Source organism: Symphalangus syndactylus, chromosome 13 (genome assembly GCF_028878055.3).
Source record: "Symphalangus syndactylus isolate Jambi chromosome 13, NHGRI_mSymSyn1-v2.1_pri, whole genome shotgun sequence".
In the NCBI taxonomy this organism is placed as follows: Eukaryota; Metazoa; Chordata; class Mammalia; order Primates; family Hylobatidae; genus Symphalangus; species Symphalangus syndactylus.
Window position 1 is genome coordinate 62,552,261 of NC_072435.2, and position 276,934 is coordinate 62,829,194.

The 276,934-nt window shown below is 38.5% G+C and overlaps 1 protein-coding gene, 1 long non-coding RNA gene and 1 pseudogene across 2 annotated transcripts; 1 reads left to right on the plus strand and 2 right to left on the minus strand.

Annotated features, from left to right (window-relative positions):
• Nucleotides 1-1,265: 1,265 nt before the first annotated feature.
• LOC134732191 (uncharacterized) lies at nucleotides 1,266-103,096 on the minus strand. Its single transcript, XR_010115079.1, has 3 exons — nucleotides 102,981-103,096; nucleotides 5,744-5,832; nucleotides 1,266-1,474 (listed from the first exon to the last, which is right to left on the minus strand). It is a non-coding gene; the product is annotated as an uncharacterized lncRNA (long non-coding RNA).
• LOC129460235 (N-acetyllactosaminide alpha-1,3-galactosyltransferase-like) lies at nucleotides 96,459-97,720 on the minus strand (annotated as a pseudogene).
• Nucleotides 100,949-148,032, plus strand: CAND1 (cullin associated and neddylation dissociated 1). The gene is made up of 15 exons (XM_055235692.2): nucleotides 100,949-103,282; nucleotides 115,259-115,402; nucleotides 125,956-126,110; nucleotides 128,362-128,485; nucleotides 130,725-130,981; nucleotides 131,066-131,171; nucleotides 132,264-132,409; nucleotides 135,623-135,915; nucleotides 137,898-138,039; nucleotides 138,398-139,891; nucleotides 140,685-140,780; nucleotides 143,189-143,358; nucleotides 143,440-143,604; nucleotides 145,109-145,216; nucleotides 146,013-148,032. The coding sequence occupies exons 1-15, from the start codon at nucleotides 103,215-103,217 to the stop codon at nucleotides 146,235-146,237; spliced, it is 3,693 nt and encodes a 1,230-aa protein (XP_055091667.1). The 5' UTR covers nucleotides 100,949-103,214; the 3' UTR covers nucleotides 146,238-148,032.
• The last annotated feature ends 128,902 nt before the right edge of the window (nucleotides 148,033-276,934 follow it).

Consider the following 276,934-nt stretch of genomic DNA (forward strand, 5'->3'; position numbering starts at 1 on the left):
CTTCATACTGAATACTTTGAGTGTAATAGAAGAGCATAAAGACCCAACTCAGCTGAAATATGAACTACCATTTGTTATTATCAATGCTGTGTTTCATCATTACCAGCCTCATATTTCAAGAGGACAGCTGGCACTTCCAAGGTCAATGACAGTTTTATATAAAAACTCCAAATGAAAGGACTGCAGAGATCAAAGATTTGGGACAATTATACAGAGAAAGATTGCCATAAGCTAGCTCATCCATCCCAAAAATTGGGTTTTTATTTTTGGTACCTATGATAAAGAGGCAGAAAGAGATTTAAAAGGATGATTTAATAAAAGTTATCAAGACAAGACTATACTTTCCAAAATAAGTAAAACACTCTGCAGAAGTTAAGGAGAAATGTACGCCAATAATTGTTACTGCTGAATGTCCACTCCCTGTTGGTGAATCATTGTGAGAAGGCCTGATGCTAATCTGCAACAATTTAATTATACAGCAGGATAGTAATGATCTTGCAGACAGATGAAAACAAATCAAAATCAGCTCAGTGGTACCAAAGAATAGATATAGACATGCTGTGTTAGGCTTTCAATGACCTTGATGTGTGTATTTACATTAATGGAAGAGGGAAGGATACCAAGTTTTCAAAGTTTTTGATTTTCGTAAATAGGAATCAGAATTATTCTCACTTTTTCTTGCTTCAGGGAATACTGGGATTATTATCAGAAATTATCAAAATCCAGAATATTCAGGCCGGAAGTTGCCAGCATCTACTGCAGTGACCTTGATCCTGTCCATGAATGAAGTAGAATGAGACCCGTATTTGGGAGCAATGAAAGGAAACACAAGATGTTCCCAATTATTTCAACTTTCCATGCTACCCACCTCACTCATTTGCCTTCATTTTGAAGCCATGAGTTGAAGCTGTTTGGAAAATATTATGGAGAGGAAAGAGTGACTTCTAGCTAGAAAGATGGAAAACATTGCTGGGACCCAGGAGAGATGTGTATTAAGCAAAGTTTAACTTCAAGCCCCCAGGCTTTCTCTACTGAACATTTTCTTGCCTCAATAATGTCTGGCCCCTCCTTTCAGGCTTCAGCAGTATTTGTGCTCATTCTTTGGTCCTCCCTGCCACCCCGACCCCATTTTTTGTTATCAAATTGTATGTTCTCGTTTACCAAGAAATTGGAGGGATTCACATAGACAAAAGTCTGTTTTACTTATGAAAGCAGCATTTTATTCAAAATATAGAACAAAGGTTGAAAATAAAGTTGTTATTCCCAGTCTCATGTCAGAGACTCACCACTCCCAAACCCAGCTGGACCTGCTCTGGATTATGGCAACGTCATTATCAAGGTTATGACTCTCTTTGGCCCAAGTCTTCACAATGGGATCCGTGAGCTCATGGCAGAAGGTAAGTATGGAGTTCTGCTAGATATAATGCATATTTAGGAGATATGAATGGGCTGCATAGAGCCCCTCTGCAGTTGACTGAAAATAAAATGTAAAGTTAATGCAATTCCTCATCTTAGACTTCATTCCTGAGACTATATGGAAAGAGATAAGAACTTATTTTTGGTGTTGCCATCAGCAGTGGAGGGTACCGAATTAGGGGGGTTGTGGAAGGAAAATTCTCATGCACTTCTCTTACAAGCTCTACATACTCAGCAAATAAATGTGTGTATTCTTTCTGGAAATGTGTGGTGTCCTTGCTGGGGCTGGGATTGAGCCTGACGCTGAAGCAGGGTGTCCAAGTTTACTCTGAGACGATCTGAAAGGAGGATGTGAAAAAGAGTGGTGGGAAAGAAATTGTTGCGAGGTGGTAGCATGTCTTAGACTGTTTGGGATGCCATAACAAACAGCAGTTGATGGACTGGGTGGCTATAAGGGATATAAACAGCATGCATGTTCATCGATGGCAAGCAGGATATGTCTTTGTTGTTTTTCTCCTAGGTGCTTGTCTAACATGCTACGCATAGTTTAGTGCCATTTATCTACCTTATCGTCCATGTCTCTAATGGAATATTTTCCCATTGCCTACACTAGTGCTTGGCACGTAGTATGTGCCTGATTAAAAAATTTGAGTCCCCCCCACAATAATAATGGGAGACTTTAACACCCCACTGTCAACATTAGACAGATCAACAAGACAGAAAGTTAACAAGGATATCCAGGAATTGAACTCAGCTCTGCACCAGTGGACCTAATAGACATCTATAGAACTCTCCACCCCAAATCAACAGAATATACCTTCTCAGCACCACATCACACTTATTCCAAAACTGACCAAATAGTTGGAAGTAAAGCACTCCTCAGCAAATGTAAAAGAACAGAAATTATAACAAACTGTCTCTCAGACCACAGTGCAATCAAACTAGAACTCAGGATTAAGAAACTCACTAACACTGTTCAACTACATGGAAACTGAACAACCTCTTCCCGAATGACTACTGGGTACATAATGAAATGAAGGCAGAAATAAAGATGTCATTTGAAACCAATGAGAACAAAGACACAACATACCAGGATCTCTGAGACACATTTAAAGCAGTGTATAGAGGGAAATTTATAGCACTAAATGCCCACAAGAGAAAGCAGGAAAGACCTAAAATTGACACCCTAACATCACAATTAAAAGAACTAGAGAAGCAAGAACAAACACATTCAAAAGCTAGCAGAAGGCAAGAAATAACAGATCAGAGCAGAACTGAAGGAGACAGACACATAAAAAACCCTCCGAAAAATCAATGAATCCAGGAACTGGTTTTTTGAAAGATCAACAAAATTGATAGACCACTAGCAAGACTAATAAAGAAGAAAAGAGAGAAGAATCAAATAGACACAATAAAAAATGATAAAGGGGATATCACCACCGATCCCACAGAAATACAAACTACCATCAGAGAATATTATAAACATCTTTACACAAATAAACTAGAAAATCTAGAAGAAATGGATAAATTCCTGGACACATACACCCTCCCAAGACTAAACCAGGAAGCAATTGAATCCCTGAATAGACAAATAACAGACTCTGAAATTGAGGCAATAATTAATAGCCTACCAACCAAAAAAAGTCCAGGACCAGACAGATTCACAGGTGAATTCTACCAGAGGTACAAAGAGGAGCTAGTACCATTCCTTCTGAAACTATTCCAATCAATATAAAAAGAGGGAATCCTTCTATGGAGGCCAGCATTTTATGAGGCCAGCATCATCCTGATACCAAAGCCTGGCAGAGACACACACAGAAAAAAGAGAATTTTAGACCAATATCCCTGATGAACATCGATGCAAAAATCCTCAATAAAATACTGGCGAACTGAATCCAACAGCACATCAAAAAGCTTATCCACCACGATCAAGTTGGCTTCATCTCTGGGATACAAGGCTAGTTCAACATATGCAAATCAATAAACATAATCCATCATATAAACACAACCAAAGACAAAAACCACATGATTATCTCAATAGATGCAGAAAAGGCCTTCGACAAAATTCAACAGCCCTTCATACTAAAAACTCTCAATAAACTAGGTATTGATGGGACGTATCTCAAAATAATAAGAGCTATTTATGACAAACCCACAGCCAATATCATACTGAATGGGCAAAAACTGGAAGCATTCCCTTTGAAAACTGGCACAAGACAGGGATGCCCTCTCTCACCACTCCTATTCAACATAGTGTTGGAAGTTCTGGCCAGGGCAATCAGGCAGGAGAAAGAAATAAAGGATATTCAATTAGGAAAAAAGGAAGTCAAATTGTCCCTGTTTGCAGATGGCATGATTGTATATTTAGAAAACCCCATTGTCTCAGCCCAAAATCTCCTTAAGCTGATAAGCAACTTCAGCAAAGTCTCAGGATACAAAATCAATGTGCAAAAATCACAAGCCTTCCTATACACCAATAACAGACAAACAGAGAGCCAAATCATGAGTGAACTCCCATTCCCATTCATAACTGTTTCAAAGAGAATAAAATACCTAGGAATCCAACTTACAAGGTACGTGAAGGAACTCTTCAAGGAGAACTACAAACCACTGCTCAATGAAATAAAAGAGGACACAAACAAATGGAAGAACATTCCATGCTCATAGATAGGAAGAATCAATATTGTGAAAATGGCCATACTGCCCAAGGTAATTTATAGATTCAATGCCATCCCCATCAAGCTACCAAAGACTTTCTTCACAGAATTGGAAAAAACTACTTTAAAGTTCATATGGAAGCAAAAAAGAGCCCGCATTACCAAGACAATCCTAAGCCGAAAGAACAAAGCTGGAAGCATCACGCTACCTGACTTCAAACTATACAAGGCTACAGTAACCAAAACAGCATGGTACTAGTACCAAAACAGAGATATATAGACCAATGGAACAGAACAGAGCCCTCAGAAATGATACCACACATCTACAACCCTCTGACCTTTGACAAACCTGACAAAAACAAGAAATGGGGAAAGGATGCCCTATTTAATAAATAGTGCTGGGAAAACTGGCTAGCCATATGTAGAAAGCTGAAACTGGATCCCTACCTTACACCTTATACAAAAATTAATTCAAGATGGATTAAAGACTAAAATGTTAGACCTAAAACCATAAAAACCCTAGAAGAAAACCTAGGCAATACCATTCAGGACATAGGCATGGGCAAGGACTTCATGTCTAAAACACCAAAAGCAATGGCAACAAAAGCCAAAATTGACAAATGGGATCTAATTAAACTAAAGAGCTCCTGCACAGCAAAAGAAACTACCATCAGAGTGAACAGCCAACCTACAGAATGGGAGAAAATTTTTACAATGTACCCATCTGACAAAGGGCTAATATCCAGAATCTACAAAGAACTTAAACAGATATACAAGAAAAAATCAAATAACCCCATCAAAAAGTGGGCAAAGGATATGAACAGACACTTCTCAAAAGAAGACATTTATGCAGCCAACAGACACACGAAAAAATGCTCATCATCACTGGCCATCAGAGAAATGCAAATCAAAACCACAATGAGATACCATCTCACACCAGTTAGAATGGCGATCACTAAAAAGTTAGGAAACAACAGGTGCTGGAGAGGTTGTGGAGGAATAGGAATGCTTTTACACTGTTGGTGGGACTGTAAACTAGTTCAACCATTGTGGAAGTCAGTGTGGCGATTCCTCAAGGATATAGAACTAGAAACACCATTTGACCCAGCCATCCCATTACTGGGCATACACCCAAAGGATTATAAATCGTGCTGCTATAAAGACACATGCACACGTATGTTTATTGCAGTACTATTCACAATGGCAAAGACTTGGAACCAACCCAAATGTCCATCAATGATAGATTGGATTAAGAAAATGTGGCACATATACACCATGGAATATTATGCAGCCATAAAAAATGATGAGTTCATGTCCTTTGTAGGGACATAGATGAAGCTGGAAGCCATCATTCTGAGCAAACTATCACAAGGACAGAAAACCAGACACCACATGTTCTCACTCATAGGTGGGAATTGAAGAATGAGAACACTTGGACACAGGGTGGGGAACATCACACACTGGGGCCTGTGGTGGGGTAGGGGAGGGGGAGGGATAGCATTAGGAGATATACCTAATGTAAATGACGAGTTAATGGGTGCAGCACACCAACATGGCACGTGTATACATATGTGACAAACCTGCACATTGTGCACATGTACCCTAGAACTTAAAGTATTATTAAAAATAAATATATAAATAAAACAAACAAACACAAAATTGAGTCCCACCTGTAATCCCATTTTGTGAGGCCGAGACAAGAGGATCACTTGAAGCCAGGATTTCAAAACCAGCCTGGGCAACATAACCATACCTCTATCTGTATTTAAAAAGAAATTAAAATTTTGAATCAATTGTTTATATGAACACTACAGTTTTACCTGCACCATTGTCAGTGATCTGTGTTGTAATCGTATTTTCCTATGCTGGACTCATCTTGTCATTGTTTTTATAGCATCTCGGTAATATAAATTCTTTTAATATAGTTGTATTTAAATTATTTTCCTTTATAGCTGTTGCTATTTTTATATAGTTAAATAAGTTCTTCTCTCTTCCAAAGACATAAAGATACTCTCCTCCCTTTTAAGTGGTTAAGGCTTTAGAGGAGTTACATGTCTTTTAGTTGAGCTTATTTCTGAGTACTCAAAAATTTGGAAAATTTTACTTTTTGTTCTTAATGTCAATCTTAATTGTTATTACTTACAATGATTTAGTTTTGCATATTGCATATACAGCAACCTTGTTAAATTCTACTAGGAATTCTAAGAGATTATGTATAGATTCTTTGATATTTTCTCTGTATACAGAAATTTCATCTGTGAAAATTACCATTTTTATTATCTCTCCTAGTCTTTTCACTATTACATAATTTTCATTTTTACTGTGATATTGAAGACCTTTATTACAATGTAGGATGGATGTAGTGATAGTGTGCATCTCTGTCTCATTTCTAATATCAAAGCAAAGCTTTTCATGTGTTGCTATTAAGTATGATATATTCAGTAGGCATTTTTGTAGATAACCTTCAGTCGATTGACAAAGTCCCCTTTTATTTTTAGATTGCTAAGAATTTTCATCATGAAATAATGTTAAAATAGTATTAAATGATTCTCTTGTTTCTTGGTATGGTGGTATAATATTGTTTTACATAATGCCAGATTTGGTTTGCTAACACCTGTTTCTTGTTTAGGAGTTTTGCGTATTGTTCATGAGTGAAACTGGTCTGTAATTTTTTCTCCTTCTTTTAGATTCTAGTATCAAGGTTTTGCTGGCCTGACAAAATGAGTTGGGAAGTGTTTCTTCTTTTTCTGTTCTCTGTTAGTGTTTATAGAAAAATGGACTATTTATTCTTTGAGTATTTGAAAGAACTCACAAATGAAACTATTTGGCCCTGACAAATTTTTGTTGGTCTGTGTAGGAAATTTAACTACAGATTCAATTCATTTCATAGTTACAGAACTATTCAAGATTTCGACTTCTTGAGTCTGTTTTGGCTAGTTCTATTTTCATGTGGGAACTTACCAATTTTGTCACAGAGTTGCCTGTTGAATTCAATTTATTATCTTTTAAAGATGTCTAAGGCATCTGTAGTGATACTCACCTTTTCATTCCTGAGATTGTTCCTGATATGATTAAAAGTACCTTCACTATTAATTTCTTGATCATTTTCACAGTTTTGTAATCTAATTATTATTCTCAGAAAACAGCTTTGGCTTCGTTGTTCCTCTCTACTGTATGTTTATTTACAATCTCATAAATTTCCGCTCTTCATTCCATTTCTGCTTTCTGCTCCCTTTGAGTTTTATTTTGATCTTTTCTAAATGTCTTCAGCTGGGTATTTAGCTCAGTGTTCGCCAATTTTTTTTTCTCTAATATTTGCTTGTAAGAGTATACATTTCCTCTTAGTACTGGTTTGGCTATATTCTACAATTTTTGATATGTAATATTTTTATTATCACTCAGTCCAAAATATTTTCTACTTTTCATTATGATTTCCTGTTTAACCAATATAGTTGTTTTAGACACGTTTTTTAATATTTCCAAACATATGGGGATTTTATAGTTATTTTCTTGATTTTTACTTCTAGCTGAATTGCAAGATAGCCAGAGAATATATACTATATGATTTCAATCCTTTGAAACTTGATGGCTCAGGAATCAATTTCATAAACTTTCCCATGTTTTAAAAGGAACATGTATTCAGCAGATATTGATGTTGTGTTCTGTATATAACCATTAGGTCAGGGGTGTAAATTGTATTGTTCAACTTTTCTATTTCTATGCTGAACTCTTGCCTCTTTGTTGAAAAAAAATTTTTAAACAGTGTTAGAAAACTTCCACTATGGTCATAAATTTATCTATTTTTCTTATGTGTTTACCAATTTTTGATTCATGATTTTTGATACCATATTATATATTTTACACAAATTTGGAAGTTATATTTTTATATAAGTATCTTAATCTCTAGTATTTTTTGTCTTGAAATCCATTTTGTATAATATTATCTTGTTATACCAACTTTTGATGGGGGAGTTATAGTATTTAACTACATCTTTTTTCAATCCTTTTAACCTTTCGTATTTTAGCTCTATGCCTAGTAAACAGCATATAATTGAAATTTTTTGGCTATCTTTGTCCTTTATTTAAAGCATTTACTGATGCATTTAGTTTTGTATCTACTTTATTGTTTTAAAAAATTTGTCCCACCTAGTCTATTTTTCTCTCTGTATTGCCTTATATGGACTTGATTTTTCTTCTGCAAATTTATAATGTTATTTACTTTGTTTCTGTTTGTTTAGTTGTTACGCTAGATTTGCTGTAGCATGTGTACTTTAATTATACAAATATTAAGCTAATAAATAGCTTTACTTTTGTCATTGATCTTAAAATACTTCCATTCCATTTAGCCCTCCCATAATTTTATTTGATTGTTTTCATGTATTTTAGTGACATCATTTTATTCATACTTCATAACATTATTACTGTCATTTATAACATTCAGTGGTCATTTAGATCAATCCCATATTTAACACTTCCTTTGCTCTTCTTTTCTTCTTGGATTATAAACTCTTTCTCTGGGATTATTTTCCTTCTGCCTTAAATACTCCTTTAGAATTTTCTTTTGACAGGGTCTACTAGTCACACACTCTCTCAGTTTTCGTTGGACCAAAAATGTCTTTATTTTACCTTCATTCTTGAAAGATCGTTTTGCTGTGTGTAAAATCTGTTGATAGTTACTTTTGACTCTTTCTTTTTATTTTTTGTACACTTAAGTTTCAAACTCTGCCACCTGATTTTGTTGTGACTTTCAACTCATACTTTAATAAAAGCAATTTCTGTTTCAAGGATCTAAAAGAAATGGGAAATTACAAATTAAATTAATTGTTATATTTAACCTCTGACTTAACATGAAAATATCACCTCCAAAGAAGTGATAAGTGGACATGATAATTGTTCTGTATGAGATATTCTAAGGGGCAATCGAAAACATGTCAATATAGGCTTCTTCTAAGGTGGTAAACTCAGCTTTTGCCTCTCTCAGGTGGAAAGAAACTCAATGGCATTCAGCTGAAGTGCTGCTTTGATTAGATTGAATAAATTCTTTGGTCAGGGAAGGAAACAGAGAACTTGGAAATGGTTCTTGACCAGCCTGGTATTTTTCCATTTTGTCTCTGGCTAGCTGTGTGTTCTTTTCCGTTGTACTGGTTTGTCCTAGAACATTAGGTTCATTGGGCAGGCACTTTAAATTTTCAGATGAAAATTCTTGATTAAATATCAGTCGAATGTTTTTTATGCTGGCATCATGACCTAAACATGGCAAGAGTTTTCAATTACGTGAAGCATGTACTAATTAGGCATCTTCTCTGTGCCTCATTCTGTGCTAGATTCTATCAGAGATTGGAGGACAGGAGAGGGATCCTGAGTTATGCTGAGTTTAAACCAACAAAAAGGATATCTTTATCTGTCTCATGTCTGTTGATATTACTGAATGTTCCTTAAATAATATGTTACTTCTCTCAAGGAGGTAACAGTTTTGTACAGAGGATAAGACTTACACATATCAGACAACTAAAAGGAAGACAAGAAGGAAATTATTCAGTGCCAAATAATTTAGTATACATAATTGATAAGGGAGTTCAAGTGGGGAAGAATCACTGTAAGCGGCATTTATGGGGAGTTGTTACTACGGACTGAGGAAATCAGATGAACTTTGAAGAATGAACAGGCTTTGGGTAGACAGAGAATAGAGTGAGGACCTTTTGTGTGTGAAAAGTAACAGGATAAAAGGTGCAGAGTAGAAAAACAGTAAGTCCATACACACCTGATCCAAAGAGAGTGCAAGTAGAACAAGAGGAGAGTTTGAAATAACTCATGATATGCACATAGGGAATAATAATATCTTGAGATATTTATCAACATTATATGCAGGCAAAAAAATGAGCTAAAATGGCAGTGTTTTAATCTGAACTGATATTCCAAACATTACTTATTTACTCCATGATTAAGTCTTTTATAAATGATATAAGGAAAAGATAATAGCACATATATGGACTCTTCATAAATATTGTTTCATGTAATGTACATAGCAATTTTAGGAAGTAGGAATTGCATTTGGTTATTGGTAAAAGAGACAGAAGAATAACAGACTAAACAAGAAAGAAGTTTATTTTTCTCTCACATTTGAAAAAATCCAAAGGTAGTCAATCCCAGGCCAGCTCCACGGCCATCAGTTACCCAGGTATCTTTCATCTCTCTGTTTATTAAACTTAGTGAATGGCTTCTAGCCTCATGATTGCCTTGTGGTGGCAGGATGGCCACCATAGCTCCAGCTGTCATATCCATATTCCAGGTGGAAGGAGGAAGAAGGAGGTTAAATGCAGAAGGGCACACCTCCTAGCTGAGTCAGCTCTCTTTTAAAGAGATTTCCAAAAAGCTCAGTACAGTGCCTTCTGAACTGTGATCTCACCCTTATCTGAAAGTAAGGATAGGAAATGCCCTTTTAGTGCATTGTTGCTTCCAACAATACAGAGATTCTGCTAGCAAGATAGGAGAGGGGCGGTGGGGAGAATGTACATTGGCTAGGCTGCTAGCAGTCTGTCAGAGTAAGCTTACTGCCATTTTACACCGAAGGGAACTGATCCTCAAAAGTGCTAAGTAAATGATCCCAAATCACACAGCTATATTTTAAATCCAGCTCTATTCACCAATCTGTGCAGTTCTTGTGCCTAAAATTCTAGGCTTTCTTTCTGTAGTGTTGATCTCATGCTTTCTTTTGTGCATGTTGAATTATTATTCTCCTCTTGGAATTTTATTATCACTGCCTAGCTGCAAAGAGATGCTTCAGTATCATTAAAAAGACAGGGAACTTGAACTAAACAACTTCCCACATGTATGTATTGGGGCTGATCTTGCTGAAGTTGATTGAAGTTTGTGTAGGTACCATTTGTAGAAGTCTTGGGAATGAAGTTTCTATACAATCTCCATGTCTTCTATCATATGTGTTTCATTTCAGCTCTACTGACCTGGTCTCTTTATCTCCTCCCATTTAACATTTATCCATTTGCCATTTCTTCCCAAACCACCACATTTTTCCCTCTTTCAGATTTGTCACCCAGTTACTAACACTATTCTCAAGAGAAATTGTGAGCAAAAACATGCACAGGGCAGCATTTTGCCTAGACTCAATTCTCAATCTACAAACAAGTTATTTTTTGAACACTTACTTTGTACAAATCACTTACCAGGTACTAATGGGTTTACCATGAAACATAAGAATAATCATGCTTAACCTCAAACAATCTAATTGGAGAAATGAAATGCATATACATTAAAGGGCAGCTAATGGTGCAAGGCAGTATATAAATGCAAGCCAAATGAGGGATAGACAGTAAATGCTCTCAGTGTTAAGAGTGAGGAAAAATCCTTTTCAGCTAAAGAGGTTAGGGAAAGCTTTGTAAGACAAGAGGAAATGGATTTGATTCCTGTGGGACTTAGGAAAGTTGAAAGGAGATGAAAGGTTTCCTTAGGAGAGGAAATGGCAAGATCAAAGCCACAGCAATGAAATCTATTGAATGTGTTCAAGAGATTGGAGTGGATGGATCTAGCTGAAATAGTTGATTAGTACGGGAAAGAAGGGAAGAGGGAGGCTAGAAAACTGGTTTTGCTTGAGATGATGGAAAGCTGTAAATACCATCTAAGGAATGTGAATTGGATATACTTTTGGACTTTATCCAAATTGCATATAGCATTTAGAGCAGCACTTAATGAATGTTCTGACTTGAAAATAGTAACTCCAAGTTACTACATACCCAGTTTTCTCAACCATGGAATTCTTTCTCTGATCTGTATTTAGCTGGCTCAGGCCTCATGGCTTCCCTTCCTTCTCCTGCAGCCTGCTTTTCATTTGCATTGACCCCTTCATCAGTGCAATTATAAAGAAGAGAGGAAATGGAACTTACACCAATCTATTTTAGAGTTAGATTTTACTGGTTCTACTAAAAGATTTAGAGAGAAAAATCTAAAAGCAATCTCTAGAATGAATATGATCTTTGATTATTAAATGATTGTGTCTAGGAAGACAAACAAGTAGTGACTTTAGGAGCAATGTAGGTATGGATTGTTCACACTTTGGGAACTAGGAGAGATGTAGTGGCCCTTTTCTGTCATACCTGACTTTCTGTCACTCAGTCTTGCAAATGAGGCAGCTTGCAAAATGGCAGTGGTACTCTTGACTCTGCCCAGTTTCAGGAAGAGAATTAGGTAATAAAATTAGTAGTAGTTTCTCTTCCCAAGTCAAATTCCCTCAAGAAAGCAAATGACATTATCTTATTTGGGGTAACCTAGAATATTTCGGGGTTGTAACAGACAACCTAACCCAAATAGATTTAAACGAGAGGAATTTACAGTATTAGAAGAAAGAAAGAAAGAGAAAAAGAGAGAGAGAGAAAGAAAGAAAGAGAGAAAGACAGAAAGAAGAAAGAAAGAAAGAGAAAGAAAGAAAGAAAGAAAGAAAGAAAGAAAGAAAGAAAGAAAGAAAGAAAGAAAGAAGAAAGAAAGAAAGAAAGAAGGGGAGAACTTAGTTCATACACACAAAAAAGGAACTTACTAGCTTATGGGATGACGTCATCAGGGCACTGCCTCTTCCCATCTCTCAACTCTGTTCTCAACCATGTTGTGTTATTTCTTACACTCTCAGGATAGCAAGATGGCCATCCACAGCTTCAAATTTCAAGGTTCAAGTCCAGCAGGAAAGAGCACATGCTTCCTCTCAACAGTTGCAGCAAAACTTCACAAATTGAATCTCATGAGATCTGATGAAATATTTGATTTTCCAAGCCTGAATCTCATGCCCCTCTATGTAGTTAGGTGTCCAGTCAACTCAATTCAAAAATCCATGGACAATGGATTTTGTCCATGAATTTTGGACAAAATGGAAAAGACAGTACTTTCCATGGCACTTCCCCAGAAGAAGGGGGAATGGATACTGGGTGAGGTGGGGAATAACAAATATCTACAACTGTTACATACAAAATGCCTGTCTCTTAGTAATACCTTGCACAATTTCCCCCATTCTTTTCAACTTTCCAGTACCATTGTCCTATGACATTTGTAAGAAGAGAATACATAGAGCCCAAAAATATACCGGGACCAAGAGTGGACTACACTTTATTTATTTATTTATTTTTGAGATAGAGTCTCGCTCTGTCGCCAGGATGGAGTGCAGTGGCGCGATCTCAGCTCACTGCAACCCCCGACTCCCTAGTTCAAGCGATTCTCCTGCCTCAGCCTCCTGAGTAGCTGGGATTACAGGCACACTCCACCATGCCCAGCTAATTTTTGTATTTTTAGTAGAGACAGGTTTCACCATGTTGGCCAGGATGGTCTAGATCTCTTGACCTCGTGATCCACCCGCCTCAGCCGGACTACACTTTTAATTTAGAGTAATGTTTTGGGCACATGGGCAACTAGCTTTTATGGAACAACTGTCCCATAACAAGGGATTCACTTTCACTGTAATAGCTCATCTTCACAACATCCCTTTGAAATAGGCATTTTTATTTTTTGATAAAGAAACTCCAGTTCAAAGAGGGTAAGCATCTCACCCAGTATCACATAGCTTAAAAAGAATGTGCATTGGTATTGGTACTGGAAATCAGGGCTTTCAGATTCAAAAAGCACTGCTACTTCCGCTGCATTGCCCCAAGTCTGATTTCTTTTGCAGGGCCTGTTCTCATTTCCACTGTCATAAAATTACGCTGTGAATTATCATGTCTTTTTCACATTAAATTCCAAACCACTGCCTGTTTGTGAAGATAAAAAACCTGAGAATTCAACCATTGGAAGCTGAAAGGGATCTTAGAAATAATGTACTTCAAAGCTAAAATTCCTGCTTCAAAAGATGAGAAAGCAAGTGTTGGTTGTTCTATATCATAAAAATAGAGGGTGGCACTGGTGAGGGAACCTGGATCTTTTGGACCCAGATTCATACCCTGTCTCCTCCACTTTCTTTATCTTGCTTGAATGTGAGTGACCTTGGGAAAGTTAACAACTTAACCCCTCTGAGCTGTAGTGTGTTCCTTTGTAAAATAAGGGCAATATTATTGAATTTCATTGAATCCTAAGTGCACATAATTTCATAGTTTAGCTCAAAAATCTAAATGTGGCTTAAAATGGAAAGCCAATCATAGCTTATGCTTTTACTTTCTTAGCAATATACAAAAAAAATCATGTCTCTTCATCAATGATGTCTTAGATTCGGTGAAATATGGAAAGACATTCCTCATATGAGGTTGTTGCAGACATGTACTAAAATAATGAAGATGTATCATTTAGAATAATACCTGGCACATAGTAAATGCCCAGTAAGTGTTAGTTGTGGTGGTGGTGGTGGTGGTGGAGATGGTGATGGTTGCACTGTGTATATAAGAATATGTATAAGTCTTGGATGATGGATTCTTTTTAGGAGATGAAGGTGTCCCTGAGCTTGGTCACCATTTACAGCTTTTCTCCTTGGCTTGTGGACAGCATAGTGGTTTTCCTTTTTTATCCTGTATTCTTGAGTGTTATATTTGGCTTCCTGGAACAAAACCATAGCCTCCCAAATCTATTTGAACTGAATTATCTAAATAAGTCTTTTTCCTTTGTTTAATCATAAGGTAAAGTGACCAATTGTCACTCATGTTTGTGTTATATAGATACAGGGTATATAGTTTGGACTGGTTTTCCTTATTCTTCATAGTCAATTGATAAAAGTGGTTTCTACAAAGAGTTTCACTCAAAACTATCAGTTTCATCTCTTTATGACACAAAAATGCATCAGAGTAGGCAAATTGACATGATGTGGAGGGTTGGGTTTTTGTGGTAGAGATATATATGTACGTAGAGTAGCAGCTATGGCTTTCTTTGTTAGGAAGGGAAATCTGATTCTATTCAGTTGTAAGCTTAAATTGGCACAGTATCAAACTAAGTCAAGTTTTATTGACTTCTGAGACAAATTTCTAATTTTTTTCATCCTATTGCAAGGCATAACTTTGAAAGGCACAGTATTCTTTAAAAGATAAGACATTCATGAAAAGGTACTGTGTTCCTTTCCTCAAGTTTCCAAAATTTCACTGCCTATAGATTTGAAATCAAAATAGGTAATATCTTTACTGATCTTGTTATTCAAAATTCATAGCTTTTCATAGTATTCTTCTATTCATCATTTTCCCTTGTCTTTCAGAATGTCTATAAAATGATGGGTTATTATTTCCGTTACTTCCGTTACTGTTTATGCCAGCAGGGGAACATTATTTTATTATTTTTAGAGAATAGAAGCTATTTCTTGAACCAGGAAATTGAACTTGCTATTTAAAAAAATAAAGCAAAGGCATTTGTCTCATCAGTCCCTATTTGATTTCCTCGGGGGTAATTTTCATTCCCTAGTCCCTAAAATTACTGACCCCCCCACTCATAAACAAGAGGCCTTTACCATTGTACACTGTGCAAATCTCTGTTATTTATTTTCATGGTACATTATAATATCTGGTTCTATCTTCTTTTTAAATAGGGTGTTTCTCAAGAACAGGGACTGTGGCCATTTCATTTCTGTAATCTATAGCTTGGAGCACTAAATTAAAACGTATGTTAAACAAAAAATGTCTAACTTTGAAAACATTCTTGTACTCTGGGGATAACCATGCATTCAATTTTAAAACATGTGTTTACCCATTGGATATGAAGATTCATCACCAAAGTAGATTTTCGTTTCTCAGAGCTGCACCTGCAAAGTTGCATGCACTACTTTAGGTAATAATCTAGCTAGAGACACTTATAGGCACATATTTACTTAATATTAAGCTGGGCTAGAAAAGAAACCAATTTGAAATTGCTTCCTCAGCTGAAAGCTCTATGCTAACAATAAAGTTTAATTTCAGCAGCTGTAGTTCTCAAATCAATAGACTGCAAAGAGGGTGGCAGAATTTCAGTTTTTGGTTTTGAATACTAAGCAGGTCAGAAGTTGCATTATTTAAAAACACATTTACTGGATTTAAAACACAGCTTTTGGCAAATTAGCTATATGGATTTATATTATTTTCAATAATAATCTAACTTCTCAGGGTAAAAACAAAGTTTCCAATCATAAGCCATCATATTTTACATGAATTACATGAATAGGAGGTTTTTTGAGCATTGTGATTAAGAGAGAAAGACATAATAAATCTGTAAATGATAGATATTAAATCACATCAGACAATTGATATTCTTACCTGATAAAGAGTTGCAGGGCATATTTTTAGGTCTTTGTTTAAAGCAGAAAACACTGTACTAATACTTTCTGGTAACCAGACTGTGCAACACTAATATCCAGCTAGTTTTACCTTTTAGCAGTATGTGCTCCAGAGTGTGAACACATTTGTGATAAATATTGACCTGGTCATGGCTATATTGGCCTTTTTACCTTGATCTTATTTCTGTAAGTATGTCATATTGCCTCATCTTTTAATAACTAATTGTGCTGGTAGTCACAGGGGCATAGGGCTAGCAAATCATGGATATTTTTATAACCAAGAAGTCCAATTTGAGAAGTATAATTTAAATGCAAATAAATTGGGCTGGGGGCAGTGGCTCACGCCTGTAATCCCAGCACTTTGGGAGGCCGAGGCTGGCGGATCACTTGAGGTCAGGTTTAGAGACCAGCCTGGCCAACATGGTGAACCCCCATCTCTACGAAAAATACAAAAAATTAGCCAGGCACGGTGGTGTGCACCTGTAATCCCTGCCACTCAGGAGGCTGAGGCAGGAGAATTGCTTGAACCCGGGAGGCAGAGGTTGCAGTGAGCAACAGAGTGAGACTCTGTCTCAAAAGAAAAAAGTAAATAAATTAATTGGTCCTTAGAAAAAAATGAATGATATTAAATCTTTCCAGGGTTAACAATGCATGCACTTAAACCAGAGTGTTCCAGGCTCCCTGTTCTTGGTGTTCATAGAGACAGCAACCTGCACCTACAAAGATTTTCTAAGGTAAGGTTGTATTGGAAGGTCTTGAGGCATTCTGAAATAGTAGGTAAGAGTTGTCATCATTTATGAAAGAATGTTAAAGGTCAAGATGATAAGTGTTTAAAACAGAAACACAGGAAAGGAGACAGGGCAAGAGATGGTGGTGAATGGGGTCAGGACCCTGGACAGCTCTACTAATCCTGAGCCACTGCAAGACTTTTCTTCTTGACAGCTTTTGGAAGCATGACCCATCTCATTCATAGGCTTTGCTTCTGATTAAGCTGTGAAGTTTGAATGTCATAGTCTTGCTATTTTATGCTCTTTTATTTTGGGAAGGTAATAAGGAATAATTTTCATCTACCTTTTATATTCACTGTGGGTGATATGGATTCTGGCCTGACTGAAACTTCAGCACTGTGAAGGCAATATTTTGTTAACGACGAGTGGTGTAGAGGTAGGGGGTTATAGATTACCCTCATACTTTTACATATTTTCCTACCATATATTTTCTTTCCTCAAAGGTAAGGATTGGCTCTTGAGCATAGACTATAGATATAGCCCAAAACTATTTTAAAAAACGATGTCCCCAGTTCAGTTTGTGGAAGACTTGGAATAGATCCACTTAAGCATTTGTTTTTCTCTCTCATTAAAAAGAAGAGAAAAAAACACCAGTTTTCTCTTTTTAATAATTTTGTGTAATTAAACTCCAGGCTTTTAGATGAGATGCATGCTAATAAATTCTCAATGGAATCTTTCAGAAGTAAAGCACAGCTGTTCAATTCATGAATTTATTTTGCACTGTCTTAATAGAGTGTTTTTCTCAAAAGGAATTTTATTCTTTTCATGGCCCAGATGACCTTCTGTATTTTGTCTTCTCTCATCTTTTATTTTTTCCTGATTCTATTTGTGTAGCAATGAGGTCTCAGTATGTTGCCCAGGCTGGTTGTGAACTCCCGACCTCAAGCGATCCTCCCACTTGGACCTCCCAAAATTCTGGGATTACAGGCATGAGCTACTATTTGCCTAACCTTTTCCTGATTTTTGATCAAAAATACTTGTTAGCCTTAGAAAATTTATACCTCTTATGTCAGATCAGTTATTTCTATGCCTGTGTTTAAGATCCACTATTTCATTTCTCTTCTCTGTGCTAAAGATTATAACTGTTGTAGGAGCGTTTAAACTCAGAGAATTTAATTGGAATTTTATTAAATTATATGATCTGACATTCTTTTCTTAACTTAGGTGTTTTACAGGTTAAGTTCAAATCTGGGTTCATGAACTAGGCAATAAGATGATTTCTAATTAAATATATGGCTAAAAACAGGGAAAGAGGGAAATAAGTATTTAATTTGAATGTACAAGAACAACTTTTACCACACTTGTTCAATATCTGACTAACTTAAAGCAGGCCACATGGATAATAAAAATTTAATTTAAAAAAATGTAAAAATTGTTGGCTGGGTGCAGTGGCTCATGCCTATAATCCCAGCACTTTGGAATGCCGAGGTAGGTGGATCACCTGAGGTTGGGAGTTCAAGACCAGCCTGACTAACATGGAGAAACCCCATCTCTACTAAAAATACAAAATTAGCTGGGTGTGATGGTGCATACCAGCTACTCGGGAGGCTGAGGCAGGAGAATTGCTTGAACCCGGGAGGCAAGGGTTGCAGCGAGCCAAGATTACGCCATTGCACACCAGCCTGGACAACAAGAGGGAAACTCCATCTCAAAAAAAAAAAAAAATTGTTAGAGACCTCTCTCCTCCAAGATGTACCAAACAACATTGGATTGATCTTAAATCTTTGAATTTTTGAAGACATTCTCTCACATCCCACTTACATGATCTTAAACTGTTCCCTCACCTCATTTTCCATCAAGTGCTACTATTGACCACTTTCAATATTGATCTTTTGTACCAACTAGAGAGAAGGTGTTGGTCAGGAAAAATGGGAGAAGGAGTGAAAGGGTGGAGAAGGGGAAGGAAATGGAAGAGGGAGACTGACAGTAAGCTTAGAACATGAGGAAGGCTGACAGTAAGCTTAGAACATGGCCACTGTGTACTCTTCATTGTATTCTATGTGAATTTCCTTGGCAGCCCTATTTGGGAGTATTATCCCAAGAAAAGTACTTGGACAAATTTATAGCATTAAAAAAATCCCTAAACAAGATAACATCTCGTTTCATCACTCTCTTAAATAAATCTCTCTCTCACGGCTGATCAAACTGACCAAGTTGGCTGATCGAACTGAGTTCAACTGACCAAGACAAATGGAGATAGCTCCAGTACTTTGTCAAAAATCTAAGGATGTCCTATCAAGGTGTCTCTAGGCTTTAAAAATGTAAAAATACGTTTTGATATGTTCTGATCAAAAATCACCCCTTACAATATTCAGATGACTTTTATTCAGGGGCATTTCAAATGAAACTTTTTGAATTAATCTCTAGAAAGAGAGTGTCAAAAGGATAAATAAAAGTGTTCAATATTCAGGAGGGAATACATGAAGTGTGAGCATCAAAGATTCTAGAAACAGAAAAATCTTTACATAGAAAAGCCCATACCTTGTCAGTTCAAGAGATTAAAATAAAAAAAAAAAATTTCTGTGTTTCCTACTTAGAAGGAATTTGGGTCGCAGCAACACTTGTCCCAGCCATCTGAGCTCTTTTTTGGCCTCTTCGCTTTTTTGTGTTTCTTTTCTCCTTAGATTTATTTAGATAGCACCCTTACTCGAAGGAGCTTAAAATGGTAGCATTACATTCTCAACCTTTGAAACATATTAAGAGGTAATTAAAAGACAAATGCTCCTGATTTTTACGTCCCACATCAGATGATATTTATTCTTTGTTTAGCAGACATGTACCAATAGTATTCTGCTATGGTAAGCAAGGTAGTTAGATCCTGGCCTCAAAGCACTTATAATTTAAAACCATCAATAAAGATAAACATACTGAAGTACATGCCAACAAGCAAGAAACTGCATAATAAATCTAGAAGTAGAAGCCAGAGATAAGCTTCTAAAGAAAACAGTAAGTAGAGTTTTAGAATTAAACAGAAACACTATCTTTACTTTTTAGAAAGTCTGGGAAGAAGGAATTACAAGCATACTAACTTTTCTAGGGGATGCTTTTTTTTTTTTTTTGAGATAATGTCTTGCTCTGTTGCCCAGGCTGGAGCACAGTGGTGCAATCTCGGCTCACTGCAACCTCTGCCTCCCGGGTTCAAGCAATTCTCCTGCCTCAGCCTCCCGAGTAGCTGGGATTACAGGCACCCACCATCGTGACTGGCTAGTTTTTGTATTTTTAGTAGAGATGGGGTTTCACCATGTTGGCCAGGCTGGTCTCGAAATCCTGACCTCATGATCCTCCCTCCTTGGCCTCCCAAAGTGCTGGGTCTAGGGGATGCTTTTAAGCAAAGGTATGAAGCTGCAAATTATGGTCACCTTGGCCTCTCATTCTTCCCCCTTTTGTTGTGTCCTTTAACTCCTGACACTCAAGCCATAAATGGATTTCTGTTCTCTATCTATTCTCTGCCACCCAGATCTAACTAGACCAGTGATTTTGATCTTGGAGTTCATTTTATTTGTCGAATTTCCTTCTCTCATATGGTATGTGTCCTTTAAGTCTCACCTTTCTTGTGAAATGAAAGACTTTACTTCTTGTTCGTAGAATTTTAAGCATCAGTAAATATACTTGAAGGTGTGGGTAGTATTTGAGAAATCAATATGCTGTCTTGGATTACTGAGATTATAGCACAAAGACTGTACTTTTTCTTGTAAGGTCATCCTTTTTCATTTTTAAGCCACTTAGAAAGGGCTTTTCTTTATAATTTATGAATATCTGAGTAAGCTTGCCAGTATGATAGTGGTGATGGTGATGGTAATAATAATAGTTATTCTAATTGCTTAGAGTGTCATCAGGTAAAGGACTCTGAAGTTCATTTTCTTTCAGAGAAGTATTGTATGCAAAGATTTGGAATCCACACATGTAGGATGTCATTTGAATGAACACATATTACCAGAAACCTATTAGGAAGAAATGATAGGAATATCACTAGAATTTTAGTGACAATTTTCCAAATATGAAGAATGGCAGAGAAGAGGCAACATAGTAACCTGTGTTAGGAAGAGTTGGGCTTCATTATGATCTTATTCAAGTTACTTATCTCTATAAAGCTCACTCTCTTCACTTGTAAAATGGGAATAATAAAGCCTACTCTACAAAGATATGGTGGGACTAAGACCCCAGCCCAGTAAATCTTACTTTCCTATTCTTCCCATGTGAAAGAACAACACAAAACAAAAAACCTTAAGCCTAAATTCAATACACAAAATGAAACCAACAGTGACCATAGCGAGAAAACTCTTGCATACTATATGTCAGTGAATACAAAATGTGACATATATGATATATTGCTACTATAAAATAGCCACAGTTTTGAAACTTACCTTGAACATATGAAATATGAGAGGAGAATTCAGAGCAACCCCGCAAAACTTTATAGAAACAGAATCGATTTTCCATTTCTTCTGTGGGAGTTTCTTCTACTGGGCCAAGTTTTTCCTCTGATAAAACTTTGTGGGATGTGGTGGAGGGCACCTGTAATCCTAGCTGTGCTGGGAGGCCAAGAATTGCTTGAGCCCAGGAGTTCAGGACCAGCCTGGGCAACATAGTGAGATCTTGTCTCAAAACAATCAAACAAAAAACCCTGCAAAAAATTTATTTCTAAGTCTTTCTATAATAGTTATACAGAATGTGACTCAGATTATTTTAATTTTTTTATTATTTATTTTTGAGACAGAGTCTCTCTCTGTCACCCAGGCTGGAGTGCAATGGTGCGATCTCGGCTCACTGCAACTTCTGCCTCCCGGGTTCAAGCGATTCTCCTGCCTCAGCCTCCCGAGTAGCTGGAATTACAAGTGCCAGCCACTACGCCCAGCTAATTTTTATAATTTTTGTAGAGACGGGGTTTCACCATGTTGGCCAGGCTGGTCTCGAACTCCTGAACTCAGGTGATCCATCTGCCGTGGCCTCCCAAAGTGCTGGGATTACAGGCGTGAGCCACTGCGCCTGGCCAGATTATTTTAATTCTTATGTGACACATGCTAACAGCAAAACTTACATGTTCATATGCTTCTATTAAGTCTTCCCATGTATTTGTTATGCCAGGCTCCCAGACATTTCCATGTGAATTGTAAGAAACTTGAGGGCCAAGCCATTGCTGCCTTTTAACGTTCACTGAATACAATGTGCCCGTTTTAGCCTTTATCTTGCTTGACCTCTTGGGGCTGTCTGTCACTGGTTCCCACTTTTTGCAATAGTGTCCTTGGCTTCTGTGATTCTGTACTCAGCTAGAGCTAGCTTTCCTATCTCAAGCTGTACTTCCAAAATTCCATTTTTCTTCTGATAACCTCTTAGAAGTTGATGTTCCTTGGGGATCTACTCCATTGTTTCTTCTCTGTTCACTCTACAAGTGCTCCCTATACTACTTCATCTGCTCCAGTGGCTTCAACTAACATCCATATATCAAATTAATATCCAGATCTGGAGTTCCAGTCCTTCAGACCTCCAGGTGTATATTTTTTAAAGTCTACCAGACATCTCCACTTACATATCCCACACCTCAAGTCAGCATTTCTAAAACCCAACACATCTTTATCCCCCTCCCCATACGTGCCTTTCCTTCTTATATTCTCCTCTCTTGGATGCATCTCCACCTGCATCACTGCCCAAGACAGACACTAGGGAGTCATCCTTAATTCAGTGTCTCCCATACCCAATAATCAAACTGAGATCTACCTCTTAAATATCTCTTGATTCTCTCCACTTCTTTTTATCACCACTGCTACTACTTGGTCAACATCTGCCAAATTTTTGCTGAATTACTGAAACAGCTTCCTGTTCTCTCCTGGTCTCTTTACTATGATGCTTGCTTGCTTAGTACTGCCCCCATTCTCCATATTGTAGTGAAAGTGGTCCTTCTAAAAGGCATACCTGATTTAAGTCGTCCACCTGTTTAAAACATACAAATGGCCTTCACAGCCCTCAGAATGTATAAATCCATTTTTCTTAGCAAGGCCAACAAGCTCTTCATAGACTGCCCCTTTTCCGCCCAGCTTCATCACTTGCCACTTACTTTCTCATTACCCTATCCTGAATGATTTGAAGGTCTCCAAATGTCACATTTTCTCTTGCCTATTTGGCCTCTGTGACCACCCCACCCCTTTACTCTGCCTTAAGAAATTTCCCTCTTCCCACCTTTAACTAAGTTACAGAGTATCATTTAAGAATGATGCGGTTGCAAGCAACTTCTCCTCCCCTTCCAAAGTTTAACAGTTCACCTTGGAAAAGGTCAGCTTTAATAGAAAACAGCCTATAAATTGGGTTTCCTTCTGATGTATTCACGTTAACGCTGCTAGAATGTAACTCTATAGAAAGCTACAAACTGCATTTTTTAAGATCACTGGTTCTGGATGTAGATACCACCTATTTATATTTATGTGACAAATACTTACATAGTATTTACTTTGCACCAGGTACCTTACCTATAGTCCTTTTTTTTTCTTTTTTTTTTTAGTAGTTTTTAGGGATGGAGTCTTACTATGGTTGCTCAGGCTAGAGGGTAGTAGCCATTCACAGGAACAATCATAGTGCAATGCAGCCTCAAATACCTAAACTGAAGCAATCCTTCTGCCTCAGTCTATCTAATAGCTTGGACTATGGGTGCACTGCACCATGCTCATCTTACATTAACTCTTTAGTCTTCAAAACAGCCCTAAGAAGTAGATAGGGTTGTCATTTATCATTACTATTTCACAGACAAGAGAACTGAGACATCAAGGGTCATTGTCCATACAGTTAACTAGTAACAGAGGCAGGCTTCAACTCAAGCAAATTAGGTGCCAAAGTTCAGCTCTTTAAGCTTTACACTAAATTGCCTTAGCACAATTGCCTTAGCTTTAGGAAGAAAATCTTCAACAGGCTGAACTGAGGGGTTGGGGGATTTTCTTTACTACTACTGGTAGTGAACAAGCTTGTCTTTCCTTCTAAATCTACTCAAAAGATGGTACAAACCTAAATTACCTTCTGGATACTGTCAAGTCACCTCAACTTAATCCTGTTTTCTTCCTAGAGGACTGGGATTTTACGAAGCAGGCACTATGCACACATGAAGCAAAGAGCTCTCAACAGCTGCCAGGGGACACCCCATCCTCTCTCTCCCAAGCCAAAATACTCAGGTCTAGAAATGTCATTGAGCTTAGTGTCTTTTACTCGAACAGCATAGTGGTTTTGACAAATGTTTGAGCATAACTTATTTAACACAGTACATACACAGTCAAGATTGCCCACATGTACCAAAAGAAATCAGCTTTCCAGTCAATAGGCTGTGACATATCTCTTTGTTAGTCCCATTTGGTTTCCATCATAATAAGCAAATGAATATTGCTTATTTTGTGTCCATGTGATCTGAAGTCATGTCTGAAGGCCTAGGCAAAATACTAAAGATTAACTTCACTTCACCAAAATCTTAGCGTTGTTTGAAGAAGGCACTTAATTGCAAGGCAATTGTCCAGCTGTAATTTTGAATTGGATTCTCATAGCCTACTCTTCTGCCACTAGATTCTCCTTTATATGTTATTCAACACTTTTTCCATGAGCATTTAGTACTACTAATTCTTGGGAGATGGGTTGAGGCACACATCATGAAAATTAAGTGTAGCATAGAAGGGACAAAGAACACCAGTCAGAAACATTAATTACATGAGAATTTGACCCTCAGAACTACGTATGATAATCTAGATATTATATAATTACTGCAGGGAGAACTTAAACCTTTTCTATCCTCGTCTTGGACACCATGCATTCTAATCATGCAGCCCAAGTTTGCAACACTACACCTTTAATTCACACCAAATTTTCAGTCATTAAAATCCTGTACCCTGTCTTCCATGAATGGTGGTTAATTCAGTTCTGTGCCTGCACTTTCACCATTGATTTTTTTAAACCTATGCTTTAACTTTCTAGTTTTTCCCAAATACATTTTGTCTTAATAGTTTTAAACACTTTTTCTGGCCCGCTCGTCTTTGATGGCTTCACTAAGAAGAATGGCCACTCATTGATTCAGCCCTCCTTCAGAATATTTTACCTCAGGACGTTTACATCAGGCTAAATTAGGACATTCTGAAATGACGTGATTCCAAATGCCTTTAAATGCTTTGCAATCAATTCCTAGGAATGAAGTAGGGATGGGGGAAAGAAAAGAGATGGAGGATAGGAGATAAGAATAAAGCTCCAGAAGATGAGTGAATTTTTTAAACATTGGAATCAAGAAATTCATTACACGTATGAAAAACACAGCTGTAACTGGAATCGAGAGTGATTCAGCCTTCCATCCTGGCAGCCTTTTAACTCTGGCAGCATGAATTGGACCTGAAAGACTTCCACTGCTTTGAGTTCTGATTTTCATTTAGTCCTACCAGCAAGAAAAATCACCCTGGAGCAATGAGCATGCTGATTTTGTTAATTCCCTCAAACATGTCCCTTGTTTAAATCACTGCTGATTAAACATTCGTGACATCTTTCCTTTCTCAATGTGCCATGACTCATCAGGTGATCACAGTGGAATGAAAAAAACAAATTGTTTTTGTTTTTTAATGTTTACTGAAAGTGAGCAATGGAAAAAACAATAGCTGCTAAAATGATGAATGGCTGGTGGGCTGCATGTCTTTCACCTTTCGGTGGTCTTTAGGAAACAAAATAATATCTGTATGAGAAGATCACCAGAACCAGAGTCAGACCATAGACTTGAACTACTGCAAGCCTGGGCTTCTGCTGCCAAACAAGCCATTTTCAAGTAGGGTTGATTGTTCTGCTGCTATTCAAGGTCACTTAGACAGAGGTGATCATTTTGGCTGTGATCATGGATTTTCACTTCACCTTATCACAAACAATGTTTAAATTTACTCCAATATTTGATTCTCTATTTACTCAACAATCTTAATTTTCAGATAGTGAAATCACTTGCTGCAAAGAAACCAGGCCCATGTAAAATGTTGTTAACTGAAAGTTCAATTTTACTAAGCTACTTTTAGCATAGCAGAAGTTACACTTTTTGTTTCACATATGACAATAGCAAGAAGAGGATGACTACTACAGTAAATTACTCACTCCCACCTATCTAATAATCTTTCAAGCTCTGGCAGTCATATTAGAGGGAGAAATGATTTTATTGAGTGTGATACAATTGAAGGAGCACTGTGCTGGGAGTTAGGAGAACAGAGTTTCTGTTCTTGGCTGTGCTCACAAATTGTGTGACCTTGAATAAGTCATTTACAATCTCTAATCTTCAATTTCTCATCTAGGTAGACATCAGACTTGAATAAGATCTTGGATTTTATATGCCATGCTAAGGCTTCCCTCATCTGAACAAGAATTGTTTTCGTGGCATATGTTGCTAGGATTTTCAATGTATACCTAATTCAGTGCAGTCTAGGACATTATTTAGTTATTGCTTGAATAATCTGAACAAAAGATCAGGTGACAAATCGTATGTTTTTCTTCTGCCAAGATAGACCCTATTTTAGAAGTTTCATTTTGCTGATTTCAGGGGTCATTTTAAAAAATGCATTTAACTAGAATGACACATTCGTGTTCCATGCAGAACTGCTGAGGTTGGGAATGGAGAAGTTCTAAATGCTATCAGCATCATTCTGGGATCTGCCACTAACTCCCTTCTTGTGTTCAGGCCAGTCACCCAACTTTTTTGTATCTAAATATTTTTATTTCTATCTTAGAATTAATTATTTAAGCTTGACTCAGTAAACTGTGACAGATAGAAATAAAAATCACGTGGGAGCACGATGCCCATGGAACAGTATCAGAAAAATGTTACAAATTTAAAAGTAATTAAAAGACTAAAAGTTGCTTCCTTCAAGCTTTGTTATTGACAATATAAGGGCCTCGTGATTTGGAGAACTCTAATAATAATCTGTCGGTTGTCATGGCAACAGCTACTACTATGACCATGCTACCTGGAAGGATCCAAAAGTAAGTAACTAATTCCAAAGTCTTTCACCTGGCCATGGCTTATGAAGTGGTAAATATTTTCTTCCTCTGGTCTGTGTACTCTTCCTATTTCCCACTTCCTGCTGCATCAAAGACCATTTTTTTTTACTCTGTATTTGTCTTGTTCAAAGCCACTTGGTTCCATTGGCCAATGGTATGGGAAAATTTTCTTTTTCTTCTTTGGCAGATCTAAGAAGGGTTACGAACTCAGGGGAAATGGAGGTTGAGTCATGGACTGTATTTTGCTTGGGGAGAATTAGAAGGAGGTTCTCTTTTCCTCCAATTAGGGCTAGGAAATGGAAGCCTGTGAAATCACCTTCATGTAACACAAAGGTAACTAATAGAGTAGCTTAACTCAAATTTGGCTTCTCATTTTAAGTCAAAAGAGAAAGAAATGTGGATTGGGGTTAAGTGTTTACAAGAGTTTACCATATTGTATTTTCATGTATCTACTTAGGCTGTTTCTTTTTATCTTTCCTGTTTCAGTAAGTTCTGATGATCTCTAGGTCAAGATAGTAAATTAAGCCAATGTTAAACTCTCATCTTCTGCTCAAATACACACATAAATCACAGGTAAGATATATGTTCTATGTTGAAAAAGCACATAGCCATATTCAAAAACAAGAAGGGAAATATATGGTCCAAAAACCAAGATATCATCCCCAAAATGGCAAAACAAAGCAAAACCTGACAAAAACATATCTGCAAGCAACTAAAGCCATGGGCCTGGCATAATCTAATAGGAGCTCCAAAATGAGAAATAGGGAAAATGGTTGCAAAGCAAAAGCACAATAATTAATACCTGGAATTTCTCAGTATTAAGGAAAGGAGTTTTCAGATTGATAAATTCTACCAAGTGTCACATGGGATAAATATACTTCAAAAATTCATATCTAGACATATTGTAGTAAAAATGTAGAACATTAGGATAAAGAGAAAATTCTACAAAACAAAAATAGAAATCAGATTAATTGTAAATTTTTATCAGCAAAAATAATGCATTAGGAAATGGATTAATATCTTTACATTTCTAAAAAATAAATAACTGTACTATAACTCCCTAGACAAGTTATAATTTATGAAGATGTTTGTAGGCATACGCACACATCTAAAATAAAGAACATAATTAAAAATTGGAAGAATTTTAAAAATCTATTTTTCAGTCAAATAAATAAATAGATTTATAGAATTAGAAAGAAGTAGTGATGTACAAGAATCAAAGTGAGCAAAGAATCAGGAGACCGTATTGGAAAATGCAAATAGATGTTGTTTGTAAACAAAAACAACATAATATTTTTATATTTAGTACATGATGTGTCTATAATTACAGGCAAAAATTATATGGGAGTTGGGGGAAAGTTTGAAAGATATTAAACTGTGCAAAGATGATTGTCTTCTTCAGAAAGAGAGAGACTGATTAACCCAGAACTTTGTTTTTAAAATGCAAATATATGCATAAATATTAAAATTTTAAGGGTCAAGAGTGAAAAAGTGATGCCCGGTGCAGTGGTTCATGCCTGTAATCCCAGCACTTTGAGAGGCCAATGCGGGAGGATTGCTTGAGCACAGGAGTTCAAGACCAGCCTGGGCAACACGGCAAAACCCAGTCTCTACCAAAAATGCAAAAATCAGCCAAGAGTGGTGGCTCACGCCTGTGGCCCCAGCTACTCAGGAGGCTGAGGTGGGAGAATAGCTTAAGCAGACTGCAGAGAGCTGTGGTCGTACCACTGCCCTGCAGCCTAGGCAACAGAGTGAGACCCTGTTTCCCAAAAAAAGAAAAAGAGTAAAAAAGTAGAAATACAATACACAATTTCTATTGAACAAGTAGAGCAGAGGAGGGAACAAAATCTTGACCAGTTGAAGAGAAAACAAGAAAACTAGAAAAAATAAGCAAAGAACAAGTATGACAGATAAAAAACACAAAATAATGTGGCAAACACAAGAACAAATATGCCAGTAATCATAAAAATCATCAAAGTTATTTTCTAAAAGGGTTGCTCAGAATTGATAAAAATAAATCCATCTATGTGCTGTTCCCAAAATTACCCAGAAATGGATAAAATCAATGAAAACGAATAATATATGTTTTGATGAATGGAAACATAAAAAGCCTTATATAGCAATATTCAAATCATAAAAATAGAATAACTTGTTATTAAAAAGACAAAAAATAACAGATGCTGGTGAGGATGTGGAGAAAAGGAAACTGTTACACACTGTTGGTAAGAATGTAAATTAGTACATCCATTGTGCAAAATAGCATGAAGACATTTCAAAAAACTAAAAATAGAAGTAGCATACTACCCAGCAATTTCACTACTGGGTATTTATCCAAAGGATGGGAAACCAACATATCAGAAAGATACCTGCACCTCCATGCTTATTGCAGATCTATTCACAATGGCAAAGATATGTAATCAACCTCAGTGTCCATCAACAGATGAATGCATAAAGAAATGTGATGTATCTATATACAATGGAATATTATTTAGCTATAAAAAGAATGAAATCCTGTCATTTGCAGCAACATAGATGGAACTAGATGTCATTATGTTAAGTGAAGTAAGACAGGCACAGAAGGACAAATATCACATGTTTTTGCTCATATGTGGGAGCTTAAAAAGTTGATCTCATGCAGGCAGAGAGTAGAATAATAGTTACCTGAGGCTGGGAAGAACGTGTGTGAATGTGATCTGGGATTAGGAGAGATTGGCTAATGGGTACAAACATACAGTTAGAAGGAATAAATTCTAATGTTTGATCGCAGAGTAGGGTCACTATAGCTAACAAAAATGTATTGAATATTTCAAAATAGCTAGAAGAGAGGACTTGAAATGTTCCCAACATGTAGAAATCACAAATATTGAGGTGATGGATATTCTAAATAACCTAACTTAATAATTATACATTCTGCACATGTTACAGAATATCACATGTACCCTATAAATATGTATAAATATTATTTGTCAATAAATTTTTTAAAACAGAATAGTTTGGTGAACATTTAATGGGTCAAAAAATGTGATACTAGTCAAAATAAAAATTCATAAAAAGATAAACAATATGTTCCAGAATGTATTCTTCCACATATCCACTCTGTGATCTTAAATTTAATTATGCAATTTAATTTGTTAGATCATTGGTATTCAACTTTTAAGTAGAATTTTAGGAATGAAAAAACTTTTAAATGATAATAATTAAATATATAAACTTGCTCCTTAACACAATGCCTATATATTTTAATAAAACTAAGCAGAAAATGTATTACCTGAGAAACACTTCAACCTGATCACATTATCTTCAGAATATACATTCCTGACACTATTATCCCACTGAGTTATGTATGTTATAAATACATAGTAGGAATGTTTTTCTTACCTGCATAATTCTGAAGTATAGGTAATTGAACAAGTTTCAGTGAATTTGTCCAAAAGTAGCTTTATTTTAATTTGTAGACACTGCCTGCTATTTATTTTGTTCATTCTTTTCCCCAGTGGGCGGACGTTAGAGTCACCATTAATAAGGATTTTGTTAAATATTAAATTTTATTTATTAATGCTTGTATATAACTAACAATTATTTCTCAATTCTTATGTTTAGAAATATGAATAAAATATTCATAATAGTTTACCCAGTATTCCTCTTTTCCCCTGTAATTAGAATACAGAAAAAAAAATCAAGGTGATATATAATTAGAAAGTAGAAGAAAATCAGAAGTCAGGACAAATTAAAAAGTTTACATCATTGTAATAATTTAAAAGCACATCTGATATAAGAGGAATTATTGACTGAAATGTCTTATTAATAAACTTCTGCGTTAATTGTCTTCTTTGATTGAGATTACATAGGAATGCTAGCTGGGAATGCAAAGAAATATGGAAATCTCTGTTGAGGAATATATCTATAGTGGGAAGTTCGTGATTGTTTGGTGTCAGTATATGGTTTTGGATCAAGTATTGCTTTATGACTATTATGGCTCCAGGTTGGAACTGGGCCTGGAGAACAGTTTTTCTTTTGATCTTACACCCTCCTCTATTAATCAAGGCATCTTGTCTCTTGAGATTGATGTTTAAGGGCAAAAATTTACTCTATGGCTTAACACAAAGCAGGAGAATGCTAATTTAATGTAATTCCCTTAACACCTCATGAAAAGAAAACATGCCTTTAACATCCAATATGCTTCCCCAATGCCTATTTCTTGTCAACTGACACAGTCTAATCTTTGAGAGGCAGATGCACACATCTTTTGGCTGAAAGTACAGAGAGCAATTTTATACCAAGCACATCAATGGGGAAATTGGGAACAGTTGCAACACTCTATCGCTCAGTTTTGGAAACCCTTTTATAGTAACGGACAAATATTGGCCTCATGCCGGCTCCCCAGATTCCTCCTATGGAGCATAATCTCTTGAGAGATTTTTCATTATTGTCTTTACTGCTTAGATCAACACCAGTAAGATTGAGTGAAAATGGCCCTTCAAATCCATTTTTAATCTTTTGAACAGGCAAATTGGTTGTGAATTATTTATCAAGAACATCCAGGTGGGTGCTAATACAGTCAAATCAGCTTTCTGCTTTCCTGTTACCTAGAGCTTTTGAGCCTTGAAAATACTGCTGTCATTCCAGTTCTTTTCTCTTGCCAATTTTCAATTTGCTTTCTAAAAATAATTTGACACGCTATCAGAGAACTGAAAAATGTTTGCTTTTTTATCCTGTAGTGACACAGTCAAATCACTGAGAAAAACTTAACAGTACCTGGACCAATAAATGTTTACATTGTGAAGAAAAACGCAAAAAGGGAGTTGAGGTAGGAAAAATTGCAGGAAAAAATAAATGTTTTTAAAGGAAGGTTAAGATGATAATAACACTTTTTGGGATAGGAATGCAAAGTGTGCACTATACTAATCCTACTATACTAGTCAATGGACTTGTTTTAAGGAAAGAAAGAGTCAATTAAAGTGTCTTGATTTGCAATTTTGTGAAGTCAACAAGGATTCTCTCTTTCCCTTGCTGAACTAAATTTTTTGTCAACCCAAATGGTGTCACCTTGTTTTATAGTGCACAGACATGTGTAAACAATAACAAATTTATATTTCTCTTGTTTCTAATATATAGACAAATTTTCTGACTGTTTCACAGCCTGAAGATTACAAAGTCTTAGACAAAACTGTAGAATTAACTCAAGCAAAACTGAGGCATGCTTGGGAAAAAAACAAGGAGGAAACGCTCTATTAACAGAGTAATATTATTTGTCTACTTGGAATTATTATGATGCTATTAAGTAATAAGACAACTTTTAAAAGATGGACCTAAATTGCAAAAGGTAACTCTTACTGAGCACTTACATATGACAGTTAATCCTCATAAAAATCCAAAGAGCTAAAAGCCAGTAATGTCTCCAGTTACTGAAAAGGAAACCAAAATAGAGCCAGACTGAACAGAACAGCTTGTCCAAATTTCCATAGTTAGCAAATGTGACATAGGAAGGACTTGAACACAGACATTCTGCCTCCACAGCCCACCACTTTAATTGCTTGACATTTGGCCTCTCTTCCATTCACTATATCTAATATTACTAAAAATATTCTTGAAAAGCACTGGAGTGATCCTTTGCCAAAACAATAAAAGTGCCTTGAAAGTGCCCTGCACAAAATTTGCACAGAACACTTACACTATTTGCAACTCTCATGGACATAACAAAACCGATGACTGAACCCTTCTCACAGTGTTCCTTTCTGCTGTGTGTGCTTTCTGTTCAAGTTGGTATTAAATAATATTATTTGGGGGAGGGGAAGGGGCCAAAAGTAGCAGACAGAATAAGGCAGTGGTGGTCAGGGAAATTTGCAAAAACATGGATCAGAAACCTTGTACATTTTAAAATTCTACCAGAGAAAGCAACATTAAGTTTAAAATAGACAAAATAGAGTAAAAAAAACTCTTAGCATCTGTGATGTACAGCATACTTTCTTATGTGAAATTCACTTTGTTCTCCTAATATCCCTGTGATAGAAATCATTTACCTTTTTAAAAGGAGAGGGTCCTAAACCAAACTAATGCAGAGACGAATTCAAACCCAAGTATTCATCCATGTCCATTCTATCTTCTGCTCTGTTACCCTGCGACTATGAAATACAGTGGTAGACATCAGGTGTAGGGTCAGTTCAGAATCATTGATTTCCAAATTATGATACTTTTGCTTACTGGCTGTGTAACCTTGAGCAAATTAGTTAACCTCTCTGCAGCCTGATTTCTTTATTTGTAAAATGGGAATGATAATGACACATAAAGAGTTGTTGTGAGGATTAGTGAGCTGATACATATAGAGGTGCATAAAAGAATGTCTACTGGGCACAGTGTAAAGGCTCGATAAAATTTTGAAAATATAATCATTGTTGTTCTTGTTTTTATTATTATGAGCCACTGCTACAGTAGTACCCTTGGGAACAAAGCAATAATGTCCACTTTCACCTCTTCTATTCAACATTGTACTAGAGGTCTTAGCCAGTGCCACAAAGCAAAAAAAAGAAAAAGAAAAAAACAAGTTATACAGACTGAAAAGGAAAGAACATAATTGTCTTTATTCACAGATGAAATGACTGTGAGTGTTGAAAATTCTATGGAATTGACAGAAAAGCTACTAGAAGTAGTAAGTGAGTATAGCATAATCATAGATTCAAGGTCAGTATGCAAGAATCAATTGTATTTTTACACTAGCAACACAAATTAAAATGAAAAAATATCAGTTATAGTATCCTCAAGAAAGGAAAATAGGAATAAATGTAACAATATGTGTGAGAAACATGTACACTAAATACTACAAAACACTGCAAGGAAAACTTAGATAGAAGAAAACAACTGGAGAGATATACTACAGGTTGAGCATACCTAATCCAAAAATTCAAAATCTAAAATGCTCCGAAATCCAAAACTTTTTGAGCACTGAGATGATGCCACAAGTGGAAAATTCTACACCTGATCTCGTGATGGGATTATAGTCCAAACGCAGGCACACAATGAACAGTTTATTTAGCTTGCCTGGACAGCATGCTACCAGCAGTGAAGAGAAGCAGAAGTATGGAAGGTTTGCAAAGGAGTTTGGCATGAAGGATGCTGTATATGCTGTTGCCAACACTTGGGACACAATGACTAAAGACACAGTTTGCGCATGCTAGGCACAACCTATGGCCTGTGACTACATTAAGCAATGGTGATGAAAAAGGTGGTGATTTTGAAGGATTCTGTATGTCAAGTGAGAAAAAGTGATGTCTGATCTTCTTCACTATGCCAAAAAAATACCCCTGCAGGGTCAAGCAGTAAGCCACGAGAAGTCGAGAGGGAAGAAGTCTTTAACATCCATAATGAGGCTTCAGTTGTTCATCTATTGATTGATGGTGAAACAGCCAAAATGGTTCTGAGTCAAGGTGATTGTGATGATTGTGACATTAGAGAGAATGAAGATGACATTTTAACACTGCAGAAAAAGTGCCTACAGGTGGCATGGTGAAAATGTGTGATGGCATTCAAAAGCTAGCAGAAGGCTAGAAATAACTAAAATCAGAGCAGAACTGAAGGAAATAGAGACACAAAAAACCCTTCAAAAAATTAATGAATCCAGGAGCTGGTTTTTTGAAAAGATCAACAAAATTGATGGACCGCTAGCAAGACTAATAAAGAAGAAAAGAGAGAAGAATCAAATAGATGCAATAAAAAACGAAAAAGGGGATATCACCACCGATCCCACAGAAATACAATCTACCATCAGAGAATACTACAAACACCTCTATGCAAATAAACTAGAAAATCTAGAAGAAATGGATAAATTCCTCGACAAATACACCCTCCCAAGACTAAACCAGGAAGAAGTTGAATCTCTGAATAGACCAATAACAGGTTCTGAAATTGTGGCAATAATCAATAGCTTACCAACCAAAAAGAGTCCAGGACCTGATGGATTCACAGCTGAATTCTACCAGAGGTACAAGGAGGAACTGGTACCATTCCTTCTGAAACTATTCCAATCGATAGAAAAAGAGGGAATCCTCCCTAACACATTTTACGAAGCCAGCATCGTCCTGATACCAAAACCTGGCAGAGACTTAACCAAAAAAGAGAATTTCAGACCAATATCCTTGATGAACATTGATGCAAAAATCCTCAATAAAATACTGGCAAACCGAATCCAGCAGCACATCAAAAAGCTTATCCACCATGATCAAGTGGGCTTCATCCCTGGGATGCAAGGCTGGTTCAACATACGCAAATCAATAAATGTAATCCAGCATATAAACAGAACCAAAGACAAAAACCACATGATTATCTCAATAGATGCAGAAAAGGCCTTTGACAAAATTCAACAACCCTTCATGCTAAAAACTCTCAATAAATTAGGTATCGATGGGACGTATCTCAAAATAATAAGAGCTATCTACAACAAACCCACAGCCAATATCATACTGAATGGGCAAAAACTGGAAGCATTCCCTCTGAAAACTGGCACAAGACAGGGATGCCCTCTCTCACCGCTCCTATTCAACATAGTGCTGGAAGTTCTGGCCAGAGCAATCAGGCAGGAGAAGGAAATAAAGGGTATTCAATTAGGAAAAGAGGAAGTCAAATTGTCCCTGTTTGCAGATGACATGATTGTATATCTAGAAAACCCCATTGTCTCAGCCCAAAATCTCCTTAAGCTGATTAGCAACTTCAGCAAAGTCTCAGGATACAAAATTAATGTACAAAAATCACAAGCATTCTTGTACACCAATAACAGACAAACAGAGAGCCAAATCATGAGTGAACTCCCATTCACAATTGCTTCAAAGAGAATCAAATACCTAGGAATCCAACTTACAAGGGATGTGAAGGACCTCTTCAAGGAGAACTACAAACCACTGCTCAATGAAATAAAAGAGGATACAAACAAATGGAAGAACATTCCATGCTCATGGGTTGGAAGAATCAATATCGTGAAAATGGCCATACTGCCCAAGGTAATTTATAGATTCAATGCCATCCCCATCAAGCTACCAATGACTTTCTTCACAGAATTGGAAAAAACTACTTTAAAGTTCATATGGAACCAAAAAAGAGCCCGCATCGCCAAGTCAATCCTAAGCCAAAAGAACAAAGCTGGAGGCATCACACTACCTGACTTTAAACTACACTACAAGGCTACAGTAACCAAAACAGCATGGTACTGGTACCACAACAGAGACATAGATCAATGGAACAGAACAGAGCCCTCAGAAATGATGCCGCATAGCTACAACTATCTGATCTTTGACAAACCTGACAAAAACAAGAAATGGGGAAAGGATTCCCTATTTAATAAATGGTGCTGGGAAAACTGGCTAGCCATATGTAGAAAGCTGCAACTGGATCCCTTCCTTACACCTTATACAAAAATTAATTCCAGATGGATTAAAGACTTATATGTTAGACCTAAAACCATTAAAATCCTACAAGAAAACCTAGGCAATACCATTCAGGACATAGGCGTGGGCAAGGACTTCATGTCTAAAACACCAAAAGCAATGGCAACAAAAGCCAAAATCGACAAATGGGATCTCATTAAACTAAAGAGCTTCTGCACAGCAAAAGAAACTATCATCAGAGTGAACAGGCAACCTACACAATGGGAGAAAATTTTTGCAACCTACTCATCTGACAAAGGGCTAATATCCAGAATCTACAATGAACTCAAACAAATTTACAAGAAAAAAACAAACAACCCCATCAAAAAGTGGGCAGAGGACATGAACAGACACTTCTCAAAAGAAGACATTTATGCAGCCAAAAAACACATGAAGAAATGCTCCTCATCACTGGCCATCAGAGAAATGCAAATCAAAACCACAGTGAGATACCATCTCACACCAGTTAGAATGGCCATCATTAAAAAATCAGGAAACAACAGGTGCTGGAGAGGATGTGGAGAAATAGGAACACTTTTACACTGTTGGTGGGACTGTAAACTAGTTCAACCATTGTGGAAGTCAGTGTGGCGATTCCTCAGGGATCTAGAACTAGAAATACCATTTGACCCAGCCATCCCATTACTGGGTATATACCCAAAGGACTATAAATCATGCTGCTATAAAGACACATGCACACGTATGTTTATTGCGGCACTATTCACAATAGCAAAGAGTTGGAACCAACCCAAATGTCCAACAACGATAGACTGGATTAAGAAAATGTGGCACATATACACCATGGAATACTATGCAGCCATAAAAAATGATGAGTTCGTGTCCTTTGTAGGGACATGGATGAAACTGGAAAACATCATTCTCAGTAAACTATCGCAAGGACAAAAAACCAAACACTGCATGTTCTCACTCATAGGTGGGAATTGAACAATGAGAACTCATGGACACAGGAAGGGGAACATCACGCTCTGGGGACGGTTGTGGGGCGGGGGGAGGGGGGAGGGACAGCATTAGGAGATACACCTAATGCTAAATGACGAGTTAATGGGTGCAGGAAATCAACATGGCACATGGATACATATGTAACAAACCTGCACATTGTGCACATGTACCCTAAAACCCTAAAGTATAATAAAAAAAAAAAAAAAAAAAAAGAAAATGTGTGATGGGTTTACTGAAGGACTAGGGCAGTGTGTATTCATAACAGAACAATAAATCATGTCAGTTTATAAAATCAAAGGGAGACTTCTAAGTTAAAAACTGTTGTTAATGAGGCAGAGGAACTCTGGAGGAAACATCTTAAAAAGCCATTTAGCAAAATGCCTCCTGATACCTAGAGGACCCACTTTCTGGTCCCTCAACAGCTTCTGCGATTTCTCCTCACTCCCCAAAATAAAATAAAGTGTACAGTAACTTTTTAGTCAAAACACAGCATTATAGGTGGAAATGAAAAGGCTGCCGTTGTTTGCTGCTGTTGCTTACCAGCTAACACAGGTATTCTGGGGATGTTCTCTGCTGCTTAGTAACCCTGAGTACATTATTTTTTCACTGTATTGATGGTATGGCATATTTTTTACTGTTAAGTACCTGTGTGTAGATAAGTGTAAGAAATGATTGCTTATCAGTAGCATATGCATTCAGAGTAACGACTGATGGTGATGTCAAACAACCACGGATTTTTTACATGGGTGGCTGCAATAGTGACACTTTTGCCTTCTATCATCCAATGTAAACAAATGTTGTTTCATGCACAAAGTTATTTAAAATATTACATAAAATTACCATCAGGCTATATGTATAAGGTATATATGAAATATAAACAAATTTCTTTTTTAAACTTGGATCTCATCCCCTAAATATCTCATTATGTGTATGCAAATATTCCCAAATCTAAAAAATCTGAAATCTGAAACACTACTGGTCACACACATTTTAGGTAGGGTTACTCTTCTATCTACTTGGATCAGAAGATTCAATGTTGTTGTCTGTTTTTCCCTAATTGATCAATGCAATCTCAATCAAAATCCATGCAGACTTTTACACAGAAATCGACAAGGTCATGTTAAAATTTATATGAAAATCCAAAGAACCTGGAAGAGCCAAAACAATTTTGAAAAAAAATTAAGAAGGGCTTACATGTTTTCAAGACTTATTGTGAAGCCATATTAATCAGAACAGTGTGTTATAAACATAAGAATAAACATATATATCTATGGAAATGAGTTGAGAATCCAGAAATTGGCTCACATATATGGTCAATTGATTTTCAACTAATATGTCGGATAATTCAATGAGAAAAGGGCAGAGTTTTTTCTCCCCAAGCAATAGCATTAGAATAGTTAGATATCTATATGGAAAAAATAAATTATATGTAGCCCGTACTTCATCACATCATAGTAAAAAGTAAACTCAAAATGAAACACAGAGAAAATAAGAGAAAACTTGTGTGATATTACGGCAGAAAAATATTTCTTAGAAAAAGTAAACTGATAAATTGGACTTCATCAAAATTAAAACCTTCTGGTGTTGAAGAGACATCATTAAGAAAACAAAAAGGTAAACTATACACTGGGAGAAAATATTCACAATACATGAATCTGATAAAGAGCTTGTAAACAGAGCATATAAAGAACTCACACATGATAATGAGAAGACAAAGAACTTAGTGAAAGCAGGGTAAACGATTTGGACATTTCACCAAAGATATTAAACCACATGAAAAGTTATTCAACATCATAGTCTTCAAAGCACTGCAAATTAAAATATCAATGAGATACTCCTACAAATTAAAATGGCAATGCAATAAGTATAATTAAAAAGATTGACTATGTCAAGTGTTCGCAAGGATGAAAAAGAACTGGAACTCTCACATATTTGTGGTAGGAATAGAAAATGGTACAACCATGGGAAAAATACTTTGCAGTTTCTTCCAAAGTTAAAGATACAGTTAACCATATGACCCAGCAATTCCACTCTTAGATATTTCCCCAAAATAAACATATATGTTCACAAAATGTGCTCATGATTGTGCATTGATCATAGTTTCATGCTGGAAAAAACCCAAATGTTCTTTGATTGGTGAATGGATAAACATTCACCATGTATTCATACAATGTGTTATGTATCAACACAATATAGAACTTCTCAACAATTACAAGGAATTCATTACTGATACTCACAATAACATGGAAGAATCTCTTTGATTGAGGTGCATGCAAACATACACATAATGTATTATTCCGTTTACATGAAATTCTAGAAATAGTAAATCTAATCTATAGTGACAGAAAACAAGTCAGTAATTGTCTAGGATTAGGAGTGCAGGCTGGGGATTGACTGGAAGGGGCACAAGGGAATCTTTTAGGATGACAGAAGTGTTGTATATTTTGATTGTGGTATTGGTTTCATGGGTGTATACATTTGTCAACTTTTTTAATCTGTACATTTTAAATGAATGCATTCTATTGTATGTAAATTATACCACAGCAAAGTTATATATGATATATTACAAAGCTCCATTAATTCTCTCATCATACTGTTACTAGTTTGTAACAGCAGTTACAAGTATGCTTGCAAACATACTATAAAACAAGCAACACAAATTAGTAGGGGAGGCAAAGATTATTCAACAAAAATATCATGAACAATTAGCCGGCTATTTGGAAGAAAATCAAGGTTTAGCTGGATATTACTCCACTACATACCAAAGTAAATTCCAGGAATATCAGAGTAAAGTGTGTATTTATAATGTAATGTTTTAAAAGAGAAGAAAATACAAATAAATATTTATTGGCTGATTTGAATGCAGAGGACTTTTAAGCCTGAAATCATTGAAAGAAAACATAAACAAGAGGACCAAAACATTTAAGTATTTTAAAATTAAAAATGTATTTAAAAAATACCATTCTGTTAGTCTGTTTTGCATTGCCATAAAGGAGTACCTAACACTGGGTAATCTGTAAAGAAAAGAGGTTTATGTTTTTTTATTTTTTTTAATTTTTTTAATTTTTTTTTGAGAAGGAGTCTCGCTCTTTCACCCAGGCTGGAGTGCAGTGGCGCGATCTCGGCTCACTGCAGGCTCCACCCACCGGGGTTCACGCCATTCTCCTGCCTCAGCCTCCTGCATAGCTGGGACTACAGGCGCCCGCCACCTCACCTGGCTAATTTTTTGTATTTTTAGTAGAGACGGGGTTTCACCGTGTTAGCCAGGATGGTCTCGATCTCCTGACCTCGTGATCCATCCGCCTCGGCCTCCCAAAGTGCTGGGATTACAGGCGTGAGCCACCGCGCCCGGCCAGAAAAGAGGTTTATTTGGCTCACAGTTCTGTAGGCTTTACAAGGATGACACCAGCATCTGCTTCTGGTGAGGCCCCAGGAAGCTTCCATAGTGGAAGGTGAAGGAGGAGCAGGTGTGGCACATGGCAAAAGATAGAGCAAGAGTGAGAGGAGGAGGTGCCAGCCTCCTTTAAACAACCAGCTCTTGCATGAACTAACAGCTGAGAACTCATTCATTATCATGAGGAGGTCACCAAGCTATTCATGGGGGATCCTTCTCCATGACCCAAACATCTCCTACCAGGCCCCACCTCCAACATAGGGTATCACATTAACATGAGGTTTGAAGGGAACAAATCTCCAAATCAGAAATCATATAAATGTTAAATAACAAATTTGAAAAAATCTGTAATATATGACTTTATAAGTTTATATAAATATATCAAGAATTTTACATATAAAGTGCTTTTATCAGTAGATAAGAAAAACAAAGATTCTTTTGCATAAATGTACAAAGGATATTAACATACAAAGCATAAAGAGAGTATTAATATAAAGTATTAATTGTACTAATACAAAGTATTAAGAAGAATTGATTTCATTAACAAAAAATGCAAACATGAACACAAATGAGACGTTTTTTGTCCATTAAATTTGCAAATATTTCAAAGGTTATAATAATCATATTAGTGATTTTACAGTGAAATCTATAATTTTTCATAACATAGGTGGTAGAGTAAGTTGGTATCAACTTTCTGATGAACTGAAAACACCTAAACATCTAATATTAAGGGTAGTTATATCAGTTATAATATAATCACACTATCCAATATCATATAGTCCTTAAAATAATTTACATGAAGATTTTTTAAATTACAGGTGAACAATGTTAGGCCAAAGTTATATTACATAATGGTAAATATGTAAAACATGACCTCATCCATGGAAAGGCAAAAATACAGTACTAAATGAGTTGAAAGAAATATGTAACTATGTTTAAATAATGGTTATCTCAAGAGGTAACCAATTAGGATTATACGTTTTTTTCTTTGATTCTGTATGTATCTTTCAAATTTTATATTATGAGCAGATAATCAGGAAAATAAGTTTAAATTTTCTTCAAATGTTTGCTATACAGATTGGATTAGGAGGGAGAGTGAATTATCAATTGGGGGCAATATTGCTCCCATTGGCAGTGTCTGGAGAAACTTTTAGTTTTTGCAATTGAGGAGAAGAAATGCTACGCCATCTATTTCTATCGTACAGAAGGAGTGGATGCTGTTAAACATCCTACAATATACAGGACAGCTTCCTGTAACAAAGAATTATCTGGCCCAAAATATAAATAGGTTAAGAAACCCTGAGTTAGGCACCCTCTTTCTATGTGCTCTCAAAATGCCCTGCACATATCTCTGTAAAACTTATTATATTGCTAATATTTACTATTAACAAGCCTGTGTCACATATGAGACTTTGAGTAAATTGGGAGCACTTTGCTAGGTGATAGCACATAGTAGGTGCCCACTGTATGTTTCACTCTTACAACTTATTCACCTGGCCTTTATGGCGATTCTCTCAGGTACTGGACTCTGCTAGGCTCTGGGTCACAGAGATGAACAAGATTTTTTTAAAAACCCTAACCTCATAAACCAAAGTTGTTGTCAGGAAGACAATGTTAATTAAGTAAAAATATAAATAAACAAGATCATTACAGACTGTGATGAATCCTATAATGGAAAGAAAACAGATGAGGAGATACAAGGTAAGCAGGGTAGGCTACTTGAGATCAGATGGCCAGGAAAGGCTTTTCTAAGTAGGGGGCGCTTCAAGCTGACAACTGCTGGAAAAGAGAATGAACCAGCCATACAAAGAAACTTGAAGAGAAGTATGCTAGGGAGAAAGAAGAGTAAGTGCAAAGGTCTTGAAAACTTTGATGAATATATGTTTTACAAATGAATGAATGAATAATATACATTGGTTAGCAATATTTTAATGACTATTTACATTGCAATCTACACTACAACTTTCTTGATATTCCCCTTTAAGGTGCTTTTCTCCATTTACCAACTGAGAATACAAAATTCTTTGCGCATTTTCCTCCTTTAAGAAATTGTGTTATGTATCTGTCATTTGTACACATAAATTCATAACCAGGCAAGCACTCCTTGGCAGTCCTATTAAATTGTGTACATGTGAGTTATGAATGACTTTGTTTACTAGGTCTAAGAATTACACATATCTTCAGAGCTAAGAAATTCTCACGGAGTCTCTGCCAACTTCACAAAATTATCGTCTTATATGAATCCCCCAAGGAGGGAGAAGGGATTATTTTATCATCCCTGTACTTTTTCTCTAGCATATAGTAAGCAATTGCTGCTAGAGCTGCAAATTCTAGAGAAGAAGAAAATTGATAAAAATAACATCCACACTCCATAGATTTTTTTTTTTGCTCAGATGCTCAGAGAACTATGTTTAAAATGAAATGTAGAGCTGACATTGAGAAGTTGGATAAATGAAGGAATTCAGGAGCTTGTGAGTGAGAGACGTGCTAGATAATACCTATGTCTCTACCTTGACTGGTTACATGTAAACGAATCAATTGCGCATGGAGGTCTGGTCAACCAAGTGTATTCACTGCAACATTATCAGCTTCCCAAACAGATGAGAGAGAGAGAGAGAAAAAGAGACAGACAGAGAGAGAGAGAGAGAGAAAAAGAGACAGACAGAGAGAGAGAGAGAACAGTTTTAGAGAAGAGCTTGAAGGAAAATTACAGGTAAATGTTAGGATCTCCTCTAGATATTACTCCATGGTTCTAAATTCAAGACAGAGACAAGTTGATGAGCCATATATTTGTATATTATCTATCTAAAAACAAATCTGCTCAATTAGTTGAATCTATCTTTCCCACTTGAGTGCAGGTTGGCTCCTATTCAGATAGAACTTTAGTAGGGCCCTAAAAAAACCCAGATTTAAAAAAAAATGTTTAAAACCACTACTAGAACTTTATTTCTTTAGATGAAAGCACTCATCCTTGTTAACATGAAAATTACCCTAGTTAATGAGTTTTGGATCCCTTCTTGAAAGCAGTTTTTAATAACAAGGAGATAAAATATGTGAAGGCACTGAGCAAATGAAATGGTGGGAAAGGGAGGAAAAGACACCAAATGGCAAGACCTTAATCACCACAAGCAAATTTCCCCTACCTTAACATTTTCTCTCTGGCAAGTTTTGTTCCTAGGTTTTGCTTTAGGTTTCTGACAATTTGACAAACTAGATATATGAGTACAATGATTCAGAGCATATACAGAAAACTTCCAAGACCGAACACAAATGAGGTGGCTCTAGGATTGCCCCCAACTTCCAGCCCTGGGAGAGTTTCTAGGTTATAACATCAGGAGGGAAACCAAGGCACATCCTGGTGGATGCTGTGAGTTGAGAGATTAAGCTGTCTGAGTAGACCCAGACCTCTAGGGTTTGCAGACCAGAGTACTAGAGATGAGAGAGTTGCAGAAAGACAGAACTCGGGACACCAGCAAAATCCCCTTCAAGCATTCGGCAGACTACTCATCAGTGCATCAAAGTGAAGAATTATCCAAGGTTAGGGTAAAAACCAAGTAAAACCATTAGAGAACAGTGCCTGGCACTCACAAAGGGCTGGCAGTAGTGCTTGTTTGCACCAGGCAGACTGGAATAAAACATAATTCACAGAGCAATGGGCAATAACTTCAGGAAAGCCTTGCCTCAGTAGTTGAGAATAATGCAATTAAGCACTACTCTGGATCTGTGAAACAAATCATAAAAGAATCAAATTGTTTTCAAGTAAGATAATTGGATCTCAGAATAAATCTCTAGAATATTTATAGTAATACAAAAATATACACCTAACAAGGGGTAAAATTCTAATATTTGGCCTCTGATCAACTAAAAAAGTGAGTTTAGCAAGATTGCAGAGTATAATATAATATGCAAAACTAAATTGTATTTCTATATACCTTTTGTGTATAACTAGAAATTGAAATTAAAATACCATTCAAAATACATAAAAATTTGAAATACTTAAGGTAAGTCTGTCAAAAGATGTAAAAGACTTGTATAGTGAAAACTGTAAATGACTAAATCATATGACCTGAGTGGCAAAGAAGCTTGCTTCTCAGCCTGGACCTGTTACACAGCCCTCTGTTACTGTGAGTCTCTTCGAAAATGGAAGCCTTCTGAGTGACTACATAGATGAGTTAAAGCAGTACTCTGTATTGCAGTACATATTTCCTCTGAAGCCCAAAGAGGTCTACTAAGCATACTGCTTCTTTTCTTGTAGCAGGAGGTGTCAAGTGCAACAATATATTCTTCATCTTAGGGGAGGATATCCCAGTATTGCCCACTCCTGTGACTCCAGAAAACAATATGGCAGACCTCTGAATCTTCATGGGGCTTATCTCCTATCATTTAGTACTAGGGAATCATCCAGGGTACTTATCACTTCTTGCTCACAAGATCCAAATAACATGATGTTATCAACATAGAAGGCCAGTGATGTTCCACAAAATAACAAGAAAATCAATAGTATGCAGACACATTGTGACAGAGAGCAAGAAATGTAACACAGCTCTGGGTCAAGACAATAACTTTGTTACTATATAAAAGCAAACTCCTTTTGATTCTTTCTACTGATTGAGATTGAGCAAAACACATTTACCCAATTAATAGTTGGATATTGAATACGAGTGACTATGTTGATCTGTTCCAATAAAGATACCACATTTGGCATGGCAGCTGCAATTGGGGCTACTAACTGTTCATATTTATGGTATTCCAACATTACCCCTCATTATCCATATGGTTTTTGCAGGAGCAAGAATTAAACCTTGATGTGATGGAGACCACCATCCCTACATACATTAAATCTTTTACACTGGCACTAATCTCTGCAATTCCTCTCCATTGGTACTGCTTCTCATTTATGATCTTGGCCAAGAATGGGTAGCAGTTTCAGGGACTTACACTTGCTACTCCTAACATTTTGGACTTTACTTTATAAGGTCAAATGTTAAAGTTCTGTTTGTGTCAAGAATTTTTATTTCAGCTATACATTCAGAATCAGGAAAATAGCCACAAGATGAATCGGTGGACCCACTGGATCCACTGTAAGATGGGCTTGGGCCAGGACTCCATTTATCAACTACTTGCATAAATTTTACTTTTTCCCTGGCCCTCCAAAAGCCTGTATATTTTCCTTTCTCCAGTTGGCAGTTATCCTGGAAAAAAAATCAAAGATTCCTTTGGGAAATGAATGGACAAATATATACCTGTGAAGACATTACAGGGTACTTCCTCAAGGGTACACAGCCTGTGCTTCAATCGGTTGGCTCTCAGACTATAAACTGGCTTAGATCTGAAAAGCAAATGAGATATTGCAATTTTCTATTATAATGGCTGACATCAGCCCAATACTCACCAGCTTTCATTTTTAAAAAGTATTGTTGTTGTCACTGTTATACAAATCAGGTAACACCTTACTCCATTGTTCTTTTGTTTTGACCGTAGAAGCACCACGATCTAATGGCCATCACCCTAAATCCCTATGGATCAAGGCACCTTAATTGCCACTCCATTTTTTCTGTTTATAACTAGGATAACCAAAGATTGATCGTGAAAACCAGGACACTTTTGAGAGTGAAAGCTGGCATTAGTAATAATATGCTGGGATAATAGGCAAAAACAGTCCTGTGCAAACTATAACATATGTTGACCTTACTCGTTATGGCAATTAGATCCAGCTTGCCTCTGATGATTCAGTGCTGCCACCTGGCTTCTGCCACTTCATACTCATGAATCCGTTCATACTCATGAATTCCCAAAATCACAACTCCATGGCAGCATCACACGCCATCAGCTCCAGCCTCTACAAGACAGCCAACATGAAACTTCTTGAAGATGTTGATGACACCTTCATGGGTACATTGTTTGTTGCCTTTAGAAAGGGAATATCCTGTGGGACCAGTTGAGTGGCGGGTCCTCAGGTATTATACAGTAAATCCTTTCTAACATTTCCATATCCTTGAGGCTTCTGAACTCTTTCCCAATCTTATGCCAAAAAAATTCTGGCATCTTCACTTCATTTACTATAAGCTACTGCTGTATCCAAATTTCAAAAGGCCATCCCAGCAGACTATGAAGACTGGTTCCAGGTGTCTTTGCCAAAATACTGAATCCTGAGTCATAGATGAGTGTCTCCATCAGTAAATTCTCTTCTATCTAGCCTTATATTTCACACTCCTCCCCAGTTCAGTGTTCTCCAGATGTGGTCCCTCTCATGTTCCTCTGGTTCATGATTGTGCATAAGATCCACATAATTAAATTCCCTTGACATGTAAGCTATTTCTTTTTGGAGCAGGGTATTTCCTTATTCAAATTTGGCTAAAATATGACCCTAGTTATGGGGGTCATACTCCAGGTGAGCCTGGATTCATGAAGGGTAGAATCAGTATGTTAGTAAAAGGCACCATTTTATGAGATACTTGCTACAGCTGAGATCATTACATAGTCTCCAAGTACAGGAAGGCCTCTCTCCCTGGCAAGTGGAAGGGTCTGCTTTTGCTTGCCAGAGGGTTTAGAAGAATTTAGGCATTAAAGATTCTCAGGCTCATCTATCTAAATGTCCTAGTTCCAGATCTCAGAGCCCTATTTTGTTTTACATCAAGGTCCTATCTTTACATAGGAAATCTGTCAAGTTTGCACAGTCATTTTCCTTTGAAGCACTGCCACCCTTAAAATCAGATCCAGGGCCTGGTTTTCAGCACAGTCTGCCATGTGGCTGCAGGAGTAGAGCAATAAGCTGTATCAGCCAAGGTCTGAGTATTTCCTTTCCATTTAGCACAGTCATTATAGTAAGTGAAAGCAAAGTCTCTTTAAGTAAAAACTTGGAGGAAGATTTATAGTATATTCTTGTGGCTGAATTGCAGGGTCCTTTCTCAAGGGGCCTACCCTCCTCTTCAATCAAAGGGATTTGAGTTTGTGAGCTGGTTTAGATATTCAAGCTAGACAAGAGGTTTTGACTCTCCATTGTGGTGACTCAAGTCTACTTTCTGGCCATGAGACCTAGATTTTTTTAAATCCTGTTATAAGGATCCAGTAACATTTAACTATAATGTCTATCTAGTTCACTTTCCTAGCTGATGGCCAAACATTCTGATTACCCCTTTATCCCTCACACTCTTTACTATAAATGTGTCTTCATTGTCTTTGGCAGGTAAGTGCTACCACTTGGCTCTGGTATGCCAGGATCTTAGCTTCTCCATTGAAATCAGGGGACCAATTGCAGTGTCAGCATCTTGCATCAACCTTCCTGGCCTATAGAGGACAATAAGGATTCTGGTGCCCTCTTATTAATGTATTTCTTAATGCCTTAGCGAATGAAGCATTTTCAAGGTACCTAGGATGATGTAGTGAGAATGGGCCATGGGGTTAATGTACAAGTCACTTATGATAAATCAATTCCAACATGCCCATTCTAAACCTTTAAATTTCTTCCTCTGCCTTACACAGGGAAAGATCCATCTCCATCTCAATGAATGTGGGCCATGATGGAACCCAAGTTCTGTCAACCAATCAAGTAAACTTGGAAGCACTTGCAGATGTGCAAGGTAACACATTACATCTGTAATCTCTGGAATGGATGTCCATTTCAATATATTAGACTCAACCCAGTCATATAACAGAAACAATATATTAAAGGAATTGGCTAAACAGATATTAAAAGACTAAAAAGGCAAAAGGAATACATTGAGATAACATAGAATAGGACAGAAAGAAGCTACCATTCCAAGGGCTAGGAAAGAAAGAGAAGAGGTTGAATTTGTTGAAACCTAGACTCTTGGAGAGTCTGCATGTAGCAGGAACTCAAGCCCCTAAGAAGGAGCACTGGAAGCTGGTATCTCTGAAGGGGTAATTTTGGCAGTTAAAGAACATACCTCAAGAAAGAGATAATTGTTCCTCCTTCAGGCTTTCAGTCTCCCTCTAGTGTTTCCTTTTGGGAAAACATAACAGGGAGCCAGCTGCCAAAACAGGCTTGTAGAGCATCACATAGCAAAGTGCTGAAAAATGAGGTTGGCATAGAGAAACAACAGCTGAATAAACAGCATGGTGCCTCTGAGATGATCATAGAGGCAATTGGCTCAATATGACCTTATTCGGGTTTTCCAGTGCCATTAACAGTCCAGTCTCCTCCATCATCCTATGCTTATAATTATCACCATATCCTCTGAGGCATGAGATGTGCTATAGCCACAGTACACGGCGGTGCCTCAGTTTCCCCTGCATCTCATCTCAATTAACCCCTGATGAAATCCTTAGTGATTCTGATACTATTTCAAGCAGGAGTTATCGCCACCCCCACTTACCGCTAGTAACACGGTCCCTATTGGCATCAGGCTGGAGAGAAACGCAACTCCAAAATCTTATCCTGAGGCATCTGCTTTCCAAGGTTTTCCCTAATTCCAGCTGTCTTGGCCTGAGTTCTCCAGAGTACAGAGCCTAAGGCAAACACATTTATGTCTTGCTACTTTAGCTGAGAGTTCAAGCCCAAGAAAGCAGGAGTGAAGGAATGAGGAGAAAGAGGCGGGAAAATAGGGGGAGCCAACACAAGGTATATTACTGAGACGGCTACAACCTGCTACCAAGCATAATTCATGGCTTGATCTGGCAGGATTCTAAGAGCCTATGAACTATTGCATTTCAGGACAGTCTGTGGGATGGAGGGAGAAAGAAAGGGTGAATCATTTTTCTGCCGGCTCCCATCGTTCTAAGATTCACTCTCTTGTTTCTCTAAGATGCACTTTCCTGCAATTCTGGTTGAATGTGTGGGTGCCAAGCATGTCCTAGGACTTCTCAAGCCTCAGTAGCAACAGAGGCACCCTAAGGCAGGAAGTGAATGTCACATGTCTTGGGCAAGAACAAGTACGGCCTGGTTGAAGTGAACCTTAGCCCTTACCCTGCTGGGCTGGTCATCACAGCTGCAGGTGGCAGTGATAGAATGGGGGCAGGGCAATAAAAAAGGGACCTGGTGAGGCTGAAAAGATTTAAGTAGTGTCTGTTACAAGCATCATTTATATCGACAAAAGATAAAAAGAAACCAAAGGACTATAAAAAGAAGAATGATTGAATAAAATACATATAATTATATGCAATTGTAAAAAAAAAAATACAGAGCATTTTAGGTTCTGTTATGGAAAATCTATAAAATATATTATTAAGTGAACAAGAAAGGTACAGATGAGCATTTATGATATGCAACCTTTCACAAGAAAAGTAGGAAAATTAAACCACATTTGAATCCATTAGTATATACATAAAAAATTCTGGAATGATGCATATGAAACCACAAACAGTACTCATCTATGGGTAGGAACTGAACATATGGGAACTAATATAAGAGAACAAGTTTCCACTGTAAAACGTTTTATGCTTTTGGGCTTTTGAACCATGTGAATATATTAGCTAAGTATCCAATATAGAACTATGGGGGAGTGGAGAAGTGTTAGAGGACACCCAGAAAAACAAAAAGTAAGAAAATACTACTCATGCCACATGCAGAAAACTATGAAATAAACAAAAAATGACAATGACAGTAAAATTAGCGAAGACTTTCAAAACCCCAGAACTTGTTCTTCAAAAACTTTAATAAGATAGTCAGGTAAGACTTAGTAAACAAAAAAGAAAATGAAAATAAATAAAATGCAGAATGAGAAAAGGAATAGTAATGCAGGCATAATATTATAAACAAGTATATACTGACTAATTTGAAAACTTAGATGAGTTGAAAAAATTCAAAGAGAAATAAGATGCTGAAATTAAAATTTGGGAATTTGAAGAAAACACTAAGAATTTAAAAAAATGGAAATGGTAGCAAAAAACCTCCATTTTGCCCACCACCCTCAACTCTCATCAAATTATCTTAGGCCTGAATGGCTCTACAGTGAATTCCACCAACACATCAGGGAAGGTTAGCACCTATGTAATACAAATGGTCCGAAGGGTGAAACAAAAGCTGCCTAGATCATTTTATGACTCCAATGAAATCTTGATTCCAAAAACATAAGGACAGTACAAGAAAAGAAAACTACAGATCATTTCTTTTTTTGTTGTTATTACATCAATTTTGATGTTTTACTGGAAAGCAGTGGTTATAAATGTCTCTCTTCCATTTGTGTTCTTTTTTTAAATTTTATTATTATACTTTAAGTTTTAGGGTACATGTGCACAAATGCTACCTTCAAAAATACAAGCAGAATCTGACTACTTCTCACCTCCTCCTTAAATTCCAAGCCACCATTATCTTTTGTCTAAACCTTTTGCAACAGAGCTCCCTGTTTCTACTCTTGGCCCAGTGCCATCTCTTCTTCACAGAAGCAAGAGTGTTTTTTGTTGTTGTTGTTTTTGTTTTTTTTAAAGTAAGATATCATTCTCTCATTCCTTTCACATACCTGCCTAAAGATCTCTCATAAAAGAGGCCTTCATTTTCTTCCATACCCCATCATCCTTTATCCTCTACTATACATTATTTTGTTTTACTTATTATCATCTTATATATTTTGTTTATGCTTTGTTGTCTGTCTCCTCACTCAAGAGCTAAATTTCATGAGAGCAGAGATTTTTGTTTTGTCACTGCTGTTTTCTCTGCACTTAAAAGAGTGGTTGGCACATAGTATCATAGATTAATAGAAACTTAAATATTTGCCGAGGAATGTCATTTATATAAGCACAACAACATGGAAAACAATCTTGTATTTTGTTTAGAAACATATGGATATTCCTAATGTTGTGCCTAGGCATGATAACTACCAAATGCAGGAGAATGGTTACCTCAGGGGAGAGGAAGCAGATGGAGGAGAATCTGATCAGTATCTAGTCATGTTTTGTTTCTTATCTTGAGTGGTAAGTTTATAGGTATTTGTTATAGTATTTTCTTACCTTTTTAAACCATGTAAATGGTCAGTATGTTAACGGTTAAATATATAGACTTAAGAGCCTGACTAATTGGGTTTGAATTCTGTCTCTGCCACTCAGAAGCTGCATGACCTGAGAAATTGTACTTAACCTCTCTGGGTTTCGATGTCTTTCTCTGCAACATGATCATAATAATCTGCATCTTATGAAGATGAGTATAATCAATATATGCAAAGTGGTTGGCGCATAGTCATGTGACATAAGACTCTTCCTTATTTCATACTATCAAGATCAAATTCAAAAGAGGATTCTACTCTGAACAACAAAATAATAGCCCCCCTTAGCGTGACCCATTCTGTAATGAGCACGGAATAGAAGAAAGAGACATATCTATGTTTAGATTTTGGTCATGATACTTACTAGTACTCAACACTATGGAATAGAGATAACAAATGAATAGATCTTACTCTTAAGGAACTTGTCCTAGTAGTGGAGACAGTAAGATACCTAGATAAATTATAATGCAATGTGAAAAATTCAGCACTAGAAATAGCGTAGAGAAAGGAGTGTTTAAAATCTGACAGAGCCTAGGGACAGTAGTACAAAACCTGTATTGTGTCAGACTTACAGTAAACAATAAATCTTAGCTGCTTCTACTCTCTGTTCAGTGGTCTGTGGACATTAAAGGTGAAAAAGAGACAATGGGAAGCAATTAGTGATAGTGATGTGTTTAAGAATGAGTTTTAATTAGAAAGAATATTAATGTAAGCTACCATGAGGAGGGATTAATATTTATTTTTCTTTTTTTCTTTTTTTCTTATTATTTTACTTTAAGTTCTAGGGTACATGTGCACAATGTGCAGGTTTGTTACATATATATACATGTGCCATGTTGGTGAGCTGCACCCGTTATCTCATCATCGACATTAGGTATATCTCCTAATGCTATCCCTCCCCCATCTCCCCACCCCCCAGCAGGCCCCGGTGTGTGACGTTCCCCACCCTGTGTCCAAGTGCTCTCATTGTTCAATTCCCACCTATGAGTGAGAAAATGTGGTGTTTGGTTTTCTGTCCTTGTGATAGTTTGCTCAGAATGATGGTTTCCAGCTTCATCCATGTCCCTACAAAGGACATGAACTCATCATTTTTTATGGCTGCATAGTATTCCATGGTGTATATGTGTCACATTTTCTTAATCCAGTCTATCATTGATGGACATTTGGGTTGGTTCCAAGTCTTTGTTATTGTGAATAGTGCCACTATAAACATATGTGTGCATATGTCTTTATAGCAGCATGATTTGTAATCCTTTAGGTATATGCCCAGTAATGGGATGGCTGGGTCAAATAGTATTTCTAGTTCTAGATCCTTGAAGAATTGCCACACTGACTTCCACAATGGTTGAACTAGTTTACAGTCCCATCAACAGTGTAAAAGCATTCCTATTCCTCCACAACCTCTCCAGCACCTGTTTCCTGACTTTTTAATGATCGCCATTCTAACTGGTGTGAGATGGTATTTCATTGTGGTTTTGATTTGCATTTCTCTGATGGCCAGTGATGATGAGCATTTTTTCATGTGTCTGTTGACTGCATAAATGTCTTCTTTTGAGAAGTGTCTGTTCATATCATTTGCCCACTTTTTGATAGGATTGTTTGATTTTTTCTTGTAAATCTGTTTAAGTTCTTTGTAGGTTCTGGATATCAGCCCTTTGTCAGATGGGTAGATTGCAAAAATTCTCTCCTATTCTGTAGGTTGCCTGTTCACTCTGATGATAGTTTCTTTTGCTGTGCAGAAGCTCTTTAGTTTAATTAGATCCCATTTGTCAATTTTGGCTTTTGTTGCCATTGCTTTTGGTGTTTTAGACATGAAGTCCTTGCCCATGCCTATGGCCTGAATGGTATTGCCTAGGTTTTCTTCTAGAGTTTTTATGGTTTAAGATCTAACATTTAAGTCTTTAATCCATCTTGAATTGATTTTTGTATAAGGTGTGAGGAAGGGATCCAATTTCGGCTTTCTATATATGGCTAAGCCAGTTTTCCCAGCACCATTTATTAAATAGGGAATCCTTTCCCCATTTCTTGTTTTTGTCAGGTTTGTCAAAGGTCAGATGGTTGTAGATGTGTGGTATTATTTCCGAGGGCTCTATTGTGTTCCATTGGTCTATATCTCTGTTTTGGTACCAGTACCACACTGTTTTGGTTACTGTAGCCTTGTAGTATAGTTTGAGGTCAGGTAGCGTGATGCCTCCAGCTTCGTTCTTTGGGCTTAGGATTGAGTTGGCAATGCGGGCTCTTTTTGGTTCCATATGAACTTTAAAGTAATTTTTTCCAATTCTGTGAAGAAAGTCTTTGGTAGCTTGATGAGGATGGCATTGAATCTATAAATTACCTTGGGCAGTATGGCCATTTTCACAATACTGTTTCTTCCTATCCATGAGCATGGAATGTTCTTCCATTTGTTTGTGTCCTCTTTTATTTCGTTGAGCAGTTGTTTGCAGTTCTCCTTGAAGAGGTCCTTCACATCCCTTGTAAGTTGGATTCCTAGGTATTTGATTCTCTTTGAAGCAATTGTGAATGGGAGTTCACTCATGATTTAGCTTTCTGTTTGTCTGTTACTGGTGTATAAGAATGCTTGTGATTTTTGCACATTGATTTTGTATCCTGAGACTTTGCTGAAGTTGCTTATCAGCTTAAGGAGATTTGGGCTGAGACAATGGGGTTTTCTAAATATACAATCATGTCTTCTGCAAACAGGGACAATTTGACTTCCTCTTTTCCTAATTGAATACCCTTTATTTCTTTCTCCTGCCTGATTGCCCTGGCCAGAACTTCCAACACTATGTTGAATAGGAGTGGTGAGAGAGGGCATCCCTGTCTTGTGCCAGTTTTCAAAGGGAATGCTTCCAGTTTTTACCCAGTCAGTATGATATTAGCTGTGGGTTTGTCATAAATAGCTCTTATTATTTTGAGATACGTCCCATCAATATCTAGTTTCTTTAGTTTTTAGTATGAAGGGTTGTTGAATTTTGTCAAAGGCCTTTTCTGCATCTATTGAGATAATCATGTGGTTTTTGTCTTTGGTTGTGTTTATATGATGGATTACGTTTACTGATTTGCATATGTTGAACCAGCCTTGCATCCTAGGGATGAAGCCAACTTGATTGTGGTGGATAAGCTTTTTTATGTCCTGCTGGATTTGGTTTGCCAGTATCTTATTGAGGATTTTTGCATCGATGTTCATCAGGAATACTGGTCTAAAATTCTCTTTTTTTGTTGTGTCTCTGCCAGGTTTTGGTATCAGGATGATGTTGGCCTCATAAAATGAATTAGGGAGGATTCCCTCTTTTTCTATTGATTAGAATAGTTTCAGAAGGAATGGAATCAGCTCCTTTTTGAACCGCTGTGAATCTGTCTGTTCCTGGACTTTTTTTGGTTAGTAGGCTGTTAATCATTGCTTCAATTTCAGAACCTGTTATTGGTCTATTCAGGGGTTCCATTTCTTCCTGGTTTAGTCTTGAGAGGGTGTATGTGTCCAGGAATTTATCCATTTCTTCTAGATTTTCTAGTTTATTTGAATAGAGGTGTTTGTAGTATTCTCTGATGGTAGTTTGTATTTCTGTGGGATCGGTGGTGATATCCCCTTTATCATTTTTTATTGCATCTATTTGATTCTTCTCTCTTTTCTTCTTTATCAGTCATGCTAGGAGTCTATCAATTTTGTTCATCTTTTCAAAAACCAGCTCTTGGCTTCATTGATTTTTTGAAGGGTTTTTTGTGTCTCTATCTCCTTCAGTTCTGCTCTGATTTTAGTTATTTCTTGCCTTCTGCTAGCTTTTGAATGTGTTTGCTCTTGTTTCTCTAGTTCTTTTAATTGTGATGTTAGGGTGTCAATTTTAGATCTTTCCTGCTTTCTCTCATGGGCATTTAGTGCTATAAATTTCACTCTACACACTGCTTTAAATGTGTCCCAGACATTCTGGTATGTTGTGTCTTTTTCTCATTGGTTTCAAAGAACATCTTTATTTCTGCCTTCATTTTGTTATGTACCCAGTAGTCAATAGGGAGCAGATTGTTCAGTTTCCATGTAGTTGAGCGGTTTTGAGTGAGTTTCTTAATCCTGTGTTCTAGTTTGATTGCCCTGTGGTCTGAGAGACAGTTTGTTATAATTTCTGTTCTTTTACATTTGCTGAGGAGTGCTTTACTTCCAACTATGTGGTCAATTTTGGAATAAGTGTGATGTGGTGCTGAGAAGAATGTATATTCTGCTGTTTTGGAGTGGAGAGTTCTGTTGATGTCTATTAGGTCCACTTGGTGCAGAGCTGAGCTCAATTTCTGGATATCCTTGTTAACTTTCTGTCTTGTTGATCTGTCTAATGTCAAAAGTGGGGTGTTAAAGTCTCCCATTATTATCGTGTGGGAGTCTAAGTCTCTTTGTATGTCTCTAAGGACTTGCTTTATGAATCTGGGTGCTCCTGTATTGGGTGCACATATATTTAAGATAGTTAGCTCCTCTTGTTGAATTGATCCCTTTACCATTATATAAGGCCTTCTTTGTCTCTTTTGATCTTTGTTGGTTTAAAGTCTGTTTTATCAGAGACTAGGATCGCAACCCCTAGGATTGCAAATGTTTTCCATTTGCTTGGTAGATCTTCCTCCATCCCTTTATTTTGAGTCTATGTGTGTCTCTGCACATGAGATGGGTCTCCTGAATACAGCACACTGATGGGTCTTGACTCTTTATCCAATTTGCCAGTCTGTGTCTTTTAATTGGAGCATTTAGCCCATTTACATTTAAGGTTAATTTGTTATGTGTGAATTTGCTCCTGTCATTATGATGTTAGCTGGTTATTTTGCTCATTAGTTGATGCAGTTTCTTCCTAGTATCGACGGTCTTTACAATTTGGCATGTTTTTGCAGGGGCTGGTACCGGTTGTTCCTTTCCACATTTAGTGTTTCCTTCAGGAGCTCTTGTAAGGCAGGCCTGGTGGTGACAAAATCTCTCAGCATTTGTTTGTAAAGTATTTTATTTCTCCATCACTTTGGAAGCTTAGTTTGGCTGGATATCAAATTCTGGATTGAAAATTCGTTTCTTTAAGAATGTTGAATATTGGCCCCTACTCTCTTCTGGCTTGCAGAGTTTCTGCCAAGAGATCAGATGTTAGTCTGATGAGCTTCCCTTTGTGGGTAACCCGACCTTTCTCTCTGGCTGCCCTTAACATTTTTTCCTTCATTTAAACTTTGGTGAATCTGACAATTATGCGTCTTGGAGTTGCCCTTCTCAAGGAGTATCTTTGTGGCATTCTCTGTGTTTCCTGAATTTGAATGTTGGCCTGCCTTGCTAGGTTGGGGAAGTTCTCCTGGATGACATCCTGCAGAGTGTCTTCCAACTTGGTTGCATTCTCCCCATCACTTTCAGGTACACCAATCAGACGTAGATTTGGTCTTTTCACATAGTCCCAGTTTCTTGGAGGCTTTGTTCATTTCTTTTTGCTCTTTTTTCTCTAAACTTCTCACTTCATTTCATTCATTTGATCTTCAATCACTGATACCCTTTCTTCCATTTGATCAAATCGGCTACTGAAGCTTGTGCATGCGTCACGTAGTTCTTGTGCGATGGTTTTCAGCTCCATCAGGTCATTTAAGGACTTCTCTACACTGTTTATTCTAGTTAGCCATTTGTCTCCTCTTTTTTCAAGGTTTTTAGCTTCTTTGCGATGCGTTCAAACATCCTCCTTTAGCTCGGAGAAGTTTGTTATTATCAACCATCTGAAGCTTTCTTCTCTCGACTTGTCAAAGTCATTCTCCGTCCAGCTTTGTTCCATTGCTGGCGAGGAGCTGCGTCCCTTTGGAGGAGAAACGGCGCTCCGATTTTTAGAATTTTCAGCTTTTCTGCTCTGGTTTCTCCCCATCTTTGTGGTTTTATCTTCCTTTGGTCTTTGATGATGGTGACGTACAGGTGGGGTTTTGGTGTGGATGTCCTTTCTGTTTGTTAGTTTTCCTTATAACAGTCAGGTCCCTCAGTTGCAGGTCTGTTGGAGTTTGCTGGAGGTCCACTCCAGAACCTGTTTGCCTGGGTATTACCAGCGGAGGCTGCAGAACAGCAAATGTTGCTGCCTAATCCTTCCTCTGGAAGCTTCGTCTCAGAGGGGCACCAGGCCTTATGAGGTGTCAGTCGCCCCCCTACTGGGAAGTGCCTCCCAGTTAGGCTACTCAGGGGTCAGAGACCCATTTGAGGAGGCAGTCTGTCTGTTCTCAGATCTCAAACTCTGTGCTGGGAGAACCACTACTCTCTTCAAAGCTGTCAGACAGGGACATTTATTATTTATTTTTCAACATTTAAAACACAGAAGGGAAAATTCAGATACTAAGTGAAAGCTATTAGTGTATACATATTCTATTGAGTGTCATAAATTGAAATTAGTCCTAGGAACTAACAATGTACAAAAAGCATATCCTGCCAACTCTGTGGTTATATTTAGCTCCTCATTATAAACCAAGGAATTATTTTCCCACTGTTTTTGATTCCTCTATGTTTCATACAAATAATTCTCTAAAAATACACATTTCAAAGTATCATGACTCTAAAAATGCCACTGGACTCAAATGACCTTTCATTGAAATTTTAAGTCTCCTGCTGATACTAATTTAGACTAAAAAAAAAAAAAGTTGAAGTGTTGGGAAATAGAGAAGTCATTGAACCTTCCTGAGAGTTTATCAGCTAAGACATTCATGGTATTTGTAAAATTTCTATCTTTCTAAGCCTAAAATAGGATACACCCAAGCACAATTGCAAATCAAGTCAAGTCTGTCTTCACAGCTCCTCTTTCTAGTAATTAAAGTCTGGTATGCTGAAGAATTCTGCTTGTTGTGCCAGCAAACTGAGCAGTGTTGGAGACTGGAATGGGATACTCGAGGGCTGAGGTTGTATCTAAAAGAAGTGACAGAGTTCTGTACTTAAAGATACTTTGCAGTATCTTAAGATACATCCTTTTGAGAAGTTGACCATAGACTCAAGTAACTCTTGGAGAATAAGATCTGTACAGATAATGAATTTCTGGAGAAGCCAAACGCAGTGGTTAGGAGTATGGGCTCTAGAGAAAGATTGCCTCACTTAGAATCTTAGTGTTACAACTTGTTTGCTGTGGACCTTGGGGAAATTATTTAAACTCTCGGAGCCTTGTTTCTTCATTTGTAAACTTCAATGATAATAATACTTATCTTTTAGGGTTGTTATCAGAATTCAGTGAGTTAGTATTTGCAAAGAGTAATAGTGCTTGAAACAAAGTATGTGTTATTTAGGTCACTTAAAAATAAATAAGTAAATAAATCAACCATCCAACTAGCCTAATTCTACTTCTGGTAATGACAGATGAAGTTATTGCTGAACATAGCTCAAGTAAGCCAGAGGACACTTTTGAAAAATTCTTCTTAGAAGCACTGAAGATTTAATCAGATAGTGATGAACTACTAGGCTAATATCTAGGTAGTGGAAGAAATTCAGAACTATGGGCCTAGGATTTGATGCCAATTTTTCAGAGTCCAGAGCTCAGTAGATGTGGAGACACTTACCACTCCTTCCTTATTTTGGGATTCCTCTTTGTGTAAGAATATAAACAAAATAAACCAGCCCTCACATGGAAAAATGCCTGGTTTTAGGTCATCTAGGTGTTCTCCCAAATCCTGAGGCTTAAAAAAGATAAAGAGTATTATTGATAGTGAGTGCCTTCAGACACCTGACAGAAAGAATAAAAAATGTCTGAAGGAAGACAGAATTATGTAAGTCCTCAAAATTTTCTTTTAGACATATTTTCAAATAGAATGACTAGCACACCATTAAAGACAATAAGCCACATAATGACACAAGTCAGATAAGTGAAATAGCAGAAAGAAAACCAAGAGGACTCCAAATGCTAGAATTACCAGATAAAGACTGAAAAACCACGATGTCTACAATGCTCGTTTTATGTTTATTTCAAATATAAAGACCATGTTTGAAGATTTCAGCAGAAAACTAGAAACCATAAGAAGTTATATCAAAGATTTAAGAAAGAATTAAATAAAAATTATAGAATTTAAACATACAATAACAAAAATTAAGAACCTGAAAGAATTAGAAAGCAGATGAGATATAACAAAAAATAAAATTAGTGAACTAGAAAATAGAACAGAAAAATATCAAAATTAAGCACAGGGGAACAAAATCATGGAAAATAGAGGAAGTAATGACAAGACACATAAAGGAGAGAGATTGCCTAATGTATAATCACGAACTACATAACAACATTTTGGTCAAGGATGGACCTCCTATCCAATGATGGTCTCATAAGATTATAATGTGTATTTTCACTATATCTTTTCTATGTTTAGATATGCTTATATACACAAATATCATTGTGTTAAAATTGCCTACAGTATTCAGTAAAGTAACATGCTTTGCAGTTTTATAGCTTAGGAGCAATAATCTATCCCATATAGCCTAGGTGATAATAGGCTTATATAAACTAGGTTTGTGTAAGTACACTCTATAATATTTGTAGAGTGATGAAATAGCCTAATGGGGAGTTTCTCAGAATGTGTTCTGGTTGTTAAGCCATATATGACTACTTAGTTAAATTCCCAGAAGAAAGAAAAAAAAAGATAATTGAATAGAAGCAACTTTGAAGAGATAATGGCACAGAATTTTCAAAATTGGTGGTGAAAAACAGAGATCCATAGATTTAACAAGTCTAAAGCACCATGAGCAGCATAATTTTTTTAAACCCACACTTAGATATACAATGATGAAGCTGCATATAGTGGCAAAGACAAAGAGAAAAATCTTACAGCAGCCAGAGAAGAAATACTGCCTTTAATGAAAACAATTATATGGGTTGTTTCCAATGCTTTTCACAGCTATTAGAAAAACCAGAAGACAATAAAATAATATTCTTTCAATGAACGGAAAGAACAAAACTTCTGAGTAAGAATTCCATACCCAGCAATAACAACTCAAGAATGAAAGCAAAGTACAGGGTCAGAACTAGGGTGAGGCAAGCAAGACATTCAGCATGCAAAGTTGAAGAAGGAAATCACTGTCAGAAGCCAGTCCTGCAAGTGCATGAGCTTGAGAGTGCGTGCCTTCTTATATTTTACATGCTTGGCAATTTGCTTGCCTTACCCTAGTGCTTTCACTGGCAAACTAAAGACACTTCCTTTTTTTTGTCTTAACTTTTATTTTAGGTTCAAGGGTACATGTGCAGGTTTGTTATATGGGCAAACTCATGTCATGGGGGTTTGTTGTATGGATTATTTTGTCACCCAGGTACTGAGCCTAGTACCCAATAGTTATTTTTTCTGCTCCTCTCCCTCCTTTCACCCTTTAGCCTTAAGTAGACCCCAGTGTCTGTTGTTTCCTTCTTTGTGTTCATAAGTTCTCATCATTTAGCTCTCACTTACATGTGAGAATATACAGTATTTGGTTTTCTGTTCCTGGATTAGTTGCTAAGGATAATGGCCTCCAGCTCCATCTGTGTTCCCACAAAAGACTTGTTCTTTTTTATGGCTGCATAGTATTCCATGGTGTATATGTACCACAGTTTCCTTATCCTATGAAACTTTAGGTTCAATCTCACAGGGATAGTTTATAGAAGTAAGGTTCAAGTTAAAATTATCTAAATTTTTGAAATTGGACTAAGGCAATACCATATTCCTAGTGTCTTTAGCTGCCTACAGAAGCAAATTTATCTCCATTCTGGGGGAAGATAATATTTTTCTAGATGCCACATTATTTTTTATAGTTTTTTTGTATACAATGTTCTGCACACAAGCAAAAATAACCAAACACACAAAGAGACAAGACAACAGAAATAAAAACAAGACAAACAATAAAAAATAGAAACATAACCACAGGGGAAGAAGTTAATAGCATTATCCAATGTAATCTTCAAAATAACTATCCTTAACATGTTCAAGGAGATAAAAGACAAAACTGAGAATTTTGTCAGAGAAGTGAAAAATTATAACAGAAAGTAAAAAGAAAATAGCTAAAATTAAGGACTCATTAGATGGGTTTAACTGCAGACAAGATGAGTCTGAAGAAAGAAGTAGTAAACTGGATGATCAGTCAGGAGCAAATACTTAGAATGAAGCACAAAGAAGTGCATGGATGGAAATTGCAAAAGAGAAGGGAAGAAAAACAGGGAACACAGTAAGAATATCTAACATACATGTAATTGGAGTCCTAGAAGAAATAAAGACAGAAAATAGAACAAGAGCAATATCTGGAGAGAAATTAGCTGTGAATGTTTCCAAATCTTTTTTTTTTTTTTTTTTTTTTTGAGACGGAGTCTCGCTCTGTCACCCAGGCTGGAGTGCAGTGGCGCGATCTCGGCTCACTGCAAGCTCCGCCTCCTGGGTTCACGCCATTCTCCTGCCTCAGCCTCTCCGAGTAGCTGGGACTACAGGTGCCCGCCACCACGCCCGGCTAATTTTTTGTATTTTTAGTAGAGACGGGGTTTCACCGTGGTCTCGATCTCCTGACCTCGTGATCCGCCCGCCTCGGCCTCCCAAAGTGCTGGGATTACAAGCGTGAGCCACCGCAGAAAGACATCAAACCAAATATTTATGAAGTTCAATGACTCTGAAGTCAAATAAATTAAAATAAATTCATATTTTGCCACATTGAGGTGAAACCCCATAGAACCAAAGAAGAAAAATCTTAAAATAGTCATAGGGCAAAAAAATACCGTCAACTCAAAAGCCCTACAGCTGGCTACTCAACAGAAACAATGAAAACCAAAAGACTATGAAACAGTATCATCAAAGAGATAAAAAAAAAAAAGACTAACAATCTAAAATTCTCTACCAGAAGAAAATACCTTTCAGCAATGTAGATAAAATCAAATCACATTAAGACAAATTAAGGATGAGTCATCTGTCACCAACAGATCCACACTCATAGAAATATAAAGAATGTTCTTCAGGCCAGAGTAAAATAACCACAGATGCTCTAAAGTGTAGGAAGAAATAAGAACAATGTAAAGGAAAATGTCTAGGTATATCTAAATGAACATTGAGAGTATAAAATAGTAATAATGACTTTTTATTTTTTTGAGACAAAGTCTCACTCTGTCTCCCAGGCTGGAGTGTGGTGGCACAATCTCGGCTCACTGCAACCTCTGCCCCGAGTTCAAGTGATTTTCCTGCCTCAGCCTCCCAAGTAGACGGGATTACAGGCAAGTGCCACCACGCCTGGCTAATTTTTGTATTTTTTGTAGAGATGGGGTTTCACCATGTTGGCCAGGCTGGTCTCAAACTCCTGACCTCAGGTGATCCACCCACCTCAACCTCCCAAAGTGCTGGGATTATAGGTGTGAGCCACCATGCCTGGCCATGATAATGAAATCTTATGATGATTAAAATTATATAGAGTTAAAATACATAATAATCAACATGAAAGTTTAGAGGAAATTAAATGGAATTAAATTTTTCTAATGACCTTATATTTTCCGGGAAAAGGAAAAAAGTATCAAGTTTTATAAGTCAAAGAAGCATATTATAATAATTAGGGTCACCATTAAGAGGAATAAAAATATATATAACTAGCAAACTAATAAAGTTGCTGAAATAGAATATCGAAAAATTTGGTGTAACAAGATGGGCAAATAGAAAACAAATAGAAGATTAAATCCTGTATCCAATCAGGAGAAAGGAACAACACCGTATTTTGAACAGGGAAGGTTTAATATAAAGAATATTTAACTATTGAATAGGGAGTACCTACTGAAGGGTAAAGGGAACTGTAAAGAAAGTCGAAAGAGTAGATGAAGGGAATATCCTTTACCTCTAGGACTAGAGGCAGGTCATTCAAAATACAAAAATATCTGGACACTCTCCCTTTTCCCCAGGGCTTAAATCCAGTCTCATTGGAAAGGTTGTGGGCATGGCCCACAGGATAGCAGACAAGTGTGCTAAGGTGCCCCAATAACAGGTCTTACTGGGAAGCCTCCCCTTAAGTCCTAGAGAAAGCTATTCCCAGGGAGGTGTTACATGTTTTTGACCTCTTCATCCTCCTTTGTCTTTCCAGTGGCCTTTACTGATAAAGTGTAGCACTCTGTCTGCCAGTTGTCAGAGAAAAAATTTTCTAATGTCACAAGCATGGCAGTGAAGGGTGGCTTTGGGGCAGATAGGCTGGTATGCTTTGGATACTTGTCCCCCCAAATCTCATGTTAAAATTTGATCACCAGTGTGGTAGTGTTGGGAGACAGGTCCTAATGGGTGGTGTTTGGGCCATAGGAGCAGATACCTCATAAATAGATTAGTGACTTCCCTGGGAGTGGGGGATGAGTTCTCACTCTATCCGTTCCTGTAAGAGCTGATTGTTAAGAAGAGCCTGGCACCTCCCCTACCCCTCTTGCTTTCTCTCCCGCTGTGTGATCTCTGCACATACAGGCTCCCCTTTGCCTTCCACCATGAGTAGAAATAGCCTGAGGCCCTCACCAGATGCCCAGTATTGAACCTTCCAGCCAGCAGAATCATAAGCCAAATAAACCTCTTTTCTTTATAAGCTACCTAGCCTTACGTATTCCTTCACAGCAACACTAAATGGACTAGAACTGAGGTGATGTAACTGGTGTAAACTAATGAATCAGTAATTGCATTAAATATAAACAAAGTGATCTCCTTAAAAGGCAAAGATTTTCATGAAATCACAACTAAATGCTACTTGCAAAAAGTACATCTAAGAAATAAAGACATAGAAGATATAAAAAGAAATGTATATAAAATGATAAACTGAACAAGAATCTAATAAATGGTGGCCTTACCTCATTAATATCATACAAAGTAGATACTTAGACATACTATTACTAGAAATAAAGGTAGACATTTCACTTTGATAAGTTCAATTCCCAAAGAATGTATAACAAATAAAAAATTGTATGTATCTAATAAGTTAGCCTCAAAATATATGGATGCAAAAATTGATAAAGTTACAAAGTGAAATGGACAAATCCATAATTATATTGTAACATACATTTTCCAGTAACTTATTAAATTAGCAGATAAAAATCAGTAAGGATATAGAAGATTTGTGGGTTTGTTGCAATGATAGACACATAGGTCTCTGGAAACATAAAGAGAACTAACACACCTGCATGTATATGAACACTTGATTTATCACAGATATAGCATTGGAGTTTAATGAGGGAAAAGATGGTTTTTTCAGTAAATGTTGTTGGAACAAAGAAAAACACTAATGTAAAGAAAATTAACAATACAGTGGACTAACATTAAAATTATGAACTTCTGTACATCAAAATACATTAGTAAGAGACTAAAAGACAAGATACGGAGCGGTAGAAGTTATTTGCATAGCATTTATACTTCATATATTGACAAAAAGATTAGATCCAGAGCATTATAAAAAAGACAGAGAACTAAATAATAAAAGGTCCAAAATCTTAAACACATAAGAAGAAAATCTTTCTTCACATAGGAAGAAAAGCAAATGGCTGATAAAAGTGTTCAACCTTATTAGTAATCAGGGAATACGTGATTTAAACTAACGTGAGATTCTAAATACCCACTTGAGTAGCTAAAATTAACAGTCTGACAATAACTGAAAGTGGTGCAAAAGCAACTGTCATTCATTTCTAATTAGAGTGTACACTGGCACAACACTTTGGAAAACCGGCGTGATCTAGAAGGAATGAAGATACGTAAGTCGTATGACCCAGTTGAATACCCAGTTGTTTTCTTTCCCTAAGTATCTACTCTATAGAAATGCAGACTTACTTGTATCAAAAGACATACATAAGAATTTCCAAAGCAGCATTTTGTGTAGTAGCCAAATGTCTATCAATAATAGGGTGGATTTAAAAAAGAAAATCTGACATATTTATTTAACTGAATGTTATACAGCAATGGAAAGTAATTAACTACCACTCATATTTAGAATGTGGATAGTTGAAATAATGGAATGATGAGTAGAAGAAACAAGCTAGAATAGAATGACATAAAGTTCAAAACCAGGCTAAATGAAACAATAATGTTTCAGATGCATACTTTTGTAGTTTATTTATATATATCTATAAACTACAAAAATATGCTTATATATATATATGAACAGCAACAAAGTGAAAACTGTGCAAGTCAAGAATGTGGGAATGCCTCAGGGAGGAAGAGGTTGTGATTCAGTGGAGCATCTGGGGATTTCCGGGGTGATGGCAATATTCCATTTCTATACCTGGGTAAGAGTTACATGAATGCTCTTTAATAATTCACTTAGCTGAACATATATGTTTTTGCACTTTTCAAAAGGTATGTAATATTTCATAACAAAACAGCTTCAAATCCAAAAAATAAACAATTCTAACATAGCGAAGTAATTCTAACAAAGCTGACACATTGTGCTGGATATTTCCTGTTTCTTCTCTCTTTTAATGCTGATAAAAATACTGCAGTTCTCATAATCATATATTACAGCATTATCATCTCCATTTTAGGGGTATTAACTATTTTTTAGTCATTGTTATCTTCTAAAACCTGGCACCATGCCTGGTATTCAATAGGAACCATGTATGTTTGATAGTAAACAGGGGTTCAGAGATGTTAAATGCTTTTCTTCACAAGGGAACGTGTTATACATGGAGTGGAACCTGCAAACCTAGGTTTTCTTAGTCCAAGCTCCATCAGGCATGCCACATCTGCCTCTCCACGTTTCTGCTGTGGCAAACAGAAGCTCCCCCTGATTCTGATCGCCAACTGCACACACAGCTAAATAGAAAACCTATTTCCAACCACGGACTGCAAATAGCTTGCAAGACTAAAAGGCAACCAGAAAGCTAAAAAAACAAAAAAGAAAGCCTTGACTACAGAGCCTGCCCATGATAGGACAAAATGGGAATCGTGCACCTTTTACTACTGTGTTAAACTGACATCAGATAGGGAACCAGCATCCCTTCCTCCAGGCAGCAAGCACTGTCCTTTTGCCCTCACTACAGTATTTGCAGGTGTTATTCTGGAAGCAACAGAAATAATATTAAAATTGTATTTTTTTAAGTATTTGAAGTTCCCCCTTTTTTCCCATTGCTTACAGTATGTTTAACTAGTTCATCAGAAGATAGTCAAGAAGTATTGGTGTCGTTATTTCAATACAATTAAACAGTCTTTAGGCCTATTTCCCTGAACATGTTTACATTGTGATAGTAATAAAAATGTGTTTCTTGCTGGTTCCTGACATAAGAAATTTTACAAAAGTCTAGCAGAACAGAACGGTTTTACCCTGTGCACTGACAGTGACAAACTCAGCAGATTCTCAGGTAGGGGGGCAAGCTCTAGGGACTCTCATGAGAAGGGGTTTTTCAAACTGCAGGTCACAATCTGTTAGTAGGTCCCAACAATTTAGAAAAAAATAAAATAGATCAGAAAGCACTGGAGTGCATTGCCCCTAGTAAGAGTGAATACTGTTTCATGAAATATTTGTTTCACATTACATATGTATGTGTGCATGCATACATACGTATGTGTATATGTATCTATAAATTTGCATGTGCCAAGTTGTGTTATGAAATGTTTTTCTTAATGTGGGACCTGGTAAAAATGTGTCTCCAAAAACCTGATTTGGTGCTATTTTCTTCTATATTCTATAATATATGGAAGGCCTATACAAGTGTTCACTTTTGTGATAATTAAGATTGAACAAAGAGTCTTCTATATTCTATAATATATGAAACGCCTATACAAATGTTTACTTTTGTGATAATTAAGATTGAACAAAGAGAAATTTTGGGGTAGTTAACTGGTTTATCATCACATGTGACCTAATTAATCTGAATCTTGATAGTGACCCAGAAACAAATGGCAGCCAGCTGACCAGCAGGCGCTAGCAAATTCTGTTACATCATTAAGCTAAAGCAAGAAACAACTGTTAATATTCTGCACTGTTTTTTAATCTGGTCCAAAGGCAAAAAAGTGAGGCACGACTGAGTCCCTGATCGGTGCCAATGCACCTGAAGATTAATCCTCTAACTCATCCTAGCTGCCACCAAAGACTTAGAACCAATCAGGTTATGGACCTTCAGTCACAAATGTCAACTGAGTTGCCTCATGACAAAGCATGAGGTTATCAACTGAGTTGCCTCATGACAAAACATGCTTCATGTTTGAATATTTCTCCTTATTTACTGCAATTCCTCCTGTTTTAGTGTTTTCTGTTTACGTTTGTCTCTAATAGGACAGGATTTAGTTTCATTTCATATATGAAAGAGATTACAAAGCTACCTCAATTCTGAATATTTATCTTTTTAGCATAATGGCCTTATTTAGATACTGAATTATTTGGGGTATATGAAAAAAACTTATCATTATTAGAGCAAACAGACTCTGGAGTATTCAGAGGTAAGTGTACCCTGACAGATTATATGCAAATAAAAGTTTGGTTAATTGACTATTTTACTACAACTGCAAAAGCATAGACATACATTTTGAATGAAGATTTGTGAAATGACTTGGTAGAGATAGAAGTAAAGACATTTTCTTTGCGAAGATAAATAGTCTAGGTCTCTTTCTAATTGCATGATGAGTCATGCAAGGGCATGCAATAGCCTGGTTGAATCCTGGACACAGCAAACATAGACTGGAAAGTAGTAAGAGCTGAATTTTGTGACTGATTCTAAAATAATCAAATACACTTGATCAGTATGTCTTACTTTCCTCAGAGGTTCCATGGGATCATTAGTGATAATAAAACATTTTAACTCATGAGAATGGTTTGCTCCCTTTCTGAACTATGGGGGTGAACACAAGTCCTAAGAAGACGGTAAACATTTGAAAGGGAGATTGAAAAAAGATTTGTACTTTTTTCAAAATACAAACACTACTGCTAATTCCTCACCATCTTTCTCTTACTCTCAAAAAGAGAGTACAATCCTGTTTTAACACTGTTGACAGTTTAGCACAGCTTCACTGCTAGTAACCCTTTCCATTAGAGGACTTACTGATGTGCCAGGTGCTGGGCAAAGTTTTCTATACAGGTTTCCCTTTTGTCTTTACAACAAACCTATGTACTAGAGACTGTTATCCTTAAATAAAACAAGGCTCACGAAACTCCCAAGCCTGTTTTCTAACTTAGGACTTTCTATCCCATTCCAAATCCTTAACACTGCCATACACTGCAGTTTGACAGCATTTTACTTCTATCTCCTAAGATGTTCTGTGTACCAAAAAACAAGAATCTTCAAGTAACTTTAAGGCAAGATATTTACGTCCCCAAATAATGAAATTCTCTCATATAATTATGTTTTTGTGGTAGGCCATCTTATACAGAAAGCTATTATTTATAGGCTGTACAAAATACATGCAATGTATATATTTTAATTTAAAACAAGGGTTTTCAGGTAGAAATGGAGTCTCACTGATGTTGCCCAGGCTGATCTTGAACTTCTGGCTTCAAGCAATCCTTCTGTCTCCCTCTCCCAACAAGCTGGGATTACAGGCATGAGCCATCACACATGGGTAATATTTTATATTATTGATCAAAATTGTTGTTAAACACCTCTATTCTTATACTGCTATTCTCATGTTGTCATACTAGTGCCACTCTTCTAAGAAAATACTATTAGGTGATTTATCCAGGCTGAGGTTTGGTTTACTCTTCAAGAAAATTTTAGGAAAGACTAGCGTCAGCCAACTCTCAAACAGTGCCATAACCAATATTGAAATTACAACCTTAAAGTTTACCTTTTAAAGAACAAATGCTTCTTTCTAAAAAGACGAGAGGCAAGTGTCATGGCCCACCACTACTGAGAACCAACTGTAAACCATTACTGGGTGTCTCACTCAGTGAAGAGTAGATGATAAACCCTTTCATCTTTGAGATTATGTGTACTCAAGCAGTGGGCTTGTTATGTAAAACAAAGTTGACAGCACGTGTTGGGAGAAATTTGAAATCAAGAAGAAAATTAGTTTCCTTTATCCCTGGAATTTCCAAACACTTCTGGCTGTAGGCGTGTTCTCTATTTTTTACATTAGAGAATTCCTATCTTTTCTGGTTAAAAGAATATGAGAAAATTGCCTCGGAATCTTTAGTGCTAGATTTCCAAAGAAAAAGTCAGAGAACAGAAGCAGAAAGAGTATTACCTGTTTCATTGGGCTAAATAATGTATTCTCCTGAGATGTATTTTTGAGGGACTGGCCACCCAAAGGAGTGCTTAAAGTAAAACCAAAATTAATAGATAACTCAACCCCCAATTGACCAGAGTCTTCAATTTAACCAAAATGGCCTAACAGTGCCCTATTTTCAGAGAAAGTGGTAGATGGCAAGCACATGATGCCAACCTAAGTATTTTATGAAAATAATTCCTAAATGTCAAGTGTTTACTTGAGGTCAGTACACGCTGTTTAATCTTCCATTGCACACTTCTAGAAATTGAAAGTTGGTATGAAGAATGACAGCTCTGCGTCCATACAAATCCTTTATTAGGATAAAAAGGAGATGTAATCATCTTTACTGTAATGAAGTGCACAATAGCATCCAAAGTCATTTTTAATATAAAAGTTGGACAAAAAGCATTTTTTAAATTAAACAAAATTTACTCAGAAAATAATCAACGAAAGCGTTCTTCATTCCTTTAACTGAGAGATTCTCTCATTGAGCCCTTTTTTTCGGAGGGGCCAAGGGGATTCTGGAGCTTCACATGAAGAAAGTCAATAGTTTCTACATTTGAGAATAGGTTCTTTATCTTCTGAAGCCATAACAGGCACTTTATGCTATTATCCACTATGTTTTCTGTGAGATCCGAAATAATTCAATAGGTGACATTTAATTTCATTATGAAGTCACTATTAATTATTTGCTATTGTCAATCTCAAGCTGATAAATCAAAACAGTACTGGAGCCAAGGGGTATGGAGCACTTTTGCTCTTTTTTTTTTTTAAATCTTCAATTGTGAAGCAAGTATAAAATCCAAATCTGACTTATAATTGCATCTATTCTCTGATGGAAGATACACCAAATGACATTGTGGATTTGGATTATTCCTGCTTTATAACTAACCCCGACATAGTGCCCAGAGTGCAAAAATCAAAGGGAACTGATTCTCCTTATGCAATATTGTAGGGTTGTAGTAGCCTTTTGCCAAGGGTACTAGGTGGTACTCACAGGCCCAGAATGAGAAAATTCAGGTTCTCTTGGAACTGATACTGGCACTCTGGGATGTGTGAAAAAGTGGGACTGATGTTTTCAAATATATTTTGAAAATATTTAACTGTGGTGAGGATAGACTTCAAAATACTTGACAAAGAAATGGAATTAGAGAGGGACCTTTAAAGATGGGTAGGACTGCGGAAAAAGGAGCTCTGGCAGGGCCAGAAGAAAAAGGATACTTCTTGATTTTGCTTTCAGCCCAATGTTTTCAAATATTTTAATTGCTTGCATACCCTTAACAATTAAAAATAATTGAGTGCCTTCCCCAAGATATGATGTTTAATTTATTTGTAAATTCTATATATATATATATATATATCATTCTAACAAAGTATGTACACATATAAAATAGAATTAAAAAATAAATATAAACAAAAGTTCTTACATTTTCTTGCTAAACCTCAGTGGATAGTCTTGAGCAACCCCTGGAGTACACCTTCCATGTCCCCTTCTCTCTCTCTCTCTCTCTCACACACACACACACACACACGCACACATGCACGCACAAACATACACACACACACACAGAGTGCACCACTGGTCTAGACTCGACTGGTACAAGTTGGCCTGGCCTTACTTTTAAAAACATGAGTCCCCTGACTGGCAACAATCTTAATGCATTTAACTTCTAGAAACAAGATAAAGGAACATTTGAAAAAATTACTATGTTTATTCAGGAATAACATTTCTAGAGAGATTGTGTCCAATGGTGAACAAGAATTTCCCTGGTATCTAAACTATCTGTTGCATTGTGAAGTACTATGCTCAAAACAGAATTAAACCCAGTTTGAGAGGAGTCAACAAAACAGACTTAAGGATTTGCAAGAATTTAATATAAGTTTAGTATAAAGTTTAAACTTTTATTGGATAAAGTGGGTCTTATGTGCAAAATTCCTTGATTATTTACTTTAACAATCATTTTTGGTTAGCTCCATAGAACAACTGAGTTTAAAAGTATGTATTTTGGTATATATTAGATTGTGTAACATTGTCACAACATATTCACTTGAGTATTTTATAAAATATAAACAAAAAAGGCACATTTACATGTATCAATGACATTTATATTAATTAAACGTTTAAGTCAAATAATCAGGCACAGATACTTTTAAATTAGGGGTTTACCAGCCTGGGCAACATGGGCAAGAGATGTTGCTCAACTCTACAAAAAAAAAAAATTAGCTGGGCATGGTGGCACATGCCTATGGACCCAGCTACTCAGGAGGCTGCGGTGGGAGGATCACTTGAGCCCGGGAGGTCCAGGCTGCAGTGAGCAGTGTTTGTGCCACTGCGCTCCAGCTTGGGCAACAGAGTGAGACTCTGTCTCAAAAAAAAAAAAGAATTGGGGGTGTTTTATTTTAAAATCAAGAAATATCCTTTTTTTTTCTGGCCCCACCAGGGCCCCTCCTTCTGCTCTCCTACCCATCTTTAAAAGTCCCTCTCTATTTCCATTTACTTATCGAGTATTTTAAGTCTATCTACACCACAGTCAGACCTAGTCATTTATCTGTAGTTTACATATTGCACATTGCGGCACTTTCCACCATCAGTCTGATAATAATAACAGCTACTTTGTCCAAGATTATAGTTTGTAAATCGTAGCTAAGAAGAGCTCCACTCTATCTGACATCAAAGTCAATACCCCTCTTCCATATTGCATTTTATAAGTTATAAAAACTATACAGGGATCTGCAAAGGGTTGGGATAGTATCAACAGTATCATGACATCAAGCATAGCACCGTGTACAAAATGGGTAATCACAAATGTTAGTTAATTTGAAATGATAAATGCAAAACAGTTACTTTGTGGGTTTCTTTCTACATCACACATCATCAAGCAAAACCAGTTACTTTGAATATACATATTCAAATTATGTATATTAATATAAATTTAATAGGTCATTTTATTGGCCCTTAAAATTCGTATGTTCTTTAAACATAGTTTTGTGTTTTTTTAAGGAAAGGAATACGGGAAGCAAACCAGTGGAATATAATAATGTGTTATTCTGAAGTAAAATATTAGAAAGCAAGATAATATAATACTATTTAAGTTGGAAAATTCCATGAAAAGAAAATAATTCTTTTACAGTTTCACTGTGTTGCCCAGTCTGGAGTGCAGTGGTTTGATCTCAGCTCACTGCAACCTCCGCCTCCCGGGTTCCAGGGATTCTCCTGCCTCAGCCTCCCAAGTAGCTGAGACTACAGGTGTGCAGCACCATGCCAGGCTAATTTTTGTATTTTTTAGTAGAGACGAGGTTTCACCATGTTGGCCAATCTGGTCCTGAACTCCTGGCCTCATGCGATCCACCCACCTCGGCCTCCCAAAGTGCTGGGATTACAGGCGTGAGCCACCATGCTGGGCTGAAAATAAATTCACCTAAGAGAAAATGCTTGCTTTACAATCTATATTATATTTTAAATTTTTGTTATTCTTTGACTTTTCCAAATTCACAGTAGATGGTCAATGATGCACATTAAAATATAGAGTAATTCTACAGAGGAAATTCACTGGTGCACAGTAGTATTTACATACTCTTTTCAAGAATTCTAGGATGTCAAGTAGGCCACCAGCAAACCTATTTGACTGAGGCATCCCAAGAGAAATTATGAGGATCCATTTGTCCAGATTTTGGGGATTGCTGGTGGAAGAGATTGTAAGATACTAGAAGATGCCTCAGAAGACAGGAAATTCCTCCTGAGACAGGAGAAAGTCACATTGTGGAAGATGAGTTTGGAATTGAGAGGCCAGCTTGGATAGAAAATGACCCTTTAAAGAATAGCACCATTCTAACTGGTACAAGATGATATCTCATTGTGGTTTTGATTTGCATTTCTCTGATGGCCAGTGATGATGAGCATTTTTTCATGTGTCTGCTGGCTGCATAAATGTCTTCTTTTGAGAAGTGTCTGTTCATATCCTTTGCCCACTTTTTGATGGGGTTGTTTGTTATTTTCTTGTAAATTTGTCTGAGTTCTTTGTAGATTATGGATATTAGCCGTTTGTCAGATGAGTAGATTGCAAAAATGTTTTCCCATTCTGTAGGTTGCCTGTTCATTCTGATGGTAGTTTCTTTTGCTATGCAGAAGTTCTTTAGTTTAATTATATCCCATTTGTCAATTCTGGCTTCTGTTGCCATTGTTTTTGGTGTTTTAGACATGAAGTCCTTGCCCATGCCTATGTCCTGAATGGTATTACCTAGGTTTTCTTCTATGGTTTTTATGGTTTTAGGTCTAGCATTTAAGTCTTTAATCCATCTTGAATTAATTTTTGTATAAGATGTAAGGAAGGGATACAGTTTCAGCTTTCTACACATGACTAGCCAGTTTTCCCAGCACCATTTGTTAAATAGGGAATCCTTTCCCCATTTCTTGTTTTTGTCAGGTTTGTCAAAGATCAGATAGTTGTAGATGTGTGGTATTATTTCTGAGGGCTCTGATCTGTTCCATTGGTCTATATCTCTGTTTTGGTACCAGTACCATGCTGTTTTGGTTACTGTAGACTTGTAGTATAGTTTGAAGTCAGATAGTGTGATGCCTCCAGCTTTCTTCTTTTGGCTTACGATTGACTTGGCAATGCAGGCTCTTTTTTGGTTCCATATGAACTTTAAAGTAGTTTTTTCCAATTCTGTGAAGAAAGTCATTGGTAGCTTGATGGGGATGGCATTGAATCTATAAATTACCTTGGGCAGTATGGCCATTTTCACGACATTGATTCTTCCTATCCATGAGCATAGAATGTTCTTCCATTTGTGTCCTCTTTTATTTTGTTGAGCAGTGGTTTGTAGTTCTCCTTGAAGAGGTCCTTCACATCCATTGTAAGTTGGATTCCTAGGTATTTTATTCTTATTGAAGCAATTGTGAATGGGAGTTCACTCATGATTTGGCTCTCTGTCTGTTATCAGTGTATAAGAATGCTTGTGATTTTTGCACATTGATTTTGTATCCTGAGACTTTGCTGAAGTTGCTTATCAGCTTAAGGAGATTTTGGGCTGAGACGATGGGGTTTTCTAGATATACAATCATGTCATCTGCAAACAGGGACAATTTGACTTCCTCTTTTCCTAATTGAATACCCTTTATTTCCTTCATTTGCCCGATTGCCCTGGCCAGAACTTCCAACACTATGTTGAATAGGAGTGGTGAGAGAGGGCATCCCTGTCTTGTGCCAGTTTTCAAAGGGAATGCTTCCAGTTTTTGCCCATTCAGTATGATATTGACTGTGGGTTTGTCATAAATAGCTCTTTTTGAGATACGTCCCATCAATAGCTAATTTATTGAGAGTTTTTAGCAGGAAAGGCTGTTGAATTTTGTCAAAGGCCTTTTCTGCATCTATTGAGATAATTATGTGGTTTTTGTCTTTGGTTCTGTTCATATGCTGGATTACATTTATTGATTTGTGTATGTTGAACAACCCTTGCATCCCAGGAATGAAGCCTACTTGATTATGATGTGCTGCTGGATTTGGTTTGCCAGTATTTTATTGAGGATTTTTGCATCGATGTTCATCAGGGATATTGGTCTAAAATTCTCTTTTTTTGTTGTGCCTTTGCCAGGCTTTGGTTTCAGGATGATGCCGGCCTCATAAAATGAGTTAGGGAGGATTCCCTTTTTTTCTGTTGATTGAAATAGTTTCAGAAGGAATGGTACCAGCTCCTCCTTGTAGATAGGAACACTTTTACACTGTTGGTGGGACTGTAAACTAGTTCAACCATTGTGGAAGACAGTGTGGTGATTCCTCAAGGATCTAGAACTAGAAATACCATTTGACCCAGCCATCCCATTACTGGGTATATATCCAAAGGAATATAAATCATGCTGCTATAAAGACACATGCACACATATGTTTATTGTGGCACTACTCACAATAGCAAAGACTTGGAACCAACCCAAATGTTCAACAATGATAGACTGGATTAAGAAAATGTGGCGCATACATAGCATGGAATACTATGCAGCCATAAAAAATGATGAGTTCATGTCCTTTGTAGGGATGTGGATGAAGCTGGAAACCATCATTCTCAGCAAACTATCATAAGGATAAAAAAAACACCACATGTTCTCACTCATAGGTGGGAACTGAACAATGAGAACACTTGGACACAGGAAGGGGAACATCACACACTGGGGCCTGTTGTGGGGTGGGGGGAGAGGGGAGGGATAGCATTAGGAGATATACCTAATGTAAATGACGAGTTAATGGGTGTAGCACACCAACATGGCACATGTATACATATGTAACAAACCTGCACGTTGTGCACATGTACCCTAGAACTTAAAGTATAATTAAAAAAAAAAAAAAAAAAGAATAGCACCAGAGGGAGTTTCCGGAATGCACTCCAGGATAGCTATTGAGAACTTGTTCTAAATTTCCTACAGAGAGACTTCTAAAGCTAAGGTTACTCTTTGGAGGCTGAAAAACTTGTATTCATCATTTAAAGTCAATTCAAGGTTTTCTAAGAAAGAGAAAAAAACAATTTTTCCTTATTATTGAGTGTAGTGTGTATTGTACACTTTGACCCCTCCACAGTAAGGTTAGTGAACAATAACCCACATGAGAATTCCATCCAGCCATCTGTTTTTTTATAAGACCCATCAGCTAAGAACAGCTTTTACATTTTTAAGTGGTTTTCTCAAATTAAAAAATAACTTTTATAATATGTGAAATGTATATGAAACTCTAAAATAAGTGTCCATAAATATAGTTTTGTTGAAACACAGCTACACTCATTTGTTTATGTATTTTCTGTGGTTGCTTTTCTGCGACAATGGCAGAGTTCAGTAGTTACAACAGAGACTGTATAGCCCACAAAGCCCAAAATATTTACTGTCTGTATCAATTTACAGAAAAAGTTTGCCAACCTCTTATCTACAACGATGAGGAGCAAACGGGAGACACATAACGTGATGAATATGAATGCATGGAGAATTCTCCAGTGAGTTAATATCTTAAGAGTCTTGAGAAAGTTTGAAAAGAAATATAAGAGAAAGGCTCATAAATAATAACTTTAATGAGAAATAATTTGGCGAAATAGCAAGGAATTCATAAAAATGATATCAGTGAAGCTAAAAGCTCAGAAGATTCTCAGGCTTGTGAAAATTATTTATAGCAAGAAAAAAGTTTTATTTGTAAGTTAAGGAAACAAAAATGGCATAAAAGCTACAGAATGGGGTAAATGGCATAATGCTACCAAAAAGAAGAAATTAAGTTGAATTACTTAACTCTCTTTAACTCAGCTAACTCCTTATGCATGTTCTATCTTTTCTGTGGAAATATCATCATGTAGAAAGAGCAAAATAAATATTAGCACAAATAAATGAGAGACCTAGAGAATAAAATAGTAAAGAAATATCCATCTGTTCTAGTTTATCTCAAGGGCTGAATGATCAATATCTCAAGATGACAAAAAGATTGGCATCTCAGTCTATCAAAAGGCCATTGACTGTTACTAAGTGGCTATTGATAATCTTTGAGAATTTGGAGAGAACCGAAGAGGAGCTTAAAATTTAGAGTTAGAAAAATCAAACCTCCAATTTTTTTTAAAAAAAAGAATGCTGCAAACTACGGGATTGAGAACTTGATATGACTCCCAGTTAGACTCTAGGGTGAATTATTGAGTCTTTAAGCACTAAGAATAGAAACTTGTGATTAGGAGGAAGCCGAGTAGGTTTATTATTTTTTAATCAAGCCAGAAAAAGCTCATATTTTTAGATAGAATTATATATATATCTTGATGTTAGGAAGTCCTTTGACAGGTTCTCTTCCTTTGTAGAAGATATAGAAGGAATGATGTTGCAGATTAAGAAGTATCATCAAGTGCAATTACGTTGATTTGTAATTAGAGTACTTTATTAATGATATTCCCCAAAGTGCTGATTAATGAATTAATGCCACGTTATGGAAAATTCTCCAGATATAAGTTACTCTCTCTCGCGCTCTCTCTCTTCTTTTCACCAAATGATTTTGTTCAGGATATTGCTGGCATGATGCTCAAATTTGCAGAAACTCGGTAGTAGCAAGGAGTAGCTAACATCTTATGGTAAAATCAAGATCCAAAATGATCATCAGAAATTGAAACAAAACTATACAATTAGATCTCAAACAAAACAAAGCAAAACAAGAACAACAAAACAAAAGCCAAACAAAGCACAATTGTGGTTCTCAGTGCCAGTTGCATATTAAAATCATCTGGGGAGACTTTTATTTAATTGGCCTGGGGTGCAACCTGAGCATCAGTATTTTAAAAACACATTCCAAAGGATTTCAAGTTCAGTGACTGTGGAGAATCACCTATAATACACTAACTATGGAAGTAAAGGGTGGTAAGTGGAATAACTATAGCCCAGTGCATGTACAGAAATGTTTAAAGGATTCTGTGGGACTGTAAGATCAATGAATCAATGATCCTGTGAGATGTGGCAACTGAAAAAGCTAAAATTATCTTCAGTTGTAGATACCAAATAGAAAATTAGGAAATAGTAGGTTGGGCGTGGTGGCTCACGCCTGTAATATCCTCGCACTTTGGGAGGCTGAGGTGGGTGGATTGCTAGAGCTCAGGAATTTGAGATAAGTCTGGGCAACATAGCAAAACCCATCTCTACAAAAAAGTACAAAAATTAGTCGGGCATGGTGGTGTGCGCCTATAGTCTCAGCTACTCAGGAGGCTGAGGCAAGAGGATCGCTTGAGCCCAGGAGGCAGAGGTTGCAGTGAGTGCCACTGCACTCCACCCTGGGCAACAAAGTGAGACCCTGTCTCAAAAAAAAAAAAAAAAAAAAAAGCCAATTAGGAAATAGTAAAAGCTTACTTTCATTTGTAAGTAATTACTCTTATAAGGCAATTACTCTTGTATCATGCACAGTAAAAAGGATTTTTAGTGCGTCATATTGTTTAATCTTCACATTAACTCTTCGAGATAGATATTATAATCCCCAATTTGTGGTGGAGAAAACTGAGGCTTAGAGAGGTTAAGTAACTTGTCTAAGACTTCTGGCTGGTATCTAGTTTGGCTAAGGTTTACTGAATTATTACATGAGTAATGAAGTGAAAATGGCCTGGAGAGACCAATTGAACTGGGAATTTATTAAAAAGAAAAAATAATAAATGATATTTTAATGAAGACTTGGTGCTTAAGTGAACATAGATAATGAAGAAAATACAATGTTCAAATATTTTCTCAAGATTTTCTAGCCTAGGATATTGAAATATTTGTAGATCTATGGAAAAAATGTGCCAATAAGAGGGCTTATTTTCTGGAGAAAAATAACTTCGGTTTTTAATAATACAGGAAATATTTATAAAGTACTTACCTTCTGCCAAGTATTTAATATTGATCTGATTTAAGCCTTATACAACCCTATGAAATAGGGACTATTCATATTATTCCCATTTAGAGAAGTTGCCCAAGAGATTACAGAGTAAGTGGTATAATCAGGATTTGAGCCCAGGTCTATGTGAGTGAGAGCTGGCACTCTGAATTGCTCCACAGCCACTCATGTTGAGTTTAAGGTAACTGTGTAACATCCAAGCAGAAATATGCCAGAGCAGTTGGAAACAGGTCTAAAGCACAGGAAAAATGATTAATTATAAGCTTAAGTAGTTAATAGTTTATAAATATATCTATTAAGTAACTTTAAATGGAACATTAGCACAAACAGTTTTGTGTGTCATAAGTATTTTATCACTAGTTGCTAAAAATTCTTGTATGGGACAGATATACCCTATTTTATACAATCTCTGGTTCCTTCTTTGTAATAAATAGCTCTTGCTCAACAGTTATGACAATACTGAGTTACTCTTATATCTTAGACCAAATACTCTCATTTTGGGAGGAAACTAAAAAAAAAAAAAAACTAAAGTTACTTTGACTCTTGTGGTCTAAATAAGTTCATTCGTATTTAAACCATTTAAAAAATGGTTTCTATTTTTATTATTTGAAAGCTTTATTGAGGTATAATTGACATCCAATAAGCAGCACACATTTAAAGTGCACATATTGATGAGTTTTGACATATATACACACAAGTGAAATCATTACCACAATTAAAATAGCAAATATTTCCATCATTCTAATCTATTTGGGAGCCCCTTAATGAGCCCCTTAATAAGAACTCTAATCTATTTGGGAGTCCCTCTCTCCATCCTCATCACCAGGTAAGCACTGATGTGCTTTGTGTCTCTACAGATTAGTTTGCAGTTCCTAGAATTATTTATAAATAGACTCATAGACGTTACTTTTTATTCTTTTTTTGCCTGACTTCTTTCACTTAGAATGACTTTGAAATACATCCATGTTTGAGTGGGCACGATGGCCCACTTTGGGAGGCAGCACTTTGGGAGGCTGAGGCGGGCAGATCACTTGAGCCCAGGAGTTCCAGACCAGCCTGGGCAACATGGTGAAACCCTGTCTCTACTAAAAAATACAGAACTTAGCCAGGCATGGTGGTGCATGCCTGTAGTCTCAGCTACTTGGGAGGCTAAGGCAGGAGACTCGCTTGAACCCTGGAGGCAGAGGCTGCAGTGAGTCAAGATTGTGCCACTGCACTCCAGCTTGGGCGACAGAGCAAGACCCTGTCAAAAAAAAAAAAAAAGAACAGAAAAGAAAAGAAAAAAAGAAATGCATCCGTGTATACATGCTTCACTCTTCTGTATCGCTTGGAAGTAATCACAATTTGTTTATCCATTCATCTGTTGGTAGACATGTAGTTTGTTACAGTTTGGGATTATGGCAAATAGATGTTACGAATATTCATGGTCTTTGTCTTTGTATGGACATATGCTTTCATTTCTCTTAGGTAAATACCTAGGAATGGAATGGCTGCAGATGTATGTTTAACTTTTTAAGAAACTACCAAACTGTTTCTAGCAGCCATGTATAGGAGTTCCAGTTGCCCCATATCTTTATCAACACTTAGTATGATTAGCCTTTTAAATTTTAATGATTCTAAGAAACATTTAGTGGTATCTCATTGTAGCTTTGTCTTTCTCTGATACTAATGATTTTGAGCACCTTTTCATGTGTTTATTTGTCATCCTCTAGCTTCTTTGGTGATATGCCTGGTCAAACCTTTTGCATGTTTTGAAATCAGGATTTCTGTCTTCTTACTACTGAGTTGTGTGAATTGATTACATATTCTGAATACAAGTCTTTTGTCAAATATATGTTTTGCAAATATTTTCTCTTGTTTTAAATCATGGTTGAACTGTTAAAAGTAATCATTTACACAATCAATAAACATTTTCCTCTAAACCAATTATAGATTGTGACATATCTTAAATGTTAATAACCACATTCATCATAGCAAAGCCCTGACACTTGCTAGGAATTGATGCAAAGTTTTTATTGCTTTCTTCATTAAATACAAAGAGCGTTTACTTCAGTTTCTCTTCTTAGGTCATACAGAAAAGTTTACATTTTCCAAAAAGATGTTAATGTAGCAAAACACATTTTATATAATGAGCACTTTTCTAGAATGGAATACGTTTACTACTTCCTTTACTAGTATAAGTAGTAACGACGGACTAATATCATTGCATAAAATATCCATTGCTAAAAAATCTCAGTACTATTTCGTCACATTTATTTTCATTAAAATTCCTATTTATTCAGCTTCATTTTATCATAATTTTTTCCAGTCCCTAATCCTTTGGGTTAATAATTTCTCTCTACTCTTTAACAACTTTTTTTTTTCAAAAATCAAAACTTGCACTTGGTAGTAAGCAGAATACCTTTTAAAGCAATAAGTAAGTCATCATCAGCACAACATCTATATTTGAAGCAAATTGCAGCATTTGCTGAATTCTAGCACTTTTTTCTGCATCCTTCTGTCAAAACTGATAACCATCCTTACATTATAAAGTTATATTTTTAGTTGTCTGAAAATCCCGGACAGTGCACTTATCAATTCGTATCAGAAAATGTTATTATATTTAAATGCCAGATGATGGATAATATAATACCATTATAAAAGTCAAAAGTAAGGATAAAACTAGTAGATATTCCAAAGGAAGTACCTCTGTGACATAAATAATCTTTGTCATTTTCTCTAACATGCTGCAAATGTATTTCTAACTCTAAAAAAAAAAATCCTTTCACAGAATCACAATTACATTTGATTTAGAGTGCCACTAAAAATTAACCAAGACCTTCTAGCAGTTGTTTAGAAGAGAGGAGATCATAGGAACAACTCTAGCTGTTGGGTTGTTTCCCATCAACTGGAAATAAATCTCCTCGAGATTAGTCTTATGTAGCATTCACTTCCTTTTGTATCTAAATTGAGTTCAGTATTGATAAATGATACATAACAGGAAGCATTTTGTGTCTGTTCGAGTGTGAAGCTGTCTACACTGAAACATAAATCAGAACTGCCCTTTTCTCCCCATTAACATATCAGCTTTTTTTTTAACTGAGAAAATAATTTATTTAATTGTAAAGCAGGAATTTTATTTTTAAAAACCATTTAAGAATAACCATTAATGCCGGGTGCAGTGGCTCAGGCCTGCTAGCGTTTTGGAGGATAAGGCGGGTGGATTGCCTGAGCTCAGGAGTTCTAGACCAGCCTGGGCAACATGGTGAAACTGTCTCTACTAAAAACACAAAAAAATTAGCTGGGCGTGGTGGCACGCACCTGTAATCCCAGCTACTCTGGAGAATCACTTGAACCCAGGAGGTGGTGGTGGAGGTTGCAGTGAGCCGTGATCACGCCACTGCCCTCCAGCCTGGGCAACAGAGTGAGACTCCGTCTCAAAAAAACAAACCAAACCAAAACAAACAAACAAACAAAAAGAATAACCACAATAACCATTAACGAGATCTTGAATTTGTCCATTGGAGATTTAAATTTTAGTGAATTTTTTAAAAATCAAAAAATTGACTCTGAAGCAACCCTTTTCTCTAAACTTTCAGGCTAGATCATTTCTTTGGTTCAGGACTTAAACCATTAAATTCTCCCTACTCCAGACTGGATCCAAGACAACTTGAGTAATAGAGAAGCAAAATTCTTAACTGATGTGTAGTCTACTTCTCCTTCAAAGCTCACTAATTCAGGATTTTTGTGTTTTTTTTTATTGTTTTATCTTACTGGATGTGAAATTTTTTTGGCAAGGATTGAAGTAGGAGACACAGTGAAATGGTAGAGAAAAATGTAAATTTCATTTTATCAAAGAAGCCCACTGCACTATACATCAAACTAGTGCAATGGCTCTTCAAATAAACTGCTTGGCAATGGAAACAAATAGGCCAGATGCGGTGGCTCACGCCTGTAATCCTAACACTTTTTTTTTTTTTTTTTTGAGACGGAGTCTCGCTCTATCGCCCAGGCTGGAGTGCAGTGGCGTGATCTCGGAATCTCGGCTCACTGCAAGCTCCGCCTCCCGGGTTCATGCCATTCTCCTGCCTCAGCCTCTCCGAGTAGCTGGGACCACAGGCACCCGCCACCACGCCCGGCTAATTTTTTTGTATTTTTAGTAGAGACGGGGTTTCACCGTGGTCTCGATCTCCTGACCTCGTGATCCGCCCGCCTCGGCCTCCCAAAGTGCTGGGATTACAAGCATGAGCCACCGCGCCTGGCCATCCTAACACTTTATAAGGCTAAGGCGGGTCGATCACTTGAGTTTAGGAGTTCAAGACCAGCCTGGGCAACATGGTGAAACCCCTGTCTCTACAAACCAAACAGTTTAGCTTCAAACCGGGTTTTAAAACCTTTTTCCTTTCCTCTTTTCTCCTCAGTCTCAAGATACAGTTCTAAAATAAACTACGCATGTGTTTTATACCCTCAAAATATTTTCTTTCCTCTGTTCTCTCCAATCTCAAGATATAACTTTGAGACGAAATACATATGTGCTTCCTTTCACCTTAAAATACAGCCTCAAAATGTGCTATAAACATCCACTCCCTTTCTTTTCCTATACTATACTCCCATGCCTTCTGCATATTTATTTACTTAAATGCTTCTTAAGTGCATGACACACTCACATATCTGGTCATATATTTCCTTAAAAGCTTCAGAGGCCAGATCCTGATATGCACCAGACACCTTTGAAAATCTCTCCCCAGTAAAGGCAGAAACTCACTCCCAGCTAGAGATTGACCAAAAGATCGACTGAGTAATTTATAACCTATTTGGGCCCAAAATGGCATTGGCCCCTTCACCAAATAAAACAATAATTAAAAATAAGCCACTGGAGCAGACTGCACCACCTGGCAACTCCTAGCCCCCCTTCTTCTCCCGCATTTCAAACCCCTCTCTCTACAAAAAAAAAAAAAAAAAAAAAAAAAAAAAAATCCTGTACTCCCTCCACCAAGGGAAAGTGGACATTTTTGGAAAGAATTCCACCTGCTCTTATCCTTGCTAACATGGATAATAAAGTCTTGCTCTCTTTCTATCACACCTCATTATTATTTTGACTTCTTTTTACAAACACCAAACCGTCGACCCCTTTTGCCAGATACGATTTTTGGTGGCCAGGACAGAGAGCACCGTGCATTCCCAGGAGGCCCTGGGCCTGCCAGACTGATCCCCTGTCAGACAGGGCATGGAGCCTCCTGTGAGTGCCAGCTGCTCATGGCTAACTGACCCTGTGGCCAGAACATTAGGAGAGCTCTCAGCAGCTGCCTAGGCACCTTTGTTTCAGGGAACCTCCCTTTCTTTTCCTGCCGTGGCATCCGCTGCTTCCAATGCTTTGCTGATAAAAAGAAAGTGACATTTTGAAGACGTTGACAAACTTTGGAACTGAGTGAGTTGTTGGTGTGCATCCAACCTTCCTCTGCCTCTTTTGGGGTGTTGCTGGGGCTCTGTTCTGTTTAGACTTAGCTGCTGGCATCACCATTTGGGCATTTTTATGCATTAGTACTTGTGACACACTCAGGGCTTTGCTCACATCGACTCAATCATCTAGGAGGACCAGTTAAAATTAAGATACGAAATTTGGAACTCCATTGTCTCAGCCCAAAATCTCCTTAAGCTGATTAGCAACTTCAGCAAAGTCTCAGGATACAAAATCAATGTACAAAAATCACAAGCATTCTTGTACACCAATCACAGACAAACAGAGAGCCAAATCATGAGTGAACTCCCATTCCCAATTGCTTCAAAGAGAATAAAATACCTAGGAATCCAACTTACAAGGGATGTGAAGGACCTCTTCAAGGAGAACTACAAACCACTGCTCAATGAAATAAAAGAGGATACAAACAAATGGAAGAACATTCCATGCTCATGCGTTGGAAGAATCAATATCGTGAAAATGGCCATACTGCCCAAGGTAATTTAGATTCAATGCCATCCCCATCAAGCTACCAACGACTTTCTTCACAGAATTGGAAAAAACTACTTTAAGTTCATATGGAACCAAAAAAGAGCCCGCATCGCCAAGTCAATCCTAAGCCAAAAGAACAAAGCTGGAGGCATCACGCTACCTGACTTCAAACTATACTACGAGGCTACAGTAACCAAAACAGCATGGTACTGGTACCACAACAGAGACATAGATCAATGGAACAGAACAGAGCCCTCAGAAATGATGCCGCATATCTACAACTATCTGATCTTTGACAAACCTGACAAAAACAAGAAATGGGGAAAGGATTCCCTATTTAATAGATGGTGCTGGGAAAACTGGCTAGCCATATGTAGAAAGCTGAAACTGGATCCCTTCCTTACACCTTATACAAAAATTAATTCAAGATGGATTAAAGACTTAAATGTTAGACCTAAAACCATTAAAACCCTACAAGAAAACCTAGGCAATACCATTCAGGACATAGGCGTGGGCAAGGACTTCATGTCTAAAACACCAAAAGCAATGGCAACAAAAGCCAAAATTGACAAATTGGATCTAATTAAACTAAAGAGCTTCTGCACAGCAAAAGAAACTACCATCAGAGTGAACAGGCAACCTACACAATGGGAGAAAATTTTTGCAACCTACTCATCTGACAAAGGGCTAATATCCAGAATCTACAATGAACTCAAACAAATTTACAAGAAAAAAACAAACAACCCCATCAAAAAGTGGGCAAAGGACATGAACAGACACTTCTCAAAAGAAGACATTTATGCAGCCAAAAAACACATGAAGAAATGCTCATCATCACTGGCCATCAGAGAAATGCAAATCAAAACCACAGTGAGATACCATCTCACACCAGTTAGAATGGCCATCATTAAAAAAATCAGGAAACAACAGGTGCTGGAGAGGATGTGGAGAAATAGGAACACTTTTACACTGTTGGTGGGACTGTAAACTAGTTCAACCATTGTGGAAGTCAGTGTGGTGATTCCTCAGGGATCTAGAACTAGAAATACCATTTGACCCAGCCATCCCATTACTGGGTATATACCCAAAGGACTATAAATCATGCTGCTATAAAGACACATGCACACGTATGTTTATTGCGGCACTATTCACAATAGCAAAGAGTTGGAACCAACCCAAATGTCCAACAACGATAGACTGGATTAAGAAAATGTGGCACATATACACCATGGAATACTATGCAGCCATAAAAAAGGATGAGTTCATGCCCTTTGTAGGGACATGGATGAAACTGGAAAACATCATTCTCAGTAAACTATTGCAAGGACAGAAAACCAAACACTGCATGTTCTCACTTATAGGTGGGAATTGAACAATGAGAACTCATGGACACAGGAAGGGGAACATCACACTCCGGGGACTGTTGTGGGGTTGGGGGAGGGGGGAGGGACAGCATCTGGAGATATACCTAATGCTAAATGACGAGTTAATGGGTGCAGGAAATCAACATGGCACATGGATACATATGTAACAAACCTGCACATTGTGCACATGTACCCTAAAACCTAAAGTATAATAAAAAAAAAAATTAAAAAAAAAAAAAGAAATTTGGAACTCTACCCAGACCCTTACGGGGATTTGCTTGGAAGCAAGCCATTTGTATACATTTGTATTTGTTTGTATTTGTGGCATTCTCAGGGCTTTGCTCACATCCAACTCTGTCACCTGGGGGGCCATTTTGTGATATTTGTGTGTGTATGGGCCCTGATCTCACTCTTTCCCCTTCTTCCAACTTCATCCTCCTGATTATCTTGGAAGCTACCTACAGCCTTACTCCTCTGGGCCCAAAGTACCCTTAACTCCCTCTGGCTGGAAATGGCTCACCTTGACTGGTGACTTGTGGAGGTGGGAGAGATTTGTCCCACACCTTGTAGGTCTGGGGTGCTAAGGCTCTCCCTGATGGGAGATAAATGAGGGTGGGTTGGGGGTACTGACCCCACACCTACAGTAGCTGAAAGGCTCACAAGCCCTCCTGTAAAACTTGACCTCTTTCCTCTCCATTCCTTTCTTTTCTCTTTCCCTTGTTCTGTTCAATCTAGGGGTCTAGCCTTGAAAGGGAAAAACAGTTTCCAACATCCTGGCCTCTAATTTTGTTGTTCTCTTTGAAACTCCAAGTGGTTACATATTATGGCTCATTTCTCTGCACATTTTAAACTGACAGACAAATTACAACAAAAAAATTCAAAGCTCAAGAGTTAACCTACACTACAGAGTTAAATAGAGTCTTATAAAACTCTATCTTCCTTTTTCCTGCCTGCTTTAAATCTACTGTTACTAAACTACTAGTACTGAGAGAAGACTCATTATTTATGGCCTAACTACAATATAAATATTAAAACTCATTTAAAGTATATATTTTAAAAAGGTTTTGTTAAACCAAAGTGCCATAAAGACTACTTTACCTCAAATTTTGGTTCACAGCCTTCCTTAGATTACCTAGCAGGGCAAATCAAGTTTAGCCATGTGAACAGGTTCCAATTTTATCAAAAAAGTAACTTAAGAGTCAGCTATCTTTTATGTGTCAGTGAGTTGGTGGTGCTGTCTCATGACTAGAGCTCCACGGTAAAAGCTATTGAATCTTTTTGTATGTATGTATACATGTTTAGCTATGGATACATAATATACTTATAATACTTACATTCTGTCTTGTGTCCAACATACTATTAAATTGACATGTAGGTAAATGAATACTCATAAATTAATCCCAGCTGGGTAAAGTGGCTCATGCCAGTAATCTCAGCACTTTGGGAGGCTGAAGAAGGTGGATTGCTTGAACCCAGGAGTTTGAGACCAGCCTGGGCAACAGGGCGAAACCCTGTCTCTTAAAAATATATAATATAAAAACTAGCTGAGTATAATGATGATGCCTGTAGCCCCAGCTACTCTGGAGGCTGAGGTGAGAGGATCACCTGAGCCTGGGGAGGCTGAGGCTGCAGTGAGCCATGATCACACCATTGCACTGCAGCGTGGGTGACAGAGTGGGATCCTGTCTCAAAAAAATAAAATTAAGCCCAAATGCTTTTCAAGTTCACATGCACCTTTGATAAATAAGCCGGCCTTAAAAATTATTAATAAAATAACATTTAAAATGTTTAAAAAACTGTTAATGCACATTTTTGTTTGAGTTTATTGATTAAATGGTTTCATATTCATCTCTGACAAATATTATTAGGCATCAAAATTTGGCATAAAAATTATAAAAGTATAAACCTACCCAAAACCAAAATATTTTTGCTTATATAATTTTTAATAAATAAAACACTTAATATTTAATAAAAACTAAATCTTCTAAATTATCAACAAAATGTCCATGTGTTTAACGTTTAAATTCTTAAACATCTTATGTTCATAAACTTTGAAATAGTTAAGAAAAAAATAACTTTAAATCATGACCATCCCTATATAATATCTGTTTTCAAAAGTAATCTAAATAAACAATTAAAATAAAAAATTGAGTATGTATGAGATAAATGCTTATAAGTAAACTTCATATATAATTTAAAATCTTAAAATCATTATAGATACTTACTTATTAAATGTCTGTGCCATTTCCAATTAAAAAAATTATTATATGAAAAACATATTCCAAAATTGTAGAATGGTTCTCATCTATAAAATGCTAAAACTTGGCTGGGCGCAGTGGCCCACACCTATAATGCCAGCACTTTGGGAGGCTGAGGTGGGCGGATCACGAGGTCTGGGGTTCAAGACCAGCCTGACCAACATGGTGAAACCCCGTCTCTACTAAAAATACGAAAATTAGCCAGGTGTGGTGGCATATGCCTGTAATCCCAGCTACTCAGGAGGCGGAGGCAGGAGAATCGCTTGAACCCAGAAAGTGAAGGTTGCAGTGAGCTGAGATGGTGCCACTGCACTCCAGCCTGGGTGACAGAGCAAGACTGTCTGGAAAAAAAAGCTAAAACTACTAAAAAACAGTTTTACATACAAAATATACATTTAAAAAATTAAATCTGCTTTTAGGAAAAAGTTATAAATGGTATAAAAATACGATTTTTTGGCCGGACGCGGTGGTTCATGCCTGTAATCCCAGCACTTTGAGAGGCTGAGGAAGGTGAATCACCTGAGGTCGGGAGTTCGAGACCAGCCTGACTAACATGGAGAAACCCCGTTTTTACTAAAAATACAAAATTAGCCAGGCGCGGTGGCGGGCGCCTGTAATCCCAGCTACTCGGGATGCTGAGGCAGGAGAATCGCTTGAATCTGGGAGCCGGAGATTGCAGTGAGCCAAGAATGTGCCATTGCACTCCAGCCTGGGCAGCAAGAGCAAAACTCCATCTCAAAAAAAAAAAAAAAAATATATATATATACATATATATATGTATATATATATGATTTTTGTTAAAAAATATAATTTTTGTCTAATCCAAAGAGTTTTAACAGTTACCTTAACAAAACAAAGTTAAAAATTTAAACAAATATAAAAAATTTGTAAAGCGTTCATCTTATTTTAAAAGTTCTATAAGCATAAACAAGTTGACTAAAATTTAAAGGGAATTATTTAGTTTCTCCATAGGTTAAACATTAAAATAAAAATATACTAATCCAGGGCCAAAATATGGGACCATGTGTCTAAATAACAGGGTTTTCTCAAAAAATGAATCTACTTTTTAACAAAAAATTATAGTTATAAAAATTTTATAAAAATTTTACCTTATAGTCATTATAATTAAATATAAAGTTTTATTAAAAATTGGGTTTAACATTAATAATACACTAAAACAAAAGTAAAATTTACCTTTCTCTTTTAAACAACATTTTCATATAATATTAAAAACAATAAAAGATTTTTATTTGCCTTTTAAATAAGCAACAAAAAAAGAAGAAAAAAAAGAGACATGCTGGCCTCATGCTGTTTTTATTGGATCCTATTTAAAAAACAGCCTTCCTCTATCAATGAGTAGAGATTTTTGCCTTAAATTTTTTTTATTTGTCACTTGAACTAAATAACTGACAATAACCTAAAATTTTATTTATTTTATAGTATCAAGTATTTAAGCCTTGAATACTTGACAAACTTTTCAAAGTCAAATTCTAAATTAAGCCTTTTTTCTTTTCTTTTCTTTTCTTTTTTTTTTTTTTGAGACAGTGTCTCATTCTGTCACCCAGGCTGGAGTCCAGTAGCACAATTATGGCTCACTACAACCTCCATCTACCAGGCTTAAGTGATCCTCCCACCTCAGCCTCCCCAGTAGCTGGGACTACAGATATGCACAACTACACTTGGCTAATTTTTTTTATTTTTTATAGAGACGAGGTTTCCCCATGTTTCCCAGGCTGGTCTTAAACTCCTGGGCTCAAGCAATCTTCCCACCTCAGCCTCCCAAAGTGCTGAGATTACAAGGGCAAGCCATCATACCTGGCTTTAAGCCTTCTTGTAATCTAATCGACTCTTTAAATATTAAGTCCCTTAAAGTCCAAGAAAATAAATTTGACATTTAATGTATTAAAATTATAGAAAAAAATTGTTAAGGATAAAATAGTGTTTGACTTTCTTCTTTAAGCTATATTTACGTAAATATATTGTCAATATCTATTCCAAAACTATATAAAATTCCTATAATTCTGTTTCAATATATATCGATAATTAGATGAAGTTATTACGTGCCACAAAAGTAACCAAGCTTTAACCATGATTACTTTAAAACTTTTTTCATCCACAATTGTTTTAATTATTTTCAAAACAATTTTATAATCAACTATAAAACTCTAATACTCTTAAATACAAATATCTAATAACTTTAAAAATTATGCCAGTAAAATAAAAAAAAATTCAAGACTCCCATAAAACCTACTGTGTTCATACATATCAAACAAAACAGAAATTAATTACATAAACTATACTAATAAAAAATCTTTTTATAACTTTTTATTTAAAACACTGTTAATTCTTCTGTTTTACAAAGTCCAAAAAACTTTTTCTTTTTAGCTATTAACAACTTTCAACAGTCAGATAAAATACACTCCTATAAAGAAAATTTAAGACATATTTTTCTCTATCTAATCTCTCCAAAATTTACAAACTATTTGTAAATACACTTAATTTATAACAATATTATTTACATAAATTCAATAAAAATCTATTTTCTTTTATAACACAATTAAAAACACTATTTTACCAAAATTTTAATTTAAAAAACATACTTACAAACTACTTTAAAATATCAAAATTAACCTATAAAGCCAATAAAAGCCCCTTAAAAAACTAACCTCGTGCCTTGTCTATACAGTGTCTATGCAAAATTCTTAACCTATAACAAATAAAAAGTGTCACTTTCTAACAGGAACCACAGCCCCAAGTTTTCTTGAGTCCTCAAAATAAAAAATTTGCCCATTTAATATAAATATTTAAAGACACAAATAAATCCATGACTGGACTCAAAACTTCAAAAGATCTAATCTAAAATTCCCTATAACGAAGTTCCAACAAAGCCAATTTTTTAAAAAAGCCTATATGACAGATAATTGTTCTTACTGACTTTATACAAATACTCAAGCCAAATATAATAAAACTAAAACTTATTTTGCCTATAAATTTGTCCTATTATAAATTGTCTTTAATAAAAACAAAAACTAAAAAAAGTTTCAAAAAAACCTAACTATAATACACCTGTAATTAAATTCTAGTCTTATCTACTGTTTTTGAGTTTTTATTATTTTCTATAATTTTAACTAAATCCTAAATTCTTTCTAGAGTACAAGTTTCCAAACTAATATTTTCAATTTTTTTTCTTTTATTTTTCTAACTTAAACTCAATAAAATTACTACTACCTCTTTCCTGAGGCCTTACAAACTAAAGCTTATTCCTTATAACACAGACAAAGAAAACGTCAAATTGCTACTGCCTTCCTCCCCTATAACTAAAAGTACTTTAACATCTAAATAGTTTCCAACATTAATATTTGCTTTTCTATTTCCATAAAAATGCCTCTTACTAAACTTTTTTCTGCCTTCATCACATAAAAAGGCCTAGCCCATGTGCAATACTACCTTCTAAATAAAACTAACTAAACTAATCCACCCTCAACAACTAAACAAGACTTAAAGCCACTTTCATAAATATTCTTATCCCTATTTACAGCCTATTAAATATATATATATATTAGCCAACCTGTCATCACATCCAATTACAATTAACAATAAAAACCCTACATAATTAAAAATTCAAAAATGCCTCAAATAACCTTACAAAATATACACCAAAAAATTAAATCTATGTGTGACCCTACATTGTCACTAAATCAATAGGGGACATTCTAATTCAGGTCAGGACCATCTTAGTGACAAAAACTACTTATAACATTGGCCCGGCCTACAGGGGTAGATATATCCCTGTGTTATAAAACTTACTACTATTATACCCCCTATGTAAAACTGTAAGACAGACTTTCCCCAAAACTTTCTAAACCTCAAACTATAACACTCCAATAAATATTATCTATAGGCCCAAATACTCATAAATATTTCCAAATCCAAATAAATCAATTCTATTCTAATGCCCCCAAACTATGCCCCTTCTCAACAAAAAAATAGCCAAAACAATTATGGCAGCCATTTTCCATACAAATAAAATAAAATTTGACAATAAAAATTACAACCAAACAGCTTAACTTCAAACTGCATTTTAAAACTTTTTTGCCTTTCCAACTTTCTCCCCAGTCTCAAAATATAACTTGAAAACAAACTACAAATGTGTTTTACAACCTCAAAATGTTTTCTTTCCTCCCTTCTCCCCATCTCAAAATATAACTTTAGACAAACTATATATCTGCTTCCTTTTGCCTTAAAATACAGCCTCAAAATGTACTATAAACCGCCACTCCCCTTCTTTCCCATACTATACTCCCATGCCTTATGCATATTTATTTACTTACATCCTTGTTAAGTACATGCCATACTCACATATCTAGTCATATATTTCCATTAAAATGTCAAAGGCCAAATCCTAAAACAAACAAGACACCTCCAAAATTCTCTCCCCAGTCAAGGCTGAAACTCACTCCCAGCTAAAAATTGACTACAGGCCAGATGCAAAGGCTCACACCTGTAATCCCAGCACTTTGTGAGGTTAAGGTGGGAGGACTGCTTGAGCCCAGGAATTTGAGACCAGTCTGGGCAACACGGTGAAACCCTGTCTTCACCAAAAAAAAAAAAAAAAATACAAAAAGTTAGCTGTGCTGGGTGGTGCATGCCTGTGGTCCTAGCTACTAGGGAGGCTGAGGTAGGAGAGGATCACCTGAGCCTGGGAGGTCAACGCTGCATTGAGCCAAGATCACACCACTACACTCCAACCTGGGAGACAGAGTGAGACCCCATCTCCAAGAAAAAAAAAAATTGACCATAAAATTGACTGCAATTAATTTGTAACTTAATTAAAGCCCAAAATGACACCAGCACCTTCACCAAATAAAACAATTCACAATAAGCCATTAAAACAAACCGTGCCACCTCACACCCACTTCCTCTCCTACATTCCAAACTCCTCTCTCCTTAAAAATCTCCATCTTCCCTCCACAAAGGGAAGAGTGGAAATTTTAAAAAATTTCACCCATTCTTCCCCTTGCTAACACAAGTAGTAAAGTCTTGCTCTCTTTCTGTCACATCTCATTATTATTTTGACTCCTTTCTATAAACAAATGGCAGAACCCTTTTGCTGGTTACACGTCTAGTTGTTACACTTCCATAGTGCAGATGGAAAATGAGAGGTTACTTGATTTCTTCAGTTTACTCTTTGATGTCAGCCCTCCAAGTTGGGGTATGAGGGGCACAGGAACCCTGAGGTCCAGACTAGCTAAGTGGTGGGACTAGCTGATGATCCATTGTCCTCTGATGATGCCCACATTCTGGAAATGGAACTCCTTGAAAACCTCTTCAATCCACTGCAGGCATTTGCCTTCTCTGACAGCATCCATATCTCCTCACCAAAGATCTGAAGACACAAGTTGCAGAGTCTGGTAGACTGAATACGACTTGGGCAAAACAAGAAGCATCTTCCATTCAAGTCCCTGCTGTTTGTCAGTCATGGGGTCAACCAAGCTGGAAATCACCCATACTGCTTCCCATTCAGTGCCTGGATCCATGATGTATTTAAGCACCAACCTCATGGCATGAGTTCCTGCAAGGTGGCACTGCCCCATAGCGATCAGCCCCTCTCTTGCACTCTCTCTTTGCTATTTCATAGCACTCATGTTGAGGCTGTTTTCACTTCACATTGAGCACCTTGGTTCATTCAGGTTCCCTGGGACTCTGACCATGCACCATCATAAATATCTACTGGGAATCTCCACCAAACTTTCACACAGAAACCAAATGACATCCTGATGAGAAAAGAATGGACTACAGATGGCCTGAAACAATCTGTTCTTGAAGTATTTTGAGGATTGCCAAGGCAAACGTGTCCTTGATGAAAGTTCCCCTGCTGCAAATAAAAACTCCGTGTTCTTTAGATCCATCGGAAACAGGAAAACATTAAAATCAAGGGTATAACCCCCTACAACCCTATCTCACTGCCAACGCTTCCCTTACCACCCTATTTTCTCCAGGATGTTATCTGACACATGTAGAGTGTTTCTGGGATTTTTTGTTTGTTTGTTTGTTTGTTTGTTTGTTTTTAGATGGAATTTCGCTCTTGCTGCCCAGGCTGGAGTGCAATGGTACAATCTGGCTCACTGCAACCTCTGCCTCCCAGGTTCAAGTGATTCTCCTGCCTCAGCCTCCTGAGTAGGTGGGATTACAGGTGTGTGCCACCATGCCTGGCTAATTTTTTGTATTTTTAGTAGAGACAGGGTTTCACCATGTTGGCCAAGCTGGTCTCGAACTCCTGACCTCAGGTGATCTACCCGCCTTGGCCTCCCAAAGTACTGGGATTACAGGCATGAGCCGCCACGCCTGTCCTGTTTCTGGCTTTATCTTTGCCTATGACAAATTCTTTCTGGTTAGGCTGATGGTATTTCCCCCAAATTCAGAATACATAAGAAATCACTGGGAATTTACATCTGATTACCATAGATTCATTCTCTCATATTACAATGCTCAAAGTTACAAGGAGAAGTAGTATGTGATTGCTATGTTGGTGTTTCATTAATATTTTCTTTTATTATTGTCATTATTATACTTTAAGTTTTAGGGTACATGTGCACAATTTGCAGGTTTGTTACATATGTATCCATGTGCCATGTTGGTTTGCTGCACCCATTAACTCGTCGTTTAGCATTAGGTATATCTCCTAATGCTGTCCCTCCCCCCTCCCCCCACCCCACAACAGTCCCCGGAGTGTGATGTTCCCCTTCCTGTGTCCATGAGTTCTCATTGTTCAATTCCCACCTATGAGTGAGAACATGTGGTGTTTGGTTTTTTGTCCTTGAGATAGTTTACTGAGAATGATGGTTTCCAGTTTCATCCATGTCCCTACAAAGGGCATGAACTCATCATTTTTTATGGCGGCATAGTATTCCATGGTGTATATGTGCCACATTTTCTTAATCCAGTCTGTCGTTGTTGGACATTTGGGTTGGTTCCAACTCTTTGCTATTGTGAATAGTGCTGCAGTAAACATATGTGTGCATGTGTCTTTATAGCAGCATGATTTATAGTCCTTTGGGTATATACCCAGTAATGGGATGGCTGGGTCAAATGGTATTTCTAGTTCTAGATCCCTGAGGAATCACCACACTGACTTCCACAATGGTTGAACTAGTTTACAGTCCCACCAACAGTGTAAAAGTGTTCCTATTTCTCCACATCCTCTCCAGCACCTGTTGTTTCCTGACTTCTTAATGATGGCCATTCTAACTGGTGTGAGATGGTATCTCATTGTGGTTTTGATTTGCATTTCTCTGATGGCCAGTGATGATGAGCATTTTGTCATGTGTTTTTTGGCTGCATAAATGTCTTCTTTTGAGAAGTGTCTGTTCATATCCTTTGCCCACTTTTTGATGGGGTTGTTTGTTTTTTTCTTGTAAATTTGTTTGAGTTCATTGTAGATTCTGGATATTAGCCCTTTGTCAGATGAGTAGGTTGCAAAAATTTTCTCCCATTTTGTAGGTTGCCTGTTCACACTGATGGTAGTTTCTTTTGCTGTGCAGAAGCTCTTTAGTTTAATTAGATCCCATTTGTCAATTTTGGCTTTTGTTGCCATTGCTTTTGGTGTTTTAGACATGAAATCCTTGCCCATGCCTATTTCATTAATATTTTCTTAAAGTTAAAATTGTTTTCTGAGGAAGTAGCCAGAATAATAATTCTCTCAAATTCAAAAAACTGTTGGCACAACTTGAAGTCAGTCATCATTTCTAACCAACGTATACTCTTTTCGCTGCCAAGATAGCTTGACAATTTTAATATCTGCATGATGGCCTATATGATAATCCCAGCAGCATTCTGGTGATAAGATCTTACAGGGTATGTTGAGGAAGAAATACTTGTTTAGGTGGCTTTCATCATGCCCCTTGGCTTCGAGGTCATTTGTCCTGTCCTGGAGGATTCCCTTAAAGCACTCCTGGGTGATGTGGAGAACGTGAATAGGTGTTCCACCAAAAATGGCTGCGTGGTAATAAAAATCCCCCTGGCCAAATGGAATGTACGCCACAGACTCCTTCTGCTTCTCATAAGTATTCTCCTCAGGATGTGTCCCGTTACCACCAGGCCTATAGCTGAGCCACGGACTGGCCCAGGGTCTCCACTCCAAAATTGTCTTGGAACACTTGGTCCACATCCACGCAGAAGAGGAAGTCAACTTCCTGTTGGATGTGGGCCAACATGTGCTCCCTGATGGTCTTCATGCCCATCATGCTGATGGCCTGCTACCTCTTCTCGGGCTTGATCTCAAACACTCTGAAGAAACGCAGAGGACCCAGCTCTAGCAACGGCTATCGGCCATGATGTAAAATATGACTTTGTGGCTTACCGTGAAGTACCTATCAGCAGATGTTATGAACTCCTTCAAGTAATACTCTACATATCTTCTGACAGTAAAAACTGTCAAACCCACAGTAATTTTCTGTTTGGCATAATAATTTTCTAGGATGGTTCTGTTCTAAGTGCCTTCCCACACAACCGGCTCATTCCAACTGGTCACCGTCAGCACCTCTAGGCAATCGTATGGATTAAATCAGTTCCATAGCCAAAGCTCTTTTATTGTCATCTTCTTTTCTTTTTTCTTTCTCTTTTTCTTTGTCTATGTCTTCTTCTTCCTCTGCTTGAGGATTGTGGGTCCCATTGTTGAAGCAGCTTGGAAACCACCGGCCCTTCTGCCTGCCGCCGTCAACAACTTCTGGGTGTTTTAAGTGATACATCCACAAGAGAGGTTGATACATTTCCAAACCACAACAATCGCAGTGAGACAACCATCATTGGAAGAATTACGTTTCCTTTGACATTCATTATTTTCTCCTTATCATCTGCTTCTTTCACCCCAGAGTAAAAGGCAAAACAACAAAGTTCTACTGAGCTCCCTTTTGCAGAAGGAAGGGTTCAAGGAAGGGAAAGTGCTGCGTTCCAACTCTTGACTGGCAGAACCCGGGCGCCTAGGGTCGGCAAGTCGCGAGGGACCCTAGGTAAGACTCCGCCTCCCTCCCCGCCCAGGTGGCCCCTCTGGGCTCGGATCAGCCGCCTAGCCGCGTCCACCCCAGCCCCGCAAGGCCTGCCGGGAAAACGTATCAGCTTTGACATTCAACTCAGAATTTTATTTCAGAAATTACCAACTAGTTGAATAAATAGAGATCTATTTATTCCCTTTAACTCATTTACAACAAATGTAGAAATTGAGCACGGGCCACATGTACTTGGCAGAAGGCTGTTTTAAAAATGAACATCAAACTTATTTTCTGCCAAGACTCTCTCCTCCCCATCATCCATTCAGCACTAGGTTCAGAAAAAATTACCTACAGAACAATGGTTTTCAAATTATGTTTCATGGTCACGGTATTCTCATTCCTTGAGATGATATAGGTACAACTTTAAATTCTATGCTCAAATGTGTCAAGCAGCTGCATACTACATATTCCTCTTACATGCTGCCATATTAAATGTTCTGTGGGCTGGGCGCTGTGGCTGTAATCCCAGCACTTTGGGAGGCTGACGCGGGCCAATCACTTGAGGTCAGGAGTTCAAGACCAGCCTGGCCAATATGGTGAAACCCCGTCTCTACTAAAAATACAAAAATTAGCCGGGCGAGGGGATGCACCTGTAATCCCAGCTACTCAGGAGGCTGAGACAGGGAAATCACTTGAACCCGGGAGGTGGAGGTTGCAGTGAGCCGAGATTGCACCACTGCACACTCCAGCCTGGGTGACAGGGTGAGACTATGTCTCAAAAAAAAAAGTCTGGAGACACGGTACTATTAAGAAAACTGTTTCCTGCACTTTTTCTCTTAACCACAACCCTCCTCAGCAACAACATCCCCCTTCCCCAGTCAACACATAACCCAAGACCCAAGAGTATTTGCTTCTATTATGTTATGGAACTAGTGTTCTAGGGTTCAAAACTTGGAAAATCCTACAGCAGAGCTTCCTTGTAATAATAGGGCGGAAGAATGGAAAGCCATCTAAAGCCCTGGAGGGTCTTTTTTCCCCTAAGAATTTTGATGTTTTCTTTATTTCATGCCATATCAGAATTACTTTAGTGAAAATTTAGAGGGTTTTAATTCCATTTACTTTTATTTCACATTCCTAGTCTCTAGCAGGGGTGACCTTTATGAAGTTATTTACCCTCTTGGTGCCTCTCATACTTAAAATGTGAAAAACACCAATCTCATAGGGCTGTTCTTAGGATTAATACAATGCCTGACTCATAAATAAGTGCTCGGCAGGGCATGGTGGCTCACGCCTGTAATCCCAGCACTTTGGGAGGCCGACGTGGACAGATCACCTGAGGTCAGGAGTTCAAGACCAGCCTTGCTAACATGGTGAAACCCTGCCATCTCTATTAGAAATAAAAAAATTAGCCAGGCGTGGTGGCAGACACCTGTAATCTCAGCTACTTGGGAGGCTGAGGCATGAGAATTGCTTGAACATGGGAGGTGGAGGTTGCAGTGAGTGGAGATTGTGCCACTGAACTCCAGCCTGGGCAACAGAGTGAGACTCCCTCTCAAGGAAAGAAAATGCTCATAAAGGCTGGGCGCAGTGGCTCACACCTGTAATCCCAGAACTTTGGGAGGGCGAGGTGGGCGGATCACTGAGGTCAGGAGTTCATGACCTGCTTGGACAACATAGCGAAACCCTGTCTCTACTAAAAATACAAGAATTAGCCGGGTGTGCTGTAATCCCAGCTACGTGCCAGGCTGAGGCAGGGAGAATCGCCTGAACCCGGGAAGCAGAGGTTGCAGTGAGCCGAGATTGTGCCATTGCACTCCAGCCTGGGCTACAGAGCAAGACTCTGTCTCAAAAAAATAAATAAATTTTAAAAATGCTCATAATTATTACAATTATTGTTATATACAAAGACTTGTACTTTTGTCTTTGAAGGACTCAAAACTTTAGTAGAAGCAATTTATATATTAGAACAGTGACAGAAAGGTCAGAAAGAAAAGCTTAGGGACAAATGAAGGCCACCAACTACCAAAACATTTGGACTTTATTCTGTAATAGTCAGCCACTGAATGTTTTCAATAAGTAAGTAGTACTATAAAAACAATGTTTTGGACAACTCTGAAGTGGTTGTGTAGAATGACTTGGGAATAGGAACAGATGAAAGATTAACAATAGCTAATGTTTATGCTTTTACTGGACCTTCGTTAAGTATGTAAGAAATATTAGTTATAAATATTATTATTATGGTCTAGGAAATGTGCTAGGCACCTTATATAGGATATTTTATTTAACTTTTTTTTTTTTTTGAGATGGAGTTTTGCTCTTGCTGCCCAGGCTGGAGCGCAATGGCACGATCTCAGCTCACTGCAACCTCTGCCTCCCGGGTTCAAGAGATGCTCCTTGCCTCAGCCTCCCGAGTAGTTGGGATTACAGGTGCCTGCCGCCATGCCCAGCTCATTTTTGTATTTTTAGTAGAGAAAGGGTTTCACCATATTTGGCTGGGCCGGGTGTGGTGGCTCATGCCTGTAGTCCCAGCACTTTGGGAGGCCGAGGCGGGTGGATCACCTGAGGTTAGGAGTTATTTAACTCTTAAAACAACCCTGAGGTAATATCCTGATCATCATTTACCCACGAAGAAACAGAAGTTGAGAAAGATGAAAATGAATTGCCTATGACACCAAGTAAGTGGCTGTAAACATGATTTATATTTAAGGAATCTGACTCCAAATATTGTAGTTCAGCTGGAAATTCAAAAATGAAAGAATTCGGCCAGGCGCGGTGGCTCATGCTTGTAATCCCAGCACTTTGGGAGGCCAAGGCGGGCGGATCACGAGGTCAGGAGATCGAGACCACGGTGAAACCCCGTCTGTACTAAAAATACAAAAGAAAAAAAAAAAAATTAGCGGGGCGTGGTGGCGGGCGCCTGTAGTCCCAGCTACTCGGAGAGGCTGAGGCAGGAGAATGGCGTGAACCCGGGAGGCGGAGCTTGCAGTGAGCCGAGATTGCGCCACTGCACTCCAGCCTGGGCGACAGAGCAAGATTCCGTCTCAAAAAAAGAAAAAAAAAAAAGTGAAAGAATTCACACACAGAAAAAGACAAACCATGATTTGCTTTCTGAGTGGACACAGGCTAAAAGAAAGTATTATTGATAATACCAAATGACTGAGGCCTTGAGGTCCACACATACAAAAAAAAGTCCTGCTTCTTTGTGTGTGTATGTGTGTGTGTTTTACACTAAATATGGTGGAAAGGCTATTCAGAGCAAAAGGCAATTAACTGTGGCTGAAGCACTAAGGACAGTTTGATGAAAGATATATTAATCATGGCAGATGGGTAAAATAAAGAAATATGGCATTACTGGGGAGAAAAAATATCATATATTACATATATATTATTATCATTTTAAGACGTTGTCTCGCTCTGTCGCCCAGGCTGGAGTGCAGCGGCACGATCTCAGCTCACTGCAACCTCCACCTCCTGGGTTCAAGCAATTTTTCTGCCTCAGCCTCCTGAGTAGCTGCGACTACAGGCGCGCCACCATGCCCAGCTAATTTTTGTATTTTTAGTAGAGATGGGGTTTCACCACATTGGCCAGGCTGGTCTCGAACTCCTGACCTCCTGATCTGCCCGCCTCGGCCTCCCAAAGTGGTGGGGTTACAGGCATGAGCCACCGCACTCGGCCTTTACATTACATACATTTAAGTAAAAGGATACATGAGAGCATATCAGAGGTATGTGTGAAATTTAGACACATACGAGGCTAAATCAAGTTTTCATCTGTTTATTAACTCCTATTGCCTGACTTTGAAGTACTCAGTAATAGTTGATGAATACAGAAAACAATGGCAAAGGTCAGGTAGATTTGATGAGATGTGAGGTATGTGTTAGTAGAGCTATTTAAAGGTTTGTTGTTTTTAACAGGAGTATCAAGTGAGATTGATTTTTCATCTCTTCACCAGGCTCTCTGTTCTTTTAGAAAGGCCTGTCAGCTAGCTCCATCCCTAACACTTTCAGGGATGTTAACCCATAGCTGGCAAAACTTGTGTTTAAAATCCCAAATATTAAGCAGATGAAAAACTTGGATATTAAATACTTTCATAACTCATCTCCACGAATTTGTACGTCTGAGGGAACAATAGACAGCTGCAGGTCCATTGAGGCCGCAAAAGCTAACTACAGAGATAGTCTTTTAGCTATTTTGAAATCAGTAGGGCCTGACTACAGTCATCTGTCGCATACCCATTAGTCTTACTAAGGTCCTGCTGGCGTCAGAGAGGTGGTTCTACGATGCACGGAAGGAGTGTGTCTGGCCAGAGCAGTGGGGAGGCTCAGCTGCCTTGGGAGGTGCAAGGAGTAGCGCTAGGAAGTTGCTGCTAGGCCTCTGGCAAGAACACCAATTGATCCGCAATGCGCCTGGCCAAACTGCAGCAGCCTGCTCTGCAAATACCGCATGACAGAAAAAGCCTGTATTGGAGAATATAAGAATCCGCGGCAGAAACGGAGTGCGCGACGATTCAAAGGTTTTTACCCAGCACGGCTCCCCCGTCAGACTGCAAATCCCAGCATTCACTCCTTCCACGGGAGCCAATGAGGAAGCTACAAGTTCCCGCAGCCAATCACATTCTGAGCCAGTGTATCACCCGACTGAATTCTGGGATTTGTGGTTTTCACGTGGCAACATTACACCACGGTGGTCAAGGCAATGCAGGCCACGCGTCTGATCCCAAACGACACTTCCCTGTTATAAATTATTATGTTGGTTCCGCAAGCTAACTCCTTAACTGTCGTTACTCCCAGGCTTTCTCCTACTCAAAGCTCGTAATCTTTTTCTCTTAATGTCATTAAATAATCAAGTTATTTTCAGATTAAGGCCCACTTGCTCCACTCGTCTCCTGTCCTTTAACCGTCGCTTTAAAGTCTCGCGAGAACAGCCCCTTTTTTTGTCGTCGTCATGTCTCCAAAAGGCGGGTCACGCGAAAACTGACACAGGCTTCAGCCAACCAAATTGTCTTTTAACTCTCGTCTCGACAGTGTGCGTGGGCAGGCCTCCGTGAACTCTGACCTTAGCTTTCCGTAGCGTCCCGCGTCTGCCGCCCCCGCCCCCGGAGCGAAGGAGGCGGGCTTTGGCCTTTTGCCCTAGGGAGCGAGTGCGGAGCGAGTGGGAGCGAGACGGCCCTGAGTGGAAGTGTCTGGCTCCCCGTAGAGGCCCTACTGTACGCCCCGCCGCCCATGAGCTCGTTCTCACCTGAACAGCGCTGTCGTTAAGCTGGCCCTGTAGCCTCGGCTTACCCCGGGACAGGCCCACGCCTCGCCGGGGAGGGGGCAGCCCGTCGAGGCGCCTCCCTAGTCAGCGTCGGCGTCGCGCTGCGACCCTGGAAGCGGGAGCCGCCGCGAGCGAGAGGAGGAGCTCCAGTGGCGGCGGCAGCGGCAGCGGGCAGCAGCTCCAGCAGCGCCAGCGGGCGGGATCGAGGCCGTCAAAATGGCGAGCGCCTCGTACCACATTTCCAATTTGCTGGAAAAAATGACATCCAGCGACAAGGACTTTAGGTGAGGCCGAGATCCGACCCTCACCCCACCTCGGGGTTCTCGCAGCCGCGGCCCTGGCCGTCACGCAGGCCTTGCCCCACCCCTTCGGCCGTAGCCGGTAGCTTCTCTGCCCCCAGGTCTCCAGCCTACCGGTCCGCTGGCTTCCCGATCCCTGGCGAGCCCCTTTCCTCTCCCCTCTTGCAACCCCCTCCCCCCATTCTTTCTCCTAGGCAGTTGCCCGCCGCGGTCTCTAGGCCCCGTTTGCGTGTCTCAGCGCCCCCACATCCTTCCCTGCCCCACCGGGAGGCGATTCTTGCGTCTCAGGTAGCGCGAAGGGGCGAAACCACCCACCATTGTGGAGAAGGGAGTTGCTCTAGGCTGGGAGACCAGGCGCCGGGCCTACTCGCTTGCCATCCTGCGGCGCTAGGCCGCCCTGCTCGCTGGGGCCCAAGCTGCTGCCCACTCGGAGACCCGGCAGCCTCCTCTCTGCCCGCAGGTGCGCGTGGGCCTTGCTGCATTCAGGTGGAATGATGAACTTTTGCGCTCTTGGCTGATACATACTTCTTTTTTGGATTATTTATTTTCATGAAGGTGAGAAGAAGGGGGAGGGGAGCCAGGATGGAGGCAACTTCTCTCGTAGGGTTTTCCCGCCAGCATCACTGTCAGTTCCCCTTGTCAGGTAAAACCAACTTAGGAACTCGGGGTTTCAGTCTCATGTCCTCATATCCAGAATCACTGCCAAAGGGATGGATTGCTGGATCTTAATCATAGCAGACGGATCTTCAAAAGGAAGAGATGTTTAATACGGACCTGGTGAATATGAAGCTTTATTACAGCAGTTCTGTTCAGATCTGTACTGTTGGTTCCAAATTGTTGTAATATGCACAGTGAAGATTTGTTATATTTGTACAGGTTATCTTTGTTTTTATTTTTCCTTGCACGCTACGGTGATTGTTGCATTCTTTCCCGCCTCCCATCTCTTCACAAATAAGTTCTCAATCTAAAAAAAAAAAAAAAAAGTTGCTTATTTCTTTATACCTGTTTTGTTCTCTAATGCTTACTGGTTGTAATTTGGGTGCATTTTAAAGGAAATAACAAATAGTCTTCAACTAAAATTGTGACTAAAGAGCTTGTTTGTTTTGTATGAACAATGTTTTAACACCTGAAAATGTGTCCAAACCATGTAGACTGGGAAGAACGTTTCGGATTTGTGAAAGGAAAACCATGAAAAAGTAGTAATTGTGTTCCTGGTTAAATTGATACACTAGCTTATTAAAATAGTCAGTGACCACAAAACCACATATTACTTTAAAAAATATTTCTACCTAGGCAGCTCTTAAGTGTTGTATTTAAAACTTAAAAATCAGTTCGCTAATGGTAAAAATTTTAGTATTGTAACTTTTTGGAGGTGACATGTTTGTTTTGTGTATTTTAGATTTGTGTAGTTCTAGGGCCAAAATTAAGATTCTTGGGGGAAATAAAAGTTTTGTGGTGTTTTACGGATTGGAATGCTGTTTGATTTTTGGGGCTTTGCTTGCTTCCAGTTCAAGTAATGGATAAGGTGTGTGGCGTGATTTCCTCCCCATTGCTGTCAGTTTGGCTCATCCTGTAAAGGTGGTAAATTTCATTCTGATTCTGGTCAATTTCAGTCTGAAGGTAGCACTTTATAATAATACAATTTTGTTCAACTAGTCAGACTCCTGTGTGGGTATAAGTTTAGAAAGGCCAAAGAAATTATGTGGTGACACCGTACATGTGATTATTGACTGAAGCTTGCTTTCTTAAATTTCCTGTGAAAGAAAGATAACATGTACATACCTAGTTGTTTTTTTTTAAATAAATTACATGAAAGAAATAATGCTCTGATACTAAATGACAGTCACTGCTGAATTTGATAAAGATTATCTATGAATTTTGGTTGTACTGAATCAAAACATTGTCTGCAGGATTAGTGTAATATTGATATATTCCTAATAGTTGGTGAATACTAAACAAGGTATGTTTAGGAGCAGTACGTGATTTCCAGTAATTTGATATCATTAAGTTATTTTTATCAACTCTTTTCTAAAAAACATTTTTATAATGCGCTGTAGCCATCTAGTTAATAGACAAGTCTTTGGAACTAAAGCACTTTATATATTCAGTTTAAACAGACATTTAATAATTAGTGAGCGTTTGGAGTCAAGAATTTTGAAATTTTTTCTGCATATTTTTAGTATAGGCATTTATTTTAATTTGCTCTTTTTTAAAAAAATGATGCTTTGTTCTCATTAGAAGTTTATTTATTTTGGCTTAAATACCAAGATTTGTGGCTACATATTTTAAAAATACCTAGCACTAGAAGGATCTTGAGGGCAAGGTTAACATTATGGAATGACCAACATGTGCAAAGCACTCTGCCTGTACTAAGGACGAGAGAAGAAAAAAATGCTGCCAAAATGAAGAGCAAATTTTATTATCCTCATGGTAGAATCCAAAGAGAATTTGACCTAGTCACAAGATCTGGGTTCTAATCATGTGTGATTCTTTGTTGTGAACTGTAAGATCTTATGCAAGCTATTTAATTTGAGATTACATTTTCACTTCTGAGAGGCATGGACATGACTAATTACAAAAGGTTGCTTATAGGCATAAAATTTCAGGTCTATTTATATAATTACATAGTCCATTAATACAGAGAAGGTACAGAAATGAATGCAGGCTTAAAAATTTGGAAATTTCAGCATTTTAAAAGAATCTTTTTGTAGGACTTAATAGGCTCAATTTATTGAAAAATTGTGTAATATTTCTTTTGTGTTTTAGTATCGTGCATTATTTTAAAATGAGATATTAAGACAGGAGAAATGAGGAAGCATTCGGATGAGAAATGCTGAGATTAGGAACTCTGATGCCATATGCAGGGTTTTTGTTGTTGTTGTTGTTTTGGGTTTTTTTGTTTGTTTTTTTGAGATGGAGTCTTTTCTGTCGCCAGGCTGGAGTGCAGTGGCGCCATCTCAGCTCACTTCAGTCTCCGCCTCCCGGGTTCAAGTGGCTCCCTTGCTTCAGCCTCCCAAATAGCTGGGATTACAGGCACGCACCACCACGCCTGGCTAATTTTTTTGTATTTTAGTCGAGACGGGGTTTCACCATGTTCGCCAACATGGTGTCGATCTTCTAACCTCGTGATCCGCCCGCCTGGGCCTCCCAAAGTGCTGGGATTACAGGCGAGAGCCACCGTGTCCACCCATGCAGGGTTTTTTGTTTGTTTAAAAAAAGGAGACTAGGAGCTCTTTTATAAAAAAAGGAGGAGGCATTTGTGTGTCTTAATTACCAGGATAGTGCCTGTTACTTACTAGCCTCGGTTTAATGAAAAGTTATTAATGAATGCCAATTCAAATAAAACCTTCAGAAGAAAAATGAAGAAATATTCCTTGGGACAGTACCTTAGAACAGCGCTTCTCATCACTTCCTCCCTAAAAGAAACACTTCTGGAGTGTACTGAGACTTTTTGCCAGAAAACATTTATACCGGTGTATATAGTTATTTTAAGGACCTCTAGTGATGCATGGTCCATAAATGAATAAAGAGTAAACCTTTTAATGTAGCCAATAGATAGGGTATTCGGTTGATACCAGAGTGAAAGCTTTAATGTGGATGAACCATGTGACACTCCATTTGTGAATATTAATATTGAATATTTGGTGGGTTGAGGTAACTAAGTTATTTTCTTTTTTTTTGTTTTAGAGATAGGGTCTTGCTCTGTCGCCCACGCTGGAGTGCAGTAGCACCACCTCAAGTCACTGCAGCTTCAACCTCCTGGGCTCAAGCAATCTTCTTCCCACCTCAGCCCCCAGAGTAGCTGGGACTACAGGTGTGCACCACTACACTCAGCTAATTTTTTTTATATAGAGACGGGTGTCACCATGTTTCCCAGGCTGATCTCAAACTCTTGAGTTCCGGCAGTCTGCCCACCTTGGCCTCCCAAAGTGCTGGGATTACAGGATTGAGCCACTGTACCCAGCCACTTCTTTTATTTTCATATTCTTCAACCACTAGTTGATTTAAAATATTCCAAGGAATCAAGAGCTAAAGAAAATATCTTTATCTTTCTATATGTAATAGTTAATATTAATGCTTACTGTGAGCTTGATTTTTATTTATCTTTACAACTTTAGTAAAAGAGGATAATAATCTCATTTACAGTTGAAGAAACTGAGATTTGGAGAGATTAAGTACTTGTTTAAGGTCAGATAGATAGTAGGTCTGGGACTTATAGGATCTCTTTACCCCCAGAGCATGAACTCTTAACCACCCAGTTATGTCACTTCTCCAGGGTTTAGACTAGGGGATGTTAAGATTCAGGCCTTAAATTTCATTTCCCTCTAAAATTAGGCTTATAGAATATTTCATGCTAGAAGATGCTTTTAATAATTCCTGAGGACTACAAAAAGTTTAAGATCTAGTGCTTACTTTCCCTAAATCTACATGCTTGTTGAATAGTTAAGACACTGTTGTAAAAAGATGAATAACCCAGGACAATATGTAATTGTCAGACATTAAGTGGCAGAGAATATTAAACCAAGAAGATTCATGTCCATGGAGAGATTTGAGCCAGGTCTTGAAAATGAAACTCTCGATAGAAAGAGAAAATGTAAAGCACACGATACAAAACTTCACTGGGGAAGAGGGAATAGATAACTTGACTGTAGCTGGATGGATATTGTCCACAGAACTCCTTAAGAATAGGGACCTTGTCTTACTAAACGGAATCCTTCTCTTTGTCTGGCTCTGGGCCATGTAGGTTCTCAGTAGGTGCTTGTTTAAGTAGAATTGGATTTTATTTCCATTATATAGGGATTTTAGGAACCTTCAGGAAACCATTGTAAAATCAACTAAACTGTTTGTTTACCACTTGATAGAATCTTCTTAAAATAATTCACCCCATTTTAGAATGCAAGTTTTTCCCAATTTGATAAAGATTTATTTATTTAAGTGTTTTGGATATTGGATGGTTTTTTCTTTTGGAAACTGTTTAAAATGCTTATAAAAAAATCTCAAGCCTTTTAAGGAATCAGGGTTTCAGAGCTGGAAGGAACCTTAGAGATCCTATAATATAGCTGAAAGTACAGTGTGGGTGGGCATTTACAATAACAACAGGAAATAGTGAAATTATCTTAAGTACTTATGCTTGAAGAAAAGCAGGTTTAATCAGAAGAAATAGATTTTCAGAGATTAAGAAGGTGATTTCTGGGCACTTTAAAAATACTTAGCAGGTTGATGGCGGTAACTTTCTTGATTTTACTTAGATGTTTTTTTCTTGATATATACTATGCTAACTGGTTATCAGCAGTGATTAGGGCTCACCACTGAGAAAGAGGAGGAAGGGACCTCACAGAGAAAACTGGGAAGAAAGATTAGTAAAAATTAGATTTCTTTACATGAACAATATTAAGACTATTCCAATTTAGGCCTTGTGCGGTGGCTCATGCCTATAATTCCAGCACTTTGGGAGGCCAAGGCAGGCAGATCATCTGAGGTCAGGAGTTCATGACCAGCCTGGACAACATGGTGAAACCTCATCTCTACTAAAAATACAAAAATTAGCTGGGCATGGTGGTGCACACCTGTAATCCCAGCTACTCGTGAGGCTGAGGCAGCAGAATTGCTTGAACCCGCGAGGCAGAGGTTGCAGTGAGCCGAGATTGCACCACTGCACTGTGGCCTGGGCGACAGAGGGAGACTGTCTCAAAAAGAAAAAAAAAAAAAACTGTTCCAACTTAATTCATAGCACTCTAAGGAATAACTGAGGAAAAGTGAAATAGCAGTGGTGTATGTGCAGGATCTCTGAAAGGTAATTGGTGTACTGAGTGATAAAGTTGACCATATCAACTAGATTTCTGGTTGGAAACGAGTAAAATTCTGTTTATGTATGATGGGAGAGGCTGTGATGAGAGTTATTGTGAGTGCAAGGTGTCTGTCGATCTAGTGCATACCTAGTGTAAGTTCCAGACTGTGTTACTCATCACTGTGTTTGCAGAGTAGAGTTCCTTATGTTGGTGCTCTCAAAATACTTGTTGAATTAAGGAATGAGATGGCACTGCCTACAGGTCATATCAACCTGGGAATTCCATTGAAGTATGAAACGTAACCATTTATCTTTTTCTTTTCCCATCTTAATGCCTTCTTTATCCTTATTTTGGCCTGTTAAATTACCATCCACTGAAAGTCACAAGCAGAAAACCTTTGATATCACCCTTCTCCTGTCTGTCTTCTTTGGTCTCCTGATAAGTATTTCTCAAATTAATCTTGCTGTCTCAGGCCTCTCCCTAACCCAGTTTGTTCCCTCTGGCCATTAGAATTTTCTTCGTATATACTGCAGCTGATCATTGCCTCCCTCACTAATTTCCATTGACTACAAGATAAACTCCAGATTTCTTAGCTGTTGCCCATCTGAATTCGTAGAGACCGCTCTCCTAAAATCCCTGACAGTCTCCCTAGTCTCCTAATGTAACTCATTTGGTGGATATTTTCTTTGCTCATCTATTTGGTATTTTTTTTAATCACTTTTTCCTTCTTGGAATTCTCTTATATGGGCATCCTGACACAAGTTGGGTTTTTTGTCCGTAATAGTCAGGGAGAACACACACTTTAGGGTATCAGAGGATGTTAGAAGGAACCTATTCATTTGGGTAATTTGGGAAAGAGTCTAAGGAAGTGAAGCCTTGCTTTAGATTGAGTGTTGTCAGAAAGTGAGGTCAATTCTATGATTCGGCCTCTTAATAAATTTTACAGGGAGGGCTGACCTAAGCAGGGGGAAAGCTGTAGTTGGTAAAGAAGTATCAGTCACTCATTTAACTGGAGAGGGGAATGTTTGATATTTTGTATTGCTCGGTGACCTTATCCGAAATGGATGTTCTGTGAGATTGTTTATGTCTAAGAAAATAATATGCCTTAGCTATTAAGCATCAGATCGGTTGGTAATAACATTGAGGTTTAGTTATGAGTCTCAGATAAGTTTCTGGAACGTGGAGGCTGCTGTTTTTTTCTTTATCAGTGCCCACTTTTGGCCAAGGGTAGACAAAGTTGGGGTGCAGGACATTAATTTTTGATTTTCACGTCTTCACTATGGTGGAGATTTTGTTAAGATCAGAGGAGTATCCATTCCATGTAGTTTGCAGTTTAACCAAAGTTAATCCTTTCTTCTATCGTAAGATGAGCAGTTTATTCATCTGATGTGACAATGGCTGCAGGGTAACATTAAGACTTTGGACAAGGATACATTAGCTGACTGTAATACCGTCTTTTGGTTTTCCTTTTACTTCTTCCTCCTAGCTCATCCTTACCATCCCTATATCTAATCCATTTTGAAGAACTATTAATTTTAATTTGTAAAATTCAAACCAACTAGTTCTCATTATTTGTAGTATGTTTTGTAACATTATCACAAACACTGAGTTAGCAAGTACTGAACCATTGCTTCTGAGGGAATTATGGAATTACTTTCTGTGAGTCCTGAGTCACATTATTTTAATCAGTTGGTGAGTTTGTAACCTTGTTTTATGAGTGTTTCTTTTAAAGATGTCTTAATATATATTGCTGATTGAATAACATTGAATTACAGCCAATAAAGAAGCTTATCTAACACATATGTTCTTTTCAGAAGGCACATTATAGCCTTCTTGCACTTAGGAATGCTAGACAGCATTTCAGCACTGTGCTTGGAGGCCATATTAAACAACAAGAGCACCAACAAAAAGCACAAACATATGAAAAACATGCGCTGAAATAGGCCAAGAAGAAGATGCTTGTTTACAACATGAGAGCTGGAGCTAGAAGGCAGAGTGTTGATTTGTGCCACCACGGCTGGGAATGTATGTGTTGGATTACTCAAATTTTTCGCCACTCGACATTCATCCAAATGACTGTGAAATAGGAAGCATTAATTTTGGCTTTACAAATAAATGTTAATGAGTAGGTGAATTTGCAAATACGGAACCTGGGAATAATAAGAATCAACTGTATGTCATTTTTTTTTCCATCTTCATTGATTGCCATAACCTAACTCAGGCTATCATGATTTCTCACTTAGTCATTCTCCTAACTAGTCTCCATTCAGTATGGCCAAATGAAGATTGGTTCTCTCCAAAGTATGGTCCACAGTATAGCTGGAGTAATGTTTCTGAAATGTAAATCTGATCATTGCATTTATTCCCCATCTGTAACCCAGTTGTTTTTCAGTAGCTTCCCATTGCTCTTAGAATAAAGGCTAAAATCCTGATATGGTCTACAAATCCTTTAAATTCCTGGCCCTTGCTTACCTGGCACTAATTTCCTCTTGCTTCACCATAATTCTGCCTACTCTTTATTTATTTTTGAGACAGAGTGTCACTCTTTTGTCCAGGCTGGTGTGCAGTGGCGTGATCTTGACTCACGGCAACCTCCATCGCCCGGCTTCAAGCGACTGCCTCCCAGGTTCAAGCATTTCCCCTGCCTCAGCCTCCCAAATAGCTGGGATTACAGGCATGTACTACCACGCCTGGCTAATTTTGTATTTTTGGTAGAGACGGGGTTTCATCATGTTGCCCAGGCTGGTCTTGAACTCCTGACCTCCACCCGCCTAGGTCTCCTAAAGTGCTGGGATTACAGTTGTGAGCCACCATGCCCAACCTCTACTCTTTAGATCAGTCTTTCCTGACACAACCCGCATTTCAGTCTAGGTCATGTTACTTTGTTTATACGATAGTGCTTTCTTGTTTTGAGATGAATCTCACTCTGTCACCCAGGCTGGAGTGCAGTGGCTCAATCTCGGCTCACTGCAACCTCTGTCTCCCAGGTTCAAGTGATTCTCCTGCCTTAGCCTCCCAAGTAGCTGAGATTACAGGTGTGCACCACAACACCCAGCTAATTTTTGTAATTTTAGTAGAGACGGGGTTTCACCATGTTGGCCAGGCTGGTCTCGAACTCCTGATCTCAGGAGATCTGCCTGCCTCGGCCTCCCAAAGTGCTGGGATTACAGGCGTGAGCCACTGGCACCTGGCCCCATAGTGTTTTCTTGATAACACTTTCCTTCACAGCATTTATCTTAGTTCTTAGTTCTACAGGTGCTTACTCATATATGCAATTTAAAAAGTTAATATGCCTTTTACTAGACTGTAATGTAAGCTCCAAGACAGCAAGAACTGTGTGTGCTTTGGTTAGCCCTTATATCAGCAACAACTAGTACGGTACCTGAGATGTAGTAGGTTCTTATTAGATAGTCTATGAGTATATAACGCCCTTCCCATCTTGACTTCAGCCTGTATTCCCATCATCTTCCTATTAGGTTTCTGTGCTCCACATACTGAACTGTTTCCTTAGTCCTTCACTCTGAGGTGCTCTGTCCTTCCCCACCACCAAAAAAAAAAAAAAAAAAAAAAATAGTAATTTAAATCCCAAACCAGTTTTTCCCATGCAAACCCCTATTCATCCTCTGAGATCCAACCTAACAGTCAACTCTTGGGTGTGATAATTTCCATATGCTCTTCAGTAGTGTTTTATAAAATGTATTGAGATTTGTGCCCTTAGTACCATACCTAAAAGAGTAAATGCTGAAGAGATATGGACATGCCATGGACAGCTTTCAAACTGGTCAAACAACTTCCTTAATAAGATTAATAGTGTAAATTTTTAATATTTACAGAAGGAATAAATTATTCCCAGAACTTTGTGATTTCAGGGTCACCATTTAAAAGTAACTCTTGGTATTACAATAATCTACTTTTTCTGCTTTTTAAAAATATCTATTGCTAATTTTGATAGTGCTCATTTCAGCTTTTTAAAATATTTAACCATTAATCATAGATTTTTGAAAATCAGTAGGCTTCTTTATTACCATATAAGCTTCCTGATGTTAGGGGGGCCAAAGTGTATTCAACTTTTATCTGTCCTTATTTCTTAGTCCAGGGTTTCTTACATAATAGTGAATAAATAGTAAGTAAAGAATGAATTTGTGCTGGTAGAACCATACAGGACCATAAAACAACTTTTTACTTGGGATTATGTTTTTCTACTTAAATTGATGATCACTGTTTTCTCTGGAAGCAGATAACTGGCATTGCAGTGGTTCTTAGAGGTCATAACTATTATGGTTATTTAATGGATTTTATTTAAGTAAAACAGTTAAGATGTTTTCAGTACTTTGTGTGCAGGAGTGCCTGCATTAATGTGTTACTCAGTTTTTTCACTTTCCAGAATATTAATGAAAATTAGTCATGTAGTTTTAATTTTGTTTTGTCACATTATACAATGGGTGAGGGGCTTCCAATTAGGAGAGCTGTGTCCATTTTTTAAAAGTACATGCTTAATTGATCTTGTATTGCCCCAATGTAAATATAAGCTTTTTTAAAAATAAGCAGTTTTACAGAACGTGGTAAGAATTAAACTATTAGGTTGGTGCAAGAGTAATTGTGGTCTTTGCCATAATACATACTTGCATGTAGTGTAAAACTTTGTCAGATCAGTATTAAATGAACATACTAGTTTTTGGAATTATCCTTAAAATTACCTTACATGTAATGCATTTCTAAATTATTAAGTTGTTTTGCCAACCTTTACCACACAGTTTATTACCCATGTTGCAGACTATCTCCATAGCTGTTTATCAATTCAGCTCCAATAGTTGTTTTTTTATTTAAACATGGATTTTGACATTTCTCTGTAGTGTACAAAATAATGTATTTTTACTAAAACTGGATCTGGTTCAAATAAGAGTGTTAACTAGTTATCTTAGTTGGATTGCTTCCATAAGTGGAGGGGAGCCAAGAATTATGGGACAAGTTCATTCGGCTTTTAAGGAGATCTTAGGGCTTTATTTGAATGTGATTATCTCATATTCTGAGAAATCACTTTTAAAACAATGAATTGTTTGGTAAGGCATGTGGAGAAGAAACTCTGAGACGCTGTTTATACCTTATTTTACCTGAAACTCTATTTATCTTGTCCACTATTCAGTCCTTTTCATTTAAAGCTGAGATTAGATGATTGATCACTCTGGGTTTTTGCCAGGCTGTTCACTGTTAAACCTTCCTTTGGCAGTGGTTCTTAAGGGGTGGGGGGAGGTGGGAGATGTCAGGGGGAGCTACTTTCTAGAATCACCTCTTCACTATTTTGAAAATAAGCTTGGTGGCTGGGCACAGTGGCTCATGCTTGTAATCCCAGCACTGTGGGAGGCCGAGGCAGGCGGATTCCCTGAGGTCAGGAGTTCGAGACCAGCCTGGGCAACATGGTGAAACCCTGTCTCTACTAAAAATACAAAAATTAGCCGGGTGTGGTGACAGGTGCCTGTAATCCCAACTACTTGAGAGGCTGAGGCGGGAAATAGCTTGAACCTGGGAGGCAGAGGTTGCAGTGAGCCGAGATCCTGCCACTGCACTCCATCCTGGGCAACAGAGCAAGACTCCCTGTATTTAAAAAAGAGAATGAAAAAGAAAATACGCCTGATACCTAGTGATGGGTATTTTGGAAAATTTCCAGTAATATGTGACCATCCCCTGCAGTGCAACACACTTGTTTTGAAAGTGTTCTTAATGTTTGGAAGGTGTTCTTAATGTTTATGGTTAAGGGCTTCCTAGATAGAATTCAAATCCCATGTAAAGAAAAAGAGGAACTTTTCTCACCTAAAAGCAGTGATGCAATTAATTAGAATGAAAGAGTACTCACTGTAGGTCCTGGTAGTCAATTTGAGATCAAGACTGACCTGGGGAAAATAATTTTGGATAATGGTACCTCATATAAAAGCATATCAGTACTTAATCTCTCACCGTCTCTCTGGATACAATGAATTTTAAGTACATTATTGCTCTTTTCCTTGGTAGCTTTTAGATTAAATTTATGATCACTTTTTTTAAAAAGTGGATGACTTTTATAATAAAAGATGTTTCTGTTGAGTGAATGGTATAGCAGTGGATTTGAAAAATCATCTTTTTAAATTAATGCTTTAAAATTTTAAAATTAACAAATTTTATTTTATTTTTTTGATAGGTTTATGGCTACAAATGATTTGATGACGGAACTGCAGAAAGATTCCATCAAGTTGGATGATGATAGTGAAAGGAAAGTAGTGAAAATGATTTTGAAGTTACTGGAAGATAAAAATGGAGAGGTACAGAATTTAGCTGTCAAATGGTAAGTTGTTTTTTACTGGTTGAGTCTTTCTTCCTGCTCCCCCAACCCTGTTTTTAAAAACTCTCTGATAAGTGGTAAATTATCTTAGCCTTGTACTATCTCTTTCTAGTGTTTGTGTGTAGAATTTTTAGGTGACTAATGTTTAGTGTTTGTATATGGTATATATAGTGTATTTCCTTACAGCATATAAGTTACTAAATGGTATTTTCTTTTAATTCTTACGAAGTGCATGTAGGGAACTCCAAAAACAATGATTCTCTCATTTGTTTGACTATAGCCTACATTTTTAGCTGAGTTAAAGGCCTACTTGCCTCTATGTATCTCTGTATTCCAGTGGGGATGAAATTTTAAAATGAAATGATTAAGGATATTAAAAACTAATAATAATATTCTTTTTTTTTTAAGGCAGGGTCTCACCTTGTCTCCCAGCTGAGAGTGCAGTGGTGTGATCACAGCTCACTGCAGCCTTGATTTCCTGGGCTAAAATCCTCCTGCCTCAATTTTTAAAATTTTCTTGTAGAGACAAGGTCTCACTCTGTGGCCCAGGCTGGTCTCGAACTCCTGGGCTCAAGTGATCCTCCCACCTTGGCCTCCCAAAGTGCTGGGATTATAGGCATCAGCCACCATGCCCGCCAAAAAACTAATAATAATAAAATTCTTAATAAAGAATAGCAGCAGTTAAACCATAGTTAACTCAAAACAACACTGATGATACAATATATATATATCATCAGTTGATACAATAGACATATGATACAATAGTTACAGAGAGTCTTTTCTAAGAATTATGGAGATTCTGATTGTGTATACAGTGCAGTGGGAGCTTCTTGCTATGCATGATGTTGGCAGTTTGGTTTCTTATTTTTAGTAGGGTAAGTAATTTGAGTTCTCAATAAATTCCATTAACATACTGATTTAGTTTATGAATGTCAACTTTTAGAAACCCTTAATTTACATAGTTATTAGTATAACCTTTAGCCTCATAAAAATTATGGAATTATGTCTTTTTGTACATCATTATATTTGGTATCAATTTAAATAAAGCATTGCTTGTTTTTAAAGGTTTTTAAATTTGTTTTAGCCTAAACTTTTACATATCCCTTGTAAAAGTACATAAAAATATGAGAACTAATTTGTCAGCATAGAATTTCCAGACATGCAATACAAATTTCTTTAACTTGGGACAAGTTAAAGAAATTAAGTTTAAAATAAAAATTAAGTTTAAAATAAAATGGGTCTTTCAAAAAGTAATGTTGTATGGGAGTGGTGGCTCACATCTGTAATCCCAGCACTTTGGGAGGCCGAGGCAGGTGGATCACCTGAGGTCAGGAGTTCGAGACCAGCCTGGGCAACATATAGAAACCCTGTCTCTACTAAAATACAAAAATTAGCCAGGCATGGTGGCGCACGCCTGTAATCCCTGCTACTTGGGAGGCTGAGGCAGCAGAATCGCTTGAACCCGGAAGGCGGAGGTTGCAGGGAGCCAAGATCGTGCCACTGCATGCCAGCCTGGGTGTCTCAAAAAAAAAAAAAAGGCATTATAGAATGATACAGATGAGTCAGTAATTTTACTTTAATTCTTTATCTTTTAATATCTTTTTGCCATGTGCCTAATAAACAAAATTAAACTTCGTTCAAAATGTTTCCTGAATGTTTCTCAACCTTTTAAAAAAATAAGTCTTTAAAAAAGTAATTTTTGTCCTAAATTGAGAGTTGGGAGGTACGTACTTCTTAGTCACTTTAGTATGTATCTTTACTCATTAGGAACCTGAGTTTCTTGACCTTTTGTTGGTATTTTATATTTATAATTAGAGGAGTTGGGGATAAATAACATATATTCAAGAAAATAAAGGAATTAGGATATAAATAAATAGAGTAGGAGATAAAATGATAGTAAATAATCTAAGAGCTCGGTCTTGGAGGATGGAAAATCCCAATAGATAGATTATTAAGCAGCCATATCAATTATTAAGCAGCCATATCAAAAAATTGGAAAAATTGAACAAAGAATTCATCACCCAAAAGAAAGATCCAGAAATATTTCACAGACATCTTTAAAACCTCAAAGAACAGATAATTCCAGTACAGAGAGTTGTAGTACTGTTCTAGAACATAGGGTAAGTATGAAAACCTTCCAGACTTTTATTCAAATTAAATACTGGTAACAGATCCTGACTAATGATAATACTTAAAAAAACAAGAAAGAAAATTATAGACTAGCTTCATTTAAATGTTCAAAATAAAATATAGCAGTGTATTATTAGTAGCATACTGTGACTAAGATTTTAAGGGGGCAGTTCAGTATTATATGCTTTATTAATACAGTTATTATGTTTGTAGGTCAAAGGGAGAAAAAACTATCTGATTAGTTGTCAAGACACTGGTAAGAGTCAACATTGAATCTTGATTAAAACAAAACAAAACAAAAGCACTTAGTTTACTTAGTGTAATTAGGGAGGTGAAAAACTTCAAAAACCAGCGTCATACTTGATTTGTCATTAGAGTGAAGAACAGTTTGAAGATGTATTATCCCACTTGACAGAATTCATCATCTGTTCCAGGTCAAACATGTAACAACATAGGAATTGATAGGTCCTTAAAAGAGTACACATGCACGTACACACACACACACACACACACACACTTTCTTCAGCCCTCACACACATACACACAGACACACTTCAGCCCCCGCCCCTGACACACACACATACACACACTTACTTCAGCCCAAAAGTTATAAAATACCAGATACATTCACCCTAAAGTCAGGGACAAGGCAAATATGTGTATCTCTCTGCCGTTTCTTTTGAGGGTATTAACCACTTTAAGACAGGGGTAGGAAGAAAGAGGCATAAGAATTGAAAAGTATATGTGGGAAAAACAAGTCAATTAAGAAAAATTGAATTTACAAAAAGAATTCAGTGAGGTAGGATGTAAAATTTACAAAATTAGTAGCTTTTCATATAAGCTTTTGATAACTAGCTTTTCATATGGGCAATTAGAAGATACAATAGAAAGGAACACCCATTTATTATAGCAACAGAAAGACAAAGTAGGAGTAAATGTAACAAGAAATGTTACAATGATGACCTTGGATTGCAGTGTTGTGTAGTATAAGGTAAGATTACAGATTTCTGTTATTCCAAATTTATGGGAGAGAAATTTTAAAAGACTTTAAGATACAAAAATGTACTTGAACAAGGAGAGAGATACCTCATGTCCTTGGATGGGATAACTCCACAAATAAGTTTTGGTTCTCTTCAGGTTACTTTTATGCTAAACTAATTATAAAATAATTATAAAAATCATTAAGTTTTTTTCCAGAAACTAGACAAATTGACTAAAGTATATTAGGGTTGAGAGTGAGCATGTGCTGAAGATAGTTAAGAAAACTCTGAACAGGTAGAACAATTGCTGAAGGTAGAGAGGTGTTGGTTAGCCCTATAAATATTATGTCTCTATAATCAAAGCAGTGAGGTAGTGGGGCATTAATAGACCAGTGAGGTAAAATAGAATGGAAAGTATGTTATGAAGGTGGCATCACTGAGAAAAAGATGGACCTTTTTCAAATGACTGGATAATCATTTGATAAAATTATATAATTTTGTCATACAACATCTCCAATCAAGGTCACCATTATTCACGTTTTATTTACCATAAATTAGTTTTGCCTGTTACAAAACTCATATAAATGGAATTACATAGTATGTGTTCCCGTATCTGGCTATTTTTGCTCTCATAACACCACAAGTTCATCCATGTTGTGTATATTAGTAGTTCATGCCTTTTTATTAATGATTAGTAGTCCATTGATACTTTGTTTATTCATTTGGTTTCTTTCACGGATTTGACTACTGTGAATAAATATACAGTGAGCGTTTCACGTACAAGTCCCTTTTAGGACATATGTCTTTATTTTATTTATTATTATTATTTTTTTGAGACAGAGTCTTGCTCTGTCGCCCAGGCTGGAGTGCAGTGGCTGGGTCTCCGCTCACTGCAAGCTCCGCCTCCCGGGTTCACGCCATTCTCCTGTCTGAGCCTCCCCTCTAGCTGGGACTGTAGGCGCCCGCCACCATGCCCAGCTAATCTTTTTGTATTCTTTTAGTAGAGACGGGGTTTCACTGTGTTAGCCAGGATGGTCGCGATCTCCTGACCTCGTGATCCACCCACCTCGGCTTCCCAAAGTGCTGGGAGCCACCGCGCCCGGCCGTCTTTATTTTTTACTGATACCCAAGAGTGAAACTGCTCTTGTTCACTTAGCTTTTTATGAAAACGCCAAATGGTTTCCCAAAGTCTATCTACCACTTTATGTGAAAGTACCAGTTGCTCCACATTCTCACCAGCCATTTGGTTGTGCCAGTTTTTAATTTTAGCCACTTCAGTAGGTGTGTAAGTGTGGTTTTAATTTCTGTTTCCCTGATAACTAATGATGTCAAGCACTGTTTCCTGTGTTTTTTGGCCATTTGTTTTTTTTGTGCATGGACTTTTTATTATCAAGTTGTAGTTCTTCTCTGAATTTGATGAGCTTAAGTTTTTAATTTTGGTTTTGAATTTACTTTAGTTTGATTTAATTTATAAGTTAATTAAAAATTTTCTTTTCTGGTTATTGTTTTCTGTGTCCTAAGAAATCTTTGTTTACCTTAGGTTGTAAAGGTTTTCTCCAAATAAGATTTCTAATTTTAGCTTTACTTTTAGTTCTATGATCGATCTTGAATTTATTTTTGCAAAAGATATGAAGTAGGAATTAACTTTTTCTTTTTTCTCCAAATGGATATCCAGTTGATGCAGCACCATTTATTGAAAAGACCTTCCTTCCCTACTGAATTACTTTGGCATCCTCGTCAAAAAATCAATTGACCATAAAAGTGTGGGTCTATTTATAGATGCTGTTTTGTTCCATTGGTTTATTTGTCTATACTTATACCAGTACAACAGTTGCATTCATTGTAACTCAGGGTTTATCAACTTTGGCATTACTGACTCTCTGGGCCAGATAATTCTTTTTGTTGTTGGGAGCTATGTATTCTGTGTATTGTAGAGTGTTTAGCAGCATCCCTGCTGGCCTTTACTCAGTATTTGCCAATAGCATTCCCACCTCTCCCAATTGTAACAATCAAAAATGTCTGCAGGCATTGCCAGATATCTCTTGGAGAGCAAAAATTGCCCTGTTGAGAAACACAGGTGTAGCTAAGTGTAAAGTAAAAGGTAATTTAAGTTCTCTAGCTTCATTCTTCCTTTCTCAAGAGTAGTTTAGTTTTTTAGGTCATTTATATTTCCATGTAAATTTTAGAGTTGTCAGCTTTTATTCTTAAAAATAAGCTTGCTTGAATTTTGATTAAAATTGTGTTGAAGCTTTAGGAGTATTTGAGAAGAATTTGTGTATTAACAATAGTCTTTCAACCATGAACCATAGTATCTCATACTTGTTAAAGTTGTTTTTGCCGAGTCCTCAGGATTTTCTACCTAAACAATCATGTCATCAGTGAATATCCCTTTCTTTCAATCCTAATTTTGATAATTTTTGTTCCTTTTTTTAATCATCAGTTAATTGAATCAAGAACTTACCAGCTTTACTAATCTTAATCAAAGACCTGACTTGTAGGTTTGTTAATTTTGTCTGTTTGTTGTCTGTTTCATTGATTTCTTCTGTGATTATTGCTTTCCTAATGGCTTTCTTTCTAATTTAAACATATAAAGGTATATATTTTCCTCTAAGTATGTCTTTAGCTACATCCTACAAATTTTGGTATATTCATTATTCAGTTTGAAATATTTTTAATTTGTGATGTGATTTTTTTTTTTTTTTTAGTCAATTGGTTATTTAGAAGCAGTTTCCAGATATTTGGAGGTTATCTATTTTTTTACTGGTTTATAGTTTAATTCTGCTGTGGTCAGGGCACTTTCTTTTAACGTTTATTGAGATTTGTTTTGTGGTGTACCACATGGTAGGTCTTGGCAAATGTTTTATATATACTTGAAAGTATATTCTGCAGTTGTTGGGTAAAGTGTTTTATAAGTGTCAGGTCAAGGTATTTGATAGTGTTCAGATTTATATCTTTTCTGAATTTTTTTTTTTTTTTAGACTCCAGTCTGTCACCCAGGCTGGAGTGCAGTGGTGTGATCTTTGCTCACTGCAACCTCTGCCTCCCAGGTTCAAGCGATTCTCAGACTGCCTCCCAAGTAACTGGGGTTACAGGCGCACACCATCACACTCGGCTAATTTTTGTATTTTTGTAGAGACAGGGTTTCACCATGTTGGCCAGGCTGGTCTGGAACTCCTGACCTCAAGTAATCCGCCCACCTCCACCTCCCAAAGAGCTGGTATTTTAGACATAAGCCACCATGCTCGGCTGTCCTTTCTGATTTTTTGTTTAGTTGATCTGTTGACTGTTGGGAAGGATGTTAAAACTTTCAACTATGTATTACTTTTCCCTATAATAAAGTCAGTTTCTTTTTCTTGCATTTTAAAGCTGTATAATGTTAAAGACAAAATTGTTCTGACGTTTGTTTAAACAGTAAGAAATACTTTAATCAGGACTATTGTGATAGGTGTAAAGACTATTGCAATAGGAGAAAGAGATTGATCCCAACTTCAAATACTATGACAAGTGGAAATTTATAGCCAAAAAGCGGAGTCAGTCAGTCAGAGATGGAACATTATACAAGAACAAATATCAGGGGTGGTGAGATTCTCGCTACAATTGGGCTATGTAGGCCTGGCAAGGACAGGGGCCCAGAGTCAAGAACTACTTCTTGAGAAGAGGGCTCAGATGTGGCTTAGTAAAGTTTGGTCAGAGAGTCTTTGCCAATGACTGGGTACATAAACATTTATACTAGTGATGTCTTCTTGTTGTATGACCCTTTTATGAATATAAGACATTTCTCTTTATCTCTGGTAATACACCTTACCTTGAAATATATTTTCTCTGATGTTAGTAATATAGCCACTCCCGTTTGTTTCAAGATTGGTGTATGTGCATATGTATCTTTTTTGTTTCTCGTTTTATCCGTTTTTATTTTAAAATTGTTTGTTGTAGATAGCAGGTAGTTAAGTCTTGTTTTTTATTTTATTCAGTTTTATAATTTCTGCGCTTTATTTTTTATTTTTAGTTTTTAAATACAGCATTTAAATTTTTTGTTATTTTTATTTTATTTGTTTGAGACGGAGTTTTGCTCTTGTTGCCTAGGCTAGAGTGCAGTGGCGCCATCTCAGCTAACCACAACCTCTGCCTCCCAGGTTCAAGTGATTCTCCTGCCCCAGCCTCCCGAGTAGCTGGGATTACAGGCATGCACCACCATGTCCAGCTAATTAATAATAACATTCTCTTTTTTTAAGGCAGGGTCTCACCCTGTCACCCAGGTGAGAGTGCAGTGGTGTGATCATGGCTCACTGCAGCCTTGACTTCCTGGGCTCCAGTGATTCTCACCTCAGCCTCCCAAGTAGCTGGGACCACAGGTGCATGCACCACCCCCGGCTAATTTTAGTATTTTTGTTAGAGGCAGGGTTTCACCATGTTGCCCAGGCTGGGCAAGCTCAAGAGCCCACTCGCCTCAGTCTCCCAAAGTGCTCGGATTACAATCGTGACTCACCACTATTCTGCTGAAAGCTATAACTCTTTAAATTCATTTTTGAGTTCCTTTTAACTTCGCTCCCAATTTTTATTATTTTATATTCGGTCTCTCCATGTATCTGCCATGTTTCAGTTATCACTGCCTTCATTTTGGATTAGGCTGTATTTATGTATTTAACCTTTCAGTTTTTTTATTTTTATCTTTTCTTTTAAATCACCAAATTGACCTGCCTACTACTTCTCTGGTCAAGCAGTCAGCAGTCATCAATTGAGCATCTATTTGAGACACTGATCTGAGCATTTATCAAATTAAATTTTCATGATGTTACTTATGCTTGAAAAAACGCATTGGCTTCCAGTTTTATCACATTTCAAGTCATCGACCAGACATTAAGAGTTCTCTGTAATATCATAGGTGGTTATTTTTCCTGTGGTGTTTTCCATCTGCCTTTTGTATCAAGCAGTTCTTTTTACTCCTAATTTATTTCAATGTGCATTCCACTTGTTTTAGTCTCTGTTCTTTACAAGAGCTTGTTTCCTCATTTGAAATGCTTTTCTTTTCTAACTGTCTCATGAAAGTTCAGTGCTAGCCTGGTGTGGCTTATGCCTATAATCCCAGCACTTTGGGAGGCCAAGGCGGGTGGATCACTTGAGGTCAGGAGTTCGAGACCAGCCTAGTCAACATGGTGAAACCCCGTCTCTACTAAAAATACAAAAATTAATGGGACATGTTGGTACACACTTGTAGTCCCAGCTACTTGGGAGGCTGAGGCATGAGAATCACTTGAACCTCGGAGGCTGAGGTTACAGTGAGCCAACATCAGACCATTGCACTCCAGCCTGGCGACAAAGCAAGGTTGTGTCTCAAAAAAAAAAAAAACAAAAAAACTTAATACCTAAAAATCTGACTGTTAATGTTCAGTCTCTTACCCTGTAAATGCTGACATTGCATTTAAAAGTCTTTTTTAATTTGTTTTTAATCATGCCAGAGTAGTGAATGCCTTCTCTATTTCATAGTTACGTGCGTTCCTTAGTTCATCAACCAGATGGTTAAGTTTTTGAAGATAGGGGCCATACTGTCTTTGTTATTCAATAATTTTGAATACAGCGACTTCTTAATATAGGGGTCCTTAAACCCTGGGCTGTGGACCCGTACAGATCCTTGGCCTGTTGGGAACTGGGCTGCACAGCAGGAAGAGAGCAGAGGGCGAGCCAGCATTACTGCCTGAGCTTTGCCTCCTGTCAGATCAGTGGTGGCATTTGATTCTCATAGGAGCACAAACCCTATCGTAAACTGTGAGTGCAAGGGATCTAGGTTGCATGCTCGTTATGAGAATCTAATGCCTGATGATCTGAGGTCGAACAGTTCATTCTGAAACCGCCTCCCCTGCAAATCCGTGGAAAAATTGTCTTCCATGAAATCGGTCCCTGCTGCCAAAATGGTTGGGAACTGCTGTCTTAATGATATTCATGTACCAAACTTACCTAATAAAATCTATGGGAAGAACACAAAGGAAGGACTTTCCTCCATCCTCAAGAAATGGTTCAATTGGTGGACATAATGCAAACTTGTAACAACATCCATGATAGTAATGAGAAAAGTATATGCAGGGTGCTTTGGGAGCACAGGGTAGTGTAGTATTCACTTGTTTTCATCTTTACAACCACTTACTTTATGCTTTTAACATTTAGACAAGATTGTAAAAGGCACATTGTTTTATAAATCTCCTCAAGGAGATTCAAGGGCAGTGGAAATTCTTTTGGTTCACGAGGTGGTGTTTGGTAATAGAAAGAAAGGGTCAAAGTTGGCAAAGTGATGCAGGTTTAGTGTCCTTTATCTGAAATGCTTGTGACCAGAGTGTTTCATATTTTGTATTTTTCCAGATTTTGGAATATTTGCATATACAAAATGAGATAACTTGGGGATGGAACCCAAGTCTAAACATGAAATTCATTTATGTTTCATATATATCTCTTATAGCCCTAAGGTAATTTTATATGATATTTTTAGTAATTCTGTACATTGAAGATAGGAAGGGGAAAAAATAATAATTCTCTGCATGAAACAAAGCTTTGACTGACCAGCACATGAGGTCAGGTGTGGAATTTTCCACCATGGCACTCAAAAAGTTTTGAATTTTTAGATGAGGGATGCTAAATCTATATGTTGGATGGAACTTCCATTGTAGGAAAAACTTCTTGTTAGGAGGAGACTCCTGATTCACCTATTGATTGATTAATTGAGACAGAGTCTCCTTTGGCCCAGGCTACAGTGCAGTGGTACAATCTCGGCTCACTGCAACCTCCGCCTCCTGGGTTTAAGCAATTCTTGTGCCTCAGCTTCCCAAGTAGCTGGGACTACGGGCACATACCAGCATGCCCAGCTAATTTTTTTTGTATTTTTAATAGGCATGGGGTTTCACCATGTTGGCCAGGCTGGTCTCGAACTCCTGGCCTCAAGTGATCCACCTGCCTTGGTCTCCTGAAGTGCTGGGATTACAGGTGTGAGCCACTGCATCTGGCCTTACCTTATTATTAAAAAGTTTTATGCCAGCCATGGTGTTGTGCCCTTGTAGTCCTAGTTACTCAGGAGGCTGAAGTGGGAGGATTGCTTGAGCCCAGGAGTTCAAGGCCAGTGTGAACAACAGTGAGATCCTGTCTCTCAAAAAAAATAAAAAATAAGTTTTCTGCGTATTTGTCAACTAATTAGCTTTAGGGGTATGACATGGGGTATGATACGTAAAGCAGCTTCAGTTTCATGTTACTAGGATGGAAATCAATGAGAAAAACTTGGAAACCAACTGCAAAAATCTTAACCAATCACAGTTTTTACGTTATTTGTATACTATTTAGGATACAGACATGGTATGTACTTTATCTTGAAAGTTCTAGGTGGAAAGGTTAACATTTCTACTTATGTATTTTCCTGTTTTTGTGCTTATCTAGCTTTTTTTAAACAATTTCTTCTTTGTATTACAGTCTTGGCCCTTTAGTGAGTAAAGTGAAAGAATACCAAGTAGAGACAATTGTAGATACCCTCTGCACTAACATGCTTTCTGATAAAGAACAACTTCGAGACATTTCAAGTATTGGTCTTAAAACAGTAATTGGAGAACTTCCTCCAGCTTCCAGTGGTAAGCAACAGCACATTTTTCTTCCTATTTCTTTTTATGTGGAGGTATTTCTCCCCACCTTTTTTTCCCCTTCTGGCCAAGGAGGGAGGGAGGTGGCTGTCCTTACAGATCTTCATAGGAATCCCTTTGGACAATTAAGAAAATTAAAGCTTGAAGCCTTATTTTTCTTAGAAATAAATTAAATGTTAAATGAATATTTCGATTGAACTTGTACATAATATGAATTTCAGTGAAGGATTTTTATATGTTGGAGCAAGATTTTATACTGTGTGTACCATGACTGCAGACTAGAGTTATGCCAACCTATGCAGTGAGGGAAGAGATAACCAAAATATTGCGTCCTGATTAGTTCTCTGTTTCCAGTATTAATTTCACTTTGCGTCAGTATTTGCTATGTAAAACTTAACACCATTCAGACATAGCTGTGAAATAGTTCACTTTACTAGTAGCTTTAATTAAAGCTGAGCCTTTTACAGCTACTTGGTAATTAAATTTAAAACTATGATTAATGTATTTGTCAACTAATTAGCTTTTGGCCTTTGATAGAAATGTGTAGGTAATATAAATTTTAGAATTGGTCTTGACTACTAAACTATTGCTAAAATTAGCAGGCTAAAGGTTACTGTCTCATCTGCAAAAGGTGAGATTATCACATATTTCATGGGAGGATTTAGATTGGTAATAATGTAGTCTGGGGGCCAGGCGAGGTGGCTCATGCCTATAATCCCAGCACTTTGGAAGGCCAAGGCAGGCAGATCACCTGAGGTTGGGAGTTCGAGACCAGCCTGACCAACATGGAGAAACCCCGTCTCTACTAAAAATACAAAATTAGCCGGGCGTGGTGGTGCATGCCTGTAATCCCAGCTACTTGGGAGGCTGAGGCAGGAGAATCACTTTAACTCAGGAGGCGGAGGTTGCGGTGAGCCAAGATGGTGCCATTGCACTCCAGCCTGGGGAACAAGAGTGAAACTCCGTCTCAAAAAAAATAAAAAAACAAAAAATTAAATAATGTTGTCTGGGTATGTTATTTTCACTCATGTACTTAAATCATTCACTGTGCTAGTTTTCATGCTAAAGGCTGCGTACGTAAACTAGTCTAAACATCAATCATATGGGAGGTCTTACTATTCCTTCTAGTTTGTGGGTGGGAGAACTGAAATTCAGAGAGATTAGATTAATTCACCCAAAGTTGAGTGAGTAATTGGGTAAAGATTCAAATCCATTATCTTTTAATCCAAAAAGGATGCTTTCTTCAATGTATCATACCAGTGTTATTTTACCTTTATTAAATATTTATTTCAATAAAACATTTCACCAACTCAGAAGTATGTTATTTATAATTGTATTAGCTATATATATATTTTTTAATTTTTTTTCTGTCATTGAAGTGTGTTTGCATTGAGCCAATTTCCGGTTCTTACAAGAATTTTTTTAACCATTCAGATTCTTACTTTCACAGTGACTTGTTCTTTTTCTTCTCTCATCAGTAACAACATGACCTACTGTAAGTAGTAACAATTCTGATTTATGAGTCCTGGAACGAGGTTTCTGCTTTATAATGAAGTTATGGAATCTTTGGGTTGGAAAGGACCTTATTAAAAGTTGTGGCTAATTTTTTTTTTTAAAAGAAGCTGCTAAGCATTGGAGCTCAGAATATATGCTTTTTAATTCACTGAAGTTTAAAAGGCTAGTCTACTAGAAAAGACTCAAATAGAGAAAACTCTCCTTGCTGCTTTTCAATCTAGGTGTGCAAGCACTGCAGCTACTACTGGCTCCATAGCTAGCATTCATACCAATGCATACAGATTATCTAGTAGATAGAATAGTTATCTATCTACTATTACTAGTTATCTATAATATCTACTATTATCCAGTAGAAAGAATCTGCTGACATCTGTATTGTTTTCTGTGTCCTTTACCCCTTCTGAAGTTATCTCTAATTCTCGTTTATGTCTAATAAGTTATTTTATTGAAAAGCAGCCTGTTTTGAAAGATGTGTTTTTCTCCCACAGATCTCCTGTGTCTCATGATCAAGTGTGGAGTTGTTAAATATTTGGTCTAATTCTTGTTTATTTCTAATAAGTTATTTTATTGAAAAGCAGCCTGTTTTGAAAGATGTGTTTTTCTGCCCTGGATCTCTTGTGTCTCATGATCAAGTGTGGAGTTGTTAAATATTTGGTAACTACCATGAATATAAGAGGGAATTCAACATGCTTGCCTTGAAATTATTATTGGCTTCTTATTCATGCAGGCTCTGCATTAGCTGCTAATGTATGTAAAAAGATTACTGGACGTCTTACCAGTGCAATAGCAAAACAGGAAGATGTCTCTGTTCAGCTAGAAGCCTTGGATATTATGGCTGATATGTTGAGCAGGTAAGTGTGCCTATTTATTTCCATTACTTGTAATACAGATACTACATTAATTTACTAAAAACCCTTTCTAGTAAATACAATAAAACTTGGTCAAAAATTATTCATATTTAAATGGTGGCTGTTTTATCAATTTGTGTGATTGGCAGTGAGGGGGAAATAAGCTAATTACAGTAATGTATAAGTATATAATATTGTATAGTAAACATTTTATAGTTCTTTTAAGTAATTAATAAAATTTGTGATTTTAAATTTTTTTAGCACAGTTCATGTTTTGTTTTACTCATAATATTCTTGCATTCAGTGATGTATTTAGATAAGGAGATGTGCTGGTAGTTACGGATTTTCCAGCTAAAAGAATGCTGGTAATCTTCAGTAACCATATTAATAGTGCATATTTTAGGGGAGGGAGGACCTTGCCTTGTATGTATTTGTTGCTTTTTCACTTTCCTTTGGAAGTCAGATGTTAGAACGTAAACAGACCTAAGCAACTCCTAGGAGAAAATACCTTGAAGGACCTGTCAATTTCTGATTCTCATATTCATTATAGGCCACCATTATTTGTGTGTATGTTTTCTGTGGCAAATTCAACTTAAAAACAATCAAGTGCCTTCATGTGGGTGTGTGTGTATAAAGTGAGGAGCTATCATCCTGGCACTGAAAGAGCTTATACTTTACGATAGGACATAAGAACACAAATGGCTACAGGGCAGAATGGGACTAAAGACTAACTGGGAGCATAGTGTGTTTTCGGTTTTAAAACGAAGGATTCAAGAAAATAGTTTTTATGGAAAGTGGCATTTGAATTGGGTTTTGAAGAATGGGTAGCACTTCAATAGGTATATGTGCCCAGGTGTAGAATACATAAGTAGTACACGAATGGAGAAGCATATTCTAGTTTTCTAGAATATAGAATGAATAGAAAAGCAGTAGGAAATCATTCTGATAGATTGGGGTCATGTTGAAGTGGATGAGGAATTTATGTTTAATTTGATAAACTGAAAATTCAGACTTTTTGTCCTGTGTGTGATTTAATCACGAATGCTGATTGTCCTGGCACAGGTTTGGGTAGTAGTGACTCATTGAACTATACATTTGAGATGATTTGGAAGAGGGGTGTTGGAACAACAGGAACAATGAAACTATATATAGAGGAAAGCCAATAAGGGGGAGGGAGAACTCAAGAGAAGCTCAGTTTTTTAGTGTTGTGAATCCCCCCCTAAAAAGGCAATACAGAAAGTCAGAATACAGAAAATCATTTAGATTTCTTTTTTTTTTTTCTTGAGATGGAGTCTCACTCTGTCACCCAGGCTGGAGTGCAGTTCCGTGATCTCATCTTACTGCAACCTCCGCCTCCTAGGTTCCAGTGATTCTCCTGCCTCAGCTTCCTGAGTAGCTGGGATTACAGGTGCCCACCACCTCGCCTGGCTTAATTTTTGTATTTTTAGTAGAGGCAGGGTTTTACCATGTTGGCCAGGGTGGTCTCGAACATCTAACCTCAAGTTATCCACCCACCTCAGCCCCCCAAAGTGCTGAGATTATAGGCATGAGCCGCCATGCCTGGCACGGAAAATCATCTAGAGATTTTGGAAGGAGAAAGTGACAAGATTATTGTGTGGTTTTGGTTGTTGTTGTTTTGTGTTTGGTTTTGGTTTTGAGACAGGTTTTGGCCCAGGCTGGAGTGCATTGGCATGATCGTGGCACATTGCAGCCTCAATTTACCAGGCTCAGGTGATCCTCCCACTTCAGCCTCCTGAGCAGCTGGGACTACAGGCATGCACCACCACACACAGCTAATTTTTGTGTTTTTTGTAGAGATGAGGTTTTTGCCATGTTGCCCAGGCTGGTCTCGAACTCCTGGGGTCAAGCAATCTGCCTGCCTCAGCCTCCCAAAGTGCCAGGATTACAGGTGTGAGCCATCACACCCAGGCTTGTGGTTTTTTTTTTTTTTTTTTTTAATACTTTCCCAAGCCAATCGATTAGATATCCTATAACTGGGGATTTAGGTCTAGATTCCCGGAGTCAGTTTGGCAATGTAAATTTCAGTGCTGCATTCATTTAGCTCAGGTTTCAGTTGCATTGGTAGATAAAGTGATAATTTAATTTTCCTTTCACTATGAATTAGTCTCAACTAAATTTGTGTTCTGAATATTTGCATTGAGGTCGGAGGCCAGACATTTAGTAGTGGCCAGGCATCTTGAATTCATTTGTTGTTTTCTTTCTTTTTTTATTTTATTTTAAGGCAAGGAGGACTTCTTGTTAATTTCCATCCTTCAATTCTGACCTGTCTACTTCCCCAGTTGACCAGCCCTAGACTTGCAGTGAGGAAAAGAACCATTATCGCTCTTGGCCATCTGGTTATGAGCTGTGGAAATATAGTTTTTGTAGATCTTATTGAACATCTGTTGTCAGAGTTGTCCAAAAATGATTCTATGTCAACAACAAGAACCTACATACAATGTATTGCTGCTATTAGTAGGCAAGCTGGTCATAGAATAGGTAAGAAATCTTTTAAAGTTTTAAAGTTTTCTTTAATTAAAAAAATTAATGCATGTTTTTAAAGAACCATTATGCTTTTCTTAGGTGAATACCTTGAGAAGATAATTCCTTTGGTGGTAAAATTTTGCAATGTAGATGATGATGAATTAAGAGAGTACTGTATTCAAGCCTTTGAATCATTTGTAAGAAGGTAAGTTTTTAAGATCTCTATTTTTTACAAAAAGTTTTTCCTTAAGAATAGAATCATAAGGTCTACATTAGGTGTGTGAGGAGAAGTGGCCTTTTGGATTTCAGATATTGCAGACAATACAGTATTTGAAACTAGTGTCATCTTGCTGTTATAAAATGTGGTCATCACATTTATTTTGAAAATTTTTCTTGTCATTGTTAGGACTTTATTTAAAGAATTTTGGAAAGGTATTTATAATTATTTTGGGTTTACTTTAGAAGAGAAGAAATGCCAGTGTAATAATGTAGTTTGTACTGAAAGCCCAGCAGGATAAATTGTCAGAAATAAATAGTGAATTGTCTTTTCAACAATTTCTTAGGTCACATCCATTTTGCTAGGCCAGTGTTTCTCAATTTGGAAACTGATTCTAATACATTTTTTAAAAGCTTAGTAAAAGTTGTATATTTGTGTACTAGAAGGCAATACAAGATAAGTAACATTATTTTTGCTCTTGACTAATGCAGTAGCATGGTGTCTTGAGAACTTACTGGTTGTTTTCTGCATTTATCCCTTGACACTCCTGGTTTTGAGAAGTGGCTTTTAATCATACGGTATTCTGAAAATCAGAAATTGTTGGATTCATTTTTGTTCCTTTAGTTGAGAAACACAAAGTATTCTTTTATTTGCTGGCCCTGTGGGCATTTATATGTTCTGTCCTCTCATTACATCACTAGAAGACCAAGCCTAGGTGAATATGCACTGGCATTTCCACAAATAATCCTAGTTACTGAAGAGCACATTCATCTGGGTTTGGTTTGCTAATAACATGTTGATTATATACCGATTTCTGTCTATACTGCCACACATTAATCATAACATAGTTAAAATGGGGATTAGGGGAGTTCATCTTAAAATTGATTAAATAAGTACAATTTGAAAGGTAAACCTTTTAAAATAGTAAGTCCATGGGAGAGAAAGAGCAAGAATCATTGGTGCTAGATAGTCTGGGAACTACTCTCCTATGTTATTGCTGGTAATAAAGCAAAATGTGGCAGGTAATGAATCAAGGAGTAAAATACAGCTCTTCAAGGCAGCTTTTGTTTTTGTCTTTAGATGTCCTAAGGAAGTATATCCTCATGTTTCTACCATTATAAATATTTGTCTTAAATATCTTACCTATGATCCAAATTATAATTACGATGATGAAGATGAAGATGAAAATGCAATGGATGCTGATGGTGGTGATGATGATGATCAAGGTATTTCAAATTAAATAGAATCTTTTAAATTTTTATGAAAGACAGTGTTGAAGATGATTCTTAGTGCAAATTGTACTGTTTGTTTTATTTAGTTATAATAGTGAAAAGGGAAATGATCTCAATATTTGACAATAGCAAATTAAGTTAGAGGGCATCCATGTATTGAACTGTTATGCAACACATTAAAAAATCATGTCTAAAAATCATTCATTAATGCTGTTAATAAGGTGAAAAAGTATGTAGCAAAAATTGCTCACCATGTCCCAATTCTATTTCTTTAAGTATACAGAAAAAAATCTGTATATTTACAACTAGTACCATTACCACTTGTTTTCTCTTGGCTAGCAACTATGTATGATTTTTGGTTTTAAGTGCTATTCAGATTTTCTACAAAGCATTTTTGTAAGATAAACCAAGGTTTTAGAAAGAATTGAATCTGTAGATACACATATTTAGGGCAGCTTGGTTTGAAAGAATATTAGTTTGTTTATTCATAGTTCATGAAAAATTCTAAATACTGTTTGAGGCCCCATTTAATGTTCATTAATAGCTTACAACATTTCTGAGGCTCCTAAGATTGATGCCATCACACGATGATTTATGATATTTACTCTAGAAAGTAGTAGAGCACTTCAAGGACATAGGGGTTGCTCATGTCATTTGTTTCTTGTTTGTATTGGAAGAATCATAATAACAAATATTTAAGTTGGTAAATTACTAGGTAAACAGGTTGATGGATTTTTTGTTATTTTTGAGAATACTTTTTAGTTTGATTCTTTGAATGAATTTATATAACAGCTTTCCTATCAAGTCAGTAATTTCACCCATCTTTAAAAAACAACTACCAAAAGAGTTTCTTAACACCATATACTGTTCTAGCAGCTGCTGCCTAGTTTCTCTCCTCCACAACAGAACTCCTTAAAAGAATGCAGTTCAGTTTTCTTGTTTCCATTCTCTCTTGAATCCACTCCTCCAGTGATGGACGAATTGCAAATGTTTGACTCTGCCTATTGTATTACTCAGTCTCAGCAACAATTCTTTATTTAGCTTCCGGGATACCATTCTAGCCTGGATGTAGTCCTATCATTGTGATTACTCCAGTCTTCCATGCTGTTTCTTCTTCTTTACCCTCACCACTGTGCTTAGAGTATCCCAAGGCTCAGTCCTTGAACTTACCTGTTATACTCTTGATTTTTTTGTTGATCTCATCTAGTCTCCTGGCTTTAATATCAATATACTGGCAACCCAGATCCTATCTTTAATGCACATCTCGCTTGTGAATCCAGATTCCCATGCAACTGCTTAATTAATATTGCTGCTTGGATATCTAAAATATCTTTTCCCTACCCCTTCCCCATCTCCCACCTAACCTGTTCTTCTTTAGCCTTTTCCATCTCAGAATGGTACCTCCATTCTTCCTAGCTGATCAGGCCAAAAACCTTGCAGTCATACCTGATTCCTTTTTCCACACATCCCTCAGCTAGTCTTCCACCTCAGAACTATCTTTCATTTTATTGTTTTTATTTTGTTTATCACACTTAGTAACTTTCTGACATACTGTAATTGATGGTCTCCTACCTATTAGAATATAAGTTTCGTGAAGGCTAGACGTCTTAATCTCTTGATTGACTGCTTTATTCCAGTGCCTAGGACAGTGCTTGACACACAGGCAGTCAATAAATGGGTTGTATTAATGAAGGGAAACCTTAGCTTGTATTTTAATATGAATATCTTTTAAAGAAAGCAGTAGCAATGTATATTCCAGGTTTTGAATTTTGTTTTTTTTGTGTGCTATATAACAAACCAGGTACTTCACCTGCTTTATCACTTACTATGAATTATACCCATTAAATGACTTTCTACCATGGTGTTTTTGTGATTTATAAAATCAACATAATTTTAGTGAATAAGGACATTTGTTAATTTCTTATAATCTTGTTTTGAATAAAGCTTATATTTCGGGGATGCAATTACCATAGTGTATTGACATGGAAAAAAATTTATGTGCTCTTGATAGTATATTTTGGCAGTATCTTTTAACTTTATTTAAATAGATATTGGTAAATAAGCAAATGTCTTGCACTTAGCAGTATTTGGTTGTATTTTCCTATAATGTGCTAAGGTGAATTTTAAGCTTTTGAGTTGGAAAATTTTATTATTTTATTATATATTGTAGAATCTTCTAAGGCCTAGCTGGCTACATTTGACTGTAAAACTAAGCTAATTGGAATAAAAGCCAGTAAAAAAATATTACTCCGCTCAATTATTTCGAGGCTATGTATAGTCTTATCTAAGAATAAAGAAATTATTGTGAGATAATTTTAGACTATCATGATAACTGCTAATATTTCTGCCACCTTTCTGACTTCATATTACCCAACTAATTAAACCTGATGGTGTTAGAAAGAAAGGCTTTCTGGAGATTTCACACACATGTTATCTATCAAGTATAGATAAGTGAGATACAATTCTTAGTGCTTCTGCTTTGAATGTTTAAGGTTTAGCATTAGGGGAAAAAAATGGTCCTCTGTTAAGCGTGCAGCATTTTCTTGGTATAATTAAGCAAAAATGGTTTTGTTAAAGTACATTAAGACAAAATTGTGAAAGATTTAGAATATACATGTTTGTTCCTCACAGCTTATCAACAAGTTGAGTGAAAAGCCTTGTAGTCACAAAGCTGATATCAACTTTCTTTTTATTCCCAGAAAATTAGTTCTACAGTGTTTTGGGATTGGTAACCATTCTTTTTATCACCTACTCTATTACCACAAATCCATTTCATGGTTTGTCTTATAAAGCCCCTGATTGTTTGCTTGATTTTTCCTATGCTGTTGAGTAAGTTCTTTGAATTTTGTTTCAAAGGCTAGGAAATTTATGACTATAAGTATTTATATTCTAAAGAAGTTGAATGTGTTAATTGATGATTTTAAAGGGTTACAAATAAGCAGCAGTTCATTACAAAATAAATGAGAAAATGTTAAACTAATTAAAAATACAATTATGTTTGTTTTTTAAGTTTAATTTATGTGCAGATTTATAGAAGTAACAAGCTCTTTGTTCAATTTCTACTTCTGTTGAAACCTGCCTGTTGCTGTATATGTTACTGGAAAGTTAGATTAACTGATTTGGTTAAGAATATCAATTCATTTTCTGTTTTAAATGATATACTTCTCTTGTCATTAATAGCCTGTTTACATTAAAACTTACTCTTAGGGAGTGATGATGAATACAGTGATGATGATGACATGAGTTGGAAAGTGAGACGTGCAGCTGCGAAGTGCTTGGATGCTGTAGTTAGCACAAGGCATGAAATGCTTCCAGAATTCTACAAGACCGTCTCTCCTGCACTAATATCCAGATTTAAAGAGCGTGAAGAGAATGTAAAGGCAGATGTTTTTCACGCATACCTTTCTCTTTTGAAGCAAACTCGTCCTGTGCAAAGTTGGCTATGTGACCCCGATGCAATGGAACAGGGAGAAACACCTTTAACAATGCTTCAGAGTCAGGTGGGTTTTAAAGTAAAGTTTAGAAAATTATGATAATAAATGCAATGCTTTTAAAATTGTCTTTATATGGAAATGTGAGTTCCAAAATATATAGAGAGAAGCAGAAAGTTCTAGGATATGTTTATATAGGTAATGCATGTTCATATTATGTTACTTGTAAACTATTCTAATTGAAGTATTCTTGGTTTTACATGATAAACTATTTAAATAATTTTAAGATTCAGTAAAGTAATCTTTATCTTTGGTGTTAATAGAGAAGTCTTAGAGCTGTGGAGTCATACTACTTGTGATCACATAACTGACTTCACTTCTAATTTAGGTGTGTGATCTTGGGCAAGTTATTTAGTCATTTTATTAAACTTCACTTATTTGTAAAAAGAATGTACTTAGAAATATCTACCTGTGGTTGTGAAAGCTGGATGATCTGTGTAGAGCATTCAGTGTAGTGCCCACTACATATATGCTTGATATACGCCAGTACTTACTAATAAAATACACACTTTTTCACTCGAGGGCATTTTTTTTCTAAGATCCTAAACATTAGAGCTATTATATTGCTCCCATTTATTGAATATTTATTACATACCAGGCATTCTCCTATCTTACATGTAATCTCTACAGTAGCCCTATGGGATGCACAAATAGTAGATCAATTTTTATAGATTACAAAACAGATATTGCCAGGGATTAAACCAGTGGAGAGGACGGGACACACATACTGTATCTATCTTGTTTTTAAGTAGAAATAAATACATTTTTGTGGTGAACTTACTCATAAAGGTGAATGTTGAAGATTAATTGTAGAAGGAAATGAGATAAAGTGTATGGAGGATATATGCAAGTGAGTGAGTATATAGAAGTCAGGTATTGCTCAGTAGAGTTGCCAGGAATTCTGACAGTGCTAAGGAAAGTTAGACAATTTTTTTGTTTTGTCTAGTTCTTAGATCATTGTGTAATTACGGTGTGTGTCCATGTAGTTTGGTTGTTGGGATTTTTCTTGGCTTTGTTTTTATTTTTAATCTCTACTTGCTTTGCTGTTGAGGTATTCTAGAAGCTCTGTTTATAGCTTTGCATCCATAAGATTTGTTAGTAGAGACCTGATTTGTTTTACTGACTAGCAAAACATTAGAAAGTTTAGAGCAGATGTCTTTTAATCATACCCCTGCTGCTTGTAGCTACATTTGAAGTGAAATTGATTCCTTGTAACAGCAAATGGAAAGTAAGAAAAGGACCTGTTCGATGGTTGCTTTTCCATAATTTGTCTTGTTTTCTTTGATTTTTATCTGTGCTGTTGTCATTCAAAATACTATTTATAAATTAACCTCCTAAATTTTTGATTGAAAATATGATTTGATTAATTTATTTATTCCTTTTTTTTTTTTTTTTTGAGATGGAGTCTCGCTCTGTTGCCAGGCTGGAGTGCAGTGGTGCTATCTCGGCTCACTGCAACCTCCACCTCCTGGGTTCAAGCAATTCTCCTGCCTCAGCCTCCTGAGTAGCTGGGAGTACAGGCGTGCACCACCGCGCCCAGCTAATTTTTGTATTTTTAATAGAGACGGGGTTTCACCATGTTGGCCACAATGGTCTCGATCTCTTGACCTCGTGATCTGTCTGCCTCAGCCTGCAAAGTGCTGGGATTACAGGCGTGAGCCACTGCGCCCAGCCTATTAATTTCTTTTTAGTCATGTATGTTTCACAATTAAAACTTAAGTAGGGAAGACTGTTTTGTTGCTCTCTGGAAAGCTAAATGATAGCTTTTCTGTAATTTCTTATCAGTATCAAGCAAATATAGTTACAAGAGAACATATATAATACATGCAACAAACTTGATCTTGTGTTAGCAACAGCAGTAGATAGCTGAATTAGGAATTTAACAAAAAAAGATAAACTCTTCCCTTTATCCTCATTCTCCATAATTCATGTTAAGTGTACTGAGCAAATACCAACAGCTGAACCAGCTAATGAGTATATGATAATTGCAGGTTCCCAACATTGTTAAAGCTCTTCACAAACAGATGAAAGAAAAAAGTGTGAAGACCCGACAGTGTTGTTTTAACATGTTAACTGAGCTGGTAAATGTATTACCTGGGGCCCTAACGCAACACATTCCTGTACTTGTACCAGGTATGAAAGAAACATAAATCTCTTTTGGGACTTATCGTAGCCTTTTTGTTAGGACTTAGATAAGCTTAAATAATTGTTTCCTTTTAAAAGAGTATTTGTGACAACTTAATATGCACATAGGGCTAACTTTTTAATCTAACAGTCTTGAATACCTGAAGTTAGAAGTTTGTGAGTAAAAGGTTAAAAGTCTTACCCTAAAATATTTGGCTGTAATATTTATTGTAGATGGTGAAAGTTTCTACTTACAGAAATAATATAATGAAGTGGGAACATTAGCAGTACTATAGGGGTTGATTTTTAATTTTTCTCTCTTAACAGTCTGCACAGCAATGATTGGATTTTTTTGTTGGCCTTTTAGGAATCATTTTCTCACTGAATGATAAATCAAGCTCATCGAATTTGAAGATTGATGCTTTGTCATGTCTATACGTAATCCTCTGTAACCATTCTCCTCAAGTCTTCCATCCTCACGTTCAGGCTTTGGTTCCTCCAGTGGTGGCTTGTGTTGGAGACCCATTTTACAAAATTACATCTGAAGCACTTCTTGTTACTCAACAGCTTGTCAAAGTAATTCGTCCTTTAGATCAGCCTTCCTCGTTTGATGCAACTCCTTATATCAAAGATCTATTTACCTGTACCATTAAGAGATTAAAAGCAGCTGACATTGATCAGGAAGTCAAGGAAAGGGCTATTTCCTGTATGGGACAAATTATTTGCAACCTTGGAGACAATTTGGGTTCTGACTTGCCTAATACACTTCAGATTTTCTTGGAGAGACTAAAGAATGAAATTACCAGGTTAACTACAGTAAAGGCATTGACACTGATTGCTGGGTCACCTTTGAAGATAGATTTGAGGCCTGTTCTGGGAGAAGGGGTTCCTATCCTTGCTTCATTTCTTAGAAAAAACCAGAGAGCTTTGAAACTGGGTACTCTTTCTGCCCTTGATATTCTAATAAAAAACTATAGTGACAGCTTGACAGCTGCCATGATTGATGCAGTTCTAGATGAGCTCCCACCTCTTATCAGTGAAAGTGATATGCATGTTTCACAAATGGCCATCAGTTTTCTTACCACTTTGGCAAAAGTGTATCCCTCCTCCCTTTCAAAGATAAGTGGATCCATTCTCAATGAACTTATTGGACTTGTGAGATCACCCTTATTGCAGGGGGGTGCTCTTAGTGCCATGCTAGACTTTTTCCAAGCACTGGTTGTCACTGGAACAAATAATTTAGGATACATGGATTTGTTGCGCATGCTGACTGGTCCAGTTTACTCTCAGAGCACAGCTCTTACTCATAAGCAGTCTTATTATTCCATTGCCAAATGTGTAGCTGCCCTTACTCGAGCATGCCCTAAAGAGGGACCAGCTGTAGTAGGTCAGTTTATTCAAGATGTCAAGAACTCAAGGTCTACAGATTCCATTCGTCTCTTAGCTCTACTTTCTCTTGGAGAAGTTGGGCATCATATTGACTTAAGTGGACAGTTGGAACTAAAATCTGTAATACTAGAAGCTTTCTCATCTCCTAGTGAAGAAGTCAAATCAGCTGCATCCTATGCATTAGGCAGCATTAGTGTGGGCAATCTTCCTGAATATCTGCCATTTGTCCTGCAAGAAATAACCAGTCAACCCAAAAGGCAGTATCTTTTACTTCATTCTTTGAAGGAAATTATTAGCTCTGCATCAGTGGTGGGCCTTAAACCATATGTTGAAAACATCTGGGCCTTATTACTAAAGCACTGTGAGTGTGCAGAGGAAGGAACCAGAAATGTTGTTGCTGAATGTCTAGGAAAACTCACTCTAATTGATCCAGAAACTCTCCTTCCACGACTTAAGGGGTACTTGATATCAGGTAGGTATCTAGATTTTCTTACTTAAAAATTTTTTTTATTGGTAGTTGGTTGCCTTAAAAGATGCCTAATAAAGAAGTTAAGCCATGTCTGTATTTTCTTAAACCTAAAAGCTAAGTATGTGATACAACTGTCTTTTGTAGTATGGAATGATATTCAAATGACATTTTGTTGTTTTAAAGGATGGAGTGGTAATTAGATAATGGTTAAATCTGTTCTAAGTCCTCATGATAACTACATTTTAATGTTACTATATTGTGTTAAAATGCGGAAAAGACGTATCTAATGAATTAACATAATCTGAAGAGCTTATTGATACTAATTACAATAAGTATAATTGGTGAAAGCACTTTTTTCAAATGAAAGATTCTGGAAGAGTTTTCAGATTTACCAGTGTCATCCCCATTAGAACAAGTAAAAGGTAGTAATATTAATAGCAGTAATAGCCATTCATTCTTAGACACTGCTTTCTTTTTTAGTAAAAAATTTGAAGATTTTTAAGCAGTTTTGGATTTAGCTAGTTCTATTTTGTGAGGGCGAGATCCTCCACTGCTGCTTCAAGTCCCTCCCCAGAAGGAATTGTTTCTTTTGAAATCTAATGGGATTATATTTTATGCTCATAAGTGAGTTAACTTTGCTCCTTTGGATTCATGTGTGCAATAAGAAATACCCTTCTTGGCCTAGGAGAATTCTAAGGAATTGAAGACACTGGTGTTATTTGAAGTGGTTTAAAAATGATGTCCCTGAGTTTTAGTGGACTACATACCAATAGACTTGCAATTTATTTTTAACTAGGCTCATCATATGCCCGAAGCTCAGTGGTTACGGCTGTGAAATTTACAATTTCTGACCATCCACAACCTATTGATCCACTGTTAAAGAACTGCATAGGTAAGTGGAAACAAAGATAAACATACTGATTTTTGGACTTTAGAATTCTTAAGAAACTCTTGAACTTAGTAACTAGAAATATTGAGGAATTAAAATGCTTATAAAATAATTGTTTAAAAGAAAATTGAAAAGATCTTACAACTTTTAACAAATTGCATTTGCCTATATTGTTTGTAATTATTCCTAGATGATTTTGCACATAAATGAAGTTATAATATACCAGCATGTCTTTAGAGTCAACTACATATTTGATAGCCATATTTTTGGGGTGACCTAAGATAGCTTTAGTGGATAAAGCAAAAAGATACTAGATTTATGTGGCCAGTCTGAAGTTTCTCCCTAGATTTAAATGAATCTTGCTTGAGCTATTAAGGCCTCAAATTTCAATTATTACTTCTAATACCCAAGGAGATCTATGGAGATTTCCATATTTAAGGTCAAAATGACCTAAGAATAAAAAATAAAGCGGGGGAGAGCTAATTCCCAGAAGAACGAAGAGGAGATAACCCAAGAAAAACTAAGGCTTCTCTATTTCCGTGAAGACAAGAATTAGCTTTTGGGATTATTTCTGATTTTATAACCTCCTTGTATTTTGTTTTTATCATTGGTTTTCCTAGAGTTTGATAGTAGCCAAAAACACCTCAGAATTTAGTTTGTTGCTTTCTTGAGGACAGGATAATAGAGATAACCATCAGGGAGGATTGAGGGATTTAGCAAAGAAGCTTTGTAGCTTTGTGCCATTCTGCAGCGCGCCAGAAAGAAAAAAAATACAATATAAAATTTGAACTGCATAGAAAGGGATTGCCAATTCAGAATAAGGAAGGCACAGGCACAAATGGGTTCTATAGCTAGGGCCTAGAAATTATTTAAAGTCTATGTGATAAACTTCTTATTGGCATTTCCCCCACCCATTTTCTGCTTTGATGTATTTATTGAGGACATTGGTATTATGCAAAATAGGACAGAGGAAGAGGCGCCTGCCATATCTCTAGAAATACCTTTCCATATTGACAGCAGTCAACCAGTATGCATTGTTGATACAGTTAGCCAGGTAGTTAGCATTCTAATTGAATTATGATCTAGTTAAGTATTCATGACTATTTGAACATCAGAACCACCTAGGAAACTTTTTAAAAACTGAAATTGCTAGTTCATGACACCATTTTGTCCATAATAGCAATATTTTAGATGCTTTACTGAAAGCAGATATATACTCTATTGTAATTACTCTTCTAATCTACCAGTTTAGCATGCAAATAAAGGAGAGGGGAGATTAGTTTGGTACATTTATATTGCTTTTGAAATTACTCTGTCTCTCAGACTTTTTTTTTTTTTTAAATCAGTGCTGGGACTTTCTTGGATATCAACATTGGGTTTGCCAATCTACAGTATCTGAAGTCTCTTTCCTCCCATATTTTCAAATTGCTGGTTTTTCAAGTTGGCATTCAAGTCTTTTGTTATCTCTCCTACATTTCCCTGTGTATTCTAAAAGATTGCTGATGATAGAGTTGAGAATAATAGCTACATGTGAATACTTAGTGTGTACTAGACATTGTCTTCAACAATATATGCACCGTTTATTCTGCTCAGTATAGCTCTAAAAGGTTTATAATCCTCATTTTATTGACTGAGAAACTGTGGTGAGAAACTGAGGTTCTCGCCTAAAGTAACTTGCACAAAATCATACATTTAACAAGTAAAATGATTTGAACCACCATCCATGTGACTCCAAAGGTCTTTGCATTATACTTTCTTGCCCACATTTGCAAGAGTAAGCAGACTTTTAAAATACCTAGATGGCTTCTCTGGCTTTTGTCCTATGTTAGCTTTCAATTTTCTCCTTTTATATTATTTTCCTGTGAATTCATGTATTTCTTACTGAAGACGAAATAAAGTAGGGCTTTTGGAGGCACGTTTCTCTTTCATTTGATTAATTGTGTATCTGCTAATAGTACTCCATCTTTATTAAGCAATGGGTCTGTCTTCACCTCATTTTTTTATTCTTATTTTGAACTTGGTTTAAAAATATTTTTGTTGCTGCTTTTAGTGAACTACAAGGAGAATCATGCATGTTATTAGTCTTTTTAGCTGCTGTTTCTGTCATATCTTACATCTATAGAAGTGATATTGAGGAACTTTATGGACTCTTCTTCCATACCCTCTGCATTATAAGTGCTGAGAGTGGATTATCAGTTGAAAATATATTCACCTTCAGAAATGATAGTTGCCTTGCTGCTGAAAGAAACTTTATGGTTCACTTAGTATTTCATCAGGTTCTTCCCTGACCGTCACTGAAGAAATAACAATGACACCAGCAAAAATAAATTATATCAACTTAGAGAAAATACAATGTATATTATATTTTAAGTTTATCATGTCTGTCTGTTGCTTTTCTTGTAATATTTCAGGTGATTTCCTAAAAACTTTGGAAGACCCAGATTTGAATGTGAGAAGAGTAGCCTTGGTCACATTTAATTCAGCAGCACATAACAAGCCATCATTAATAAGGGATCTGTTGGATACTGTTCTTCCACATCTTTACAATGAAACAAAAGTTAGAAAGGAGCTTATAAGAGAGGTAAGTTAGATCACACTGTTTATCTGAGCTTGTCTTTGACTTAAGTATTGTATATCCACACATTCTTTTTTGCTTTAACAGGTAGAAATGGGTCCATTTAAACATACAGTTGATGATGGTCTGGATATTAGAAAGGCAGCTTTTGAGTGTATGTACACACTTCTAGACAGTTGTCTTGATAGACTTGATATCTTTGAATTTCTAAATCATGTTGAAGATGGTTTGAAGGACCATTATGATATTAAGGTAAGATGTTTGTGCCTATTTATACAATGTTTTAGAAGAAGACTTTGCTAGAGCAACTTTCACCCTTGTAATTTACTCATGTGTCTGAGAAAAATCAGGTTGTCTGTCAAGATTTTGATAGGCATATTGTAAACTATAAAGTGCAAAAGTAATAGGCAGTGTAACACCAGTTGACATGTGAGAAAGATCCAGAGCCCTTTTTATTGGAGGAGGAAGTGGCAGTGGATGCAAAATGCTGTGTGCCCACTTGCTTAGTGAATAGTCCCTAGATCCCTTCCCTCAAAAAAGTCCCAACAGATTTTGCTGTTTAAAGTATAAATCTGTAACTTTTTGGCCTGTCTTAACATTGGACCATAGTTGCTACCCATGGAGGGTTTTCTTAGCATTGTCTTGATTAATTCTTCTGAGCTACCATTGGGGCTAGTCTGAATTGTAACTATATTATTTACCTGAATGAGGAATTTTTGTTTTTCAATATAATATACTGTGTTTAATATCGAGAATTTTGTTAGAGGACATGGAACTTTTCAGATATACAAAACAATCTGTAGAAGCAACTTGAGAGAAATCATACTGCGTCTTATGTTTGGATAATTAATTTTGCATATAAGTGTTCCTTGTTTTCCTGTGTGTTCATCTCCATTTAAAATGTGAACAGTAAAAGGGTGATTTGAAAAATAAAAAATACATGCATTGTGTCTTTTTCATCCACTCTTCCATTTAGGGCTTTTGGCCAAGCAGGGCAAAAGTGGTAACTCAGCAGTAATTCAGCCATACTACCTGAACTCCTACTCTTAGGTTTCCATGTGTGGTAGTGACCTGAGCCTCTCAAAGTTCAATGAAGAGAGCCTCCCTACCAAGAAGTAAAAGGACATGCTGGTTTAATTCTATGAGTTTATAGTCCAAGAGAAAAAGGTTTATGGGTTATCAGGTTTTACATGGATTAATCTGAATAACTGGTCAACTCTGTTATGATAGTGGAAACTTATTATGAAATTGTGTTCCAGTTCAGTAATTTTCTAGTTCTATGATTCTCAATTCTGGTGCACATGAGCTTTAAAAAATAAAAATAAAAAAATAATGTGTGGCAATATTCTGACAGGTTCAGTAAAACTCTGGGGATGGGGCTTGAAGAATGGGTATGTTTCTAAAGCTCTCTGGATGACTCTAATGTGCAACCAAGATTGAAAACCACTTTTCTAGTTCTTGTATCTGTTTGAGACAGATTTGTCTCAAACCTTACCTGAGTTAAGTGCTAAAGAGACCTCACCTATAATATGCTGCTCAATAGACCTCACCTAAAATACAATCTGGTGAGGTCTCTTTAGCACTTAACTCAGATAAAGTTTGAGACAAATCTGTCTGATTCTGATTGGCAGATTACGTTAAAAGGAAGCTTTACTTTGCATGCTAGTTATTTCCTTTAAAGGATTTGTCAGAACTTAGAATTTTGTTTTTAGAAAATGATGTCAAATCTAAATTCTGTCTTTTTTATTCCTAATAGATGCTGACATTTTTAATGTTGGTGAGACTGTCTACCCTTTGTCCAAGTGCAGTACTGCAGAGGTTGGACCGACTTGTTGAGCCATTACGTGCAACATGTACAACTAAGGTAAGAAATGATAAGTATCAACCTAGGTCAGACTTGGTGTATTGGGGATTCCTAGCCAATTCTTTTCTTTAGCTTTCCCAATATAACTATTCCAGTGCTCTGTGTAGCAGTTGGTTTAAAAAGTTAGCCTATCAAATACTGATGTTTTATAAAACTTAGCACTGTTAACGGCTATTCTTAAAAGTTTTTGTTTATTGCTATATCAATATGTTAACATTTTGAAGTACTGATACATATTTGAAGTACTGATATGGGATAAAATGTGATCAGGCCACAAAAGAGGAAGTTTTTAATTCTGGTTGGAAGGGGAGTCAGAAGGTTTCATATTAGGGTGACAACATTTGCAATGAACCTTGAAAAATCAAGATTTTTTTTTTTAGACCAAGAAGATGAAACAGGCTTTGAATAAAGGCCTGGGATGTCATCATATGGTGTGCTGAAAAAGTGAATAATAGAGTATAGCAAAGAATAGGGTAGCTAGAGGAGTACTTTCTTGATGGGGATCAAAGTGTAAGACTTGCTAAGCAGATAGTTGAAACAAAGAGTGTCCTACTCTCTTTGTTAAAATCATGTGGGTCTAGATTTTCTGTTTTTATAATGGGGCTTTGTGTAAAATATTCCCTTAAAAGGAGACAGCTACTTTAAAAATAAGTTTAAAAACAGTTGTTCTTAGAATGTAATATGCCTTGTGGACCTACGAGAGTAGCTTTTACCAGGAAGATCTTATGTGCTTAAATTTTGTTCATGTAAGAGCTGTCTTTTATAGCATGTAATCTAAGTTTACTCCATCTTACAGGTAAAGGCAAACTCAGTAAAACAGGAGTTTGAAAAACAAGATGAATTAAAGCGATCTGCCATGAGAGCAGTAGCAGCACTGCTAACCATTCCAGAAGCAGAGAAGAGTCCACTGATGAGTGAATTCCAGTCACAGATCAGTTCTAACCCTGAGCTGGCGGCTATCTTTGAAAGTATCCAGAAGGATTCATCATCTACTAACTTGGAATCAATGGACACTAGTTAGATGTTTGTTCACCATGGGGACCATTACATATGACCACACAATGCACTGAATTGACAGGTTAATCATAAGACATGGAAAGAGAAGTGTCTAAAAGCTTCAAAATGTTCCACTTTTTTTTCCTTCATGGAGACTGTTTGTTTGGCTTTCTTCCATTGTTGTTTTTGTAGCATTTATTTCAGAAATGTGTATTTCCATAATCCAGAGGTTGTAAAACCACTAGTGTTTTAGTGGTTACAGCAACATTTGAAATGGAAACTAAAAGTTAGGATTTTATGGAGTAGGGAGATAGGGTCCAGTATCTATTTACCCTGTAATGTTTAGGATTAAAATGTTGAAATTTTGTGACCATGAATTTCTTTCTTTTATAAATTTTCTCATTTAAAAATCAAAAATCTTGCAAAACAAAAACCATGTTTCTTTTTCTTATATAACTTTTTGTTTTCAGCAACATAAATTGATTTTTAGCTGGCAGACAAGAATATCCATATAAGATTTGTTACCATTTCAGAGAGTTTGGCAATTTTTAAAAGATAATAAGGTATCATTTTTAAGTATGAAAATTAACAATATCCCTGTTGCACACACTAATTTTGCATGAGCAAGTTTACAAATATGTATTGTCTGTAAAGGAGCATGTGCAGATTATTCATAATATAGAAGTTAAAATAAGTATTAGTGCAATTTTCAGATATTTATTTTTGCACAGAAAACACATTATCTGGAGAGAAAGGAGAATTTTTGAGACTTGGGTTTTCTTAATGCCAGTGTGAATTTGCAGATGTTTTCAGCAAATCAAGTCACAGTAACAATTTGCCACTTTTTTCTATTATAAATCTTCTTTCTTAAATTTTGAGTATTTAAGTGCTCAGTTTTTCTCAGTTACCCATTTGTGTGCGTGTGTTTCCACTTAGAAATTCTTAAAACCAGATTTTTCTTTCATTCCCTTTGGATGTCTACATTCCTTAACAAAGGATATAAATACTGTGTATGCTTTTGAATTTTTATTTTTAGGAAAATTCTGAAGCCAGCTATCACAGGTTTGTTAGCTAATAATAGTATTTTCTTTTAGTTGAGGTAGGTTTTTCCCCATTTCCTGTAGAGCTAATTTACATATTGTATTTGGTAAGTGTTCACTACTTTTCCTGATTAAGGGATCTGTGCTGGGGAACAAAGCTTTTGCAGTACCTTATATTGTAGTTAAAATTTTATTTAACATATCCTTCAGTGAGCTCATTTCACACTGTAGCCTCTTCCTTAAAATTTGTGGTGCTCCTGTAAAAGTAAGAACTAATTCTGAAATAAAAGACATCTCCTAATGCTGTGCAAACATAGTTTACATGTATTGAAGGAGGCAGTTGTTAAATTGAGTGACCAATTTTAAGCAATCAGATATTTGAAAACTGCACCCTTTATTTTTGAAACTGTGAATTAGAAACACTTTTCCTGCTGTATTACTACCTGCTTTAACATCCAAATATACAGTGATTTTAAATGATAACATACTGTGGTTATTAGATTAACAGGTTGATTTTGAAATTTCAGATGATAATGCAGAAGACATCACTTCTAGGAAGGATTTTGACTAGTGCATTGATGTTGAAGTTGGTGCCATTTCAAAATGTGGCAGGTGATAATCTTATACCATAATTTGCATAAAACTGTAATAGAAGTTTATTTTGAGATGTTAGTATATTATGTACTATGCATTTCTGTGGTACAGATGTTGTGGATATATTTAAGTATTTGGTTACATGGTTTCACAATAAATTACAATACTGCAGGCTCTAGGACCGAATAGGAGACTGACATGCATATGTTGTGTGAATGTCTTAGTTGGGTAAAGTTAAATCCAAATACTTCAACTGGCTTTTTCTTCAGTTTGTTTGTTTTTGACTTTCAAGATGCATGTTTTGTTTTGTTTTGCTTTGTTTTTATCTTGGAAGCCACCTCATTTTTCTAACAGTTGAAATTCTTTTAGTACTAAAGAAATAGATGCTGCTCTTTTATGGCTTTAGTGTTTATATACCTGTTTATATGCATACATTAACAAAATTAGTAACAGCAGTGCTTAGAATTTCAATGCTGAGTCATACTGATGATTAACTCCATACTCCTAGTGGTGATGTGGTCCAGATACTGGAATGGAAGTGGCAGGATGTGGAGTCCAGACATAGTCTACCACTCATGCTACCTACTAATAATATTAAGGTGTTACACTTAGCAATTTGTCACATGTACGCTTCTGAGGAGATCTAAAAGTTAATACAAAACCAAGCTGTTTATTGATTTTCATGAGAACATTTAAGTTAGTTGAGGTCTACCTGATTTATTTTAAAAGAAGGCAGAGGGCTGGGCGTGGTGGCTCACGCCTGTAATCCCAGCACTTTGGGAGGCTGAGGCGGGCAGATCACGAGGTCAGGAGATCGAGACCATCCTGGCTAACACTGTGAAAACCCGTCTCTACTGAAAATACAAAAAATTAGCCAGGCATGGTGGCAGACGCCTGTAGTCCTAGCTGCTACAGCTGAGAGGCAGGAGAATGGTGTGAACCCAGGAGGTGGAGCTGGCAGTGAGCCAAGATCACTGCACTCTGGCCTGGGCAACAGAGCGAGAGTCCGTCTCAAAAAAAAAAAAAAAAAAAAAAGGCAGGAAATTTGGTATGGCAGGGCCTAACCTAAAAGATTATTTATAAAATCAGTAGCACTGAATGATAATTTTTTAAATGATGATCATGTATTTTATTAATGATATCTGAAAGCTGCTTAACCATTAGGAATTAGAATTCTTTAAGGGTTGGAGTATGATGATTTCATCAAATGTTTGAATATTTACATAATTTTTATGTAACCATAAACCAAATTAGTCTTTTTTTCTTCATACTTTTCTTTGGTAAATAGTGAAGAAATAACATAGGGGCATATCTAATTAACCAGTTCTAGTGGGTGTTGTTATATCTTTATATCTAGTTCAGTCTCAGATATATGAATATGATTATATAGTCATGATTGAAGTTCAAAATGAGGAAGCATACAAAATCCTCAGCCACTGAAAAATTCAGTTAACTTGTTTATACTCCTGTTAGCTGTAATTAGTCACAAGACAAAGTATATAGTAATACTTTGTAATGAAGTAACATTTTCTGCCCACATTGATTTTACTAAATACCTAAATTGTTAAAATTAATTGCCAATTTCTAGATATATTATGCTTAGTAAGTGTTTTGAAGTTAAAAGACCTTAAACATTTCAGCAAGTAAATTTTGGATTCCAGCTCTATTTTAAACTGAATCCTAATTTTCAAACCACTGCTACCCCAGATTCATACCTGTTTTTGAACTCTTGTTTATGGAATGGAAAATTGACAGTATGGCAATAGTTTATTTACTGATTGGACAAAGGATATTCTGGTTTTAACTGACTTTTCCATTTAAATAAAATTCCTTTGATAATTTTGGTTGCAAAAGTGGAACACAGTGGAAGTATTTGACTACAGGCTACCAAAATCTCATCAGATAAGGCTGTTTTCTTAGAGGAAATGCAAAATGAAATCATACATTTTCCTTTTCCAATACAGTAAATTGCTCGTTTTCCTATTAATACCAGAAAAGATTTTGTGAACACCTTTGCTATAGTTTCAGGCAAGATCTTTCAGTAACATGTTTTTGCTCTTTGTAACTTAGAAAGTTAGCTCTGAATCCAAAAACTACTGAAGGGAGTAATGCATATAATTTTACTTTGTTGGGCCCTATAATGCCAGGGTGTCAGGTTTCAAAATGATATTTAGTAGACAGAAATACCTAATTTTGTTTGGGGAGTCTTAATACCCTGTCCTCTTCATACCTTATTAGTGGTGATTTTAGCAAGTTATAATTATTTTGCTGAGGTCTTAGAAAGCTTATGCTATGTAAAGTGACATTGTTTCCAGATTAGGAAGTATTGGAATTAATTTGCTATTGCCAGTAAGTAATGGTTGATGGATATTAAGTGATTTTAGTCTAGAATGCTCTCACAAAAATAGTAAAGAATTGTACTTCAGGGCCAGATGGCGGCTCCCGCCTGTAATCCCAGCACTTTGGGAGGCCAAGGTGGGGGATCACTTGAAGACAGGAGTTTAAGACCAGTCCTAGGCAACACAGTGAGACCCTGTCTCTACCAAAAAAAAGAAAAAAAAAATCAACAACATGCAACCATAAGAATGGATGAGATGGCCCTAAAAGAATAAGGATTACATATAATGAGAATACATGTGGGCTGAAATACCTAGTGAACAATGTTTAAGGGAAACTGAAGTGCAAATGGCCTCACAGGTTTGTTTTTGTGTTTGAGACAAGGTCTCACTCTGTTGCCTAGGCTGGAGTACATAGCACAAACATGGTTCACTGCACCTCAGCTTCCTGGGCACAAGTGATTCTCCCACCTCAGCCTCCCGAGTAGCTGGGAGTATAGGTGTGTGCCACCACATCCAGCTAATTTTTTTATTTCTTTGTAGAGATGGGGTCTCATGACCTTGTCCAGGATGATCTCAAACTCCTGGGGCTCAAGCAATCCTGTATTGGCCTCCTAAACTGCTGAGATTATTGCAAGTGCCTCCTTGTCCAGCCACATGTTGTTGATTTCTTTATTCTTTTTTTTTTCTTAATTTTTTTTTTTTTTTTTTTTTTTTTTTGAGATGGATGGAGTCTTGCTTTGTCTCCCAGGCTGGAGTGCAGTGGCGCGATATCGGCTCACTGCAACCTCTGCCTCTTGGGTTCCAGTGATTCTCCTGCCTCAGCCTCCCAAGTAGCTGTGATTACAGGCGTGTGCCACCATGCCTAGCTAATTTTTGTATTTTCAGTAGAGACGGAGTTTTGCCATGTTGGCCAGGCTGGTCTCAAACTCCTGATCTTAGGTGATCCACCCGCCTCGGCCTCCCAAAGTGCTGGGATTACAGGCGTGAGCCACGTCGCCCAGCCAGTTTCTTAATCTATACATCTAGCCCAGTCCATGCCCCTATTTCAGACTATTACATCCAACCACCTGCTATACATCTCAAAAAGGTATCTCAAACACAGCATATCTAAAGCTGAAGTCATCATCTTTCCCTGGTTTTTCCTGTCTCTTAGCTGATGGCATCCCATTTACCCAGTCATTCAAACTGGAAATCTAAAAGCCTCAGCATGAGTTTGGAGGGAGAATAGGATAAAGACCAAGGACTCTGGGAGGCCAAAGCGGGTGGATCGCCTGAGGTCAAGAGTTCAAGACCAGCCTGGCCAACATGGCGAAACCTCGTCTCTGCTAAAAAAACACAAAGAAATTAGCCGGATGTGGTGGCACATGCCTGTAGTCCCAGCTATGCGGGAGGCTGAGGCAGGAGAATTGCTTGAACCTGGGAGGTGGAGGTTGCAGTGACCCAAGATTGCATGCACCACTGCACTCCAGCCTGGGTGAGAGCGAGACCCTGTCTCAAAAAAAAACAAGGACTCTACAGACAGACATCATATATCATAATAGTTTGAATCCTGGCTGTTAGCTGTTAGACTTGGGTAAATTATTTAACCTCAACTTTCCCTGTCTATAAAATGGGAATTAAAATAGTAGCACCTTACAGGGTTATTGTGAGGATTAAATAGGAACATTGTATAAAGCACTTAAAACATTACCTGGCACATACTAAGTGTAATACAATTGTTAACTCTTACTAGCATTTTGTCCCTTTTATTTCCTAAGTATCTCTCATGCCCATCTCCATTATTCTTTTGGCTTAAGACCTCATTTCCTCCTTATCTATTGACTGGACTGCGGCAAATGCCTGCTAATCGTTATTTTTGTGTTCATTCATTTAGCAAGCCAATTTATTACACGCTTAGGGTGCTGCCAGGACTACAAAAGCTGTTGAGATTGTACTTGATATAAAGAAGCTTGCTGATTATCATGGGAAGCCTGACATAAGGAAGCACCATAAAATTCTGCTCTATGTGTGGTATACACAGGGGATACTGGGGATTAACAATTGAAGGTATCGTCCATTCAACGTGAGTGGGACAGAAACAATTCATAAAGGAGATGAAATGTCTTGAGGAATGAGCTCTTCCTTAGAAGAATGGTTTTCAAATGAGTGTGCATCACAGTCACCTGTAGGACTTATTAAAACAGATCGCTGGGCCCTACACCCAGAGGCCGTGGTTCAGTAGGCTGTAGTAAACCAATAATTCGTATTTCTACTACGTTCCCAGGTCCTAATGCTGTTTCCCAAGGCCACACCTTGGAAACGACCACATTAAAATACCCAGAAGGCATTAATTCCCAGTCCTTCCTCTACACCGCTGTCAAAACAATGGTCCTGACCATTTCATCTTTGCACTACATCCTTCACTGTCTCTCTTTTGCCCATAGGATAAGTATAAACTAGATCTGGTTACTGCCTGCCCCACCAGCCTCAGCATCTCTCACACCTAGGACTAACCTTTTCTTCTGACAACTATAAAATATTTCCCTCAGCCACCATGCTATTCCTTGCCTTCTCAAGTTTGTTCAAGGTCAAGTTATGCCTTTTGCCTGGAATGACTTGACTTTTGTTTTACTTAGCTGGCTGCTTTTCGTCTCGTAGGTTAGGTCAAGGACTCCAGGAAGTCTTCCCTGGACAACTAATGAAGAGGGCATAATCCAAGGGCCAACTCCCATGTTTGGAACCTGACTCCATTTTCAGGCATGCAATATTGTCAAATTCCTTTTAAAAGCACCTCTCTGTTAACGTTGGTGCAGATACTGCTATTTCTCTCCTCCATACCATTGCTGATGGTTACTGAGTGGGCTAGGGTATGGGAAGGGCCGACTAGTCCAGCTTTTCACAAACAGCCCTTTATGTCAAACTGAATACTGCCAACCTAGTTCCAGTTTCTGTATCTGAAGACTCAGCTTGGAGTCCTTTCTGGGACTTGGCTGGACTAAAAGTAACCCCTCGTCTGGTTTGTGACTTTCTGTACTCTGATGCCCCGCCTTTCTGCCTTCTAGAAATTTGTCAGAATTTCTGAAATTCTTGGGCCTTCCCTCTTGCTCTATATATGGTTTTGGATTCATTCCTTTTAAAAAATATTTACTGTCATTTCAGTAGAATTTTGACACAATAAACATAAGCACATCAGATTTTTTGCCATCTTGAAGCTTCTGTTATTTCTTGGTCTTTTGGTAATGCTTTACTGAGAAACATTATAATATAGTTGTTAAAGTTCAGGCTCTAAACCTGGGTTTAAATCTGGTTCTGCCACTTCTTGGGAGTGGGACTTTGGGCAAATTATTGATGTATCTAGTGTTACTGGTGGAGGGGCTTGACTACGAATTCTCCAGGTCCTGGGCATTTTGAACAAAGAACTGAACAAAACGCACAAAGTAGCAGAGGAATGAAATGCAGGAATGAAGCAGCAAAAGCAGGAATTTATGAAAGCGAGAAAGCATCTGCTGGTTGGGAATGGGCTCAAGGGCCCAGTTACAATGTTTTCTGGGCTTTAAGTATCCCATTTGAGGTTCTTATCATCTACCCCTTATCTGGATGAAGGATTTGGTCTGTGGCTAACGGCTGAGGTGAATTGGCACCCTATGCACATGAAGAGATGGTATCCCTGTGTGGCCCTTGGCCAATCCAGGGTACTCTTCCTTTCCATCTGAGATGTGGTGGAAGTGGGAGGGTTGTGGGGAGAGTAGCCTTTGATCCTTTGTAACTTCGCTTGGGGAGATGGGGTTTTTCCCTTTGGGTTTAGCTTTAGGAAGTTTGTGTTTATTGGCCTTAGGATTCCTGCCCCCAGACCCAGGTATTTTCCTTTAGATCCAGCTCTGGGAAGTCAGCATGATTTGGCCTTAGATTTCCTGTCCCCAGACCTTGGTGGTTTCTCTTTTAAAAAGTTAGCACGAATTGCCCTTAAGTTCCCTGTCTCCAGACCCTGTTCTCCTGCCTCACTAGATCTATTTCCTCATTAGTCAAATTGAGTTATACGTAGTAGTCTGAAAGAAGAGTTTCCCCCAACATACTAAGAAGGTTAACACACACACACCGTATAGTACAACACACATGAGACAGGGCAGGGTCTCCTCTTAGGGGCCTGCTGGATCCCTCCAAGCACGGAAATTAAGGAAAATTCCAAGCACCTAGCTAGCCTTGAGAAGTAAATGAGCAACTTGATAAGCAAGAAGGTAGTAATAGCTTGAACAATAGTCACCCAAGTAAGTTTGAGTCACAAGATGTTTGGTTCCCACAGAAACTAAAAATAACATCTTGATACTTGTGCTTGAGTTGTTTTTCAGAAACCTGAACCCCCACCTGATGGAAAATGCTGACTGTCATGTAAACCTCAGATAAGGAACTGAGGGCTGAACTTCTTTGTTCTAAATTTCTATCTGAGGGGCCTGCAGAGTCATACCCTCAGGCCAACCCTTAACATTCCTTTCTGCTGACCCCAAGTTTTTATACAAAGCCTTGCTTCCTTAACCAATGGTGAATTGAAGAATCTCTGAATCCACCTATCACCTGTAAACCTCTGCTTCAAGATATCTCACCTTTTAGGGCCAAACCAATGTATAACCTCCATGTATTGATTTATGACTGCCTGTAAACTCTGCCTCACCGCCTTTAAAAACCTTTGCATGGAGGGCACTGGGGAGTTTGAGTCTTAAGCATTAGCTGCCCAATTCTCCTTGCTTAGTGCCCTGCAATGAATGCCTACTTTCTCTTACTGCAGATCTTGGTGTTGGTGTTTGGCTTTGCTGTGCCAGGTGGATGGACCTAAGTTTGGTTCAGTAACACATAGTAATTCTCAAAAAATATATTTTAAAAAATACATTTATTCATAAACGACTGACTATAGAACCTTAATAGTCCACTCATGGATTCTTCACATGTTACTCCCATTTTCTAGAGGAGGGAAAGGGATGTTATGAAATGTATTTTGAGGGGAATATTCTACTCTATGTTTTGAGAATCCTATGATGGCTCAATATTAGAAAATATACCAATGTAAAACTATTAGTGAAGTAGTAAAACTATAAAGACTAGTTATCAGAAGCCAGTAATAAATAGTATCCTAAACAGTGAAACATTAAAACAATTTTATTTAAAGTCAGAAGATAAACTACTAGCATTATATAGCATTATTGTATAACATGGTCTTGGAGGTTTCCAAAAAATGAAATAAGGCAAGAAAATATAATGAATAATGTGAGTTAGAAAGTAAATAAAGCTATTATTTTTGTGTGTAACAAAACCACACACCTAGGAAACCAAGAGAATCTAGCAAGAGAAAAGCTTAAAATTGACAAAATGTGCTGAGGTGGATTCTTTCAAAGGAAGAACTCTGGCATAAATTGAAGATGGCGGAAGAGAAAAAGGAAGTGTGCATGGCTCTCAGAGAGAGGAATGAGAAGGGTGACTACAGCACCTTCAACTGAAACATCCAGGTACTTGCATTGGGACTAATCAAGGAAACAACTTGACCCACAGAGAACAAAGAAAAGCTAGGCAGGACAACAGCCCACTTGGGAGTGACACCAAGCCAGGGGAACCTCCCCCACCCAGGGAAGTGGTGAGTGAATGTGTGACCCTGGGAACCGAGGTTTCTCCCGTGGATCATTGCAACGCGGGGGTCAGGAGATTTCATGAACCCACTTCACCAGAGCCTTCAGTCTGGCAGACAGAGCTACATAGTGTCTTAGCAGAGTAGCTGCTCAGGCATGGGTGGAGACCCAGAAGCCTTAGAAAATCAAGCTTTCCAGCAAAGTAACCGCAACTCCTGCAAAGCGAGAGATTAGACCCCCGTAGGAAAGTGGCTGAATCCAAGAGGCTGCGCAGTGACAGTCTGCAGGCCCCACTTCCACAGCATCTCAGGAGAAGACCCATGGGCTTGGAAATCCAACCAGCCCCTGGTAGCCGCCTTGCGCCTCCCTGAAACGGAGCTCCCTGGGGGAGGGGTGAGCCGCCATCTCCGCTGCTGTTTGGGCAATGTAGCCACTCCAGGCTTCAGGCTTTGGAAAGTCCAAACCAACTGGGGTGGGAGGGATTTCCCAGTACAGCACAGCTGCGCTACAAAAATGTGGCCAGACTGCTTCTTTAAGCAGGTACCCCAATCCCATTCCTTCTCACTGACTGGGGCTTCCAGCCACCCCTGCCAGAGTTCTCCAGCTGACAGAGACTTGAATTCTCCCTGGGATGGAGCTCCCAGAGGGAGGGGCAGGCTGCCATCATTGCTGTTTGGGCGACTTAGCTGTTCCAGCCTTTGGGTTTTGGAGAGTCTGAGCCAGCCGGGAATGGAAAGGGTACCTCAGCACAGCACAGCTGATCCACCAAAATGTGGCCAGACTGCTTCAAGTAGGTCCCTGATCCCATTCCTCCTCACTGGGTGGGACCTCTCAACCAGGGTCTCCAGCCACCTCCTACAGGTGTGTTTGGGCCGGCAACAGGTCCATACCTCCCTGGAACAAAGCTCCCAGAGGGAAGGGCAGGCTACCATCTTTGATGTTTCACAGAATGCACTGGACCAGGTACTAGAAAATCTGCAGCAACCAGGGACTAGAGTGGGTCTCCAGCACACTGCAACAGCCTTGACAGAAAAGTGACCAGATTGTTACACGGTTGCGCATTTCCATATCTCTGTGAGGCAGGTCCTCCAGGCCTGGGCCTCTAGCCAACCCCTGCCAGAGCTATTGAGCCAGTAGCAACTCGGGAACTCCCTGACCTGAACAGAGCCTCCAAGGACAACTGAAAGCCTCTCTGCCACTGCTTCTACAGTGGAACTGCCCTTGCTACCCTCAGACTAATGAAGGAGCAAAGACCCTAAGTACTTTATCCACCCCTCCAACAAGCTGCAGTCAACCCAAGGAGAGGAGGCCAGTCTGTCTTACACAGGTCCCACACCCACCACCCCCAACTGCTCATCACCAAACAGGGAACCCTTGGATTGGGCCTACAGCACAGACCCTTTATCCTGGGTGGACTGCACTGAGAGATTGCTGACCTACATCTCTCTGGGGTGGAGCCTCAAGGAAACAAGCAAAAGATCCTTGGCCACAATCACTACTAAAGTCCCTTCTTCATATGCATGCAACTTGGGGAAGGAATATAAACAGAGAGATTGCCTCAGAACTGCAGTGGGCATCCCAGGAGCACCAAGCCACAATCTACAGCCAACACTCAATGGGAGAGGAACCCACACTCTCAGGGCCTTGAGAGAGAACATGACTGCAATTGTGAGGAAACATAGGGGAGCCATACAACTGACCAGGAGTCTACCAACTGACCAATAATCCTAAATATCACTTGCTGGATCACACTCCAAAGCTTCAACAGCAAAAATACCTCACTAACCTACTCCACTCTGAAACCAGAGACAAGAAGCCAGCTTCAAATAAAGACCCTGCACAAAGCTTCAGCCTGGTGAAAACATCCAGAAAAGAAATCTATTGACTGTACTCAATCCACACTACAGCTAAAGGAACACCCACATGCAGAGATGAGAAAGAATGAACACGAGCAGTCTCGTAACTCAAATGGCCAGAGTGTTGTATATCCTCCAAATTACTGTATCAATTCTCCAACAAGAGTTCTTAACCAGCCTGAACTGTCTGAAATGACAGGAATAGAATTCAGCATATGGATAGGAATGAATATCATTGAGATTCAGGAGGATGGCAAAACCCAATCCAAGAAAAATAAAAATTACAATAAAACATTATGGGAGCTGAAAAATGAAACAGCTGGTACGAAAAAGGACCTAAGTGAGTTTGACAGCTGAATAACACAATACAGGAATTTCACAATGCAATCACAAGTATTAATAGCAGAATTAAACCAAGCTGAGGAGACAATCTCAGAACTTGAAGACTGGTTCTCTGAAATAAGATAGACAAAAATAAAGATAAAAGAATACAAAGAAATAAACAAAACCTCTGAGAAGTATGGGATTAGGTAAAGAGGCCAAATCTATAAGTCATTGGCATTCCTGAAAGGAACTGGGAGAAAGCAAACAACTTGGAAAACATCTCAGGTTATCGTCCATGAAAACTTCCCCAACCTTGCTAGAGAGGCCAACAGTGAAATTCAGGAAATACAGAGAACTCCTGAAAGATTTTACACAAGAAGATCATCCCCAAGACACATAATTGTCAGACTTTCCAAGGTCTAAATGAAAGAAAGAATGTTAAAGGCAGCTAGAGAGAAGGGTCAGGTCACTTACAAAGGGAACCTCATAAGGATAACAGTGGACCTCTCAGCTAAAACCCTGCAAGCCAGGAAGATTGGGTGTCTATATTCAACATTCTTAAAGAAAAAAAGTCTGCAACCAAGAATTTCGTATCCAGCCAAACTAAGCTTCCTAAGTGAAGGAGAAATAAGATTCTTTTCAGATAAGTAAATGTTGAGGGAATTCATTACCACCAGACCTGCCTTACAAGTGATCTTGAAAGGAGCACTAAATATAGAAGGACTGCTACCAGCTAATATAAATACACAGACCAGTGTCACTATAAAGCAACCACACAAACAAGCCAATAAAATAACCTGCACAACAAACCCCTGTGACACACGTTTACCTGTGTGCCCCTGAAACTAAAATAAAAGCTAAAAAAAAGAGGAAGAATCCCATTCCAGAAGAGTCTCTTTAAGGGATGGCAGCAAATGGAGGTAGTGCCTGGGGCTCTTCACTCTAGAACTCATACTTTCTGGTTTCCCTAAACTCACTAGATGGGATATAAACAAGGGTCTGACATTGACTTCTTACCCAACACCCGTATCTGAAGAGAACAGCTGATCTTTCCAGGAGAACACAACCTACAGACCAAAATAACTTGAAAACTGAAAAGTGGTAAGAGTTTTTGCCTTCTTCATCTTCCAAAGTTAGCCAAATCTCTGTGTGTTCTGCATCTGAGTTTTCTTACCTCAAGTATTCATAAGATTTGTGTTTCATGGCTGAAAACAAGCACTACCATGGGCCTTAGAGACAAACAAATGAAATGCAGTTTTTGTTTGGAAGGAGAATGTTTGGCAACTGAGATGAAGAGAGGTGGGATATAGGAGTATGTCGAGAGAAACCCAAGGTGATAGGGAGTTGAGGAAAGAATGAGATTCTCTGTGACTGGGAAAAATGGGAGTGGGGCACATATGTACAACTGTCAGGGAAAGATCTGTGTCCCCACACAGTGCTCAAGATTTTGAATGGGATTGCTGTCTGCTTTATGGATTCCATAGCTTACAGGCCCTTGGAAAAAGATTACTTAGTTCCTCAGAAGAATGGGCCACATGGGCTTGGAAACTGAGCATCTCAGTGGTGAAGAACAGAAGGCCCTCATCCCAATCCTTTGTCCTTGGAGCTATTGCCTGTCCCACTTCTATTCAAAGAATTGTATGCCATTTTGAATAGTGAGATTCTAAGATAGATTTAATTTGATTTAAAACAAATTTCAGGCCGAGCGTGATGGTTCATGCCTGTAATCCCAGCACTTTGGGAGGCTGAGGCGGGTGGATCACGAGATCAGGAGATTGAGACCATCCTGGCTAACACAGTGAAACCCCGTCTCTACTAAAAATACAAAAATTAGCTGGGCGTGGTGGCGGGCGCCTGTAGTCCCAGCTACTCGGGAGACTGAGGCAGGAGAATGGCGGGTGAACCCAGGAGGTAGAGCTTGCAGTGAGCTGAGATCATGCCACTGCACTACAGCCTGGGTGACAGAGCAAGACTCCATCTCTAAAACAAAACGAAACAAAACAAAACAAAAATTTCAAAATACTTTGGTTCCCTGAGCAGATGCCATGTGTTTGGTAGAAGATTCAGCATTGAAGAGAAGAAAACTGCAGCCTTGAGAAAATTTGCTGAAGGGGTTAATTTCTTTATGATTCCATAAAGAAATAGCAAGAAAGTAAGGGACTAGGAAGGGGGGAGGGGTAAAAAATTATTGAAGTGTAACATATACAAAGAACACAATTCATAAATGTATGGCTCAATGAGTTACCAAAATGTTAATATCCCATGTAACTATGTAACTATCACCTTGGACAAGAAAAAGAACATCATCAGCATTTTTCTCGGTCATCTTTATTGTTGCTCCTCTTCTTGACTTGCTAACATTAGGGGTACCCCAAGACTAAGATCTTGGGCCTCTTTATCTACATTCACTCCCTAGGGGACTCATCAACTCAACAGTATAGAGTTAAATACCATCTATACTGACAACTCTCAATATCTCCAATCAGAACTTCTCCCCTGAACTCAAGCCCTATATATACAACTATAGCTACTTAACATCTCTACTTGGATGTCTAAGTAGCTTCCCAAACTTGACAGATCCAGAACTGAACTCCTGACTCTCCACCTCATAAATTCTCTGCCTGTAGTGCCCTTCACTGTAGTAATAGCCTCATCCTTCCAGCTACTCAATCCAAAAGGCTGCAAGTCATTCTTGATTCCTCCTTTTCTTTCACACACCATATACAATCTATTAGGAAATCCTGTTTGTTCTGCTTTCAAAATGTGTCTGTGGCTCTGATCACCTCTCAGCATTTTTACACTACCAGTCTAGTGTAGTTCATCATAATCTCTGGCTTGTCTGGGTTGCTGTAATAGTCTCCCAATTGATGCTTCCTCACTTGCTTGCCTCCAATCTAGTCTCAAAAGAGCAATCATAGTGGTCCTATAAGAAAGTAAATCTCATTACACCATTCCATAGCTCAAAAGCCTCCACTGGCCTTCCATTTAACTCAGAAAATGCCAAACACCTTATTACATACAGCTTACAAGGCCCTTCATGATATACTAACCCTCGTTGCTTCTTTCACTGCATCTCTAGCTACTTTATCCCTTGTTCACTCCGCTAAAGCTGCCCTAGCCTCCTTGCTGTTGATTGATCATGCCAGGTGCATGACATTTACATTGGCTCTTCCTTCTGCCTGGAACACTGTCCCCAGAGTGCTGTGTCAATGCCAGATATCCACATGGCTCACTCCTTCTGCTTTTTCAAGTGTCTGCCTAAATGTCACCAATCCTGCTTTTCTCAATCTCTACTACCCTTTTGTTTCCACACAATAGCATTTATCACCTTTAAATGTACAATATAACCTATGGATCGTATGTTCTTTAACTGTCTCCTGGCATAGAACATAAGTTCCATGTGAGCAGGGATTTTGTCTATTGATTTATTATCTCACTAATGTATAATAAGCACATGGTATATACATAAATGATTGAATAAATGAATAAATAACTTCGATATTTCAAGATATTCCAGGTGGTGGTGCCAAGCATGTAATGTTTGGAAATAATGATTTTTAGTGTCAGGAACATTGTGATAGCTCCACTTGAGGCTGCTGTTTTTACACGGGGAAATTTTTAATTATTAATTACTCTTGTGAATCATATTATAAGTATGGTAGAAAATTCAATATATTTTTAAAGGTATATATTAAAAAGCAAATATCGGCTGGGTGCAGTGGCTCACGGCTATAATCACAGCACTTTGGGAGGGGCTGAGGCAGCTGGATCACTTGAGGTCGGGAATTCGAGACCACCATGGCCAACATGGTGAAATCCCATCTCTACTAAAAATACAAAAATTAGCCAGGCATGGTGGCACACGCCTGTAGACCCAGCTGCTTGGGAGGCTGAGGCGGTAGAATCGCTTGAGCCCAGGAGGCAGAGGTTGCAGCGAACCGAGATCACGCCACTGCACTCCAGCCTAGGTGACAGAGTGAAACTTTGTCTCAAAAAAAAGCTCCTAGAGTCTCTTCTTTGAGGCATTGCTCTTAAGTTTCTTTTGTAGTATTCCACAAACTGTTTAAGCATATATGAACATATTTGTAGACATTCTTTTTTTACCCAAATGGTAGCATACTGCCCCTGCCCCTTTTTTCTTCATTTAACAATATAGCTTGGAGAACCTTCCATGTTAGTAGAAATAAAAATATTTCATTCTTTTAAAGTGCTCCATAATATTCTATTGTACAAATTTCTCATAATTTATGTAGCGAGTCCTATATTGAAGTTGTTTCCAACATATTACTATTTCAAACAATGCTACAATGAAGATTCTTGTACTATTGACATGAAAACATTTTGATGTGATCAAAACAAACCAAAAAGAATGAAAAGAAAACATTTTTATTTATTTACTTATTTTTATTTTAGATTCAGGGGGTACATGTGCAGCTGTGTCACATGGATATATTGCACGATGCTGTGAGCTTCAATTGAACCTGTCACCTGGGCAGTGAACATAGTATCCAATAGGTAATTTTTTGCCTTTTGTCCCCCTCCCTCCTCTCTCCTTTTGGGGTCACTGGTGTCTATTGTTCCCATCTTTATGTCCATGTATAGCCAATGTTTGCCTCCCACTTATAAGTGAGAATATTTGGTTTGCTTAATTTGTTAATTTCCTTTGGATAATGGCCTCCAGCGGCGTCTGTGTTGCTGCAAAGGACATTAGTTTGCTCTTTTTTATGGCTGTGTAGTATTCTATGGTGTATATGTACCACAGTTTCTTAATCCAACTCACTATTAATGGACACCTGAGTTTATCCTATGGCTTTGCTATTGTGAATAGTACTGTCATAAACATTCGAGTGCAGGTGTCCTTTTGGTAAAATGATTTATTCACCTTTGGGAATATACCTACTAGTGTGATCACTAGGTTACATAGTAATTCATGGTAATTCTTTTTGGTTCTTTGAGAAATCTCCAAACTGCTAAGAAACATATTTTAACTTTAGGTTAAAAATTTTTTTAAATTATCAACTAATTTGTACATGAGATGCTCTTTTCTTTCCTTTTTGGTTGGTTTTGGCCATATTAAAATGTCCTTATTGTAAGTACAAAATATTGGACCTTACCACATCATAAACTACCAACCCTGGAGTGTGACAGGATCAATCTGAGTTAAATGGTCTCTAAACATATTTTCTATCACTAAACACATGTTATACTGTGCTCCACTCTGCTTCCCAGTCCTCAAACTCTGTTCTGCCCCATCAGGGATGGGAGGGAGTTAAGAATCGTCTTGTAGAGAAGCCACGTAACCAGGAGTCTACTGCACTGCCATCCGTTGTTCTAGGCCAAAGTGTCTGTGCATTTTTTTTTTTTTTTCTTTCTTTCTTTCTTTCTTTCTTTCTTTCTTTCTTTCTTTCTTTCTTTCTTTCTTTCTTTCTTTCTTTCTTTCTTTTCTTTCCCTCCCTTCCTCTCTCCTTTCTTTCTTTATTTTTTTCTTTCTTCTCTTTCTTTCTCTCTCTCTCTCTTTTTTCTTTTTTTTGGAGATAGAGTCTCGGTCGCCCAGGCTGGAATACAGTGGCACGATCTCGGCTCACTGCAACCTCCACCTCCCCAGTTCAAGCTATTCTTGTGTCTCAGCCTCCCAAGTAGCTGTGATTACAAGCACATGCGACATACCCAGCCAACTTTTTGTATTTTTCATAGAGATGGGGTTTCACTGTGTTGGCCAGGCTGGTCTTGAACTCCTGGCTTCAAGTGATCTGCCCACCTTGGTATCCCAAAGTGCTAGGATTACAGGCGTGAGCCATCACGCTGTCTGTGCATTTTCTGATAATCTTTTATATCTTGAATAGTTTGAGTTTTTGGTTTTTAAAAAATATTACTTTATCTTTTAAAATTATTAATAATGTACTTTTTACTAATAAGTCCCTGCTTAATAATGAAACTTTTTTTTTCTTTTTGATACACGGTCTCGCTCTGTTGCCCAGGCTGGTCTCGAACTCCTGAGCTCAAGTGATCTGTCTGCCTCCGCCTCCCAAAGTGCTGGGATTACAGGCATGAGCCACTATGCCTGGCCAAATGAAACATTCTATTTTCAATCTGAAGATCATGAAGATGGACTATAGCTCTTAGGAGTTATGATTACGCTATTGTTTACCTTCCTATATCCTGAGGATGAGAAGATGGAGCTGGTTGTGGTAGTAGATATCTAGGCCACAATATGATCCCTTAATCTCAAGTCTGGATGGCATATGTAATCCTCAATTAAATTTCTAACAGATACTTTGACCTATGAACATATTTTACATTTAAGATTCAAAAACTCTTTCAAGATGTTTTGGGAGACAAGATTGGGACATCATTAGAGGCTTACAGAAATTGGACAGACTTTAAAAAATGTATATATATATATACTTAAAATAATGGTAATATATAGTGTGAAAAAATCCAAATAATATAGAACTTAAAGAAAATGTAAGTCTCATGTAGTCTGGGTTGCGTTAATGGATGCAGTAGAGATCAGCAAGTTGTACACATAATTATTTGGTAATAAAAAATAAAAACCCAGAGACTTATACATTTTTTATAGGGCTACTTTGATTCAGGAGTGTTAAAATTGCTGTATCAAACTGACCTAATATACGGTGTCATTTTGACTCTTTTGCCCTGAGACTACCTCTGTCTTTGTCTTCCTTTCTCTTTCACTTTTCTTTCCTTCCTGGCCAAACCATAATCCTACCCACCACATTTTACCTTTGCCCTCCACCACAAGCCCTCAATGTCTTCTTTCTCTGGCCCTTTACCTAATTCTTTTATCCCCAACAGTCAAAGCATGATAAAAGTATAGTAAGCTATTTTTTTAGATTAAATTTCTTAATTTTTCTTTTTTTTTTTTTTTTTTTTTGAGACGGGGTCTTTCTCTGTCCCCCAGGCTAGAGTGCAGTGGCGCGATCTCGGCTCACTGCAAGCTCCGCCTCCCGGGTTCACGCCATTCTCCTGCCTCAGCCTCCCGAGTAGCTGGGACTACAGGCGCCGGCCAACACGCCCGGCTAATTTTTTTGTATTTTTAGTAGAGACGGGGTTTCACCGTGTTAGCCAGGATGGTCTCGATCTCCTGACCTCGTGATCCGCCCGCCTCGGCCTCCCAAAGTGCTGGGATTACAGGCTTGAGCCACCGCGCCTGGCCAATTTCTTAATTTTTCTACTTCTTTGGGTGTTATTACATATCTTTAGTGATGAAGAGTTGTGGTGAAAATAAACTTTTTTACTTTTTGTTTTTTGAGAAGGGTCTTGCTCTATTGCCCAGGCTGGAGTGCAGTGGCACAATCTCCACTCACTGCAACCTCCACCTCCTAGGTTAAAGCGATTCTCATACCTCAGCCTCCCAAGTAGCTGGGATTACAGGTGTGCACCACCATGCCCAGCTATTTTTTTTTCTATTTTTAGTAGAGATGGGGTTTCACTGTGTTGGCCAGGCTAGGCTCAAATTCCTCACCCTCAAGTGATCTGCCTGCCTCAGCCTCCCAAAGTGCTGGGATTACAGGCGTGAGCTACCTTGCCCAGCCTAATATTGGTATAATGTTTTAAAAGCTAGAAAACTGAGAGACATTTCTGAATGTTTATAGTCTTCTCCTGCCCTGCCCCTTTGCCCCCTGCTATTACATTTTTTTATTGATACCTAATTGTACAAATGTATGGGGTACATGTGATTTTTGATACATACAATGTAATGATCAAATTAGGACATTTCAGATATTCATCACCATGAACATTTATTATTTGTGTTGGGAATATTTCAAATATTCTCTTCTATTTTGAAATATCCAATACATTGTAATTAACTATAGTCATCCTATTGTGCTATCAAACACTATAACTTATTCCTTTTATCTAACTGTATGTTTGTACTCATTAACCAACTTCTTTTCATCCTCTTCACCCCCAGACACCCATCCTTCCCAGCCTCTGGTAACTATCATTCTACTGTCTACCTCCATGACATCACCTTTTTAAGCTGCCATATAGGAGTGAGAACATCTGATATTTGTTTTTCTGTGCCTGGCTTAATATATTTCACTTAACATAAAAACCTTCAGTTTCGTCCATGTTGCTGTAAATGACAGGATTTTACTCCTTTTTATGGCTGAATAGTATTTTATTGTGTATATATACCACATTTTCTTTATCCACTCATCCATTAATAGATGCTCAGGTAGATTCTATATCTTAACTATTGTGAATAGTGCTGCCATAAACATAAGCGGTACAGGTATCCCTTTGATATACTGATGTCCTTTCTTTTGGGTAAATACCCAGTAGTGGGATTATTGGATAATATGGTAGTTCTATTTTCAGTTTTTTGGATAAATGTCCATACTATTTTCCACAGTGGCTGTACACACTGACAGTGTATAAGAGTTCTCTTTTCTCTACATCCTCATTAGCGTTTGTTAATTTTTGTCTTTTTGGTAATAGATATTGTAACTGGGGTGAGATGATATCTCATCGTGGTTTTGATTTGTATTTCCCTGATGATAAATGATGTTGAGCACTTTTTTATTTACCGTTGGCCATTTGTATCTCTTGAGAAATGTCTATTCAGATCCTTTGCCCACTTCTTAATGGGATTATTTGTGGTTTTTTTTTTTTTTTCTGTTGAGTTGTTTGAGTTTCTTACGTATTTTGGATAATAGTCTCTTGCTGGATGAATAGTTTGCAAATATTTTCTGATTCAACAGGTTGTCTCTTCACTCTGTTGATTGTTTCCATTGCTGTGTGAAACTTTTTAGTTTATAGTGCCATTTGTCTATTTTATTTTCGTTGGCTGCACTTTTGAGGTCTTAGCCATAAAATTTGCCTAGACCAGTGTCCTGAAGCATTTCCCTTGTTTTATTCTAGTAGTTTTATAGCTTCAGGTGTATGTTTAAGTCTTTAATCCACTTGGAGTTGTTTTTGTATATAGTGAGATATAGGGGTCTAGTTTCATTCTTCTACATATGGATATCCAGTTTTCCCAGCACCATTTATTGAAGAGGGTGTCCTTTCCCAATGTATTTTTTTTAATTTTTACATGTTTTTAAAATTTTTAAATTTTTATTAAAAATTTATTTGAGGATATATTCTTTTTTAATTTTTTACATTTTTTACATGTCCTTTCCCAATGTATATTCTTTTTTATGTTTTACATGTTTTTAAATTTTTAATTTTTTATTAAATTGTTTGGGGGTACGTAATAGGTATATATATTTATGGGATACACAAGATAATTTGATACAGGCATGCAATAAGTAATAATCACGTCATGGAAAATGGGGTATTCATCCCTTCAAGCATTTATCCTTTGTATTTCAAACAACCCAATTATACTCTTTTAATTATTTTAAAATGTACAATTAAATTATTATTGACTACAGTCACTCTGTTGTGTTATCAGCACTAGGTCTTATTCTTTCTATCTATTTTTTGTCTCCATTAACCATCCCCTCCCTCCCACCACCATCCCACTACCCTTCCTGGCTTCTGGTAACCATCCTTCTACTCTCTATCTGCATGAGTTCAATTCCAATGTATATTCTCGATGCCTTTCTCAAAAATACATTGGCTGTAAATGCATGGTTTTATTTCTGGTCTCTCTATTCTGTTCCATTGGTCTATGTGTCTGTTTTTATACCAATACCATGCTGTTTTGATTATATAGCTGTATAGAATGTTTTGAAGTCAGGTAATGTGGGGGCTTCAGTTTTGTTGTTTTGCTCAGGATTGCTTTGGCTCCTTGGGGTCTTTTGTGGTTCCATGTGAATTTTAGGAGGTTTTATTTTGTAAAGAATGTTATTGGTGTTTTGATAGGAATTGTATTGAATCTGAAGATTGTTTGGGTGGCATGGTCATTTTAACAATATTAATTCTTTCAATTCATGACCATGGGATGTCTTTTCATTTGTTTGTATCTTCAATGTCTTTCATCTATGTTTTGTAGTTTTCCTTGTAGAAGTCTTTCACCTCCTTGGTTAAATTTATCCCTAGGTATTTTATTTGTTTAATTTTTTGGAGCTATTGTAAATGGGATTGCCTTCTTGATTTCTTTCTCAGCTGGTTCATCATTGACGTATAGAAATGCTACTGACTTTTGTATGTTGGTTTGTTGAACAGTTCCAATAGTTTTCTGATGGAGTCTTTAGATTTTTTAATATATAAGATCATGTTGTCTGCAAAGAGAGACAATTTGACTTCCCCTTTTTCCAATTTGGGTGGTATTTATTTATTTTTTGAGACAGGGTCTCACTCTGTTGCCCAAACTGGAGTGCAGTGGTGTGATCTTGGCTCACCGCAACCTTGGCCTCCAGGTTCAAGCGATTCTCCTGTCTCAACTTCCCAAGTAGCTGGGACTGCAGGCACATGCCACCACATCCAGCTAATTTTTTTGTATTTTTATTAGAGATGGAGTTTGACCTTGTTAGTCAGGCTTGTCTAGAACTCCTGGCCCCAAGTGATTTGCCTGCCCTAGCTTCCCAAAATGCTGGGATTACAGGTGTGAGCCACTGTGCCTGGCCTGGATGCCTTTTATTTCTTTCTCTTACCTGATTGCCCCGGCTAGGACCTTCAGTACTGTGTTGAATAAAAGTGCTAAATGTAGGCATCCTTATGTTTTATTTTTTAGAGGAAAGGCTTTCAGCTTTCCTCTATTCAATATGTTAGCTGTGGGTTTGTCATATATGGTCCTTATGGTCTCGCTTCATCGCCCAGGCTGGAGTGCAGTGGCATGATCTTGGCTCACTGCAACCTCTGCCTCCCCGGTTTAAGCAATTCGCCTGCCTCAGCCTCTTGAATAGCTGGTCCTACAGGCACGCACCACCACGCCCAGCTAATTTTTGTATTTTTAGTAGAGACAGGGTTTCATCATATTGGCCAAGCTGGTCTCGAACTCCTGACCTCATGATCTGCCCACCCCAGTCTCCCAAAGTGCTGGGATTACAGGCGTGGGCCACAGCGCCTGGCCCATATATGGTCTTTATTATGTTGAGATATGTTCCTTTTTATGTCTAATTTGTGATTCTAATGCTTTTACTGCATCTATTGAGATGATCATATGACTTTTGTTGTTTATTCTGTTGATGTGATGCATTACCTTTATTGATTTATGAATGTGGAACCAACCTTGCACTGCTGGGAAAGTTTCACTTGATAATGGTGTATTTTATTTTTGATGTGTTATTGCATTTGGTATGCTAGTATTTTGTTGAGGATTTTTGCATCTATCTTCATCAGGGATATTGGCCTGTGGTTTTCTTTTTGTGTTGTGTCCTTGTTTAGTTTTGGTATCTACTGGCCTTGTAGATTACTTAGAAAGAATTTCCTCCTCTTCTGTGTTTTTGAAATAGTTTCAGAAGAATTGGTGTTAGTTTTTACTTACAAGTTAGGTAGAATTCAGCAGTAAAGCCATCTCTGGTCCTGGGCTTTTCTTTGTTGGGAGAATTTTTATTACTGATTCAATCTCATTACTCATTATAAATCTGTTTGGGTGTTTTCTTTCTTTCTAGTTCAATCTGGGTAGTTTGAGCATGTCCAAGAATTTATCCATTTTCTTTAGGTTTTTCAATTTGTTAGCAGATAGTTGTTCATAATAGTCTCTAATGATCCTTTATGTTCCTGTAACATCAGTAGTAATGTCTCTTTTTTTGTTTCTGATTTTATTTGTTAGAGTCTTTTCTCTTTTTTGCTTGGTTAGTGTGGCTAATGGTTCATTGATTTTGTTTATCTTTTCAAAAAAACCAACTTTTTGTTTCATTGGTCCTATTTTTTTAGTCTCTATTTTATTTAGTTCTCTGATTTTTATTATTTATTTTTTCCTACTAATTTTGGTGTTTTTTCTTGCTTTTCTCTTTCCTTGAGGGGTATTACTAGGTTGTTGATATGAAATCTTTTTTTAATGTAGATATTTATTAGTATAACCTTCCCTCTTAGCACTGCTTTTGCTATATCCCATAGGTTTTGATATGTTGTATTTCCATTTTCATTTGTTTCAATATTTTATTTCCTTCTTAATTTCATCATTGACTAAGTGGTCATTCAGGAGTATGTTCTTTAAATTTCTACCTATCTGTACAGTTTCTAAGGTTTCTCCTGTTATTGATTTCTACTTTATTCCATTGTGGTTTAGGAAGATTCTTGATATAATTTCAATTTCCAAAACTTCGCTGAGATTTGTTTTGTGGCCTATATTGTCTATCCTGGAGAATGTTCCATATGCCAGTTAGAAGAGTATGTATTGTGCAGCTGTTGTATGAAACGTTCTCTAAATATCTGTTAGGTCCATTTGATTTAAAGTACAGTTTAAATCCAATGTTTCTGTATTAATTTCTGCCTAGATGATCTGTTTAATGCGGAGAGTGGGATGTTGAAGTTCTCCACTATTATTGTATTGGAATCTGTTTCTCTTTAGATTCAATAATATTTGCTTTATATATCTGGGTACTTGCATGTTGGGTGCATATATATTTAGAATTATTATATCCTCTTGATGAATTCACCCCTTCTCATTTGTATTAGTTTGTTTTCATGCTGCTGATCAAGATATACCTGAGACTGGGCAATTCACAAAAGAAAGAGGTTTAATTGGACTTACAGTTCCATGTGCCTGGGGAGCCTCACAATCATGGCAGAAGGAAAGGAAGAGCAAGTCACTTCTTACATGGATGGCAGCAGTCAAAGAGAGAGAGCTTGTGCAGGGAAACTCCATGTTATAAAGCCATCAGATCTTGTGAGACCTGCCCCCATGATTCAATTACCTCCCACTGGGTCCCTCCCACAACACATGGGAATTCAAGATGAGATTTGAGTGGGAACACAGCCAAACCATGTAATCATTATATAAGGACTTTGTCTCTTTTTGCAGTTTTTGACTTAAAGTCTCTTTTATCTGATGTAAGTATAGCTGCTCCTGCTTGCTTTTGGTTTCCATCTGCATAAAATACCTTTTTTCATCCCTTCGCTTTCACTCTAAATGTGTCTTTACAGGTGAAGTTTCTTGTAGGCAACATATAGTGGGGTTATGTTTTGTTTTAAAATGTATTCAGCCGGTGTATGGATTTTAAGTGTCTATCTTTTAAGGGGGAATTTAATCCATTTACATTCAAGGCTATTATTGATAGGTTAGGACTTATTCCTGTTATTTTGTTAGTTGTTAATCTGGTTCCTTTGTATTTCTTTTGTTTCTTTCTTCCTCTCTTATTGTTTATCATTGTAGCTTAGTGATTTTCTGTAGAGGTAATATTTTAGTCCCTTCTCTTTCTCATTTGTGTATCTGCTCCACTAGTAGAGTTTTAAACTTTCATATGTTTCCAGAATGGTACATATTGTCCTTTCACTTCTAGATCTAGGACTCACTTAAGCATTTCTTGTAGTGCTTGTCTAGTGGTGATGAATTCCCTCAGTTTTTGCTTGTCTGGGAAAGATTTTATTTCTCCTTTACTTTTGAAGGATAGATTTTCTGGGCATAGTATTCTTGGCTATCAGGGTTTTCCCCCTTCTTTTAGCACTTTGAAAATACCAACTCATTCTCTTCTGGCCTATAAGATTTCTGCTGAGAAACCTGCTGTTAGTCGATAGGGATTGTATTATATATGACTTGACCCTTTGCTCTTGCTGTTCATAGAATTTTCTCTTTATCTTTGACTTTTACTATAATAAAACTTTTACAGTTTTACTATAATGTGGTTTGGAGAAGACTTATTTGGGTTGAATCTGTTTGGGGATCTTTGTGCTTTCTATATCTGGATGTCTGTTTCTTGTAGGACTTGGGACGTTTTCAGCTACTATCTAGTTAAATAGGTTTTCTATGCCTTTGCCCATTGTTTCTTCTTCTAAAGCTTTCAAAATTAGAATATTTGATTGCTTTATGGTTTCCTATATGTCATACAGGCTTCCTTCATTCTTTTTCATTCTTTTTTTTTCTGACTGGGTTATTTTAAAAGATCTGTCTTCTAGTTCAGGAATTTTTTCTTCTGCTTGATCTAGTCTATTGTTGAAGCCCTGAATTGTATTTTTAAAATTTTGTTCACTGAATTCTTCAGTTCCAGGATTTCTGCTTGAGTCTTCTTATGATACCTATCTCTTTGTTGAGTTTCTTATTCAGATCATAAGTTGTTTCCCTGATTTTTAAATATTGTTTATCCATGTTCTCTTGTATCTTACTGTGTTTCTTTAATATCAGTATTTTGAAAATTGTTTTAGGCATTTCAGATATTTCTTTTTCATTGGAATCTGTTGCTGGAGAATTGTGTTTCTTTGGAGGTGTCATGTTTCTTTGTTTCTTTATGTTTCTTTTGTCATTACATTGATGTCTGTACATCTATTGTTACAGCTGCTTCTTCCAGTTTTGTGGGTTGGTTTTTGTAGGAAGAGTTTTTCCTATAAATGTATCTATAGTATTGGTTGGGCAGGGCACTTTGGCTTTGAAAGCCAGGTGGATGCAATAGTATAGTCTCCGTAAGACTTCTTTGTCTATAATCAGCATCAGTGGTGTCTGTAAGTCCTTCAGTGGCTTAGGCTGTGGTTGATAGTGAAGACTGTGGTGAGGTTTTGCTGGGCATAGGGACACCAGGTGGATCAGTCCTTGGTCCCCATGTGGCATATGTGAACATCAGTGGTAGTGAGTCCAGGCAGGCTGATCCTTAGGCCTCCAGGTGGCTTGTTCAGGTGCCAGCAGTCACAGTGGTGGACCCAGTGAGTGCCAATTTGTCTACTGAATTAGGGTTTTAGTTCTCAGAGTAGGCAAACCCTTCTCCTGGCTTTTCAGGTCCCAGCTTCCCTTGACTGTGACTCCCAAAAGAATAGAGAGACTTTGCTATCCTGGCTGCAATGCCAAAATTATAGAGACCAAGGGGAAACCTCCCCCTTGCCCTCTGAAATTTCGCTGAAAAATCAACGTTATTTATAAGGAAAGGGAGAAAGGAGAGTCGGGGAATGTAGACAATTCTTTTGAGGGACAGTAAATAATTATTAGGGAGAATGAATTCCTCTCCTCCCTACCATTTATTAAGGTATAATTGATGATTAAAAATTGTATGTGTTTACACTGTGTATGATGTTTTGATATATATATATGCATTATGAAATTAATAAAGCAAGCTAGTTAACATATTCATGCCACATATACTTATCATTTTTTGTCATGAGAACATTAAGGTCTTATCTCAGCAATTTTCAAGTATACAGTACATTATTTTTAACTATAGTTACCATGCCATACAGTAGATCTCCAGAACTTATTCATCCTGTCTACCTGAGATATTTTGCTTTTTGATCAGCATCTCCCCATTCCCCCCATCCCAACCTCCCCTAGTTCTTGGTAACCATCATTCTCTCTGATTCTATGAGTTCAGTGTTTTTTAGTTTTCATATATAAGTGATATCATGAAGTATTTGTCTTTTTGTATCTGCCTTATTTCACTTAGAATAATGTCCTCCAGGGTCATTCACATTTTTGAAAATGACAAGATTTCCTTTTTTAAAATCTGAATATATTCCACTGTGTAGATACACATTACTTTTTTAATGCATTCGTTTTTCACTGGACTCTTGGGTTGTTTCCATATCTTGGATATTGTGAATAATGCTACAATGAACATGGGATTGTAGATATCTCTTTGACATACTGATTTCATGTCCTTTGGAAATGTACCTAGTAGTGAGATCACTGGAGCATTTGGTAGTTCTATTTTCAACTTTTTCAGTGACTGTACCAATATACATTCTCACCAAGACTGCACAAGGGTTCCCTTTTCTCCACACCTTCTCCAATACTTCTTATCTTTTGTCTTTTTGGCAATAGCCATTTTAACAGATGTAAGGTAATATCTCATGGTAATTTTAATTCATATTTCCCTGATGATTAGTGAATGATGTTGGCCTTTTTTTATGCACCTATTGCCACTTTGTATGTCTTCTCTTGATAAATCTTTATTCAGGTCATTTGCCCACTTTAAAGATTGTCGGGGGTTTTTTTTGTTACTATTTGGATTCTTTATATATTTTGGATATTAACTCCTTCTCAGCCATATAGTTGGAAAATATTTTCTCTCAACATGTAGGTTTCATAATGTTGATTGTTTACTTTGCTGTTGAGTTCAGTTTGCTAGTATTTTGTTGAGAATTTTTCCACCTATGTTCATCAGGTATATTAGCCTATAATTTTCATCTCTTCTAGTGTTTTTGGCAGGCTTTGGTATCAAGGTAATCCTGGCCTTGTAAAATGAGTTTGGAAGTGTTCCCTTCTCTTAATTGTTTTAGAAGAGTTTAAGAAGGTCTCTTTAAATAGGTGTACAGTTGACCAGTGAAGCCATTAGGTCCTGGGTTTTTCTTTGTTGGGAGGATTTTGATTACTAATTTATCTCCGTACTCATTATTGGTCTGTTCATATTTTCTATTTCTTCATGATTCACTCTTGGTAGGTTGTAAGTTTATAAGAATTTATCCATTTCTTCTAGTTATCCAATTTGTTGGTGTATAATTGTTCACAGTATTCTTTTATTATCCTTTTTATTTCTCTGTTATCACTCAGTTGTAATGTCTCCTCTTTCATTTATAATTTTAGTTATTTGAGCCTTCTCTCTTATTTTCTTAATCTAGCTAAAGGTTTGCTAACTTATTTATCTCTTTAAAAAACCAACTTTTAGGTGACCCAGTAATTCTATTATTCATACAGACTTGCATTACTTCTTTATTCTTTAACCACCCTCCTTTCCCCATGTGTTTTTTGAGATCACAGGACACTCTAGTCCCTGGGCCTTTCTGGGTTCTGATGTTGGTTGGTATTTACCTCTCCCAGCATTTGGGTTCAGTTTTCTTTTCTTCTACAAGGCCATTCATATCACTATTCATTTCGTATCCTCCAAATGCTTATCAACATCTCTTGTCCATACTCTCCTATTCTCCTTGTCTAAAAAATGTTGAAATGTTTTATTATTTTACTGTCATTTGAGTGCATTTGGGAAAGATGAAAGAGATATATACATATATTCAACTATTATGTTTATCCAAGTCTATTATTATTATTTCTTAGTTTCTCTCTTTATTTAAAAATATAATTTTGACACCATTACAGAATAAGTAAGTCTGTTATGTTTTATTGCTTTAGTATTTGATTTCAGATTGTGGTAGGCAGAACACTAAGATGGCCCACAAGATTCCTATCCCCTGGTGTACACACCCTGTGTAATCCACTCCCTTTGAGTCTAGGCAGGAGCTGTGAACATGATGGATGCCACGTCCATGGTTAGATTAGGTTATATAGCAAAGGTGAAAAGTAATTGAGGTCCCTGTAAGTTCACTTTGAGTTAATAAAAAAAGGAGATTATTCTGAGTAGTCTTTACCTAATCAGATGAACCCTTGAAAGAGGATCTAGAAGTGAGAGAGATTTCAAGCAACAGAAATGCTGTCTTGATGACTTGGAAGGAACAAACAACCACGTGAACTACTTATGGAGGAGACAATACAGCAGGAACCTAAGGGTGACTTCTAGTAACTGGGAGTAATTCCCAACTGACAGTCAGCAAGAAAAATAGGGTCTTCTGTCCTACAATCACACAGAACTAATTCTACCAAGAACCAGTGAGCTTGGAGGAGGTCCCAAGCTTCAGATGAAATTGTACCTGTAAATAACATTTCAGCTTAGTAAGACCCTGAGGACAGTTGCCAGCTAACCTGTGCCTGGACATCTAACACATGGAAACTGTGAGATAATAATTTTGTGTTGTTTTAAGCCACTGCATTTTGGTTATTCATTATCCAGCAACAGAAAATGAATGCACAGGCCTGTCATGCTTCATATTCTATCATACTGAAGTCTATTGATATATGTATTTTTTCTCTCTGAGACTTGGATATGGCCTTGGGGTTGAGGGATGGTGTGTGTGTTTATGATTGGTTGGTTGTTTTATTTAGCATATATTCTATTTCCTCATGTAAAACAATAAGATTGCTTTACTTTTACATGCATTTCTAAATTATGATCATAGTTTAAAGAATATTATTAATTAAATCTTTATCATTACCAGTTTTGGTGAGACAAATTCATTTGGTAATGAAATAATATTAATAATAGCAACAACAATATCAATAACTCCTAACATTTACTAAATGCATGCTATGTGGGAAGCATTGTGCAAAGTGTTTTTTATGTAATCCTACCAAGTATTATTATTATTATTTCCCTTTTAGAGTTCAGGAAACAAAATCTTAAGGAAACTTCTAAAGGCCACATACCCTAGGAATGGTGGATCCAGAATTCTATCCCAGATTGCCAAACTCCTCAGCTTGTGCATTTAACAGTTATGGAAAACTACCTACAGGAATCTACAGAATGTTTATTATTATTATTATTTTTGAGCCAGGGTCTCACTCTGTTGCCCAGGTTGGAATGCAGTGGCATAATCACAGCTCACTGCAGCCTAGAACTCCTGGGCTCAAGTGATCCTTCCACCTCAACCTCCCAAGTAGTTGGGACTACATGCACATGCCACCATGCCTGGATGATTTTTTACTTTTTGTAGAGATAGGATCTTACTATGTTGCCCAGGCTGGTTTCAAACTCCTGGACTCAAGCAATTCTTCCACCCCAGCCTCCCAAAGTGCTGGGATTACAGGTGTGAGCCACTGTGCCCAGCAAATGTCAGCGTTATTGAAAATAAAACAGTTGACCTTTAACATTTTTGCTTTTTATGTATATGGTTTTGACTAGTCACATGCAGCTGTGCAGGCTTATATGATTTTGCTGGAATGTAATTTCATGTTGCTCAAATTTGGGAGAGTGGAATAACTGGTGAGGGATCCCAGCTGATGACCAGGAGGTTCTCAGCTAATGGCTGTGTGTGCTCTGATGCTCATTAAGAAACCCAAGGGATTATTTCAGAGTCTGGATGTTTTCCTTTACATTGTGGGTGGAAATTATATGGTACTGTGAAGTAAATGGGTGGAATTTTTTTTTTATTATACTTTAAGTTATAGGGTACATGTGCACAATGTGCAGGTTTGTTACACATGTATACATGTGCCATGTTGGTGTGCTGCACCCATTAACTCGTCATTGACATTAGGTGTATCTCCTAATGCTATCCCTCCCCACTCCCCTCACTCCAGGACAGGCCCTGGTGTGTGATGTTCCCCTTCCTGTGTCCAAGTGTTCTCATTGTTTAATTCTCACTTATGAGTGAGAATATGCGGTGTTTGGTTTTTTGTCTTTGCGATAGTTTGCTGAGAATGATGGTTTCCAGCTTCATCCATGTCCCTACAAAGGACATGAACTCATCCTTTTTTTATGGCTGCATGGTATTCCATGGTGTATATGTGATGGGCAGATTTTTAATAATATTTGGCAAGAGGGACCCAGGAATGTCTGAGGGAGCTAGGCATAAGGACCAAAAGTAGATGGAAAACAAAGGGCCACTTTATTATTGGATAGACCAGGCCAGTACCCCAATTATATAATTGAAGGGAGCTCTTGGCTTAGGTTTGAGGCCTAATTTGGACATCCTAGTTCCCCTCAAGCCTATATCCAAAGTTGGGATCTTTTACCACCTCTGCTTGGCTTCCTGGTAGAGGAGCTTTCATTAGTGACCAGCAGATTTGGGCATGTGTTCAGAAAGAGTAAGACTGCTGGACCCTGATTCAGCCTTGACTCAGTTAATATTCCTGCTATAGAGAAGGAACAGGAGCTAAAGATCCTACAAGGGAAATGGCTATGTGATGTGCTCTTAATAACAATGTCTGATGGATTATCTTGGATTCTAACCAATCAGATTAGCTCTTTCTCCTCCCTTGGTGGTATCTAGAAGAGCATGAGCATTCTTCCTCTTACAATGGCAATTATGGATTTGGGGACTTAAGGAGTCTAAAAGGACCTCCCAAGATGAAACTATTCTTATCATTTATCAGACTGATATATATCTGACTTTGATAAGAAGCTGAAGACATGTTGTTTAAAGAATGGACAATCCATTCTTTCCTTTGCTTATGTTTGATTTTTTAAGTTCTAAGTCTGCAGGCATGGCGATATACAGATAGGATGATGATTATATGGTTAAAACACAACCTAAAAAAAAATCCTCTATATCCTCACCTGTATTCAGATGTGGAACATGATCTTACTTCCAAGTTGAAGAAAAAAAAAAATCACAAAAGAGTATGGGATTGAGAAAGAGTTTTGTTTCTAGCTGCTCTCTTTCTAGCCTGTTTATCTATATTGTGATGTCTATTGTGAGGCTGCCAATGTTGTCACCAACAGTCACATTCTATTAGTTAAATTATAAGGTGCAGAATGAGAAAGCTTTTGAAAACTATGATTAATATTGAATTCCTTATAAACAACCAACTTGTGGCCTCCCCTTTATTACTTCTAAGTGAGAGTGCATTAAAAATATGTTAATATCTAGCTGCAAACTCAGGAGTAATTGCCCAGCCAGCCTTTTGAGATTAATTATAAGTCCAGAGCTGTCATTACATTCTGACTGGTTTCTCCGGTCAGGAGTGGTCTGCCTCTGAACTAGTGCTTCATGTGCTCTTGACTGTGGTTTGAAAGGTTTTGAAGTTCAGTTGAAAAATCTGAGCTGCTATCTCCCCGGTGAGTTATCTCCTTCCAATTTATTTTGATGAGGGTCACATGGGGTAAGCCTATTGGATTTATGACCCCAGAGCCTATTAGTTTCATTGTTTGTATGCTCAAAGACAAAAATATTAAAAATAGTTTAAGTGGAAAGAACTTTAGAAGCAGAATATAGCAGCAACTTTGAATAATTTACTCCATCAACAAAGATACATTAAGTTGTTCCAGTGTGTCTAGCACTGTTTGTTACAGACAGTGGGGACACAGGAGTGGACCAAATAACAGCCTATTTGTTACGGTTTGGTTCTGTGTCCCCACCCAAACCTCAGGCTGAATTGTAATCCCCCCTGTTGGAAGAAGTGATTGGATCATGGGGGCGGATTTCCCCTTTGCTGTTCTTGTGATAGTGAGTGAGTTCTCATGAGATTTTATTGTTTGAAAGTGTGTAGCACTTCCCCCTTCACTCTTTCTCTCTCCTTCTGGCCATGTCAAGATGTGCTTGCTTCCCTTTCACCTTCTGCCATGATTGTAAGTTTCCTGAGACTTCCCCAGTCATGATTCCTGTACAGCCTGTGGGAATGTGAGCCAATTAAACCTATTTTCTTTGTAAGTTACCCAGTCTCAGGTAGTTCTTTATAGCAAGATGAGAGTGGACTAATACAGAAAATTGGTCCCGAGTAGTGGGGTATTGCTATAAAGATACCTGAAAATGTGGAAGCAACTTTGGAACTGGGTAATGAGCAGAGATTGGAACAGTTTGGAGGGCTCAGAAGACAGAAAGATAAGGGAAAGTTTGGAACTTCCTAGATACTCGTTGAATGGTTGTGACCAAAATGCTGATAGTGATATAGACAGTGAAGTCCAGGCTGAGGTGGTCTCAAATGGAGATGAGGAACTTATTGGGAAAGTAAGTAAAGTAAAGGTCACTGTTGCTATGCTTTAGCAAGCATAGCTAAAGCATGCTTGGGCCTTAGAATTATGGTGGGAGGCAAAAGGCACTTCTTACATGGTGATGGCAAGAGAAAATGAGTAATATGCAAAAGCAGAATCCCCAGATAAAACCACCAGATCTCATGAGATTTCTTCGCTACCAAGAGAACAGTGTGAGGAAAACTGCCCCCATGATTCGAATTATCTCCCATCGGGTCCTTCCCACACCTGCAGGTATTACGGGAGTGCAATTCAAGATGAGATTTGGGTGGGGACACAGTGCCAAACCATATCAGTGTTCAATGCGCAACAAGGAGGCCAGTGGGGCTGGAACACAGAGAGTGAGGAAAAGAGTACTAGGAGATTAGGTCAGAGAGGAAGTGTCAGGTTGGAAGATGTTACACTCTGGTAAGGACTTCTGTATTAGTCCATTCTCACGTTGCTATAAAGAACTACCTGAGACTAGGTAATTTATAAAGAAAAGAGGTTTAATTGATTCACAGTTCAGCAGGCTGAACAGGAAGCGTGGTTGGGGAAGACTCAGGAAACTTACAATCATGGCAGAAGGTGAAGGGGAAGCAGGCACATCTTACATGGCTGGAGGAGGAAGAGAGCAAAGGGGGAGGTGCTACACACCTTTATACAACCAGATCTCATGAGAACTCACTCTCATGAGAAGAGCAAGAGGGAAATCCACCCCCATGATCCAATCGCCTCCCACCAGGCTCCCCATCAAACACTGGGGATTACAATTTGACTCAAGGTTTGGGTGGGGACACAAATCCAAACCATTTCAACTTCATATTTTAGGATGTTAGAAGGGGAGACTTCATAGAGTGTTTTAGTTTCCTATTGCTATGGTAACAAATTACCACAAAGTTACTGGCTTAGGAAAATACAAATTAATTATCTTCTAGTTCTGGAGGTCAGATATCCAAAATGAGTCTTGCAGAGTGTATTAATTTTCTAGGGCTGCCATGAAGCAAGTACAAACTGGGTGGCTTAAACATCAGAAATTTATTGTCTCACAGTTCTGGAGGCTAAAATCTGAGATCAAGGTGTCAGCAGGATTGGTGTGAAGAATAATCTGTTTCATGCCTTTCCACTAGTTTCTCATGGTTTGCTGGCAATCTTTGGCATACCTTAGTTTGTAGAAGCATCACCACAATCTCTGCTTTCACCTTCACGTGATGTTCTTCCTGTGTTCATGTCTGTGTCCAATTTTCACTTCTTTATCAGGGCATTGGTCATATTAAATTAGGTCCTGCCCTAATGACCTCATTTTAACTTGGTTATCTCTATTAAAGATCCTATCTCCAGATAAGATCACATTCTGAGATACTGGGGGTTAGGAATCCCACATACTTTTTTTTTTTTGGAGGGGACACAATTCAATTCATAACATATGGGGTTAAAATCAAGGTGATGTCAAGACTGCATTCCTTCCAGATACTCTAGGGGGCAATCTGTTCTTTGACCTTGCCACCTCTAGAGTCCACATTCCTTGGCTCATGGCCCCCCCCAGCAATGGCGCCACTCCCACCTCTCCTTCCTTTGGCTCATCTTCTCTAACTCTCACTCTCTTGCCTCCCTCATATAAGAACCTTTGTTATTATACCTGGAGAATCAAAGATAATCTCCCACCTCAAGATCCTTAACTTAGTCACATCTGCGAAGACTCTTTTACCATGTAAGGCAACATATTCGCAGGTTCTGGGGATTGTGGGTTAGGAATTAGGGGATCAGGACATCTTTGAGGGATCATTATTCTGCCCACCTCAGAGGGTTTTGAGCAGAAGAGTAATATACTCTGCACTGTATTTTAGAAGAATCTCTGTACCTGCTGGGTGGAAGGGAAGAGTTTGAAGCAGGAGACCCAACAGAAGGCTGTAGCAATGCTTCTGGTTGAAGAAGATGGTGCCCTGGACAAGAGTGGTTGGGGTGGAGGTGCAGAGAAGTTGTCAGATTCTGGATGTATTGTGAAGATTGACTTGCCCATGGACTGCATGAGACAGGTGAGATAATAACAACTCCTTACTGTCTCTTTTTCAGAATAAGAGTAACTCATATTTGTTTGCCACCTTACAATTTTCGACATGGTTTATACATTTATTTTCTCATTAGAATTCCCTACAACCTTTTTATATATATCATTATTTTTATATTTATTTTACATAGACAGGACTGGAAGATCAGAGAGGTGATTTCTTCTAGTGATTTGATTTTTAGTTGTTTTGAGCCAAGTTTTTTTTTTTTTTTTTTGAAATTGCCTTGAAATATGCTCGATGGGTTTTAAGCACAGAAATTACTAGGTAAGTTTATACTGGTGATAAAGGGAAACAGGTGTTCTCTGATGTCACCTATGTTTTATAGATCAATTCACAAATTCCAAAGCCAGAGATAGTTCCATATTTAGTTTGGTGAGGATTAAATGAGTTAATACATACAAAGAGTTTAGAACATTGTCTGGTACATGTAAGCCCTATATAATAATAATCATGACAGTTATTATTTACTATTTAGAGTCAGTACTTCTAAAAGATATTTGAAGTGGCTATTTTAAAAAGGCAAAACAAAACAAAGAAAAAAATACAGGAAAAATTTGTATTGTGAGTTCCTAGAATAAATCAGTTGCAGTTAAATGTTTTAGTTCTGAGCATTTAGGCAGCTATGTCAAAAACGAAAACACTGTTATGTATATAGTTCTTGTTGATTTGTAATTGAAATCAAATTAGGTCACCTAAAGAAATGAACTTTTTATGAAATTCTAATCATAATTCAATGTGCAGATCCTTGTACAAAGGGGCTTTGAAACAATATTTTGGACTTTCTTAAAAGTCTTAAAGAACGCCTTTCAGGCATGACATTAAATCTTAATGCAATGAAGTATTGTATGCATGTGCTAAACCCACATATTCTAGGTGTTTATTTTTTGTAAGTGTCCATTTTCCCTCCCATTGCCAGAGTGACTTTTAAAAATGCCAACATGATCATGTTACTCCCCTGCTTAAAATTCTTCCCCAACTCTTCATTGCCCACAGTGGTGATCTCAAGCTTATTTTTAGTCATGGAACCATTTCTTCAAATTAGAGCTTACACAGAAATTCAATATGTAAATCAAATATAAGCTGAGTTGCTCTGGATGAAGTACGGGTGAGGGCTTGGCATCTGCATTTTCAGCTTCATCTACCTCTCTCCTCGTGCACCTTGTTCCATCCTCCAACCATCAGGATATAATCAGAAACCCTCAGTGTGGTCTAAACAACTTCCATTCAACCCATAAGTTGCCATGTTGGCTGCACTTAGTTTGAGCTTAGATGAGAATCTAACTTATTAACCAAACTGATACAATTTTGAAAATGAGTTGTTAAAAAATTAAAATTATATGAGTTTTGAAATATTTACTTATTGTTCAACAAACTGGTTTTATGTTATTGTTGAACATATAAAACATTTGCATTAAAAGTATGTTTTAAAAGGTCTCTCTAAAAAATATTAAAGCAAAAATAAAAAAACAAAGCAAAAATAAAAACAAAAAATAAAAAATTATTAGAGCAGATATATTGATTGAATATTTCAAAAAACACAAGTGTAATAATTACTCTTCAAACATATTACTGTATTTTACTTATTTTCTTAGTTTGGTCTGTCTTTAAGCCTATGACATTGTTTCTCTTCCTCCTCCCCTTCTTTTCTTTCTTTAGTCTTTGAGTAAATAATGCTTTTTTCCCCAATATGGTTCCAAAATTTTAATAAAATTGCCTCTAATCTTCAAAATATAATTTTATGATATATAAATGGAAAATGTTTGATATATTTACTTAACTTCTAGATGAAAATTCTATTTTTAATGAGAATATATTCTCTCTGTGAGTGGTGAGGTAATCAGTAGGCTCACAACAAATGCAGCTAAATAGAAGATATTCCCAATTCTCTTTGAAAATATATTTAAAAGGGTAAACATTTTAGCCTAGATATTTTTGTTTCAATCTGGAATACCTTTCTTTGATATGCACTTCTATAAGACGAATCTTGTAGATCAATATTTCTCAGGGCCAGGCTGTCAACTAGTCCTAGTGCTAGGCTGTGAGCTGGCATGCACTATGTGCCTACCCAGTGGTTTCTGGAGCGGGTTTGAGGCACCCACCAGCGAGCTTCAGTGTTGTCCTCCTAGGAACTCATTCCTGTGAGAGCAGAACCTCTTCGAGAGCAGAAGATGAATCCTAAAAAAGACCAAGCAGGAAAGGGCTGCTTGAAAAATAAGATATGGAAACTGGAAAAGGCTAGCCAAGAGCTCATTCTTGTTGCAGATTTTATTAGCCTTGTGAAGTTCTTGGATAAAGCAAGCTAGTGGCCTCAGGTGGAGCTGTCCTTGGAGGAGAGTGAGTAGAGAGCTCTGCTTCTGATGAGTGGTCCCTGTACAAGCAGCGAGAGCACACTATGGACAGGGACACCATCAAGGCTGTGCTGGAGGCCCAGCAGGAAGCTCTGCAGGAGCTACCACTCGAGTCCCCTGAGTTCCCCACTGAGGCCATCAAGTGGGACCGCAGCATGTTCCCCTTTGAGTGGGAAGGTCCAGATTACACACTATGGGTCTCTAACTACCAGCCCCGCAAAGGCAGGTACAATGACATCACCAAGATGTACACATACGTAGAGCTCAAGAGAGAGTTGCAGCAGCCAACCTTGGAACATGAGGCCCCGACAGTCAGAATGACCAGGGTTCCAGTCGGCTTTCCACAGAATCAGGCTTACTGTTAATAAATACATGTTTAATCAAAAAAGAAAAAAAATAAAAGGAAGAAAAAGGTTGTCTTTATGATTGTTTGGAGCATTTCACCAAATTTAGGTTTCGTGAAAATGTAGACTTCTCAACTCTATTCCATTCTATTCTGGAACAGAATGCCAATTTATCTGAATAAATACAGGAGCTGCATCAAAAGACTCTTCAAGCTGAAATATCCCAAAGTGCAATTATAGAATTTCAAAATTAAATCCTGTATCCTGTTTAAATTTGTATTGTTAACATTTGTTCACATCCTTGTTTCTGTATAGACAAATTTCATTGGCTCTTCTGTAAGTTTTGTTTTCAATAATTTTAATTCTCTAAAAAGCTTTGCAAGCTGAAGTTTTTTGTTCTTCCACTTGTTGAATGCCTTGATTTAAAATTTCAATACTTGTTAATAAAATGTGACCAAATTTTAGAAAACTTGTTTACAAGAGTTGTACACCACTTGGGTTGACTTGAAAGTAATTTATTTGAAGAATCAAACATTTCAATTGAAGCTTCACAATATGGTTTGGATTTCTTTTCCTGCCCAAATCTCATGTTGAATTGGAGGAGGAGACTGGTGGGAGGTCACTGGATCATGGGGGCATGTTTCCTTCTTGCTGTTCTCATGGTAGTGAGTGAGTTCTCATGAGATCTGATCATTTAAAAGCATGTGGCACCTCCCTCTTCTTTTTCTTTCCTAATTCATCACAGTAAGACGTGCTTGCTTTCCCTCAGTCATCTGTCATGATTGTAAGTTTCCTGAGGCCTTCTAGCCTCATGCTTCCTGTATAGCCTGTGGAACTGTGAGTCAATTAAACCTCTTTTCTTCATAAATTACCCAGTCTCAGGTATAGCAGTGTGAGAACAGACTAATAGACTTCAATTAAAGATTTATTCTTGATATAGATCCAAAACTTTGGCTGATGGGGAAATGGGGCTGTCTAGAATGCCAGATACACGTTATAAGGGGAGGGAGGAAAGTAAGTGAGAGCATGTCTTATTCCCCTTCTGAACTGGTGAGGCAGTCATCTTTGCTGTCCATAGTGCTATGGGCCACTGGAAAACAGCCCCTTTCTTAATGTCTTGGCCATCAGGAACGGTCACCCATCTGGCAAACATTTGCAGTGTGCCTACCACGTGTTAGATACAGCCTGGGGTGCTGGGGTTGCAGAGTCAAACTCTTAATCTTTTTTCAGAATGAAACTATGGCAGGTGAGAGGGGAAAACAAACCATTTTACCAGCATATGATGGGCACTGTGATGGAGTTATAAACAGGGTCTTGTAGGAGCATAAAAGCAAGGGGCTACAGACTGCTTGGATGAGACAAGCGAAGGCAGCTCCTGAGCTGAAGTTTGAAAACAAGTAGGCATTACTCAGGCTGTCAAAAAGCAGGCATTGGGCAAAAAAGCAAGAGCATATATGTAGCATAGTGACTGAGCGTGCCTAGCATATTTAGGGAAACCTTCAAGTAGCTCTGTATGCTGGAAGTTGAGTTTGTGTTGCGAGTGTGGAAGGTGAGAAATTTGCCTAAAATCAACTCATCAGAGGCCGGTGAACGCTACAGGGAAAGGATTGGTGACAATTTAGATACATTTCTGAAACTTTTGAATTTCATAAAAGATGACTTCTCAGTGGCAATTTTTTTTTGAGACGGAGTCTAGCTCTGTGGAGTGCAGTGGCGTGATCTTGCCTCACTGCAACCTCCACCTCCCAGGTTCAAGAGATTCTCCTGCCTCAGCTTCCCAAGTAGCTGGAATTACAGGCACCTGCCACCATGTCCAGCTAATTTTTGTATCTTTAGAAGAGATGGCGTTTCACTGTCTTGGCCAGGCTGGTCTCAAACTCCTGACCTTGTGATCCACCCACCTCGGCCTCCCAAAGTGCTGGGATTACAAGCTTGAGCCACTGTGCCTGGCTGACAATGAATTTTATACCGACAACTCTGTTTACTTTTGTATAGTCTTACTGATAGGTTAGAACATGGCTATCTCATTGTGATGACAGATTGCAGGAGACAGTTGCTCAAATGGTAGTATCAGTCTATCTTTTAGACCGGTGACATTAGTATCGGTCAAGTGTCTTAGCTATATGAATTTATCATTTAACACCAACAATACAAATTTCAGCTGGTAAATAGCTCAAAGATGGACAGGAAGGTGTCTAAAACTGCAGGAGTGTCCAAGCAAGCAAGGTTCCACAGTGAGGGAGGAAGTGGAATGAAGAGGAGGAGATGGCAGACTTGAAAAGAGCCCAAGAGTTTGGTTGTGGGCCAGGGAAGCATTTCAGTTTTCCGGATAGTTACGAAAATTGAAATTATGACTCCAAATGTGGGTTCAAAGGGAGGGTGGGATGCTGAAATACTGTTTTTGCTTTGTGTAGGCAGAGTTCCTGCCTCAAGATGAGGTTTGGCAGTAACAAAGTTTAGCTCTCCTGCTGGCCATCACTCCGGAAAGTGTTCCCACAAAGTGGCTGACTTAAAAAGTAAGCTTGACTAAGTATCATATCACATGAACAGCATTGGAAAGAGGCAGAGCTGAGGGAAAGAGGGAAGCTTCTGTGTAGACATCGACTTTACTGTTTGACCACCGTACCTTGCCTTTCAGTTTGTGGGTAGCTTAGGAAACCAACGTCAGACAACATAATTGGCTTTTGGGGGATAAGAATTGTGTCTTTCGGATGTTTCTCATAGTGCTTTACAGGATATGCTCTCAAAAGAAGCTGAAAAAATTTAAAAAAGAAAGTCTGACACATTTCAATGCTGTGTTCAAGCCTTCTGTTTTCCAAAAGAGGCCATTAGGTATCAGCAGCAAATCACTTTTGTGGATTATAAAAGGAAGGTGACTTGCAGCTCTAAAATCTTAAATTCTCTATTCCATGTTCCGTGTTTTATAAATAAGCATAATTGGTGTTCAGAAAAGAAATCTGCAATCTCAGCCTACTTCAGGATGTTGGTGAGTTGACTAAGCTGTAAAACTCCTTAAAAGTCAGGATGTTTGGGCAGAAGAGGGCAAAATGTCTAGACAGAACAGAAGGTTTAAACTGCCCCTGGTGATATTTAGTGGGAATTGACTTTAGCAGCTTTTCCTCCTGGGTGAATAGCTTGTGATTTGCGACTGTGAAGTGGTTGGACTGAAATGCTTTCTACTCTGAAGTTGTATGACTTTTTTTTTTTTCACATAGTGAATAAAGATATCGATGGAAAAGACATAATTATCTAGATAAAAGTGTGTTTTAAAATAATGCTTTTAAGTATTTGACTGTATTCCTTTGTCCGTATGCAAACCAAACCTTGAGAAACAAAGACTGATAAGATCTTGTGGAGAGAAAGTCAAATATTCCAATTCATTTGGCTTTGTTTGTGTCATATGTGTAAATAACTCCAACAAGATAGTCTGAGAAATAAGAGTTCATCTGGGAACATTCTTAGTCTTGTTATTAATGTTTTAAAATCCTCAGAACTCTTTTGCCAAATTCTGAGACTTAAAATGCAAAGATAAGGATGATTATCTTCAGAGCCAAGTGTGGAAATTATTCTTCTAGTATCTCTCTGTGTTCCTGCGGTGCTATTGACTCTTGCAAAATGGGATCTCATATCTCTTTACTAATGAGAACTCAAATCTTCCCTGGGGATTGGCAACTCTAAAGGCTCATTACTCATATGTTTGATGTTATCTTTTGCTGGCAAATAACTGACGCTAGCGTCTTGAACATTCGCCTTTTAGCTTTGCTGTTTGCCCAACATTAAACTAATTCATCTGAAATGGAACTGTCAGTGGCTGCAGAATGTCTTTACCTTTCTTGAGAATTGAAGAAATTTATCTTCACTGGAAGCCTTAATACCAAGCACCTTTTTTTTTTTTTTTGAGTTCTTGGTCTTTTCTTCCAGGAGGTGGCGATAGAACATCATAAATATCAAGGTACACAATGCATGCGTTTTGCCCCTCAAAGCCTCCCATTGTGGAGCTTATGACCAGCGTGAGTTACTATTCAAGATTTGAGCCTTGGGTGAGCTCTTTTATTGTAATATTTGACTTCCAAGTCATATCTGAAGAGAGAGCAGAAGTACTTTCAACTCCACTCATCACTTGTTTTTCCACTTAGTTTCTCATTTTCTGAGTTTATGCTGTTGAGTGCAGGAAATGTTAAATAGGTTGGCCTCCAGTTGAAAGATGCTGAGATTTACTAGTGCTGTTGTAGATTGGGCTTTTGAACCTAGAATTATTGCTTTTGCTGTAAACCAACATGACTGCCATGCTGTTTTCTAGACATATGAGGATACGACAGGCTCTATTAGAGACTAATTTTTAAAATAGCCCCGATATTCCTCAACTCTTTATATTTCGCATTTTGTACACTATTCTCCAAGTTGGTATTTGGCAGCTTTTCCTCATCTTAAGATAAGGCAAAGTTAAAAAAAAAAAAAAAAGGGACATTTCCAAGGAACAATTTCACCACAGGAGCTTGGCTGGGAAACAGGAATTTGGTATCTTACTTGTGCACCTGCCAGTTGATTTCTGATTTCTTTATTAGGGGAGAGAGAAAGTTATTCTGAGGTTTATCATCAACAGCTGCCTAATCCTAATAGGATTAACTATCTTTTAGAGTGATCTAATTTGAAAATATCTGCTGTTTGATTACCTTTAATATTTTCTTTTTTAAAAAATTATACTTTAAGTTCTGGGGTACATGTGCACAACGTGCTGGTTTGTTACATAGGTTTACATGTGCCATGTTGGTTTGTTGCACCCATAAACTCATCATCCCTACATTAGGTATTTCTCTTAATGCTATCCCTCCCCCGGGCCCCCGAATATTTTCTTAAAACAAAAAGTTCCTGGTTTAGCAAGCAAAACTGGGATAGGTATGCAAAAGAGAATCCAATGGAGAGTTGAGCACAAGCAGCTAGAAGAAGAAAATGAATACACAGAGAAGGGAAGTTTGTAAAACTAAGGATGGGAACTTTCTATAGGGCGGCACAGAATAGTTTTTTATTCACGGAAACTTTAACTATATTGCAGTACTTCGCAATTGAAAAGTGGAAAAGATAAATGCTTCATTCTAGTGCAGTAGTTTTGTAAGGGTTCTTTTTCTAATATGAAGTTTTTTTTAACATTAATGTCTTTTAAAGTACATCTAGGTGGTCAATAAGTGCTTATTTAATTCATTCCTAATACAAATATTTTTGAGCTCTTACTATTTACTGGATCAAAATCCTAATAAGTTTGAGTATGCATTTGCTATCTCAAGACGTTTGCTTTCTAATAGGTGGAGATAGACATGTAAGCAATTATTGGTAAGTAATGTTTTCTAAAACACGTAGGTTTTTCAGATTTTGGTAATCACAGCATGAAAGAAAGTCATCAAGGCCAGCTCTATGCAAGGCTGCAAAGCTGGGAAAGTATCAAAACAGCAGATTTCTCGCTTTAAATTGTAGCTTATGATTCATTAACAGTGTGCCTGTGAGCAAATTGCTTAACCTCTCTCAACTTCATTTTTTTCATGTAAAATGGGAATAATAGTACTTATTGGTGAGTCTGTTATGGGGATTTAATGAAATAATGTAAGTAAAGCATTCAGCATGGCACTCAAGACTCAATAAGTGGTAGCTACTGTGATCATTTCTGCTTGTCTCGCTTCAACTGGTTTCCTTCCACTGCGGAGGGCTTGGTTCCCTGTGCTTGCTTGTTGCTACCATTCTAGAGGAACACTCCTCCTGCCTCTTCAACAATACATGCACACTGTGATGCTTCCTTTAGGTCTGCCGTCTCCAGGGGAATGGGGTTCTCTTTCTAGAACTTACTTCAGGCTCCTGATCTCTGCCTGATCCAGTTAGATAACCGAATAGACTAGCCTGTGCCAAAGAGGTCAGCGCTAACCTTCACCCTTTGTGTTTTTTGAGACAGAGTCTCGCTCTGTTGCCTAGGCTGGAGTGCAGTGGCATGATCTCGGCTCACTGCAAGCTCTGCCTCCAGGGTTCAGGTCATTCTCCTGCCTCAGCTTCCCAAGTAGTTGGGACTACAGGTGCTCGCCACCACGCCTGGCTAATTTTTTGTATTTTTAGTAAAAACGGGGTTTCACCGTGTTAGCCAGGATGGTTTTGATCTCCTGACCTTGTGATCAGCCTGCCTCGGCCTCCCAAAGTGCTGGGATTACAGGCGTGAGCCACCGAGCCCGGCCACCTTCATCTTTTACCTTGTTGAAAGAGGGCTGCTGAGACAGCCTGTCAGTGTTTGCCATCCTGCATTCTGGCTTTTCTTTCTGAGGAGCGCTGCCTGTGGTCCTGTAACAGTTGCATTTCTGGTTCCAATGGCCGGACAGCCCAGGTATTCATCAAAAAGTGCTTATGAAGGGACTTCATTTCTAAATGTTGGGTGGACAGTGGTGGACAAAACAGACACTGGTGTCGCATTGAGCTTGGAGAAAAATAGAGACACAGACATTACACAGACAGACACACAGGGAAAAATATTTACAAATTTGGTAAGTACCACAAAGGAGGTGGTATGAGGAAGAACTAGGAGTCTGATTTAGATCAAGAAAGTGTATTAATTTTCTAGGGCTGCTGTAACAAAGTGCCACAAGCTGGGTGACTTTAACATCAGAAATTTATTGCCTCACAGCTCTGAAGACTAGACATCTGAGATCAAGATGTTGGCAGGGTTAGTTCCTTCTGAGGTCTGTGAGGAAGAATCTGTTCTATGCCTCCTTCCTAGCATCTGGGGGTTTGCTGGCAGCCTCTGGTGTTCCGTGGTTTTTGCTTCATCACCCCAACCTCTGCTTTCATCTTCACATTGTCTTCTCCTTGTGTGCATGTCTGACTTCAAATTTCTCCTTTTTATAAGGACTCCAGTCCTGCCCACCCTACTTCAGGAAGACCTCATCTAACCCTATTACCAAACAAGTTTACATTCTGAAGTATTGGGGATTAGGACTTTAACACATGAATTTTTGGGGTTATGCAGTTCAACCCCCTACAGTCAACAGGGAATAGCTCTCCAGGGAAGAAAAGAAAGAATGACATTTTAGTGGTAGAAGTGTCTCTTGGGGCTCTACAATCATTCGGTATAAACAGCTGTTGCTCAGCCCTGTGTGAAGTTGGCCTTGTCACAGTAGCTTAGGCTGAGAATGGAGACAGAAAAACTCACATGAATTGTGCTTGTATATCTTGTTACTCATCTGATTCTCCATTTGAAAGTGGAAATTCAGTCTCCCACGCAAGAGATGGGGCAGGAGGCTTTTTTTTACTTCTTGTGCTTTGACATTAATGTGATGATCACTCTAGTTTAGGCTTTTGGATCATAGGGCAGGGAATGAAAATTTAGATAGTGTGACGGATTTACGCAATCATCTGTCATGTCAGAGTTGCATGGAAATTTTAGATACTGAAAAAGTATCATTTGTGTTTTCATCCATCCATCCATCCATCCATCTATTGCTATATGCGGGCACTGTGGTAGCTAATGGCAATACAATCAGATGATAGAAAAAATATTTAAGCACTCATGATGTCAGGGCCAAAACCGATAACATCAGTAAACAATTGGTATGGCCACCCCAGGGCCAATGCACTAGCTACCAGCCATGTGTACAATACTTAATAACCAGCAATTGTCCTAGGTCTCATGAAGCTGGCAGCTGGCTAGTAGAAATATGATGCATACACATGTGTAATTTAAAGGTTTTTTTTTCCCTAGAGTATGGGGTCTCATTTTGTTACCCAGGAGTGCAATGGTATGATCATGGCTTACTGAAACCTCAAATTGCTGGGCGCAAACAGTCCTCTCACCTCAGCCTCCTGAAGAGCTAAGACTACAGGTGTGCACCACCATGCCTTGCTATTTTTCAAAATTTTTTTTATAGCGATGGGATTTTACTATGTTGCCCAGGCTGGTCTTGAACTCCTGGCCTCAAGTGATCCTCCAATATTGGCTTCTGAAGTGTTGAGATTACAGGCATGAGCCACTGCACCTGGCCAATTTAAAGTTTTTTAATAGCTATGTTAAAATGTAAGAAGAGACCACTGAAATTAATTTAACATTATATTTTATTTATCCCAATATATCTATCATTTCAACATGCAATTAATATAAAAATTATTGATGCAATATACCACATTCTTTTTTAATACTAAGTCTTCAAAATCTGGTATGTATTCTAATGCATTTACAGCACATCTTAATGGACAAACCACATTTCCAGGGCTCAATATTCACATGTGGCTTGTGGCTACCATATTGGACAGCACAGGACTAGAGGATAAATGGAGGTCAGAGATCTAGCTCTCACTTTCTTAGAAAGAGAAGAGACCTACATAGAATAAATGTCCTTTGAGGGGCATTTGAAAGTGATGTAGTAGATGGATCATGGAGTGAGGGGAGTATATTAAGATATTAAATGAATGTATTTTTCATTTCCTTTTCCTCCAACTTGAAATGTTTTCTTGCAGCCTTTCTGTCAGTGTGAGTCCCAGAAAAGTGGTGAGTATAAATAAGGATTTGAGGAGAAGGCAATAATCGGAGTCAAGGCCCTGACAAACAAGATAAAGAAATAAAAGAAGATTCTTCTAATATGAAGGAGAAACGGATAGATAGAAGGGAGGGAGCGAAAGAAAGAGGTGTCAGTGTCCTTGATTTCTCCTATTCTCTTAGGGTTGAACCATGGTAAGAGGTGAGGTCTAGAAACGTGTGTAAGCATGAGAGAATGTAATGAAATTGGGAGTAGTGGCCCACTTCCATAAACATATTAGAGGGTACCAGAATACGCAACCCCAATATATGCCTCTTTGGCATATGAGTTATTTTGAACCAAAGCCATTGAGAACTGGCAGATGTAGGGAGAACTCTAAAAACAAGGCAGAAGTTTTCTTTTTGTAAAGGAAAAGTTACATTTATAAAGGAAATTTCCATTTGTAAAAGGTGTCTCCCTCTATCATAGCAGAAAGAGTAGGATTCTTAACAACTCTTATCAGTGGAGAAGGTACCTACTTAAATCTTTATAACAAACCTTACTAAAAAACCCTTGATTACTATACTTTTCCTGGTTACCTTCCCATAACTTGACCACCCAGAAGCTCAAACCTTCTTTCCTTTGTTTAGCCTAAGATGTTATACAAGCCCAAGTTCTAACCATCCCTTGGGGTTATTTATCACTGGGTGCTCCCATGTGTACATGCATGGGTTAAATTTACGTTTGTTTTTCTCTTTTTAATCTTTTGCAAGACTAATTTATAGGGCCCCAGCCAGAAAACCTAAGGTGGGTAGGGAAAAAAGTTTTCTTCTTCTTTCCTCTATGAGAGCCTGGGGAAGAATGCAAGCTTCTGCATTTAAAATGGCACTATATCCCAAAAGGTGAAAGGGCAATGGGGTAGAATGGGATAGAGTGGGGTTCAGAGAGAGAGAGAGAGAGAGAGAGACAGAGAGACAGAGAGAGAGAGAGACAGAGAGAGAGAGAGAGAGAGAGAGAAACAGACAACAGGAAAGAGAGATGAGCCTGAGGCTCTGGGCAACTACAACCTGCAGGATATCACAGAGCCCCTGTGTGCCCCAGTGAGAGGGTTTGGAGACACTCAGAGGTTGGAGTACCATCAGGGGCTGGGGATCAGAAGAAATAAATGAAGAATTTGAAGACCTGTTAAATGGAAGCAAATGACTGGAATCACAGACTGTAATAGCAGATGTCAGCTCAGTGTCCCTGAAGGCCAGTGTGATATTGTGATATAGAATATATATTTGGCTTTCACCCCCAGTTCCTGGCACAGAGCTCCTAAAATCCTGGTAATTTCCTGAATGATAGGGGTAATAATAGAAACATCTTTTGTTATAGTATTTGGTCTTAGTCCCAGGTCCCTGACACTGAGCTTCTAAGACCCTTGCAATCCCCACAGTGATGACTGTCTTTTGCATGGTAACGAGATGTTTTGTGGCTGGGGCCCATAAAAAGCTGGGGGCTGCTCACCATAAAGACCAAGGCATAATGAGAGGGCTGGAACTTTCAGCCCCACCCCCTGACTTTCGAAGAGGGGAGAGGGGCTGGAGATTAAGTCAATCACCAATGGTCAATGATTTAATCAACCATGCCCACATAATGAAATTTTCATAAAAACCCTAAATGACAGTGTTTGGAGAGCATTTAGGTTGGTGAACACAGTGAGGTACTGGAAGGGTGGTGCACCCAGAGAGAACATGGAAGTTCCGCACTCCTTCCCACATACCTTGCCCAATGCAGTTCTTCCATGCGGCCGTTCTTGAGTTGTATCCTTTAGAATAAGCCTGTGAATGTAAGCAGTGTTTTCCTGAGTTCTGTGAGTTTGCTAGGAGCTGTAAAAAAAGTTCTCTGAAAAAGGAATTTGGAGGAAAGAGACTTTTTTTTCAGCAAATAGTTTGCAAACTGGCAGAAGCAGCCTTTGGAGTAAAAGGAAGCTACCTTCCAGAGTGCAAAGACAGAGCTTGACCTTTATAGCAAAATTCCAGCCCAGGTTCCCAACTAGGTCTGTTCATACAAATGAAGGATTGAAACGCACTTAGTTCTGATTGGTTGGCACAGCTAAGTTCCAATTGGTCAATACAGCTGAGCCCTGATTGGTTGACACAGCTGATATTTGATTGGTTGGCTTCCAAGCCCCACACTGGAAGTCTCTGTCAGATGTTTCTTTCAAACAGCTAGTAGGGGTGTATTGGGCCACAGTTTATCTTGGTACCAAAAACAGGAACTAGTTTGGCTTGATTGTAGAAAGGGAGGTCCTATGGTACTTTTACAGTATCTTTCTGAGAACACAGAGTACCTGACTGCTCCCTCACCCAGCCATGCTGCCTGGTTCTGTTTTAAATTTGAGCACCTAAAAATGACCATTTGTCAAAATGGGAACCCCCTGATTTATAGCCAGTTGGTCAGAAGCATGGGAGGTCTGAACTTTGGATTGGCATCTAAAATGAGGGTAGCCTTGTTGTGGGGCTGGGCCCTTAACCTATGGAATCTGATGCTAGCTCCAGGTACATAGTGTCAGAATTGGATTGTAGGACACCCAGTTGGTATCCTGAGAGTTAGAGAATTGGTTAGTGTGAGACCTTCCTCCCCTCACCGATGTTTGGTGTTCTGTGGATAGAAACAGATCACAGTAGCTAGAAGACACACAAGGGACCTGAATACATTGTAGAGGGCCAGGCAAAACCATTGCAGGGGAGGAAAAATTGCCTCCTTCTACCTTTCTAGGTTCTTGCTGGTGTAGAAATTAAATTGACATAGGATTAACAGAAGAAAACAATTTTAATTATGTACATGTGCATGGGAGTCCCACAAAAGTATGATAGCTAAAGAAGTGGTCAGATGATTAAGGTTTATGTGTCACCTGGAACTACAGAAAAGAATAGGGATTTGGGGTTGGGGGACAAGAGTGGAGGCACATTATAGGAGGTTGGGAGGAAAGGCCAAATTAAGAGGAGATGGCCATGAAAAGCAGGTTAAACAAAAGTAAGATTTGTTATGCCTTCACCATTGATTGAGTCTCTAGAGATTTAGTTGTCTTTTTCTTTCTGGTGCAGAGAGGGAAACACCATTACAAATGGAAGTTTCCTTTACTGATGTATTTCTCTTATAAAAGGGTAACTTTTCAGACATTCTGTGTCTCCAGTTTCTCAGAATAAGCAGCTCAAAATAATCAATATGGCAAAAAGGTACATTTTAGGGTGGCATATTCTGATCTCCTGCAGTCATATTTTGGTGTGGTGTGTCCTGAACCCCATCATCATTTATTCTTCAACATCAGCAAAAACCTGGAGAACTCAACCATTGCTGAGGTTTATTTGCAATGGTCAGCATCCAGTCTGGAAAACAGAACCCATGCCAGGCAGTAGAGGGCATTTATTATGGAAACTAGTTGAAGAGGCATTGGAAAAGTGAAAAGGGGGAAAAGGTGAGGCAACCTCGAGAGTAACAAAAGCAAGAAGCCTTCATCACTCCTAGAGCTTCAGTAGCTCCCTGTGGGCAAGATGTTCAACCCAGCTACTCTGTATTTCTCTAAAGTACTGGTTATGTAACAAGGAAAAGAGAATGGAGGTATCTGAGGAATAAAGGCTCACTAATAAAATGAATGAGAATGAATGTAAGATTTGACCTCACATTAAGTCAGGAGTGGTAAAAGCAGCCAGGGGCAACACTCTGAGAACAGCAGCCAACGGGGAGTGGTCTTGGAGAGGCCTGGGACTGTTCTGGCTGGGTGAGGTGGTCTCCACCCCCAGGGAGGTGAGGATTTGGACTCAGAGCTCTTGGCTTATCTCAAGTGTGAAAGAGAACCAGCTGTGTTTATTTACATTTCTAGGAGAAGAAGCTATCTGGGAGGCCATTCTTGACATGCAAACCACCTGGGGGGTCTGGCACCAGCATTTCTGGTGGCACTATTGATGTTGGCAGTTCTAATTACTCCAAAACACTTCTTCCCAGAGAGCATCAGTGAGGCCATAATTGAGGTAGGGTGTGAAGAGGCTTTGAGGAAAAATTCTCACTGTGCTTCAGAGGAGTTAATGCTTATTTTCTGTGAGTGATGTTTCAAGAAGATAAGAACAGGTTCTAGTTTCCTGTAATATCCTCACCTAACTTCATCTAAAGGGACAGGTCTCAGCCAAGGTCTGCTGGTACTTTTTGGGGAAATCTTCCCATCGTTTCCATCATTCTCTGCTTTGAGCTATAAAAAATGAAAGGAAAAAAGACATTTGAGACAAGATAAACAAAAAGAAATGATAGCTTTGTAAATGGTAATGTATACTCCTACAGCATTGGTGTGAAAATAGTATTTCCTGCACTATCAAAGCCAAGGTCAGGGATTTTATTTTAGGCAAAATTGTAAATGATGATTCAGAAGTCATTTAGTTAATAGAGGTACCTCTTGCCCTATTTACACTTTTCCTGTCCTCATTAACTTCTCCACCACTGTTGCTACCATCATAATTTATTTGGGGGGTATTGTGTGCTAGGATTCGTAAAACTGGTTGGCTTTCTTGCTTATTAACATTTTTTATAAAAATATTTGAGGTAAGATAGGTTGAAAAAGATGACAAACAGTAAAATCCAGGGATTATTTGTGGATTTCACCATTCTGGGCCTATCCTATTCTTTTTAATCATCTATAAGCACTTATGATTATAATGCAAGGATGTCCTCGTTTCTGGAAGTTATTATTTCTATCTTTTCTGGAAGTGAAATTACTTATGGAATTCAGTAATTTCTTATCTGAAGAAAAATGTTCTTTTATCACAAATTCCCACTTTAGGACAAAATGCTATTGAAGTTACAGTGTTTAAATTTTTCTTTGGGATGAAACTTTGATTTTCATACTTTCAACTGACATTTGTTATAGAGTTATGGTGCTGGGGGAGAAAAACATACAGCCAATGGGTCTCCAGAAGAAAAGGTCCCTAGAATATTAACCCCTTCCTTCCACAGAGGAAGCCACACTCACGAGTGCACACTTTGCTCATTGGGTAGTCAAAGCCCCATGAGCAGCCTAAATGCTATAATTTAAGAGGTCCCGGTCCTAACCTGTCCTTGTCCCCAGATGCCTCTCCCATGCAAAAAAATGTCTTCTGTTCGATGTGCTGCCTGAAATTCTGCCAATTTGTTCTTTGTTTGAATTATCATCCTGGGCTACTTTTTAAAATGCACATATTTCTGGGTGGGTTAGACAGTCATTGCCAGATAAGAATTGATTTTTAACCAGATTGCTTTCTGGGGACTCTAAGGCTTCTTGGAGGTTATAATGCAAGACAACAAAGGGCAGCATTTCTGGAGCTTCTTCGAGGGGACCGGAGAGAAAAGTGCCAAGGTGCGTACAAGCAGCATACAATAGCAAAGAAAGCACCAGGGCCAACTTGGCTTATTGGAAATTTTGCCCAGAACATATCCAGTTGTTGATTGAACCATAACTACTACTAGAAATAATATTCCTCATTTGCAGAACTAGGAAAAACATCTTTAGAACTGTATTTCCAATTAAATGAATGACTATTAAGCCGTTATCATATATGGGATATTGAGTAAGGTGGTGTTGGTATTTACTGAGCACCTATTTATTACACGATATAAGTTTTGCATACATTATTTTACTTAATCTCCTCATCACCCCCTTTTGCAGGTGATGAAACCTAAAGCAAGAGAAGTCAAGTTACTAGGTAGGGAGTGACCGACCTAGAATTCAAGTCTAGTTCTAGCCTTGTATTTTTAGAAACCGTGTTTCCGAGCTTTTAATCAGGTCTGTGTGAAACTGCCTTTGCAAAAATTATGACAGTGAGAAAAATCTGACACAGGAAAATTATGACAATGAAAGAAATCTGACCTAACCGATTTCCTCTTGCTTTTAACCCTAAGCTGCCCTTGTTCATTCCTGGGAGTAGGCTAACTGTGGGAAGAATTTAGTTACAGTTTAATTTAGAAACAAAGGCTACAAACTCCCTCCTTGTTTGTGGATCAGACTGCCTTTGTAAAACTAACCAATTAGCCACAAGATTAGAAATTATGACTCAGGAGTCATGCAGCTAGAGGCCACGAGATTCCTAACCTCCTAGTTGGATAACATCACTATTGTAAAATCTAAGATTGGTGTTAAAGGTATTTTTCAGATCCCGCCTTCTGACGGACCAGCTGGTGCCACTTAGACCGATAAACTGCTTCATCTGGTCTTGTGGGCCCCACCCAGAAATTGACTCGGGGCAAGAAGACAGCTTCAACCCCCGCCCCCATTCCCCATTTCCTAGGCCTCTGCCTGCCAAGCTATCGTTAAAAAATCCCTAGCCTCCAAATTTTCAGGGAGCTGATTTGAGTAATAATAACCTCCTGTCCTCTTGCTTAGCTGGCTCTGCATTTATTAAACTCTCTATTGCAAAAACCCACTGTTCTTGGTGTATTGCCTTTTCTGAGCAGTTGGCAAGATGAAACTTGGGTGATTACGTATGTGTCTAGAAGAGAGCTAATATATTGTGGTGGGATCATCTTTCTGCAGAGCACATAGCACTTTTTAAAAAGCACTGAGTAATTACATGATGGGGAAATATCATAGACAATCTAATGCCAGGTCTTGTGTGTCTCCCTTGCGTAAAATTATCTTCTGTAATAAGGTCATGTGAATTTTTTAGATGCAAATAACGTGCACATAGGATATGAGACATTGCAGAACTCATAGCTGAGGTACACACGTGCTGCTAGTTAAAAACATTGAGAAATGGCTCACACCTGTAAGTTAAAGTGCTGCTAGTTAAAAACATTGAGATTACAGGCTCACACCTGTAATCCCAGCACTTCGGGAGGCTGAGGCGGGCAGATCACCTGAGGTCAAGAGTTCGAGACTAGCCTGGCCAACATGGTGAACCTTTGTCTTTACTAAAAATACAAAAATTAGCCAGGTGTGGTGGCAGGCACCTATAATCCCAGCTACTCGGGAGGCTGAGGCAGGAAAGTTGCTTGAACCCGGGCGGCAGAGGTTGCAGTGAGCCGAGATCGTGCCACTGCACTCCAGCCTGGGCGACAGAGTGAGACTCCATCTCAAAACAAAACAAAATATTGAGAGACGTTTTGTTAAAATATTGAAGAATACATTTTTACAAGCAAATATATTTAACGAAGCCATAATTCCATTAAGTGGAATATGAAGAACCCATATTTCAGAACAAGCCTGACAGAAGACTAATACTTTCATATAATTGAAGTATTTTAAAAAAACTTTTCAAGGATAATTTTAGCATTCCGGTGCACAGTAGAAATAACCTTATTCCCTGCTAATTGGAATGTATAATTCTGAAAGAGGCATTGATCATCTCAATTAGAAATAAGGTTTATGATGTTGAGAGATAACGCCCTTTGGTTTAATAATTTGCAACAAGTTAATTTACAATGGGAAACAGAAACCTGACCCAATACTGTTTCTCTTGCTTCTGGTTCAGGTCTGTCAGCCCACATGGCTTACTCATCTTTCAAGTGCAAGGCAGCTCTGCGTGGAGGATGGTAAGACTTTGGGCCAGCCCAAGGCATGACTGAAGGAAGGAGGTAGTGGTCACGTTGCTGAGTCCTTCTCTTTTCCCTCTCTGAACTATGCTCCACCTCCTGGTGCTCTGTCTCACCTGCTTTGCAATGGACGTGGTGAGAGTTTGCCAATCATTGCTCTTTGGAGCATACCAGGCAGAAAGGCACCTACTACCAAATCCATCTCCTCCACCTCTTTCTTCCACTCTACTCAAACTCATGAAGAGAGGCTGCTTCCACCTAGTTACAAGGAAAATATTGGATTACATCTGGAAACACAGAGAAAGGATGGGGAGTTTGTAGAGTTACCCAAAGCATCTAGCCTGGGGAGAGTGAGCACAAATCCAGCTGTGCTTCACCCACCCTGTCCTGTCCTTTTTTTTTTTTTTTTTCCTAGTGGCTCCACTGCCTCCAACCAGCCCAGGGTATGGCTGTGTCAGCCCAAAGGGGGGACTTTATGTCATCGTCTGTCTGGAGGGAGTCTCCCTTTCTGTTCTGCAGATACCATTTAGGCTCTCCCTCAATTATTACTGCAGTGACATAGTCCTTTAAAGATTTTATTCTTCTCTAGAAGTCCAGTGCACTATCCATTGCTCCACAGAGCCACTTTAAAGATTTTGTTCTAAATGCCCTTATACACATTTTCTTATTTGAAAATTGCAATAGCCTAGTCACTTAAAATGTGTCAGAGATTATTTATCTCTACCGTGCAGATGAGGAAGCCGAGACTCTTATTGAGACTCGTTTTTCTAAGGTGCTAGATCTTGATCTTGAACCACGTTCTTGTGATTTTATGTTGTCCTTCCTACCCTTACTTTGTTGGAATCTATTCATCGTAAAATGTGAACGACTAATAGTATTTTTAAAATCCTTTATTATTAACTGTGCATACATATATGAAAATATAGAGAGTAGAATAATAAACTTATGTACCTATTATCCAGATTCAACAATTACTAGATTTGGCCAGGCACCATGGCTTTTCATCTTACATATTTTAGTTTGTATGTCTTTAAAAAATAGACATATTCGGCTGGGCACTGTGGCTCGTGCCTGTAATCCGAACACTTTGGGAGGTTGAGGTGGGCAGATCACTTGAGGTCAGGAGTTCAAGACCAGCCCGGACAACATGGTGAAACCCCATCTCTACTAAAAATACAAAATTAGCTGGGCATGGTGGCACACACCTGTAATCCCAGCTACTAGGGAGGCTGAGGCAGGAGAATCGTCTGAACCTTGGAGGCAGAGGTTGCAGTGAGACGAGATTACGCCATTGCACTCCAGCCTGGGTGACAGAGCGAGACTCCATCTCAAAAAAAAAAAAAAGAAAATAGACATATTCTTGTGTAGCCACAATGACATTGTCATACCTAACAAAATTAATAATTATTCCTTGGTATCATCTAATAGCCACTTCATATTCAAATTTCCTAATTTGTCTAAAAAATTCTTTTATTGTGGCTGTGTTCAAGTCAGGGTTCAAAAAAGGTTTTCATGCTATTATCCCTTCTTTCTCCTTATTTTCAACTTCTTTACTTCTGTCTGCTCTATTGTTTGGAAGCTCACTGACACATTCACCATCTTTAAACACACATACACATACACACACACATATGTGTGCGTGCACATGCACACATAGACATATTTGCTGTTGGGGAATCAGGTGGCAGCTAGCATGGCCCTTGTGCTCCAAGGAGCTGATAAGACACATCTACGGGAAACAGCAGTGAGATAGTGCTAAGGTAGAATTGCAAGGTTAGGCAAGTCTTATTTATTCAGAAATATTCTTTTGAGAACCTGATATATACCAGATTCTGTACTATATGCTAGAGATAAAAGTGAGGATTAAGTTTAAAGTGGGAGGTTGGGAACAGACATTAAAATAAATAGCCATAAATGGCATTATTGCATGTTGTCTTCTAATCGCTTCTATATGTCCCATCTTTCAGGGTTGACTTGCTTTTGGTAATATATCTCTAAAATGAAGAGTGTCAGTTCTCGTATTCAATTCTCGTCATTTTCACATAAAGCTCTGTGTATTTTGGATAGTTCTAGCTTTACTAAGTGAATAACTGAGGGCTTCATTGCACGTAACTGTAACCCTTTGATTCCTTTCACTATTTACTTTCATCTTTCATTATATTTGGTTTTTATTTCTTATGAAGGATAAAATTTGGATTTAGGCCTGTGGTATTGAACAAGCTGGATGGCTGTTAGAGATAGAAAGCCAACTGCTTGCCTGAACAGTTTTATAATAGCACTGACAGAATATTAATTTTGGTTGCTGTATTAGGTAATGCTCGCCATGTAGCAAACATGTCCCAAAATGTACAGGCTCTGTATTTAGAGCTGCAGTTTTCTTATCACATATAAGCTTATGTATGATAATAATAAGATGTCGTGTTTCTCCTAGAAGTTCTGTAAAGAAATAATGTACATTGACACATTTTACAAACTAACGTGCTAAACAAGTGTTAGTGTCAACAGCAGGCACAGGGTTGGCAGCGGCATCAGCAGTGGTAGTAGTAGTTACCATGACTCTCGTCAAATGTCAGTAAACCATCTCTCCTAATCTCTGAGCCTGGGATTGTTGTCAGAATGCAAAGTTGAGAAAGAAACTCTGGAGATCTCATTCCCGTTTTTGATACAGCAGTGGTTCACTTCCTACAGGAGTCTGTAATTTGGAAGAATTAATGGTTTCATTCAGGGAAAGCCTGAGATAATGAGAAAACTCTTCTGTATTCATTGGCCTCTACTTTGTTTTATGATAGAAGGTGCCCTTGGGAACACTGCACTGGATACTAAAAATTTATCTTCTTCCTCTATATTCATTGCTAGATATTATTTATGCTTGTTTATTTTTCTTTAGTGGCCTCTGAATAGATTTGTATTTTTATAATGTGTGGCACTTAATAATTACAGCTATGAGCAATTTGTAAAAAAATTTGCTGGATGTTTTTCTAAGTTCTACTGCAGTGGGCATGAAATGAGTGAGCATAGGAACCACCAGGGGGAATGTAATAAAATTTCATGTTCTAGGGCCAACCATTATACTTTGAATTGTAGATCTGAGAAAGGTTTAGTCATCGGGGATATTGGTTAAGTTTTTCTGCTCAGTTAACTTTTTAAAATGCACTCTTGTGTTTATTTTTAGTGATTACCCTAGAAGTTTTAAAATGCATTCCTGACTAACTATAAAACACCTTCCTTAAGCTTTACCCAAACCATGAAAAAGCTTGTGATGGTTTAACTTTAGTTACTGCCTCTTACCCTTTGTGCTATTGTAGTCATATATTCATACATTTTAATTTTTATATATGTTTTAATGCCCACAAAACATATTATTACTGTGTTTAAAGCAGTGAATATAACTTTTTTTTTTTGAGATGGAGTCTTGCTCTGTTGCCCAGGCTGGAGTGCAGTGGCACTATCTCGCTCACTGCAACTTCTGCCTCCCAGGTTCAAGCGATTCTCATGCCTTAGCCTTCCAAGTAGCTGGAATTACAGACGTGTGCCACCACACTTGGCTAGTTTTTGTATTTTTAGTAGAGATGGGGTTTCACAATGTTGGCCAGGCTGGTCTCGAACTCCTGACCTCAGGTGATCTGCCTTCCTCGGCCTTCCAAAGTACTGGGAATACAGGCATAAGCCACTGCGCCTGTCCTGAATATAACTTTATATTTACCTTTTCTATTGCGTTTCATTTCTTCCTGTAATTTCTGTTAGCTATCATCTGGGGTTGCCTTCTCTAACTTGAAGAACTTCCTTTAGTACACTCATAGTACAAGTTTTTTCACTTTTGTTTGAAAACATTTTTATTTCACTTTCGTTTTTTGAAGGATACATTCACTGGGTATAGTATTTTAGATTGGCATTATTTTTTTTACCTGTCCCCACCCCGCCCTCACACCCCAGCATATTAAAAATGTTATTTCTTTGTATTTTGGCTTTCAATTTCCTTTGAAAATTCAGCCTTCATTATAGTTGTTGCTCCTTTGTAGATAATGTATTTTTTACCTCTGGCAGCTTTTAATATTTTTTTTTTCCTTTTTTAAAGTTTGATTTTCTATACTTTAACCAAGATGTTCCAGCATGACTTTCTTTGTTTTTATCCTGCTTGGTGTTTACTGAACTTCTTGAATCTACAAGTTGATGTCTTTCATCAATTTTAGAAAATATAAAATTATTTTCTTTTCAAATATTACTCCTGCCCCAATTTCTCTCTCCTCTCCTCTGGAACTCCAAATACATACATATTAAGCCTTTTGACTGTCTTTCATGTATTTTTTATTATGCTCTGTTCTGTTCTTATTATTCTTCCTATGCCCTCTGTGCTTCTATATGGATATTTTATACTATCTTTTAGCTCACTAATTTTATATTTATTGTGCCCAGGTCACTGTTAAGGATATCCAATTATTTAATTTTAGATATAGTATAGTTTTAGTCTAGAATGTTTATTTTATTCTTGTATATAATTCATTTATCTGTTGAGTTTTTCCATGTTTTTATCTATTTTGCCCATTTTTTTCTTTATTTTCTTTAACATTTTAACTTAGTTATTTAGAAGTGTTAGTCTACTTAGTCCAACATCTGGATCATCTGTGGGTACATTATCTATTTTTTTCATTTGATTTTGATATATTTTCCTGCCTATTCATATGTCTGTTGACATTTGGTTATATTCTGGTCATTGTGTCTAAGAGAATAGTAACATCTCTGCATGATGTCTTTTTACCAGGGAGTTCCCCCTTTCCCTCTACTAGGTAGATAAAGTGTATTATCCTCTGGTAATTTTTCTGGCAACTCTTGTTTAAAACCCAAAAGAGAAAAGGAATTGTGAAGCTGTGCTACTCTGGCCTGTGTTCATATTAAAAATCAAGACCAAGCAAGTTTTGCCCATGTTTTCTGAGGGCTCATGATTTGGCCTTGCACCCAGGGACTGAACTGAGCCAGGGTTTAGTAAAATAGTCACTCTACTTTTGTTGTTTATTATTCTTCAGCCCTGGTCTATGCAGGCTTTTGATTCAAATTTTGGAAAGTGTCTTTCTTTGGCCTGAAACTTTTGCCCTTTGAAGATTTTGAGGTGTTAACTATTTAACTTCCTGCTCCAGGCAAATTTAAAATATGCGAACTGTCTTCAGAGAGTGACTAGTTGTATTATTGCAGACCCTTTCTGTCCACTGGGATTTTATCTTCAAGGCAACAAGAGTCTGTGGGAGATTTCACTTGGCTTTTCTAGCCTAGCATCCCCAGGCCTCCAGCCTCCCACGCTGTTCCAGAACATAGCAAATGATCAGTGCTAAAAATCAGTCTTGCATTTGGGTCTCCTCTAGTTTCCAGTCTTCCAGATCTGTGTGGACACCAAAGACTCTGCTTGTTTCACTTTCCTTAGTCCAAGAGCCATGGGCCTCTTACCAGTGGCACTTATGTCTTGCCAAGTGCCTTGAGGAATAAAGACAGGTGACTGTGGTCAACTCGCCTAGGGAGTATTTACTCACCCTTCATGTTGGAATCAATCTAAAGTTCATTGCTTCCAGAGAACTCTGATACCTTAAAATAAAATTTTTGCAATTTTGGTTATTGCAGGGGGAATATTGGCCCTCTATAACCTGCTATGTCCTACCTTACTTTGAATGGTACTGATGCTACTGATTGGAGGCCCACAGCTTTATTCCCACTACCTTTCGTTTCAGAAAAGGCTATATACTTACTTGGAATGTATAAATTTTGTACTAATCTATAACTGAAGATTTAGGATTTAAATATGTTACTGAGAAATGTGCATGAAGACATCATCCTTATTTAATCAGCTTCTGAGAATAAAAACTGCTTTATTCTAAATTCTGTGCTATGGGTCATAAAATGGCATATGGAGTTAAATAGAATTGTACCCAATTCCAACGTGTTATTTTTATGAGTGAATTTGTTTCAAAACATAGTTTTGGGAAGCATATTCTCTAGCAACTTATTCGAAAAAGATTTCAAGTTCAATGATAAAAAAGAAAGAAAAAGAAAAAGATAAACCTTGAAGAAATTAATCTCCTGCTGATTTAGCTTCTTTAATTTTTAAAAATATTTTTTGATCTTGTAAAAAGCCACTTTATTGAGGTATAACTTACATTTTAAAAATTGCAGATATTTTACATTTATATTTCAATAAGCTTTTGACAAATGTGTATCCCTAGGTAACCATCTTCACAGTAAAGATAAAAAACATTTCCTCAACCAGGTGCAGTGGCTTAGGTCTTTAATCCCAGCATTTTGGGAGGCCGAGGTGGGTGGATCACCTGAGGTCAGGAATTCGAGACCAGCCTCGCCAACATGGTGAAACCCCGTCTCTACTAAAAATACAAAAATCAGCCAGGTGTAGTGGCACGCACCTGTAATCCCAGCTACTCAGGAGGCTGAGGCAGGAGAATCGCTTGAACCCAGGAGGCGAAGGTTGCAGTGAGCCGAGATCACGCCACTGCACTCCAGCCTGGGTGACAGAGCGAGACTCCATCTCAAGATAAATACATACATACATACATACATACATACATACATACATACATACGTACATTTCCTCGAATATTTCCACCTTTTGTTTTTACTCTCATATATGCATTCCACAGCAGCTAGTTACTTAGCTTTCTTCCTCTTCTTCACAAGTTGCTGGTTCCTGATGCACATTTATACACATTGCCACTACTGCTTCTGAAATACTCCCTCGCAATTTGAGCCCTCCAATCTCTGCTTCCTTTTTCTTACCTCTAAATTCTTATGCATGTGGAGGAATGGGTTGAACGTGGGCATTTTGGCATGCTGCTCTGTAAATCTGTTCTCTACTTGATTAATATTTCTATACCCAGACTGCCCTCCTTGGAGACAGAGATCTATTTCTCTTGAAATTCCCCAGAGGACTCTCTACTATATTTTGTTCGATAAGTGCTATTAATAAATGCAATTTGAAGAATGTAAATAAACTTTATTTTTTAAAGTTCTAGACTAACCCCAGGCAGCCTCTGTGGAGTTCATTCTATGTGAAGAGTTCTGAGCATGCACCCACAGCACACACGGTGCCATTAGCTCATTCAGCTTCTCAACATAATTTCATACCCGGCTAGCATGAGATTGTCTTTTATGAAAGCATTGACCCATAGCAGTGGCAGCATATGTCTATTAGTGTGCTCAACATTAAATTGGAATTTTAATGCTAATAATTAACTAGAATAATATCTCACTTGGACAGAAGCCATTTCATCCTCTCTTATGAGCTATAATGTTATTTGAACAACTATCAAGTCCAAAGAAGTAGAAAGAAAATTTTTTATTACAACGTTTTAGGAAAGGTAAAAGAAGAAATTCAGGTTTCATGAAAATATTTCTTAAAGATAATGATCATTCTGAAATGGCATTAGCTAACACGAAACGATCTTGTTACTAAAATGCTATTTCAATTTTCCTCTATTTTTAAGCCAAGTGAGTCATGAAGGAATAATATTGGTCGTTGTATCTATATTACTAATACAAACACGTGTAGGCTTTTAATAGTATTCAAGAAAATCTAGAGAAATGAAATTCACAAATTTTATTTAAGACCAGTACTAGTAATTTTCTTTCATAACACTCTGTAGGAACGCTTGATAAGTCCGCTTTGGTTTCCTGTTTTGGTCAGGCTAACCTTAAATGAAGAGCCTGGCAACGATGGAAATGCAGAAAAGAGAGAGAAAAAGAAAAGATCTATGTAATCCTTGACCAGTAAAATCAGCTGACAAATAATCAGGAGTTGATAGAGGTCAGGGTAGGGACATGAAGCAGGACACAAAGCTTTATTACAAACATACTAAATCCAGGGGATTTCCTATGTGAAGGCCCATTTAATTCCTTATCACTGTCCAGTTGTGTGTGTGTGTGTGTGTGTGTGTGTGTGTGTGTATATATATATATAATTATTTTATAGATAAGGAAACTGAGATTTAAGGCAGTTTGATTAGATCAGAGTTACAAAGAGCCAGAGTCTAAACCTGTATATTCTGACTCAAGGGTTTATGTAACTATAGCCCATGCTCATGTCTAGCTTCCTGGAGTCATAGAATGGGGGCAAAGAGACAAATCTTCCTTCTTATTTAGTGCATTATTCTTTGTCAACATACGTGTGAGACTGAGATTATACCCATCAGTGACAAACCCAGATATGATAACCCCAGGTTTTTGAGGTTTCCATTTGTTTGACAAGTTTAGTTATCTGAAAAGCTTCCTGACTGTTTTAAACAGAATGCCTTGGTCCTCTGAGAATAGGACACCTTCACTGGGCACTGGCAGGGACTGTCATCTTGAAGTGACACCTTAAAGCTTTCCTAATTGTGACTACTTTTGATTTTTAGGAAGCCTGTTGCTAGTGTAAGCATTGAGACTGCAGGGCTCAACCCTGGCTCCAGATTGACAATGGTGGAATTTGTAGGTAACAGAAACCCAATTAATAAGCTGAATGTATAAAAATGGTCTCTAAACTTTGGAAATGGGGCCAGGTGGTGATGACAAAAACAAATGTGGTTGGTTTGCCCTCTGCATGTTGGCTTTGCCCTGTACTAACAGCTTCCTTCTCACATTGTCACTGTCTCTCTTTCTCTCTTCTTTTCTTTTTAACACAATGTTATTTGAATTCACGCAGTGTGAGTCAGTTTTATAGATTAGGGCACATCAGGAATACAAAGTTGTGGAGGTAGAATGTGTGTGGCCAATGAGATTTACTTTTTGGGAACTAGATGACATAAACCAATGTATTTGGTAATCATTTGGTTCTGATTATGTAAATCTGTAGATAAATGTGAAATTAGGAATGCCTGATAAAGATATATTGCATATGTTGCACAAAGGTATCTGCTAGTACCATTTAATAGTTGTAATAATAACAACAGTTGACATTTGCGAGTGCTCGCTATGTGCAAGGCACTGTGCTAAACTTATGTTATTCAATTATTACACCGTCGCTATGAAACAGCTATGATTATACTAATTTTACAGGTAAAGAAATGGAGATTTGAAGACGTTAAGTAATGCAAAGACACACAGCCACTAAGTGGCAGAGGTGGGACTGGAAGCCAGTTCTGTGACTTGGAAGTCCGTGCCCTCAGGCACCACATTATTTGTTTGCCTTATTATGATAGAAGGAGAGTGTAAGGCGAGGCCCTCCAAACCCGTGAGGTGTTCATTTTCACCTTCCGGGTTCACTGGCAGAACCAGACATGGAATCCAGATTTTCGAGTCTCAGTCCTTTACAAGCTAATTGGCTGACTTTGCTTCTTTGGCATTAATTTGCTTTTTCACTTTTTTCGGAAAATAGGATTTGAAGTAAAACATATGCCAATAGAAATTGTTGTTTCAAACTTAAAACAAAATGAAAACTGTGCATTTGATTACTTTGTAGTCCACTCTGGTGAACAGAAATGCAGATGGTCCAAATCTAGGGCCATGCTTTCTTCTGACCCTTCTTTTCCTAATATCAACACCATATTGTTACAAAGAGGGCAGTTCAGAGCCAAGAAGCCTCCTTATGGATAGTTATTAATTTTATCACTAAGAGAAATCTTAGTGGGAACACAGACCATGTCCAGTTGTGGGACACAGCCACTGATCTTCCTAATTCTTCCCTTGTCAGTCAGGTCAGGCTGCCTCTCGTGGCTGCTCTAGGCTTCCTCACATGCTACTGCTTGCAAAGGCAGCTGACGTTAGCATGCGTTACGATAAATGAAATTTGGTTAAATCATGCTACTGCCTTGTCAGCTCTTTCAAATTGCACTAAGAAACTCTGGTTGAGAGACATTAGCTATATATATAGTCATCATACTTGTTAAAAATGATTCCTCATGCCTGAGGAAAATAAATCATGACTTCCTTAAGGTCTACCAGAATTGTTGGTTGGCATTTCTGACTGAATTCCCTCAGTTTTTACTACAAGGTTTGATAAAAATGATATTGCATCCATTCCTGGGACTATTACAAGGCATTTAAAGCTTTCCAACATTCAACTGAGAATCCTTAAGATCACTTCCAAAATTGGATTTCTTTGCCGTAAAAGAGAGGTCTAATTTGGGCGTTACATGCATTTGATAGGATTTTAAAACTTTTCTTTTGCCTCACAAAACTGACTGGCTTTGTATTAAATGAACAAACATTTCTGTTACACAATGACTTTCCTGTACTCTAATAGTGTGTGAATAACCAAAAAACTTCATGCCATTAGAAGCTCAATATAACCCTTACCCAATAATAAATGTGGATTTCTACTTTAGAGCAAATATGGACTTTTTGGATCCATCTCTAAATCCTAGTGAAAGAAAGTGAAAAATTGAATCAAAGACATTTTTTCTTAGAAAATTACATATGGCATGGAATTTGGAAAAAACGAAGTCCTCATTGGAGATGAGTACATTTTTATTTGGGACATTTTATTAGTTTCTTATTGCTGTTGTAAGAAATTACCCCTTTCATAATAGCTTAACAATTATCCGTGTATTTTCTCTCAGTTTTGTATGTTATAAGTCTGGTAGGCTCAGCTTAGCATCTTACAATGCTGAGGTATGGGCAGGGCTGTATTTCTTACTGGAGGGTCTTGGGGGAGAATCCATTCCAGGCTTATTCAGGAGGTTGACTGCATTCAGTTCCTTGCGGTTGTAGAAAGTAGGCCCCTATTTTCTCGTTGGCTGTCCACAGAACATTGTTCTCAGCCTCTAGACCCTGCCCACATTCCCTGTATCATGGCTTCATTCCTCTATCTTCAAAGCCAACAAAGGCTGGATAAATATTTATCTCACTCCATCTCTCTCTGACCCCCTTCACTCCCAGCCTCATCTTTCTCCCCTTCTGCTGCTGCATCTCTCTGACTGCAGATAGAGAAATATCTCTGACTTATGGGCTCAAATGATTAGATTTGGCACATTCAGATAATCCAGGATAATCTCCCTATTTTACGACCTAGATCCTTAATGATATCTGCTAAATTCATAGCAGTACCTAGATTCCTGTTTGGTTGAATAATCTTCGAGTGACATCTTTAGAATTCTATTTTCCTCTGAAATGAATACAGCAGAGGCTATCCATTAGGGACTCTTTGGCTAGAGGTGGGTGGACTGCAAGGTTTGATTCAGAATCCATATCATTTCTGCCTCTAATATTTTTAATTAGTGAGAAGAAACCCATTATATTATCAAAAAACTACTTGGCCAGCACATAGAAATATATTTTAATATGTAACCAACAGTTATACATTTACTGACATGAAGAATCACTTTTGTGTTTGCATCGTCATTAAATACATGAGTTATGGGAGAACTCAAAGAGAATCTTTCCCTGTTCAGCAATGTTGCGCTACATGCCAGTACCCCAGAGGTCTCAGCAGAGGATCAATATTGCCTTAACTCTCAAAGTACTGACTTCAGCTGACATAGTCCACTGGGGATAGAATCAAAAATTAAGACGGCTTTACCAAGGGCCTCATCTGGGGCAACGACATCGAGAAAGTGATGACCCAGACCTGAGATCTCCTGGAAAGTTGAAGTTTAGTCTCAAGGAAGGTGAAGAAATAGGACTGGGGAGAAAAACTCCAAGGAGTGGGAATGGGAGAGTTTCTCTAGGTTTATCAGAGAATACTGGAAAGGGTACCTTGAGAAGTTGGAAGTTTCTCTGATGTTTCCTTGAAGTCCTGAACCAACGTTTTGGACAAATTCCAGTAATTTTTCCATTTGCCCATCTCTATGTTCATAGTTCTTGTCATTGAATCAATAGTATAAATTCACAGTTATTCAATATATCAAACTTTAGGAAGATTAAAAGGGTTAACACAGTAGAAAATAGCCTGTTTTTCAAGAGAACTTGACCATAGCTATTCTGGACAAAAAAATATTTGCATGTTATTTACTCAGTTGACCACTTTCATGGATTCTGGTTTATGTAGGATAAAATATGGAAATAAAAATTTAAGACATTCTTTCAGTCCATAGACAAAAACAATATACTCTCTGTCATACAGTAAATCCCATTTAAATTGTACTTCTCTTCCTCACTGGAAGTTTACAATGTGGTGATTGATATGTCTGAGAGTAACCTTGGGATACAACCCAGACTTCTGAATTCTCAAACAAAGATGAAAATATGTCCAGTTTAAGTATCAGGAATTATATACGGATTCTTTGAAAACTGACATTTTATGTTCCATATATACATAGACACCTCTGATTTAACTAGAGTACTTGATTGACAGACTATTCCGTTCACTAAATAGTGTGTAAACTCTAGATTGCTATTAGGTTTTTAGAATTCCCTCTTTGCTTTCTTTGCAGGATCCCATGGAGATATATATATTTTTTAACTTTAAGTTATGGGATACACGTGCAGAACGAGCAGGTTTGTTACATAGGTATACATGTGCCATGGTGGTTTGCTGCACCCTTCAACCCATCATCTAGGTTTTAAGCCCCGCATGCAGTAGGTATTTGTCCCAATGCTCTTCTCTCCTTACCCCCACCTGCCAGCAGGCCCCGGCGTGTGAGGTTCCCCTCCCTGTGTCCATGTATTCTCATTGTTCAACTCCCGCTTATGAGTGAGAACATACGGTGTTTGGTTTTCTGTTCCGGTGTTAGTTTGCTGAGAATGATGGCTTACAGCTTCATCCATGTCCCTGCAAAGGACATGAACTCATTCTTTTTTATGGCTGCATTGTATTCCACCCATGGGGAGATTTTCATGAAAAACAGCATCAACTTGGCCCAGTTCAGAAATTCAGAACAATCAGATGGCAAAATGGAGGGCTTGGTCCTGCCTCAGTTGTGTCCCCTGCTGTCTGTGTCAGTGACTGCAAAGCATGGCTGGCAACAGCACTAGCCAAAGGCTTGTCATCACATGGATCGAAGTTACATCTGTAAAGTATTTACCATCTGATTTAAAGCACAGAGCACTCTGCAAGGAGTATATCATACTGCGAGTTTTGTTTTAAAACCGTCTTGGTACCAGTGCAGGCTCCATCAGTTATTAGCCCTGTAAACCTGAGAAAGTTGACCGCTGAGCTTCAGTTTGCTTATCTGTAAAAGGAGAATAGTACTTCAAAGGGCTGATGTAAAAATTAAATGACATAATGCAAGACAATCGATTGACATAGTAAACTCTTGGTAAGTCTTTACTATTATCATTAATAGTACACATGCATCCATTTGATGCTTATAAAGACTTGTGAGTAAGCACCAGTAAGAATGGTTGTCTTGCTGGATAATTAGGTAGAGGAGAATTCTAATTTAAGCAGGTTCAATATATCAGCGTTTTAATTTTCAAAACTGGCAAAAGCAATATGGGATTGCCTTAACCCCTAAGAGATAGGTCAATTGCCAGGCATGAAAGGGGGGCCCACCCACATGCCTTTTGATTCATATGACTGCCACCTGGACTGGGGCTTACAAGCTATGCATTGAGAAATTACTGAATTCCACTATGTGCTTTACTCCACTGTCTTGTTCAATCCTTGAAGTGATCCTAGAAAGTGGATGCTGTTACAAACCATCCCCAGTCTACAGATGAGGAAACTGAGGCTGACTAATTTGTCATTGCTACAGTCACATGGCTAATAAGCATCAGAGGTGACATTCAAATCTGTCTCAATCCACACTGTGAGCACGGGATCACCAACCTATACTACCTTTGACAGTGTTTGGACCCCCCAGAATTCCCTGGGGGTCTAAGGAGCAGGGTTATTCAGGTCTGTAACCATTCACTGTAATGGCACCTCCTGACTTTAGTTACGTAGGGTCATCAGATAATTTTAAGGAAAGTAATTATAATAGGCATTATATATGGGCTTGCTCTGTGCTAGAGAGTACAAACAGAACATTATAACATATATCTCCACAATGACCCACAAAGTAGATATTATTATTCCTTTATTACAGATGAGAAAAAAGGCCCAGGGAGGTTAAGTAATTTGCCCAAGGCTCAGAGTAAGTTGCAGGAATACGAAATACTACCTCTGAAGTGTTAATATATGACAGTGGGAATCAGGCCCTCATCAAAGGGCTATTTTGGAAACTAGCAGTTGCTGGCAAGTGAGAGATGCTTCTCCTTACCTTCAAATCCTGTGAATTCAGCCATGGGAACTTTGGGAAACTAAAAGTTCTTCCAGTGGAGAGATTTGGGGATAGGGAGCTTGTGAAAACCAAAGCCACAAAGGATCTGAGTAATAGTGAAAACCGAAGTCCATTAGAAGAATTCAATAACAGTTGTGTAACAAGTTGTTTATAATAAAAATATGCTCACATTTATGGATTTTTTCCCTCACATTTGATGAAATATTCAAGACATTTTCTCAGAAAGGCATGAGTAACACCTAGAAAGAAAAGAAAAACATGACATTTTTAGGTTAGATTGCAGCTTGTCACCATAGATTTTTTTTAAAAATCCGTTTAAAGCTTGCCAAATGACATAGGAAATTACGACTAAAAATAAAAGTGAGGTTGAAAAGGACAGAATGCAAAAGCCGCTAACCAAAACTATTCAACTCGCCTCCCACACATTCTCTCTGGTTAGTTGAGTCAACAGCATTTTAACTTTTTTAAAAACCGCTTTAAAAAACTCTACAAAACAGACTATATTAATAATTAATTTTAATTTTCATTGCAGAAAATACATTAATGGTTGAGGCTTAAGTTGACTTAAAAAAAACTTCCAAAAATGATGATCGATAAGGGGATGTCAATGATAGACCAGCCTTTGACATCTGCCTCCTTTTTGAGATCTGAAATGGCCCAGGTGAAAACGGCTAGTGTGCAGGACAATAGACATTCTGGAGATAAACAGTCTTCTTTTGTAGCTCTTCTTTTTGGTTGTAAGATGCAGAATCAGGGCCAGGCATGGTGGCTCATGCCTGTAATCCCAACACTTTGGGAGGCTGAGGCGGACGGATCACGAGGTCAGGAGATTGAGACCATCCTGGCTAACACGGTGAAACCCCGTCTCTACTAAAAAATACAAAAAAAAATTAGCCAGGCATGGTGGCGGGCACCTGTAGTCCCAGCTACTCAGGAGGCTGAGGCAGGAGAATGGCGTGAACCCAGGAGGCGGAGCTTGCAGTGAGCCGAGATCATGCCACTGCACTCCAGCCTGGGCAACAGAGTGAGACTCCATCTCAAAAAAACAAAACAAAACAAAACAAAATAAAACAAACAAAACAAAAAGATGCAGAATCAATCTCCTGTGAATTGGGACAGATAGAGAAGCCTCTTGCATTTCAGTGCTTGCTCTTCTTGTATCTCTGCTTCAGCTCTAATGTTCTCTAGTTTTTCCAAAATCATGTGCTTTATGTTTGCACGTATGGGGAAACAAAACAAAACAAACAAACAAATGGAAAAACCAGGGCAAGTGGAAGACAAGCTCAAGGCAATCTTTTGAACCAGAAATTTGTGCTCTAACCAGAAAAGGATGTCTGGGGGTTAACATTACTATTATGTAGCTATGTCATAACAATTAGTAGCCATAATTTGTTGAGCGTTTAGTATTTGCCAGGTGTTTTCCTAAGTCCTTTAATTTATTATCTAATTTCTCATCTGATGGATGAGGAACTAGAAACTTAGAGAGGTTAAATGACGCTTCCAGGGTCATGGAGCTGGTGGGGGCTGTGATCTGATGTTGGGCCTGACTGTGTTGTAAAATCCAAGAATCCAGGCTCAGGGATCAGGCGACTTGGATTTACCACTTACAATTGTGTCATCTGGGACAAGTTACATGAACTCTTTGTGCATCTGCTTCCTCAACTGTAAAATAATGGTGACAATAATGCCCACCTACTTCAAGTTTAGTTACTCAATAAATGTCAGGTATAGCCAGCATTCCAAAGCTCATGTTCTTGATCGGTTCACCCTGCACCAAACCGAAGCAAGAGTCTGTGTTGATGGTGCAAAAGGTGAATTCTGTCTGAAATTCAGACTCCTTACTTCTAGGAGGTTGCTATCCTGCCCTCCAAATTTGCGTCTTTTTGTTTTAATATATACTTAATGTCTGAGTGAGCACATCCTTATAGAACATCAAGAGTTATTACAGAATGAGGTTCCAACCAGCAAAGACTATGCTGGACAAATTCAAACTGGATTTTACTTTTTTCTTTTACATAAAAAAATAGTCAAGTCTTGGGTTTTAATTACATTTTGGTTTTAAAAATGGAATAAACTATCACAAACTTTTCTCCTAAGAAATTGTTTTCTAAGTACATAAGTGATACATTAATACAAGCTGTGGTAAAAAAAAAAATCATTAAACACAGGAGTGTACACAATATGAAGTGCAAGTTCCCCTTTAATCCATTCCAGCTCGACCTCCTGCCCATTCCAGAGGCAACCATTGATAGTAGCTTTTTTTGTATCATTGCAGATTGTTTTCTGGGCATTTTAAGATGTAGGTAAATATGCTCCTGTGGCTATTTTTTAACCATAAATGGGATAAGACTTGACATAATTTATTATTATTTTAAATGACTGCTCTGCCAGATGAAATACAAACTCATCATTGTAACAGTGAAGATCCTTTATTATGTTTGATTAATAATAATAATAATAATAGTATTACTATTATTGCCTTCCTCTCCTCCATCATTGCTGCTCCCTGACTAATGCACTCTATTTAGGAAAATTCCCCTGCTATCTCCTGAGTGAGACTTGGCCACCACCACCTTTATAGATTTGCTATTATGGCTTCCTATGTGGGAATATGCATCCCTGCTTTCTCCACCTTTGGCCCATTAGCCCATTCTTTAGGGGCCAGCCAGGTCCTCTTTTCTCAGCAGGCCTGTTAGACTCCTCTTATCTCCCAAGATTACCTAGCATCGATGGTCTTTCCCTTGAGCCATGTACACTGTTGTATTCTATTTAACAAGTCAAGGCCTGAGGAAGTGCATTGCTACTTCTGCATATGTTGTCTCCTCAATAGAATTTTATGTTTCTTTAGTTTTAAACTGTATCTTATGCCATCTTCTGTTCTTCCTATGGTCTTTGGCATAGATAATAGTCATTAAGACATACTTGAACTAAATTGTTTTAAAGTAGGGCAGACCAAAGAAGGTCTTTGAATATTATGCTGGTGGTTTAAGATGATTAATAATTTTGCTATAAGCAGCTTTTAGTGTATTCATTTTAGAAAACATTGAATAAGAGGTGCTATCCTTAGTCCATATTCCTAGGATGTTCTACATTGCCTGGGGGTGGGTGGTCCTTGCAACATAAAGGAATGTTGAGAACTAAATTAATACTTTTAATATTTCCCACTATATAGCAAGTATTTTTTACTTCTACATTATTTATTTATTTATTGAGATAGAGTCTTGGTCTGTTGCCTAGGCTGGAGTGCAGTGGCTGCAATCTCGACTCACTGCAACCTCCACCTCCTGGGTTCAAACAATTCTCGTGCCTTAGCCTCCCTAGTAGCTGGGATGAGAGGCGTGCACCACCATGACAGGCTAATTTTTGTATTTTTAATAGACACTGGGTCTCACTGTGTTGGCCAGGCTGGTCTTGAACTCCTGGCCTCAAGTGATCCGACCACCTCGGCCTCTCAAATTGCTGGGATTACAGGCCTGAGCCACCACACTCAGCCAATTCTACATTTTTTTTCCCCTTTGGTCAGGATACATCGGCCGCATAAAAACTAAAATAAAAGTCAATTAGGTGGTTATGGCAAAGGAATTGTGTAATCAGTTATAAGATTACCATTTGTGACTGAGAAGAAAAATTCATCAATTTCAGCTACCTTACAAATACAAACAGGGTCTTAAAACATAATATCCAGTGAAGCTTAGCTGGGACAAAGCTGAAGCAAGGTAACCGTGGAAAAAAAGTGAATTATTAGAAATTATTTATAATTTTTATTTCTATTAAAGTATTTTTAGTAACTAAATCCAGACTAATTGACCAATTTTGGCAGATTACTGGTGTTACTGAAAATTCAAATTTATTGGAACCATAAATGTTAAACTTTAGTGACTATGTTTGACTTAATAGATTTACTAAGGTAAACCTTCAAGCAACTGTGCTACAGAGTTAGTTATTTTAGTAATCCTTTAAATTCTGTCACAGTAATCTTGGTGAGGGTGGAGCTAGATTCTTTGGACTGGAGTTTAGGTGTTTAATAAATGGGTGGTAAACTGAACTTTGGAACTCTTTTCTTCATGGTAAAAATTTGAATCCATGTGATTTTTAAATCTTTTCTTCCTAAAAGACCTAAAGCATTTTTTGTCTTTGTTTTTTTTTTTGAAATTCAGTACATATAATTTTTTCAGTAAATGTTCTTGCCTATATTTTTCAATAATTAGAGACTTCTGCATTAATTTCTTACATTTAGAGACTTCTGCATTAATTCCTCATATGTGAAGCATTCTTTGTAAACTGGTATTCCATTATAGAAATAAATTAGTTATTGATGGATAGAACCTTCATAACCAGAATGCTGTAGAAACACATCATAAATTTTTTCTCCTTAGCACATTTAAAAAGCATTAAAATAAATGACAAAGAACTTTCTAAATGTTTATGACTTCGGTTTATGCATGTGGGCTAATGGAATGAAAGGCTAATCCATCAGTTAGCTCTTGCTGCATTTAATTAGCCTGGATCACTTCATCCTACACTGGAAATAACTTCTCTCTTTTCTCTTTTCCTTAGGTCAAACAAGGTAAAATTAACAGTAGCAGGAAATAGTTCCCTTAAATTTAGGGTTGATGTAAATTAGAGAGAAAAATAAGCTTACTGCAGAGAACAAATAAGGAGCACCTACAGCCAGCAGCCGCTCTTGAACCTCTAAATAGGTTATTTCAATTTGAGATTTTGTCTTCTTCCTTGTGTCATTGCTACCTTATTTCATCTGCGATATTACATCAGTTGTGTCCTGAGATGGGCCACCGATATGGAGAGAAGTGTGCAGTGTTTAGACAGCAAGACTCATGGATTCATGTTCTTATTTATAGAGAACAGTTTTGTATTCTTATTTCTAAAATTAGACAGCATCTTATATTTTTAAAATGCTCTGCAATCAGTATTAGTTGTTCATGTTACAAATTTGACAACCAAAATGTTGCACTTGGTTCTAGATTATGTAGATTAACAGCGCCGTTTTTAGCAGGAGAAACCCCACGATTGTGATGTCTGATGGAAAACATATGTTCATTAACTGCTATATCAAATTACATAATAAAAGTGACTTCTATCTTGGGCAGTAAAGGAGGCAGCTGACTATATATATATATATATATATATATTTTTTTTTTTTTTTCATCCAGGCTTGCTTTCTGGCATTCTGCTCCAGAAAAGACCTGGGGATTGATTGGAAGCAGTTTGGTGGTATAGACATCTGGGTTCTAGTGTCAAGTTAGCAACTAGAGAATTGTGTCAATTTAAGAAAGTAATTTAACCTCTGTTGGATTCATCTTTCTCAACTCAAATAAAGTGAGAGGTTCTTTCCAGATTAGCAGCTTTCAAACTGTCCTGAGTAAAGATTTCACAGTTCCGAATTCTACAGGTTGTCCTGGAAGCTCTTGTGCTGGGGGCCAGGGCAAGAGCAAGGATGGGAGGAGGCCCCGAAGAAGTGGGTCTTCAAGACCTCCCAGTGAGTGGGAAACTCTGCTATTTATTTTATTTATTGGGCCTCTCTTTTGGGGAGTTGGGGAAAGTTTCTTCTTTTAAAAAGAGGCTGGAAAAACTCCATCCAAGACAATGTCTAGGTTTCCCTCCAGTGTTTTAATTTTATAATTTGAATTATAAACTGGCCACCATGATTAAAAATGAGCATAATTTAAAAAATAAATGCCTTTAGGAGAACATAGTAATTCCTGTCCATCTGTGCCTTAGGGTTTTATATATGCCCATGATGAATGATGCATACTGCACACAGTGGGAGGCAATGTCATAGTTAAACAACATTCTTTTGGCTAATTGCTGTCTATGATATATATCTCTGTGAATCTGATGAAGCCAAACAGGCTACACTTGAAGTGACTTGTACTGAATTTGGTGCATATAAACAGTTTTCTCAGTTAACATGGTCCTATCTTAAATCAATTTCGCTTTAATTGGGACCATTTTGTTTTGATGAACTCAGTTACCAATACATGGTGTTTGCTTAGCCTGATTTGTTAAGTTTTAAATTTTCTTACAGATATTTGCAGACAAAAATATTAAAAAGAAAGCACCAAAGTTTATAGAAATGATGACAGTGAAGGAAAAGAAGAAAAATAAAAATTTAGCAAAAGGAAATTTAAAATATACCCAGGATACACAGAACTGCGTGGCACTTAATTCATTGTGTGCTTAAAGACTACCTGAGATTGGTGCCATTTGCAGAAGCCACTGAGACTCTTCTCTAGTTTGGAAAACTGATGCTGTGACCTAGATATGGAGTAGAGGGACAATCAAGGAGGGGGCGAAGGAGAGAGGAGTCATATTTCATTTCCCTGTGGTTTCAGATCTCGCATCTGCCACCTGCCTGCAGGGTTCCTAGGGTCTCAAGCCTGCTTGAACTTATCTGTCTTAGTTTGCATGGGAGGTGAGAAGGCAACCTGTGTGTTTTTATCATTACGCTGTCCCCTGTGCTTTCACTTGCTTCCAATAAAACTTGTCCTTTAAACCTATTAATACTTTGCCCTCAAGAAATCTGCCCCCAGTTGGAGGAGGGACTTTGAGGTCAGGATTTTCTGTGCTTGAGTTTAGGAGGGTCTCAGCAGCCAATAGTCAGGAAATGCCACTGCAGCCAAACAGGGACAATAAATCTCCAAGCCACCCAGTGTAATGCAATCTCCCACCACATGGGAAAAGGTCAGGTTTGAACGGTAAATAAATTCCTGTCACACAGCAGCATGTCTGTTCAGGTTAGATAGTAAATCTTCACGAAGAGAAGTAATCACATACCACAGTTCTATTTCTATGATCCTGGACTTCATTAGTTAATTTTTAAATAGCTGGTCTTCTCTTTTGTGAGGCTTAGGCCTTACCATTCTCACATGTAAAGACCTCCTAGGACACAGAGGCTGGATGAAGTGGGCTGGGTGGGCCTCCAGAGGATTCTGAATTCTGTTTATAGAGTATAAGCTCAAATACCCTTGAAGGGAAGAAAATTTTGATTTACAGTCTGTCCATATTTAATGGAAGACAGGGGATTGTTGATGCTTCCTTTGGTATATAAAATTCCTTACAAATTTTTGTAACAAACCTTTTAGGATGCTGTAAATGGAAAAACCTCCAGCATGTTACAGTATATTACACTCAATTTCCTTTATCTTAACAGTCTAGAGGTTAGCGGCTGGTGTCAAACAGCTGAAGTCTCAATTCTGATTCTTTAGCCAGCCAATAGGCATTTGTTAAGCTATCATGCTGTAAAGATACAAAGATAAATAAAGTTGGCTGCCTCAGAGAACTCACAGCCTGGCTGAAAAGAAAGACACAGAAAAAAAATCATTAAAATGTAAATCCTAAGTGCTATAACCAAGGTTTCCCCAAAGGGCAATAGAAACATAGAGGAAGAAGCCATCAATTTCCTGGAAAATTTGAAAAGGCTTCACTTCGTGGGTGCGGTGGCTCATGCCTGTAATTCCAGTTACAGGCTGAGGCGGGCAGATCACAGAGGCGGGCAGATCACAGAGTCAGGAGTTCGAGACCAGCCTGGCCAACATAGTGAAACCCCCGTCTCTACTAAAAATACAAAAAAATAGCTAGGTGTGGTTGCAGTCACCTGTAATCTTAGCTACTTGGGAGGCTGAGGCAGGAGAATCACTTGAACCCGGGATGCAAAGGTTGCAGTGAGTCGAGATCGCGCCGTTGCACTCCAGCCCCGGCGACAGTGCTAGACTCCGTCTAAAAAAAAAAAAAAGAAAGGCTTCACCAAGGAAGTTGTACCTGGGCAGATTACTGGGGGAATGAGTAGTTTTTTTCTCGATAGAAAAGGAAAGGAAATGGAAGTACATTACAGAGAGAGGAAAGGCTGTATGCAGAGGCTGTGTTAGTCTGTTCTAGCATTGCTATAAAGAAATACTTGAGACTGGGTAATTTATACAGAAATTAGGTTTAATTGGCTCATGGTGCTGCAGCCCATTTAGGAAGCATAGTGGTTTCCTAAGGTTTCCTAAGCAGCCTCCCCTGAGGCCTCTGGGGAGCCTCAAGAAACTTAAATCATGGGGGAAGGTGAAGCAGAAGCCGGCATGTCACATGGCGGGAGCAGGAGGAAGAGAAAGATGGTCAGGTGCTACACACTTTTAAATGATCAGATCTTGGGATGACTAACTGTCATCATGACAGCACCAAGGGGGATGGTGTTAAACCTTGAGAAACTGTCCTCATGATCCAATCACCTCCCAGGGATGTATATTCCAGATAGAAGAAAGGCTGTATACAGAGGCCTAGAGATGTAAAGGAGCAGGACATGTATTAGTAAGTGTGAGGATTTCAATATGGTGTGAACTTGGTATATGCTGGGAAGTGGTAGAAGACGCAAATTGAAAGATCAGAATGGTTCAGGTTAAGTCCAAAGGCATTCATGCCAGAGACAAAGTTCTAGCAGATTTCTTCTTGTCCCTGATGGCCAAGTGTAAGGCAAGATCCGGCCTCTTTCTATCCCTATGATATAACCTTCTCTTTGCAAACTGGAGCACTATCTTGGCATAGCCAGATGAGCTGTGGTACTTCATTGAAGTTTCCTTGCTTTGAACTCTGATCATAAAAAATTTCTTAAATGGCAGTGCTTTTTAGAGGACGCCCTTGTCTTTGACTTTCTTCACTGTTTCCATTTGACAGATGTCAAGAATGACAGTTTTCAGAATATAAGACCATATCCTTGAGATGATCCAAGAGCTACTGGAATAATTTTTGTGTCATATTTTGGCAACATTATTTTGTGTTTGTGTTTTCATGGGGGCAATTCATTTTCAAAATCTAGACTGAATTATTTTTAAATTTTATTTCTCAGCACCAGGCATTTGTTTTATAGCTCCCATAAATCAGTGCAAAGAGAAGGTCACAAGGGAGTAAGCTTTCTGAGATATGATGACGGAGTATTGCTTCACCGGAATTTGAGTTCTCACCACTAGCAAGCAAGATCTTACCAATTCGTGGGTTGCACACTGAAACATGAGTTCAGGCCAATTACATCCACCTGCTTGTTCAGGGATTAAAATGTTTGCACTGTCTCATGAGAATTTCTAGAATTAGTGCTGAAAGGACACTCGTACACACAAGAAGAGACTTTTCTTTTCTTTTTTTCTTGTAAAGGAATTCTGTTGGATGTAAAATGGATTTCCAACAGGATGGAAGATGCTGAAATGCATTTCTGAGGATCCCCACCACCCCCCTTCCCCTTGGATATTTTGATCTGAATGCAGGGATTCATTCATTTAATCTATCAGCAGATATAGGCTGAATTCCTCCTGTGTCATAAGATTGGGGATATAGTGTGAATAAGACAGATAGGTCCCAGACCCCATGGAACTGCAGCCTAATTGTATTTAAGTAAATACAAGAGACAATTAGAGGTTGAAGATTGTAGGTAATACAATCTTCAGGTGAAGTGAGAGATGATAACTCAGTTGTTGGTGGTCAAGGAAGGTTTCTGAGAAAGTTACATATAAGTTGAGGCCTGAGGAATGAAGCATGAGAAGAGACAGGGAAGAGCATTTCAGACAGAGTGGGCAGAATGTGCAAAGGCCCCGAGGCAGGAAAGGGCTTGGACTTTTTGAGGAACAGAAAGGAGAGGAATGCAGATAGAACAGCTTTGTATCAGAGTATCAGAAAGGGAGGTCTAGTATGGCAGGTTCCTGTCTTAAACATCTAGCCATTAGTCAGGTTGGACTTGCTCTAGATGATGGAGGCATCAGCTTTGAGCTGACTTCCACCTGTTGGCCCATGAAACTTGGCTAATCCTCACAAATAGAAACGGGTGCTCACTATTCTAGATGCCCCTGGTACCTTGCAGCTTTATGTGGCCTTTATTCCAAGTTGCCTAGTGTGACAGCTTTACTGGAGGTGGAGTTATTATGACATGAGTATCAACAGTTTTACTACTGGCTGGGTGCAGTGGCTCACGCCTGTAATCCCAGCATTTTGGGAGGCTGAGGTGGATTGATCATTTGAGGTTGGGAGTTTGAGACGTGACTGGCCGACATGGCGAAACCCTGTCTCTATGAAAAATATAAAAATTAGCTGGGCATGGTGGTGCATGCCTGTAATCCCAGCTCCTTGGGAGACTGAGGCGCAAGAATCACTTGAGCCCTGGAGGCAGAGGTTGTAGTGAGCTGAGATCATGCCACTGTACTGCAGCCTGGGTGACAGAGCGAGACTGTCTCAAAAAAAAAAAAAAAAAAGGCTTTACTGCCTTTCCTTGGCCCCCTAGTAAAGCAGGGGGCACTTGATTGGGGAACAGCTTCCAGGCCTGGACTTACAATGACCAGAATAATAGAGCTACAGAGGCTCAACAAAACCTGGAATGGCTAGAAAGGGCCTAGAGCTATGCTTAAAATAACACATTTACTTGTGATGTTAGACTAAGAAAGGGACTTGGGCAAGAGAAAGAAAATTCAAAATGCTTGCTGGCACTGGGATGGGAGGAAAAGAGATTTGATGGAAGCAGATGTTCTGAAAAGTGGGGCTATGAAGAAAAGATCTTCAGGACAACTACTGTGGGTTGTACAATGTAATGTCTGTTAAGCGCTTCTTTGAGAGATTTCAGTACATTTATAAATTGCTTTTCAGTATTTAGACACTTGCTTCAATATCATCTGGTGTGAGTATAAGTGCACCATAATTCTGAAACATGAGGTGGTCTGGATTTGTTGTATCACTGAGCTTGTCTCTTTTTCTTTTACCTATGCCACTGCTAATGTGTATTTCTGGAGGAAAGGAAATGTAAAGAATACTTTGCCTATAGTGGATAGTAATAAAGATTTGAACTAATAATGAATAAGCATGCATATACATTAGTTGAAAAAAGAAAATATTGTTCCTTTCTTCAAAAAAAGATGTTGTTTTGGAATATACCCAGAAATCAGGATCTAAGTAATGCCAGAAAGAAAAAAAAAATGTAAAAGGATTTTTCTGGGAGAAGCAAGTGAATTATATCAGATGCCAAACTACACTCTAGGTGAGCAAGAGTTAAGACGAGAGAGCTGTAAACAGGCAACGTTTTTAAGCACAACACTGAGTCATTCCAAATAATCTAGCAACATCTTAAACAGCTCTAAAAGGACAGCAGATGTTCTAATGCATTATCAAAACGAAATTGGATGTTTTTGAACAAAGCAACAAATGGCTGTGTAAAGCAGTCTAAAGCACAGTCAAGACAAATTAGCTAATGTAAACTTCAGCGGTGACCAAAACCTGTTTTTATAAAGACTCAACACATTGATAAAAAGCAATTTTCTGGGGAGCTGGGTGTGATGGCACATGCTTGTTGTCCCAGCTATTCAGGAGGCTGAGGCGGGAGGATCTCTGAAGCCCAGAGTTTGAGTCTAGTCTGGGCAACACAGTGAGATCCCCATCCCTGAAAAAAATTTTAAATAATTTGTTTAAATTTGTAAAGAGCCCATAGTGGCAAAATTTTATTTCACACTTGCTGAGAGCAAACAGATCTTGCAGGACAATCCAAAGATTTACTATTGGCTGTGCATGGTGTCTCATGCCTGTAATCCCAGCGCTTTGGGAGGCTGAGCTGAGGTGGGTGGATCACTTGAGTCCAGGAGTTCGAGACCATCCTGGGTAACATAGCAAAACCCTGTTCCTAAAAAAAAAATTAGCCAGGTGTGATGGTGTGCATCTATGGTCCCAGCTACTCGGGAGGCTGAGGTGGGAGGATCACCTGAGCCCCAGGAGGTTGAGGCTGCAGTGAGCCAAGCCATGATTGTACCACTGCACTCCAGCCTGGGTGACAGAGTGAGACCCTCTCTCAAAAACAAAACAAACAACAATAAAACCCAAAGATTTACTTTGGGTAAGGACATTTTGTAGAAAAAGAGAATGGTTAGATATGATTAGATAATCTGTGCTCACTGAATATAATAAATGCTACATCTTTTTCAATACCATCAGGTTCCTGACAAACACGCAGCTGAAGATATGGGAAGTAAGTTCTCAAAAGGGGTCTTAATCTAATTAAAGTTTATCATAAAATTGCTTCAGCATTTCTATTCAGGAATGGTATTTTTTTTTTTTTTTTTTTTACCCAGAAGAAGGTTATAAAGAACCTCGTAAAGTGATTTTTGTCCCAGACTGTGTTAGGGACACATTTTTCTCCATAGATTAATAAAGAAAATATTTTTTCAGTCATATTAGTATGCATAGATAAACATAGTTTTCCTCTTCAGCAACTGGGATTATCCCAGCAGTAACTTCAGTCTTATTGGCTAGGTCCAACCGGGGTTTTGTCCAGAGGATGTGCTAGATTATGCTAGGATGTTCTCTGGAGCAGCTAAAAGCACATGTAGTTTGTGGTGAATGCAATTTCAGGGAACCAAGGCTTAATCCCAGAGACACAATAATATCAGGCACTGGACAGAGGAGCAAAGTCAGAGCCAGCAGCTGAGAAGTTGAGAGCTGGCGTCATTAGAACAGGCTGGGAAATATGAGTGTGAGGCATGTCTCGGCAGGAAGGTCCAGCATTGGCCAGGGAACAAAGCAGACTTCTTGGCATACCCTCTCGCTAAGGCTATGTGAACTGCTGGGCAGGCCGGCCTGCTTAAAGGTAAGGGCTTCAAACTGGGACAGATGCTGGGTGTTACATGGGGTGAAACTCACCATTTGGCTGTTCACTTTATGCACATACTTGCACAATTTCCTGTGTCTCTTCTTAATTTATGAACCCATTTTCTGCTTTAAACTCCACACAGTCTATCACAACTTCCCTTGGACTTTTCTAGTTTATTTTTTCAGTGTCTTCACCCTGGCATACTAATCAGTCCTGCTGTGCTCTATGCAATGATCTACAAGTTTTTAGTAGAAAGCCTCAGCAATACTAGTTGGCTTAATTACTAAATGTGTTCCTCCTTCCAGGAAGTACAGAGGTACAAATAAACAGTGGGTGTACAAATATGAGGGGAGAGAAAATGGGAGCATAAATTGAGACCCTTTCCAACAGCATCTCATTGGAGCACTGCAGTGAATTTTAGAGCACATGACTTGAGAGTTAGTGATAAGTGGAATAGGCTTTGGAGGAAAACGATGGGGAAATTTGAAGGATTGAAAAATTGGGACCTATGTCTATGGGTTAAGAGAATTAGAAATGGTTGACTTAAAAGTAGAAAAGCCTGAGCGATGAGGTCATATGAAAGCATAATCTGAGGGAATATATTGTTGGCGGTGGTCTTTGTGAAAACAAGACACATCTTTCTGGAATATCAATTTATTCAAATATTCCAGAAGAGAGGGGGAGATGAAGAAATTATTTTAGTGGGAATCAGCTATAGCTATATCCATGGAGTAGAGTGTAAAATGCTAAAAAATTGTTAATATAAAATATAAACTTAAAAAAACTCAAGCTTTTGTCTGAGCTGTTACGGTTTTGGCTCCTGGGTCCTAGATATATAGGTTTGATTTCTTCAGTCGTTAGGAGGCATTTGAGTGTTTAATTACAATAGGGAGGATGGTGACCAACTTTCTGTGAGCCTGATAGAACTAGAATTATAGGTTACATAGAGAGTTTTAACTTAAATACAAAGGAGGACTTTTATTGAGGGTTATTACAATAAATCAGATTAGCAAAATGAGTTTAGGAACATTTAGGAGTGTATTCCTTACCTTGGAGAAAAACATAACATGGAGAGCAACTGCTATGTTATCCTCTAAAGCCTTTGGTGGGCTTCTCTCTCAGGTAGAGTCCTGACTGGTGCGTGGTTTTTTTCTTCTGTTGGGGCTTCTTTGCTAAAGTGGAATCGTGGTTAACAGGCCCCTTGCTGAGGGTCCCAGGAGACAGGATTGAGGCAGCTTTTTCCAGAGTGTTTTATATTTAGACTATCTGGAAACAAATTTCCAAATTACCACAGTAGGAGTCCTGGGTATTTTCATACCAATAAATTCTCTGATTCTAATGACAAGAGAAATACTATGGATTGAAGTGAAAAGTAAATGTCATGTTCCTTCTCAGTCTTAACTTCCAGAAATAACTACCAATAATGCTTTCTTATGTATTCTTCTACAGATTTTCTTTTCTTTCTTTCTTTTTTTTTTTTCTTTTCTGAGATGGAGTCTTGCTCTGCGGCCAGGCTGGAGTGCAGTGGCAGGATCTCGGCTCACTGCAACCTCCACCTCCTGGGTTCAAGTGATTCTCCTGCCTAAGCCTCCTGAGTAGCTGGGATTATAGGCACCCACCACCACTCCTGGCTAATTTTTGTAATTGTTTGTTTGTTTGTTTGTTTTGAGATGGAGTTTCACTCTGTAGCCCAGGCTTGGGTACAGTAGTACAATCTCAGCTCACTGCAACCTCTGCTTCCTGGGTTCAAGTGATTCTCCTGCCTCAGCCTCCCAAGTAGCTGGGACTACAGGTGCATGCTACCATACCTGGCTAATTTTTTTGTATTTTTAGTAGAGGCAGGGTTTCACAGTGTTAGCCAGGATGGTCTCAATCTCCTGACCTTGTGATCCGCCTGCTTCGGCCTCCCAAAGTGCTGGGGTTACAGGCGTCAGACACCACACCCAGCCTCTTCCACAGATTTTCTATGCATGTACTAGGAGATACACACACAGTCATCCACACGCAAACATATACACACACGTGATCATATTATTTACATTTTTTCAACTTTTTCGTTTTTTAAATGAAAATGCTTTTTTCATTTATAATGTCTAGAACATTTACCGTACAATTTTCCCCTTTATTCTTTCTCTAGCATCAGACATCCCTAGAGAATTCCATCATGTGGTTGTACATTCGTTTCTCAAACAATCTCATATTGCAGGATATTCAAGTTGTGTGGCAGATACAGCGAGTTGTCATTTCTGCTTCTTTCTGATGAGGAGGACTCTGACTTTGTTCAAGACAGTAATATTCTCGGCTAAACCTATTAGCGTCCCCAGGATCCCATGCAGGTAGAGGTGGCACGTGACACTGTCTGGGCTCAATGGAATTACAGTATTCCATTGTTACTGGTGGAGGGTGTCCAGGTTCTTGGCATCTTGAACAAAGAATTGGACAAAACACACAAACAAAGCAAGGAAAGAATGAAGCAACAAAAGCAGAGATTTATTGAAAATGAAAGTATACTCCACAAGGTGGGTGCTGGCCGAGCATAGGGGCTCGAAAACCTGGTTACAGAATTGTCTGGGGTTTAAATACCCTCTAGACGTTTCCCACTGGTTCCTTTGTGTACACCCTAGGTAAATGAAGTGGGGCCCACAATCAGAGGCTGACATGAAGTTACAAAGGTTACGTTCTATGCAAGTGTCTGAATGGTTGTGGAAAGCAACCAATCAGAGGCTGAAGTAAAGTTACAAAAGTTACACTCCTATGCTTTCTGCAACCAATCAGAGATACGTTCAATTTTCCATCTGCCAGGCAGAAAAAGTGGGTGGGGGGTTTGCAAAGGGAGTAGGCTTCCCCACTTTTGTTTCTTAGTTGTGGAAAGTTGGGGTTTTCCTTTTGACTTAGTCCTAAGAAGTCAATGTGAATCGATCTTAGGTTCCCTGCCTCCAGACCCTATTCTCCTGCCTTACCATTGTATGGGCACATCATAATTTATTTAGCCAGTCAGGGAAAGCTGACTAAGTTAGGACATGGAGTTTGTTTTTGAATCGTTGCTATTATAAAATAAGCTTCAATCATAGTTCATCTGCTTGATTCTTTCCTTAGATTAAAAAATCAAGTTTGTGTGGTGGAATTTTGAGCAGAGGCTGGTGGGTAGGGAAGGTGTTTTGGGGTGGGGTGCCACCATCTTTTTAGTCTGTGTATTCTTCAGGCTTATCCTCCAGGATTTTGTTGGAAATATGGGTTGACTCAGTGGTACATCATGCATTGCCAATGCAATTTTTACAGTTTATCGTACCTTCGTTTTCTTGATGGCCTCTCCTTGGTCCCTTCCTTGCCTGCCTGCTTCTGGCATCTATGGCCAGAGGTCAACTTCCGGCCAGTGTCTATGAGAGTCTGGATGTTACTGCCATTTGCATTCTGCCTGACTCTCTCTGATAATTTCAGCATGACTGGGTTAAAAGAGAAGGATGAGTAAAGTCAGTCCCTCTCGTGGGGAGCAAGTTCATCCAGGCTGCAGACAAATTTATTCTGTTGCATCTTGATATCCAAGGTGAAAGAAATTGAGGTTACACATCATAGGTAGACAGAAAACAGAATTCTAAAATATTCCTAAGCAGCTTCACTTTGTTGAAAATATATTGCAGCATAGATATGGACAGCAGTGATAATCAAGATACCTAATAATCAGAAGATGTGCATACCACTTATCAGAATGGATGCAGGCATTAATAACCAGCATGGCTGTACTGATGTGAACCAACTGAATATCAGCTGTGGTACAGGAAAATGGGATTTTCCTTCCTTTTATCCTCAGGAACTAAATTATGAAATTCTTTCCAGCTGGACATGATCTCAGCAGTTTATTATCTCTCCCAACCAGTTTGTGAAAATGAATCTTCCTAAATTCCCCCTTAAAAGAATCTCTCTTTGATTAAATCATCAATGGATATTTATTTTTTAAAGGTCCAAAATTAACTTGGATGTATTGGTCAGAACTCTTTGGGTTGCAAGTGGCAGAGCCCAATTAAGACTATATTAAACACAATGGGAGATTTTAGTTTCCATTACTGGGAAGCCCAAGATGGAAGACTTCAGGCATATTTGGATTCAAGCTCAAAGGTATAGTTAAGACTCCTTAATAATTATCTTCATCCCTCTTTATATGCTAGCCTCATTCTCTTCATTGGCAGATCGTGTTCTTCCAATTTGGTGGATAGAGCCATACTCATGGACAAGCAACTTTTGCACTCACCAAGGTTCTGGCACTGAGAAACGCCCTGAGCACAGACACTTGAGCAAGCCCAGCTCCTACTCCCTGAGCCAGACTCCAATCAGCAGAACCTTCCAGCTGACTTACAAGCAAAAATCAATCCTTATTGTGTTTGAGATTATCACAATACTTATTGTGTTAATCCTTATTGTGTATTGTATTGTGGGGACTATTTGTTATATAGCATTAGTATGGCAATAGCTAATAAATACATGTGACCATGATTAGTCTTCCAATACCTTGCCATACTTTTTGAGCTCTATAGAGCATGACATGTAAAGTGTTTCTCTTCCTATTCTCCAACTGTACTTAGTACAATGCCTTGCATTTCATACTTGGCTGATAAATATTTTCTGATTAATAGCTACTTCCTTGTTACTCTGCTACTTGTTTTGGTGATATGTCTTAAGTTGCTTTTCTGTAGTTACTGACTTCATCCCGTTTTACTGAACTTGTGATCCCACTTCTCCATTGAGACTGTTCTTGAATTGCCCACCGATGACCTCTGGGCTGCTGATTACAGTCACATCACTTCTTCCCTTTACTTGGCATCTCTACAGCATTAGGTGCAGTTGGCTATTCCCTTCTTTACAGAACACTTTGGTCTTCTGGCTTTTGTGGCACTACACTTGCTTGGTTTATTTTCCACCTCTCTGGCTGCTTTTTTGCAGACTAGTTTGATGGATCCTCTTTCTTCTTATTATTCTGAACAATGGAATATCCCAGGGCTTATGACTTGGGATTTTTTCTTCACTTTTCTTTCTGTTCTTCTCTCCCTTGATGACCTCATCTATTCTTATGGCATCAAGTAGCATTTTTATGTTGATAACCCCAAATATTGTTTTCCAGCACCGACTTGCCCAAGTCTATCTGCCTACCTGATATCTCCACTTGGGTGTCCAAATGGTATCTCAAACCTAACATGATTAAGGACAATCTTTATTCTTTACCAATCTCCCCATCTGTTTCTATTCAGTAGACTCCATTTCAGTAAGTGGCCTCACACCACCACCCAGTTGCTCAAGCCACAAATCTAGACATTATTCTAGTTCCCTCTATTTCCCTTATTCCCACATCCATCTCTCAGTATGTCCTGCCAATTCTATTTCAAAGTCTGCCCCGAATTCTTCCACTTTTCTTCATCTTTACTACTATCGTAAGGCAAGTACACCACCATCTCTTGCCTAGAGGACACTAATGGTTTCCGTATTGATTTTCCATTATTATCTCCTAACAATTCATTCTTCCTAAAGAAGCCAGAGCACAATATTAAAAATGTAGGTCAGGTCATGGTTATGTTATTCTCCTGATTTAATGCCCCCATCATCTGTCTTTTTGTCAAACTTAGAATAAAATCCAAATGCAGCAGAATAAAATCCAAATGCAGCAAAGTCCTTTCTTGAAAAGCCCTCAGCACATGACCCTCGCCTGCCTCTCTGTACACACCTTTTATCATCCTCGCATCATGCACAGGCTTCAGACACACCAAGCTTCTTTCTGCTCCCTGACATTTGTTCCTACCATAGGTCCTTTGCATGAACATTTTCCTCTCTCTGGAATGTACTCCTTGTTGATCTCTGCGTGACTGTTTCTCATCGTCCAGATCAAATTTAATTCACCTTCTCAGAGAGGCCTTTCCTAGACCACCTGATCCCAGTTTATTACCAAGCCACTCTGTCATGTCATCCTATATCCCTGCATAACTTTTACCCTTGGAAAGTGTTCTCATTGGGGGGTCTCTGTGCAGTGGATATAAACTCCTAGATAACAAGGCCTTCTCTCTTTTCCTGTTGAATCCTAGTGCCCAGGACCTTATCTTGAACATGGTGGGCTTTCCATAAGTATTTGTTGAATGAAAATGAGAAAATATGTGTGTGTGTGTGTGTGTGTGTGTGTGTGTGTGTATATATATATATATATATATATTTTTTTTTTTTTTCACTCTTGTCTCCCGGACTGGAGTGCAATGGCGGGATCTCGGCTTCTTATAATCTCTGCCTCCTGGCTTCAAGTGGTTCTCCTGCCTCAGCCTCCTTAGTAGCTGGGATTACAGGCACCCGGCATCATGCCCAGCTAATTTTTGTATTTTTAGTAGAGACGGAGTTTCACCAAGTTGGCCAGGCTGGTCTCGAACTCCTGACCTCCCACCTCAGCCTCCCAAAGTGCTGGGATTACAGGCACAAGCCACTGAGTCTAGCTGAGAAAATAAATATTAAATGAATATATAATATTTATATAATAATAATTGTGGAAGTCTGAATACTTACCTTATTTATTTATTTTTTGAGGAAGAGTCTCGCTTTGTAGCCCAGGCTGGAGTGCAGTGGCATGATCTCGGCTCACTGCAGCTTCCGCCTCCCGGGTTCAAGCGATTCTCCTGCCTCAGCCTCCCAAGTAGCTGGGATTACAGGCACATGTCACCAAGCCCAGCTAATTTTTCTATTTTTAGTAGAGATGGGGTTTCACCATGTTGGCCAGGCTGGTCTCGAACTCTTGACCTCAGGTGATCCGTCCACCTTGGCCTCCCAAAGTGATGGGATTACAGGCATGAGCCAGCATGCCTGGCCTATTTTTCTTTAAAAATGGTATTTATGGGCTGGGCATCGTGGCTCACACCTGTAATCCCAGCACTTTGGGAGGCCGAGGTGGGCAGATCACGAGGTCAAGAGATCGAGACCATCCTGGCCAACATGGTGAAACCCCGTCTCTACTAAAAATACAAAAAATTAGCTGGGCGTGGTGGCGTGTGCCTGTAGTCCCAGCTACTCAGGAGCCTGAGGCAGGAGAATCGCTGGAAGCCAGAAGGCAGAGGTTGCAGTGAGCCGAGATTGCGCCACTGCACTCCAGCCTGGGCAACAAGAGCGAAACTCCATCACAGAAAAAAACAAAAAAAAAAAAGCTATTTATGACCCAAACCTGAAAATAGCACTTTGACAGTCTTCCATATAATCTACCCTTTTGAAGATAAAACCCAACCTTGATTCAGTCTTTTATTCTTAGTGAAAATTAGTTGCTGAAAAAAAAGGAAGGAAAAGAGAAAAAGAGGAGGTATAGATCGTAATTAGCTTCACTACTAACTTTAGATGAATTGCATAAATATAAAATTCTCAAAAATAAAATAATTTTTAGAATTGTAAGAAAACCAAAGATTTGATAATCATAAACCTTTTCTGTCTTTTTCTTTCCATCACCATTTTGGGGTGGCTGTGATAGAATTTTAAAATAAAAAAATTATGATATGTAAATATGATATGTATTATACTACACTACTGTATGAATTAGGTGAGAAGACACATATCCAACCTCGTTGGTAGCAGCTAATAGGCTAAGAAGAAAACTTTATTGTGATCACACATAACACAGTTAGTGACTAGCCAAAACCTGGCAAGTGCATAATTAAACAGAATTACACTATTTATCAAGCAAATGTCTGTGTGATATTAACTAGAGACAAGGAAGTCAGGGGAGTTGCGCATTTTGGAAAGTGTTGCTGAAGTGTGAGTTAGATAATCTTATGTTGTAACTTTCACAGTATGGAATCTCTAAGATCAACAGAATGCCAATGCTATTTCTTTAAAGCTTCTTTTTAGCTTAAACAAAAGAGAACAAAATCAACAAAATGTTCTTCTCTATCTTCAACAGTTGCCAGATAGATGCTCATGCTGCTGGTTGTCCTGGTCTTAAAACTGAGCATGAATAAGGCTTTCCACTGGAGTGCTCCCAGCTGAACCCTGAGAAATGCTCCACAGGTCCTGTTCAGTGTAGAGTAACAGAAATTGCCGGCTCGGTTGACCTTCAGCAGACAGCGATTTAAGAGCAGTGAAAGAATTGACCAGCACCTCTTAGACATGTGCTCTGACCTATGCAGGCCATGCACAGGCTTCCCAGCAGTGTCATGACTCACTTTTCTCCCATTACGACAGAAGGCAGTAGGTCCTTAGAAGTGTGACCTTCCCGGTTGGAGAATTAAATGCATCTGTGTGAGTGTGTGCATGTTACTGGAAGAAAGACATATCTTAGTTGTGAAATTTCCTGAAGGACAATGAATCCCCAATCATCCTCTATAATTAAATACCCGTTATGGACAGTTGGAGAAACTGGATATGACAAATGGGTCAGTAACATCAACTGCTGGGTTGCTTTCTTGGTGAGCCGCTTGTGTCGAGTTTGCCAGATGTGGCTGAGGTGGATGTCGTCGTTATTTGTTTCTCTGTTACGGCTGGAGTCTTCAGATAGGGTAAGAAACTGCTTGACTCTGGGCTTGTGTATGTAACCAGTATTTTGAAAAAGCAAGTGTGATTTAATAAAAATATAGCTCAGCATCATAAGACAGGGTGAAAAATAAGTAAATAAAAATATAGCTTTCCTTTTCCCTTCCTCTGTCCTGTGACTTTTCTACTGATTCTTAGGTAATAAACAGTTCTATCTCTGGTCACTTTAAGTTGGAAATAGTCTCCATTCAGAAATAAAGTGTGTTCAGTCCAGGATCTCTGAATTGGAGTTAATGTCAAATATTTGCTCCTCTCCTGGCCGTCTTCCCCAGGCTGGAAGCTTGCTGGGGAGAAAGGGTGCAGGGTTGGTGGTTGCTGCTTCTTTATTTCTCTTTCTCTGGCTTTTCCTCCTGTCTCAAACCAGCTCGCTGGCCAACTTCTAATGTCTCCAGGATAGGTGTGCCAGGGAGGGAAAAGGAATGAGGAATGCGGAAGGCTGTCATGTGAACATGCTGCAGATCTGGCAGGATGTTGAAGTGAACTTGACCAACTTCGTGGGCTTTTCCATAGCTGGGCTCTGCTCTGCTCACCTCCTCCTCCTTTGTCTCAAGCTGTTGCATCTACAGTAGGGTTGATAAAGTATGGCTGGTAGGCTCCATCCAACCTGCCACCTGTTTTTGTCAATAGTTTTACCTGCACATAGACACATCCATTTGTTTACACATTGATTATGGCTGCTTTTGTGCAATAACCAAACAGTTGAGTAGTTGCTACAAAGGCGGTACAGCCCTCAAAGCCTGAAATATTTACTACCTGATCATTTCCAGAGAAATATTGCTGACCTCTCCTTGAAAATTTGTATGGTCATTTCCAACTCTTTCTGGAATGAGTAGACATCCAATTTTCCCTTCCAGCTTCTTGTTGATAGATTCCTTCTAGCCCTTTGGGAAGTCCTAGGTTGACCTCCATTGGCTTTCTCTCAAGGCCTGCTCTGTCCAAGGGAATCATTCATGCATCCCTTGCTCTCACTGTAGAAGTACAGATGATCTGTCCACAAGCCTGTTAGGCTCAAGGTGGAGCTTTAAGGATAGGGGTGGAAACGGACTTCGTAGTATGGCAATAACTCTCTAAAAATTCTTTTAAAATAAACCCTTCACCTTTGTATATCCTTAATCTGGCTGAACATCTAAACATCACATGCTAAGTTTGATAATTCTTTGTAAATCTTGTACATATGCAGCATGTTGTATTCATTTTGACATCCTATATTTATAAGGGTGGGTATCTAAACTTCAGTGTTAACATCCTGCAAAACACAATAATCTACATTGCTGGGCAAGTAGGTAATCATGAAGTTAGATTAAAACAATTTGATAAAGGTTTCAATGACCCCAAACATTTCCCTATTATGGGTCAGTGACTCTATCATTTGGGAAAGATTTCTTTGGAATTTTATTTAGGTGTAGCAAGCTTTTAAGAGCATATGCTCCATGTTACATGAATTTACTTGAAGGCTGAATTAGCAAAATGTTTTCAAATTCTAAACTCTTTTCAAATCTCCTTAAAAATTAAAAGAAATTATTATTTTGGTAACATAATAAGATTTTTTTTGTAAAAACATTCAGATACTGTATTTTGATGTTAATTTTAAATAACTCAATGTTCAACTATATAAGAATAGGTTTTATTTTTCTAATTTAGTATGTAATACAAGATATTTAATTTTCTTTAACTTACATAAAAACTTACAAAAATATAATGTTATAAGTGACATGTTTTGTTTATGGAGCAAACACTATGTAGATTGAAATAATTTAAAAGTATGACATAAAAATATACCAAATTTTTAAGGGCATCTGATGCTCAAATTCTTAAGATTTGGGCTATAAAAATTAACTTGTTGATTTTAAAATGGAGACATGAGATGCTTGCCTTTAAGCATATACCATATGGCATTTTACAAGAGAGATAAACAACCTGGTAGCATTTGGCTGTCAGAATTCACTGCTGGATTCACAAAAATTAAATACATCTTGGTGGTGGGTCAAGGTTCTAGTGAACTGGAATATGACTCTCAGCGGCATATGTTTATGTCAGTTAAGCTGTTCAAGCAAAACCATGTTTAGTCCAGCAGTCACTTTCATGTTGTCCACCTTCAGAGGGAACAGAAGGGCAAATGTTAAGTGGAAGCTCAGACTCTTCCATCTCACAATCTATTTTCTGCTTCTGTCATTGGATTCTGTACTTTTCTTGAACCAGAGAAATAAAGAAAAGATCATTCTGGGCTCTGTGTTTGCTGTCAAATGTGAGATCAGGACTCTAATTGGATCAGTCCAAGGCATCCCCTTTAAGAAAGAAATAATGTACTATATTAATACCCCTAAAGCACCAGTGGGATGAAAGAGCCCAGCTAAAATCTCAACAGGTGTGAGATGTGTTTCTTTTCAATGAAAGGTGGTGGCAAAGAGGAGTATATAAGTTTTTTTAAAAAGTGACAACAATCTGAGAAAATTTTTATTTTTTTATTTTTATTTTATTTTTTGCTGAGAAGGAGTCTTGGTCTGTCGCCCAGGCTGGAGTGCAGTGGCGCAATCTCAGCTCACTACAAGCTCCACCTTCTGGGTTCATGTCATTCTCCCGCCTTAGCCTCCCAAGCAGCTAGGACTACAGGCACCCGCCACCACGCCTGGCTAATTTTTGTATTTTTTTTTAGCAGAGATGGGGTTTCACCATGTTAACCAGGATGGTCTCAATCTCCTAACCTTGTGATCCGCCCACCTCAGCCTCCCAAAGTGCTGGAATTACAGGTGTGAGCCACCACACCTGGCGAGAATATTTTTATACTTTTAGATATTTTTTTCCAGACTATGAAAGAACAGACCACAGTAAAGCTATATCTGTCAGCAAGACCTGTACATATCTCAATTTAGAGAGCCTGTAAATAAAGAAAATGTGATATATATAAATAAATATTATTCAATCTTAAAAAAGAGGGAAATCCTGCCACTGAGACAACATGGATGAAGCTGGAGGACATTATGCTGAATGAAATAAGCCAGACTCAGAAGGACAAAAACTTGAGATCTCACCTATCTAAAACACTCAGACTTGTAGGATCAGGGAGTGGAATGGTGGTTGCCTGGGGCTGGGGTGGGGTGCAGTAGAATGGCCAGATTTTGATCAAGGGGTATCAAGTCAGTTATACAAAATATAAGTCCTGAAGATCTAATATATAGCACTGTAAATATAGTGAAGAATACTATTGTGCACTTGAAATTTGCTGAGACAGTAAGTCTAAAATGTTCTGATCACACAACACACAAAAGATGGCAACTATGTGAGGTGATAGATATGTTAATTAGCTTGATTATGGTGATTATTTCACAATGTATATGTATATCAAATTATCAAGTTACACACACCTTAAATATATAATTTTTAATTGCCAAAGCACAAAATATTAATTTTATGATTAAATGCCTGTACCTAAAATAAAAAATAAAAAATACATTGTAAAAAACAAAACAAAACAACAACCAAAGTCTGTAAAGCCAAGAATTTGCTTCTTCATAATGAGGTCCTGCTTACTTTATTATTTCTAGATATTGCTAGATAATTTCTACTTAATTTTGAAAAGAAAATGTAAGATTTTTTTTCTGCACATCTTTTTTAGGAATATCTAAAAACATGGTAAAACTAGGGATTAAATTTTAACAGTTTTGACATAATTCCTTCTGGAAATAGCACATACTTGCATTATCAGTGGGTCTCAAACTTTAGTGTATGTAAGGATGACCTGGAGGCAGTGGTTTATAGATAAATGTCTAATAACTAGCTCTCTGGGGGAGAACAGAAAAGCCCTGAATTGTAGCATCTGCTAACTTTCATGGTGTAAATACTTCCACCACGGCAAATTTCAGTCTACCAATGTGAAGCCAAATAGCTCCCAAATTTCTAAAATTCCTGGAATTTTAATAATAATCTGTTCTGGAGAGTTGATACCTCCCAGCTCCAGCATACCATTGTCTGGAGGGCTTGTTAAAGCTAATATTTCTGGCCTCCACCTCCAAAGATTCTGATTCAGGAAGTCTGGAGTGGACTGGAGAATTGGCCTTTTGAAAGAACTTCCTGGCCTCTACCAAGTGGAGGATGCTTGTGGGCACACAGATCCCTCGTAGAGCACCATTTTCCAAGTTTGTTCAGTGGAATCCTAGCTTAGTAAGTGTTAATAAATGTTCCAGCAGCCAGAGAGAAAGGTCAGGTTACCCACAAAGGGAAGCCCGTAAGACTAACAGCGGTTCTCTCAGCAGAAACCCTACAAGCCAGAAAAGAGTGAGGGCCAATATTCAACATTCTTAAAGAAAAGAATTTTCAACCCAGAATTTCATATCCAGCCAAACTAAGCTTCATAAGCAAAGGAAAAATAAAATCCTTTACAGACAAGCAAATGCAGAGAGATTTTGTCACCACCTGCCTTGCCTTACAAGAGCTCCTGGAGGAAGCAGTAAACGTGGAAAGGAACAACTGGTACCAGCCATTGCAAAAACATGCCAAATTGTAAAGACCACCGATGCTATGAAGAAACTGCTTCAATTAACAAGCAAAATAACCAGCTAACATCATAATGACAGGATTGAATTCACACATAACAATATTAACCTTAAATGTAAATCGGCTAAATGCCCCAATTAAAAGACACAGACTGGCAAATTGGATAAAGAGTCAAGAACCATCAGTGTGCTATTTTCAGGAGACCCATCTCACATGCAGAAACACACATACGCTCAAAATAAAGGTATGGAGGAAGATATACCAAGCAAATGGAAAGCAAAAAAAAAAAAAAAAAAAAAAAAAGCAGGGGTTGCAATCCTAGTCTCTGATAAAACAGACTTTAAACCAACAAAAATCAAAAAAGACAACGAAGGTTGTTACATAATGGTAAAGGGGTCAATTCAACAAGAAGAGCTAACTATCCTAAATATATATGCACCCAATGCAGGAGCACCCAGATTCATAAAGCAAGTCCTTAGAGACCTACAAAGAGACTTACACTCCCACACAATAATAATGGGAGACTTTAACACCCCACAGTCAATATTAGACAGATCAATGAGACAGAAGGTTAACAAGGATATCCAGGACTTGAACTCAGCTCTGGACCAAGCAGACCTAATAGACATCTACAGATCTCTCCACCCCAAATCAACAGAATGTACATTCTTCTCAGCACCACATCACACTTATTCTAAAATTGACCACATAATTGGAAGTAAAGCACCCTCAGCAAAGGTAAAAGAACAGAAATCACAACAAACTGTCTCTCAGACCACAGTGCAATCAAACTAGAACTCAGGATTAAGAAACTCACTGAAAACCACAGAACTACATGGAAACTGAACAACCTGCTCCTGAATGGCTACTGGGTAAATAACGAAATGAAGGCAGAAATGAAGATGTTCTTTGAAACCAGTGAGAACAAAGACACAATGTACCAGAATCTCTGGGACACATTCAAAGCAGTGTGTAGAGGGAAATTTATAGCACTAAATGCCCACAAGAGAAAGCAGGAAAGATCTAAAATTGACACCCTAACATCACAATTAAAAGAACTAGAGAAGCAAGAGCAAACACATTCAAAAGCTAGCTGAAGGCAAGAAATAACTAAGATCAGAGCAAAACTAAAGGAGATAGAGACACAAACGACCCTTCAAAAATTCAGTGAATCCAGGAGCTATTTTTTTGAAAGATCAACAAATCTGATAGACCACTAGCAAGACTAATAAAGAAGAAAAGAGAGAAGAATTAAATAGATGCAATAAAAAATGATGAAGGGGATATCACCACTGATCCCACAGAAATACAAACTACCATCAGAGAATACTATAAACACCTCTACACAAACAAACCAGAAAATCTAGAAGAAATGGATAAATTCCTGGATACATACTCCCTCCTAAGACTAAACCAGGAAGAAGTTGAATCTCTGAATAGACCAATAACAGGTTCTGAAATTGAGGCAGTAATTAATAGTCTATGAACCACAAAAAGTCCAGGACCAGAAGGATTCACAGCAGAATTCTACCAGAGGTACAAAGAGGAGCTTGTATCATTCCTTCTGAAACTATTCAAATCAGTAGAAAAAGAGAGAATCCTCCCTAACTCATTGTATGAGGCCAGCATCATCTTGATACCAAAGCCTGGCAGACACACAACAGAAAAGAGAATTTTAGACCAATATCCCTGATGAATATCAATGTGAAAATCCTCAACAGAATACTGGCAAACTGAATCCAGCAGCACATCAAAAAGCTTATCCACCACGATCAAGTCAGCTTCATCCCTGGGATGCAAGGCTGGTTCAACATACGCAAATCAATAAATGTAATCCATCACGTAAACAGAACCAATGACAAAAACCACATGATTGTCTCAATAGATGCAGAAAAGGCCTTCAACAAAATTCAACAGCCCTTCATGCTGAAAACTCTCAATAAACTAGGTATTGATGGAATGTATCTCAAAATAATAAGAGCAAGTTATGACAAACCCACAGCCAATATCATACTGAATGGACAAAAACTGGAAGCATTCCCTTTGAAAACGGGCACAAGACAAGAACACCCTCTCTCACTACTCCTATTCAACATAGTTTTGGGAGTTCTGGCCAGGGCAATCAGGCAAGAGAAGGAAATAAAGGGTATTCAATTAGGAAAAGAGGAAGTCAAACTGTCCCTGTTTGCAGATGACATGATTGTATATCTAGAAAACCCCATCATCTCAGCCCAAAATCTCCTTAAGCTGATAAGCAACTTCAGCAAAGTTTCAGGCTACAAAATCAATGTGCAAAAATCACAAGCATACCTATACACCAATAACAGACAAACAGAGAGCCAAATCATGAGTGAACTCCCATTCACAATTGCTTCAAAGAGAATAAAATACCTAGGAATCCCACTTACAAGGGATGTGAAGGACCTCTTCAAGGAGAACTACAAACCACTGCTCAGTGAAATAAAAGAGGACACAAACAAATGGAAGAACATTCCATGCTCATGGATAGGAAAAATCAATATCGTGAAAATGGCCATACTGCCCAAGGTAGTTTATAGATTCAATGTCATCCCCATCAAGCTACCAATGACTTTCTTCACAGAATTGGAAAAACTAAAGTTCATATGGAACCAAAAAAGAGCCCGCATTGCCAAGACAATCCTAAGCAAAAAGAACAAAGCTGGAGGCATCACACTACCTGACTTCAAACTATATTACAAGGCTACAGTAACCAAGAGAGCATGGTAGTGGTACCAAAACAGATTTATAGACTAATGGAACAGAACAGAGCCCTCAGAAATGATACCACACATTTACAACCATCTGATCTTTGACAAACCTGACAAAAACAAGAAATGGGGAAAGGATTCCCTATTTAATAAATGGTGCTGGGAAAACTGGCTAGTCATATGTAGAAAGCTGAAACTGGATCCCTTCCTTACACCTTATACAAAAATTAATTCAAGATGGATTAAAGACTTAAATGTTAGACCTAAAACCCAGAAGAAAACCTAGGTAATACCATTCAGGCCATAGGCATGGGCAAGGACTTCATGACTAAAACACCAAAAGCAATGGCAACAAAAGCCAAAATAGACAAATGGCATCTAATTAAACTAAAGAGCTTCTGCACAGCAAAAGAAACTACCATCAGAGTGAGCAGGCAACCTACAGAATGGGAGAAAAATTTTGCAATCTACCCATCTGACAAAGGGCTAATATCCAGAATCTACAAATAACTTCAACAAATTTACAAGAAAAAAATCAAACAACCCCATCAAAAAGTGGGCAAAGGATATGAACAGACACTTCTCAAAAGAATATATTTATGCAGCCAACAGACACATGAAAAAATGCTCATCATCACTGGTTATCAGAGAAATGCAAGTCAAAACCACAATGAGATACCATCTCACACCAGTTAGAATGGTGATCATTAAAAAGTCAGGAAACAACAGATGCAGGAGAGGATGTGGAGAAATAGGAACGCTTTTACGCTGTTGGTGGGAGTGTAAATTATTTCAACCATTGTGAAAGACAATGTGGCAATTCCTCAAGGATCTAGAACTAGAAATACCATTTGACCTAGCAATCCCATTACTGGGTATATACCCAAAGGATTATAAATCATGCTACTATAAAGACACATGCACACGTATGTTTATTGTGGCACTATTAACAATAGCAAAGACTTGGAACCAACCCAAATGGCCATCAATGGTAGATTGGATTAAGAAAATGTGGCACATATATACCATGGAATACTATGCAGCCATAAAAAATGATGAGTTCATGTCCTTTGTAGGGACATGGATGAAGCTGGAAACCATCATTCTCAGCAAACTATCACAAGGACAAAAAACCAAACACTGCATGTTCTCACTCATAGGTGGGAATTGAACAATGAGAACACTTGGACACAGGAAGGGGAACATCACACACTGGGGCCTGTTGTGGGGTAGGGGGCTGGGGGAGGAATAGCATTAGGAGAAATACCTAATGTAAATGATGAGTTGATGGGTGCCTGGTGTTGTGCACATGTATCCTAGAACTTAAAGTATAATAATAATAAATAAATAAATAAAAATTAAAAAATAAAAATAAAAATGAAAACAAATATTCCAGAGGAAAAAAAAGACTTCAACGCTGAGAAATGCTAGGGCAAGCAAAGTTAAGTAGGCTTTCTTTAGCACATGACTTTCTAGGCTTTAATGCACCCTTCTGCAATGTGAAGCATTGAGTACAGCATTTCAAAAATGTATTTGATCCAGCTGGGCGCAGTGGCTCACGTCTGTAATCCCAGCACTTTGGAAGGCCAAGGTGGGTGGATTACCTGAGGTTGGGAGTTCAAGACTAGCCTGACTAACATGGAGAAACCCTGTCTCTACTAGAAATACAAAATTAGCTGGGCGTGGTGGCACATGCCTGTAATCCCAGTCACTCACGGGGCTGAGGCAGGAGAATTGCTTGAATACGGGAAGCAGAGGTTGCAGGGAGCCAAGATCGCACCATTACACTCCAGCCTTGGCAACAAGAGTGAAACTCCATCTCAAAAAAAAAAAGAAATGTATTTGATCCCAGAACATTTTCACCAAGCATATGTTTTTGGGAATACCATTAGTATTTACGCTTCTATTTAAGGAATTAGAGTTAGATCTCAGAGTCATGAGATTGTATAAACAAATTCATGTTCATAATATCAGGCAGGAGGTAAATACTGTACTGTCTTTCAGAAGAAGGATTAAACTGAATGAGTAGTAAATAGAAAGACCTTTAAGTCCTATATAAACTTTGCCAACTTTGCCATCTGGGAGCAGATACTCAGCTCCTTAGCATTCTTGAAGCCTCTGTCTAGGAACTGAATCATTCATTTCCATAATGTCAGAGCTAGAAGAGATCAAGAGATCATCTGGTCCAATCCCCCTTTTTAACATATGAGGAAATCAAACCAGGGAGATTAGGTACCTTTCCCAGAGCAAGGCTAAGACTTGCTAACACCATCCATTGCTCTTTTCACTATATTAAAATTTCTTCTCTTTCCTGGGAAAAGTTCAAGACTCCAGCTGACTCTGATGCCTGTTTGAGCAAATAGTTAGGGGGCCAAAAGTCCAATGTCCTACTCAGAGCTGTTTTGGAATAATCTTCTTAAATTCAACTGGATATCTGCCTCCTTTGAAATTCTGATTAGTCGAGGGTGTTTGATTCTGATAACCCACTAGGGAGGAAATTATGCTCTGAGGTCCAGCAGCTGCCAGAAGCAAGCTGTCAGCTTAATACCAGCTCTCTTTCTCTCCATTTTATCAGCAAAACAGCTGTGAACAAAGGCAGGGAGGGTAGAGCTGGGTGAGGAAACACAACATCACTGAAAGCTGGCATAAGCTCTGTTGCTGGGAGGGCAATGAAATTTTATGATGTTGCTTAATTAGAGTCAAATATAAACATCAAAGAAAACCAAATACCCATGATGTGTGACAATAGGTCACAGATATGGGTTACCAAAGACAAACCATTCCTTTGTACCCTTAAAACATCATTGTTCACTACTCGTTTTATACCTATTATGCCATTGAAACGTGATCTGAAAGGGTCTGGTTGAGTTCATAAAATGGAATAATTATTCTCTTATCTCTTTCTCATTGCTCACCCTTATCTTCACATATAAGCCATAGGTAACTCAATAAGTGCTAAGAATGGTGTTGAGGTGATACGGTATTAAAATTGATGACAAGGCTTACTAGGTATACATTTTCCACTTATTTATTAGTCACATTGTTTAAGCACCAACTGTGTCCCAGGTATTGTGCTGGACTAGAAGGGTTTGACATTGAGCAGCAACAAGCCTGGTTGGTCCTTGCTGTCAGGAAGCTAGGAGTCTTGTGTAGGAGAAAGACAATAAGAAAAAAGTTCACAAAAAATACATAAAATTACCAACTTTGATAGATACTTTGAAAGAAGGTACATGGTGCTGTGACTATATAACATGACAATGTGACCTAGACCATCTCTAACTATGTGTGCTAAAAGACCACTTTTCCCTTCAATCTGCCCTGGACTGATACTAGCATACAAATTATGCTACATGTGACTAACCATGTGAGTTTGACAACACCTGAATTGCTCTTTGCCCTGTTCAACAAGGGGAGTCTACTGACCATGTGCTTGGATATCACGGTAATATTAAAACACTGTAGAACTTTCTAAATGCTTATTTCTCAATTTTAATATTTATCACTTTGGAAACAATTTGTAGATTGGTGCCAAAGTATGGATTGCACTTTGAGCTGCTCCAACCTAGACTGTAGAATCAAGAAAGTCTTCCTGGAGGAAATGATTTTTGCCTAGTGTTCTGTGATGAATCTGTGATCACTATGACCATCATAGATCACCATGATCTATATTGAAGGGCAAATAGGCAAAATTGAGATGGGAAGGAGAATTCCAGGTAAAAAGAATCCAGGAGAAGAGGAGTGTGGCTGGAACATGCAGATGAGTGGAAGATTAGTCAAGATGAGTTTGAAGGGAAATGCCAGGCCAGGCCTATGTTATCTTTGTGTTTTCTCCATGGCAAAGGACAGGTTTTGGAAGTTTTTAAACAGTGTGATTTTTATCAGATTCAAAGTGCTAAGATCACCTTGCTGCAGTATGGACAATACACTAGATGTTGTGTCAGTCCGTTTAGGCATTTATAACAAAATACCACAGACTGGGTGGCTTATAGACAACGGACATTTATTTCTTACAGTTCTGGAGGCTGTGAAGTCCAAGATCAAGGCACTGGCAAATTCGGTGTCTGTTGAGGGCTGGCTTTATGGTTCATAGATGTGGCCTTCTCGCTGCAACCTCAGGGCTCTCTTTGGGGCCTCTTTTATAATGGTACCAATCCCAATCATGAGGGTGCCACTCTCACGACCTCATCACCTCCCAAAGGCCCCACCTCCTAATACTATCACCTTAAGGGTTAGAATTTCAACATATGAATTTTTGTGGGACACAAATATTCAGACCACAGCAGGAGAATAAAAGTGAAAGTAGGGAAACCAGTGAGTAGACTATTGCAGTAGTCCAGGTAACTTGAGCCAAAGGGGCAGTGGATGTGTAAGAAGTGGGTGATTGAGGCTGGGTACAGTGGCTCATGCCTGTAATCCCAGCACTTTGGGAGGAGAAGGCAGGTGGGTTGCTTGAGCCCAAGAGTTAGAGACCAGCCTGGGCAACATGGAGAAACCCTGTGTCTACTACAAATACAAAAATTAGCCAGGCGTGATGGCGCCTCCCTGTGGTCCCAGATTGTTGGGAGGCTGGGGTGGGAGGATCACTTGAGCCCAGAAAGTCAAGGCTGCAGTGAGCCGAGGTTGCAGCACTGGAAGTGGGAGATTGAGATTGAGGACGTAGGGTAGGATTTCTGGTGGAATGGATACGGGGTTGAAGGAGTGGGAAAGATCAAAGAGGACTCTTCTGGTAGCTAATCATCCCAATATTCCACTCTAATGCAGACAAGGAATATTGCTCCCTTTCTGTTCAGGACCAGAGGAGTCCCTTTATTCCTAAGGAAGTTTCCTGGCAGGGAATGGAAGTCCATTTCCCAAGTCCTTCAGAGGCTCTGCCAATACTTTTAGATGTGCTTCACAACTGCCATTCTTTCTCCAATTAATGTTCCATTTATGGAAGTAAATGACTTCCCCTTTGAATATAAATTCTCCTCTATAGTGTTTCCTCAGTTTTTTTCTTTAAAATCTTATTCTAGAAAATATTAATAGGCACTCAATGAAAAAGGAGTCTCATCAAAGAACATATTCAGGAAATACTGAGCTAAACAAGAGTCATACTGGTTTTTTCTTCAGTGCGTGACTTTTCAGAGCACTTAATATGTTAGTGTGCATCTTCAGTTTCCAAGAGGGGAGAAACGAAATACAGTGTTTCCAAAACTTACTTAGTTATGGGTTCCTTTTTGCCAAGATCATCTACTAGGCTAGTGTTCTATGAAACCTTCTGTGGGAAAGGATGCGCCTGGTGACTAGAGCAGTCCTGTTTTCAGCACTGGAAGCTTGGTTCTGCTTCACATATTTTGAGACAAGCAGACGTGTTCATTGGTTTGTCACAGGACAATCTAGTTCCATTCCCTGAGGCACCTTTACTGAAAGGCTGAGTCAGTTTTTTGCAATCAGCAACGACACTCCCTGTACCTGACTGAGCTTGCAATTCCAGCTCTGTGATGAGCCTTGCTGTTCTAGCTCTAAGTGTTGACCTGGGGGCAGCATCGTGTGTCTGTCTGGGGGCAATGTGCCCCATTCAGGCAATACATGGGAAAGGAGGACCTGGAGTACTGCCTTGATGGACTTAAGTGACATTGGTGTAAGAGCAGTCCATTTTCCATTTTAGCTGACTGGGAAACAGCAGCAGTTATGAATGATAGCTATGTCTACAGAGGCTGACCTTCTCTTCATCCTCCCTTCTTTCTGACTTTTGAGGGTAACCAGGGGAGCAGCAAAGAACAGCGTTTTCTTTATCTGGTAAATGGGTGTCATTCTTCAGCAGGTGTTACAGATCCGGGCCTCTCAGACTTGAAGGTGCACGGGAGTGGTAAATGCAGGTTTCAAGGCCTCACTTCTAGAAATCCTTATTTGGCAGATCTGGAATGAGACATTGTCATCTGTAGTTATTTTTATCTTTATGCCTTTGTTGCTATATACGTGAGTTAATTTCCTAAAATTAAGAACTATTTTCTTACATAATCACAGTACAATGATCAAAATTAGTAAATTAGCCTGTTATGATAGTGTTGTCTAAATCTGCAGATCTTATTCTAATCTCTCTAATTTTCCCAATCATTTACTTTCTAGCAAACCCTCCCTGAGAAAACAGCTCTGACTCAGGCCAAAGGGGCCAGATGTTCGACGTTATCAAATTACCCCAGGCCTAAGACAATAGGAAGCAATGGAATATGGTGGAAATGGTGGCTAACTCTGGTGAATCCCCTGCCTAAAGACATTTACATTGAAATTTCTTAAACACAATATCAGCCTATGTTGTGGTCTCTCACGCACCCCGCCTTCAGCTTCTCTGTGCCTTGCCCATACCTGCTACTGTATCTTTGCAGTTTGAGGCTTCCCGCGCTACGTGATTTCCCTGTCCACAGCTCTCTTGCTCCCCTAACAGAATACCCCACTGTGCCAGGCATCACAACCATTATGCCTACGAGTCAATTATTATGCCCATGAGGCAATCTTTGATCCATTCAGACAAATGGATAAATGCTGGTTAGAAATGACAGGTGGGCTTGTGAGTTTTTAAGCTTATTAAACACAAGACAAAATATTTCCTTTTAAATTAGTTGCTGCAATGCTGTTGAAGTGGTTTGTGTCAAGAAACACTTCCTGAAAACTAAGGAGGTGGTTCTGATAGTTGGTGAGAATCAGGTATCATCCCAGTAATTCAATGTTTCTTAGGAAAACAGCAGGCAATAGAAACACAATAAAGTTTTGATTAAATGCAACTAGAAGAAATTGCCTTCCTTCAGAAAGGCATTGTCTTCTCTCGTGTTTTGAGGAAGTTGGCTATGCAGAAGACAGAAGTCTGACTTTTCTGCTTACTGGAACCTGGGCCATTAAAGCCACATTGCTAGCACTCCCATTGATTTGGTGATTTAACTCCGAGAGAGTAACCTTATTTTTGATTTCGTGGAGGGCATCTCCCCCATGGCTTCCAAGTACCATCTATGGTTCCCAATTAATCAAAACAACTTCCTTGTCACCTTTGCTCCCTTTCCCTGATACAGTCTTAATACCAGGCAATGGTTCTGGCAAACAAAAGACATCTTCAGTTTGAATTATGTGTGTGGCAGTGGAGGGTGGCTTCTAGAATGCATGCACATTTAGGAAAATGGTTTGATTATTTAAAACTATGTTCTTTGTATGTAATGATTCCCAGGCATCGAATCAATGCCAGGGCACTAACTGTATTAGAACTTTATTGAAGAGACATCTAGTGGGGCTGAGGCAGAAAATTGTCACTCTGAATTCTGCATCATTGGGGCTGGAGGATTCAGTGCCAAGAGGGACCTCTAGTGTTCTGCAAAGGTTCAGGCTTGATAATGCGAAGATTCTTTAGATGCCTTTTCCTATTTTCCATGTGTCAAACAAGAGCATGCTTTTATTCAAAACTTGCCACTCTGCCTATGAAATAAAGAGGCATAGCCTATTCATAATTTCTGTCTAGGTGTTTTTAAGTCGATGAATTTAAATAAAGAAAATGTTTTCCGTGGAGCACCAGGATACATTGCTTCCATATGCCTATAATACCAGATCTTATGTATTGTGCTTTCTACAGATTGGCACCAGGCTCAGCACTGCACATGGGTTACTTCGTTTTTTGTTTTTTTTTTTTTTTTTTGAAATGGAGTTTTGCTCTTGTCGCCCAGGCTGGAGTGCAATGGAGCAATGTTGGCTCACTGCAATCTCTGCCTCCCGGGTTCAAGTGATTCTCCTGCCTCCACCTCCCTAACAGCTGGCATTACAGGCGCACGCCACCACGCCCAGCTAATTTTTGTATTTTTAGTAGAGACAGGGTTTCGCCACGTTGGCCAGGCTGGTCTTGAACTCCTGAACCTCAGGTGATCCACCTGCCTCAGTCTTCCAAAGTGCTGGTATTATAGGCATGAGCCACCCCGCCCGGCCAGGTTGCTTGTTTTAACCATTATTAATTGTACTATTATTTTTCATTTTTCCAGTGAAGACACTGAGACAAATGAAGGTGAATTTACCAAGTGTATGTAACTCTTAAGTGGCAGGGCCTGACGTTGGTCTCATATCTCCCTTAATTCCAAAGCCTGTTTTCTGACCTGGCAAACTTTTAGCATAAATCTGAAGGGTAGACTAAAAGGTCACCCTTCCTCCTTCCCTGCTTCTCTCCCTTTTTTTTCTCCTTCCCTTTCTTCCTTCCTCCCTCCTTTTCCTTCTAGTTTCCTTCTAAAGAGAAACTTTTTCTTTCTTCCAGTCTTTTCTTTATTCTCCCAAACTAGCAAATATGTCCATTTTCCATCGGAAGCTTGGTGACGTTTGCAGAAGGAGTGGATTTTTTTTTTTTTATCAGGGTTACACTTGGAATGGCATTTTGACAACTGCCGGGAATTGGCATGTTTTGTCTTGACATTGCTAAATAATCTCCCACATGAAATCAAAGCAGATATTTCATATGTCACTGCTAGGTAATGGCTTTTCTTGGGTTGTATCCAATCCAGAGAATGGACATTGTTTTATTTCCCTGATGAAAACTGTTATTTGGCCCTTTCTAGCTCTTAAATTATTCTATCTTAGAATTTCTATCTCAGCTGAAGAGGTAAATCTGTTTTAAAGAACAGGTGCTTTTTGCTAAAACAGAGGCATTGAGGTGAAGTGAATCATTCATTAGAAGTTGAACATTTGGAAGCCTTCAAACTTAATATAGTGCCTGGAATCTCATGGCTTCCTCAATCATTATTCTTATTAGTTTTATTTTTTGCTTTGTTTTGTTTCAGTTTTGAATGGAACCTAGGAGGAAGCTTTTTAGGCCTTTTGTTTAAAAACATATGATTAGGGCCTGGCGAGGTGGCTCACGCCTGTAATCCCAGCACTTTGGGAGGCCGAAGGGGGTGGATCACGAGGTCAAGAACTCGAGACCGGCCTGGCCAACATGATGAAATCCCGTCTCCACTAAAAACACAAAAATTAGCTGGGCATGGTGGCACATGGCTGTAATACCACCTACTCGGGAGGCTGAGGCAGGATAATTGCTTGAACCTGGGAGGTGGAGGTTGCAGTGAGCTGAGATCGCACCACTGCACTCCAGCATGGCAACAGAGTGAGACTCCGTCTAAAACAAAGCAAAACAAAACAACAAAAAACAAAAACAAAAGCAACAACAACAAAAAACATACGATTAGGCCATATATGGAGGTTGTGATTTGGGTGGTTGAGGGGACACTCTACACAGATCTTGATCTTAGGGCATAAGCAACTCTTCCATCTTCCTAGCGTCTTTCTGTTGGAAATCCTAGCCTCTCATGTCTGTGCAGCAGTCACACACATGGCCATTTTGCCAGACGACTGAGCATTTGAGCCAGATTGGACAATCATGCCTCATCCTCCCCAATATAGTGACGTGTCCTGTAGTGGGCATCTAACCCAAGCAGAGGCGTTCATTGTCATTTCAGAGTCCTTGATGTGGGGCTGCACTCAGAGAGTCATTCTAAAGATTGCAGGATCAAAGAACCATTTAAACATGAAGCTGCAGAGATAATTTGCACTCCCCAGTGTAGAAACTTTGTTTAGGGAGGAGGGAAGCAGAGCCTGAAGATGAAGGTAGAGCAAGTGCATCTTAAGGACATCATCTGATGTCCTGGATCCAGGCATACCTGAACTAGAACCAACTTTTCAACTTTTCAGTTGTAAGAGCCAGTACATTCCCTTTTGTGTTAAATTAGTTTGAGTTGGGTTTTTGTCACTTGAAATTGGAAGTGTCGTGAGGAATACAACAACATATGTAGAAATTTCTGGTTGAACAAACAGGAAGTGATGAAATAGGATTCATTTGCCCTTCATATTGATCCTCTTCCAGGGAGGATCTCATGAGGGCCAGTAAATGGTCTCCTGGTATCAACTGTGCATGAATCAAGACTTCTTTTTGCTCCTGCTCTTCCGCCAATGTGAAATCCATATGAAGTAACTGAAAGTTGCTTAGCCAGTCTTCTGATTCTTCTCCATCACCTGCTGCAGGTCGCTTCCATATAACTAAGGACAGAGTTGTTCTGACCACAACTTTTAGTAAGAGTTAGTACTTTGGGAGGCTGAGGTGGGCAGATTACTTGAGATTGGGAGTTCAAGCCCAGCCTGGGCAATATGGTGAGACCCTGTCTCTGCAAAAAAATACAAAAATTATCTGCATGTGGTGGCACATTCCTGTAAACTCAGCTACTTGGGAGGCTGAGATGGGAGGGTGGCTTGAGCATGGGAGGTTGAGGCTGCAGTGAGCTGTGATTGTGCCGCTGCACTCCAGCCTGGGTGACACAGTGAGACCCTGTCTCAAAAATAAATAAATAAATAAACAAATTTTAGCGATATTTAATTCTTTGAAATTGAATTGCACTGCACTGGTTTCCATACTATTTACCACCAAGAACAACTTTTATTTTTTTCTATGTGAAAGATTTTCTTTACAAAAACATCACAGTTGCTAAATAATAAGGAATTTATTTATATTTATATATAATATTTATATATTATTTGTTTTTGCCATAGGGAGTAAATAAACACATATAAAGGAATTGCTTATCATTTGCTAAAAACAGCTTTCTACACAGACTGATATAATCCCTGCTATGAACAGCAATCTTTAGAATAATGTTATAGCTTCTATTAGGATTTTTGCAATATTGTATATATTGTGAATATAAATATATTGTAAATATTGCACATGAAATATATATGTATATATACAATTCTCCCTTTGGAGACCCTAAATTGGGCACGTCTGACCTATTAAACACTGCCTTATGTTAAGTACTAAGAAGATAAAATGACATAGACCCTGTTGTAATGGGATTTATAATTCAGTTCATAGGGGAAAAAATAACCCTTTTTCCTCTACCCTTTTAGGTTCACTGGAGCACTGCAAATTAGACTGACAAAAGACAGATTATCAGGAGAAAAGGCATACAAAGAAGCTAATAGGCCGAACAGCTTATATACCATTTTAAACAAAAATGATAAACTGTGGAGACTTGACAGGAAAAAAAAGGGTTGGGGGCTCTCAAGAGCAGTCCACTACGGGAAGGTGAATATATGGGGAACTCTCGTGGAAGCCAGGGGCTACCTTGGAAAGGTATGTGTGTTCAGGTCCATCTCAGTGGTGACTTTCTTTCTTCTTCATGGCCTTAAAAATTCCCTTGGAGAGGCAATTTATGGCAGTCCTCATTTTCCAGGAATTTCTGATTTTAGTCAGATTTTTTAAGAAAGAGAAGCTCTTGGAAGACTTCTTTCTGCATCTGTCGGATCTCAAAATAGTCCTATCCCAAAGTGGCATATTTTGGGGTGGCGTATTTACCAATCCCCTTCAGGTTTCATTCATCCCTTCACCAAAAGTTTACCCACTGCTTATCAACCAAAATTCATTGAGATACAAAGTTGACTGACACGTGGCTTCTGCTCTCAAGGAACTTACAGCTTGATCCACAAGGCACATGCATTTCTGAAAGTAATGCAACTCTCAGGCTGTTATAACTAAATGCTGTAATAGGATAGTATGTATCTTATGGATTAGAATAATTAGGTTTCCATGCGAACACTGTCATAGCCCCTGGCCAACCTGCTGTGCTCAGTTCCTCTTAGCTCCTGTGACAACAGAGGTAAAGGTGACACAGCATATCCATAGAGTGATCACCATTACTCAGCAGCAACATGACCAGCATGTGTTATGGACCTGTGGGGAAGGTACCGAGATATCACAAGAACCAGGATGTTACATACAGGAGGCATGGTTTTTCACAGGCTGTTTTTTAAATGATACAAATTAGTTATGCTGGATTTTCAGGGTGATACGGTTGGCATTAGATGAGGCTGGCTAGGGCCCCACTCAGAACTTGTTACTGGAAAGGGGTTCTGATCCAGACCCTAAGAGAGGGTTCTTGGATATTGTGCAAGAAAGAATTCAGGTGAGTCCATAGAGTAAAATGAAAGTAAGTTTATTAGAAAAGTAAATGAATAAAAGAATGGCTACCCTACAGGCAGAGTAGCCAGGCTGGTTGCCCATTTTTACAGTTATTACTTGATTATATGCTAAATAAAGGGTGGAGTATTCATGCCTCCTCCTTTTAGACCACATAGGGTAACTGCCTGTCATTGCCATGGCATTTGTAAGCTGTCATGGCGCTGGTGGGATTGTAGCAGTGAGGTCGACCAGAGATCGCTCTCCTCACCTTCTTGGTTTTGATGGGTTTTAACTGGCTTCTTTACTGCAACCTGTTTTATCAACAAGGTTTTTATGCCTGTATCTTGTGCCAACCTCCTATCTCATTCTGTGACTTAGAATGCCTTAACTTCTTGGGAATGCAGCCCAGCAGGTCTCAGCTTCATTTTACCCAGCCCCTATTCAAGATGGAGTTGCTCTGGTTCAAACATCTCTGACAAACTCACCATAACCTTGTGGGACTTGTTAAACTAACTTAATGAGAGGTCATTAGGCTGGGATGGCTCTATCACCTTGCTTTCCTATGTAAACAAATTGAAACTTCAGCTCAGCCCATCACAAGCCAACTGAGCATTATATTACCAGGGACTTTCTGCTGAGGAAATCCAAATAAGGCAATATCTGATCTGAACCAACTTAGTATTTTCTTTGTCTCACTTTTGCATTCACCCTAAATAGCTTTTCTCTTGCACTTCTTTGGCAGGGCCCTGACCACTTCTGGTTTGGAGCTGCCCTATGTGTGAATTGCTGTCTCCTCAAAGAAACTCTTAATATTTTAATATGCCTGTTTGTTTTTTAACAGATCTCACTCCGGACAAGTAAACACCAATACCACCAACTTGAGTAGGCCTTCCATGAAATACTGGGGACACTAAGAAGCCACACCCACTGAACCATTCTATGGTCATTCAGCATTTGAAGCAAATTGGAAAGGTGAAAAACCTGATTAAGTGGGTGCCTCATGAGTTCACCGAAAATTAAAAAAAAAATTGTCGTTTTGAAGTGTCATCCTCTCTTATTCTATGCAACAACAATGAACCATTTTTTGATTGGATTGTGATATGCGAGGAAAAGTGGATTTTATATGACAACCAGCGATGACCAGCTCAGTGGTTGGACCGAGAAGAAGCTCCAAAGCACTTCCCAAAGCCAAACTTGCACCAAAAAAAGGTCCTGGTCACTGCTTGGTGGGCTGCTGCCTGTCTGATCCACTGCAGCTTTCTGAATCCCTGGGAAACAATTACACCTGAGAAGTATGCTTAGCAAACCAATGAGATGCACTGAAAACTGCAATGCCTGCAGCCGGCATTGGTCAACAGGAAGGGCCCAATTCTTCTTCACCACGATGTCTGACTGCACAACACAACCAACGCTTCAGAAGTTGAACAAATTGGGCTACGAAGTTTTGCCTCATCTCCCATATTCACCTGACCTCTCGCCAGCCGACTACCACTTCTTCAAGCATCTCGACAACTTTTTGCAGGGAAAATGCTTCCACAACCAGCAGGATGCAGAAAATGCTTTCCAAAAGTTTGTCAAACCGTGAAGCATGGATTTTTAAGCTACAGGAATAAACTTATTTCTCATTGGCAGAAATGTATTGATTATAATAGTTCCTTTTTTGATTAAAGACGTGTTTGAGCCTAGTTATAATTACTTAAAATTCACGGTCCAAAACTGCAAGTACCTTTTGCACCAGCGAGATGTGCGTATGAGAGGTTTATTTCACCAAGCCTCTTATCCAGTCATCTGTATAATTATTTCAAGCACAGGAGGGACCCTACTTCATACTGGGGAGGATTAAGGAAGGCTTCCTGGAGGATTGGCTCAGAGCTTGCTGCAGGTGCATATTGAAAAGCAATTCATTACAATTTTCTATAAGAGACTGTGGCTGAACAGTCTGATACACAGGTATGGTCCGAACTTTGTGTAACAATTTCTCCATCACACGTGTAGAAATCTTAAGGAAAGGAATACTCTCTCTCAGCAAGTTTAGCCCTGTAGCCAGATACCTTGAGTAGTGTTTCCTGAATCTTTAAAACCCACTGACTTCAAATGGCATGGCTTCCAGAGTATAGAGGTGGGTATAAAGAGCAACTCAGCCCTGCACACCCTTAAAATCACATCTTGTCAAAAACATGAAGACTTTCAGGACTTGTGGATTCATTCCTCTTTCCATCGCCACTGCAAAAGCTCATAGGAAATTTTTCTCTGTACGTAAAGAAGGAAATCATGCTCTCGCAGCTGCATCCTGAGTAATCACTTTTGAGATAAAACTATTTTTCTAGCCATAAAGGCTATATTTGAATTTCACCAGCTGCTTTCTTAATGATTACTAGACTATTTTGATAATGGCACCAGCTTCAGGAAAGGTGGTGATGCTACCTAACCTTTCTTTGATAAGAAAGATTTTTGCAGCAGGGGAGACTACACTTATTTAGTGTAATCCAGATGTCTCCTTTCTCAGTGTTCCCCGATTCTGCCAGCCTCATTGATCACTCCAACTATTGGTATTCAAATTAAAATGGCTTGCATATGTAAAAGGAAACTCAGAATACTTTGCTATTCATTTTTTTCTTTTCTTTTTTTTTTTGAGATGGACTCTCGTTCTATTGCCCATGCCAGTGGCACGATCTCAGCTCACATGCAATCTTCACCTCCCAGGTTCAAGCTATTCTCCTGCCTCAAGCCTCCAGAGTAGCTGGGACTACAGGCATGCGCCACCATGCCCAGCTAATTTTTGTATTTTTAGCAGAGATGGGGTTTCATCATGTTGGCCAGGATGATCTCGATCTCTTGACCTTGTGATCCACCTGCCTCGGCCTCCCAAAGGCTATTCATTTTCTATGGAAGTTCTCAGGGGCAGGTTGGGGTGGGATGTGGTAACTTTCTCCTAGGTTCTGTGATTTTGGTAAATTCTTAATCTCACTTCTCGGCCTCAGGTGGTTTTCTTTTCTCAAAACTGAAACACAGTTGCTTCTTTTCCTTTATCTTCCCTAAATGCCTTTATAGAAAGCATTTGTGGGTAGTTAATTTTTACAAAGGGTTTTTGAAAACAGGGAGATTGCATTGCTGCAGAGCATAGCAAATTCTTTAAAACTAAATATGGGATATCACCATTGATTTCTAAAGGCAGATATCCCCAGCCCTTTTCATCAGTGAGAATTTCTCCTGAGCTCTCTTCTCCTGGGCCTCCAGATTCCATTTCCTGAACTCTGGTCCTCCTGCCTTCTCTCTTTACCGCCCTATTTCCTCCACCAACTTATGTCCTTATCTCAGTCTGTCCTTAGAAACTTATTTTTTTTCTTCTTGCATCATTATGCAGAGAAACAAAGTTACTACTGATTTCCTGGTTTTCCTTCTGAACAATATTTCAGAACCTATTTTATTTTATTTTATTTTTTACTGCCAAATGGCTCTTCAAAGCATTTTGCTAAGGAAAAAACACTTTCCTCTTAGGAAAAATTTCATCAACAGCTTTTACATTTGATCTTAGCCGAAAGGCTGAGAAGCAATCATCAACAGCCTTTAAAATAAGATTTTGTCATCTCCTTGGTACATTAAAGTCTATATCATATCCAGATTTTAGTAACTAATCAGCATTACTTTTATAGTATTGCGAAAATAAGGCTATATTTTGAAAATCACTGAGTAAGGAAACATAAGACTCAATATGGTCAGATTTTAAATTCATGTTCTTTCCATCTTTTTTTGTAATTTCTGCATATTGCTTCTTGAGGAAGAGATCCCTTCCCACAAGCAGCCTCACTGTATTTTTCTTTAAAAGTTTTTTTTTTTTTGTAGGCATTTATTTCCAGGAAAGTGTGGGTTAGCTTGAGATGGATATTAAAATTAAAGTTATAAACCTGAGGTTGCTTCTGACATGTGCAAAAAAGTAGGGAGTTTGGAAAGAGGTGAAATGATCACTTACTTGCTACCATCTCTGCTACAGCCAGAAATTTACACTTGGAAGCAAAATCTAGGAACACCATCTGAGACAAAGTTGTTTCTGGCTTTGAATCATAAATATTCATTCTTGGTGCCCTGTCCCATCTCAAGACTACAAATCTGTTCCTTCAAATCTTACTCGGAAATGAGAGTTGATAAATCTCTGTGGTTTTAATTATGACAGCAATTCCATAAATTGTTTAAAAGTAGTTTACATTTTCTACCCGGTCATTTAATCCTCACTCACATCACATATCTAAGAGAATGTCCTCTTGTTTCAAAAGTTTGCTAAGAAGTTCCCAGTCAGGTCAATTTTGATACAAAGACTTATGAACACAGAAGCCTCTTGCTGGGTTCACTTCCAGCCTTCTGAAATAGGTATGATCTGAAAATGCTTTAGGGGGTTGAAGAACAAGGTGTGTCAGCTCCATTCCTGTGCACTAACTGGCTTGTCTGCCTCAGGGTCACCATGTGACTTTGTGTAGTGACATCATCAGACGAAAGTGATGCTTCCAGGGTGTGCCTGGGCCTGGACAAGGCCACTAGGGGACCGCCCAAGCCTGACTCTTTGGTCCTAAGGTATCCATCTGTTTAGCATTACATTTCTTATCCATTTGTTTCCTGGTTTTACCAGCTACAGAAGTAAAACAGGCGTGTAAAATATGGTCAGATCTTAATGTCTGAGATCCCTTCCTCTGCATCAGAGGAACTCAGCACTCCTGAAAGTGTCTCTGGTCATCTCTGCAAGTTTCCCACGAGGGTTTTACAGGTGCCCACAGAGCAGTTGGTCGTTTGGTGGCCTTTCATTCTCTTCTGTTTCTTATCCCACATTTCTCATCATCTACGTGTGTCAGCTGTTTTATAATAATACATATACAGTGGTAAACATTTGCAGAGTAACTACTATGTGCTGGGTATTACCCCATAGGTCATACACATATTAAGTTATTTAATTTTTATAGCCATCCTATGAGGTAGGAACTGTTATTATTCTCATTTTACAGATAAGGAAACCAAAGTCCAGAGAGGGGCCAACAAGCAAGTGGTAGAACCTCTTGCCTTTAACCATTTTGCTATTTGCATGTGATAGTCACGCTGTAGTGTTGACTTTATCTAGAGAGTGTGAACACAGGCCTTGACAGGAGTCACACCCAGGGTCAAACCCCAGCTCAGCCACTTACTCATCAGGTAGCTTTGGCAAGCTGCTTAGCTTCTTTGACCCTCAGTATCCTTATCTGTAAATGGAGAAAATATTACTAGTTTCCTCAACAAATTATTTTGGGATTAAATAGAGTAATGCACGTAACAACATGAAGTCCCTGGAGTGTTATAAGCATGCCCATAAATGTTAGCTGTGAATATGATAGCAGTAATAATCCTCCCTATAACCTTTTTACAGATTAGCAAACTGAGGCATGGAGAAGTGGAAAACTTGCCTAAGATTAAACAGCATTCAAGGAACAGAGCCTGGGCTTGCAACTCAGCCGTGGGACTCCAAAGTCTGCCCTTTCCAACTACATCGTCTAGCTGACTGCGAGCTCAGTTGATGGTAAAGACCTGTGGTAGGTGCTATTTGGGATGTGGTTTTGATCAAGAGATGCCCTGATCTTGTACACAATTACCTGTGATAAGAGCCATGTGTGAGAAGTTCCACCTGAGTGGACTAAATGGCACCCTGCTGGAGTGCTGAGCAGAGAGGAATCACATGACTGTGAGCTCAGATCATTTCTGGGTAGTCTCAAACCTTTGGCTGAGTGCCTAAATCTTCATTTCACCTCTTGCTGTGAAACTCTTGTTTTTCTTTAAACCCAAGAGTCCAACTCCATGTGTAATACAATATCATGTAAATGAGGGTAACCTTGGAAGGCAGGCTGCTTGTCATACTATAGTGGCTTTGTTGCTGTAATGAAAACCACATGCTTCATGGTACTTTTAGACTAGTTAATATTAGCAGATCAGCTGCATTTTTATTTAGATATTGCTATTCCAGCTGTGTTTTTCTGGTTATTTCAAGAGAATTCAGAATTTCTACCAAGCCATAAGCTTTCTTCAGGAGAGTGGAGAGCTGGAAGAAAATGGCCAGCACTTTCCCCTTGGCTCTCTGGTTTCCACATGGAATTTGTCATTGTTTTCCCGAGTCACTGTGAAAGGAAGATGTGGTTGACCCAGGCACTTGCTTTCAAAGAGTAGTGGAATAAATAGCAAGGTGGAAAAAGTATGAAAAATGACTTGACTTTGCCCTGGGGCTAAGAGGAAGGAGTAGAAAATAGGAAAGAGGGAGGAAAAGGGGCATGCCTAACCACCTTGCTGAGTTCCTGAAACTTGCTGGAATGATATGGTTATGATTATGATCGTGATCGTTTTGAGAAAGGGCGGATCATTTCTTTCCATTCTTAGTCCTCTTTGGAGTCATTTGGATCTCTAAATTTGCTTCTCAGAGAAAGTTTTATATTTCTTGGGAAAGGTCTTAAATTACTTTCTTTCCCAAATAAATTGGGTCCCTCTTTCTCTACCCAACATTAAATATCCAATGTCCCTGTGATTGGAAGAGTCCCTTCTCTCTCTGTAGAAAGAAACTGGAGCAGACAGAGAACTTTGCCTCCCAATCTAGTAATGTCATTAAGAGCAGTGATCTCAATCCTTCGGGTAGATCTCTGTGGACCTAGAGATTGATTGATGGGCACTTTCTCCTCTGCCCAGCAGGCTGGAGGAAAAGGGGTACAAGAAAGAAACTTACAGCGTTCCTCATAACAATCTTAACGGCAAAGACCTGTGTGCTGAGTATTAGGTTAGTTTGTGCCGTACTCACAGAATCAGCAGCTCAGACCCTTCTGTCGGTGGGGGATGGGGCTGAGGAGATTTTGCTTTGGCATGTGTGTTGCTTAACCAATGTATTGTGCATGTATTGAGCCCAATAGCTATGAACAGGAAACTACTTCATTTTCTCTGCCAGGACAACCTTGGAAATATACTCTGCTCAACCTTCCCTCCCTGTCTGCGTCTGTAGTCTGATCATGTTCAAGCAACAAAAATGAGTCTCTTATTGAGGATTATGACTCATCTATAAGTATGAAAAGACCCAATAGAGTCTAAATCAAAGCCTCAATCTCTTCACATCTTCTCTCATTTTCACAGCCCAGGCATGACCCTTGCTGGGGTTCCCAAAATAGGAAAGGAGAGTCTGGTCTCATGGTCTGTTTTTTTCACTTGTTCCTGACTCACTCCTCCTCCCCGATTTGCCTTGCTGCTTTTGGTTTCTCCATGGTGGGGGAGTGGGGCAGAAAGGGAAACAGAAGATGGACAGCCTTTTTAAAGTATCTGGTGCTCTTTGTGGCTCTGTCTTGGCTGGCTTTGCCCAGATGCTAGGCCCTTCGTTACACTTTTCCATGATGTGTGTTTGTGGACCCTCTGCGTTGGGACTTTTCTGATGTACTAGTTACTGCTATTGGTGCATGCTCTTCAGCCAACCGCATGCGTCCCACTTTCCTCCTTCCACCCCAACTCCTGTCTTGGTGGTTGTACTCCAGCCTCTCACTGCTGATATCTCCTTGCTCTGGCAGGCCACCCTATAAGGTGGGCTCCTTTCAAGATGTTTCAGGATAGATTCCATAGTGTCCACCAGGCTCACAGGAACTCCTGCATTCCTGCTCTACCCCACCAAGGAAAATAAGGCTGCTTCCCCTGCTTCCTCTGTTCTCGCCTGCCCTCTTGGCAGTTCTCGGCAGGTTCTTGACCTCAGAAATTGTCTCAGCATGAGGCAGGCTGTGGTCTCTGTTCAACTATGTCCTCCAGTCTTCAAGGACACATGTCAAGTTCTCCCATGGGAGAGGAAAGCCAAGGGATCTCTATTCTCAGGCATTCCCTTCAATGAGCTCTCTTGGGGACTTTCAAGTCTTCCTTTACATACTCTGGAGGTGAAAGACCAGTTTTGGCACCTTCTAGTGAGCCCTGGGATCCAGCAGGTCTCTGTAGGATTGGGGATAGAGGTGCTTGCTACTTATTGTTTTCACTTTAGGGGCTTCAGGCAAAATGCAGAGAGAGCAGGAAAATCCCATTTGCACCTAATGAAAATGTGTAGGTTGAAAGTTCATCAGGAGTGAGCTTGCTGTGCTGACTGCACTTTGAGACTTCCTCGTGAGTCATTTAGAAAAATATTTCCAGATTTTACTGTCTCTGGAAATTAGTGTTTGCTCTCAGAAGGTGCGTATGAATGTGTATGTATCTGCTTCAACGATTATTTGCTAGATAAACAGAAAAATAATAGCCATGTCTACATTGGCAGAAAACTATATATAAAATTTATGGAGCACGTCTTTGCTAAGGTGTGCTCTCTATATCTGTTAACTCTTTAAAGCCTCACTATGATTATCACCATATCACAGAAAAGGAGATTGAGGTGCAGGAAGTAACATGAGGAGGTCACAAAGCTAGGAGAAGACATCTTCAAGTCCTGGTTGCTTGGTTTCAGAGTTCCTTCTTTGGGCCACTGCATTCCTCTACCATGAGGCTGGACTGCACTGAGGAATAGAGATGTTCCCCCATTGCTGACTTCCTGATGAAGCTCCTCTGAATTTCCTTAGTCTGAATGATGCATAATTAAGGAAATGTACCCCTAGGGAAGGAATGGCTCCAAGGTCAAGGTCAAGTCTGAGTAGTGAGTTGGGTATCAAACCTTGTTTTTGACACTCTGCAGGGTGGGAAGAACACATTGTTTTGGAGATGTGAGATACTGTGTAGGAACAAGCTTGTGTCCATGATGGAAACCCCATGAGGAAAGTCTACCTTTTTGGCAGATGACAGTCTTTCCATTTTATCACAAGTCTTTGGACTTCAGTCATTCTATGTTTCCCTCCCTGAGTGCAGACCTTGATTTGTCTTAGACAAATTTTCCCTTAGGTAATGTGTACAGATTTAAGTTCCATAAGAGGAAAATGTGGTGTTGGCTCCTTGAGTTACCCTGGTTGTTCAGATGAGACCCATGTCTTCTGCTCCTCTGTGGTGATGCTACGGAGAATGAAGGGTCTGGGCACTTGATTGAAGTATTGCCAGTACCACGTCAACCTCTTGTCTGAATCCTTGAAAAGGGAGAAGTATTCATCTAAAGGGATTGTCTGGGAGTTTTGGATGGTGATCAATGGAGGAGAGGCCTACGGAAGTAGAAAGGAGAACAACATGGTGCTCAGAGCAAGTTCCAATTCAGAGAAGTAATGTGAAATAAATCTCCCCCTTCCCAATGTATTCTTAAAGAATCTGACCCATACCTGGGCAGTAGGAGAAGAGGATGCTTGGGTTAGCTCTTTCTTCAGTAAAGACCAATAAGACTGTCACGTCCTTCATGCTTTCAAAGACCGCAAGTCAGAGTGAATTTTGTGTATCCTATTGAATGGGATTTGGCAGAGACAGAATTGAGGGGGCCCTGCTAGATCTGCAAGGGCAAGGAGAGTGCAGGCATCAAGCTTTGTTTGGAATCCTGGCTGAAGTGTCTTAGGTAGGCAGTGAGGAAAGTCAGTAGTCTCAGCTTCAAGGGCAAGTGGAGTCTAGAATAAAGGGGGGTAGTCTGGTGGTGAGGACAACATCAAGAATCAGGCATGGCAACTCAGAAAAGCATCCTGGAGAATGCTTTAGTATGTCAGACTTCGTATGGAGTAACTTTCATCTGAGGACCATACAAATAGCAACAGAATAACAACGTTTACCAGTCTTCATTCATTTTACAAAAGCATATAGAAGGCTTCATGTGTGTCTGGCCTTGCATTAAGCTCTGCAATTAGAAAAGCCTGATCTTTTTTTGAACAGTCTGTAGTCCAGGAGTGATCTGGAACATCAACATGATGGTCTTCTAAGTTTATTGATGGGATACACACAGGTGCTCTGGGCTCATAGGAGGGTACACAACCTAGACTTTAACTGGGAGAAGTGATATCCAAGAAGACTTCCTGGAGGAAGTGGTATTTAAAGGGAGGCCTGTTCAGGAGGGGAAGGCTAGAGTTGAGGCTGGAGAGAAACCATCAGGGTCAGATCATAATGGGTTTTATGACAGCCTAGGAGGTAGATAGTGCTGTCATTATTTTATAGCTAATTCCAGTGAGCTCAGGGGGTTAAGCGACTTGCCCTGAATCAAACAGTGCAGGGGACAGACCTGGAATTGGATCTAAAACCTATCTTACCACAAAGATGAAGCTCTTTCCACTTCACTCCTCTCTGTGCTTTTTAATTTGGGAAAAGTTTAATGAGCTAAAATTTGTACCCCCTCAAAATTATGTGTCCATCTCTAATAGGCCTCCCTGTCCCACTTTGAGCTAAAAGTCATTGCATCCTCTCAGGATGAAAAAAATTGAAATTTATTTTAAAATATTCTTCACTGATCCTGGTGGAGGCAGCAAATCACCAAAAACTCAGCTCAGGGCATCGGCCTAATGCCTCCGTGAGGGAAGTCTTGGAAGAGCCGGGTCACATCTGTATTCCAAGCGAGAGAGTCCAGAGAGAAAAGCACACAGCAGTTTCTTTCATAAAAATTTTAAAAGGACTAGTTTGTTCATGACCTTGGTTGATTAGGGTCAGGTACTTGACATAATAATGCTTAATATATCAGAGAAATCTGTGTTTGCTCACTGGCCCATGCGCCTGATCCGGCTTCCCCAGCTGTAACTTCTCAGGACTCAGCTCTCGGGAAATGCGAGTCAGTTTGAGCTGTTTTTTACCCCCTCCCTTCCCAATTTGGTGCAAAATCCAATGTAATTTTGGCATTTAACCACTGATAAGTGAAAAATAAAGTTCATTGAAAGTGAGTGTTGTCATAGTTCATAAGAACTCACAGTTCCTGCATCTGGACAACTGCCTTCTTGGCCAGACATCCGATGACAGTCTTTCCATTTTATCACAAGGCTTTGGACTTCAGTCACTCTATGTTTCCCTCCTTGAGGCAGTGCAGACCTTGATTTGTCTTAGACAAAATTAAGAAGCAATCAAAGAATGCCTTTAGGGCTGTCAAACTCCCCCTTTTCCCTCTCGTATGGAGTTTCACATTCAGTGGCTTAGGTGCCCAGCATGCCATGATCTTTCTCTCCTTCCGTTGAAATGATGACCAGGAAAGAATCTGAAGCATAGCCACTGGAAGGGAGGAGGGAGTAATTACGACAGCAATAGCAGCTAACACTTAGATAGCACATACCATGGGCAAGACACACGATTCTCAGTTTCATGTACATTGACTCACAAATTGCTCCAATAACTCTACGCATTAGAGAATATCATTATCTCCTTATGACACAGAGGGGTTAGTTTACTTACATAAGGTCATGTAGAAGGTTGTAGAGACATGATTTGAACCCAGGAAGTCTGGTTTCTTCCATGTACTTAACCATTATATTTGAGAATGAGCGTGATTAGTTGGCCAAGATGTTGCAAGCACTGTGCTAGACACTGTAATGTGTTATATTACTTAGCATTCCTAACTAGCTTTCGATAAAGGTTTTAAAACCTCATTTTACAAGCAAGACAGAGAGGATAAATGATTCGCTAGGATTTCATACCTACTAAGTGTCAAGGCAGAAATCTAAATTATGATCTGAATGAGTGCAAATTCCACATCGTTTCCACCAGAGCATTTCGGGATCCAGAACATCAATCCCAGGGTAAGTGTCACTCTCTTTAGATATGGCTCTCACCTGAAACCTCAGCACTCCAGGAGGCTAAGGTGGGAGGATTGCTTGAGGCCAGGAGTTCAAGACTAGCCTGGTCAACATAGAGAGACCACGTCTCTACAAAACAAAAATTTACAAAAAAATTAGCCGGTCAGAGTGGTGTACACCTGTAGTCCCAGCCACTCGGGAGGCTGAGGTAGGAGAATCACTTGAGTCCAGGAGTTTGAGGTTGCAGTGAGCTATGATTGTGCACCCCTGCACTCCAACCTGGGCAACAGAGACCCTGTCTCCAAAAGAAAAAAAGTATCAGAGCATTAAGTTAGGTGATAGGAGCTATGATCATTTGGGGTACACCTTTGAGTAGTGACCAGTAGGTAGGAAAAATATTTTATTTGGTGGGGGTGGGGGCGCATGGGCGATGACAGTTTCTTGGCCCTAGAAATTACACTCTGTAGGCTGGTGTCTACTCAGCCACGCTAGCATGCTAGCCTCACATAGAAGCTTTTTCTCTGCAGTTCTAGCCCACTATATTTGACTGGCTTCCCCACCCCCAAGTCACCATATCTGAAATTAAACTTGCTTTCCCTATATTCCCATCTAGGGTTAATAGTGTTGCCTAAGGTTGAAATACCCCTTCTCCTTCACCTGCCACATTTAATCAGTCCCTAAGTTCTACAGATTCTGCCTTTTACAAATGTTTCCAGTCTATTCTCTTATGCCTCATCACTCACACTGACTTTGTTTGGATCATTCATCATCCTTTGCCTAAATTATTGTAGTTGTCTCCCAAGTGGCCTCCTTACTCTGAGTTTTTCTCTCCTCTACTCTATCCATCATACCGCCCCTTGTGTAATTGCTCTAATATGAAAAGCTGATCATGTCACTTCCTTGCCCAAAATCTGTCTGTTGCAGGACCCTAGCACTTACATAATATTTCCTCAAACTGCATGCTAAGGCCTTCAGTGTTGTACTCTTGGGACTGAAGGTATCTTCAGAAATTTTTAAAAAATACTTTAATTTCAAGGACAGTTTAAAATTTAAATAGATGCATCTTCTAGATCATTGGATGACTGTTTGTATAACCAAATGCTGCCAGTTGATTTGTCTTTACAACTGCCTTTGCATTTAAAATTACCCTGAAGACAGGCTGGGCACAGTGGCTCATGCCTGTAATCCCAGCGCTTTGGGAGGCCAAGGTGGGTGGCTCACCTGAGGTCAGGAGTTTGAGACCAGCCTGTCCAACATGGTGAAACCCGTCTCTACCATACCAAAAATATAAAAATTATCCGAGCGTGGTGGCTTGTGCCTGTAATCCCAGCTACTCGGGAGGCTGAGGCGCAAGAATCGCTTGAACCCAGGAGGTGGAGGTTGCAGTGAGCTGAGATCGCTCCACTGCACTCCAGCCTGGGTGACAGAAAAAAAAAAAAAATTACCCCAGAACCAAACATATAGATAAGGGAAGTGCTGGCCATGTGACATCACCACAGCCTCTTTGAATGGTTGGCTCCATGCTAGTTTGACTAGGGAGGAGTGATATTACTGAGTCATTGCTCAGCACATCACAGAGACAACCTGAATTGAAAATATTCCACATGCTTATAGTCAGTACCACATTCCTAGGCAGCAGACATTTTGTTTCGGTAATATTCGTTGCATTAAATGAATTTTGTCAATTTGCATTTATTTGGTTTTACATTATAATTCTTTTGGATTTATAATTGCATAAGATATACACACTGGGAAGTTACACCCCATTGTTAAACTAAATTTGGTCTGAGAATGCCTCCCTACCTTGAGTGCCTAGGTAACAAACTACAACCTAATTTAGTACATACACAAACTGAAAGCCTAACTAGGAGTAAAGTCTCAGCCAATCACAGGCTACCAGCTGATCAGACCATGTGCAAATAAGGCAACCACTGAGCTGTAACCAATCAAGCTGTTTCTGTATCTCACTTCTGTTTCCTGTCCATACGGCTGCCTGTCCAACCTTGTGGACCGAGATCTCTGAACCTCTTCTGCTTCTGAGGGCTGCCTGATTCACAAATTGCTTATTGCTCAGTTAAATGCTGTTAAATTTAATTCATCTAAAGTTTTTTTTTTAACATGCTTTATGTTTGTATATATTTAAATAATATAGTAAAAATGAGCTGTCAATACCAAGAATATTTAATTAAATTCTTTTAAAAAATGTGATCCATACAATTTTCCATACCAAAGTCTGGGAAATCCTTACCTGACCAGTAGGATCAAGTGCAAACTCCTCAGAGTGGTATATGAGGCCATTCTGCCCTGTCTCCAACACGCTTCGGCCTCATTTCCTGAATCTCTCCCAAAGGCTGCTCCTTTTCACTGGAGTAGAGCTTCTGGACAGTAGGGACTCTTTCTTATTCATATGTGTACCTACGGAACCTGTCAATGAATGTTTACACAATAAATTAATGCAGGAATAAATGAATGAACATGTGATGGAAGGCAGGAGGAAAAGCAACAAGTCTCTTTCACAGATCATTTAGCCAACTCCTAACATTACTGGAAATAATAAAGTTCCTTGCATAACCCCAGGCTGGGACTTTCCAGCCTCCCCTATCTCAGCCACAATTCTATTACAGAATAAGTTATTTACAGGCAGAGGGAGAGAGAGACAGAGACAGAGAGATAGAGAGAGAACGAGAGAGAGACAGAGAGACAGAGTGTGTGAGCAGAAGCTAACACTCCAAGGTGGAAGGTCAGATGCAGCCTGTATTCTGAGAGGAGGATTCATCTCCCCACAGCATTTTCAGCTGGGGAATTCTCAGAGGATCAAAGAGAGACTCTGTCCACACTGCTACCCATCCCATCTGCAGCCTACAGACTGCTCCCCTCCCACTCGTTTTTAGCTTCCCAAGGAAGGATGATTCACTTAAACAGATTTTTATGTGTACTTTATTTTTAGTCCAGAAAGTATTTGTTTTCAACGTTTGTGTATGGGAATGTGAGTTCAGGTCAGCTGATGTGGCAGTGGGCATGAGTAACTTAGCAAGCAAAACTGCACAGCTTATTACGATCTCCAAGGCCCATGTCAGTTCCAAACTGCTATGCTCATAGTACTTACTGGGTGACAGTCAATTGTACTGGTCCCTATTCTGCTCTCATTCTCATATAGAGGACATGGATGTGCTGTATAGCCAGACTGATCCCTTAAAAAGGAAGACTTTTCTTCCTTCCTTTCTTCTTTGCCTCTTTCCTTCTTTTCATCATTCAATAATCGCCTCCAGTGGCAAGCTTGTCTGGTCTTTGACCATGATCCAACACAATAAAATTATAAAATAAGTTATTCTGTAACTGCAGAAAGATTTACATGTGGACAATTCAGTTGTAACAAGGAGGGTGTCAGCCATGGATCTTTCCCCATAAACTTGACTTTTAATAGTGTATTTGGAGACAAGGAGACCTGGGTCCTCCCAGCTCTGTGACCAGGAACAAGTCATTCACCTGTTTTGACCTTAGATTCCTCCTCTACAAAGTGATGTTGGAAAAATACCTGCTCTTTTTTTACATGAATTTCAGTGATGAGGATTGAAATTAAAATGAGATAATTTTCGTAAAAAAGCTTCGTTAACCGTATAAAGTACTAAGCTAATCTAAGGGGTGGGGTTGTTAATTGTTCTTAGCATGCCTTTCCCCTCATTAGCATGATTGCATCCTATATATGTGAAAGTGATTTTATAATAGGACATTAGCTTGGTACTGTTTAGCAGCCATAATGGACACCCTTAATCCTTCTACCAGACAAACATACTGAGAGAGAACTGGGCCATGGCAGGGGTGCTTCTGGACAGAGGCAGGCCACCACCACTGCTTGGAGAGCAGGTCAGAGGGCACGTGCTGTGAGTGGAGAGGGTCCCATTGTTGAAGGCTGTCTTTGTATTGTGTGTTGAGCTCTAAGTACAGATGGAAAACATTTAAATGCAAGATGATTAAGCTTGCTGGTGTCCCCTTCCTGATATGGATGGGACTTCCCTTCCCAAGGATGGTCATTGTTCAAAAGAATTGAATAAATTCCCAGGGATTTTTGGTCACTTTAATTATATTCTCTCACTGCACTCAAACGGCAAGACAAAGTCATTCTCTGCCTTTTGTGAGCTGTATGTAAACACCCTGCTTTATCTATCTATCTGTCTATCTATCTAAGCTATTACATTTTATTGTGGTATGATTAACATGTAAAACATGTACATATTTAATGTAAACAACTCAGTGAGTCTGGGGATAAGTGTCCACTCATAAAACCATCAAGCCTGTAGACATCAACAATTACCTCTCAAAGTTCCCTCCCATCCGTTTGTTATTACTATTATATTGTGGTAAGAACACTCAATATAAGATCTACTCTCTTAGAAATTTCAAGCATACAATACCATATTGTTAGCTGTAGGCACTATGTTGCACAGTAGATCTCCAGAACTTATTCATCTTTCATAACTAAAATCGTATATCCTTTGACCAACACCTCCCCATGTCTCCCTCTCCCCAGCCTGTGGTAACCACTATGTCTCTGCTTCTATGAGTGTGACTATTTTAGATTCCACATATAAGTGAAATTATACAGTATTTTTCTTTCTGAATTTGGCTTGTTTCATTTAAATAAATAATGTCTTCCAGGTCCATCCATGTTGTCATAAATGACAGGGTTTCCTTCTTTTTAAAAGCTAAATCAAATTCCGCTGTATATAAATACCACATTTTCTTTATCCATTCGTCTGTTTTGGACACTTAAGTTGATTCGGTATCTTGGGTATTGTAGATAATGCCACAATGAACATGGGAGTGCAGATATCTGTTTGAGTTACCAATTTCATTTCCGGGTCATATGGTAGTTCTATTTTTAGGTTTTTGAGGAACCTCCATCCAATTTTCCATAAAGGCTATACCAATTTACATTCCTACCAACAGCGCACTAGGATTTCCTTTTCTCCACATCCTCACCAACATTTGTTTTTTTTTAATCACCCCACTTTAAAACCACAGTGATAACTTGGTGAGGTTGTTAGTTCTTTAATGCCTGCCCCTTCCTTCCTGCTTTCTGGCATGTCACCCACATGCAGAAATGCATGTTGGGGAGGATGTGTTAGTGTTTCAGTATGGGAATAAAAGATCTTTTCCAATGATACAGATATCTTCCTTGTTCCCTACCTCCTTTCCTTTAGAAAAGGCACATATCCTCTTGAAGAGATAAAACCTACCCTATTAATGATGGGACAGCACTTTTCTCACTGCCATCTTGAGCCCTATATTCAGGCTACTCATTCATTCATTCATTTATTCATACATCCAGTACACAGTGATAGAGGTCCTACTATGTGCCAGACACCATTTGAAGTGCTTGTAATAAAACAGTGAACAAGAGAGACAGGGTCCCTGCTTTTGTGAATCTTATCTATCTATGGAGCAAAAGGACATAGTGAATAATCAAATAAACAAGTACATGGAAAGACAGCTTTGGATGGTGATGAGTGCCATAAGTGAAATACAACGACATGATAGGGAATGATCAGGGAGGGGACTATCTGGGAAGGCCTCTCTGGGGAAGTCGCATTTGAGCTGAGACCCGAGAAGAAGGAGGAGCCAGCCATAGACAGGTCTGGGACAGAGTATTCCGTGTTAAGGGAACATCAAGTGCAAGGGTGAAAAGGCCTCTCTAGCTTGCTGGGAAGCCAAACTTTGCTTTGCTGAAGTTGACAGCGGCTGGGTGTCCAGATGCGTAGGCCAGTTTTCTACTCTCTAAACCATGTCACCAGTGAGTGCTCACAAGTTCAAGAATGTAGGCTATCTGCTTCTCTCCTAACTGCCCCTTTTTGCAGGGTTCTCTCCAGCAAAGAGAATAACACAGATTGTAGAGCTGGTTTTAAGTCACCACCTTTGCTCAATTATCTCGATTTCTCTCTAAGCCTCTAAAGCCTTTGCTGTGATATGCCTACAATACTTACTGAAGCCAAAAGTAGCACACAATTATTCCCCTTAAGTAGTACTAATAGACATATTGACTTTCAAGTCTTAAGACACTGACCTTAGTTTGGGGACTGATAGTGGGACTGATGTAATGCCCATCTAAGAAAGGATACCTGGGCCGGGCATGGTGGCTCATGCCTGTAATCCCAGCACTTTGGGAGGCCGAGGCAGGTGGATCACCTGAGGTCAGGAGTTCGAGACCAGCCTGGCCAACATGGCGAAATCCTGTTTCTACTAAAAATACAAAAAAAATTAGCCAAGCATGGTGGTGTGCACCTGTAATCCCAGCTACTGGGGAGGCTGAAGTGGGAGAATCACTTGAACTTGGAAGGTGGAGGTTGCAGTGAGCTGAGACTGAATAGAAAGGACACCTGTGTAGGGGTGAGCAGACCAGCCTCCTGGTGTTCACAGATGAGCTTAATCAAGGAGAGTGGGGGGTGGGGCAAAACCCCTTTACAAATCAATGATGTTGGAGAAAGAGAAGCAGACTTCAGATAGAAAAGTTATTTACTAGGTGTTAAGAGCTATCTGTCTTCTTGTAGTAGAACGACCCATGAGTATGTTTTTGTGAAAGTTCTTCCAGACACCTGAAGGAAATTGTCCCCCCTCTATTCTTTTCTCCTTATGTGCCCATCATCTCTGGAAGTAGTTGAAGTACACAGTGCTGTGGTTTGATTCTGTCCCCACCCAAATCTCATCTCAAATTGTAATCCCCATGTGTTGGGGGAGGAACCTGGTGGAAGGTGATTGTATCACGGGGGCGGTCTTCCCCTTGCTGTACTCGTGAAAGTGAAGGAGTTCTCATGAGATCTGATGGTTTAAAAGTGGTATTTTCCTCTACTTTCTCTCTTGCCTTCTGCCATGTAAGATGTGCCTTGCTTTCCCTTCATCTTCTGCCATAATTGTAAGTTTCCTGAGGCCTCCCCAGCCATGTGGAACTGTGAATCAATTAAACCTTTTTCTTCATAAATTACTCAGTCTCAGGTAGTTCTTTATAGCAGTATGAAAACAGACTAATACACACAGTGATCACTTTTTATCACATAATTAAATTTAAGAAAGTAGTAAACAGAAGAAAATACTCTGTAACTCATATCAAACAAAGTGAGTGTTACTTGTACCCAAAATTTCTGGGCCAACTCAATTCCAGAGTCTTATTCATCCCCCAAGTAATGCTATGGATCTTCCTGCCTCTTTGTTTAAAGCCCGTCCCTGAAGTCCACCCAAGAGGCTGACTTTGATTCTGTGCCACATACATCTCCATTAGAATATGTTGCTCATTTCTCCTTCAGGGCTAACCTTTGCATGCAGCATTCATTTACTCATTTAAGACATTTTTGAGCTTGGGCTGTAATCAGTTTGAGGGATACAAGTCTATTCACCATTATGAACAAACTAAACCTGATTCTGGCCCATGTGGAGCTTGAAGTTTACTGAGGGACATAGACAAATAAGAAAGAGTGATGTGGGGTGAGAACTACTTTGACAGAAGTTAAACAGAAGTCACAGGGAGCACAGAGGAGAGAAATGAGGAATGCTACTCTCCCAAAGAAAGCCAGAAAGACCTCTCTGCCTCTGCTGGTCTCAGGTCTCATCTTCTAGGTATTTCCACTACCTTTTTATCCTCTTTCCTGCCTCTGGAGAGCCAAAGGCCACAAGGTGGAAATGCCCATTTCGGTGACTTTCAGCCACATAGCCAGTTAGAAGTCATCTTCTTTTTACCCTTACTGTCTGGCAAGTCCCTGTTCTGCATCATTTTTGCCAAACCAGGTTTTCCTCCTAATGTCCGCTGGCCACAGCCTCCTCTTGGCCCACAACAAATGACCAAGGGTTTCCTATTGACAGGAACATAAGGCTACTATCTCAGTGGGACAAGGATTTAGGGTCATTGTCCCAGGAGTGATGATGCCTCATGCTCCTTGTGACACATCTAGGTTAAGGGCTTAGGAGAAGACTTTTGTGGTTGTGGGGAGAGTTTTCTCTCTAAAACTAACAAGACTGTATGGGAATATCATCAGCTCCTGAGGCTTCATTAGAGCTGAGCTCTAACCAGAGGATATAGGGGGGAACTAATGATATTAAGTCAACTATTCAAATGAAGAGATTTGCATGCATTCCCAAGCTTAGGACGTGGTAAACCTGCTAGAATTTTAATAATTTCAGCTGTGGCCATCAGTGCTTTTTATTACACATTGGCTGACTACACTGGGTAGGAAATACGCATTAATAAATTCTATTGGATACTTCTGGGGATGAGGTGAGAGTTTCAAGATGAATAGTGTTTATTTCTGTACAACAACCACAGCTCTTCTCTTATTCTTTGTGACTCTTATTCAGCCCACATCACAGCAAATGAAGTAACAAGATCACACATTTGTTGTATTCTATGGACCCTCTCTTTCACAGAATCATTACATTACCAGGTTATCCACTGGCTACCCACTGGCTTGAGACTGACAATTCATTAGGTGTTTTTGTTTTTGTTTTTGTTTTTGTTTTTTTTGAGAGGAGTCTTGCTCTGTTGCCCAGGCTGGAGTGCAGTGGAGTGATCTCAGCTCACTGCAACCTCCACCTCTTGGGCTCAAGTGATTCTCCTGCCTCAGCCTCTTGAGTAGCTGGGACTACAGGTATGCACCACCATGCCCAGCTAATTTTTGTATTTTTAATAGAGACAAGGTTTCACCATGTTGGCCAGGCTGGTCTTGAACTCCGGACCTCAGATGATCCACCCGCCTTGGCCTCCCAAAGTGCTGGGATTACAGGCATGAACCACTATGCCCGACTGAGCTATTTTTATTATCTTTTTTTTTTTTTTTTTTTCCGGTTGAGAAGCCTGAGCCTCAGAGGGGTAAGTGACTCCTCTCATTTATGCTGCTGGCGTCTGGTGAGGCTTGGTCTCGGCATTCAGGTGTGCAGATGGGCATTTGTGTGGTGGGGAGTAGAAGTCTCTTCTTAATGTTCTGCTGACTGCTCAGTGTTTTATGATGAGCCCAAGTCATTTGTCTTGCATCAGTTTTTCCTTCCTTGTTCTAATGCTTCTCTTTGGATAGAGCAAATGTATTCTTTTGTTCACCAGCTGATCCTTTTATCTTTGAGGAGGTAAAAGAAGTAGGTTTCCAGCAGGGTAAGAGGGAGTATGAATGAAGGCCATGGGAGCATAGAGCAGGAAGAAATGGTCCCAGAGGAGTTGCCTAGTGGCCACATAGGATGAGAGGCAGATTCATTGAACCTGTCTTAGATGTAAGGTGAGGCTGTGCCTACGGGGGTGAAAGAAATGGCAGTGAGGGTGAGCAGCCTCCCAGAATACACCTGGGCCCCCTGGCTAATGGTCACTGGTTGGTTGGAGCCACATCTGGGTCTGAGATTCAGGCTGGACACAAGATTGCTGTGATGGATGTACTTTCATTTCATCACATCCTATTTTTATAACAGCAATATCAAGAAAACGAACACACAAAGCTAGATCACCATGGAGAGCAGGCAGTTTAGATGGATTTGTTTTTCCCCCGTATTTTCAATGCTTTGCTTGATTTCTCGTCATTTGAAGTTGCTCCTCTGATGTTACAGAGATAACATTTGCCTGATGATCTCAGCCAGAAAGTGGTCATAGGAGTAGCATTCCACAGGACACTGAGCATTCGCTCTTGGGAGCACATCGTTTGCACAAGGGCAAAGCAAAAGAAAGGGCAGCCAAGGCTGGGGCGAAACGCAGCGCCCTCACCTTCGAGAAGGACGCATGGGGAGAGCGCCCTCTTGTGGAACTCGGCTCACTGTCTAATCTGCCTGGTAACAGGCGCTCTTTATACCAACGGATATATTTTTTCCCCATGGATTTGTGTTTGAAGGTATTCTTAGAAAATTTTGAGTACAACTCTCGGCTGCTTTTCATATCCACCAAGAACTGACAATCTGAAGTCAATGTGCAATTCAAAAGGTGGCATTTTTTTTAAGAGAGCCAGATTAACTGAATTATCTCCCAAATTGGCATGTTGGGTAATTATTTTCATATTTTGGTGCAGAGCCTTTCAAAATATGGGTTTTGCAATTACGTTAAAAAAAACCTACTTCTCTCACCTGTGTAGGATTTAAGCAAAGCCCAGGCAGTTTGAGGTTATTTTTAGTCCTGATTAATTATTCAGCCAAGATAATTCCAAGTTCAGCAGCTTATTTGGAAGAGACATGACAGCTGGGCTCTCAAGTCAGCCTCAGGTCAAAGCCGACATCTTCATAGCAAAACCGTGCTCTCCCCACATTTTGGGGAGAGGGCAGCGGGTTGCATTTTCTGTGACACTGGTGTCAGCTTTGCCAGCCTGGAGCTGGTGAGTGGAGGGAGAAACTGCTGATTCAGGGGCCTTCAGACATGGCCGATTTCACAGCAGCGAAAATAGGTCACTAATGACATGTGGCAATGAGCCAATAAACTGTGGCCAGGAGCTCGGAACGGTCTGCTGGTGGCAAGACACATTTCACTAGAACTCCAGAAAGAAAGCAATCTGCTTTAATTTGTTTAAAACAACCATAGGGTTGCAGAACTCAGAGGCCAAGATTGTGATCTCTCTCTCCCTTGCCTTTATATTCCTTAACGTTCAAGTTTATTGTTTCAGTTTATCCATCTTCCATTCTCATGCACTGAAAT

Coding starts and splice junctions, on each gene's coding strand:
- CAND1 (XM_055235692.2), top strand. CDS start 103,215: ATGGCGAGCGCCTCGTACCACATTTCCAATTTGCTGGAAAAAATGACA. Junction 132,410..135,622: donor TGGTGATGATGATGATCAAG/GTATTTCAAATT, acceptor ACTTACTCTTAG/GGAGTGATGATGAATACAGT. Junction 139,892..140,684: donor TAAGGGGTACTTGATATCAG/GTAGGTATCTAG, acceptor ATTTTTAACTAG/GCTCATCATATGCCCGAAGC.